The sequence below is a fragment of the Synchiropus splendidus genome, chromosome 18 (genome assembly GCF_027744825.2).
Source record: "Synchiropus splendidus isolate RoL2022-P1 chromosome 18, RoL_Sspl_1.0, whole genome shotgun sequence".
Classification (NCBI taxonomy): Eukaryota; Metazoa; Chordata; class Actinopteri; order Syngnathiformes; family Callionymidae; genus Synchiropus; species Synchiropus splendidus.
In genome coordinates this window covers 2634651-2878443 of record NC_071351.1, presented here as the reverse complement: position 1 = coordinate 2878443, position 243793 = coordinate 2634651, and the positions used below count along the sequence as shown (strand labels likewise).

Below are 243793 nucleotides of genomic sequence, written 5' to 3'. Positions count from 1 at the left end.
TGGGAATTGATTGCACCCACCTGAAAGAAATTAAATGAAACAGTATAAGAAAATAAACGTCTTTTAATCGGCATATTCGAAATATTGTAATCATTTACTTATAGTTTCCACAATCTCATTTAGTCTCGTTCGATACTTTCATCTTCAATGATGAACAATGTTCCCTGTGAATGAAAGTTGATATTATCTGTATTGAATTGATCAAAAATAATTGTGTTAAAAGACTTTTAATGATAGTGTTTCGTATGAGAACAGTGGAAGCTCTTTTGACTCCAACATAATGAATAAAAAAACAGGCTTAATAACACATAATAATGACAAGAAGGCGTGCTGGTGTGATATGACACTGCCGTTCTCTGTGTGTACTGTAGTGTGTCACCCTGTTGTTTTTCAGTCTTTCGTGTCCAGCTGAGTGAGGGACAGTGGACTAAGCCTCTCTAAATTCCTCTTTTCATGAGACAACCAATGCATGTTTCCTGTCCAGTGGGCAGTGACAATTCTCTGTCTGCTCCACTGAGACCAGACGCTGTGGTATGCTGCCCATCCAGAGCCTGTTTATGACTCTGGAACGCTGATGGTGATATTTCCACACTGATCACAATATCCAGCTTCACACTGCTGATATGTCACTGTCAACAACTTCATGCAAAGAGCAAGGCCTTCACATGTCTGCAGGTGGTGGAGTCAAAACAGTTCCTTTTTTTCTCCATATTTTTGTCACCTCAATTTGGATGGATTTAAAAATATGCTTAACATATAATCATTACTCAAGTGTACTTTTTACACAATTGTGCACAATCCCATTGCATTTTCTTTTAAGACAGTTTTAAAAACTACAGTCACAGTGTGATGAAATAAAACTCAACAACATATTCCAAATGGAAATGTTTGCTGTCTTGTGCGCCAAAATTATCAAGTTGAATCATGAATAAACACATATCTGTGGTCATAAATTATTTAATATTCAAGTGATACTCGATCAAATACAGTATAATTGTCCACAACAAAATAACACACTGAAAAAGAATTGAGTTGAGTTCAAGGATATTAAAAAAAATGTATAAAAAAAATAGTGCATGACTAATCAATTGAATACAGTCAGAAGAAAAGATCTGAAATCCACTTTTTTATTGGTGAACTGCGCTTCAGAAATGAAATCCAAAAGTGAAGGTCAAGCACATTTGCAAACCAGTGAGGCCAGGTGCATGATTCAGAAATGTAAAACAAATACAGCAATACAGTTAAATAAATAAAATAAAGCTGTCTTCAAAAAATGTGAAACAAACAGCAATACAGTTTCAAAAATGTAATACAAATACAGCGATTCAGTTAAATAAATAAAATTCTGAAATAAAACAAGGAGGTCTCAAATAGGCACTCAATATAGCAATTCAAAAATGAATAATAGAAGTATAACATGCCTCTAAATGTGGCATTTTTATATATATATATATATATATATATATATATATATATATATATATATATATATATATATATATATATATATATAGAGAGAGAGAGAGAGAGAGATATTTTTATATATTGCACGGAGTATATATATATATATATATATATATATATATATATATATATATATATATATAGGAGTGCTTTACTCCTTAAAGCACTTACTCCTGCTTTAAGGAGTCAGTGCGGGTCAAAAGTCATTCTAATTGAATAAACGAGTGGATTCTTGAAGCACTTGTTGATGACGACGAGTTGGCTGAATGAAAGGCGGCATGTGCGCATGTGCGCATGTGCGCTGCAGGCCCTCCGCTCCACGCCTCGGTGCACGTGCCCGTCCTCTCGTGTCAGGCCACGCTGCCACGGTGCTGTGGAGGAGAGCGCCCCCTGTAACCTGTCTGCTGGCGTCCAAATGAGTTGGACGTGGACCAGCGCGGACGTGAATAACACTCTCTAACTGTCTAATATCGAACCGCGGTGTTATGTTTCACAACAAAGACGCTGTTTACGTGTTGTGTGTTGTCAATGACATGGCGGAATATCCCGAGCCGACTTGTCTCTCGGCCAATCGCAGCGCGCCTCGGCCGCTGCGTCACCAGCAGGCCACGCCCCTGTCCTCGGTGGACTCTGGAACATTTTGTTTTCGTAACTCTCAGCTGGACTCATCTGGATCTGCGCGGCCTACCTCCCGAACCGCTCCATTGTCGCGCCGCTTCCCCACCGAAAACAGTCGAAGGGACTTCAAACTCTACTAGTTGAGAGTCTCAGTAATGAAAGATAGACATTCCCCCCCTAACCGGTTGATTTTGGTGAAAAACTACTCATGGATATTTGCGAGAGAAAGAGGAGGAAGGTAAGAGGCGACAAGAGCGCGGCCATGAAGGCGAAGGAGGACTCGGGGAAGGTGCTCCGTTGTCTGAAGGCGAAGCACAACCACATGGAGCGAATGGAGGAGGGGGAGGAGGACTATTGCTTCTCTGTTAGCTTCGTGCACACGGACCGGCGGGAGCTGGTGGAGGTGATGGCCCCCCGCTACAACCTGCTGCGCGAGGTGGGCCGGGGAAGTTACGGGGTGGTGTACGAGGCCATATCCAGGAAGAGCGGGGCCAGGGTGGCCGTGAAGAGACTCCAGTGTGGCGCGCCTGAAAACGTCGAACTTGCTCTGGCCGAGTTCTGGGCTTTGACCAGCCTGGAGAACCGACACGAGAACGTGGTGCAGCTGGAGGAATGTGTCCTGCAGAGGAACGGCCTGGCCCAGAAGATGAGCCACGGCAACAAGAGGTCCCAGCACTACTTGCGCCTGGTCGAGACGTCACTGAAAGGTAGGACAGATGTTTGTTCCACCTTTGTCAAGAAGGACAGCGTTACACGTTCATGTTCACGCTCGCTTTTTGATGGATCAAAGTGGGAAAACAGTCACGATTAGAACGTAAACGACAGTGTCATCGGTATTATTAACGCTGCATATGTCGCCATTGTGTTTTAAAAACAAACAAAGCTAAGTAAATCAACCTTCCACGAGCTCTGTTGAGAGGAAACATGCCTTTGTGCCGTTGAGTGCCTCACTGCTTTAAACCCCGAGTCCTTCGAGGAAACACTCCAATCTATAAAGCCTTATCACTGGGTTGAAGATGGTGAACAATGTTGTGGTTTAAAGTCCAACGTTATTTGATTTGCAGATGTGAATATAAGAAGTTTTGTTGTTGTTGTCATGAGGCCAGTTTGACCTACTTTTTTTTACTTCCCGGCTTATTGATCACTATTGATCCACATTGTTTGAAGTGAAACATTAAAATCATTAACACAGCTTGTTGAACGGCTAAATTTTGGGATTGGCAAAGTCCCGGCTCGTTGGCTTCTAAAAGCTCTGGTTGTTATATAAGTGTCACCGTCCAGAGTCTGCCCATGAAATATTAATCTGCAGATGACAGCTTTTGTATCCGTCTACTGAAGACACAGTTTGTCTGGGTTTATGTAAGCTCAACTCAAACATATCTATTTAGAAATATACTGCATCAGCAGGGTCAGAACTGATGCTAGTTGTTGCTTGCATGAACAAACTTCAAAGACAGGTCTTCTCCAGCAAGCGTCCTGCCATTGTCTTAATCGATCACCAGACTGTGAGTATTCTGAACGTAAAAACAAGGTCTTAAATCTGTCGGAAATAATTTGGAAGTATAGTCATCTGAATAAATGTAGTTTCATGAAATGACTCTATGGTTGGCGAGGTCAGCTTTTCCCTGCAGGAAATCCATATTTCGTAGTGTTCATTTGCTTCATGTGCTTCTCCACCCTGCAGGCGAGCGGATCCTGGGGTATCAAGAAGAGCCGTGCTACCTGTGGTTTGTGATGGAGTTTTGCGAGGGTGGAGACCTGAATCAGTACATCCTGTCTCGCCGACCAGATCCCCAGACCAACCGAAGTTTTATGCGGCAGTTAACCAGCGCGGTGGCATTCCTGCACAAGAACAACATCGTCCACCGTGACCTCAAACCGGACAACATCCTCATCTCACAGAAATCAGGGACCCCCGTTCTGAAAGTGGCCGACTTTGGCCTCAGTAAAGTCTGCGCTGGGTTGAATTCCCAAAACGGCGACGACTACAAAGCTGCTGTGACCAACGGTAACCAAAACAACATCAACAAGTTCTGGCTTTCTTCAGCCTGCGGGTCAGACTTCTACATGGCTCCAGAGGTGTGGGAGGGACATTACACGGCCAAAGCGGACATTTTCGCCCTGGGCATCATCATCTGGGCCATGTTGGAGAGAATCACGTTCATCGACGGTGAAACCAAGCGCGAGCTCCTGGGCACCTACATCCGACAGGGGACGGAGATCGTCCCGGTCGGTGAGGCGCTTTTGGAGAACCCTAAAATGGTCCTCCATATTCCGCAGAAGGCCAGAAGCTCCATGTCTGAAGGGGTGAAGAAGCTCATCCTGGACATGCTGGCGGTCAACCCTCAGGATCGTCCGGACGCCTGCCAGCTGGAGGTGCGGATGAGCCAAGTCACCTGTGCTGCATGACACTCCCGCACACCGCCCCACAGTGGGACCCCTGGACCTCCCAGGTAAACCCACTCTCTGGTGTCTTACGTCGCACACAGACTCCCTGATGGGAGTAAAGCCTTCTATGGTCCATGATATTATTTTCCTGGTGTTAAGCTGCTCAGACTGATCAGTGACCTGGCAGCTGAGAGCAGGTAATCTTGCCTCCATCTGACATCCTTAGGATTTCTCTCACCCGGTCACCTGCTAGAGCCGGCGCAGTAGTGCCTCATGTGGAACTTTCAAAGGCTCTCGGAATCATGGTCGAAAAACCAAATAGAGATCTTCTTATCTGCAGTTGCCTGTTATATATTGAATTACCGCCCAGTACAGTGTAACAATGCTGGTCACAGTACAGAGGACAGGCTGTGTTAATGCTCTGTGTCAGAGGAAGCGTCACGCAGGCTACACTCCTGACTCGTCGTTTCTGCCGGATCTTACGGCGTCAGGGGTAAGGAAATTGGATCAGCCAGACCGAAGTTAATTCTAGTGATCCATGACGCTGTGTCGGGTCCAGTTTGGACGGATTAGCGACACAAATACAAATATTCCTCAAACCAAACAAGCTAAATGTCACTTAGCTCGCTGATCCTGAAGCGCTAAACCCAAACAATGGGACGGGCCTGGAGCCAGTTCTCTCACACTCGCGTGTGGTTTCATAAGTGACGTTCAGGTTTTGATGAGTTTGAACTGACAAGCCGCACCGGGCAGAAGTGGTTGTGCCCTCATGCTATGTGAAGGGAGGAGATCCAGGCACAACCTGAGCCCCAGGGCAAACAGTCTGTCTTTCATTCCATTCACACATGCTGGGCGTGTGTCACACGGTCTCTGATATTAAGAAAAATAAATGGAGTCGGCAATTTAGAAAGCAGTCAATCGAAAACAGCAGTTTCCTCGCGCTCGCTTGTCGTCTTTATTTAGATTATCACTGAAGAATTGGGGATCTGAGGGCCACGGTTCTTCTCAGGAAGGTGGACACATGAACGTGTAACCTGATGGAGGGCTCTTCCTGCTGAGCTGTGTTGACTCTGTCAAACAGACGTTCCTTCAAGCGGCAGATGAATTGTGACATGTGACACGCAGGAGGCTCGGCGGCAGTGGGCGGAGCTTGTGGGCGACGGTGCCAGTTTTGGGGGGCCTCTACTCCGAGAATGCAAATTGTCTCAGTTTGCTATTTGGAGCAGAAACTCCTTGCAGAACATCAATCGGACGCTGACCGTGCGCTCACTGACCTGAAACATAGCGACGATTGTGCGGGCTTGAACTTTCCATTGTCAAGGACCGAGTTTGCTGGCCTGTCAGTCAATTAACTCACAGATTGGGCTCTGGCATCCTCTGACCCCCCCCACCCCACCTGAGAGACCCCGCCCTCTCCGCTCTGATGTAACTGCTGTCCTCGCGCAGATTAGCCTCTTTCTCTGGCAGGATGTTGGTCGAGCAGATTACGCAACAGGCCCACGGCCCCGCTCTGGTTCTGTGTGAGAAGATGTCATCTGTTCAAGAGAGGGATTAAATGGATGCTGTTGCTTGTGTATTTCAGGCGGCAGCTTGTTACATTGCTGACGCCATTCTCGCTCCTTGTTTACAATGGTGACCACCTCAGCCGTGCTTGGATAATCTCCTCTGCACTCAGGGTTTCACTTTAGGAACCAACATCTGCACCCTGTTTTTTTTACTGCTGCAGTATAGATGCTCCCAGGAAGTGATGCTTCTAGCTTAAGATATTGTTGCACTCTAAAAGTGCAGTGTCTGACCTTCAAGGAAAGAGCATCTGAATGGAACTTGATGCAGTGGAAAGTCTGTGCGAGTGAAGACTTGATGCCAGGGTCCACTTTTACTGGAGGAGGTGGTTTGACTTCAGATCACAAGTATGAAGCATGTGCATTGGGACATTGGTAAACAAGGTCACTGAGGTGTCACAAGTTGAAAACATGGAAGATACACAGGCGGAAAGCGGGTTATCAAGTTGAGCTGGTGGTGTTGTTGAAATAGCATCATGCGGATGATGCTTCTATGTATTGTTTTTCTTTTGTTATTTTTGTCCTGTTTTTTTTGTGGTTGCCCGGTGGTCAGATGAAGACCCCATCAGCTTAGAATGAAATGTGGGCTCAGCCTTGATCTGCAGCAGAGCAGATGTCAACCTGGAAAACCAGACGTGTTTGCCCACCAGAGAGGCGGGAATCTATAGACTGCTCAATATATAGGTTGATCTCTTCGGACACCCTCCCCCTCTCCATAGGCTTGAGCCCTTCCCGCGTAGCTCCACACAATGTGGCAGTGGGTCAACAAGGCGACGTGGTTACGCGGATCTAAACAATTGTCTGCTCTGCCTCGGGTTTCCAGGGATCCCGCCGACCTTGGAAGCATCCACAGCTGCTATTGGTGGATTCCATTCATGAAGCGTGGCCCTAAAATGAGCAGCTGTTCTGATCTTGATTCCTGCTCCAATATTTATGTGCCCAAATGATGTTAATATTTCATCATGTGGTTGACCATGAGGGCGTCCCATCATATGGAAGTGTGATCTCCATGCCCATCTGTCTTCACCCATCCTCCCAGCCCGTCCCTCCCCCCACTCTAGGACAATGAGAGCGGAGTGTTGCTTCTGGTTGGGGCTAATGGAAGATTGCGCAGGGAACATGTTGTCCTTTCACTGCCTGCCAGCCTTGTGCCTTGTCTCTTCAAACCAGGCCACACAACTCCACCTCTTCACTCCCCGCCGCCGCTCTCTTTTTAACAGGGTTTCTGACCTCGCGCCTTCGGCTCTGTAGCATGTGAAAAGTTAGCCATGGCGTCTTCCTCCTGCCGCGACAGACCCTTTACCACCCATCTGGGGTCGGAGAGGATGCCGATGTTGCGTGGCTGGAGGAAGTGAAGTCCGCACACTAAGCACGAAGGACAATGTGTTCCCAGTAGAGTCAGTAACGGCAATAATAGGCTGCCAAAATGGAGGCCATCTTTACAAGTTTTTTTTCCAGCGAGGTGAGCTCATTGACATACTTATGCAACAGTCTTGTAAAAGCTGGCATTCTGGGGCGGCTCTGCTCGTAAATATTTTTTTGCCAGCCTCTAAATTCCGAACAGAATGTACAAGAAACATAGTCGCGGCGCGAACGTTACATAAGAAGGGAACGGCGGCGCTCTGTTTTTGGTTGGTTTGTCCCGTCCGTTTCAAAACAACGATCCAGAACAGCGGTGTCCCACGGTCTGCTGATCCCATCACTTCCACTACACTGGCCGTGAGCTGTTGACATAGTGTCCATCACTGACTTGCCCTCGGTGACACTCGTGTCGGAAGTGACGGCGGCAGCCGAAGCCTGTTGTTTCGGGCCCCTGGTGTGTTGATGATTCTTCAAACTTGGATGTAGCTGCCATACTGTTGAGGTCGCATGGCTGTTGGAGTTATCTTCACCGACATGTCACGTTTTCTGCGCTAGTTACATGAGTGCTTGTTGCCAGAACTGTATCTGGGCTTCGGTAAAGCACTGACAGAGGTAACAGGAGTCTGGGATCCTGTTTCCGTCCTTCAATTGTTGATGTAATCCACAAGCTCTGGTAGATTCGGTAATATACCAAATTCATTCACAGTGAAAAATGTGGCTTCATGTGACAAATATTGATTTATTTTTTTGTGGGAGTCATAGTTCTTGTGTGTGTGGGATCTCCTTTTGTTTATGCCTCAGATGTCCTCGGAGGGCGGCGTCAGAAGCTCACACACCTAAACTTACATAATGAACCGTTTACATGAATGTGTTGCCTTGCGTGCCTCACGCAACCGCAGAGGCAGACGGAGCTTGTAAAAATCCAACACCCATAATCTCAGCTCCCAGAGAGTCTCCAGCCTATTGGAAAGCCAGTCCGACCACTTCCCCACAGATACTGGCCCATACTGGTTCTGTTTACTAGGCAGTCTGTTGGGTTATGCAACCCCAATGGCCTGGAGCTGGGTTGGGAAGGCACACAGCTTCCATGTCAGTCTCCCGTCCTCTTGTTTACTCTGCCCTTTGGGTGCTGCCGCTCCAAATAGTGGAGATTGAAAACAGTGAGGCTCCTACATTTCTAATGCTGAGCATGCAGTATTGGAGACTTTCAAATGGACTTCCTTAAGGAGGACTGCAGCCAGTCTCGCGTGTGGCCAAACACGGAAGTTCATCAAGGGAACGTCTGGGCAGGAAAGTATGTTGAGAGATTCACCCTCCACCTCCTTTCTGCACTCAGATTTCCTCCCACCGTCCAACAACCTCCGTGCGTGGGTGTGGAATGAGGACTTGAGTGTGAATGGAGTCCTGTTTATGGCAGAGCTGTGGTGCTAGCCTCATCTGAACCTTGCACAGGAGTCCACACGGCGACACAAAATGGACGCCAGTGTAAACATTGATGACATCAGCATTTCTGGGCTTGCGTGTGTCCCGCTAAGCTGACCCACTTGTGTTGGCGACATGTGCTGCCGCGTTATGCAAGAGCCAGAACAGTGGCATGTTTGCTGGCGCTATTATTAGAGCTCGGAAACAAGGGCCACGCAACGCGGGGAGGAAGATGTCGCCAGCTTATGGGGACAGTGCTGACGCACGGTCGCCCTCGCACACACCTTTTCTCATGAAGACTCTGTCACCGGACACCTGCAGCTGGAGGCGCTGTCTAAATATAGGTCATGGAACCTGCCTCCTGAAGCCATGCACTGCACACAAATGCTCCGTGGAAGTGCTTGTGTTGGACTCGGCGTACGAGCTCAGGCATGTCACACTGGAAACCAGTGAAGATCTGAAGCTGCAGCGATAGGAGCAGTGTCCTGACTAGACGTGTCTGTACTTGAAAAGGCTGCGGCGTTTGCCACATGCTAACCCTCCTCTGTTTCCTGTCTCTGCAGACCTGCGCTCACCTGGACTGTGACCACGTGTACTGTGACCACGTGTACTGTGAAGATAGACCCGCACACACACACACAGAAACTGTGAATGAAGCCCGGACAGGAGGAGGACTGTTGAAGACGCATGTGCCTTAAAGAACCCCCTCTGTCACAGGTATCTTCTTGGCCGTGTAGCGTCAGTTGGAACCAAATGATGCCCAGATGTGGGACCTGAAATCCAAAGAGACTCTCGGACCTAGTGTTGCTGCCACCTCGGAACAAAACGCTTGGAAAAATGACCAAAATATCGAAGCTAAAATCAGATTGGTGAGATGAAGCCTTATCTTTGTACCCTGCTTCGGCGCTGGCATTGGAGTTGTTTTGATATCTGAATGTGGTTGTATAAGCTCGTGATGTAAGGCGCAGAGGTTATGAATGATTCATGTCCAAACCTTTCCCCAACATCAAAGCGTTTTGGGTCACGGCAGCAGACGTGGAGCCATTCTCCCTCTGCATCTGACTGGAAGAGTCTCTCAGGAAATGAGAAGATTTGCCATCCGGGAGCAATTTCCACTGGTGGCTGTGTCCTGTGATGTCAGGTGGGGCGGGGCAGCGCGCTTGCTTTGCTGTGAGGACCGACTCTCTCTCATGTAGACACTGCGATAGAGCCTTCTGAGCCTTTAGTACACTGAACTGATGTTCGCTTCCTCAGCAGTAGGCGTGGTCTTAGTGTGTCCTACCTCAACCTCTGCTGACTGGACCTTCCTCTGGACCTCGCCGGACGTAGCCCTTTACCTCCGACCACCACTTCCACCGGCTTCTTTGTGTCTGGTTCAGCCACTCTTTTGTTTCCACGACGACTCCAGTGACGTTGAACACCGGCGTATCTCGCTCCACCTCGCCACCTGTCGCCGCTAGTTTAGCTCACACTGACTGTAAATAGAGACCAAGCAAATGCCTGAATGTAAACATCACCAAGTGGAAGCAACCTTGGTAAATATCCTGTTTAAAATCAGGCATTTCAGTCCTGGTAGTTCGTGGTCGTCAAGTGAGACACATTTCCACTGCATCCACACCGACATGCGAGTCTCAGTTTAGGATGTGTTAGATGCTGTAGGTGGCCTCTCCCTTGTCACCAACACTACAGGTTCTATGCAACCCATTCCCTTGTCTCACAGCTGAGAGCCACGTCGTTCACCAAGCGTTGTGTGAAGTAGCTGCTCTTTCACTTTCCTCCAGTGTCTACAGTGTGTTTCTGATGTTTTTTTTATGTGAGAATAAAAAGGTATTGTTCAATGACGTGTGTCTCAGTGGATTCTTCTCTGTGCTTCACTCTGGTTTTTGGCTATTTTAAGCAAGTTCCATTTTTAACCCACCCCCCGTGGTATGGACATGCCCTTCGAGTCTGTGAACTCTGTGACCTCGCAGAATGCTTGGGACCCAGTTTGTGGAATGATCGGAATGTCCAGTAAACATGGAAAAGTGTCATGCTCCAAATGTGCGGTCTCAGCGAGGCTCAACACGTGAACCATGTGAGCTCCTGTCTGGATGATCTCTCCCTCCCTCAGTTAATATTTGTCCTCCTGTTTAATAGTCTTTTAGCATGTGGTGAATCATGTGTTCGCTCCAGATGAAGGAGGTATGAGCTCTATATGGCCTCCTCCTCCGCCTGATCACGCTGCGACACGGCTATTCCGGATGGTTCTGCATCAGCCGCGTCACGCCGCCGTCTCCTGACAGGCGTCTCCTGAGTGACCCAGGGCGGCCCGCGACGCTCTTCCTCCCCACCCTGGACCAACCATTAGTGCTGACTAATCCTAATCCAAAATCCTAATCTGCTGTGAGAACAAGATACAGGACAGCAGCACCGTCTGACCCGGCTCCCTCCCGGTACCTGGCTCTTCCTCGCTGCCGACTCATTCATTCAACACGGCCTCTCTGTGTGGCCGGGAGCCAGATTTACACTGTTGACCGTCCTGTCTGCCTCCTGCCAGCTCGACACCCAGTACTCACCAGCACTTTTCTCTTCTCTGTGACCAATTTTTGGGGCTGTATCCTGATTATTTCTAAAGCTATAGTTGAGGAAAATAGCTAATAATTTTAAGCTTTTTTGAAGCTCATTCCAGATGAAATATGTATCACGATGGGTGCTGTACAAAGTTAAATATAAAACATGATAAATAATTCAGATGTGTTTAATTTATAAAAGGATTTTTTAAAGTATTCCAAGGAAAATATTGTGCGCTTGTGAATGTGCTTCTGTTCGAGCAGTGCAGCATGTTCGGTACATCCTGTCCAAGAGACACAGGCTCTGGTGGCTCCGACACGAGACTGGTGCTGCCCCCTACGGGTCTGCCGAAGCCACTGCACCTGTAACGAGCTGCTTGACAGGTGAAGGTGTGAGGACGATCTGTACTTGCGTCGAGACAATGCGTGTCGCAGGTGTGGAGGCCCATGACTGGTGACCTTTGGGGTTTGCTCGGTGTGCTGTGCGGAAGACGGTGAAACTTCTTTAGTTAGGAGGGTTGCCATGGTTACGACGCAGATGTTGACAAGGCGAGAGGACTGGAGACCCATCATCCATCCGCACACCCCGCCCTTATGGTGAGCTATGTAACGCACTTTTAAATCAGAAACCTGGTCAAAGTAGAAAGATAATTTAATAAGTACTTGGAAGAAAAAGAAAAAAAATGGTTGTGTTTAGATACAGAAACCAAAAGACTCATCAATATCTTGTGACAGATGAAGGTGTCAATATCCGCCTCTCTTTCTCCCTCCGCGACTCAGACAAATACAGATCCAGAAGCTTTTATTGAGCGGTGTAAATTTGAAGACGCTCGAATCTGTCGGACCTTCCTAATCTCCTTTGGAAATAAACGACTCTTTCGATCATGTGGAGACGCTGCGAGTCACTTTGATTTAGCGGCGCTGAATCCGCTCGCTCCTCCGGACATGAATCTCTGGAATGTTTGCGACGGCGGCGCTCATTGATCCGATTTAGTGGTGGATGGAGATTTGCTTTGGCGAGGACGTAAACATGCTGTTGAAGCTGCTCTGACCGGGCTGTGCTGCTCTGGCTCCCGAGGGAGCCGCACTTCAACGCTCCTCTGCAGCGGCACTTGAGCGCGATCGATGGCAGAGTCTGGCAGCTTCTCCAGGTGATTTAGGAAAACATGATGAAGATCTTACAAACGGAGCACACTGCATTATGGGAACCTTTTACCATTATCAATCGAGGCTAGTATTGTTATTATTGTAGGCTTTTTATTGTGAATAAAGTAAACTGTAATTGTTTCATATCAAGTTTTGAATATCACCTTCACCTTCTTCTGCCACTTATCCGGGGTCGGGTCGCGGAGGCAGCATTCGGAGCAGGGAAGCCCAAACTTCCCAGTCCACACAAACCTCCTCCAGCTCTTCCCGGGGGATCCCGAGGCATTCCCAGGCCAGACCGGAGACATCATCTCTCCAGTGAGTCCTGGGTCTTCCCCGGGGTCTCCTCCCTGTAGGACATGCCCGGAACACCTCCCCAGGGAGGCGTCCAGGGGGCATCCGGATCAGATGCCCGAGCCACCTCAGCTGGTTCCTCTGGATATGGAGGAGCAGCGGCTCCACCCCGAGCTCCTCCCGGATGACCAAACTCCTCACCCTATCTCTAAGGGTGCGCCCAGCCACCCTGCGGAGGAAACTCATCTCAGCCGCTTGGATCCGCCATCTCCGTGGAGTTTTGAAGATTAAACTACTATATTAGTGTTGCACTTTTTAAGCCGCCAAACCGAAGCTGGCTCTCTGGCCACATCAAGCCGACGCAAACATGTGAAGTCTCATCTGATAGCGAGTCGCCGCGACGTGGCGCTGATGACGTCCGCGGGTTCTGCTTGATCGTGACCCGGGTCGCTGCAGCTAATGGCTTCTTCAGATCTCAGACATGAAGAGCACAAGCCTCCATATTAAAATGGACATATTGTTGATGGAGCCAAGGACACGTGGACAAGGTGGATGAAGAGATCAGTGAGAACAACAGCGGGATCCATTCCATTGACTTCACTGACCGGGCTGACAGGCCCTTGAAGCTCTCCAGTGCAGAATGGCTGCATTTGTTGTCATGACAACAAGAAAACGACAAACAAAAAAGTAGTTGAAATGGAACTCAAGCGTCTGGAGGTGGAGTTGGACTGTTGCTGAATGCAGAACTTCTTATCAATCCATTAGTTCTGCTGAAGAGGCGCGACGGGGCGTTGTAACATGTGAGAGGGCAAAGGTCATCTGCCTGAGTCCGCTGCCTCAGATGTGGAAGTGGGACAATACTGCCACCCTGTGGACAAAAGGCCCCGCTGCATCTGCAACTGGACTTAACCACGCACCGGTAAACTAATGTTTCAAAATTGGGTTCCACCTTTTCGTGTTATTTATTAAGATATCTCCGTGATTCAACAGAATTTTAAGCTCGAAGTGTCGCAGAGGAAGTCGTTGTCTCTCCCGCTGAAGGAACCGGAAGTGGCGCTCTGACGCTGTCGACGATGGACCGCTCGCCGGACGATCGGTCCAGTCCGGGTGATGAAGCGGGCTCGGTGGAGGTGGACAGCGGGCTGCTGCTTCTGGGCGCCGGGGTCACGACCCTCACACACCCGCTCATCTACGTCAAACTGCTCATACAGGTAACACGCGGACACCGCAGCCTTGTTGTGGCGGGGACGCGGAGTGCGCATGCGCGTCGCGGTCCGAGCTGCTCAGCTGACTTGAATGTCAACATCCGAGCAGATGAAACACCTGAAGGTTGCGTTCAAAAGCGTCGCTTGTGTCAGAGGCGAGGATGATTTGATCATGAGGCGCTTTTTGTGAGACTCCTCATAATTCAAGGGGAAAATTATTTAGTGTTTAGATAAACACAGCGCAATAAAAATGTGATCAGTTAAGCGATTATAATGCTGTGATAATATTTTATAAATAACTCATAATAAATAATAATAATAATAAACCACCGTCAAATGGGGATCAATAACGCCCTCTGCTGGTTATATGTAGGCATGAAAGCGTTTCTTTTCTTTTTTTTTTAACTGTTTTAATCAACCGTTTAAACTGTACAGTTTTTCTTTTTTTTTAACTGTTTATTTTTTCATTTTTTTCCTCACATATTCATACACTAACATAGGGGTCAGAACAAACCCAGATAGAAATAAAAAACAAAAGGTGAAAGAATCGTACAAATAAAATAAACATACAGTCAGGCAAATGATTCAATGTTTCAATTCTACCAAGGGGGCTCAACACCTTGGGTAATTCTTAGTAGCAGTCCAAACTTGTCATTACCCTCTTGCATCCGTCACATCCTCTCTTTCTTTGGACACACATTTCTTCCATTTAATCATCCAGTGTTCAGTTTGCAGTCTGAGAGAGAAAGTGACGTGTTCCATGTCGTAGATTTCCCTGACAACATTTATCCATTGTTTGATGTTTGGTGCTTCAGTTTTGCACCAATTTCTTGTAATATATATTTTTTTGCAGCAATTAATAGGACTTTGCACAGGTACACATCCTCTTGATGCATCACATCTTCCTCCATGAGACCAAAAAGCAATAGATTTTACAACATGATGAATCTTATATCTCAATATTTTCTGACCTTCGTCCAGAAGACCTGTATGATGTGATGTGAGCGTTGTCTGCAATCTTACATCCACAATGTCTCCAACATTCTTGTGAGGTTTTAGTTTGTTTGCCCTTTATGTGTGGAGCTCACATTTGATTCTTCCAACCAAGTTCCCTCCAATTTCTGGAACTTGTTGAAAACTGTAGAGTTTTTCAATTCCATTAAACAGAAGAATCGCAAAAGTTCCAGCAACGTCAGACACAGATCTTGAAGTTGATAAAAAACTGAAACTTGAAACAATTTTTAATGCATGTGAACTGAACGGAATCATAAAAAGTGATGATATCAAACAGATGTGCTGAACCACTCCACCTCACTCCTGTCTTGGGTTCGTTCCCGCTGCTCTCCCTTGATCTTCATCATGGTGCATCATGAGACAAGTCAGAGGAACATGACCCCGGTGATGGTTCCATTGTGAATATTAGAGACCTGCTCTGCATTCTGCAGGTCGCTCCATTGTGAATAATCCTCTTCAGAATCAGAGTCAGTCAAATCTGCCCTCCTGGTCTCGGTGGTGCTCCTCCTACCAAACAAGCGCCTCCCTGGTCTCCTCCACCAGGTGGCAGGTTTCACTCCTCCCAGAGCCACATGGTGGAGGAAGTGGAGAGCAGGGAGCTGCAGGCTGTGCTGGCGGACAGAGCGTGCTCGCTCACCTGCTGTGGAGGGATTGGCAGGAGATGATCGGCTGACTTTTCAACCAGATATTCATTTATAGAACAGTCTTTTCAGAGGGAGCATGAGCCTGGAGCAGTGGCAGTCAGTTGGTGTTGTGCTTGATGATGTCAGTGGTGTGGCCTCCCAGAAGGAAGTAGAGAAGGAGTGATGCAGATTTATTTCATTTTTTTAAAATATCAAAGCGACCTCTTTTGGCCTCATCTGTCCGACTACCAGAGATGACAAACTGCTCCCTCTGCTGCACCACACACCTCCGCCAACACTCGTGCGGCCACACGGACCCTAGTGGCAGAACAGTGGAATTACAACTAGAAACGCCTGATGCCGCCCAGTTTTGTCTGTCCAACAGTGCGGAGCTGAGAACGACCCATGACCCTGGAGTCTGCTCCCCCCTCTGTCTTCACAGCTTACTGAGATGGACGCCTTCTTCTCTTGTATCTGAGCTCTGCTCTTTAGCAGCTTCCAGTCTCAGCTGCTCTTTATTTCTTGACTTTTTCCAATGAAACATGGAAAGTGAAATTGACCTACTTGAGTGAGGAGCAATGAGGAGCTCTGAACATGTGGTGGCGCTGTACAAATGTTGATGGAGCCTGATGGAGCAGTGAGCTTGACTTCGTGTGTCGGAAAAGTCCAGACTATTTTGACTCTTGTTCTTCCACCTCAGCTGTCATCACGGCTAACAGGTGAAAACTAAATGACCCCGGATCGTTCAGGCAGCCTCCAGCCTTCATGGTGGAGTGGTTAGAGCTGACCTTCTTTTTTTACGGTGCAGGTCAACCTCTTGTCACATGGGTTCGATTCCCACCTCTTCTTCTCTGTCTTTTACCAAGTTATTGAGTGAGTTGGTAAGAAAAATGTGCAGAAACATGCATCATCTCATGGCCATATAGCTCACTGGGTTAAGCACCTGCTCTATATTCTGCAGGTCCCTGGTTCGATCCCCCCTTCTGCTCGTGATCTTCATGTTTTACCAAGTTATTGAGTTAGTTGGAAAGAAAAATGTGAAGAAACATGCATCGTCTCATGGCCATATAGCTCACTGGCTTAAGCACCTGCTCTGTATTCTGCAGGTCCCTGGTTCGAACCCCAGTTTGGCCCAGTGTTTTTATCATATTGGTCTGTATTTGAAACATGAAAGTGCTCAGGCGAGCTGTGACCGGAGGAACGGCTGTGGTCGAGTGGTTATGTTGCGTGAAAGCCTCCGGTCCGTCACACACAAGAGAGAGTTCAAATCCCACTCGGCCACTGAAGCGAGCATGAAGCTCCAATGATGATGTGTTAAACAAGTTGCGTGAAGTCTCAGTGTGGTGGTGATGGCTATAAAACAAAGATGGTGTCAGAACTCAATGAAGGCCGGGCTTGATGACTGAGGAGGTGGGGCTTGGTAAGTGAGAGGGTGTGACCAAAAAAAAAAAAAAAAAATGAAAGAAAGAAAAAAAGCCAAAAAAAACCCATTTTTTTTTGGTATATTACTAACACTTTTGGAAAATAATGACATAACTCCCTGTGTTACTCTCTCATCCAGCTCTGTCCACCTCATTCCTTCTGTACTTCGCTCCGAGACGTCACGCAACCAACACCGGCCGACCAAACACCATCTTTCGGGTCAATGATCCCATGGGACAAGTGGGATTCGAACTCACGCACAAACAGAACGGTGGTTTTCACACTTGAGCAGGGACTGTTGCTCTAACCACTCGACCACAGCTGTTCACACTGAGACTCATGTTCGGGCAGCTTTGAGTCGCACATTCAGACTCTTCACATATAAATGTGATAAAACAGAGACGACCAAGCTGGGACTTGAACCAGCGCCTGAGCGCACAAGAGACACCAGTCTCATCCAAGTGAGCTACCCAGCCACACTTGAACATTTTCGTTTGTTATATTTATCCCTCTCATTTGAATAAGCGTCTGGAAAATATTAGTTGACAAAGGTACAGTGCCCATGTGGGACTTGAACCAATGGCTCACAGATGCAACGCAGCACTCATCCCAGTGAGCTACCCAGCCACTCGAGAACATTTTCGTTTCTTATATTTATCCCTCTCATTTGAACAAGACAACGAAAATGTCAGTCACCAATGACGCACTGCACATGTGGGACTCGAACCAGCAACTCTTCACATATAGTGCAGCACTCATCCCAGTGAGCTACCCAGCCACTGCAAAACCTTTTCGTTTCTAACATTTATCCCTCTCATTTGAACGCCTCTGCTCCAAGGCTACAAAAAAGCTGTGAATCCAATGGGGGAAGTGAACTGAGCTCTTCTGTGTGACTAGCAGAGCGTGAGACCACTGGAGCACAGAGGGACACCAGGTTCATCTGCACATGTCAATGACAAGGGCCTTGGACCTAAACTTTGGTGGATTTTAAAATCAAATTCCACTCATGGATATTCATCCTCCTGGAATGTGGTGGGCAGTGTATCAGCAGGCAGACTTAACTCGGCTCACAAGACCCAAACCATGACCATTCCAGACTCCCCCTTTTATCTAGACCTTTACTAGAAAGGTCTAATAATCCAGTCGCGTTTTCCCACTGTTGATCAATTCCATTTCCTCCTCTCCAGCTGGGACATGAGCCTCTATCACCGACCATGGGGACGACTCTGTTCGGGAGGAGAGTTTTGTACCTGCCTGGCTTCTTCTCCTACGGTGAGTCTTGTTCGCTCAGAAAGTCCTTTCGCAGCGGGTTAATTCAACCGCGTCTGCAGCTCGGTACATCGTGAAGGTGGATGGAAAGATCGGACTCTTCCGTGGCCTCTCCACCCGAATCATGTCCAGCACCGTCTCCACCGTCATCAGGTGCAGAGTCAAACAGGTACGCTGCAACTCGGGCCGCTGCTGTGGAGCAGGGGAGCCTTGTGTCTGCGGGAATGAGACGCAAATCTGTCCTGTCCAGGCTCAGCTGTCGTCCAAGGATGGCAGCGCTGACGCTTCTCTTCGCAAGGTTGTGAAGGAGGTGAGAGGTTTGACCGCCACTTCAAACCGGCGCCTGACCTCTGACGTGTGAATTGTGTCTCCAGACCTCTCAGGAGATGATGGTCCAGTGTGTGTCCAGAGTTCTGGCGCATCCTTTTCACGGTACGGCGTCTTCTCTTCCGTCACAACACTCACTCGGACACTACGATGAGCAGCTCAGCTTCCTTTTTTTATTTGATCTTTGACCTCTTACTCTGTTGAGGCGCGTCCCGTTTGTGGTCCAGCCCAGTTCAGGATCAGAGTCACGTCCTACTTGAAGCAGAAGTAGTGCATGAGTGTCCAGGTGAGCACAGGTGTGTGTGTGTGTGACTGACGGCTGCTCTCTCTCTCTCTCTCTGCAGTCATGTCTGTGCGCTGCATGGCCCAGTTTGTTGGCAGAGAGGTCAAGTACAGGTACCAGAGCACTCACTCACTCACTCACCCACGCGTGGATGTTTGACTGGCTATTCCGGAACGTGTGTGTCTGCAGTGGGATCCTCAGGTGCGTCTCCAAGATCTTCCAGGAAGAAGGAATCTTTGGCTTCTACGTGTAAGTCAGCCTCAGCCGCTGGCCTCTGTGGAGTGCGTGACTGGCGCTTGTGTTCACAGCGGCGTGGTCCCGCACATGCTGGGAGAGGTGCTCTTCCTGTGGTGCTGCAACCTTCTGGCTCACTTCATCAACACGTACGCCGTGGACGACAGCGTACGTCCCGCCGCGCCTCCCGCGCGCCTCTGTGTTTTGCCTGTGGACTAACGCTGATGTCTTTGCGGTGCAGTTCAGCCAGGCCTCTGCCATCAGGGGCTACTCCCGGTTTGTGATGGGGGTGAGTAGACGGCCCGCGCACCGTTGCGGCATCAGGTGACCAGCACGTGTGTTCGTCTAGATCGCGGTCAGTGTTCTCACGTATCCCTTCATGCTGGTGGCAGACATCATGGCCGTCAACAACTGTGGGTGAGTCTCTGTCTGGGCGGGTAAGTTTCATGTTTAGAGGTGGTGGCAGCAGCAAACCCTCCAGGAACTGCTGCTGGAGTCGGGTTGCACACCTGTTGAAGACAAAGGAAAAGCCAGCAGTTCTTGTTTGTTTTCAAGTATTGCTCCATTGATTTGTTTTTCGTTTGTGAAACTGAAACGTGTGTTCAAACACTTAACCAATTTCTGTGCTAAAAACACATTCAAATCGTCCCACTGTTATTTGCAAAATGCAAACATGTCTGTTTGCCTCCAGCCTCGTGGCAGGTCTTCCTCCTCACTCACCCATCTTCAGGTCCTGGCTGCACTGTTGGAAGCACCTGAGTCAGCAGGTGAGCAGCTCACCAACAGGGTGTTGTAGGGTGAACCAGGGTGACACGGTGGTCTCATCTGCACCAGGGGCTTCTCTTCAGAGGGTCAAGCTTCTTCTCCCGGCGGGTGCCCACCTCCTGCTCAGCGTCCTGTGACGACTGACGTGTATACAGAACTGTGAAGAAACCCTCCGGACCTCGGGGAGCCACAGAACCGTGCCAAGACGTCCCTCCTGGTGGGCAGCCATGTTTCCTGTTCCCACTCCTGAGATTTCCTGCACAAACCCAGGACTTGTACAGAGAGCTATGATCAAGAAAACAGGCAAAAGGTGGTGGCTGACCTGACTGTGAAGGTGAACGGTTCATAAATAAGTTATTTGTGTGGTTGCAGCCGCTCAAAAGGTCATGACCTTGCCCCCTTTTGGAAGTTCTTCTTGTCCGTCTCATGTTAACGTCTGCTCAACAAGCAGGTTTGGTGTGCATGTGCCAGTTTAGGATTATGAATAAATATCAGTGTCAAATGTTTGGATGACTGTATCTGACTCAAATGAGCTTCGCGGTCTCACAGCATGGTGGAAAAAGGACACCAACATCACAGACATTTTTTTAGATAAATAGATTTATTTGAATTCATCCCAGAACAAAATATAGCGAGAAAGACAAAGAAAAGTTTCTCTGGTGAGTCGAACACTTGAACTCAGCAGGCTCTCAATCCAACAGTATAAAAACCTCATGATTCAAAATGGAAGACGGTTTGTTCCAGGGACAAAAACAGTCTTTGCGATTTGGATGTCTGCTCCTTCTTTCCACTGGCTCCATGGAATTTCGGTTAAATGTTACAATTCTACCACCAGAAAAGTGAAGTCTAACCTGACCTCTAATAATTTAAGTTATTGTTAGAACCCTAAAATAGCCTCTCATGCACGGTGACGTCTGGAATTATGATGAATGAAGTTCGACAGACAATAATCCGAGTACATTCACTTCCTACTACAGCATTTTGGATCTTGTAAAACCTGGAAAGAGTTGCAATCGAATGTGAAGAGGAGAATTCCACATTTAAAACAAGAGTAAAAAGCGCTTTCTAAACTCGCACTGGCTTATATAAAGCTAACCATGACTCCGCCGTTCCTGCTGAAAGTGAAATGAGTAAAGCTTGAAGAGAGAGGAATCGGAATAATTTACATGTGATTAAATATGAACGACGCGACTTCTGGAGATGGAATCTGCACATGCAGCAGTTAAGGTGCGAGTGGCGTGTAACAAACACGTGCAGGTCGCTCTCAAAGTGTCACTCCAAAAAGTTGGGCAGAGAAAAGAAGCTGAAGACAGACTCGCTCTTTGGTTGTGTGCCATCTGAAGCAGCTAGCAGCACTTGAGAGAAGAGGAGGTCCCTGGAGGGACGGCGCTGGTGTGCACTGTGGAGAAGTCCCATGAGAGTGAAAGGCCAGTGGAAGTGGGTCACCACTTCAGCAGAGTGAAAGCAGCTCTGCAGACATGAAGGCAGCGGCTCTACAGCAGAGAAGATGGAGAGGAGACCCCCGGCCACTCAGATGGGCTTCAGGATGGAGCGGCCTTCATCTCTTCCCTGACTTCATGTAGGACGGGATGGCCCCTCTGGCGGTGAGACCCTCGAAGCGTTTGTAGGTGTAGTTGATGAAGACCCAGTCCTTGTTCTTCAGGTCCTCCGTGTGGTTGGACACCTGTGCGGCTGCAGCACACCACCGACCCATCAGCTGCCGTGCAACAGAAACACCAGCAGGGAGGAGCGGACGCTCACCTGAGGGCGTGAGGATGTCTGATTCGGGGAACTCATCGAAGTGCGAGGTGTCGTCGATGCTCTTGATCTCGATGGGGATGGCGGCGGGCCGCTCCCTGCAGGCGAGTGGAGAAAGATCATGAAGAACCTGAGAGATCAGGACAAACCTGGAGTCCTCACCTGATGTGATCGTAGTCCACACCCTCGAAGAAGGGATTGGACTTGATTTCCTCCACGCCGGCGGCACCGATCCGGTGCTCCTCCTCACAGCAGAACCTGAAACACAGACCTCTGGCTTCAGTTTGCAAAGCCAACCCAGCTGCTGGACCATGTTCACACCTGAGGATGAGATCTTTGGCCTTCTCTGATATGGGCACCTCTGGAGGGAAGGTGAGAGTCTCCCGCCAGTTCATCACCTTCCTGTACGTCTCCTGAGGCGTCTCAGAGCAGAAGGGAGGGTAACCTGGGGGAACAGGGGTCGCGGTCAGAGACATGTGACCAGCAGGGCTCCAGCCGAGGCCGCGGTCTCTCACCGATCAGCATCTCGTACATGATGACGCCCAGACTCCACCAGTCGCACAGCTTGTTGTAGCCGTTCTGCATGAAGACCTCGGGAGCAATGTAGTCTGGAGTCCCGACGGTGGAGAAAGCCTGGCAGAAAGCTGCTGTCAGTGATGGGAGGTCCACAGGAGACTCAACTCTTACAGGACCCTCATTACGCTCACCGACATCTGGGCATGGCTGAGAACTGATCGTACACTATACACCGCCAGACACAGCCTTCACCATGACAGTTCTGCATCTCAGATAAAGCTTGCGAGAGTGTGGTGGACTTTGGTTCACCATGGTAGTTTGAAAGCGATTTTTAATCCAGGGAACCTTTGATCATGACACTGGTCGACTCCGAGTCTCTGGATCTGTGTTTATTTTATTAGATGGAGCGGTCCTCATAGGTTCTCTGATGCGCTCGTCTGCCTTGGTTCACCACACAAGACAAAGGACTGACAGTTTGAATCGTGATTTGGAGAATAGAATCTTCTAATGTTTCTTGAGTAGCATCTAGGAAATGTGTCCAGACTGCTCCATAGTTCAAGTCAACTGTTCAGAGACATGAGATACAGCAGACCGAAGCCGAAACATAGAGTTTCTCATCTCTGCACTTAGGTCACTGTTCTATTGAGACATCAACAGTTTCAAGAGAGACTATAGTGTCCAACACATGGAAGAGAATGAACATGGATTTATCCTGATCATTATCATGATTTATTGTGAGAACTTTTTTTGGTCCATATCACCCATCCCTCCTGACATCACAACACCATGGCCACGCTCGTGGTGCCACTTGCTGCTGAATGGTTGCTGGGTTTGTGTCATGTGTGCTGAGGCAACCACAAGTAAAGAAAGACTTTATTCAGTCCCTGTTCCTGTTGTAACTCCCAACGTAACAACACAAACAGAAGAAGCAGCAGCCCTGACTGGAAGTGTTGAGCTCTCGCAAGTGAAGGAAAGACAAGGAGCAAGTGCAAGTTCTGCTGAACCATGCGGTTGGACTCGAAGCATGACAGCTAACGCCTCAACATCATCAGCTCAAACACGAGCCACGAAGAGGAGATGTCAACTAACTTTCCTCTTTATCTCTGTTTTCTGCACTGACATCGCAGAAATTTGAGCTGTGAACCATGTGTGACAGCAAAGATGCTGATTTAAGTGTTGAGGAAAGGATCACTCACCAGCTGCCTTCGGTTTCTCTTCCATGTTTCTGCTTTCCTCTTGGAGTTCATGTTCTGGAAGGCTGCAAACGGAGTTCACAACCGTCAGCTTCAGACTCGGACCTCCAGTCTCCCAGCCAAACACTGGGATCATGTGAGTGCAGGCATGCTGCAGTGAAACAAAAGGAAGGGTGCCTGACTTTGCTTACTGAGGTCACTGGGCAGACTGTGGTTCAGGTTCTTGTAGAACTCGGTTCGGTGAGCCCTCTTCAGCCCGGTGCACAGACCGAAGTCAGACAGCTTCACGTGACCCTGGGAGACACCACTGAGTTAGACCTTCTCAGTCCAGCAGGATGAGAGGGTGAGTCTCCTGCTTACTCTGGAGTCCAGCAGTAGGTTGTCTGGTTTGATGTCTCTGTGGATGAAGCCCAGCTGGTGGATGGAGTCGATGGCCAGCACCGTCTCTGCAATGTAGAACTGTGTGGCCTCCTCGGTCAGAGTGTCCTTCTTCATCAGAAGGGTCATCATGTCCCCTGCAGGCAGCAAGGAGACTCTCTCATCTGTGAACTACAGTAGTGTTTGTCTTCATCCCTCATGAACATACCTCCAGGGAGAAACTCCATGATGAGGTAAAGGTTCATCTTGTCCTGGAAGCTGTAAAACATCTTGACCACCCAAAGACTGTCCGCCTCCACCAGGATATCCCGTTCAGCGCGGATGTGGCCGACCTGACAAACAGACAGAGTCACTGTGTAATCGGACGGCGGCGTCTCAGCGGGTGCTTCCAAGCTGGAGCTCTGACTCACCTGCTCCTTCTCCAGCATGTCAGCCTTGCGAAGGATCTTCATTGCATAGACGTGACCGGTGTCTTTCTTCTGGACCAGGCGCACCTGATGGAAGAGACGCATCGAGATTGTGGGTGGAAGACGGACGGTTTATGACACCATAGACACACAACAGTTTTCACATTGACTTGGACACATAGGAATAAAACACAGACATCCCAGGATGTCATTTTCATCTTGTTAAAACTGGGACTGATGTGGTGACTTGATAATGGACAGATGCCACAGTGAAAGCTAATTCAGAGTTTTACCTCTCCAAATGCGCCTCGACCAATCACCTTCAGCGACTCAAAATCCTCCAATCCCAGCCGAGTGCGTTTAAGACGCAGGAATTCTGTTTCTTTCCTCGCATGTTGTGAACGTCGGATACGTTTCTGAAAACAAAGGCAACATTTCAGATCAGGAACTCATAGAAACAAGATAAGGTGGTTGTTTCAGCAGACCACAGACATCCAGAGGGTCATCGACGCATATGAAGACGGACTAGTCAAACTCCAAAATGAATGACATACACATCAACAACATTCAGATTATCTCTCGGAAACACTTCAGGGGAAGTTTAAACAAACAAAACGAACGGCATTCTCTGACTTCCTGTGTGTACATGTGCAGTGCACGAGCTAACATGGGCTTGAATTCTAATGACTTACTGGATTTGACTATGCTAATTCCACCTGAGAGAAAAACCTGAAAGTTCTCTTCAGCAGCATACGAAAACAATTGCAAGTTCAAGCATAATAAATCATATCATAGTCCAAATATCATAATAAAACTACTTTTTGGGAACAGGTCAAAATTCACTTGAATATGACACAGTGCTCCCTTCTTACGCGTCACCTCCCAAGAAAATCGACCTTCAAACGTCACCACTTTTAAACTGTGTCAATTTCTACAACGCAGTGAGACTCAAACACCATTTATAGAAGAAAATGTGGAACTATTTCATCTCATCATGATGTAATGCAGAGGAACAGGATGTGAATAACCAACTGTTTGCACAACACCAAGTGGCTTTCTGCGTGTTAGCTAGCGCATGTCTCACCTCCTCATCAGCCAGACCTTCCTGATCCATGACTTTCTCCAGTTTTTGTTGCCTGAAATGAAGAAAAGTTCAACTTACTTTACATTCATGAGCAATATTGACGTTGAAAAATGTGACCGATATTTTTGCAACTTTTACACACAGTGACAAACATTCACTCTAGTCAAATCCAAAACATAAAAACATGCAACAGTACACTTAATTTGTATTAAGATGACTTACGCCTAAGATCTAATGATGTTGCCTGACCAGGAAGCTCTCACACACCACACTTACTGACGGAATGGTCCACACGTTTGGTCATGCATAGGGTCATTTTGCACCATCTCACCTCATCTCACGCTCTTCGTGCTGCGCGATCAGGTTACTGTAGAAGTTCTCCAGGGTCATCTTGGCCATGGTGACCCGCTCCTTGGTGTGGTTACTCATCGAGGAACAGGAGCTCTGGCCAGTCATCGCCATGCTGTGCCTGGGGAAGTCCAGAAACTAAGCATCGCCCACTCCCGGACAAATCTCCCACATTAAACACACCACTGGCTTTCTGACTTCGAGAATGATTACAACTAATTATTTCGTTAGTCACACATCATAAATAAAGTTAAGATGGAAACAAGAGCAACAGCATCTTCATGCGATTCTTCATTACCAAAAAAACAGAAAAAAAAATCTAATCACATATTTTCCCAAGCCATACATAGGAAGGGGGCAGAATCAAAATAGATCAATTTTCCATTCATGGATAAAGGCGTAATAACTCTCCTCAGCTGAGGTTGTGTTCATTTCAAAATCAGTTTGTACTGTATTCATCGAGAACATGTTTTACAAAGAGGGACACACCCAGTGTGTTCACCAAGAAACACTTTGCATTTGACCTGCTGAACAGCCCTCGTGACAATAACGGATACGTCAAACATGTCTACATTTTTAAATCCCACCATCCTGTGCACCGGACGAGAGAGGATCTCCTTTCATGTATGTGTGTGTGTCTCCTGGGCTCATTCACTCCAACATACTAATACTTTAATTTGTTTAAGCTTGTGACACAGTTTCCCTGTTCAAAGGTTCCTTCCCAACCGCCATCCCTCCTTATCTCAGGTCGGTCAAGGGGGCAGCAGCTGGACCAAAAAAAGGCACAGACTTCCTCTTCCCTGGAACCTCCTCCAGCTCTTGTGGGAGAGGACCATGGGATTCCATGATTCCATGTCAGTAAAACCCCCATTTCTCTCGTTTACTTTGTTATTTATCAGAGTGACTGTGATGATAAATACTGCGTAATATCTGACTTGAGGCAATAGTGATCCTGATCAAAGGGAGAGACAAAACTCGTAAGAGGCGAATGGTGTTTATACCCCAATACAATGCAATAGCAAAACGTGTTTTTATTCCGTTAAAATAACTAAAATGATACAACGATGACCTGCCAGTTACAATGATGGCGACAAGCAAAAAAATACTCACTGTCGGAAGGATAAAGTCAATATGTCGACACTTATTTCGAGAATGGTTTAATAAACAAAATAATAAATTAAAAAAAGAGTACGTTTTGAAAAGTTAACCACAACGTTGCCTCCGACAGCGTATTGCAGTCAAGTAAAGACGCTGCTAGCTGTCGAAGAAATGCCAAACATCCTCTTCAGCACTGCTCATGTCAACAGTTTGCGTTCGTCTCTCATAAACAAACCCGAGCGTCAGTTGCTAACACTGGGTAGCTGATAAGCCCTTCAAAGTTCCTGACTCCGCCGAGTTGGGCTTAAACGAGACATTCGCGTCTTCACGCGTCAAACAAAGCAACCGTGTCACCGTCCCTGTCGGGGGAGACAACTGAGTCGACTTGAATGACATTTTCAGGCTTGGATAGTTTGAAGAGTGGCTAACGAAAGTTAGCTTGCAGCTGTTAGCCACGTACTTGCTGAGGTGGAGTTGGAAGTTTGCGCTATAAATATCGTCAGAAGCGGTCGGATATATTTAAAAATGCTTCACTACCGCGCAACAAAGACAACTAGACACTGCATGTAACTTCTGACTAGGGTTTAGTTGCTCTTTGTTCGCTTACCTTGGTCAAAGGTGCGGTGTCGGATACGTCTTCTTCTACACTGATCTGCATCTGCCAGGGTAAGTTACGAACTCTAAACGACCTCTAGCGGTCTGTTTTAGCCACTGCGCACAATGGGAACATTCCACATCTTGATCGCTTCAAACATTCCTGATCAAAAGAATGAAAATAGGCTGTGTTTTAACATGATCGCACAGTATGTGTTTGCCCACAGTGCTTATGCACACAAAAAAAACAGGTTAATGTCAATCATGTTTGCAAGTGAGACAGCAGAGTCTAAAAAAAGATCGGTTGCTTTGGTCTGGAATGGATCAAAACTTGAGTGCTGCATCTTGTGGAGTTCATCCAGGGTTGAGCTGGGTCTGTGTTGGAAGAAGATTCATGGTTGTATTTTGTGTTGTCATGAGCACAGTGAGGCAAATCCAAACAGCCAGCATTTCTGTTCTTGCACTGTCTTTCCCAATCATCCAAAATGTCTTCTGGTAAACGCGTGTTTTGAGGCTCATGTTCCACTGTTGCCTTATGTTATTAAAAAGTGAATATCCACACAAGAGATGACTTAAAACAAGTATTTATTTGAAATGATTTTCCTGATCATCAGTGACATCATTGACAGTATCTCGCACGCGGTAGCAGCAACAACACCAACACATCAAGTCAAACATGGAACAATTAAAAACAGCAGTAATAAAACCTCAAAACATTCAGCTTCTCGTGACTTCCAGACAAAAGGCTAACGTTTCCTCGTCTTGTCCTTTTTCTTCTTCTCATACTCCACAATCTTCTGGTGAAATATTCCTGTAACACAAACAAAACAAACTGAATCCAGGTTGCGTGAGGAAGTGTTGACAGTAAACCTGAGTGTCAGAAAAGTCACCTTGCTGCGGCCCAGCCTGCTGCTGCTCCACCTCCTGGATAAACAAGTCAAACATTTGCGTCTGGATGAACTTCTTGACAAAATGTCGCGTCGTCTTGGACTCGATAGCTTTGTAAAAACTCCTCTTCTCGAACACTCTTCCGCTCCCACTTGAACTGGGCTTCACGTATGACATGTAGTGGCCGACCGTCCTCACGAAGAAATGCAGGAAAGCCTCGGACACCACCCGATTCAGCTCCTCAGGTGCTGCAAACACAACGCAAGCGTCCTCAGGCTGATCCCCTGGCACCACTGTAAAGTGAGGGAGACCTACTGGTTGCTTTCTGTCTGTCGCTCAGAGCCTGGAGGATTTCACTCTGCAGCTTTGGAGGCAGAATAGACTCCTCATCTCCGATCTGGAAAAGATGGTCTTTTTTAAGTGTTTTTTGTTGAGTGATGACTGCAGGCAACACTTACGGTGACCAGGAAAGTTTTCTTCTTGTCTTCAGACAGATCCACCAGCAGCAGCTGAGACACAGAAAACCTTTTAGCTCCACTCAAACCCGAATAATCTCTAAAAGAACTCACATCATATTGGTCAGTGACCTGGTCCAGGAGGCACTTCTGGACCCCCAGCAGGTAGGGGGTGGGTGCACTCACGACATCGATCAGGATTCGAGGAACTATGGAGATGAAGGTGTGCTGCCAGGTGAACGGGTAGAGCAGGGCTGCCACTGCATGGATCACCTGAGATAAAGTGCTGAGGGAAACAAAGAGAGGGATTAGAAATATGAAATAGTGTGTGTGTGAGCGAGAGAGTCGTCACCCACCCTAGCTCCTCTGCAATGAAGATGATCCTCCTCTCGAGAACGGCAGCAGCGAACACCATTAAGACTTCATGGTCAGTGAGGCAGCTGAAGAGCACGGAAAAGTCGACGTGCTCCAGCCAGGAGTCCAGCGGCCGCGTGAGCCGGATGATCTGCTCCACGTTGAACACAGAAAGTTCATGTTTGAAGACAGGATCAAGCTTTTATGCGGTGGAAACCAGTTTTTTTGCCACCACATTTGATCTCAAATAAAATTGGAAGGAACATACCAGAGATATTATCATTCATTACACACACATTTTGGCTGTTTATAACCCAACAATTTCACAGACACAATCAACATACCAAAAGTCCAAACATGTCACTAACCTGACTGGACACACCAGAAAATACGGTCACAACACTTGGCCCTAAAACTCTAGTCCAAATATTACATTTATTTTATTTACATTATTTTATTATTTAAAACACCACTCGTGTGTCGTCTGGTGGAAGCTGCTGGGGTGAGGTCAACAACACCAGAGAATACTTGAGATGACTGCGAGCTGTTGAAACACGGCTCTGCACCAGAAGTGTCGGGTTTCAGGGAAGGAGGAAGCGTTCGCTAACTGAGGACAGGTTGAGACACAACAAGAAAGTGACACACCCACACAGGTTCCCCTGGAAGTGGAGGTCACATGTGCAACTCGCACTGCTTCAAGAGATATTTCCCCTCGATTCCACCGCTCAAATTACAGCAACAGCCCTTCTTAGTTTTTAGTACAGACACGACTGCTACCTACTGTGAGCAAACACCTGCCTCTGAGCCAGCTGTTATCACCGAACCTGTCCTTGAATTGCTGGGGATTTCTCACCACGCCTTCAATAACACACGGTTGGCTCCGAATCGACACACTTCACATCACTACACCTGAGTCAGCAGGAATTCATAAAAGAACCAGCTCTGGAGAAACATTGCAGCAGTTGACTCATCCACTATTGAACCAGATATTCTTGATCCTGAACTGAATTCTGAGCACATTTTCCAGAGCATCAAGACAATATAAATATAATACAAATGCTTTTGTTTGCTTTTGTTCAGGGATGATTCCTCCATGTTTGTTGTTGTTGTTATCATCCTAGCTGCCACATGTCTTGCGTCTAAATCTAAATCTAAATCTAAATATCCTGCAGCACCGTAGCTCGACAAAGTCTCAGGAATCTGGGACTTCTGGCCTCCAGTCTGTATTTTTAGGGCAAGTTCCAGGTGTGCTCTGAGTTTGGGGTACGGCAGGCGACATTACTGAAAGCGCAGTGGCCTGTAGAGCTCAGTAGTTTCATGTATTCATTGCAGCTGCTAAATGTCACCGCTACCTTCCATTGAGTCAATATAATTACACAGTGGAAAACCCCCTGGGAGCCGGTGACAAGAGACGCCATGCATGTTCTCACTCTGAACTTTGTTCTTCTATGTTCGTTGGCTCACCGAGCGAAGCGTGTGTGCAGGGTTTTTGATTGTGCGTATAAAGATCAGAGGCAGATGTCAACAAAGGAACTGGTCGGACAGGTGGCGGAACATTACCGGCCCAACAGACGGCATGCAAACATAACGCCCACAAGCTTTGACTAAAGTGAGTAGATGTGTTCAGGTCATGAGGCTCCACCGTGTTATGAATAATCATGATCACTGTAGCAACAGCTGATTCAGTCTTCAACGCTGCTCCTCAACCAACTGCGATGTAGCAGAATTATTTCATGTAAATGGCATCGCTGCCATTTGAATCAACATGTCAGAGAAGTCAAAGTACCCAGGACACCCAGATCTACCTGGTGATTCAATATTGACACTGCAGCGCCAGATCTCCTGCACAACGGGAGGAATCGAATCTGTGACCCCAATTTCCAACTGACCAGTAAAAACCCTCACCATTCTGCCCTGGGAGCTTCCATTATCTTTCCGCTCAAACAAGAGGAGCCAGAGGTTTTGTGGGTCGAAAACAGAGTGAGAGCGGTTTGACTCTGACCTCGGTGCCCGACTCAGGAATGAAGCTCTTAATCTCCACTGTGTTTCCTGGAGCGGGGAACGGAGCCTCCCGCAGCTTCTGCATGAATGGGTAGATCATCGCCATGGAGATCTGCCGGCGCTTCTCCACCTCGTCGAAGATCTGCATGCAGCACATCCACAAATGACGAACGTGTTCCTCTACTTATGATTCAGTAACATTCCTGTGAGGAATCAGTGAGGTCAGAATTGGGAGCTTATCTGCTGCTGTGTCACATGGTTTCCTTTGCTTGACTTTTGTTTCACTGTCTTAACAGGAGGATTAGACCACATGTTAGGTGGTGCAGACCTTGTCGGGGTTCATCTAGGAACAGGCACCGTCGAGCAAGAGTAAAGTCAGGTGCACAGCTGCTACCTTCGTACAGTTTGCCAAAGAAGGAAAGACGTTTCAGCAGTGAAACCCAACTTGGAAGTGAGTTTTTTTATGCTCATACAAATTGTTTCCTGACCAAAACACGATGACTCGACACAGGTGGGAGGCTAGAGACGGTGTACACACAGATCAGTGACACTTTCAATCTCAGGGAAGCATTTTCAAAACAGATTCAACTGAACACAAAGACAGCATTGATGAAAAGAAGGATTCACCTCGGAGAACAACCCGAAACACGCCAGGCTGCTGATGATGCAGTAGGCTTCTGGCGGACGAGCTCCATTGCCTCCTGGCTGCAGGTCACATGATCAACACATGTATCACCCCAGCCGCTTTTATTTTGACGAAACAGATGCAAAATCAGAATCACACACACGCACCAAGAGTCTTCTGCAGTATCCGTTTCGCCTGCTGCCATCAATCTCCGTCAACACGAATGAAAAAGTCTCGCTGCAGATAGAGGAGAAACAAAGGTCAGCAAAGACGTGCAGGAGGATGATGAAGACTACAGGGGAAATGGAGTTGAATTTGGGTGAATGTGTAGTGCTAAAACTGTTTCAAGAAGGTGAAACATGAATGCAGATGAACAATAGATAAACACAGATGAGCAATAGCAAACAATGAAGAACTAGCAACAGCTAAACATATGAAGATGAAAAATAGCAAAATAAGGATGGAACTCTACATGAGCAGTCTCATTTAGAGACGACCACTATTGCACTGTTACCTGTGATATTCAGTCAGTGGGGCCCAGTTGACACCTTCAGGAAAACAGAAGAGTGTGATAGCCTTTAGTGTCTTCTCCTCCTCTTCCTTTTGAAACTTGGCCATCCCATCTCTCTATAAGGAGACGCAGATAACAGCTGTTATGATGATGCTGACGGCAAGATAGCAGTGTTTGATACTCACCTTGGGGAACTGGTAAGAGATCTGAGGCTCATAACTGCTGCCATCTTTTGTTTTCTTCAGGCTGACCACCACCAGGTACTCGAAGAAATACTGTCCGCTGGCATAGCGGGGCGCCCTGGACTTGCTCTCCGGCTCAGACAGACTTGGAGCTTCTGTGTGTTCAGAGTCCTTCCCTCCTAGAAAAAGAGGAGTTAAGTGCTTGTAGCCAAGCATCAGCCGGGACCTTATCATAGAGGAAACCACAGGAAACACCAGTTCTACTGTTTAAAACATCAGTTTCAGCATGTTCTGTGTTTGCTTCCAGCCACTCTGCATTTTGCTTTTTTGGCATTAACGGTCGCTACCTTTCCTGCCTCTGCGGAAGGACGACCACATGGCACTGAACCTCTTGAGAGCACCTGGTCGTCCACCATCGTCCTCTCGAACTGGGACAGCACCTGGGAGAGATGCCACATCAACACTTGAGAAAGCAAGGTCAATCGCACCTGTGTGAAATACTCATTCATAAAGAAGCCAAAACAGATGGTAATGGATAACATAAACGCGCGGCCAACGACAACATGCCTGGGAGTCTCATAAAACTGTTATCAATATGACCTGACAATGGATCAGCATTCAAAGTGGAAAAAATGGAAACAGCTTTGACTCATTCATCAGAGATTCCGACATGGTAACTTGACCAGTCATGGTTTAATCATTAACAACGAAGAACAATGCAGTTAACAAATTCTTCATGGCGGTTTTTCTGATACATATTTCTAGAGGAAATCGTCCTGCAAACAGCTTTTGTTGTTTTTGAGAATAAAGGAAAACTATATCAGTTTCATGTGAGTTGTGTCTCAGATTAACAGCATAAAATTCAGCAACCAATTGTTATTTTAAATTGAGTAATTGCAAATGAATTTTTTTTGGATACAATTGTACACCGCATGGAAACATTTTTTATACTTACAAATAAGGAATGACATGAAACAAGTTAGTGAAGATAAATGGTCGACAATATTTTTAAAAATGAAACCAAAATAAACACTGCCAGATAACATTTTAGAAAAAAGGTAATCTAAATATAAAAATTGAGGCGTTCATGATTTGATATTTCATGAATGTGATATTTACTATATAGGCAGAGTTCGTTCCCATGGGAAGATAATGATATGTGGCATTTTACAGGTGAGAATTTCGCAAACAAAAACGTTATAATAACACATAACATTATTTAAAAATCAGAGCAAGCTGCAGTATATGATACAATACACGATATTATACGGGGTGTAAAAATGTTTTTCATACTTCAATTACACTTCAGGGTTATTTTTAGCTCTGGATAATCGTTTTTAACTCCGTGATGGATGAGCAACGGGACCGCATTCTTGCACCCTCTGCTCTGGGATGTTGTGGGCGAAGCAACCGTCCTGTGGAACGGCCTCTCGCCTCCAGCGTCAAAACGTGTCCTGACACAAACCTGTCCTGAAGGAGCCACACAGCAAACATTTGCCTCTGTAGCAAAGCGCCATCTACCAATTCATCCAGACGGAACAACCCCAAATGCACATAAACAGATTTCAAAAACTGGCACTGGTTCAATAGGAACAACGCTGCCGAAATACAAAGTATCACAAAGCATTCTCACCCCTTTTTCAGTCAGATTATAGCTACGTTTTACGGGTAAATTGGTCTGAAAGTTGAAAAAAGAAAAGCGACGTTGTCGATTCCCGGATAAACAACCTGTTCGAGTCATTGAACGCACCACTATGAGCCAGTGTATTTTGCAGCAACACATTTAACTGAGTGGAAAGTTCATAAAACAACTTATAACCTCTTCATAAGTCAAACATTTAATGACTATAAACAGGTGAATTTGATGAACGACTCACTCCATCGCTCCTGCAAGTCCTGCACACGGGTTCCTTTCTGCCTCCTGGTCACCCCTTCGCTCATGGTGTCAAAAAGTCAGCCGGCTCGGTTCAGCTGACAAACCCAGACAAGTGTCTGCTTCTCGACTCATTCCTGCGCCAAAACAGCTCGATGCCCGCGGTGCTTCAGCTGCGGTCCCTGAACGACACGCAGCCCCGTGCGTCTGTGTGCTGCCTTCAATGTCCAGGCGAGCATGTCCCAAAAACGCCGTCGAAAAGTGAATAAATTACGAATAATAATAGTAATGCGTGACACCAAGGGTGGAGCACGAGGCGATACAGGTGGTTCGAGTCCCAGAAACTACAACTCAAACAGGGACATGAGAACCGAGTCGAGAAGCCCCGCCCCTTGACAGGTCTCCAGGGAGGTTAAAAACACCGCCCCCTTGTGGAATTGAATGGTACTTCAGCAACACTGGAGTTTTTTTGTTTGTTTGTTTGTTTTATCAGAATCAGAATCAGAATTTAATTTATTGCCATGGCCAGTGGGGAGCCCACCAACTAGGAAAGTGTTTTGGAATAAAGTGCTGACAGAAAAAATAAAAATAAAATCAGGAGGGGAAGAAGCTGTTCCTTGTGACGTTAGAGGGGAGCCATGTTTTTAAATAATTCTCGCAACAACTCTGGTGAAAGAGCCAGTTTAAAACGATAAGAGCATTAAAGCACAGGGTTCTAACCTGAAGAACATAAACCAAAATAAGACAACAATACAGACACGTAAGGCTGAGTGTCACATGACCTTTGCGTCATGGTCTTTTGTCCATATCGCAACAAGTTTTGTTCAACTTCAAACCATCAGTGAAAACTATAGGAAAAAAGGAAAAAGGAGAGGCGGTTGAAGGAGACGCGAGAATGACTGCAGTTTTTAAACTAGGATTGTCTTCTTCGTTTCTCTCACTAGATGGCGGCATTGAGTGCAAATGAAATAAACAATAACTCAGCGTTAATAATCGAAAAACTGGTCTGATCGAACTCCCCAGTACGAGCTGGGATCAGAGGCGTCAGTTCGTCTCTGCCATTAACAGTCACCTTCTACGTCAGCTCGCAGCTCCTGCCATTGCTGTTGCTCAGAGCCTCCATCGTCACGTGGACCTGACAAATGATCAAGCAGAGGAGGATCATTTGGCATTTTAAAAATGAATCATCAATCCTCGAGTTCATAATCGCAGCCTTATTTTATCAGTAATTTCATTCGAATCTCAGCCACATCCATAAATCTAAATCTAAAATTGGTTTCTACATTGAAACACAACAATACTTCCATTACACTTTCCACCAATTAAGCACACATTTAAATCATTTTACCCCCTATAATTAATATGTATATTTCATTTTCCATCTTGTTTTATTTAGTTATTTATCTTTTGTTTTGTACTTTAAAAAATCACGTATATGTTTCTGATATTTATATCGCCCATCCACATATACTTGTACAGGGATTTTACATTGTAATGGGCTTGTTCATGACTGTATGAGTAAAAAAAAGTTAATAACTTGAGCCGGAAGTTTAATTCTATCTCTTCCATAGTGACGTAATATCAAAGAGGAGCCAGGAACAATTATGGCCCGAAGGAATTCTGGCAGAAGTTGAACATACGTTTCTTCAAAGATTCCCGGAAGAATGAAAAGGAATGAAACCTCCTTCGTCTGGTCGAATCCGTCTCCTCAATGGTGCTGCGTCTGTCTGCCAACCATTCACAGAATCAAAGTCATACTTGTGTATATGTGAACTAAGAACTTCGTTTTCTCAATAGCATCATACTTCACGCACTCTTTAAACGGAGGGATGACCAGGTGATACGCCGCCTGCGGTTGGGGGACAGCGGCTCCTCTGCTTTCTGGAACAGAAATTATTTTCTTCAATCCAGAGTTGAGCTATCAAACTATGCAAAGTACTGGCATTGTATGGAACACCACGAGTGCCAAAATTCGTAAACGCCTGTGGAAACAAGTAAAGCAACAGTAAAGGCAATACATGTATTTATTTCAAGGAAAATATAAGTATATTTTATATCTGTTCATTTCTCCTTCATTATTTCCATATTCATTCGATACAGCGACACATTTATTCGAAAATTATGGCCCTTAAAACGCAAGCACCCTGTCACATTCACCAATCTGAGCACATATTTGGAAAGTTTTTTTTGCTAACAGTACATTTCCTGACTGACACATGAAGGGTTCATAACACACAGAGATTATATCTGTAAAGATTAACCAATAAAATTATGGTTGATACACTGTGCATGGAGCAAGAGCCAATCATTGGTAGAATACACACCTTCTTGTGAAAGGATAGAATGAGTCAAATGTGGCGAAGAAATCCGACTATTATGGCTTTAAATCCGTTCACTAACACTGAAAATGTAGTTGGTGTCCAGATGAGAGTTTGGGATTTGAACCCAGATGGAGAATAAGCAGTTATTTTCGCAGTGACACCAGAGTTGTACGGGGAGCAGGTGAAGAAAAGTACTAGCTAAACGCTCCTCCATCTATTTATAGACAATGAATGCTACAACAGTCACAACCATCAGGAGCTTTTCCTCATCAGTAGCACTCGGAAAAACACGATTTATTTACCTATCTGCGAGGACTTTCTGCGAGGACCTCTTACCCATCCAGACCGACTGGAACAGCAGTGAAAGACAAGGAAGGCCACAGACAGGTGCATGACTCTGCATGCTAGTGCTACGCCAGCACTTGACAAATATTAATGTTCTTTCATCCTCGGTAATTTAAAGCTTTGGAACTTAAGACTTAATCATGATCATCCATAGCATTTTTGGTATAGTCGAGGCCTCAGCGGTGACCTAGTTCATAACTTTAAGTCAGAGATTTCTCCTTCCAGAAACAACATGGAGTTGACTGTTGACTCTGGTGCTATGATTCTGAAATCATCCTATTCTGCTGCTCTGCAGGTTTCATTTTCTGTTCCCTTCTACGTGCAAAACAAAAGTCCCAAATCCAGATCCCCAATTCAGACGTCAAAGTTAAGAGCCGTGGAAGTTGGAGACGCACTGACCTGTGACTTGTCCATCCCAAGAGTCAGTGTAGCATCCTATTTGTTTCTCCTGCAACTGTGACTGGTTGACTCTTTCTCACGCTTCGACAACCAGGAAGTGAACTTCTTTAAATGTGCGGTAGATTCTGCGGACGATTTCCTCCTTTGCTGTCAAAGTACAGAGTACACACACACACACACGCGCAGTTGTCATATACCACTGTACAATGTTTAACCACCTCATTTTGGTCTACAGGCTCAGTATAGAAAACCAGTGTGACCGTAACAACACGTCCTGTGTTTCATAATATCCTTCAGGTTGCTCAATTGTGACCTAAATCCAGCTGTGTTCTCAACAATCATATCATCTCTTAAAGCAGAACTCCAGCCGTGCTGGAGATCAGCCTAACTATCGAGAATAAACACTTGATAATGTCATAAACGTACAACATGTTCCATGCAGAATCTCATCACTGATACATGGCTATCTATGTAGGGCTGCTCCTCGCATGGATCCCGCCTGTTTTGGGTCGGCGTGGCGTCTCATTTCCAAAGGCTTACTCCGATTTATTTCTGATCCTGTCAGGTTGAATCCAACTTTTTTTCGGAGCATGTGTTGGTGTGTGAGCAAATGGGTGCTCCGGTTTCCTCCCATGACGGACTGGCGAGCTGTCCAGGGTGTCCCCGGGAGGGAGACAATGCTTATAAGAAAGTTAGCCATCACTCCTGGTAACTTTTCCCCCCACAATTTTATTGTTTATTTATAGAACTTTTTTGAAGCTACGATACCAACCAGAATCTTCTCTGGTGCCGATGAGTGTTCCAACAAAATGGCATCTATAAAGCTTGTTTCATACTTACCTCCAGTTATTCCCCTCAGATTGAATCTGTGTATTAGATCCAGAGACTGATAAAAGTTCATTATTTAAGAGGAGTCTCAAACTTGTTGAATAGTCGCACACTCTTTGTCCACTAGGAGACAGTTAGACGACATAGAAAAGCAGATTATATTTTTGTTTTTATGCGCAGTGCAGACTGGACACTGAATGGGAATTCCATCTTACAATAGGAAGCAAGCACTTTTGTTTAACCAGGTGCTCACAATGCCATCAAAACACTGCAACTCCATCCACTTGAGATTTTTTTAACTGTTTACTTATTAAATTTTACAAAGTACAGGCATTACATTTTGAAAATGATACATACAATGGTGTATAACGCAGCAGACAAATAAAATAAAAATAAAAATACAATAAAATACATACACAGAAAACAAACAATGTGGATATTACAATAACTTGAACTTGCTAGGTTGGATATCTTTGCAGAAAAATGTTAAATTTAGTCCATGTTTTTGTGCACGACCCAGTTTTCAGTCAAATGCTCCATCTTCAATAACATCATTCCAACTTCTGACATCAGGTCCATCACCCTTCAGCCTTTTCTAACAAGATTTTAAATAAATATTGATCACGTTGTTGCGCATGTGCGGGCAAATGTCCCAGCAAACATCTGTGGATCCTTACGAATGTTATACATTCAAATATCTCCTCAAGAATATTTAAAACCTTCAAACTAAAAAGACTGTATTTTAATACAGGTGCAAAATATATGACAATGAGAAGCATCCATGTGTCCACATTTTCTCCAGCATTGTTGTGCTTTTCCTAGTTGGAGTTTAGTTTGGATCCATTCCAAACTAAAGAGCAGCGAAAAGTTTCATCCTGCAATGCATGCTGGAGCCTCACTAACTGATGACTGCTCCATCACTGTGACACGCTGTCATGTAACACTTCCCAATGGAAGCCCATGCCTCCGACTCCACATCGATGTTCAAGGATTAACACTGAAAATGTGTGCACCAACTCTTTAGTCGAGAAAAAGGAGGTTATCATCTAAATTATCAGAAATGACGTGAACATATTTTGGTTCCGTTGGAAAATGCGCCTTGTACAGAACCGAGCCACCAAGTCTGGGAGTCAGACAAGCAGGTCACTGACATGAGGAGCATGAGGAGCTTAATCGCAAGTCCTTGCTCCAAAAACGGAAGATTGGCTCAACTTGGCTTTTGTTGTGACATAACAGTGAGCAGCAACAAGTCAGTCCAAAAAAAACTGACCCTATCCTTCGTCCATTCTGATTCTGAAATGTTTTCTCTGAGATTTTCATTGACTCAAATTGACTTTTGAAGTGCAGCAAGTTGTCCAGGTGAGTTCTGAGTTCATGAATGTGGACCTTTGTCCTGGCTGCAGCAGCTGAGCCGCGACCCTGAGAATCACCGAGGAGGTTGCCGTCGGTTCGGATAAATGTTTACGGCAATAGATAGTGAGGTGAAGTATCCGATGCACGCTGCCACAAGGAGGCCGCTTCTTCCAGCTGTCTTATCAGCATCTTAGGGAGCAGATGTGCTGCAGATGCTACCTGCATGGACTGCACCCGGGAGAGCTGGGACAATACATTTCCTTCAGTCATAGAGTAAAGATATTTTTATTCGATTTTTTTGCCAAACAACTGAAGTAGAAGATTTTTTTTTACTTTGCTGCCTCACGTGGCAGGAATGCGTAGTTCAGCTGAACAAACCGTTCGCACTTATTGTAAAAACGGGCCAACACCACCCCAAAAACATCAATACAAACAGACAAATTTATTGTGCGTCATCGTGTGATGAGGTTTTACTTCAGGTAAAATTGAAACATACTGAGTCGCAAACATCCATGACTTGTCGATGGAAAATACATTTAACATTCATCCAACAAATACAAAATAAGACACATTCAGAGCAGTATAAACAGGTGTGTGAAATCGGTCTGAGCCAAAGTGGCAAATAAATAATACATCAGAGTCAACAACTTGTACTGAATATATGAGATATAATAACATAACTTTAATCATGTAATATATGAGAGTTGCTCAGGAAAGGAAACTGTTTCGGACCATGATGCCTTACAGTGAAAGAAAAACTAGCTTGTTCAGGGGCGACTGGTCGTGGGTCTTCTGTCCTCGGAGCTGGCTCTCGTGTGCGACGGCAGGCTTTTGCTTTTCCGTCGCGGCGGCGTTCTCTTCCTGTAAGCCTCTTTCTTGGGACTGTCGGAGCGTGCCACGTGTTCTGAAAGTCTTTTCAGGAACGGCTGCTGCGCCTACAAAAAAACAAAAAGCAGGTGATTCAAGGTCTGAGAGTAGCAAGACTCAGCTGTCGGCCTTGGCCCTGCAGCGACTTCTCATTGGGTTGATCCAGCTCGAGTTGATACCGGTGAACTGGGAGTTGGTGTTGATCAGATATTGCACTCACAAATGTGGCTGTATTTGGTGATCTGAGTGAGGGAGACTCACCGACACAACGGCTGCCGTGGTGGCGGGCGCTGCGGTCGCCGTCTGGCTGGGAGGTTTGCCGCAGTATTTCTCCAGATGGTGAAGCTCACAGCCGTACGGCGACAGGCAGCATCTGTCCACGATCCCCCGCCCTCGCGGTCTCGATCCGTAACCAGACCACGAGCCTTTACCTGCAGGCGGAAAGTCACCTAAATATCAATGCCAGGATTAGTTTCGGTTAAAGCTCAGCCCTTATATTGACCTTTGAATGACAGATGAGTTTACATTTTTTAACATGCAGAAGCAGAAGCCACCTAAATTCTGAAGAATTTGCTGGTGACGATGAGCATGACCTTCTCACCGACTGTGTGCTCAGGTGCCTTTAGTTTAGTCTGCCACATCTTTCTGACTGTTCCCGGCCCACGGACACTTGGGTCCTCAGCTGTCCATGAGCTCCTGTGGTTGCAAGTTGCTCATGTCAGATCTCTGCTCCGTCACCTGACCTGAGCGTAGGTGGACAACTGGACCGATCTACTGATACTGCTGTTGATGTGAAGGCTGTGCAACATATCTACTGTTGAGCTCTAATGCTATCACACAGCAAGGCACGGCGTTCTGCTGAGCACGCTGCGATGTTGACACCGGTGAGATACTGGACGGAGAAAGTGGCCTTGGTCGGAAAAAGGGGGAGCGAATCAGGTGAAAGGCATGAGAGCTGATCGTCATTCTACCAACGTGAGGTTGGCGTGGCCCAATGAAACCTGGAGGAGGCGTCTGGGCCGACTTCACCTGACCTCAGATAAGGGCAGGTGGCTGATCTAACGGATGAAATGAGGTGACCGCAGAAGAAACCGGAGAATCTAAAACCAGAGTCCAGTAATCCAGTCCATATTTTACTGACATGCAAGAAGCAATCAGCAGTTATATAATTCCTTGCATATGAGGACAGACTAAACAAGGCTCATAATATTTTGGGATGAAGCCCAAAAGAGGGAGAATCTTCCCCACTATCTCTTCAAACCAAGGACCAGGTCACACTCCACACCACTATCTCTGATCCTCTCCGAAATTGACTTGACTGGATTCAGGGACGGGCGGTGAAGGAGGCCCAGAAATGAGTGCCACAAGTCCACTTTGTGAGCGTTGCAGATGATACTCACCGAAGTAGATTCCTCGGTCGCCACACACGAATATGAGGTCCTCAAGAAGGTCCGAACCACAGCGAGGTTTAGCTGCCACCACGGGGACGAACCAGACAGACACACAGATGCTGGAGAAGAACATCCACATGACCTGAGGACACCAGAGAGGAGACTGAAACACGGCTCTACAGTTAACTTCTATATCAGACAATTCTGTCGCTCAATATTTTTACAAACTAATTTGAGCTGTATCATTCCATTCACTAAATACTGCACCTACATTATATTCAGGTATAACAGACAATAATCATATCTAAACAAAGGTTTATCAGCAGTTTACCATGAGATAAAAGGACGTAAATATTGTGCACTTTTGCATATTGTAGCTCAGCAAAAAGCTGTCGTGAATAAAATAAAGAACAAAAATGTAACTTGAATTTCTAAAGGTGCAGCATTTCCACTCTGGCTGGGGAACACCACCATGATGAAATCACAACACAGAAGACCAAAACAAAAGTAATCAAGGGGGAAACAAAGGAGTCATTCTCCACCTCCTCACGCCTCCACATGATTGGATCTGACACGTAAATCATCCTTCGGTGCTGCGGCAAACTTGCTGCTGTTAGTGTGGCGCATAACAAAGGGCTAAAGTGAACAAAGTCAAGGGAATGTCACCGTCTTTGTCTCGTTGACTAGCTGTTTAGCATCAACCTCTTTCAACAACTCAACACACATGCATCTCAAAAGGCATCTTTTAGCACTTCTTTGACCTCAAACATGAATGAATACTGGAGTCTGGCTCTGTCTGACGGCCCAGAGATTTGCTCATTTTCAATCATTGACTCCCTATTGCAAACAGTACAGCTATTGCTAAGCATAAGCTTCACTGACAATTCTGTCTTTACTCAACTGACTTTACTATAAAACTATATACAACAACAAAAATTCAACATCTCCAGCAACACAACTAATAAACCACATAGAAGCTGTGCTACCATTGATGCAAAAGGGAGTAATTTATCTATTTATATTTAAAATAATTAATAAAATAATTTCATATATATATGTGAAGTATTAAAATGATTTCCATTTTAAACATTCTGTTATTTCACAATGTGATATAGTTGTATCTTCTTGTGCAACTTTAACATTGTATGCAGAAAATGTTTAACAGATTTAGTGTTTATTTTCAATTTAATATCCAGAAATTAAGAGAGAAATTCGGTGTCAGACACTGATGACTTGCAGTCCATATATAAACAAAAATATCAGCCACAATTTGGTGCTAGATGAGTGAGAATGAGACTCTCAAGTCCAGATATGTTTTCAAGTTCAGCATGGCAGCTTACCTTCTGAGTGTGGGATCTTGCTCCAGGACAGCGAGACGGCTTCATCCTGCCGGTGTGTGAGTGTGTGAGCTTGTGAGCGCCGGCCTTTTGTCCTGAAGTCGAGCAGCAGCAGAGGGGAGGACGCAGAGGCCTGGCCCTCCTCCCTCGCTCCTCTCAGACACCGCCGCTCCTGAATTTGGTTTCTGAGATCGACTGAGATTAACGAAACCGTGATAAGTCTGAGAAATTGTAATTTTATTTTAAATACTGAGCTGATATAAAAGTGACAATATGGAGTTGATCATCAGGAGTTTACCATTATGATACAAGGAGGACTTGATACCAAGGAATCAACATGGGGTTAGTGGCACTACAGGATTATTAGAGGAAGGAGGCTGAATTATATAAACATAACTCATGACTATGAAGAAGGGTTAGTAATACTTAGATTAGACTGTCTTTACTCTTCCCACAATGGGGGGAATTGGGTTGTTATGGCAGCGAACGCACATTAAAGACATAGACAAAGCAACAAAGAGAACGCTGTCAGAAGGGAAAATGAAATATACTCTATAAAATCATTAAAAATAAATGCCCAACAATGAGTCCAGTGAGTTTACATAGTAGATCCAGGATCACTTCAGGTGTGTCAGCGGATGTCTGCATACTTGACCTTGAGTTTTGACCCCAACTCCTGATGGATCTGAGATCAGCTCCAACTCAGGTTTCTTCCTGGTTCTCTGCAGCCACCATGATAACAGGAGGGGGGGTGAGTGTCTTCTTTATCAGAGTGGAGAGAATAAAACATTATTATTATTGAGTGGCGTCCTTGATTTCTATGTCACAACTTTATCTTTCCCTGGCACGTTATCTCACAGTTCGTATTTACACTTTTAAGTGAAGATTTCAGTGGACGTAGAAGCGCGTCCAGGGAAGAAACGATCTGGACGACAGATCACAGCTGCTGTGAAGACCGATCTGTCCCCACGATGAGATGGCCAAGGGTTTGTGGCATCGTGAAATTAAACTCAGGCAGATCACATGGATGTCAGAAAATAAGACATTATCAATTCTATGTCACTGTCGCTTTTGTTTGATCATAATATTTTGGGAGAGTAGGAGAGTGTTTTTTTTTTGAGACTAAGAATGATAGACTGATGTATGAAGTTATGATTGAAGAAGAGGAATTAAACATGAGTGCTTTGTTCGTGATGGTGTTTCTCAAGATATTTCAGGACTGGAACCCTTGGATGGCACCAGCAACCCCTGAACAGAGATGAATACTTCTCACTTTTGATGTATAACAGTAATGCCTGTGGATTTGTTGACAAAAATAGTTCCGTTACTGCACTGCTATTCATTTTATCTTGAGATTATCTTTCATTATTTAGCTGTTGTTCTCAAAAACACAAGATGATTTCAGTTAATATTTCTAAATTGTGAGTTAAAAAATGTATTTTATCACCAAGATTATTCAGCAAGTTCTCTTTGAGTTGATGTTTTCACCAAATATCAAAATAACAAATATTACTGAATTGTCGTTATAAGAAGGTATTTGACAGGAAATGAATTACTGTTCCATGTGACTCAAATAATGTAATTAGAAACAACCTTTTTTGTCGCGATAGGAACTTTATCAGAACTTTCACTTCACTGCGAGCATGAAGCAAAAAGCTGCCATCTAATGTTGACTTGGGCGAAGTGTTTTCAGAGTTTATTGAAAGAATATAGCACATTCCCAGCAGTGTTTATTATTTGTGCTACATCAATGACCATAATTATTTTAGTTTTTTGGTGGTAACCCCTGTGGAAACGCCGATCAACAAAGATGAAGAAAAATAAATGGCGTTTTGGTGTAACAGAACAAAACTTCGATCTTAAACTTAACTGTATCTAACTGCCCTTTATCTGTGCCACATGCGTCGGTGGTTACTATGACAACTTTCATTGGAGTCAGTGGCTATTGAAAGCCTGGAGAGATGTTTCATTGACAGAAAACTATTGATAGCGGGGATAGCTGTCGGTGACGTCACCCGAGAATCTCCTGAAGCGACAGATTTCGGTGTCACAAGATCACAGCTCCAGTCAGTAGCGCTCAGATCCGCTTCCTCTGACGCCGGTCACGTGACCCGGAGCGACACCCAGCTGAACAACAAGTCCTCTGGACCAGACCTCATCCGCACCAGAACTCCTGCCTGTCGAGCTCCCACTGAGCAGGTCAGAACTCGCTCCCGTTAGCGCGTGCGCGTGCATGTTAGTGGCGTTTAAATAAAGGTTCGCCGCTATTGACCGTTTTTTTAAACATGTTGCGTTGAAGTTGTTTCGTGTTTGTGCGCCTGTGCTTATATTGCGCATTTAACGTGCGCAACAAATCATCGCGGCGGCGTCCAGTGATGGACGAGTGGAGCAGGGAAGCTGGGTCAGAGACAAACAGCCAATCACGTGACCAATCCAGACGCGACAAAGTCCAGAAACACAGACACAACATTGGATCAAACTTCTCTATTTGCATGGGCTTTGCATCAAACCCTTTTCTGTTTGTACACTTCCCCCTACGGCCCCTCCATTTTTATTCACTGACACAGTTGCAGTCAACGTTTCACACACACAAAAACACTCTGCAATTCGCTGACTCAGCACAGATGTGTTTTTCTGAACAGGATTCTTGACATCCCACTCAAGCACTCAGGGGAAGGAGACTAACATTTATGATGCATTCTTTATTTTTAGTTATTATTTAAGAGTGTGTGTATATATAAAAGCAGTGGACATTGTTTTGCTTTAAGCACCACTATGGGAGAATGTTTCTGCAAGTCCTGTAAAGTCCAGAAATGCCCTAAAAATGGGCCACACAAAGGCATTTTCCTTGTCTCTTTGCTAGGCACAATGTCGAGGACAAGTCTGGAGGCGTGTCGTGCCAGGATACGATCAGAACTGGACAGGGTGGTGGACTTCTGGCTGAAACACTCTCACGACATGAAGCACGGGTAGAGCCCTGATCGGAACAGTATGTGAGGCTGTTGTGCTCTACTGCGCCGTGACACTACCGGTGCCATTTCAGCGGCTTCTTCACGTGTCTGGGGAAGGATGGGACGGTGTACGACGAGCTGAAGTACGTCTGGCTGCAGGGCAGACAGGTGAGTGTGTCCCTCACCACCTCATCAGGCATTAAATACTAGTTTTTGAGCTTGAAACTTTGACCCAAGTTTGGGCACTGTCTGAAAAATGGTCAAGGGAGTCCCACAACAATAAAAGTTAAACTCTTTAATACAACAAAAAATGACCTGAAGTCTGAATAACAAAAGCAATTTCAAAACAAAAAGCACAAAGTGTTCAAAGAATAACAAGAGGCAGGGCGTGGTTGCCAGACAGTCACACTGGCTGCTCAGATACACAAAAAATAGCATGCAGGTGAAGCAACAGCACAAGATAAATTGAAACAAATTGGTTGGTGCCATGTCAGATAACCTGGCAACCCAGCCAGGAACAAGTTCCTATGAAGAAATAAAGCAGTGAAAACAGGATGTTTCCGATCAAAATAAAACACAAACATGACAGACTGCGACAAAAACATGAAGAACGTGATATTACATTACAATTGTTCAGCGTTTTTATCCGTTTTCTGTGGTTGCAGGTGTGGATGTACTCGCGGCTGTACCGAACCATGGAGCGGTTTCGTCGGCCAGAAATACTAGAAGCAGCAAAGGCTGGTATGTACAAAGTCGTGTACGTTTGAGTCCAACTGTTCTCCAGCTAATGTTTCTCATCTGCCACCTGGTGGTAGCTGGTTGCAGGTGCTGATCCTCATCATGGCTTTTAAGTTAACCTTGAGTTTGTCCGATTTTTGTTTCTTATTTTCTTTACATATCGTCACACATTTGCTCAAAGATTGTTCTGGCTCGGAGGAGGAGGGGGTATTTGCATGTAGTTAGTATTCCAGTGGGCACTAAGCAGTGTCCACTGCTGCCGATGGGGTTTTCATGAGCCAAGACTTAGACATGGTCTTCGGTGATCAGACATCCTTGGCTGTTGTTTTCCAGGCGGTGCTTTTCTCAGGAAGTTTGCTCGGGTCTCCAACACCAGCGGTCAGTGGAAGTGTGCGTTCTGTCTGACCAGAGATGGGAAAGCCGTCAAAGTCCAGAGGAGCATATTCAGCGAGTGCTTCTACGTCATGGCGCTCGATGAGCTGAGCCGAGTCACCGGAGATGAGAGTATGGAGGTACTTTGTTTGGACAGCAGAAACCTCATGTACACGTCCGCATCCTGACCTATGTTTCCTTGAGCCAGCTGGAGGCTGCACAGATGATGGAGCAGCTGGTCTTCTGGGTCCGTGTGGACTCCACAGGCCTCGGTCGGCCTCAGCTCCCTGGTGACACTCCCACCAACAGCATGGCAGTTCCAATGATGCTCCTGTGTCTGCTGCAGCAGCTGACCGAAGGCAGAGGTCAGGAGGTTGCTCACAAGCACAGAGAGCTGGGCCAGTGGTGTGTCCAGCAGATCTTACAGCATGTTCAGGTGAGGACATGATGGAGGTCCAGAAGCAAGGTAAACACAACTGACCTAGATTTACGTTTTAAACCCAGCGAGACGGGACGGCCATTTTGGAAAACGTGAATGTGGATGGAGCCGAGCTTCCAGGGTGTCATGGTCGACTCCAGAACCCAGGTAAGAACAGAACCGCTGTCCTTCAGTCAGATTAGCAACAATACACTTGGTCATCTGCTGGGGCTGATCCAGGTCACGCCCTGGAGGCGGGCTGGTTCCTGCTCCAGTACGGGCGAGGGCAGCAGGACCAGGACCTGCAGAACACTGCCATCAGCATGTTTGTGGAGCTTCCGTTCAACTCCGGATGGGACAAAGAATACGGCGGGCTCTTCTACTTCCTGGATGTGGATGGTCACTGCCCTACACAGGTAGGAGGTTTGAAGCGACGGTGACAAGGCTCTCTGACAGCAGCATTAGCATTTAAAAGCACAATTCATTAGCTCCCACGTAGAAATGAGCTTCACGTTGGCATCCCACTTCCTGTGTCTTTTCCAGTTGGAGTGGAGCATGAAGTTGTGGTGGCCCCACTGTGAGGCTCTCATCGCCTTCCTCATGGTCTACAGACAAAACAAGAACCCTCAAGCGCTGGACAAATTCCTTCAAGTGTACGACTACACATTCCGTCACGTGAGTTTCTCAGCCACAATTTGATTGCAAAAACGGAAGATTTCCGCCCAAAAATGGACCATGCCGCTCAGTTTTCAGACCCTGTGGCGGGTGAATGGTTCGGCTATCTGACACAAGAAGGGAAAGTGGCTCTCGACTTCAAAGGCGGACCGTATAAAGGTGCAGAGTGAAGCTTGGTGGCATATTGAATGCACTGTGCTTGCATCATGGGAAGGTTTTACATTGTAAAATGAACTTAAAATAATGATATTATTTTCTCTTCTTTAGGGTTCTTCCATGTTCCTCGCTGTCTCTACATGTGTGAGCAGATGTTGGACGAAATACTTGACGGCTAGTTAGCACCTGCTGCCAGCAACAGTGGCACAAAAGGGAAGTGGTCCTTTCGCTCATTCAATATATCGGATGCTCCAATGTTTCACTAACTACTCCATGAAAATCACTGTTTTAAATTAATAAACTCTCAGCAATTCATAATTTTCAGTGATGGCTGCCGATGTTTGTAAATAAAACCCAATGCAATTTTCATTCTGGTTCACCAGTATGTCAGAGTTCGAGGTGAGGAATTTCGAGTGAGTCTTTTCACAGATTGCACTCATTTCTTTCTTCTTTTTACAAATCGGACAGAAATTGTGTGTTTTTGTGTGTGTTCACCTGAAATAAATATGTCTTCACATTTATTCTCAAATTTCACGTTTTTTTTAATGTATTTTATTTTTATTTATTACCTAAATATAATGAATAAGTTGTCTTTTTTATTTCATTTTTTTGTGGAAGAATATTACATAAACCCACACCACAACATCGAAAAAAATGCAACAACCAGTAGAACATAAAAAAACAGACATAATCGATATAACTTTATGCAAAATTCAATTAAAAATAGAAAACAGAAACAGAAAGAAATTTGTGATGTAGAATTAAAGAAAATAATGTGAAATTGACATTTTGCCTGAACGGCAAATGCGTGATGTATATTTTCATTTCGGATCAAGAGAGTGTCATTCACATCTTTACATCCAGATTTCAGTTTACCAACGGAGCAATGCGTGGCGTTTCTAAAGGACACTTTAACAGCCTCTGGAGAGACTTCCACAAATACTTTGGAAGTGACCCTGACGGTCAGCTTTGAGACAGAGAGATATTGAGGAATCATGTGCCTGTATTCTGACCAGGATGCCATCTTCCCCCTGCTGTCTGCAGCTCGCAGCAGGGTATCCCTAACCATGAGGGTGAGTCAGCTTTTTGCTCATACATCTATGCAACTGTGGCAAATGGACTTGGAATCCACTCCAACAGAACCAGATGTGACCTTAAATGGCAGGATTCCCTACCTGCCCGCTGGCTCACTGGATCAATCTATAGAAGATCCAGGAGATGAACACGACCCAGTGGCTGGCCCAGTTCAGCTCGGACCACCTCTGGATGGTGTGAGAGGCAGGATACACCTGCAGACACAGAGGATCAACAACAGGAAGCTACGCTGAGAGAACAGCTGAGAGTTTCAACACTGGCAGGTAACTGTGGTATAATACAGACATCCCTACCTCGTCCACCTCTTGCTCGTCCAGCCCGGGATCAAACATGGAGCCAAGGTAAGTCAGATGGAAGATGGTCAGCAGAGAGAAAAGCAGGTTAAGGAGCTTCACCCAGAATTCCTGCACAACAGGACAATATTGAGACTCATCATCAGCCGCTCATGAATGTGTCAAAAGACCAGATGGACACCAATGACAGAGAAGATGACACCAGCATTATGCGGGTGCATGTACACACCTTCTTGTGCTGGTGGGGGCAGTCACCAGGGCAGGGTCTGGACATGATACAGGCACTGAAGATGGTGGCAAGTCTTTTTCTTAGAACTAGAAAGTTTGGATTTACAAAATTCAATAAAAAACAAAACACTATAAACAATGTATTTTATCATACAAGTCAATGTAGGAGCACTGGAACCATCTGAAAGTGAAGGATGTGAGCCATTCAAGCAGAACTTTCTTGAATAAAATAGAATAAAGAATGAGAGGAGCGTGATTCTTACCATGTTCCACATACGTGATGAAGCCCAGAGAAAGGAGAACAGCTCCCAGGTGGAAACTCAGACCCTGGACATAAGAGCGTCCACTCAGACTCAGAAATTTCTGACTAACTTGTGTTTGTTATGATTTCAACAGGATCTGAGGCACAGACTCAAGAGCGCTCACGTGCAGCAGGGCGCTGGCTGTGTATGTCATCAAGATGGCGGCAAACGTCCCCAGCTTCATGGCGTTCTTGAAAACATCTGTGTACACATCGAGAATCATGTTTAAGGTTTCATTAAAGCTCTGAATCAAAGTGTGCTCACAGCTTTTTAACCAGCGGGACATGGGGATGTTCCAGGATGTGACCACCAGCACCATGGAGCGGGGCATCTCCACGTGGGACGGTTTCACCACAGCCAAGTCCCTGCGGAATAAGAGCAAATGACCATCGAACTCATCGCCATATATTCAATGCACCACATGGCTACTATTACGAACTGAGATGTGTTCGTTTTTTTTTTTTCATTTAGGGTATGTAATAATACCAGTGAAAATGTGTAGATGACTGTGTAATTAAACATATTTTCAAGGAAAAACAATGTTATTTATTTTAAAATACATTTAAATATAACATCTCATTACTTTAAAAATATTTCAACATACAATTCTTATTACCTTTTCCTCATTAAATAAAGATTATTATGATTATTATTATCATGACTTAAGGCCAACAATATATTTCTGTTTCATTATGTACATTTAAGGCAAAAGCAATTCTGGCAAACTTCTTTAACCAGGCTTTGGAATTTGATTTTAATGTTTCTCAGTGAAACATTATTACACAACAATAATGTTCCATTTAGTGAGGTAGAAAGACCGTCCGACTTTCCCTTGGCCGCACACTGTCTTATTGTTACTGCTTGGGTCTAGTTTATTTGCTGCACTCCATCAGAACCTGGAGACCCATGGAATTCACTGGATGTTTTGCTTGTGTTTGGGTTGGTTTGAAGCTAGAAAAATGTAGCTGGCTCACAATCTCAATGTCCTAAATTAGCAGTATGAGAATGACAAACAGTTATATTCAAATGACCACTATGTTTTCCTTTGCCAGGCTTGAGTAACATACCATTTTAAGTTGTCCTTCTCTTTGGTGCAGCCCGCTCCTGCCAACATGCACGTGCCCTCGCTGAGGTGACCAACAAAATAGTTGCTAAAATGGAAGGAGAGGGCGTTCTCATAGGCCCACAGCCACCTGCCATGACACAACAGTTATTAGAAGGTTCAGTGACACAACCAACTTTTGTTCACGGAGATAGTTATTCTCCTACTTTTGTGTGAAAGGGTTTCCCTCAATGGGGATGAACAGAGGGAAGAGGTACGGTGTGATGCAGGTGGACATAAGAAGGCACAGTTGGCTCTTCACAAGTCGGTGCAACGAGGTCAGAAACCAGGATCCACTCTGGAGAGAACACATGATCTTCAGTGCCACAGTCCTGGAGACAGTGGCAACTCCCGCATGAAGAACTTCTCACCAGCTTTTGACCTGCAATGGCATCGCTGTACGCAGAGAAACTGATCCATGGCCCGAAAACAACCGTTCCGACGAACAGAAGATATCCCAGGAGCTCCATGGGAGAGGGCAGGCTCCGCAAAGCTCCTCTGTCCAGGTCAAAGGCCACGGAGATCACTTTCATCACAACAACCATCTGAGATCCTTCACACCAACACCGACATTAATGACGGCTTCAACAATTAAAAATGTCTCAACATTGCAGTGTGATTACCTCTAATTTTTTGCCAGATCACCGGGTCAATTAAATGCATCTCTCTGTGAGGTTTACACACGGAAAATGGAAGTTTGGTTACACACAATGGGTCACCAGAACACAGTTGTGGGAGTATGAAAGGGAAAAGTGCGCTCACTCACCCAATCAGGAGGTAGATGAGGATTGCACCAGAGACAAAGAGTCCTCTGCTGTCCGAATTTCGACTCAACAACAAAGTCAGGTAACAAAGCCCACACAGCAGCAACACCCACAGCATGTGCACCTCGAAAAACAGGAACAGGCTGTAGGCCCCAGTCAGCAGGGACACCAGATGCTTCATTGATCCAGGAACATTTCCTACAGAGGCCAGATGAGCTCAACTGCATGTTTTATCCTGTGCTATTATATTCACAGAAGTTAGCAAACCCAGCATATTGCTTCATACTTTAAACATTTCTGACGCAATTACAGACTTCTCGACAGTTTTCTTCCTCTGAGAGTACACTAATGTTTAAGTTGTGTCAGTGCACCCAAATGATCACTCAGATGAGTCATGTACAAAAGCTAAAAGGATAAATGCGAAACCAAATCTGACAGTTCATTGTTTTTAATCTTCATTCCTCAACTTGCTCACGAGAAAAACAAACAAACCTAGTCTGAAGAGGAGTCTGTTGAGGACGCAGAGCAGGAGCAGCCTCCACATCTGCAGCAGGACCTGATGGAGAGTGGCGAGACCACAGCTCTCAGCCAGCTCCCACCACACCTCCAACCTGCTGGTCATGTCCATCCTGAACACACAAACACACCATGCTCAAATATGCTAACAATAAAGGCATATACCACGGATCTCTCCTTGTCTCTCGACACAAAAACGCTGTCCACATCATGTCAAGGAAAACAACTACTCACTGGTTAACAACATAACGTCGCCACCGAAATGATACTCCAGCATACGCTATTTTATTACATCTTCGTCCGTCGGTTTTAGCCAAAACGTTGTGCGCTCACTTTCCCATTAAATTTTGCCTGCCGTGCAACCGCCAGCTATGACACAAGTCGACGTTTTGGTGATAATAATATCGCATCTTTAACGGAATTACCTCCAGGTAACAAACGCTAGTCCCAGGACAAAGTGTGTTTTTCCATTGAGTACAATAACTTTCAAATTCATGCAAATTCATTACCACGAAAAAGCTTTCGAGTTTTCTCACCTGCAGCGAAGACGAAACGCTGAAGAAAGAAACTTTAAATTTTGTTTTATCGACTTTTTCTACATCGTTGTACTCTTCGATTGTCTGTGATTTGGGGGCGCTCAACTTACGGATTGGCTCACTAGCCCCACCTGCAGGCCTGGAGGCAAAAGTACAGCACATTCGAGTTTACGTCATTAAATACGTCATCTTGACACGCCCCTTTCGCCTTTAGATACTTTTAAAGAAAACTTAAATTACGCAACATAATGCACGCTTTCGAAATAGATCCCGACATTCAGCGGCATCGTAGTTCGACACATGTTTCGATAGCTTTAATATTGTGCATACTCAACGCATTTAGTCTTTGAATTTAATTCTTTTCATTGTTTTCCACTTATTCCCTCAATGGCTCGAGTTCGTCGATGGGACATGAGTCGGAACATGAGAAGTTAAGTGCACATGAGTTTAGGTTGCGAGGTGAATTATTCAGAAGATCCCTTCCGCCGTGTTCCAGATGCTGAGCGACCCACGTATCATCGAGCCTCATCCCTTCCAGAGTGCCTCTCCCTTCTGCCTGCAGGGGGCAGTGTATCAAATCTTCTGTCCATGGTGCTGAGTAGACTGCCGCTGTCTACAGTGCTGAACGCTCCTGCGGTGTCAAGCTCCACTCGGGCTGCGGGACCTCTGGTTCGGTTCCAACCGTCTGGATCAGAGGTTCTTTTCCCTCACAGTCTTCTGCACCGGTACGAGTGCTGGCCCGACGAGTCGCAGCGGAGGGGGAGGGGACACCGGCAGTAGGGACGGAAGGTGAGTCTGTATTTCTCCCTGACAAAGACGCGATGTTCGGGCCTGGTGCACGGGCCGAGCCGTCCCAGAGCGAACGGGAATAACGACTTCAAATGACCGTCGAGCAATTGCGGACACAACGGATCGCCGCGGACCGGGCCTGTTGTTTGTTTCGAGTGCGCTGCGATCGCGGAGCGTTTGTTGTTGTCACCGCAACTGGCGGCAACAATGGCGGCGGCTGCTACCGTGTCGACCCCCGGTGGAGTCGAGCTGGGTTTGGTGTTCCTCAACCAAAGCCAGGCCCAGTCGGATGTGTTGGTGACACTTACAGCACCCCAGAGTCAATCACCAAAATAAAAACAACGCTTAAAAATAACGTCAAATGACGGAGCTACAAAAACAAAACCACGCAAACACACTATAATATCAACTACTTTTGATCAATGTTGCTGATGTTGACCTTGACATAACATTGTCTAAGTGTGTGGATACTGAAAAATGTATTTCTTCACGCAGATCATGAGTTCAAAGGTCAGATTGTGAAGCAGCAGGAAACTGTGGAGAATTCTTCAAGCGAGGACCAGGACAGCACCAATGTAACGAATACCTGTCTGTCTCTCAGCCTGCCTGTCTGTCTGATCATCATCATCACGAGTTCTATCGTTTTACAGATGAGCCAAGACACAGCAGAGACTCGCACCCGAACTCGATCCAAAGGCATTAGAGGTGAGTGCCTTTTATGGTTATTAAGTTTTTGTCCATTTGGCCGTTTATTATTTTTCAAAATTGGAGGCGAACAGTTTGAGGTAAGCTGTCACTGATCAATTCTATTAATAATTTGCTTTATTTCCAGGGGCTTCAGATCTCATCGGACAAGAGCTCAAGCAGGAGCTGAGGTGTGTTATATCACATTCTGTTGACTGTACCTTGCCACTGCACTTCTCTGCTTGAAAGGGATGAAGCAGGTTGAGTTTCTTCATCTGAGCTTTCTGTGTCTTTGTTTTGCTGTGTCAGCAGCAGCTGTCCGACCCCGGGATGCGATGGCAAAGGTCACGTCAGTGGGCGATACTCTCGACATCGGAGGTAGAAGTCACACTCCACACAGTGATATCATCATTCCATCATTTGTCTTGAGGCTCCGGAATTATTTTTTTTTCACCCTTAGCATGCTGGGGTGTCCCATGGTGAAGAAGAGGAAGCTGGAGGAGGCAGAGACCGAGGAGAATCAATCCACACCCAAGCGGAGGAGCCAGCCAGCAAAAGTGAATCAGGATGAGTGTACTGCTGTGGACAGCGACGCTGAAGAGGACACTAAGAAAGACGAAGGCGAGGAAGAGGAGGAGGACCTGAAGGAGCAGAAGAAGAAAACTAAGGACCAGTTGGAGATGAAACATGGTGAGTTTTTTTTCCATTCCAAGACTAGTAGTTTCGACAGCTTCATCTCTTGCAGGGAATTTCCAGTTTGTTGCAGGAGTGGAAGATCAGCTCATATTACATTTATTTACTGAATAATAAACACAATAATAAAGATCTGCAATGACTTCAAAGAACATCTTGTGCAATATGTACACAGCAAAATTAAGAAAAGCATATTAAATATGCAAGAAAAGAAGAAGCATCCCTACAACTTTTATTCATCTCTCTTCAATATGCAGCAAACAGCTCCTCTTCCTCCTCAAAGGAAGCTGAGGAATCACCAGTTTGTCCCGCAGATGAACCCGACCAGAGCAAGAGTTCCCCCTCTGAAACCAATGAGGGGGAGGAGGGAGAAAGTCAAGCACAAACGGCTGATGAGCAGAAGCTCGGTGAGGAGGAGCAGCAGGGGGCTGGAGGCGAGGATGCTGAGGCGCAACAGCCGGGGGAAGAGGAAAAAAGAGCTGAGCAGGAAGATGCAGCTGCAGGTTTAGGAAAGGAAGAGGAGCAAACAGAAGAGAAGGTGGAGAAGGAGAGGGTGGAAGAGGTGGAAGAGGATGAAGGGGAGGAGGAGCAGGAGGAGAGCAACAGAGAGGAGGAGGAGGAGGAGGAGGAGCAGAAGAAGGGGCTGCAAGTGGAGAAGCAACACATGCCAGTAGAGAGGCAGATCAGATGTCAGGAGAACTCGGATCACCAGTACTCATCTGATTATAACCACCAAGTGAAGGAACTGCCACAGAAACATAAAGATGCAGTGGAGGATGAAGAGTTAGATGAGGAGGAAGAGGAGGAGGAGGAAGAGGAGGAGGAGGAGGAGGAGGAAGAGGTGATGCAACAGAAAGCAACTTCCCACTCTGGGAGTCCACATACTCAGGGATCTGAAACCGAGGAGTCCTTTAGGATAGAGAAAGCCGGCACGCCCTTGACTGAAGAGGAGGAGGAGTACGAGGAGCAGAGGGAGGAGGAAGAGGAGGAGGAGGAGGAAGAGCAGGGGGTGGAAGCAGGGGAGGTCGTAGTAGAGGAGGAAGAGGAGGAGGAGGAGGAGGAGGACGAAGAGGATCAGGACTCTAGCAAAGCTTCTCCGAGTACAGTGATGATCGAGGTTCACAGTGAGGAAGGGGAGGAGGAGGAAGAGGAAGAGGAGGATGATGATGAAGAGGAGGAGGAAGGACAGGATCGTGTCTCAGAGGGCTCAGGGATCACAGATGACTCAGACAACTGGGACATGACTCGAGGGAACCTGGGCCTTCTGGAGCAGGCCATCGCCATGAAGGCGGAGGAGGTGCAGGGAGGGGCGGAGCCCTGGAGCTCCCCGGACCACCACCCGTACAGCAGTTCCAGCCAGAGCTCGGAGACCCAGCCTGCAGGGGGGCGGCGGGGATCCCACTACAGCAAAGGTAGAACCCATGGTCAAATCGGCGCACAGTGGAAACACATGTTGACTGACTTCCCTCCATCATCTGCTCCAGACAAGAAGGAGGTCAAGTGTCCGACCCCTGGCTGTGACGGGACGGGTCATGTGACAGGGCTGTACCCTCACCACCGCAGTCTCTCAGGATGTCCTCACAAAGACAGAATCCCCCCCGAGAGTGAGTGCCGTCGCACACGTTCTGCAGTTCCTAATCTTTCCTTGGATACTAGTCTCTGATGCTCATAACCTTTTTCCACTAACAGCTACAGCCAACAAACTAAACTCACTAAACTCTCTGTGTGTCTTTAGTCCTGGCTATGCATGAGAACGTCTTGAAGTGTCCCACACCTGGCTGCACTGGCCAAGGGCACGTCAACAGTAACCGAAACACCCACCGCAGGTCCATAGCACATGATCACACACACATTACAGACCACACTCACTTGTATGAGGAAGTCTGGAGTGGCAGAGAAGTATGTTGGAGTGGTGCAGGACATGTGTGGCAGGTGTGAGACAGTGGTGAGGTGTGCTGCAGGTGGAACAGAGGAGTTCAAGGTGGAGGTGGGACTGCACCAAGGCTCAGCTTTGAGCCCCTTCCTGTTTGCCATGGTGATGGACAGGTTGACAGATGAGGTTAGACATGAAGCCCCTTGGACTATAATGTTTGCAGATGACATTGTGATCTGTGGTGAGCGCAGGGAGCAGGTGAAAGATCAGTTAGAGAGGTGGAGGTTAGAAAGGAGAGGAATGAAGGGGAGAGGGACCCAAGTGGACAGGTGAAGATACAGGATGCAGAGATAAAGGGTGGTGAGGCCATCAATGTTGTCTGGTTTGGAAACAGTGGCACTGAGGAAAAGACAGGAGGCAGAGCTGGAGGTAGCAGAGATGAAGATGCTGAGATTCTGTCTGGGAGTGAGCAGGACGATGATAGGATCAGAGGGACAGCACATGTGCTCAGGTGTTTAGGAGACCAAGTCAGAGAGGCTCGATGGAGAAGGTTTGGACATGTACAGAGGAGAGGGAGCCAGTACATTGGTAGATGAAGATGTTGAGGTTGGAACTGCCAGGCAGAAGGTGGAGAGGAAGGTCAAAGAGGAGATTGATAGAGGTGATGAAGGAGGACATGAGGTTTGTAGGCTTGAGAGAAGAGGAAGCAGAGGACAGGGTGAGATGGAGGAGTATGATTCGCTGTGGCCACCCCTGCAGGGAGAAGAAAGAAAGGAAAAGAAGAAGAAGACTCACACAGGACAGTTGAGCACCGCCATTACTCTTCCAATCCCAGTAAACTAGACTGTGTAACTAATCCCATCTAGCTCTGTAGCGACGATAACATGTTCACGCACCTTCACCATCTTGTCTTCCTTCCTTCACTAACTGAGCTGAAACTGCTCTCAGCTTGTCAGGCTGTCCCATCGCAGCCGCGGCTAAGCTTAACAAGAGCCAGGACAAGCCGGTGCACTTACAGAGCTCGGCCAGTGAGCCCACCTCCAACTCAGACCGGGTTCTCAGGTGGGGTGCCCTTCTCGTGTTCCGGGATCCTCTCCTTACAGCTTCAGAGTGACGGCATCCATGTCTGGTCCTGCAGACCCATGTGTTTCGTGAAGCAGCTGGAGATCCCTCAGTACAGCAGCTACAGACCGGGCACCGTCACCACCACCCCCCGAGCCAACCTGGCCAAAGAGCTGGAGAAGTACTCCAAAGTGTCTTTCGACTATGCAAGCTTCGACGTCCAGGTCTTCGGGAAGCGCATGCTTGCTTCAAAGACGGCCAACGTGGCGGAGACATCGCCGAAGCCCTTCAAATGTGAGCGGCAAAACATCAGCCATCACACCTCCAGATCATTAAACATCTGTGTCCCCCTCAGCTAAACCCGTGCCCAAAGCCTCGTCCCCGACTCACAGTGCATCAGGAGGTTTTCCCAACAGCTCTTCCTCCTTCACGTCTTACGACTACAGCCAGGACGCCGAGGCCGCTCACATGGCGGCCACTGCCATCCTCAACCTGTCCACCCGCTGCTGGGAGCGACCCGAGACCCTCGCCAAACCTGAAGAACCCGCTCACAAGGTGCAACTGTCTGCTATCTTAAGCTCACGAACAAGGGTCCGACCACCTCTGTGTTTAGGAGCAGGACATTGAAGTGGACGAGAACGGCACCTTGGACCTCAGCATGAAGAAGACCAAGAGGGAGGGCGTGCAGTCCCCAGAGCCTTCATCTTCCTCATCTTCATCCTCGCAGCACATGGGTGCTGCTTATTCTCAGGACCAAAATCAAGCCGACTGGGAAGGACCACTGGACTTCACCCGGCCCATCGGGGTGAAAGAGGAGGACCAAGAGGAGGTAGGAAAGGAGGAGCAGTGAACTGTTTCAGTCTGGACTCGCAGAACGTGTCAAGCACTTTCCCTGCCTCCTGTCCTCAGGCTGAGTACACAGCGCCGTCCTACACCTCGTCGGACGGCGAGGATGACGACCAGGAGAACCTGGAAGACAGGAGATACCCTGGGGAGGTCACGAGCAGCAGCTACAAGCTCAAGTTGCAGCCCAAAGACACCAAGAAAGAGGTTCTGGTGTAAGTCTGCCATGTGGCTTTGTGTTGTCACGGTTCACCACAGCATCAGACGGCAACACTCAGGACAGTAGCGTCTGCGCAACTCCGCTGACTCAGTGTCTTCACCGTCAAAAAAAACACCCAATGCTGAGTCCGCTCTTTTCTGAAGGCGGCACCACTGAGACATGTTTCTTGTCCTGTTCAGTGCTGACAATGACGCTATATGTAACTGTCCACCTTTGCTCTAGAATCTAGGACATTTTGACTTGTTTTGACATGGCAATAAAGTGTTTTTTCAAAGGAGTGAAAGTCAGTGGAAGCTAGACAGAATAGATGTGTGTGAATCAGAGGCAAGGGAGCAGAAGAAGAGAGTGCAGACAGGAAATGACAAGAACTTCAGTGCTAGTCGTGCTGCCTTGAAGTACTCTCCTTGCCACAGCTATGACTCAGTTTGGTGAGTTCACTCGTCTATATTTTCTACATTTCTTGTAGGTGTCCCACCCCTGGATGTGATGGCAGCGGACACATCACTGGTAACTACGCGTCACATCGAAGGTGAGAGCCAGCTGTCAAAACACGTCGACCTTCGTCCCAACAGAGACCTCTGCCTTTCACACACCCTCATCTGCTTCATGCTGTGTTCCTTACATGAGTCGGTTCAGGAGCTCTGTGTGGATGAATGAACCAGTTGACAGGACTTGGTGCAAATGGTTCTCACACTTACTGCTCCATATAAGGATGGCCACTCTCCTCTCCTCCTCAAGTTATTCCTGACCACTCGCCATCTTTTCACACGGAAATGAAAGGCCTCCATCCTCTTTCGTGTTGTTGCTGTAACTCGACTTCTGCCTCTGAGCCAACATCTCTGGTCATCTCCACTGGAACTCAGCTCTATAACCCCTGACATCCTCTCTCTTTTGCCTTTTCCTCTGGTTATTCTAACTGTCCCTGTCTTGACCTCCACTCCTCCTGCAGTCTCTCAGGCTGTCCTCTTGCTGATAAATCTCTTCGGACCCTAATGGCTGCCCACACAGCTGAGCTCAAGTATGTGTGTTTCCTGCTGCTGCTGCCCCTCCTCCGGCTGACCCAGCAGTCACGTGCCTCCTGTGTGTTTGTGTCCCAGGTGTCCCACCCCAGGTTGCGACGGATCAGGTCACATCACCGGGAACTACGCCTCACACAGAAGGTACGTCACCTCAGTCCAGACTGCAGACGGACACTGATGGACTTCCTTATCTTACCAGCCTGTCCGGGTGCCCTCGGGCCAAAAAGGGCGGGATCAAATCCACCCCAACCAAGGACGATAAAGATGACTCCGAGCTGCTGAGGTGAGTAGCCGTGTTTGCTGGCATCTTCCGGTCCACTCACCGCCAGCTCTCGCCCTTAGGTGCCCAGTCCCGGGCTGTGACAGTCTGGGTCACATCAGCGGGAAGTACGCCACCCACCGCAGTGCCTACGGCTGCCCGCTGGCTGCTCGCCGACAAAAAGAGGGCCTTCTCAACGGGACCCCATTCTCCTGGAAAGCCTTCAAATCTGAGGGTCCCACCTGCCCCACGCCGGGCTGCGATGGGTCCGGTCATGCCAACGGGAGTTTCCTGACGCACCGCAGGTACGGAGGGGTCAGAGGAAGCTGTGCATGAAGGATGCGCCCAAGACTTGAAAAGTGACCTGTGGTCTCTGCACAGTCTGTCCGGCTGCCCTCGAGCTTCCAGCAACAAGAAGAGAGCCAAGTTCCCAGGCGACGAGTACATCACGGCCAAGTTCAGAGCCAGTGATGGTGAGAAGGAAACAACGTGTTGTGGATCATGAGCCCTCGATTCAAACCTTCTCTTTATTCAGGACAGAAACATGAGCAAATATGTCCATGTTCTGGACCTGGCCTGTCTGTCTGTGTTGACCTAGTGTTGTTGATCTTCTAGTTCTGGACAACGATGAAGACATTAAACAGCTCAACAAAGAGATCAACGAACTGAGCGAGTCCAACTCTGAGATGGAGGCAGACATGATGAACTTGCACACTCAGGTAAGGAAGGTCCAGAAAGCCTGGCCCCAAACAGGGTGGTCCCATATCTTCCGCTCTGTGTGACCGGCAGATCTCCTCTATGGAGAAGAACCTGAAGAACATGGAGGAGGAGAATAAGGAGATCGAAGAGCGCAATGAGGCCTTGTTCCTGGAGCTGTCTGGCCTGAGCCAGGCCTTGATCCGCAGCTTGTCCAAGATCCGCCTGCCAACCATTGTAAGTTGAGACTAAAGCAAGTAGACAGGTGAATGTTTGGTTCTCCAAGAACAAGCCATTGTTCAGTCATTTGCCATTTGTATTTTTCAGCAGGAGCCGGTGTGCGAGCAGAACTTCGACAGCTACGTGGACACGCTCACAAACATGTTTACCGATAAAGACTGCTACCAGAACCCGGAGAACCGAGCCCTGCTGGAGTCCATCAACCAGGCGGTGAAGGGCATCGAGGTGTGAGAGCGCATCCTTGGCGGCGCGGTCCGATCATGTCTGTTTTTTGTATGTTCCCTTGTGACACGTGTTGGTGGTGCGAAGGTGGGAAGCATGGCGGATGACTTGTCAACAATCAGAAGAATCATTCTTAGTTAGCGAGCCTCCTCACTCTGTTGATCGTGTTCTTTATGACCATTGTGATGTTGCACCTTTGAAACTAGTTTGTAGAACAATTCTTACTATTGCTGCGTAACTATTCAAGTTCCTTTTGTTCCTCAAGTTCCATGCTCTTCATGTCTGCAGTATTATTTATCTTCTATTTATTACTCCTATTTAATATTTATTTTTTACATTTTTAAATGCTACCTAAGACATTATAAATCACGAGGAGAATGGAAGGTCATTTCTTTTGCATTGTTCAAAAAATATTTTAAGATATCAACTGCAAAAATTGTTTTATAAATGTTTTTATTTATTTAAAAATACCGGGGTCTTTTTATTGGAAATATTTTGTAACTAAAGCTTTTTAAATGATTTTCTAAATATTTTTGGTGCTTTTCTTTGTTTGATTTTACTTTGATTTCCACAAACTATTTTGAGTACATTGCAATACACTTGGAATATTGAGCTGCACATATTAGTATTTATTTGTGAAGAACAAAGTGATGGTGAATATTTATTTTGTATTGTCTGTGATGATGACTGTGAGTCCATTAAAGTCTGACTTTAACTTGGGGAGTCTCATTCTTTATATATGGTCGGGGAATATGGACTAGACTTTCTTTACCAAAAACATTCCAAAACATAGTGCTCTGTGTCAAAACAACCAGTACCTTGGGTGTCATGGTCAAAGACACTGGAGGCAAGGACGAATTACAGGACACTACTTGCTGTCCGTTTGAGGTTTTTTTTTTGGTTTTGAGGGACAGCAAATGCATCATGGAATGCTAAAGTAAACAGAGTCAGAACATTAAAGTTTGTCTTTTTTAATGAATAAAAAAATATTTCTTTGCACAAAGAGACAACACAGAGTCTCTGCTTGCAGAGCAACCGAGACCAACAACGATGGCCACCAAGATGATGATGATGGTACGAGATAACATGAGGTAAATGTTTGAGAAAAAAGGCACAATTTACAAACCATCATGCCTCAAATCCACAACAATAATAACAATAATATAATTGTCAAATTTTAGAGAACAAAAATGCAGAGCAGGTATATTATACAAAGACAAACGCCTGTCTTCAGTACACGCTGGCGCCCCCTAGTCTTGGGGTCAATACTGCTCATCAGAAGTCGAACTATCTGACCACCAAACACGATACACAGAGTTTCGACGGTCCAATGCAATCGTCGTGGCAGAAAGCGCCGCAGCCTTGGCACATGATCATGGCTTTAAGACGGCACGAGCACTTGAGTGACACCTCCTCGGCCGTGCTGTCGGTGAAGGCCTGGATGCTAAGCGTGGTCTGGCGGGGGCGAAGCTGGAGCACGCCATCCGCCATGCTCCTGCAAAAACCACCATTGTCCACCACGGACACGTTAGCGGTGTAGCTGACCCCGCCCTGTTTGGGCAGTTTCCCATACAGCTGGAAAGGCAGTCCAGAAACAGAGGTGGACGGCGGAGAGGGAGAAACAGAGTGGGAGGCTTTACCATGGTCATTTTTAGCCATTCTGGCTAAAGTCATCTCCATGTTGATGAGTCCCTCCATTGCTCCTCCACTGAGGTAGCCATCCATAGAGTTTGGGGGCTCCTTTTTGGGAACACTCCGGGAGGGGGATGTTTTGATCGGGGCCTGGTGAGTGGACCAAGCTCCTGCTTCAGACTTGATACAAGCAGGGGAGAGTCGCTGTTGCTGAGGGGAGGGCGACTGTTGAGACCACACGTTTGTTTTGACCGGCTTCCCCTCTGCCTTGTCAGTGTTGCTGGGGGAGGGGCCATTTAACGTGTCTCGATGGGCAGGATGCTGTCTGTCTGGGGGGACAGGAGACCCCATTGTGGTCTCAGGATTGGACTCCCCAGCACTTCTGGAGGACAGTTGTAGGGAGGTGATAACTGGCACGGCTCCAGCCGCCTGCTGGTACTGGACCTGAGAAGCAGCTGGGGCTTCAACCAGACAGGAGGCAGGGGATTCAGTCTGCTCCGGGCTCGGAGACTGGGTGGAACCAGTTTGTCTGTTCCGTGAGCCTGGAGTCCTCGCTGCAGCTGGTGGTCTTGGTTGGGGTCCCGGAAAAGGGTTGATATCCAGCCTGTTGGCTGAATGTGACGGCAGGACCTTCTCCAGCGGCAGGCTGCCCTGCAGCAGCTGTGTCACCAGAGGGTTGTTAGCCTCCACGCTGGACACGTGTCGCCCCGACGGCACCAGCTTTTTGGAGAGGGCGGCAGCAGCAGACGAAGAAGAGGGAGGGGTCACTGGGGGCTTTACAAAACTATTAACAGCGTCTTCAGCACAACTCTGCTTGGCGTATCTACAATCACTTCCTGGCTCCACTTTGATAACAATGTTGGGTTCCACCTGCAACTGGGGAGGGGCAGCGGCCTGAGGGGAACTAGAGAGGACAGCAGGCTGAATCACGGTCTGGCCAAGGCGGCTGGACTGGATAACCGGCTGCTGGTTTTGAGGAGCGCTGCAGACGACATCGGAGCCTCGTCTGACTTTAGGGCTCCAGTCGTGGTCATGATGAAGTTGATCGTCCCCCGGGCTCTCGTTCTCACAGTCCGATGCTGTTTCTGTGGAATCGCTTTGTGTTCCAGCATCATCAGGTGGCTGGGAAAAGGACTCCTCTTTTAGTTGCTGTGCTGAAGATGAGAACTTGGCGGTTTCCTGCTGCTCCAAATGATGGGATCCATGTTGGATAACACCACTGGAGCTGATCTGCTTCTTCTGCTCCTCAGGCAAACGGATGGTAGCCAGTGTGTGAATAACATCCACTCCCAGAACCCCAAACCTAGGAACAGTATCTGGTATGGAAGTTGGAACCAGGATAGGTTTTTCAGAAACAAGTTCTTTACACTGAGCGGAACCAACATTTGGCTTTAACACTTGAATTTGACCTTCAGAGATGGGGGCGCTACCCTTTGGATCAACTTCCAGCTCCCCTTCTTTGTTTTTAAGTCCATGAGCAGCGCTGGAGACACCAAGATGTGGTGCAGCCTGAGCATCTCCAGAACCCACATCCACATTTGTTCCTTTTTGAGTAGGGCTCTGCGGCTGGGCTTTCAAGGACTCTGGGTTGAAGGTAGCAGGCAGCGAGGTTGGTGGATGGGGTCCAGTCTCTACAGCAGCAGGCTGTAGCTGTGTTCCAGATGAATTTGCATCTGAAGACGATTCAGTCTCTTCCATCCAGCCACATCCCTTCCCTCGGGCTCCTCCTCTTCTTCCTCGTCTGTTGTCGTCGTCGTCGTCGATGTCGACGTCGTCTCCTCCTCCGTCGTCGTCGTCTCCTCCTCCTCCTCCTCCGGGCTCGACAGGTCCTGGATGTTCTCGCGCTCGTCTTCCATCACTATCTTGTATCCCAGTAGAAGGCCGCAACCCGGAACAGGACGTCCCGTCGGCATTGGCTGCAACAGCAGCAGCGGCCTCCCGCTGGGCACGGGCTTGCTGGGCACGGGCTTTGATGTCCGCCAAGGTGCGTGCGCCCCCTGTCCCAGACCGCCGCGATACTTCGCCTGGCGGTACGATCCGCGGGCAGATCTGGTAGGTTGAGTGGCCTTTGACCCAAGGAGGTTTGATTCTGGACAGCTGAATCTGCAAGGAAGAAAAAACAAATCTGAGTCTAAACTGTGTGCCAAAGACAAGACGGGCATCAGATTGAAGGTTCTTACCCGGATTGGGGGCACCTTGGGCTCTTCTGTTGTTGGCTGTGGCTTCTCCGAACGAACACCGTCGATTGTGATACGAAAGGACTGACGGTCATCAAGCCGTGGCCTTTTTTCGGGGAAGCTGGAGAAAGCTGGTGCCTCATCGGTCCGTCTCTTCTGATCTTTGAGCTGGGAGCTTGGAGCAGGAGTGGGTGCTGGGCTGGTGGAGGGGCTGCTCTCTCGGCTACTTGTGGCTGTCCCACCTGTAACTGAGGTGACAACAGAGGCGGCGTCGTCCAGGGGATCAGCCGTGACCACTGCGCTGGAAGACCCTGAAGAGGAGGAGGAAGAGTCCAGGCCACCCACAAAAGCCCCTTGTCGATCCGAGGGTGAAGATGGTGAACACGAAGGTGAAGAAGCGGCTGAGGAAGATGATGAAGAGGACGATGGAGAAGACGTGGAAGCCAATACTGGAGCTACTTCCTTTGGTAGCAGGCAAACCGTGGCTTGGGACTCACTGTTGGCGCTCGTGGATGCAACACTAGGAATAGGACTGGGCAGAGGGCTTGTGCCAGGAAGGGGACTCGGCAAAGCACTATGGATAGGACTATGGATGGGACTAGAACTGGGAATGGGGCTGGGAACAGGACTGGGAATGGGGCTAGGTATGGGGCTGGCAACAGGTGAAGGGTTAGGGGCTGGCAATGTTTCAGACGCAGGGGCCGGGGGAGATTTTGGCTCATCCAGGGGTTCCTCTGCTGGCAGCTCCACAGCACATTCAGCCTGCAGTTCCACCTCTCCTTGTACAGCAGGGATATCGGGCAGGGGAGCTTCACTAGAGTCTACTGAGGTGTCCAGAGATGTCGTGTCCACGGCTACGTCTGCAGGCTGCACAGCCGGTGCAGCAGACTTGCACAAGCTGCGACACGCCCTGCGCCGCAGATCTGCCCTGGTCCGTCTCCTCATCCGTCCATCCCTCCTGCGTCGACCCATGCTACGGGTTTTCGGGGTGCCAGATGCGACTGCAGCGACATCACTCTCCAACACACTGACTGCCACTTCACTGGCTTCGCTCATGGTGAGCTTCAGGGACTCTTCTCTTGTCAGTCCCGACCTGTGGAGGCACAAAGAACGTCACCACACAGAAAAGGCAGCTTCGTTCAAATAAAACTGCGACGATATCTCTTCTTACTTTTGCCCATGATACTCTTCAAAGAACTTCTCCTTCCACGCCTCAACCTTCTTCTCCTTTTCCATCTCCTGCCGGAATCGCACTTGCATCTCGTGGGTGAACTCACCTAAAGAAAATGTCGATAAAAACACTTTGAATACTCCTTGATCACCACTCCACTGGTGTTTCAAGAACTGACCTTCAGCGAGCCTTTCCTTCCAGCTCTGGGATGCATGGGTGAAGAACTCATTGTTCAGGGCAGAACTACTCAGACGGGCCATGCCGTCTGGACCCACCTGCAGAGAGAGGAAACATGTCAGAGCAGTCCTGAGGACATTTGCCATTACCTCGGCTACATAAACGTTTGATCTGGTATATGTTATGCAAATAACAGCAGAAATAAGAACAGATGAGTGGGAATCAAAAGGGAGGTGTGGACCTCCCTAACTCAGACCCCCTTGTCACTGGTTTCCAGCCACCGAGGTCACACGAAGAAAGTGGGTCAACCTTACTGGGTCAAAAGTTAGTGGAAAGCTAACATGGCGGACAGGAGAGGATGAATTTATAAATAGCAAAATGACGGTGGTTGCAGCATCTGGGTGCATCAGATTCTTCAGATGATTTCCAGCAACTGCTCACTGGTCAATGGGACTTGTCGCCAGATTTCAGATCCTTCAGCTTTAATGTTTGAGGACGCAAATGTCACCTTGCTGAAATATGTCACTGGAAACACGTAGAAGATGCATGAAATCAGTCACTTTTGTCTCAAGGCAACAGAACAAAAGCCAATCAGTTCATGATCACGGTCCATTTTATCATACCACTTTGATTTTGGTATTAAAATGAGAACTATTGAGGAAATTATCTCCTATAGGATATAAATGGATATATATAAATATAAATGGTTGATCAGAAAATGCACAGTGTCAGACCAGGACTCCATTTTAAGTTTCCAATGCACAAAACAAACTTCTGCAAGTCTACAAGAGTTAAACCTGACATTCAAGAAAAGGGCCTCCTCAGCTCTTAATTCAAAGATGTCCATCCTCAGACTACGCAATGAACCATTCATGGAAGCCCACCTGCCGGTCCACCTCGGGCAGCAACTGCAGAAGCTGCTGCTGGGAGTGTGCTGGGAACGCTGAGAAGGTCCGGATGTTGATAAGGGCCCTGATGTTGGTGTTCACCAGGATGGAGCCCGGCGTTTCAAAGTCCACATCCACGCCTCCTCTATTCCTCTTGATCGGCCCTGCCACAAGACCAAAACATCAGTCAGACACCTGCACGCTTATGAGGAATCTATGGGGGAGAACTATGAACTCCCACTCACCTGGAGGAACATGCTCTCCATTGACTTTTAAAGGTGTCAGAACCACCCTGGGCATCATCACGGCTTTCTTCCTCTGCCTCCCAGACTGCAGCACAGAGTCAGTTTGATTCAGCCGATCATTCGACGGTTGAATTACTCATCACACAACTGAATTGCGAACTATAACCTGTCAACCATTATTTCCTGGACTGACATTTACACAAGAAACCATGAATGTAATACAGCTGGATCTGGACTGACTGCTGAGAGAGGGATGCCTATTCATGTTAGAAGCAAGTGGTCGAGAGTGTGACAGAGGGGAAGATGAGTGCAGAAGTTGCCATTGTGACTGATTCTCAGGGAGCAGTCAGATAGAATACCCAATCATCCTTTAAGGAAAGACTTCACTATACATTTGCCAGTCCAAGGTCTCACAAACCAACCGTTTAAATTATTGGAAGCATTATTCATGCCTGCCTTTTAAATTGCGTTCACTATTGCACTAAAACCAATCCACTACAGGAGGCGTCAGGGGAGCTTGTGATCAGAAGTTGTCAGAATTCAATGAAAAATCAAGTGCGACTTTCAGCTGACCTGTCTGGAGCGGCTCAACCTTGTCTGGGCGTGTGGAGTGTGCTGGATGGGTTCCGAGCGTCCCTGTTGTCCTGCCGCTCTGCTGAGTCGAGTCTGAGGCGGATTAATAACGGGCTGCACCTCGGTGGAGCAGGATGCACTGGATGAACTTTCATCCACTGAAGCTGTAGGTCCAAAAAAGTCAAAGAAAATTGCTTAACAACATACATGCCAGTTGAGTGCTGTTCAGCTCAGTCACTTTTGCATGTGGCCAGCATGTCCAAATATCTTCATAATATGAGGATTTGAAAACTCATGGTAACACATTGAATGAAATCACAAAAACTACATTTAAATAATGCTAGAATCACTTTTGTCACAATGTCAATCAACTTTTGCTTGTTCTTTTATGCTCCTGCAGTAGTCACGGCAGTACAGCTCAGGAGATGAACGAAAGACTGATGTTACCATCATTATCTCCACTGGTTGCTGCTGTTGTCTCAGTGGAGTCACAACTCTCCTGCTCGGTGGCCTCAGTAGAGCTGACCAGAGACACTGCAGAGTCTGCGGTTGGATTGCTGCTGCTGCATGGAGTGGCAGCGCTGGCAAGTTCTGAAGACATTAAAGATTCTGCCGTTGTCTTGGACCACTGGGGGGCGTTTTTCTGTCCAGCACAAGCAGGCCACAAGGACACTTCAATTTAACTGAGAGAAGCGAGACAAGCAGCACAGAGGGAGCCGTACTGAACTACCTTGAGGGTGAATAGGCTCATTCGTCCAGGCAGCTTGAAGAATATGCTGTTCTTGACTCGATCTCCTCTCACCTGAGAGTGCAGCATTGTGACCAGGCAGGCTAGAGGAGCGGTGCCACTGAATAAACAAATGAAGAGTATAAACAACTTGAGATTCCACAAACTTAATGCTGAGCAGAACAATAAGCTTAAATCACATGTTCTTTATCAATCACTTGGATTGTACAATCTGGAAAAGAGACAGTGCGTCATCAAAAGGACACACCAGTGACAAATATCTGCAGACTGAAGGCTGTAGCAAACTCTCAAACATTAGTCTAAAATATCAGATGTGGTAAGAGACCAATTACACATTAAAGCATTGCAACTTAACCTGTCATTGTACCTAGTGAAAGAGTGCAGCACATGTATGGGCATGGAAGAACGCGATCGGGTCCACATTATGATTGTGTTGAAAGCTCTTGGCTTTTATGAGTCAGTCATACCTTTTACAGCTGGTATTAAGATACATTTTCTGCATTGTGATGTCAGGCAGATCTATTTTGACCACATGAAGGTTCAGGTTTCAATGCAATTCTGAGAACATGTAGCATGACGGACAATAGATTGAGCAAAAATGTGGCCTCTTCTCAGTGAAATGTTGGGCATGCCGATGGGACATTTGTCGAGATTAAACTAGCTCCCTTTATGTTAATGAGACAGTTGAAGTCATTTTTTAAAATAATACACATGTGTAAATTGCTTAGGGAAAGTGTGCAGTCAGCAGAGTTAAGTAGGCCACCTCAGGTGAGGGGAAAAAAAACAGCTGCTGTGTATGTAAAAGAGGGACTTCATTTCTTTTACAGCAGGAAACATCTTTGGGGATAATGGCTGATCGAATGTCATTTAATTTCAGCAAAGATATGTTCTGTGTGTTCAGTCAGCATGGACAATTTTCATCAACGATCACTTTCAGGTTATCTGATCTGAGCACATATGAAATATTTTCATTATTTCTTTCCATGTGTTTGAGTGCAAAGATGTCTATACACAAGGAGAGTATCCCTGTCAACACAATAGACAAATCACACTCAAAAACACCATTCCTTGCAAAACCTGGTGGACAGCGAGCAGATTGATGAGACTGCTCAGGGACGATGCAGCAATTCAACCTCGTCACCACAAGAGCGAGTGCCCAATGTCAATGTAATATGCATTAACAGCAGCATAAAAGACGACCTAGACGTAAAAACCATGAGACCAACATATTAACTTGGTAAAATGACACATGATTAGACAACAGTTCAGTCGAGTTCAACAGGAAATTGTTACATACCTCCTTTTTGGCATCATGAGATTAGGTGGTTCATGGAAGAGAAACATCAAAAGGCTTGTTTAGTTGCGTGTTTTGGTCATACCAGCAAAAGAGATGCTTTCACAGCAAGAATTCAAGTCAGTTTTGAAAGATTGTAAAGGGTTTCTTCTCAGACTATGTCTATCACAAGTGGGGAGGATATGTGATCCATTAAATTAAAAACGTCAGAATACAATTCCTGCATTAGAAAACCTTGTTTTCAAATAAATCCATGTTTATGGTCATCTTCAGCATGTACTACAATTCCCCCCAACAGTGCTTATTGAGTGCTTCCGCAGGTTTCTCACCTCATTTCCTTCAATCCTTTGGTCTGGATGACGTGCAGAATTTGTTTAGGTGTCATGGGAGCATCAGAAAAATTTTCTAGAACCTGAAAACAAGCATGACAAATAATATAAATGGGGAGCTAAAGAGGTCATTTGAAAGCACAACTGGGGAAAAAGACAATCACTCTAGCTAGTAAAATCCCACAACAAAATAACTTGCCCATATTTGTTTGTTGTATTCAATTACTGCGAGCGTTTACCTTGACCTTTTGACTGAAGCTATCAGATATCACTCCCTGGGACGTCTTTCTATGGGATTATGTTTAAGACATCATGTATGGACAAACAACAAAAAGCTGTTTTAGCAAGCGGGTATGTCGTTGTTTGTGGATAGTTATTAGCTATGTTCTAAAATATGACTGGCATCAAATGAAACTGGAGACATTATTCTACATATTGTATTACAATATGGATTGATTCTGAAAATGTTAATATAATAGCACTATAGTTCCACCTGTCTTTTTCTCATTTAAATGGCTGTCATGTTGTTGTATCACTACAAGATGGTCTGGGTAGTGTTCCTAAAAGAATAAAAATGCGGACAGGGTAAGAGGTTTTAAGGTACCAAAGACTTCTTCAAGGACACCATTTAAAGGTCTCAGCACCTCAAACGAGACTGTTAAAGGAATACATTCAATGCCACCATCTGGAAGCAGCTGGGGTTTCCCTCAATTAAAGTTAGTTAAAATGGCATGAGGCCAAAAGCCTGGAAGTCACGTATTAAACAGCTACTCACTCCAGCAATAAAAATAATGCGTGGGCAGGTACAATTCATCTAAAACGGGCAGAATACATCTGACGACAGGGAGTTTGTAGCACAAGCATTCACGGAACGCAAGAAGCGTGTTTAATACCAACAAATACAACGTTTCAGGTAGATCAAGAAACACGAGGTTCTAACAATAACACAATGAATGGTTGTTTCACTGAGTACAACCGGTGTAACACGTCCTTATTTTATCGAATAATGTTATTGAAGCTCGATCCAGCGCAAGTTAGCCACTAGCTTCAATAACGCTTGCTGATAAAAAAAAGAAGTAGCCACCCAAATAGTGGCGATATTTATTGACCATCTTTGCTTGATTCGAGAAGACTTTTGTTATTTTTATGTTTCTTGTTTTAAGTTGAATGAATGTGGCTGCTTGTGCGCGAACAGTCTCGACCCCAACAAACAAAGAGCTCAAAACATAGGAGGTTGCTATTAGCATGCTAGCACGCTAACATCCTGTGAATCAGCTTCTGACCTAAATACGTTTCACATTGTTCCAGATTTTCGATTTTAACCGAGTGTAGCTTAAATGTGTTGGTCACTCTGGAGGTTGTGGTGAGCTCATCAGACAGCAAAAGCCCCACGTTCATGACGCCCGCGTCAGAAGATCCGTCAAAAAAAATGCAGCTACACACCAGCAAAGCAGTTCGTGTGAGTGTTTACCATGCGAGCAGCCTCAGCCCAGGTCCGCTCCTTCTTTCTCTTCTGTTTGTCCTTCATTTCCTCTCGGGGTTTCGCCCACGGTGTGTCAACAAAGCAGCACACGAGAGCAGCTCGCTGGGTAAAATGGCAAACTCGATTGTCGCGTTAGCTCGGTGGACACGAACCAGGCGGTGCTGCAGCGTCTACAGCAGCTCAGCAAACATGGTGAGTGCAGGGGGAGAGAGAGCAGCTCGCCGCAGGACGAGACTCGCAGGAATGCAACAACCACGTCAAAGGTCAAAACTCTCCGCAGGAAAGCACTGCTACGACGGCCAGTCCTCACAGGAGCAGCGTGCCAGCGAGCGAGCGCACAAAGCAGCAACCAGAGGGCGGAACACTCGGCTATATAAACACGCAGCAGCAGGATCATGTGGACATATGCGATGAGATCAGTCTTCATTCATCAGCATCCATTTTTATGTGTGTCCCTGTCCACAGTGAATTTCATTTTACTGTTAGAGAAATGTTCCACCAATGAATGTTCAGAGAGGGACCTGCCCACATAGATGTTGTCGGTGTATTTATTGTTTTAAAAACACATGAATCCGGACCACCATCTCATTGTATGTGGTCCACAATAGGTTTTAAATGTAATGTTCACAGCAGATGCGAAAAACAGATGTATGTCTTCACTTGAGAGAAAGGGAGGTGAAACTGTTTTGACACCAAACATGGAGTTGTGAAGCATAGCTTCGAAAAAATGAGACTGATGTCACTTCCTGTTTAGACTTTAATTTCTTTCTGCAGTTACAAACTCTGCGATTACATTTAAGAGCAATAACTCGTGTTTTTCTTTGCTTTTTTTCCTTATGAAATCAATTTAATGTCAGTAATCAATTACAATCAAATTCGTTTGGGGCATTGAATGAGTTACATGATTGAATAAAATATTCCTCACATTGAGTGCGTGGCCTTGAATTTATGTATTTATTTTGAGAGGACATAAAACAAATGGACGCATTACTAATGTCTATGTGAACTCTTGTCAAAACTGTCGATTGAGCGTTTTACGGTGCTGTTGGCGTTAGTTATAGTGTTTTGATACATGTTCATAAAACTTTCCACAGGAGAATAAATATAAATGGGTAATAATATTTTTTTTTAAAACAAGAGAAAATATTTTGTGTATTTGAGTAATCGCGAGCGTTTTACGAGTCAAACATTTCATATATTACATGTAAATGCTGAGATGGAGTTGTGAGATTTGGGCCAAGTTTCGGACGCAGCGGGCACCGAACTGGCTCTGTGACGTCACGCTCCCAGAATGCACGGCTCCCAGCGCGGCGCCCAGAAGTCCAGGCCTGAAGTCGTTAATAAACTCTTAAAACTCGTCCCTGCTTTGCGACGTCGACGTGAAAGCGCGTGAGCGAGGCAGACGGCGGGGCAGTGGAACTTTAGGTGAGTAACTTCCCTCGCATGAGTCCACTCGAACACGAGTTTGGAGTGACCCAGTGGAGTTAGCTCCCGCAGAACCGAACTCCGCTTCAAGTTAGTCAAGCGCTCCTCTATTGTTTTTTTCCTCGGCATGCTCTCTCGTCGCGTCCTCCCTAACATCGTGCTCTGTCACTTTTACTTCCATCCATGATCGACTTCAGTCCTGCTTTAGTTGCGCAGAGCACTTTTTCGGATTTCGACTTGAGTTCTTCTCCCCGCGGATTCTGTGCGCAGCAATGCTAGCAGCAGTCAAGTTTAGCCCGGTCCACTAACTTCATCGCTGTCCACATTTGTAGTCCATCACTGGCACTCGGTTACTCTCCGGCCTTCTCGTGTGTTCGTGTTAGTTCGAGCCGAGAGCGAGAGTTGACCACTACTTGTGATCCTCGCTTGAAATAAAACAAATAAAACCAGTTTGAGAAGGTCAACAGTGTGACAATTCTTCCCTGGAGGATTCGATGTCTTCCATTGATGCATTTGTGGACGCTTTGTTGACGATCAGTATTGACGAAAGCGTCATGTTGCAAGTATAGTAATGAAGCATGCGTCAACGATCAAAAATTGGAAATTACTTTTAAAGTTAAATGATCACACAAACATCCAAGATGAAGTTCATGTTGATATATAATGCTCATGGAGGGTGGAAGGGAAAGCTTTTTCTTTTAGGCATAACATTGGACCACACATTAGGAAAGTGTCTGGGGAAAAAAACACTTTTAAACTTTTAAAAAGTCCCTTTATAACTGAGTGGGTAGCATTTACCTTAAATAAACTGCAATTCTACCTTGTCATTTTGGAGTTCTGTGGAAAAACCTGTTGCAAGATTATATCAGCTTTAACTCCAAAGAAAAGATTTCATTGACGGATAAAAACTCATTCAGTCAGAATAATTATGATGAGAAATAAAACAAATTGTGTGTCATTATTGATTTCACCCGTCAAAAGTTGTAAACAGAATCTCATCTTGTAATTGTTTGCTCATTTTATATCACACAGAAGGTTTTTTTAATGATTGTATTATTTTTGTTTGATTTCTTCCATTTTGAATGTGCAGAAGTTGCTGAACTTCACATTTTAACTGCTCTAAATAAAGTGAACAGTGCGTTTTGCTCATGCAAGGAAGAGAGAGTGATGACGATGCCTAGAGCCGCTGGTTTCTAATTTAGCTGTCAATTATTGTCGACAATCTCCTCAAGTCATTGCAAAAAGAACATTTAAAAAAAGAAGTATGTTAGTGGTTGGAGGAGCAATGGATGGAGAAGTAGATCTAAATCTGTATGGATTAATAAAGTGCCCTCAAAGGTTCTAAACATAAACTGTAGTTAAAAGACACTATAAAACCATTAAAAAAATGGTATTCTGACGTATAATTCCATCATTATGTGGTATAATCGGTGCTTTAGCCAGGTGATAGGTAGGGATAACATTGAGGCTTGTTTGCACGGTGCATTTTTTTGCAACGTATCTGTTACAGTTGATGTAGTTAAGTCTATCGCAATTTCCAGCCATTCAGTCTCTTGTCACATGGTTACTGAAGGACCCTTCTGTTGTGTTTGCTGTATTCACAAAATAAATGGTCATTGTTATGTCAGTATTGAGCTGTCCGCACATGTTAAGAGCTAAAGAGGACTTCCCTCTACAGACCCACAGTCCAACACTAACAAATGCAGTGCAGACAAAACAAGCTCCACCCATCTAAAAATACTCCCACTGAGCAGAAGATAATCAAATAAGCAGGCAGTCTGTTGTTTAGAGCCACTTTAGTTGGAAATTCTTGCACTAAATATTCAAATGGGTGCGTTTATTGCAGTGAAATCAAAGGGGAGAGGTAGAGAAGTATCTTAATATATAATATAATATGGCCTTTAAGATGCCTAACAGAAAGGTCTGATTTTCAGTACGGTGGGTTAGCCAAGACTCCCACCCTGTTAGAAAGAAACATGGTTGTGTTTACAAGCATCTATCTGTACACCATAGCCAATGATGTTGGTTTTAATGGGCTTCTGTTTCCTTCACTTACAGGGTGTGAAATATGCTGGTCTTTCTTGTCAGCTCGTCTGGCCCGATTTGGCTCTGAGGAATACTGAATCCGATTTTAGATTGCCTGCAAAGCTCTTCATCAGCGCAGCCCTGTCAGGGTTGCTATGGCTGCGGCTGACACAGAGACCAAGTACTGGACGCAGGGTTGCCCCAGTAAGGCCGGAAGGATCTCCAGTCGTCGCTACAGCAGACCGTCAAACATCCTACGACCAGCACTTGACGTCAATTCCAGGCCTCCCAGATAAAACCCGAGACCAGTAGACCGCTGGCCACCGCTCCGGAGACAATCCCCATGAGTCTTGTTTGTGCCTTCTCAGGCTCTTGGCCAGGGTCAGTGTGCAGCAGAAGCAGACCATGTTTCATCAGCAGGAGCCGCTGAAAAGCCAGCATCAAGAGAGCCACCCAGCGCACAAGCAGCTCTTTCACTGCCAAGAGTGCGGGAAGCAGTACAACACCCAGTTCGGTTATCGGCGTCACCTTGTTGCTGCCCACAATGCCGCAGCAGGCATCGGCTGCCCAGAGGGCACGCCTTCCTTACTGGAGCACATTGGCGGCCACATCGACAGGCCTCCGCCGACAGAGGTCAACAATAACTCCTCGATGCCAATCAGAGAGAGGAAATACTCGTGCGAGCGCTGCGACCGTCGGTTTTACACCAGGAAGGATGTCCGCCGTCACGCCGTGGTGCACACCGGGCGCCGTGACTTCCTCTGCCCTCGCTGTGCTCAACGCTTCGGTCGAAGAGATCATCTGACCCGGCATTTGAAGAAAAGCCATGCACAGGAATCAGGGCTGTTGCCACCTGTTCCCACCACCCCCGTGACGGCGCCCACAGCTGCCACTCAGTGTCCAGTGAAGGAAGAGCCAAGTCCCGGTTCTGAAATTGGCCCGGTGTCCAAGGACATTATGGAGACATTCTCCAGGGATGTGTACAACCCCTACCCCATTGCTAACACTGCGCACGGGATGTGCCACCCTCATGGGCTCATGCAGGGCCCTCTGCCCTCCGGTATGGGCTGCTACATGCCCCCTCCGCCCAGTCACCCTCATCATCACTTGCAGCCCCCTGCTGCCCCCCAACAGCAGCCCTACGGCAACATGAGCAGGTACCAGCATGGATCTACCTCATATTCTCGTCCTGAAGTGGACAGCTTCCTGCTGGATCTGCAAAGTGCCCCCCCGCCTCACCTGAATGAAGTCAACTCTTCTACCTCTTCGTCCACCTCCCCACAGAGGGATGTACTGAATGAAGGGGCGGTTCCTGGAAGTGACCCCCACCTGCTTCCTCGGAGTCCTGCCATCCCTTCAACCGAGCTGTCCTGCACCACTAATGTGGATCTGGCTCCTCTGCTGGGCTTCTTGCCCTTCAGCCTGCCTCCGTACAGTCCTCACATGGGGATGGGAGGACTTGTGATGAGCTACCCACCTTCTACTAGCTCTTCACCGTCTTCTTCAACTGGGCTGTCCTCCCAGGCTCCAGGACCCTTCTCTTTCTTCCAGCCTCCCCAGGCTAATGTGCCCCAGAGCCCTGGAGCCCACAACCACAGCCAGCTACCTCAGGCCTACAGTGGTCCTGCTATGAGCACTTCTAGCTCCCTACCTCAGTACTACCAGACCTTTCAGCAGTAAGATTTACTAAAGGTGGCCTTACGCATTGAGATATTTTCTTTTCTTTTTTTTTTTATTTTTAGAGAAAATAATGATAAGTTTGTCTTTTTTTTTGTTGGACACAAATCACCTCATCAGTATTACCTCAATATTTAAATGGGAAGCTTGAAAGTCAGAGGGAATAAGGGCTTATTAATATCAGTACAACCAAAAAGATATCATTTTTTTCCCTTTTATTATGTCTGCATTTTAACCGCCGGTGAAGAACAATACTGAGTTCCATGTTTTGGGTCAGGATAACAGATGCTTCAGTATTAATAGCTCATTTGTTCGACTGCAAACCCAGCATCAGCCTTGCAGAAAGACTAGTTTTCATCTTGACCGCATTTGGTTGCCACTGACAGGAAGTAAAAACGCGATCTCGCACTTATTGTATTTTAGAAGGAACCCTTAAAAACATGATCTAAACATACAGGAAATCGAATTTCCACACATTTTCCTATGATGCCACTGAAGTCAGGCGTTCCCATTATTGTCGTTGCATCACGCTGAACGAATGCACTTACCTCTATTTTTAAACACAGCAGACCCTGAAAGGTTCACGCCTGTCATCCATGAAGCTTGTTTGAAAACACTAGTGAAGAAGCTGTTAATGCAGTTTTAATCATCTAACAAACAGTGACCTTGAACCAAAATTCCTTCGTTGCGGTTGGAAAATTCAAATTTATTCCTCTGAACCCTCTGAGCATAAATTGAAGAATGCTTTCCGGCTGCTTTTAAAAGTGGTCAGGTATATATATATATGTAACAAAAGTATTACATATTACAAGATAGAGATGACAGTGTATTACTAAAACCCATAGAGTTTTTACTGCCTGACTAAAAGTAAATAGTGTATAAAACGTTCTTAGGTCCAAAGGGAGCCACTGAAATATTTCCCTAGTGTGGCCCCCCATGCTTCTTTAATTTGATTTTAGTAGAATACAATTACCCTGAGATTCTTTCTTTTGTTTTCTTTCTTTATGAAGCCTGTTTTTATTGGTGTGTTTCATCCCTGCTACATGAGTAAATGACTGTACAGTGACTGTTTACCCAACTCGGTCAGAATGTGACAAAAGTTGATAGCTGCGTGAGTTTGACATCCGAAAGTTGAAATGTGAATGCAGCACCCGCAGCAGTTTTGTCTGAGAGACTCTGCTTTTTTCCCCCTCCCCGAATCTGAACAACTGGATCCCTCGACCAAGCTGCTTGTCGTGAATGACTTTGGTTCACTGCGGCATCTTCCCTTCCGAGGGTTTTTAAAGCGCAATTGATCTGTGATCCGTGCTGTCGGACCCTGTTTCTGACTCACCAGCATATTGTTTTCATGGCCTTTTCCGCAGAGTTCTATGAGGGACAGAGAAAGCCTCTTTACATTGTGGCAGTGGCGGCGTCCTGGAAGGCAAAGTGGGAGCTCTTCTCATTGCTCCTCTGCCTTTTTATTCCAACGATAGAACCATGCTGCAATGTTCCAGTGTCTTAAAATGCTGCTGTTATGCCTCCTAGAGTGTGGAATCTCTTCAACTGGTCGAAGCACTTATGACGTTTCTACGAAAAAAATATGATCTGTACCTCAAACTCACAAGAGTGGGTTTTTGTTTGTATTAGCTTCTAGTTACTTTTTGGCTTATACTTGTGCCATTAGATTTAATAAGTAGATTTTATCAATCTAAACTCTTAATCTAGTGGCAGAAATGATTCAAACTTTCTACCTCTAATTTGCAAATCTTCCTGCAAAACAACCGTGTTTTTACCCACCAGCATTGTTGAAGATTGGGGACGTGTTCAAAACTGAAGTAGTGGGACACGCGTTCGGGTTATGTACTCCCGCCAGTGGAACATTGTTCTTGTTGTTACTTGCCTTTTATTGATCTTTCACCTTATTTACTACCTCAGAGAAGAGACGGTGAAATGTCTCGTTTGCAGAGAAGATGTCTGTAGATTTCTGTCAAAACAAGCACATGTACTGTGTAGCTCTTAGCGAAATGATGCTCTGCACAAGTACCACTGAATTTGTTCTGCTTCTGCACCTTCGCAGTCTGGAATGTGTGCGGTTGTTTCATCTGGGAAATGGCTTTTTACACTACAGCAAAGTGGATGTTATCTGACAAGACGTTCGGCAGTTTCAGAGCACTTGGCCAAGAATCGTATTGCGATTTTTGGCTGGGCACCTCGTATTGTGAGTCAACTACTTAACACAGGCATTTGAACCCCTTTTCTACTGCCTTGAACGGAACCATAAGTTTCCTATTCTATAAGGAGTGCCTTCGTCAAATGCCTGTGGTAACGTCGGTTTGGGTCTAGGTGCGGTGCTCCCAGTCCACTTTGACTCGGTTTGAACTCAACCCAATTCTTTTCTGACTTCCTGTGTGACCTTTTTTCTAATTGCAGATGTGCAATGTGATTAAAAACTTCAATAACCACTGAGTACAATAGAACATATAGAAATATCTATTTTCAATGATCTAGACTTCATGGACACCTTTCTATATATTGGGTTTAAGTTCTTGCTGCAACACTACAGCACATAACATTTGAAGATTCACTGACTGTTGCCACTTGAAATGGAGTCGTGCACATTCCAGAGTGATGCTAGATGCTGGGCGCAGAATAATATACCTCACCTCACACGGGGATGCTCTTCTAGTGTTGTGTCGCTCGTAGTCGACTAGTGTCATCACCTTTAACGTAGCTACATGTCGCAATAGAAGTTTGTATTACCACTTCATAGACTAGGAGACAGTGAAAGTGTTCTCTGATTTTTTTTTTTTCTGAACTGATGAAATTCAAAAATAAACGTGTAGATTTTCACTGTGATCATGCGTTTGTTGTTTTTATCACAGCACTTTTTCTTCTCGCTCAGCAGCGTTGCAAAAGCCATGTGTAGTTTGATAACATCTGCGTGCTGGTGCTTACCCCGGAGTACAAGGTGCACGTGGTCCTGGTGGCCCCTTCAAGTGATTTTTTTTTTTTGTTTTTATTTTAAAGCAATGATCGTCTACATTGAGCCAAACTTGACTAAACCAGGCCATTATTTACAACATGGTTCCTGATCTTTCTATGCATTTGTGTTTCGCTAGTGACACGTGTCAGGGATGAGGCGGGATTTGGGTTGGTTTGTCACTAACCATTCAGGACACAAATTGCCTTCCACTGTGCTCCCTCCAGGTGTGTGATGGACTTGGACCACCACCTTTGTACTTCCCTGTGGCTAGTCAATCATTAATGGGGCCGTGGTCGGGCGAGACAGACAATGGGCTTCAAAATACCATCCATTTATGGATTCCACGCAGACCCAGCTCTGAACTGATGGTTATTGGTGTGAACTGGTGTGGTTTTTTTCTTCTTCCATCAGTGTTCGTACAGTAACAGGTCATAAAGATGGGGCAAGCCAACTGCAGCTGGATCGGGCCTGAGATCCCGCTGTCCTCAGAGATGTTCCGTGGTGAGTCTTGTGCATTTCTAGCTCATTGTTGTCATTTTTCATACCCAAAGCATCATATGACGAAGAAAAGTCTCTAAATAACAAGAGGCTTAATGTTACATCATTGTCTGCAGCATTTTAGCCGGTGACATACAAAATATAAATAAATAATTCAGCACAAATGTGATCCCCGACTGAGGTAAATGAGACATTCCTGAGCTGTAACGGGGAAACGCGATACAGGCCATCGGGGGAGAATGACCTGTGACCTGCGGTAAACTCTGATGATAGTCGTTGTTGATGCACTGCTTTGTGTTTCTAAGCCATCAAAAATGAGCTGTGGCTCTTCCTCATCCCGGCTGGACTGGCAGCCATCTTGCTTGGACTATTCCTCGAGGAAATGGGCTTCATTCTGCGACACATTCAGTCCTCCAAACGCAAGCGTCTCTACCTGTGGATATTAGGGATGTACCCGGTAATGCCAAACCCTCATCTCTGTGTACAAGTAATAGTAACGTTACACAACAGCAGGTGAATGTTTGAGTGTGTTCTCAGGTCTTTGCCTTCACTTCATTGATAGCTCTCTATGTGCCGCGCTCCTCTTCCCTTTGCAACTTCGTCGCATCACTGTGAGCCGAGTTTAAGTCTCATTTCTGAATTTATATTTCTATGTCATAAGCTTATAGATTTGTCTGTGTGTTCAGGTACCACTCCATCACCTTGCTGAAATTCATGGCACTGATCACAGACTTCTTTGGAGGAAAGAGCAGGATGTTGACTGCTCTGTCAGGAAAGAAATTGTCCCCCGATCCTTTCCCTTGCTGCTGTTGCTGCTGCCTCCCCATGGTGGCCATCAACAGGTACAAGATGTTGCATGTAAAATAAAGTGATTTTTGTTAGTGGCTAAAGATGAAATCCAGATCTTTGAGGAGATACTTTCATCCACAGAGAATTGTGGTGTTTACTTACTCACAAGACATGTAGCATATTAAGTCGATAAATCATCAATGATCACTCTTCAATCTGCTTTCACAACTTTCTGTCTGTTCTTCCGTGCTCAGCAGCAGCCATAACTGGATGATGGCAGCAGTACTTCAGCTCTCCGTCATCCGCAGCATCCTGTTCTTTGTCACTTTGGTCCTGTGGACCGATGAGCAATACGAATACGGAGATGTGAGTGACCTCAATTGAGTGTAGAATATTCTATCTAGAGTCACAGCATGAAGATTCTTCTTTGAAAGGACCTTGTTTATTCTTTTATTTTGCAGGTGACTTCAGTCACCCTCAACCTCTATGTCAATGGGATCATCTGTGTGTCCACATTCTTGTCCTTCTACGGCCATTTATTGTTTTACAAAGCGACAAAGAGTGCATTACACGGCTTTGGACTGCGCTCCAAGTTCATCTGTATCGTGCTGGTTCTGATTCTGTGCGGCCTGCAGAGTGGAATACTTGAGACGATGGGTGCTTTTGAAGTCATCCCATGTACACCGCCGTTCTCCGTACTTACCCGCTCGCAATGTAAGTCCAACCATTAAGCAGGTTCTGCTCAGAACATGTGTTTTATCTGTGTGCTTGTGTCCTCAGTGATCTACCACTATTGTGTGATCGTGGAGATGTTCTGCATAGGGCTCTATGCTCGCCATACTTTCCGTAAGTTGGAGCCAAGCATGGAAGAGGACGAGCCTGTGAGACACAGGAGAGAACAGAAAGCAGTTCAAACTGAGGATGTTCAGACGTCCAGCCTTGCCTCTGGATGTGACCTTTTCGGCGCCGCCAATCACGGCTACAGCAGCGACAGTGAGGACAGCTTGTGCAAGATTGAGCACACGCCCATGGATGTTTTTTCTTTTCCTCCGGTCAAACGGAAGCAGCCAGTTGATCCTGGGCCTCTGCAACATCTCACTTGCGCCACAGTCAGTGGTCAGGAGTTGCGAGATGTCACTGTGGTTTGACTTTATATTTTGTGTATCTATGATGTTTTTCATCAACAAGTGAAGGAGCAACTATACCTATGACTCAAATTCCTGTATTGGTCTTGCTTATTTTTCTGTTTCATTTTTTTAGCTGTAATTATAAAACTGTTGCATGATTTTATATACTTTAATTTTCAAATGAGTCCTCTCCATGCAATTACGGTATGTAATTACACCTTTATATTGCATTCTTTTCACCGACTGCTGAATCTTTATTAAAAAATTACTACTGTCTGACATGTTTTACTGAGTGATGATGTAAATGATGTAGACCATTCTGTTGTATTGATGAGGGGGATATTGGGGGAGGTGGGACAACATTGAGCCAGTCCGTCACATGATTCACTGCTGGACAGTTTTTACTGGTTTTACTGCTGTGGATGGAAACAAGAAGACCTGGGGGAACTTTCACCAGCACAGGGAGAAGATTCAAACTCCTATATATTCAGTTTCATATTCAGTTTCTTTTTAAATGGTGCACCACTTGTTACCAAGCAGAAATTTGAAAAACGTTTTACCTCAATTGGAAGACCTATCGCTAGATGGCAGTCATTGCCTGTAATGCTTGCGCGAGAAAGTGAAGAAGAATAGAAATGGACCAATGAGAGGCCAACACTCGGACGTTCAACCAATCAGCGTTGAGTGGCCATCTGCCGTATGACCCGCCCAGCCCCCCCCTGCTTTCTTCAACTTTGGCGGCTTTGTGGGAAATATGGCGGAATTTTTGAAAGGTAACATACAACATTCCTTTTATACGACTACTTTCTCTTATAATGTTTTTATGACATTTTGGTGATGATAATAACACCGTAGTTATATTTGCTGTGAACACGCTTATTTCTTTCTTTGTTAATATTGAAGTCTATAAAAGGCCGAGGGACGTTGCGCATGTTCGCCATCTGTTTTTTTGTTGGAAATTCCGTTCTGTAACGATCAACTATTCTTCAATTAAAACTGCGTATGAATCGTAAGACTGGGGAAACCGCTGTCAGACGATAGAGGCGCAATGTAAACAGTCAGCGTCGCCACCGTCGTTGGTTTTAACAACAATGAATCCGTCCACCGCCGATGGAATTTTAAAGCCTCGTCTCAGTATGCGTCGTTCAATGTAAACGCTGTGTATGCTACAAGGGACCACTGTGCGATGAGTGTTGTAACCGGTCCTCCGTGTTTATAGCAACAGTAAACATACGTCTACGCTACACACCGCGTCGTTTGGATCAAACGTATGGAGAACTGGGAAGTGTTTTGCCTCCATTCTAGTGTGGGTCGTTTGTTTTCATACACTACTGGCTTCGTGAGTCTGAACCCCTTTACACGGCCCTTTAAACTCAATAATCCAAGTACGGAAGGAGTGTTTCCCTCCATGTTTCATCACAATCGATAGCTCCACCTTATTAATGCATGAGCACTGAACGACTTTGAAGAAACACAAAACGTAGACAATAAAAAGGCAATATCTATTTATTGTTGTATTGTGTACTTTTGAACCACTGTTACATAAAATAACAAAATATAATTAACTATTTTCACAGATTTTCACTCAGACTCAACATGAGCTTTAATGAATAATTGTTTTGAATCAGATGTTCACGGCAATTGGGAGGCACTAGGACTGTGATCTATTGCGGAAGCAAGAATCTAGCTAGTAGTGTGGGGCTGCCTGCTCCATCCCCGATCTCTAAAATAAAAGTTTTGCTTATGTATGAAGATTCAAAGCTTTGTGATCACATTTGAGCATTACCACAATCTAACCACCTTGTAGTTGTAGATCATGATTTCAATCATTTCCATGGATAGAGAAGAAAATGAACATACACTCTGAGGAAGTGCCATTGATTCAAGCGAATGTGTTTTCTAGGTTGCGCTGTGCCCTGTAAGATGTCTTTCGAGACATTGGAATCTGTGTGTCGTCAGAAGGGCTACATGTGTGAGGAGCTGGGTGTGACCAGAGCCAACATCAATGAGTACGAAGTGGAGTTCCTGTGTGATTACAAGAAAGTAAATGTAAGTTTTATGTCAAACTCCTGTGATTTATATGTCAAAACAATCTACTTACAGATGTGTAACTCTGACTTAAAACTGTTTCAGGATGATGAGTTCTACTTGGTAAAATGGAGGGGGTTTCCAGAGAATGTTAACACTTGGGAACCCAAGAGGAACCTCAAGTGTTCCAAGTTGATGAAGCAGTTCCATCAAGATTTGGACCATATTCTTCGACTCAAGAAACGACGACGGAGCATTCCTAAAAAGCTGAGCAAAGATATTTCCTCCATCCTTGTTCAGAAAGCCAGACTTCGAGTTAGCCTGCAGCACTGGGAGGCCCATTTGAACCACTCTCGGAACCATCCAGGCAACATCTTTGTCATCAATGAGGTGGATTATGAAGGCCCTCCAAAAGACTTCACATACATTAACAACTACAAAGTCAGCAATGGAATTGTGTTGAATGGGATATCAGTGGGTTGTGAGTGCACAAACTGTCTGAAGGAGCCAGTCAATGGCTGCTGCCCTGGTGCCTCCCAGCATCGCATGGCCTACAACGACAAGGGCCAAGTCCGGCTGCGTCCTGGGCAGCCAATATACGAGTGCAACGCCGAGTGCCGCTGTGATGCAAGCTGTCCTAACAGAGTGGTGCAGAAGGGCATCCAGTTTGACTTGTGCATCTTCAAGACCGACAACGGTCGAGGATGGGGAGTTCGCACACTGCAGCATATCAGGAAGAACACGTTTGTCATGGAATATGTTGGTGAGGTGAGTGAAGCAGGAGCTCAATTTGTTCTTTCTATAATTATTCTGCCTCTTTACTAGCATATATTGAAGGATTTTTTTCTACTTTGTGGATTTGTGAATGGCTAAGTGCCACACTTGTGTTTTGATTTACTTTGGGTGTCAAATTGATGAAAACATTTTGTTTACCGTTAGTGAAACGATACCATGATATTTCATAGTCTGGCTCTTTGGTAATTTAATGGTGCGCACACAGACAGACAGACAGTCTCATCGATTCCCCGCAGATCATTACATCAGACGAAGCGGAGAGGAGGGGTCATGTGTATGACAAACAAGGCTCGACGTACCTGTTTGACCTGGACTATGTGGAGGACGTGTACACTGTGGACGCGGCTCACCAAGGAAACATCTCCCACTTCGTCAACCACAGTGTAAGTCGAGGCACATGCGCACACTGTGAAGGTTTCATGATCAAAATATCTCTGAACTTGTAAGTGTGATAAGTTCTTACTATTACATCTGCATGTATGGGTTGCACAGAGATCTGTGCTTGCAAACAGAAGTATGACATCGTGGTTATGTTCTGATAGAAGTAGAAGATTTGTAACATCACAATGAAGACATTTATGACTTGAAGGTGTGTCTGAAACAATTTCTATATGCGTATACACTCTTTAATGTCTCCCAGTTATGCCTTTACTCCTTTAAAATGAAGTTCTGATTTCTGCGGTTGGTTTTCATAGCTGGTAACAGGCGTCCTGTATTCTAAATTGTTAAACCCTCTGTCATTAGTGAGTAGACAAACAGAAAAGTGCTTGTCACTAGGTTTGTTGCAGATATCGCCTTTCATATCCACAAGTTTTGACCCATTAAGTTCCACTGAATTTTCTACGTGAAAAGCAAATTTCCTGTCCAATAGTTCCCGTTAGTGAGCGTAGATATGACACAGGGCAGACAAAAGTCGCATCTTCTTTTCTGAGTGCAAGTTTGTAGCTGCTGCGCTTCTGTCACATTTCAGCCATTATGAGCGAATGAAAACTATTCATTTTGTATGTTGTTTCCACTTCACTCATTCTCTTCCATACTTATGTTGACATTTTGGTTGTGACTTTATGAAAAAGATCATGGATACAACAGCCAAAATGAGTTTTGAGGAGCTCAGTTATCTGGGAGAGACTTGGAGTAGAACCACTGAGTTGAGGTGGCTCTGGCATGTTTTTCATTAGCTAACCAGGAGGACAGCGGAGTCAGATGCAGGAAACTTTGGAGAGACTGTCTTTAAGTCCTAGTACTATTGCTTCAACGCGTCTGATAAGAGGATGGATGAACTGAACATCTCTGCTTCGTGAGGCTCCCACCGCTACTCATAATTCCAGCCGGCTCTCAGCCCATCCTGCCTGCAAAGCTAAGAAGTTAAGGCTGTTTCCCATTCCTCACCCTAACACTAACCATTATGAAGTGCCCTCCGACGACGAAGTAAAGTGACTGACACTTCATGACGTCACGAGTAAAGACAGCGTGTCATTGGCTGCCGTGCTGTGTTCTGCTTCCTGCATATCCAGTGTTGGAGACGCTCTGTAAATGCCAGCTGCAATGTTTTTGCAACCTCTTGGATTGGCGCTGATCATCTCACTTGGTTTGGTGAACCAACGGAGAAGAAATGGGCGGAGCCTATGTTGCGGTGATAGATGTGTTAGAGGTATGAGGATGTTAGGGTGAGAAATGGGACACAGCCGGACTGTCATTCTACATTTAAGCTAGGATAACTATATTCACCATTGTTGACTCAGAACAAAATACATTACTCATGTTCTTCTATCCACAGTGCAACCCAAACCTGCAGGTATTCAACGTGTTCATTGACAACATTGATGAGCGGCTGCCAAGAATCGCCCTCTTTTCCACCCGGGCTATCCGGGCTGGTGAGGAGCTCACCTTTGACTACAAGATGCAGAGTAAGTTGAACGAGGACGAGCGACTAAACGCCCGCTCTGCAGGCTGACTGTCAACATCAGCCGGAAAATAATTCCTGTGTATCACTCGCTGTCATACCGGCCATTAAAGCTGATTCTGATATTCACTGCCCCCATTTTTTCCAGTCGATCCAGTGGACACAGAGAGCACCAAGATGGACTCCAGCTTCATCCTGGGGGGACTCCCGGGTTCTCCTAAAAAGAAGGGTCGAGTGGAATGCCGGTGTGGTTCACAGACATGCCGAAAATACTTGTTTTAAGATGCGTGGTCAGAAAACCTGGCATCTGGATCCCAACGGCCATGAAATGTGACAGGCTGACCTCTGACCATTTCTTTCTCCTTGTCAGATTTGTAGAACTTGTATATGCAACTTTTTTATACTTTCTTACTGAGATGTTTTACCCTTCCGACTCATGTTCATACTACTTTCATCCTTCATTGTTCATTCTTTGTTGACAGTTGTGGGGCGGTGCTCATCGGAATACATCTGGTTCATGGCCACATTGTTGGAGAAGAATTTTAGTGAAAACCAAATAAATTTTTATTCACATTGTTGTGCGGCAAGTGTGGTCCTGTGTCGAATGTAGGCCAGCAGGTCACCAACTAAACCATTATGTCACAGACGGGCGGAGGATTGCACCTCACCATTAGGAGTCACAGGTGCTCACGTCGGCACTAAGAACCAAATCCTCTCAAGAGATTATCAGACATTCAATCTGCTGTAAACATACGTTTGACCGCATATCATTTTACAATTTGAGGGACGTTAGCCTTGGTAGACTTCCTTCTTCTTTAGCTGCGACACCACCCATTCTTTCACAAGAGCCGTACTGTTTTGGTAAATTCTTGCTCTATTTTCTTCCCACATTTACACCACTTGTTAACCTCAATCATATTTTGCAACAAATGTCATGCTGTCTGTAAGAAACTGATATCACGCTTTACATGGTGAAACTGGGTAGAAACAAAGAAAGCAGAGTCCTTCGGTAGTTTGGTGTCAATATAATGCACTAGTAGTACAGAGGTCACAGTAAGAAACAAAAAGAATCTACCGATAGCAACTGAAAGCACTAAATCAACACTTTCTCGTCGACTTTTCTTCTTCAGTCCAGGGATTTTACTCCACAAAAAAATCTGGAGCTCGGTCAGTCCTTCAGCTTCTGGTCACTTCTGAAAGTCCCAAAGTCTTGTTTCCGCCAGATTGTTTACTGACCATTCTTTTTTGCTGGAGTAGTTTGATGGTGGCAAAGTAAGGCAGTCATTCTGAAAAGAAAGACCAAAACAACCACATCTACATTCTGTCTTTGCTCCGGCTGTGATGCAACACAAATTTGTGCAACAATGACACATGGAATTAACCGTCCAAATTGAGAAGTTAGGATTATGACTGACTGAGTTTTGTTGGGAGGTTAGCATTTTGTGAGTGTATTTTCATTGAACATTTGGGGTTAAAACATTTTTTTCCATTTGTTTATGTCTAAAATAAGTTTACAATTTGGTGTGTGTTTAGACGTAGCCGTTACTATGCCGACGCCATAAGGCTGAGTCTTGTTACTTGTTGTTACTTGTTACTTCTGGCCTTAGCATCGTATTGGCTCTATATTTGATTTGGTTTCTTCACTGCTTCCAGCTTTAAGCAAACATGGACTTGATCCTGCCCCTTTTTCTGTTGCGAAAAAGATGCTCTTCGTTCGAGTCACTAGTGGATGACACAGCTCCACCGACTATTGGCTTGGGGAGACGCTCAGAATCCCACAAAAGGGAACTATTAAGTTACCACTCTTGTACTCATAAGAAACTGCAGTGTTTGACATCTAAAAAAATCTGTCCATTTTTGCCACTTTCTGCTTTCTCATAACACAACATGGAAGGAGAAACTCAAGTTTTCAAACTCAGATGATCTAAAGTCACATGGAAATGAGAGCTTTTATGGTTGTATTCCTTATGTGTGCTCAAAGTTTTCTTCCTCTACATTCTTTTAGTCACTAATATTGTTGATCTTGGTTGTTTGTTTGGCTCACATTCCACTCACGGTTAGTATCAAAATAATTCCCTGTTGTCAGCCACCCATCATTCCAGTGTTGGCTTCCAAACATGGAAGGAATCTTGGTCACTTTCATGACACACTTTAGCAAGGGAACACACTGTACGTCCACACAACTGTCTGTTGGTTCAAGTGATTCCATGTGTTATAATTTGGGAGGTTTAGACACATGACTATCGGCCTCACTCTCATCCATTGTTTTAAACTTACTTGGCCAATTCCTTTCCTTTTTTTGGTTGTCGTGTCTGTGTAGAATTCCAAAGTCGCTTGACTGAAATTCCACTTTTATTTTTTAAAGTCTGGTTGGAGTACATTAACTAGGCTTTTGAAAACTCATGTTTAAAGGTACTTTTCATTGACAAGAGTAGCACAATTGTTGCTGAAATCCATGTGCGTACGATGTGTTCCCAAGTCTCTGCGGCTCTTACATGACACAATAAGGCTCATGTGGCAAATGCGGTTTAGTCCTGCAGCAGGCTGGTAAATGGGAAAGGAGCCCTTTCTTCAAGTCTTTGTTCAGGAAGAAACAGACTATTGGGTTGACGCCAGCTTGGGCGAAACTCATCCACACAGTCGTGGACAGGTACCGGTGTGGTATTGTGCACGCCTTGACAAACACTCTCCAGTAGCATGCCACTATGTAGGGAGACCAGAGCACCAGGAACAGCAGCGTGATCACGTAAAACATCCTGCCGAGCTGCTTCTCGGCTTTGAATTCTTCCATTCCGAGAAGGCGTCTATTTTGGTTGTGCAAGTTCTGGCGAATGCCGAGCAGAGTTGGAGGCATGGGGCCTCTACCGAAGCCGGCGATCCAGTTGGCAGCTGCTTGCCCCGTCGCCCCCGGTCCGTGGAAGGTCCAGTTCTGACTGATGGCTGGTACCATTTGGACTGGCTTCATTTTACGATGCTTGTACTCGAAGAGAAGCAACTTCATATAGACAATGTGGGTGGCTAAGATCAGCACTGCCAGCATCAACATGAAGCCCAAGGTGTCATTAGCCTTGAAGTAGCGGTGCTCAAAGATGCACTGGTCCTCCTCGCGGATGAATTTGTAGGTGCCTACGTCGAAAACAGGCGGGAAAGCCATCGCCACAGACAGTGTCCACACCATGCACACAACACCCACACAAGTCCAGAACGTCATGCGCTTGGAGTAAAAGCGGTGGTGTGCGATGGCCATGTAGCGTGTGACGCTGATGCAGAACAGCATGAATGCAGCGTGGAAGCAGAAGAGCACGGCCATGAAGGCCACCACTTTGCAGCTCAACACGCTGTAGGTCCATGCTGAGCCGTGCTTGATGGACACCAGCACGAAGGGAAAGCAAATAGCTGAGCGAATGGTGTCAGCCAGGCAAAGGTCCAGCAGGAAATAGTAAGGCGCTTTGTGCAGCGCCCGATTCCGGAGCACCAGCAGAGACACCACCAGGTTGCCCACCAGACTGATGCAGATGATCAGTCCCAGCAGCACCAGCTTGACAGCAGAGGAGTGACTCTCTGCTACCGAGTCCCCGGTGGTGGCCACCACTGCTGGCATCGGCCCAGCTGAGCCGTCCATGCTGTCGTTGCCATGCGACATCCTAAAGTCTCCGCCCCCCATCCTGGCTCTCTGAAGAACACGGCTCTGCAACTCAAGTGTCCTGCTGCCAGTGTTTCTGCTCTCCCGGTGGCTTCTCTGTTCGTGTCAGTCACAGGGAGCTTCTCCATCCACATAGCTTCATTCTGTTGTGGCGTAGCCAGCTGTTGCGTTCACTGACCTGACGGGAACAAGGCAGAGACTGTCAATCATCCACAAACGGAAGTTGAAAACACAGTCTTAAAGGTACTCGTAACCGGTGAAAACAGCTCAACGTTTCTGCCATCCATTGATAATGTCACGCTCAACGTGAGGATTTTGGGAGGAACTTGCTTCCCGGACGTGTCCTTCCATGAAGCAGTTGACCAGGACCTGCACCTATCCCCCCCCAAACGTGTGTGTTTATGGAGCACAGAGGTTCGATTCGGAGCTCTTCTAGGTTCCAGGGTTCTGAGTAACAGTTAGGGGGGGCTTTGTGACTTTAAGGAGGGGCTTTGCAAAGCTGGGAGATGGTTGGCAGAGTGAGCGTGAGGAGCCGGGTAGCAACAGCAGCTCTACACTTCAGCCTCCTGTCAGAGGGAGGAGGCTAAGTGGATGAGACACAGATGGAGAAAGGATCGGTCAGTCGGGCTTCTGTGGATCAACTGGATGTGATGGAGAGCTGCTGCATCAAGCATCAGGCTTGGGAGCTTCACTCCTCTCCCACCTCACCACCCCAGCTCAATAAATCACTGCTGCTGCTATTGAGGCCTGCTTTATTTACATCTCAAACCAGAACGATGTTCGCGCTAAATGAAGCACATTACCCGTCAAGAATAGGCTAGAGAAGTGCGGGTCAGTGCTAACAACAGTGTTATTACACATCACCCAGGACAGACCTGCTCACCTGCCGTGGATCCACAAAAGGAGGCCGACTGATGCAGTCACCGGAGTCACAAAAAGGAAATCAGCATGTAGTCGATTGAGGTCCAAATCTGAGGGTCAACAAAGCTGACACAAGTTCCCGGTCATGTCAGAGCTCCGGCCGACCGCTAGTGAACCCTCAGCCGCTGAGCGCGTACGGGAAGCGGCTTCATCACCAGCGGCCGTGTCGCTGCCTGTCCGTGGATGGGAAGAAGTGTGGAGGTGAGCAGACATGTCCCCTCACTGTGATCGAAAATCCCCTCCTTCCATATCGTGAATCAGTCCGAACGATGGAGTCCGAGGCCTGGATGGGTTCGGGATGGAGGACCAGCCCGAGGCCAGTCTTCCTCGCCTCCCGCAGCAGCGTCCTCCGGCAGACGCCAGCAGGTCTCTCCTGTATTTAGAGCAGTTATCCTCACGATCACCGGGCCGGAACCACAACAGCTGTTCGTGTCGCCCGAGACTCTAATCCCGTCTGAACGGTCCATCCAGGGGCGCGCCGAAGCTGCAGCGGGACGCGGGCAGAGCCAGCCCACCCTCCAGTGATGCTTTGTTCTGTGCTCTGTGGCAGAAGAGACATTTGGTTTTAACAGACCGCTCATTTGCTGGGTTGTAGCATAGCGTAAACACTAAATAAAAATGACGTCAAAGGTGAACAGATCACGCACAAGTCGAATCCAGCCCACCATGGAATTTTATTCCGCTTGTAGGAGCTTCAAACCAACGATAAATTAAATCTTTTACGACTTTAATTTGGTGCATAGAGATCCCTCACCATGACGATTGACTCTATGGGTATAATCCGTTTTATCTCAGCGTGTATTACCACGTAAAAAGGAGAAATGTAATAATATAGTTCAACTAGTTTGAGAAAGAGTTGAGTGTTTTAGTTTTTATATGATTGTTGATTGGCTTCACTGTACTTGGACAGACCTCGCTCATCACATACATGCATAAATTTATCTATTACGGTGGCACATTTCGATTTGTTCCACTAGAAAAGACCCAAAGCGGGGTGTCGGCCTGTCACGTTGTACTTACAGAGTTCTACCGCTAGATGGAGCCAAAACACTATCGACAGGGTAGTGCTGAACCTGGCCTGCTGAGTGCATTGATGAAGGTTGCACAAACTAGGTCTTGTTTTCCCTCAAATGAGTTGCAGAAGCTCTGAGGACAAAACATTTTTCTGAATTTATTCAATTAATTTTTGACAGAGGAGTCACAGGGCACGCGATTGAACAGCATCCAACTATTTATTGACATCTGGACAGTTGAATTCGCCAACACACAGAAGGCACTCCGAGACGAGGACACGGACAAACTGTATACATTCAATGGAGAGGATTTGTTCCGGTGGTTGAAGGCAAACTCGTGCCTGGCAATATAAAAGTGAAGTTTACATCCCTTTCAGAATCAGAGTGACCAAAATGAGAGCCATACGAGACGTCTTTGGCCGGGGTCACGCTCCCACCGATCATGCTTTGACTGAAGTGAAAAACGGCTGCCCGGCTAACCTCACTACCTTGTATGTGTTCAGTCCCGGAGAATCAAAGCCAGGCGATAAGCCTTTCTTGTTAAACTGGTAGAAATTAAAGAGTTGTTTGTCCTGCGTCTCCAGGGACACCGAGGCACTGTTGATCTTCAACTTGCAAGGGTACGGACTCTCAAAGACCAATCGGAACACTCTTTCCTGCAGGTAGTCCAGTCGAATGGTCCGGTATTTCGGTGGCACTGTTTTGTCCACCTGCGGCCCGAACTGCTGCAAGACGAGAACCCCGTCGGATCCCTCTTTGATTTCATAGAAAGTCATATTCCTGTAAGTGTAGAAGCCCTTGTATGGTTGTGGGTCTGGTGGAGGGCGTAGCGTTTGATGGGCTTCTCTGAAAGCATTGGCCACAGCGGGGATGAGGTCCTGATAGGACTGCCTTACAAGATCCTGGTCTGCTGGTCGGATGCCAGCCATGAGGATCACCAGTCCCAGTTTGAGTCTCGGTACGAGGGACAGGCTGGCTGCGTATCCATCCAGGTCCCCGTCCTTTCGTACCACATCGTAGCCGTGCTGCTCGTTGATTTCCCAGGGTGTTCCGGTGGCGTTGGCAAAGTAGCCCGCCTGGCATTTCAGTAGTGGCGTCATCATGGTGTTCAGGGTGCTCTGGTGGAGCAAGGGGCTGCCGTGTGCCCCTAACAAAGCCATTGCTAACTTAGCCATGTCGGCAGCCGTGGAATACATCTGACCTGCCGGTCGATACCAGCCCAGGTTGTAGAGTGGCGCCTGCTGGCCGTTGTTGTAGACACCCACCGCCATCCGTCTCTGGACGGTCGGCGTGATGTTAAATCCCGTCTCATCCATGCCGAGCTTTTCCAAGATATTGGCACTGACCCACCGCTCAAAGTCTGTAGCCCCTGCTCTCTGGGCTAAGACGTTAGCCAGCAGCGAGAAGGCGACGTTGCTGTAGTGGCATCTGAGGAATGAAACATTCTCTTTTAATGTCTCAGGTGCGTTGAGTGCCACGTGGGTCATGGGAACGTCCTCACCTGGTGCCAGGATCTGCCACGAGGATATCATCCTCCAGCAACTCAAGCGCTGCCTGTGTGTCTCCATTCCAAAGAAGATTAGTTGACCTTAATCTTCTGGGCAACCCTGTAAAAATATCAGGCGAGGAAGTCTTTTCACGTCTATTTAAGGACACGCCTCCCACGTGTAATGGGGAAGCTGCGGTGTTTAGCTAGGCAACGACAGCGTGTGTCAGCCCAGGCCAGAACTGCTGTACATTTACCAGAGAGATGGCTGGCCATCCGCCGTAGGGTCAACGCTGGGGAGCCACTTTTGGACATCCTGGCTGTAGAGCCACTGGAGCCCAGCGGATTCTTGATGGTGAAATTGCGAGCGTACTTGTCGAGCGGGTCGTCCAGGGAGTCCACCAGCCCGTCCTCCCACAGCTTGTAGAGCATCAGAGTGGGGAAGATCTTGGACAGGCTGGCAATCCTGCGAGTGCAGGGAGGCACCATTTAACAAATGAGATGTTGGATACACAGTCATTTATTAGTCTGCGCCTAATGTGTGATGCTTACGCCGACTAATACATGAGATGTAATCCTAATACCTACACCTAATTCTACTCTAATCCTCATCTGTATTAAGGCAAATGTCGAAGAGTTTGACTTCTGGCATGTCAGAGGATTGTGATTCAGACTGTTAGCGTAATGGACTGTGGATACTCTACTAGTTAGTGACAGATAAGCCAAACATTCGACCTTAACATGAGCTCACCTGTACACTGTGTACTCATTGGGGGGCGGGGAAGTCGGGTCACTCATGTTCAACCTGCCAAAATGTTCATTCCAGAGGATAGAGTCGTTTAAAACCACGATGGCAGACAACGCCGGCAGGTTCTTGTTGTTGGCACTCGTCCTCAGCAGGAGGTCAATCTGCAATATCGTGGCGGGATTACACTCATTTCCTCAATGGAGAGCAGATGACGGTGGACAGTCACCTTCTCCAAAGCCACCCTCAGTGAGGTGATGGGGTGTTTGAGAGGCACTGGCTCCGGGAAGTAAGGACACATCTCCTCTACCACGACCTGCTTCTCAACTGGTTCTGCAGATGAGAGGAAACACATGAAAATGAATGAGTTCTGGGAGCATCTGCTGAAACAAACAAACAAAAAACATAGAGTTATTCTAGGATTTCAGGGGTGTGTGGCAACAGAGCGGGATTCAAACATGGGACCATCTTGCAGAGAGGTCCCCACTACACCATCTTGATTTGCAACAAGAAAGTTACATGCTTGGGACTGGAATTGGAATTGAGCACAAATGTCAACACAGTTGTTAAACTATATCATCACATCAAACTTTGACTTTGGATGAGAGCCATGATAACACATATATAATACGTATGTAAAACATGAAAAATGAAATAAAAGCAACCTTAAAAGGACATCTATAAACTTATTTTTCATTAAGAAACTTATTTTAAGAAACATATTTTTGATTCCTTAATAATAAATAACATAGCATTGTTATTATCTAGACACAGAGATAGATCATTTCACTAATATTCATCATAATTTTGTGTCATATACAAGTTTATCTCTACAATTTTGACCCAGCATTCTTCAATGCACTCGCACTAGTCGAGTGACAAATTCTCTTAATGTTTGAATGCCTTGCAGTGAAGAGGAAAGGCCGCCCCAGTCGCCCACGCTGGCGCCCTCACAGGAGCTCTGCTTTTACTGGACTAGTAATCCTGCGGCTTCAGGTAATCCAGCACTTTTGGAAACAACTAAAGGCCCAGGAACTGCAGTACTCCACAGAGTCAAAGAAGGTGAAGTGTACCTGTCTTGAGTTTGGGCATCCGATACTGCCATATGAAGCAGAAGGTCATGACCACAGACAGCAGGAAGAAGACCACCATACCCAGCATGGTCCATTTCACCTTCATTTCAGTGACCCGGGTTAATGCTTGCCTGTATATAAGACACATTTCAAATAGCAACAGCGATCTCAACGCAAACACAAAAACACTGAGAGACTCACCAGGAAGCGCAGAGTTCTGAGTCTGTCTGAAAGTTACGCTGCACTGAGAGATGATCCACTGAGGAGCCCTCGCTGTCACACCACTACCTTCATACACTTAATCCTGAGTGTGATCCCTGAAGGCGGGATTCTATTCCCACTCCAGTGACATCATAATCTGCAGGGAGGCAGGGATGAGGAGGCCTTCTCTGCTCTCATCTATTACACCCTGCGCGCTGACTTGCAGCAGCCCGATCACTCAGGGAAAATTCAGGTTCAAACAGTGCATATTTCTCTCACTTTTATATAAAAATGAAACAAATACAATCTTGTCAGGAATTAACAAAAAAAAAAAAAAAAAAAATAGAGTAGAGTCAAACAAAAGTTGCACTCCACACCGTGGAGGTGCAGGTTACCGAGGGTCCCTGAACATCTCATGTACTTAGTTTTTTAAATGTGTTTTTTCCTTGTACTGGCCATCTAAAGTAACTTGTTTTGTTTATTTATTGATTTCCTTGTTATTATTATTTACCTCAATACTTTTCTTTATGGCTGTCAGAGGTGAACTCGGAGCTAACGCCGTCGACTAGCATAGCAATTGCATTCACTCACCGGAAGCTCCTCAACACCTGCTGCCGTGGCACGAGCGCACTCGAAAGTGTTCTCTCACAGTTTTCTCTGACTTGTAGTGACTTGCCAACATCAGGTAAGTGAAATATCTTAACCATATTATGACGGTTTTGGGTCTGTTCCCACCGCCTGTAAACATGTCAAAGCTGCTCGTGTTTCGCAGTATTTTGCAAAATAACTGACAAAACCGGTCAAAAAAGTATTACTAAGAAATATTACAGCGTGTTCGCTACTTTAAAATTAATATTTGTTCGTATAAAGTTATACGCATAACGCGACTTCTAGCAAGTGTCCTCTAGAGGGCGTAGTAGCACCTCAAACCTGACATCGCAGTCATATTTGAAGTTTCACAGTGAAATGAATGATAGAATAAATCTTGAGTATTTATTTATTAATTATTTGACAAAACATTTAATCTCACAGATTTGAGGTGTTTACTCGTCAAGTTCTAAAGAGTAAAAATCAAAGTGACTTAATTGTAATGCAAAACAGCGTACATGATGTCAGGGTCTGCAGCCATGTCAGAAGCCAAAAGGCAAAGCTCTACACTTGCCAATAAATCAACTATCCTACTCTCGTGACCAAAAGCATGAGATTGGTGATGCAAATAAAAGGATTTTCTTCACTAGGTGAATGGACTCTCCGCCTGAACCGCATCTTGGACGCCTCCTTGGTGACGTACTACAGACAAGTCCAACTGGTTGTAGGACCCTGGCATGACCCAGATGACCTGGCAAGACCCAATGCTAGGCGACGCCTTGGTTGTCCCTCAGAAGAGCTGGAGGAGTTTTCTTGTGCAAGGTGAGCCTGGGCCTCTTCCCTTTGTGCTTGACAATGTATGTAGTGTATAACATTGTCTAATACACGACTAAAAATAATAAAAAATACACACAGTGAAGTGTCAAAAAACATCTAAAATCAATCGCTGTAATGTTCATAAACAAGTCGATACAGGATGAGCCTGAAAGTTCAAAGGTCTCGAAGTACATGAAATATATAAGGTGTAATTTATATTTTTCTTTAAATCGACGAGAATAAAAAAAACAATTCTTGTAGGATTGTGTAGCTCCTGCGCCATGCAACAGCTGAATTTTTCCTGAATGGAAATGTAATTCCAAAACTTTGCTGCTACACACGTGTAGCACATGTATGAACAAGCGTCTCAAGAGTTAAAAGTGAAGCTACAGTTTAAAAATGTATATAACTCCTTGAATAAATAAACCTCTAGAATCTGATCACTTACGTTTATGTGTCTCAGATAATAATGCATGAAAGCGTGATTTGTCATATTAAGTTGTTACATAAAGTCTCTCCTTTTTTGACTATTATCACTAGCTATTTTCATCTGGTTGAACTGACTGGAAAATGTCCAAATAGACGAATGAATTGTTTTGTGTATGTGCGTGGAAACATGAGTATTTGTGGTGCAGTCATAATATTTCCCCAGAATTTAAATAAATTTCACATAGCAGCAGTAGCTTTAAGGCTTCCTCACATACATGATTCATTTGCAGTCGGGACAACTTGACGTTGATCAGGTCTGTCATGACAGTTCAAGAGTTAAACCGCAAAACATGGAAAATAATTCCCAAAGTTTGCTTTTTCACGCTCAGCTGGCTGATGGGGAGGCATTATGTTAGTCATAAATATTTAGTATAATCGTTCCCTCCGGTCTGCAAACATACATTATGCTGGAGCAAAGGCATGACATGAACTAACAGAAAGAATTTACCTCATCACTTTCTAGTTTGAAAGGAGCCAAATGCTGCACTTTATTCCCCAAACCCAGGACATCTGCTCCGTGCAGTCACCGCAGCTGCTCTGCCAGCACACGTCACGTTAAATTCTCTCTTCATTTATTTATAGTGCCGTTCATAAATAGATGTCTTTCACAAATCTGTAGTTTTGGGGCATAATGGAGGTATGTTTGATTGATGTCAATTCATATTTTCTTTTTCCCCCACCCCCTGCTTTGATATTGGAATGACACGTGGGCCTCCTCCAGACCTTGACATGGTTCAGCTCCTTGTTAATTGGTGGTGCATTGAGTTAAACAAGCGGTTTCTTCTCGCGCTTAGTGTCTATGTCCTCGGGTGTTTCGCACCTCTGAGCCCGGATCCCCCCTCTGAGCTGTTAGACAGTGAGAGCAGCCTTAGAAAGGCACCAGCTTTCCTGCTCAAATCTATGACCCACAAGTCAAGATAGATTATGTGTGATTGGGTCGCTGATGGCGCGTCTGACCTACAATCTGCTGAATTCTCATTGCTGTGTGCCTGAGCAAAGGTTTCCATGGAAACAAGCCCTGTGTCGCTTTAATCTGTTGTTGTGCAGCCCTCACTCATCTGGAGCCAGGCTGGATTCCTTTTTGTCAGGCCCATATTCTTCTGCTCTATTTCCTCACTGAGCTCTGCCTCTCCGCTGCCAGCACTCGCTCTCTCCCTCCTCCTCCTCTCTCATGGAAGCCTGACTCAGTGTTACGAAATCACCCAGAGAAGCTCCATCCATCCATCCATCCATCCATCCACCCACCCAACCATCCGGCCTTCCATTCATCCATGCGTGAATTATCATACAAGTACGGGACCAATTCGAATGCCACCTGGTTGCTCCCAAACTTCAGATCTTCTTCTACCAGAAAAAAGTGAAATGGACAGCTGAGTAAAATCACTCATAAGTAACTTGTGGTGTCCAAAACTGGAGCACAAGAAACATCATGAGCGGCCGTGAGAGGAAGGGAGAGAGGTCCAATTGTGCTCGCGCCCCATTAGCAGATCAGAAACAACACTAGTCGAGAGGAGAAGGTGTCCACTTGTTTTGTGGCTGCCCCCCCCTCCTCCCGCCGCTTGGTTTGGCCCGGATAGTCGCGGCAGCAGCAACCACTCAGTCTTCATCCCTGAGCTGACGATGAGGATGAGGAGGAGGATGCTATGTGTTAGTGACTGAATCAATGGCTGATGGATGCTCTAGCTGTTTCCAAATAACTGCTGGGCGTTGCAGGGATTATGGAGCTCCTGTTTTTGCTGTGGATACTACCCACTGTGTGGACGGCCGAAGGTAGGACTGTTGGAGCGGACCTCCATCAACACCCACAACAAACTGTTGTGTTGCCTTCGCTCGCTCATGAAAACTATTTTACTGTTATGGCTTTAAGCCGGCAGTCAATGTGAGTCATGGCTGACCTTCAGGTTTTTGCTGGGGAACTTTTGAAATGTGTGTGGATGCTGAGCAACGTGTGACACGAGTGGAAGGTGTGAAATTCACACTTTTGAGTGTGTTGACAAACAGACCTCAATTTAGGTGGCTGAGTTTTGAGCATCTGTGTTCCATACACATTTGGATGGCAGTAACTAGGTTTACTTCGATTTCTACTTCCCAGATGATGGATAAACAGCTCTGCATTATTGAGAGACTAAACCTTCAACTGTAAGAAACCTACTCGACTTGCAAAGCCGAAAAAAAAATGGCATCACATTTAGTGAAATCCCGAAAACAGCAGGTTGTTGACCACATGTTTTAAATTACTCATTTAATTTGTCTAGAATTGTGCTCTCAACTGGGCCGCAGTTTTGAGACTAACAAAAGAAGATTTTGGGGGGGGCGGGTGAACAAAAAAAAAAAGGTTAATTTGTTGTTTTAAAATATTCTTCGGCGACTCAACTTGGATCCAACTAAAATTAGCACAAGGAAGTTGTTCCCATTGGGAATCAGTGAGGAAACTATTTGGACAAAGTGCATTTGAAGGAGTACATTGTGTACATTGTGAACAACAGCGGCGCAGGATTACTGTAGGCTGTTCTACGCCTTCACCAGGGCCCCTGAAAGGCGTCTGACAAGGCCGCATGTGGTCTTCCTTGTGAATGGGTGGTGTTTTCGGCCAACCAGAAAGCACTTTGCTTGTTTATTATACGTACACCTGAGTGCAAAGTGTAATACACATACTATGCTTGAACAATGAGACAAGCTCTGGAATAGTACACCGGTGACTCTGGAGAGCATTATTACCTTCAGTGGACAATATAAAGGAATAACCTGTCGATCATACTGACCTCTGATTGACGATGGCAATAAAGTCTATCTAATCTGAGCGTTCTGTAGCAGCAAATAATTGAGAAGCAGCCCAAGTGTTGGAGAAAGGGTGAGACAAAGACACTGGGTTTTATCTGTAGTAATAGTGCGGGAGCTACTGAATGTCAGAGGCGTCTCTGTGTTCTCACTCCAACCTTATTGACTTGTTTGCAAATGGAAACCTTTAGGAACCATGATCAGGACCAAAACCTTGCCTGGTTGACTCCATAAAAAACTAAGATTTAAATACTTGAAAACCACAGACTTCAATTGAAATTTTATTTTTTAATAAAATCCTTATATAAATATTGATATGTAAATTCAAACCAAAGCAACATGTTAAAATGTCGCGCCTACACCATGTGAATTAAGGGAATGTTTGTTTTAAAATTTCCGATGATGTACACATCAATCAAAACGTCAAGAAATTGACCTTCATTTCATCCTACTGAGATTTGACCATTTTTTTTCCACCTACTTTATTATAGTGTTAATGTATTTAAAAATGAAGTTTATTTTTGTCTTTCTGCACAGACACTTTCCTGGATAATGTGAACCACATGTGCAAGCGTGAACTGACTCCACAGTGAACACAATATGTATTGCTTTATATACCAGCCTGATGGGAAGAACTGTCAACTCGGTGTTCCATATATGGCCAGGTGTTACTTGAAAGCAGGAAAACTTGCTGAGCTCTGTGACCTTGCTCTGCTAGCCATGCATCTATTCCTGCTGGATGAGTGGCCAGCTCTCCCCACTTTTCATTCCTTCTTGACGTCTAAACATCAAACGTGGAGTATTTACAAAGTAAATAAAAGCTGCTTTGTAAATACAGTATGATGTGGAGTTAAAGCAAGACAGTCGCAATGTCATGATTATGCTGCGACAGTGGCAGCAGGAGTCGAGCGCTGATGGTCTGGCTGATGGATTATTAATAACCAGAAGCACTCACTGCCTGCCATCTCAGTCAAGAACAAGCCATAGTTGGGTAAAGTCGCTCCTCTACATGCAGTGTTTTGTGGTTGATAGCTGAGATGCTTTTTCTCATCATAATTTCATAGCTGGTGAAGCGGCGACTGCATCACAATCTGATTTACAATTGACTTGTCAATAAAATCTTGTATCAGCATTCATTACGTATACCAGCAGTGGTACAAAATAAAAAAAACATTGTTATGGTCAATATATGTGACTGCTTGTTTTACCTCGATTACCAAAATTTAACAATGGAGTCGCTTTAGATTATTGTTTTGCAGTGCTATAGTGTTGTCTCCCTTTACCCCAGTGAACACTTAAGACTTCTTGGTTTATCTCATCGCATATCTTCAATAGATCAGCGCAGACAGAGGGTGAGATGCACAGACAGAGTGAGGTGAGGAGGAGAGAGCAGGTCAAGTGACTGGTGGAAGGGTCAAGGGTGGTCTTCAACTGAAGAGAATGGAGAAGACTGATAGGGGTGGTTCAGTTTGGTGGCGTTGATGGCGCTGAAATTGTCATTAGAAATCAGTATATCAGAGAAAGATCTTGTGTGGAAGCTTTGAGATGTGGAGAGGATAAATGAACAAGGCACGGGACGCGACTCAAGAGAAGCCATATGCCCTGGATGAGACCCACTGAATCAATAGATTTGAAGAATTGACCATTTTTTGCAAGCTATCACAGGAGAGACTGAAACGCTGAAGAAAGACCTGACCAGAAAGCCGTCAGACATCATGCTGAAACTGTCCAAAAAAAACCTGGTTTTCCCCTCCGAATCAGACCTGGAAGTGAGTCCAGCGGAAGAAACAATATGGAGTATGGAGTTGGTGATCATAATAATTTATTGAGAGCAGCTAGGAAAGACAAGATGAGAAACTCGTATATCAGAGGCACAGTTCCTAGAACTTTGGCGACAAGGTTAGCTGGACTCAGATGGTTTGGACAGGTGGAGAGGAGACACAGGCAGCGGTCAGATGAAGAAGGTCAGAAATTAAAGTGTAGAAGAAGAGGAAGACAGCGATTAAGGATTGTGGATGGTTCAAGGAAGACATGAAGAGGACTGGTGTGCCTACGGAGGATGATCCAGAGAAGAGTGGCGGACAGCTGTGGCAACACCTGGGAAATGCAGGAAGAAAAAGATACAAGTTGGTATGGAGAAACAAATGAAGGGTGAAAACAAAGACTGTGACGGACACAGTGGAAAAGATTGCCACAGTGAGGGAGGAAGTTTGAAGTCAACGAAACGAAAATGCCAAAATAAAAGTCAGCAGAAAAACTGTGAGCAAACTGCCAAAACAGAAGATGAAAATAATAAAATACAGGACAACACGTCAGTGGAAATCTTACCTCTGAAAGATAAAGAACAAGAGTCTAAAAGAAGTGAGAAATAAATTCCTGGAAATAAATACAGATGCACACATTTTCTTCCCAGCCAAGCTCAGAGTTCAGTTCCAAGATGACAGAAAAAGCATCACAGAACAGTGATGCTTGTACGACAAGTGCAAGGTAAAAGGAGCATAGAGGATTAGTGAGGAGGTTGATATGCTGGAAATAAATGTCACCAAAATTGTGGGAGGTTGTAGGTGACTGGCTGCATTCCAATTTATCTTGGATGGCAGCCAGTCATCATCAAATCTCCGCAGTCAAATGTAAAGGATGCTGGATTTGTTTTTACCATAGTAATTGCAGTGGAAGTCCATCACATATTGAGCAACACATTGTGCAAGGACACGACTGCCCATGACCTCTCGCCCAGCTTCACTTTCACTTTGTGTATTCACCCTGTCGTGGGTCGTAGTTTGGGTCCTATTATTAGAATTCCGATCACCATTTTACATTTTGTGATGTTGTGACCTTTAAAGAGTGAAACCCTCCTGTTGCCCCATGTCTCCAGTGAGTGACTCAACCCACATCTGGGGTCTAAAATGTGTAGATTGGATGCGATTGATCAGTGAAGACTGGACAGTCCGGGTTATATCGGGCTCTTTCCTGCTGCTGCAGATGCCTGGAGGGCTTGGAATTTTTTTCACAGCTGAATGGCGCGTACTTATTCCAACTATATCGTGGTTTAATGTGATTTGTGCCCAAGAGCAGCTTTTGTAGCTTCACATTAGGCTCAACATTTATTTCAATTTAAGCTTGTTCGTTTTCTTTTTTTTAATCCTCCCATGATTCTATGGGCTTTAAATCCACTCTGTCCATCGAGTCAGTGACAGTTCTTAAAATAATATTGATCCCGAGGGGACGTGACAGCGGTGTTTCTGCTCTGAGCATATGCTTGGTGACTGACGGTGATTGTGTGTGACACTTTATACCGGACACAAGTGAAACACAGGAGGCGGAATTGTTCAGCTTCAACACAGTGTTCACACCGCTCCACATTCAATGTCTTTCACCAAGTTTCAGCATCAAATCTGAGATAGATTGGAGCTTGGATTATGTCAATTCATTACACTTATTTTTTAGTTTGTTCTTACTGGAGGAATGGTTCATATATAAGTATGTTAATATAAAGTCTAAATATGCGTGCTGTTTTCTGACCTTTCTCTTTAATTCTTTTTTTTCTTATAATACAATTCCCTGCTTTGTATTTTACAAACAATTTAAGATGTTCTTTCACAAGTTTCATTCGTTTTACCTGAAATTACTAATAACTGAAGAATACCAGTTTTAAAATGTCTGTACTCAAAAGTTTATTTTTTCGATTTCTGTCAAATTATATTTATTTAGCTACATTGCATCATGACTTGTAAAATATAGCGGAGCGGCTGGCATTATTTTTTTTCTGTAGCTTTCACTCTCCCACTCAGTGGACACCGACGGGTGGCTGAATTAGCGACTTAAATTCCACAGGACACGTGGTGCATTGTCTGGCTCTGTCTGTCCTCCAAGAGACGGGTCACTAGCCAATGTTGCGGGGCTTTAACAACGAGTGTATCACGGACTGTAGTCGACTGTACTTATAAATATGGATTTAACTCACTGCACTATTGAATATGTGTTCAGCTATTGGACTGCAGACTCTTGCAGGCCATTTGAAATGACCGAAAGATTGGACGCCTTGTGACTGACGGTGCACCTGACCATATATGACTATACTTCATGGTCCTCAGTCATGAACCACAGATGTCATAGTGGAGCGGTTTACACGCAAGGCTCCTCATTTGAAGAGATCGTAATCTGTGCACACAGTCTCCAGGCAGGTCTCCAGCTGGTTAGTCGGGGTCTGAGAGGCTGCTGCCTGCCACTGCCGGAGTCTGATGCCGCTCTGATTTGCTCTCAGAGGGAGCAGACTGCTGCAGCTTGACTCATAAAGTGCCGGAACAGTATCTTGACTGAAACCCGTGATCAGCCATTTGGACATTTGGGAGTTGGATATTTTGTTCCTTATTTTCAGTCCTCAGAACTTTAATAACGTAGATTTGTTACAATAGTGACATTGATTTTTTTTACTTGTACTGGCATTTATTATTTTGTGAGAGGTTGACTTTTCATCATAGAAAATCATGATTAAATTTGAATCATAATTCCATCTCATATTTGAATTATTTTCAGAACTGAATGTTCTATTGTCTCACTCTTGCTTTCATTATTAACCATGGTAGGATTTTTGAGAATACCGACGCTGTCATTTAAAGCCTGGGGTAGGACTAAAAAAATATATATATGGCTAGTTTACCACAATGAATTTTAATATTTGCAAGCAGAATGATCAAATTGAAGTTGAGGCGATACACATGATGATGAGTCAACTACAAGTAAGGTCATGTGGAATTGGAGCTCTGTTTAACTGATCAAAATGAACATCAATGAACGTCCTCAGAAAACACACGTTAATTACCAGTGAAGCTGAGCCACAGCTTATGGTTTAGCGATTCTGTGAGGTTATTTGTCTACGTGATGGACGGCATGGCTTGGAGCATAACTGCCTGCCGGTCGATATCTTAGTGCGACCGATGTTTGATGGCTGAAAAAAACCCATTGATCTCTTGTGAAGTGTAGTTGTGAGCTAATGATCTTTGTCCTGTCTGGTGTTTCACACACATTTCAGTGACAATTCAAACATGAGAATGGTTGTGTCGATTTCAGCGACAGAAAGTACGTAAAACAACTAAGTGTTCAATACAGACAATGTTAATCAAGCTTCAGTAAGATAAGATAAATAAGAACAATTTCATTGCTGAGTTATTTGCCGTATGATTACAAAAATGTCTTTGTCATAGCTTTTTTAATGCATCATAAAGGTAAAGAGACACCTGCAATATTGATGCAACTATATAAAAACACCTTATGGTACAACCAATGAAAGTCTACAAGTTGGTACACAAAATGACATCAATAAAGTACACCTGTTGCTTGTGCACCTGATTATAATGTACTTGAGCAATACATGTGCTGTCATGAAAGTATCAAACATTTCACACTCCATATTCCAGGACTGACATGTTGGGCCTTCTGTTGCGCTTTCATTTCACCCTACTATGGCGATCTATCCTTTGTTTCAGTGTTTTACTTTGTGCTTCTCTAACCACCTTTGTTGGTGCGCTCATATGTTGTAAATCTGACAGACTTTCACTTGTACCTGTCGGCGCCTGTTTTCTGACTTTCACTGGAGCGCCTGTGTTGTTTTACATTATCAATACTGAGTTCCGGCCTCAGCACAGTGACCACTGGCCTATGGGAGCAGTGCCAGAAAAGATCGGGCATCAAAACAGCCCGTGACCTACTTCTTCACCGGCTGAGTTGTTTGACCAAACTTTGGAATTGGAAGTGAGTTCCGACACACTACAGGGCAGACCCTTGTCCTCAGAAGACTGCAATTACCCTTTAACTCAAGCCTCTTCATGTTTACGTCCTGTTGGTTTATCCACTCAAACCGATTATTGGTTTGGGCGTCAGGCAGAACAAAGAGAGATTACACTGGAATGTCGGAGATGCAAGCCTCCGTCCATCGAGGGGACACTTGTAAAATTGTGGTTCACATTGTGAGACATGTTCTTTAAATCACCAGGTTCAGGAATGGTTGTATTCATGCCCTTTTACAGAGAGTGGTTTTCTTTATTTATCATGTATGCAGCCACTTCAGCATGTATTTCCTGAAGAGGACAAGTGAACTGATGCTAGCAGACAGCAGAGGAGAGGGTTTATCTGGACACCACGGGGACGACAAATATAGAAACACGGTGGAGGACAGACCAGTGGGTGTTGTGCATCCACCCTTGCTGTTTCTCTGCTTATCTTCTCAAGAATATGAATATGATGTTCAGTATGCTTGGAACATCACATAAGTGAGTGATCCTAAAAAATGTTTTCATTGATATTTTTTGTGTTAATAATACACCTTAATTCTTTTTCCATTATCTGTAAGCCATTATCATAGAAACCTCTGGACATAAAAGCTCGAAATATTTGCTCGATGTGTCATGAATCCTTATGATGTATTGTTCAGAGATGCTTGTATGTGTCTGTCAGACTGCCTGTTTTGAAGCCTTTTTGGGAGGATACAGTGGTTGGTCTTACCTCAGTTCTCCCCTGAGGGCATGAATCAGTGCTCACTGCTTCTCTGAAAGAACAAGTTTGTCTTGCTCTTCTTTATTTCCCTAGTGAGATGGTAGAACTGTCTGTACCACCTGTAGAAGCACCTGACTGATGTTTACATGCAGAATATAGCAGTAGATGACAGATTGAAGGCAAGGGCAGCCACTGAGGGAAAATGGCTTTAACCATTTGGCATGTCCAGATTAAAAATTTGGGGGGTGTATGAGTCATGATTCTTCTCTGACTTGCTTCAGTCGAACCTCTTCGTTCCGTCCCTGCCGATTGTTAATATTGTTGTGTTCTCGTCACGCATTAGTCACATGACCCACTTCCACGCAACCTGTCAAACTCCTGGTGGGGAACATTCCAAATAATCTGTCGCATTCTGATTGAAGCATAGCGTGATGGGATTTAGATGCGACCCTGCACCGTCCCAAATGGCAAGAGGCTCGGGCCTGCCGTGAAAGAACCTGAGAACTTGTGGATGACTCGAAACCCAGGGATGCAAACTGACCACTTCCTGGAGATCAGTGGATGAAGTCAGTCCCAGCCACAAGACTGTAATCCAGCTGTGGGAGTCAGCACCAGTCGAGACATTGCTATCCGAACCTAGCCTAATCTGAACACGGCCATGTTTTCACTGATGAAGATTTAAATTCAGGATAGAAAACGAATGATCTTGGATGAACCTACACAAAAAAGTTGGGCTGCCAAAATGATTCCAGTGTGAAGTCATTGAACGTGTTTGTTGTTCGTAAACACACTTTAATTCTGAGTTGTAAAAAAGTGCCAAATACAGTTGGACTGTTGAATGTTGCTGATGCATCGCGGCGGCGTTAATCCAGCCTGGCGTACAGAGCTCAGCCTACACGGATTATGTGTGTTGGCCCACCCTCTCTGCCCTGGCCTACTTTTGACTACATGCTGAGGAGAAAGATGTACAAGGGCTCACTCTCTATCTCTTGCTCTCTCTCTTCCCGTGGCCCTCTCCCTCTCTAGGAGAGTAGTGTGGTACTTGACATGAGGATTTTACTATACACTGGCACACACGAGCACGCTCACACACCAACGCCAGCCAAACCCGCTCACCCCAGCGCTCCCCTCCCGCCTGCAGTCTACATTGTCCCATATTTCCCTTCTCCAGCTCACATCAGCATGCTGCCTTTTAATTCGCTGCTGCAGCGTCGCTCTCCATTATTAACACATCTATTAAATCTGTTTCCTCCGCTCTGATCCCTCTGGGTGTTGCTGACTTCTTGTTTCAGGACAGAGTACAGCATGTATTTAGTACCCAAACAGTGTTTCCCGAATCAAAACAATGGTGACCCACTGTCATGTGGATCACTGAGCAGTTAGAAGATACAAGATCATCGAAGTGGTGTTTTTTTTTTTTTTACAAAAACTACAAAACCTTGGATGAAAAGATTTAGTATTGCTGTGACCATCAGCATCACTGTGCTCATTCGTGCTGAAAAACACCAAACCAGTGGCCACCACAGCCAGCGCCAGGTGACAGAACATGATTTGGCTCCCGCAGCCTCCAGATCACGCCCACGTCTTGCCTCTACTGTCTTGGCTCAGTGTGGAGGAATCAGTCACGGGTCAGTTCTCATGGCCTCCTTATTTCTGTTTAGCAGCAGCTCTGACACCTAGCTGACTGCTTTGCGCTTTACACCCCCATGTCCCCGCCCGCTTCCTCGTCATTTTTGGGTGATACTAACAGAAAGCGAGCGGCTGGAAAAGTGGGCCATTCGGTCGGCACCGAGGCCGCTCGGCCTCTCACAAGCAAACTTGGTTGATTAACTCGAGGGTCAGACTTGTATAGCTTTCTATTTAACAGCACACTACTGTTTCTCTGAACCTTAAATCTAGTCAGTTATGGGTGAAGGGAGGCACGCCAGCGAGAGCAGCGCTGTCTGCAGTTCTTGTCTTCACCTGAAAGTTCTGCCTGCCTGTCATTAAATTGTGTAAAATATGTCTGATGATATGCTTTATTTTCACACATATATTTTTTATGCAGATTGATATTGATAGTTGAAGGAAGTTTACATTTGTCATTATATGTAATTTTGATATAAAATATATTAGAATTGTATGTGATAAATATTGTATATTATAAAATATAAAATAAAATCTTATATTATAAAATTATGTTAGAAATTTATATTTTAGATAAAATTATTACGTATAATTTTAAACTTCATTTCCATCAACACACTGATGACGGTGATTTAAATTCAACTGTTTAAAATTGTTTGCTTTTCAATAGCAATAAATAGTTAATGGCTGCGGGTTATAGTCATTTGTTCGTCGTGTCTGTCGGTTTAGATATTTTGGGCAATTTAAACGACAGGATTGAGGCCACAAGAGTGGAAAAAAAGAGACTGATACTCTGTTTAAAGTAGTAAAAAAATGTTGTCATTGGTGAAACCATTCAAAGAGCTAAGTGTCAGTGAAGCACCAGAAAGTAAACAACTGAAACAGCTTACTTCATTAGATCCTCAAATAATGCTCCAATTAATGACACATCCTCTCAAGCGAAAACCACCTCACCTGCACAATGGTAAATGCTATTATATATAATATTCTGTTTTATTTGAATTATTTAGTTAGGCTAGTGAAGATGAGCTTTTTCAAGTGCCTTTGCTTACAAGAACAATTGACTTGTAGCCTAAAATGTTTAGAACCTAGAACAGTTTTACCATAGGCACTAGGTCCAGACCCATTAGGCCTATACTGTATTGCAGGATTCAACTTCAGAACCATAGAGAAACAGCCATGTATAGAGTCAATCCTAAACAAGGCTTTTAAAACAATACTGTAACCTAAGACCAGACATCTCTTTGTGTGCCCCAAAAAAGCTTGTAAACAAGGTACTACTGAACCAAAAATAGTGGCTTAAGTACCAAGAGTCAATGTCAATATGAGTTAAAGTTCATTTGTTGCGAGATGGTTTCCCCTGACTAGATAAATGCGATATGAGCCGTGTCATTCTTCTTTTGGATAACATCTCACACAATACAATAGTTTTCCAGTGTAACATAATTTAATCAAAATGAAATAACACCATGAAACAATCCTAATACGTAAACAAAGGCAGCCTTCCCAGTACACCCAATCCTCCATGTGTTCCAGAAAGTCTTAAAACAAGCCTTCCAAAGTCTGTCAAGTTTAACCATAATGAATGAAGTAGTGTGGTTGTTCAAACTCAGAACTTCAGTATGTGACTGTTTGGAAGTTTAAGATGTTCCAACCTCTTGCAGAGGTAAAAGTTGGACGTGACATTTCGGGTGTTCCAGACCGTCCTCTTGTGGTCTGACAAATGTGGATGGTCAGGAGTGTTACTCCACATGACTCATTGCTCATCCAGAGTCAAAGCTTGCAGCTATTCCAGTGAGCAGGCTGGAGGTGCCAAAGACCAGTGTGAAGTAATAGATCTTATCACACTCAAGTGTTGATGTCAAGCTGTCGCACAGACCTCTGAAATGGTGTGTGTGGCTACACAACTTATTTAACCTCGACTAGGTGTCTGTCTTTTATCAGGAAATAGCTGTTCTGTTTTCTGTGCGCGGCGGCACAGTGGAGCAGATCGTGCTGACCTAGTTGTACTGAAGCAGACTGACAGTTTTCTTCCTCCTGAGAGTCAGATCATCGTGTTCTCTTGTGGGCTGCAATGGTCCGGGCTGTTTATGGGCAATGCCCGGAAATTACCATTACCTTCTCTGAACCCTGCGGCTGCATGTCATTCCAAGTTAGCTTCCCTCTGTTACTGTTTCCTGACATGACACGTGCTTCTTCTTGTCTGCAGAGGTCCTCATGGATTCCACCACCGCCACAGCAGAATTAGGGTGGACCATCCACCCATCACAGGGGGTGAGTAGTCACATGGTTGTTCACTAACCTACACATTTAGCCTTAGGAGACCATAATTGTGGAAAACAATTGGCAGATTAGAAGGAAAAACAATGTCCAGACTTCTGAGAAATCATTAATCCAAAGTAGCTCTGATCAGTTGTAGTCAGGTATGACTGCTACCTATGCAAATTATATTTCTTATGATTAAAAAATACTTTTAGTCAAAGTATTTTTTTGAGTTAAAAAAAGTATATTTTTTTAAAGAAATGCCAAAATTCATCTTCTTCGCTTTCCTTGACGTTGACGTGGTCCAAGGTTTTTTTCAGCTTTGTATTATATTTTTATTATCATGATTATTTTTGCTTTAGCTGCTGCAAAACAGCAAGTCAGAATTGCAAAAACAAATGATCTCAAAGGTCAAAAGCCGGTTTTGGTATGGAGATGAAACATTCTATTCAGGCTTGGAATTGCCTTCAGATTCTGGATGAGACAGAGCAGAGTGGAGGTGGCTTCAGGATGGAACATGAAGCACGCCAGGTCGCGAAAGTTCACCTCTGCCAAGCCAACTGTAGCCGTTGATGTAACAAACAGCGAGAGGTCTTTGGGTCATCAGGTTCAAAATCCTCACTGTGGCTCTGAGGCAGCGCTGTGACGCACATTCACACGACACACGCACAGCACTGGATGCTTGTGACTGTTTTCAGATTCTGGGTAAAAACACTGCCTCTGCCATATGTGTGCAGAGTTAACATAAACACTTCTGACTCATTGGAGTCAGAAGAAATGAACGTTCACAAACAGCCACACACAAACCAATGACAAACTTCTCTGTATCGTCGCCCCCTTGTTTTACAGCTCTGGTTTTCTTCCTGACCTCCTGATGGTCAAATCATTGAACGTCGTAGCTCCCTTCTGTCGTCACCTCACTTCACCTGGCCGAGAACCACCTCTTCAATCATCACATGAAGCTCAGTTGATGAGTCATGCCATGGCTGTCCTCGCTTAGTTTCTCACAGTCAAATACCCAGTTCGCCCTCTCTATCTTCTTTAATGCAGTCAACATCATCATTAGCTCTGCTCACGGTCATCCTCGGGTTGTTTGTTACTTCATTAAGTTGGTCCTCTGGCAGTGTTCTGAGAATAGACTCCAGCTTAGTGGCGAAGACATTCAACGCAATACTTTCTCTCTGGGCAGGGATACTGACTCTTGATGTTAAGTTGTCCTATCGCCCTGTTTCTTTCTTATTTTTTTTAAATTCCCATTCAATCTCTCACACTTATTGAGTGGTTTAATATGAAAACGACATTTTGAATTTTTGTGTATACCAACTACCAGTTAGTTGAGCATGAACAATAGTGGTTTTCAGGGAAACCTGCAATGCCGTGAGTCATGTCTGTGAAACCTGGCTGCAGCTTGGACAGCAAACACAATCCACTGAGCCTTTGTAGTGGAGTCTTAAGGAACTCAACTACATCCTCCAACTTTTTCCACATAACAAGAAATCACTTGCCAACGATCTGAACACACTGGTTAGGAAAGTCTGTTATCAAAAGAGTTCGGTAGAACTGTTTGAAATTGAATGAAATGGGTGAACATTGTTCCATTGCAGTATATGTTAAGGCGATATTTTCTCTTGCTAACTCTAGGTACCTTCAAAAACGGAAAAGCTAATAGAGCCCTTTTGAAGGATTTTGTGGTTCACCATGTGGACTGTTGCAGAAAGATGCAGCATGACAACATTGAGAGTAGTTTATCTGAAGGTATGAAGTTGCTCAGTGACCGCAATGAGGTCGATTTCTGTTGAGTGACCTTGAAACCAGACTGTTGTGATCGAGACAGTCCCTGTTTCCGTTGTAGAGGAAGGTAAAAAGACTGACAATATAAAAGCAATGTAGAGCAAATGTTGAGTAGCTCACAAGTTGACCAAGGAGGAGAGTGAGAGTTCAAAGGTCACGTCCAGAAAGGAGTGGTGGAGGCTGAGTAATGAAGCAGTCGTGGACGTACATTGAATAGTGGGGTCAAGCCATAAGTAGCGAGTGAAAGAAATGAACAACAGTTGAATCAATAACGGATTATGACCTGGCATGGCTCCAGCTGGCATGTTTAATCCCGCTCATGATTATCATTGTAGGATTTCCGTTCATGTTGATCCAATCTGGATGAAACCATATCTCTGAAACATGATGTTACCGGAGTAAACAGTAAACATCGCCACCCTGTAATCAGATGGATTGTTGTTTCTCTTTCAGTGGGAGGAAGTAAGTGGCTACGACGAAAACATGAGCACCATCCGAACGTACCAAGTCTGCAATGTCTTCGATAACAGCCAGAACAACTGGATCCGTACCAAGTACATCCGCCGGCGGGGGGCTCAGCGGATCCATGTCCAGATGAAGTTCTCCGTACGCAACTGCAACTCCATACCAAATGTCCCTGGCTCTTGCAAGGAGACCTTTAACTTGTACTACTATGAGTCGGACTCGGACACAGCCACTAAAACCTTCCCTGCGTGGATGGAGAATCCCTGGGTGAAGGTGGACACCATCGCAGCTGATGAAAGCTTCTCACAAGTCGACCTCGGGGGCCGCATCATGAAAATTAACATTGAAGTCAGAAGCTTTGGACCTGTTTCTCGCAATGGGTTCTACCTGGCTTTCCAGGATTATGGCGCATGCATGTCCCTCATAGCTGTGCGGGTTTTCTACAGGAAGTGCCCCAGTGTCATTCAGAATGGCGCCGTCTTCCCTGAAACTCTCTCCGGAGCTGAAAGCACCTCTTTGGTAGCGGCCAGAGGAGTGTGTGTTCCCAACGGTGAGGAGGTGGATGTGCCGATCAAGCTGTACTGTAACGGGGACGGAGAGTGGATGGTTCCCATCGGGCGCTGCATGTGCAAAGCTGGGCACGAGGCGGTTAACAATGGCACCGTCTGCCGAGGTAAGAGACACTCTTCTTGATTGAAATTGAAACTTTGACACCATTCTTTTTTGTTTTCGTGGATGAAATGGTGTATTTGCAAATTGAAAACCATTGGTGACATATGAGGGCTCACGTCCCATTAGTTAGTTGGGATGAGGCATTTCCTGCGCACACCGCTGGATGTGAGTTTTCCGGCTGTTGTGTTGTGTGAATTAAACATTTGCCCCGGTGCTTTTCATGAGGCATTTTAGTCAGACAGAACCCTGACCCCAAATCACTAACTAGAGGTTTGCTTTCACGTTAAAAACAATGAGTAGAAATTCCAACTGGACCCGTGGTCATGTTCAGCAGCTCTCGTTCACTGGGTTTGTCAGGTGTAAACCTGACATTCTCAGAGCTGTTAGATGACTTTTCAACAGAAAGACAGTGTGACTCACCCCGTGCTCCGATGCTTTGCTCATCACAGTGAACTTGAAGCATCAAATATTTGCTCATTTCCCGGCTTTTGTCACAGCAGATATCCAGATTTTCTTTTTGAGCAGCTATGGTCTTGAGCACTGAGATCACGCCGATGATCACAATGTGCTTTAAGTGTCCACTTGTCTGTGAGTGACACAAGACTGATGATAGGTTCCCTGACTGCAGTTTGACCAGTGAGGTCATATTCTGCAGGAATTAAACACAGTGTGATGCGAGGACTGCCTCAGTTTGTCTGAGTAACTGACATTTACCACTCTACACACTGGTTTGCCTTGCATTTTTCATCCTTTTGGGGGAGTTGCTGGGAGCTTTTAGGGATAGTGATTGACATGGACCTGTAATTCTGTGATGAGCCAGTGAATTAAATTGTAATTGTGAAAAAAACTCAATTATTTGCCATTGATCCGCCAAGACTATAATAGACATACAGTAAATATGATGATGAGCAGGTAAAGTGCAGGTCTTGAATATGTTTCAGTTATGATGGGTCAGTTTACTCTCCAGTGACCAATGCTGTCCAGTCAAGTGTGCAGTCAGCTCTGGTCATGTGGTAAATTGGGTAGAATGAGGACACCAGCTGGCTGCTACATTACACTGATGTTAGAAAGCGTTTTTTTTTTTTTTTGATGGGATTGAGGGAGACTATCTGTGTTTTCAAAACAAAGTACATTTGCTATACACTTATTGTAACCCTCTGTCCAAAGATGCCAAACAGGAGGATGTGACTTAAGACGGGTCTCCATTACAATTCTTAATGGGTCTGTAATAAAACAGTCGTAATGATTTCTTCAATTAGGGTTTAAAAAGGGTGTCATTTTCTATTTGATTTTTTGTTTTGTATTGTTCTATTATTACCTCATAATGCTTTCTTGAATCTTTTTTAACTTAATTGACATTATTCCCGTAGTTATTTGATTTTGTGATTTCATGATTACTATAGACATTTATTTTACTATGTAAATGAAGATGAAGAAAAAACAAACAAAAAAAACCCTCAAAACATCAGTTATTATGCAATAAGAATAACAAAGAAAAGTGAGAACAATTGCAGAATACTTGAGTGAGTGAGTTCAGCTGGGTTCAATTGCCACAAAAGTAGGGAAATTGATAGCTGTGTTTGGAAGCTGTAAGCAAGCAAAACAACAAAACAGTTTAGAATTAGCTGATGGAACACGAGCTCAACAGAAGCATTCAAGGCTCTGCTGGGATAGTGGAGTCTCGGTCCTAACTCAGATAGGATAACTTCCTAAGTCACTGTTCTGTTATGTGAAGTGTAAGAATGTTGCAGGCTTCTTCAGCAGTGGTGTGTTGTGTTTGTGCAGTTGATGGAATTGTAGCGACAACATGATTAGGGCACTGTTCACGTCACATCACATGCCTGACCTTCACAAGATGGCACGACAAAACATATGCTGTGAAAAAGTAATGTAAAGAAGAGTAAACACTGGGGACAGAAGAAGAGCACAGACCCACTCAGCACAGCTGTGAATGTAAAATGATTTTGTCAGCTGTTGTTTTTCTCTTCGACTTTATGCCATGCATGACTTACGTTTCTCATTTTATCTTCATTTCTGTCGACTCCCTCTGTCTCTCCTCTCCCTGCAGCTTGTGTATCAGGCTTTTTTAAGGCTACGCAGGGAGATCATAGATGTTTGCAGTGTCCCATCAACAGCAGGACCACCAGCGAAGGAGCAACTAGCTGCATCTGTCGCAGCGGCTATTACCGCACAGACTCCGACCCTCCTCAGATGCCATGCACCAGTACGTAGCGACGTGTCAGTGAGTCCAGTTCAGTCAGAGCATGAAGAGCTGCAACATTTACTGAGACCAATATACTCTGATGTGGTTCAGTTGCCTGTATTCCAGCCTCCTGTGAGGTTTTCTGCCTCGAGGCATGCATCTGCTGCTGCAGTCTGTCCTCACTTCCTTTAGTCTTAGACCTGCTGTCCACGCGTCTTGTTCTGTGGAAAGTTTCCTCTTAATAATAAATTATGTCAATTTTACAACGGCCATCGAAGAGACAAATACATTTTTAGAATAATAAACATGAAAAAGTGATCTTTTGAAGACCAGGTCAGGGCATGTTGTTGACCCCTAACTTGTTTGACTTGTTTTTACATCTTGGCGTTCCTTGTGTTTCTGGTCTAGCTGTCCCCTCTGCACCCCAAAATGTCCTGTCTATCGTGAACGAGACCAGTCTGAAGCTGGAATGGAACCCGCCCCAGGAGAGTGGCGGCCGTGAAGACGTGGTCTATAACATCATCTGTAAGAGCTGTGGCAGTGGGCGGAGCAGCTGCACCCGCTGTGGGGACAATGTGCAGTTCGTCCCTCGTCAGCTGGGCCTGACAAGCGCCGGGGTCCACATCAGTGACCTCCTTGCTCACACCCAGTACACCTTTGAAATCCAAGCCGTGAACGGAGTGTCCGATCAGAGTCCGTACTCGCCGCAGTACACGTCTGTGAACATCACCACCAATCAGGCGGGTAAGTTGGACTTCAAACACGTGCCAACTCTGACCATGTCTTATCTTAGCCTGCTCCTCTCTTTGTCCACAGCTCCATCAGCAGTGTCCATCATCCACCAGATCAGCAAGAGCCCAAACAGTATCACTCTGTCTTGGTCACAACCAGATCAGCCAAATGGGGTCATTCTGGATTATGAGCTCCAATACTACGAGAAGGTGCTGCATTGATGTCGCAAGGTACAACATTTACAGTTCATATTCATTCATGTTCTTTTTTTTTTAGAATCAAGCAGAATGGAACGCTACGTTCATCAGGAGCCAAACGAACACAGCAGTCATACGAGGTCTGAAGCCTGCAACGATCTACGCCTTCCAGGTCCGCGCTCGGACTGTTGCTGGCTTTGGACGGTTCAGCGGGAAGATGTACTTCCGCACCATGACTGAAGGTGAGAGTGGCATCTTTGCTTCCTTGATTCTTAGTTTTGACCTTAGCATTTGATGTAATCATCAAAGATTTTAGCTAAATTTCCGCATAATATAAATACCTTACTTGAATGTTTTTCAACCTTTTTCAAGCCACGCCACAAAGGGAACCTCGGCCAAATTGCCTAAAGTCCTATAGAACATCCCTATTCATTTGTGAAAAACTGTAGCTACTGACACTGGCTTGTTATTTTGCCAGGCTATTTGCAGAAACTATCCAGAAAGGGGCGGGCACTATGGCAAAAATATATCATATTTATTTATTTATTTACTTACTTTAAATAACTGTTTCAATTTGATCACTTCTCTTTTGCATGATATGACTGTCGTTGTGAGTTTCCAGACAGCATTCTTTGCCTGAACTTGCTTCATAATAACAATGATTCTTTCGCTTTTCACGTTTTGTAGTGCATTTATTTTATTATTATTATTATATATTATTTTTTTGCCAGCTTTTAAACCACAAATCAAACTGTGACAGTCCATGAGTCCAGATAGCGCAGATGGTCTTTGGCGTCACGGCTCCGACAATTATCCCTCCCTCCTCCCTCCATGGTTCTGTGGTGAAAGTGTGTGGTCCAGTTAGAGGCGCATCAGCTTTAAAAACAGCTGGAAGTTGCGCATGTGAGCGGCTTCTTGGCTGTGAGCATGTGGGAAGAGGAGCACCGCGCACCACAGCAGCGCTGCTTTGACTGAGGGACAGATCAGCGCATCAACACACTGGTGCCACTCCATGTGATCATCTCCTCACCTTGGTTGCTCCTCAACACCTTCTAATTGTCGTGATTTCATGGTATCATGTCGCCCACCTCTGTCTCCGGACACATGAGGTGAAACTGGATGCTTTTCCCATGCCACACCTGACACTCTCACGGCGCACTAGTGTGAGGCGGCACCCCGGTTAAAAAAAAACGCTGGCACAACAATACTAACAGAATGCAAGTGTATACTGGAGATAATGCTGAAAGGCTGAAAACAATGGAAGAGATCACCAGTGACCACTGTCAGAGCCTCATTGCATTAGGAAGAGAGCCAGGCCTGGTGTGGACAGGGTCAATATGGAGGTCCCACTATCCCACCAGACAGAAGATAAATATGTGTCAGACACAAGAGCAGAAGAGATCTGATGTAATTGTTCCGGACAGACATGGCTGCAGTTTCCTTCTCTCTGCTGCATCATTTTCTCGATTTCCTTTTCTTAGTCAAAGTTCTGTTCGACAAAAACAAGACAGATATTCGCCCATGAGTCAGTGTCCTCTCATGTGTTCCACTTTAGCTCTGGAGAGTCAGAAAGTGATGAATATAAAACTTGACTGATAGGAGACGCTAACATCTGCTGCTCCGTGTGAAGGACAGTCTTGAGGCAATTTTCTTATATTTCTGTGACACATTGTGAGGATGTGACGAAATGTGATCTGTTTCTATTTCAGTTCTTTACTTTTGATCATCAGTTTTGGCTTTCTGTCATCAGGTTATGGCTGAAATGTTGCTTATGTTATTTATGAAAGCAGAAAAACAGTTTCAATTCATTTACAGTAAGTAGTTAATGATTGTACCCCAAATAAATCTATACACTGTCTATGAAGAAAGCCATGATAAAACATGGTGGAATCATATCAGAAATATATGTGTCATTATTTTTTGCCCAAAATAGCACAAAACAACACTAATATTCCACATAATAATGCCAAATACAAATTGGGATTTAAGTCATCTTCGAAGCTGCCACACGACCTTTTACATTCCTGAATGTTGTTTTTTATCCCAGCTCCCTGCACACGGCCAGGACTGAGTCAAACAGACCTTGTTTCAGGAGTGACAATATCAGGTCGAGGAACCATGATCCGTCGTGGCCAGTTTTAAAAAATAAGAAGATAGTTTTGACGACAAAAAAAGTCACATCCAAAATGATGATTTGTAGAATATGTTTAAGGAATCAGTAACATGAGCCGGTGCTTTCATCTGCTTTAATCCTCTTGGTTTTCTTCTTGCAGAGGAGTACAACTCCAGTATTCAGGAGAAGCTTCCACTCATCATCGGCTCAGCTGCAGCGGGCTTTGTATTTATCATCGCGATCACTGTGGTCATAATTGTCTGCCGCAGGTGAGCCCCACTAAATTGTTTGAAGAGTGTAACATAAAATATTGAAGAAATATATGCATAAGTGAGACGTGTTGTGTGTTACCTAGTAGTCAAATAATTGCGATTTGCTGCTACCTTGCTGGTAGCTCAGATGAATGTGTATTTTTTGCTGTTTATGTAATTTTTTTTTGCTGTAAATGTAGTCATGTCACACAACTGTACCGTACTGCTAACTGAAGTTTCCAGTGATCAGTACAAACAAGCTACCCCTGCTCCACTGTTGTGTAATGAGCTGTGGTGCTCATGGTGTTTACAGTAGCACTTCACCCAACTACGGTGGCCGCAGGAGGACATAAGGCCATAGTTTGTTTGCTAGACTTGCTGAGTAGATTCCCAAGGAGCGATGCTAGCGTTCATTGGTCCTGTGTAACGGAAATAAGTGGATGCATCAGCAGTATTTTCAAGATCCCCTTTTGATAGCGTTTTTTTTTTAGGTCAGAATACTTCTGAGTTGACGAAGAGAGTATCTGACATGAGCTATTTTCTGTCCACAGCAGGCGGAGCTCAGACAGAACCGAGTCAGAGTACACAGACAAGCTGCAGCACTACACTAGTGGTCACAGTAAGTACGGAGATCCCTCAGGGATCTGTTTCGGAGTCCTTGAATCTTTGGTATTTGTCATGATTGAGAGTGGTACGATGAAGTGGCGAGAGGTGGGCGGGATCTGCGGGCGTGCGTTTGTATAGCTTTTGCTGTCTCTTCCGTTATTCTGTTGAAGTGTCGCCGGGAATGAAGATCTACATTGACCCCTTCACCTACGAAGACCCCAATGAAGCCGTGAGGGAGTTCGCCAAGGAGATAGACATTTCTTGTGTCAAGATTGAACAAGTCATCGGTGCAGGTGAGATAAAAGTAATTTCCATCTTGTCTGTCAATTATGAGCTTGTCTTTAGAGACTCTTGTTTGTGGAGGCAAAAGTGACAAAAAGGTTAATAAAGGAGGTGGATCTGGAGGCGCCCCTTGGTGAAGAATAGACAAGTAAAGACAGGGCTCCAAAAATGAAAAAAGGAAAAAGCAATAGGTGGCTGAATATGATATAAATCATTCAAGATGAAACATGTTTTTGTTCATGTTCTTCACTGTGTGACGGCCAGGTGAATTTGGGGAGGTGTGCAGTGGAAACCTACGGCAGCCCGGCAAGCGGGAGATTCTGGTGGCAATTAAGACCCTCAAGGCCGGCTACACCGACCGCCAGAGGAGGGACTTCCTCAGTGAAGCGTCCATCATGGGCCAGTTTGACCATCCCAACATCATCCATCTGGAGGGCGTGGTCACCAAGAGCAGCCCGGTGATGATCATCACCGAATTCATGGAGAATGGATCCCTGGACTCTTTCCTCAGGGTAAAACTGAAGTGTCTTCCTTTGCAGCCAAGTCCTGACCAGAGGTCTGGAAGCTCGAGCTCCTCATTGGTCCCTCACTGGCCTCCTCATTGAAAGGGCTGTTTAATGGGCCAAATGAGTGTGTAGTAATGAAACATGATTTTATCTCTCTGTCTGAAGCAAAACGACGGGCAGTTCACGGTGATTCAGCTGGTCGGGATGCTGCGTGGCATTGCAGCGGGAATGAAGTACCTGAACGACATGAACTACGTCCACCGGGACCTGGCGGCCCGGAACATCCTGGTCAACAGCAACCTGGTGTGCAAAGTCTCTGACTTTGGTCTGTCACGCTTCCTAGAAGACGACACGTCCGACCCCACGTACACAAGCGCACTGGTGAGGCCGCACAAAAGCACACGAGTCGTGAAACAACTGTCCGGAATCTTCAATGATGCTTCCGATTCCAGGGAGGGAAAATTCCCATTCGATGGACAGCACCGGAAGCCATACAGTACAGGAAGTTCACCTCATCCAGCGACTGCTGGAGCTATGGAATCGTCATGTGGGAGGTGATGTCGTACGGCGAGAGGCCCTACTGGGACATGAGCAATCAGGATGTAAGTTCACCTTCTGTGTAGCTCATGCTTGTGTGGTTCTGATCCGGCTCGGATGTTGCTGCAGGTCATCAATGCCATAGAGCAGGATTACAGGTTACCTCCTCCCATGGACTGCCCCAGCGCGCTGCATCAGCTGATGCTGGACTGCTGGCAGAAAGACCGCAACAACCGGCCCAAGTTCAGCCAGATAGTCAGCACCCTCGACAAGATGATCCGGAACCCCAACAGTCTGAAAGCCACCACACCACTGTCATCAAGGTGGGTCCGCCAACACTATGGTATTTCAAAAAACATGTATTCCAAATAATTTATAGTTTATACACATATATGCCATGTCCTTTTTGATTGAGTGAAAAGTGAAAATATCTAAAAAAAGACATAAGTTAGTGTAAAAACAGGGTGTTTTGAAAATAAAAGCTAAGCACATTTACAGCCAAATAGAAATGATGGTTGTTATAATATGAATTATAATATTATAACAATACAAATCAAGTCTCTTCTCTCGTTGAGGATTTTGGCATTTTGGTTTCATAGGTTATTTTCTGGGCTTTTGAGAGATAGCCAGTGTCATTGAGGCTTGTGTGACGTGTCATGTTGCTTCCCTCCTCTCTTCTCCAGTGTCCACTTAGCTCTGCTGGATCGCAGCACGCCAGACTTCTCCTCCTTCACCACCGTGGACGAGTGGCTGGATGCCATCAAGATGGGCCAGTACAAGGAGAACTTTGCCAATGAGGGCTACACCACCTTTGACCTGGTGTCTCAGATGAGCATGGAGTGAGTGATTCTCTGACTTTCTCTTCATGTTTATGTCTGTAATACAAGTGTAATTTGAGAGCTGTGTAGTTTGATGTTGAGCTGACTGATGTCTCTGTTCAGGGACATCCTGAGAGTGGGGGTGACACTCGCAGGCCACCAGAAGAAGATCCTCAACAGCATCCAATCCATGAGGGCCCAGATGAACCAGATCACTTCAGTGGAGGTGTGACGTGTCGCTCTGTGAATTGTGGGGAACTTTCCAGCCACTTGTCTCCGGCGCTGCTGATGACTCCAACCTCAGACTCCCCCGCCCTCCACAGTCCCTTCCAGAAGGTTCCGTCAGCCTGCGGCACAGAATCTCTGTTCTGGTTTGAGCATGATGACGTGGCCACACCAGCAGAGTCCTGGACTTCCATGACAATCGGCATCACTGATGCAAACAAACAGGTTCCATTAGCAGTTACAATCACCTCCTTGCTGTTCACTGTTTCTCCAGCCATTGTTCACTCACCGTCTGCTTAGAACCGGCCTCGCATCACGCTGGCAGCACGGTGGAGATGGGAGATGTTTTCTCACGCCACACAGGCACTTTATGTGAAGATGCACAAAGAAGCTGGGTTTTATTGGGCCGTGCAAAAGACCTTTCTGCTCACCGACCACTCATCAGGTGTGAAAAAGAAGCCCAGAATGTGCAGCGGGAACAATCGCGACTCTTGAGCTGATCCGTGAATTCCTTGTTTCACACTCCCAAGAATGAAGTACCTGCGTGTCCATCACTGTGATCCTGGTGTGTGCAGTTTGAGTTACGATGCCACACACTGTTGCACATGTTTATAAAGGGAAATATACTTAAGTCTGTGTGAAATACTGCTTCCTCAAAACACAAGCCAAACACTGTGATATTTCAGGAATACCTTCATCGTTCCACCATGAACCTTGACATATTTAAGCCTGTCAGTACATATATAATCCAGCACTATAATCAGGACATGCTTTTTTATATTTTTTATGTAGCTACTTTTCAAGGGAACTTTGTTTCTTTCATTCAGGTGTTCACTCGGTGTTGTACTTTGACTCTGGCAGGAGGGAACCCCGGGCCTTGACACTGTTAGTTTCTCACTCCTCCTGTGAGAGGGAAAGGTCAACATGACGCAGGTGAAGTGCTATTGTGACAAAGCAAGTCCCACTGTTGCTTAAAGGGATTTCAGCCGCAGGAACACCAGATTCAGCCAGATTGATTGACCAGCATTTTGTGTCACGGAAATGTAACCCAGTCGAGAGCCGATTTATTGACGTGTAAAGTGGTATTTCATCATCATGTTCAGGGGATTGACAATCATTTTTGTATGTCACGCGGTTTGTGGGGTTTGTGTCATCGTGTTTTCTAACCTCTCGTCCCCCCAGAGATGAGAGGTGATGTTCTGTGGACTCTGAGATGATCAAACAGCAACGACGTGCCTGTTGCAATACACCTGGGCAGAGAGGTGTTGAGGACAGGGAGTTTAACTTTGGTCCATCGACAGAGGGAGCTGGGGGGGGGGCGCTGGTGCAAGCCAACTGGATGCAGTGACTCCTACCTTTTCTGTACATAACTGACACAAAATGTCACACCAGAGCGGGAAAACAGTTCCTCAAGATTGTGCACACATTGTGTTTCATATTGACTCAGCCTCGGCAGCTGATGTGGATATTTAAAAAAAACAGATGAGGTGTTGTTGTGAGTCCCCGACACGCCATATTATTTCACATACGTGTTACCATGTCCGATCACTTGCCTCCGTCTCCTCTCCGTCCTTCTGTCGTGGCATTCACCCATTTTATCACGCCGCACTGTTTCAGTCAAGGCATCAAAGTTCTGAGGTCAAACTCACGTCCATCATACAAAAGAGTCGTTTTATTTTTCTAAATAGGTGTTGAATCCGGAACAAAGATGCTGAAGTTACAGTCCAAACGTTCCTAGAGAAAATCCTCGCTCTGAATTTGAGCTCCCTTTCACTGTCATCCTAACCACAGGGGGCCACTGAGTGTAAAATATATTTGGACCTGGACCACCGCGGTCACCCACTGCCAAACACCTCCGTCCTTAGCACTGTGACGTTAACTGTTTCTTTTTTAAATCTATTTTATGTTTCTTTTCTGTATAAATGTATATTCGATGGGATAGTTGTGATAGATGTATCGATTTCAATTATTTGTAATACTGTTTTTGGTTTATTTTGGAGAAGAAATGAAAGTTTTGTAGCAACTGTCTTCAATAAAACACAATTGTAAAACATCATGTGAATTATTTCTTTTTTTAATAATGTAGGATGTCTTTTGACCCGCAAATGTTTTGACATTTTGTCAGCAAATGTGGTTTCAATGATGCATTCACATCATTCACGATCATTGACATTTAGGATGAATGTTTACCTTTTTTAAGGTGTTGCTCCAACATTAAAACAAGGTTTTGTCTGAAGGTGGTAATTTTGTAAATCTCCCAAAACAACCTTCCACAAGGACATTTCGTCTTGATGTGTCACTATAAATGTGCCGCAGTCACTGGCGACCGGCATTTTATTTCACACAGAGCGGCAGCAACATCTCATGCTGACGTAAGAGTCGAGCGTCAGAACACTGAGGCATCACGGCGCCAGATGGACACGGGTTCTGCATTCACGTGTCATCTTCAGAATGATGGTTTCCACTCCAAGAGAGAAGCATTTCGGACACAAAGAAGGCACTCTCATTGAAAACGTGGAGCTGCACTTTGTCACCACAGTCACACCAAAGTTGAATTACTTCACAGAATATCTGATTTCTGTCATGTGACCAGATGTGCCTTTCATCTACAAGGAAGTCAGTGGGCACCAATAGAATGAGAAGGTACATGTTTATTCCACAATCTGAGACATGGTGCTGCAAAAAAGTGAGTAACATGAGCTCAAACAAAAACAGTCTGGAGTTGTTTCACTTTGTAGAAGTAAAAAAATAGAAATCACAATGAAAATGAACTGATCTTGCAACAGGCAATGTAGACCAACGGAAGTGTTCAGTGCTCATGCTCGGGAGCATGTGTGGTATCGACCGGTTCACAAGAACAACGAGGGGTGTTGAGCTTGTCTTGCTTTCATGTTGCTCTTTATCCTCGCGATCTTTTCCTTTTGCAGCAGCTCCGCAACCGTCAACTCATCCAATGTGGCTGGACTTGTGTTCTGCTGGACTCCGTTATCGATCACCTCCTCCGCTTCAAAGGTTTCCCCCCCTCCAGAGGAGGCGCTGTCGACAGAGTCAGCAGACCCCGACAAGAACTCCTCATGCGGCGGATCCACACCATTAAGGTTCTGGCTGCATCTGTCATTCGGTGAAGGTTGGTTGGTGTCCAGCTGCTCTTCATGGGAAAGCTCCTGCAAAAGTATACCCATCAACGCTGCTGTTAAAATGCACAGAAAACAATGTCCATTTACCTCTGACTGGTTCGCAGGACGCACACATGGCGACGAATCGATACCTCGCTTGGCAGACGGACTGCCGCACCTCTCCGTCCTTTTCTTGTTTTTGATCATTAAATATATTTTCTCACGGTGAATGATGATGCAGTCTTGTTGCGTTGGAGGTTTGAAACCAGTCTGTAAGGAGGGATGAGCAGGTGCACCTGGCAGCACCTGAGCAAGTTTGACTCTGCTGATCTCCTTGTAGGCAGCCAGACTGGAGGATACAAAAGACAATGGATGGCCAGGCTGGAACTCCTTGACCAGCGAAGGCAGGTTGTCCGGCCGGTGGGTGTTCCGGGCCGTCCCTCTGCTCTGCAGGGAGACAGGCGAAATACACGTCACGTCGCCTGGCAGGCTCTGAATGCACACGTCCTCTGGGATGTAGATCTCTAGGTCTCCAGGAGCAGCCAGTCGGTCATGGTCACTGCAACACAGGAGAGCAAGGCCATTCTCACCAAGCTCTAATCGCACTCGAAAAAAAATAAGAAGAACTTTTCAACATTAGAACTGACTGAAAACACTGCGGTGGTTTAACTTTGGTGGAGATGAAGTTGGGTCAGCGTTTCATACTCACTTGGACGGCATCCTGCCACAGCAACACGCAGCTAGGAGGCGTGCTTGCCTGGAAACACCAATTTAGCAACAATTGGTTAAAGACTACTTTCCGTTTGTGACTATAAATTCAGACTTCCGTCAACTCCGACGCCTCAAACTCCACGCATGCGCACACCGCCGACTATCTTCGTTGTTTACTACGGCAACTCCACCGAGGACAAATGTCACAGATTGCGTTTTTTCCGCCCACTTTAAATTGTCGCTTTGTTTTTGTTTGGGAGTCGTCCGATTATCTAGTTTTACTTCAAACTATGAACACTGACATCCATATGACGGAGTCATAAAACATAATATTGAGTATGCAATGTTAATAACCGATCATTTAAATCAGATCTGGCAATTAATTTGCAATGGTTGTTTTCCAAATCCAGCGGTTTCTCAGCTTCAACACCAGCAACATGGCATTACACACTCATTATCCTGCTGTACATATAAAAGTAAAGCCATAAAATGAAAGATAGCTCTGTCATAGAAGGAGGAAACGTATAGTCACCACCTTGTCTCGTAAATTTCTGTGGGTTGCAGAAGCAAATACAGTTCTTCAACTTTGGTTGTTGTGGAACTTCAGTAAAATTGTACTCATGACTCAAATGATTGCTCGTTTAAGACAGTTGCTACTTGTCAAATCAGAAAATAATAGATGACAGTCAGAACTATCGTGAACTTAACGACGGTTTTTAAAATGTTGTGACACTAACTTAAGTTAAGTTAACATAAGCTATAATATAGTGGTATGTTTTTGTGCAATGACAGTTGACATTCACCTATTTGGCCACACGGGGCAGTACACGTCGATCGGCTCCAATCTGAGTTCTATGCGAAGAAGACGAATATTATTGTCACGTGACAGGAAGTGCGTGATGGAAGTTTCGCGCAAGTAGGAAGTATGTTTATTTACAGTGACAGGGCAGTGCGCCACTAACTAGAACTTCATAGCTTTACATTTGGTCATTTCTCATCGATTGAGCTTCTTTTCCAACATACCGTTTGAACTTGGTTTCTATTTGTAGCGTTAAGCTTGATGTCGACTTATGCTAGTTTAGCTCAATGCTAAGCTTAGTGGGGTTCACAACCTTGCCGTGTCTGTCACCACAGCCGACTCTCGCCGTCCGGTGGGAAGTTCAAGTGTATTCACTGAAGGAGACATGTTCCCCCGCTGTTCCGGCCATGTGTCTACCATCAACATGGACTTCACCTCGCTGTGAGTCACCAGTTATTCAACATTGTCGCAACCTTCGTCCGGAAATGTCAATTCCTTTGTGCATTACATGTGATCCAGATCACAACTGTCACTCGAAAGCTACGTTGTCACCAAATGTAATAATGCCGAATCTTTCTGAATTCGGCATGTACCATAGATTATACTATGACATACCACTGCAGCGCATTAACACCATTTCTGATTTTAGACTTTGAAATATATAGTTTCAACATGTTTATTCAAGCTAAACTATGCTTTTACAAGACGTCAAACTGGATGCCTCATGAAAAATATACAGTGTAAACGGCTTTTAGTAACGCTATTCGTGTTTGTCAAATGACTGGCGTTTGTGGTTTTGCCAGTTTATTTCATGTGTTGCATTTCACATATTATTTAACATCCCTGGGAAGTTCAAATGCAAAAGCTTTATGCAAAAGTTAGTAGTGGTTACTGAAGCAACAACAACACGACAGTTAAGTCTGACCATCTCTGTTCTTCAGGTGATAAAACCTTTGAAACAGGTGGGGAGTGTTAAATGCTCTTGTTCTCTTCTGCACCACAACCTACAGTTCATCTTTTACACTGTCATCCATCTAAACTTAGAATACAAACTGCAGGGGGTCATTTATAATCACTTTCCAAATTGGATTTTGGACTTACTGGCTGTTCATTTGTCTTATTAACATTGTCACTGGGATTAAAAGCTGAGAAACAGGTCTGAGTGAAAATAGAACACAGCTGCAGGACAATAAACTACGCTCCAAAATGATGCTCATTGATGACAGAATCATGACTGAATAAAAATAGGCATATGGGGACTGCTTTTTTTTTTAACTTTATTGAATTGTACCATTAAAATTTTATTTGAATATACACATTGTTTAATTTATTTTTTTTACACATTTTTATGTACATTTATATATATTAACATGTTGTTAAGTTTGTTTACTCTATATAACATAACATTTAAGTATCTAGCTCACTCAAAAGCAAAAGTTAATTATGTTCAATTATTAATTCTGTTTTATTTCAGTGCCCACAATCGTTCTGACTTTGCTTTTCAAGATCCGTTTGGTTGCATCTTTGTTTTTTGTGCCCAGGGTTTAGGCACTGTGGTCCACTGGTTGTTGAAGTTCCCTTCCGGATGCTGGTGTGTCTTCAACATTGAAACACCAGGATGTTGGAAGGCCTGGTCGCCTGGGTGCTAAACACATACCTTGGGAAATATGTGAGCAACCTGAACACTGACCAGCTGTCCATCGCTCTTCTCAAAGGTATGTGGACATGACCTTACACAACAAAAAACTGACATATTCTGCCATCACCAATATACAGTGCCTTCATAGAAGTGTGAACAACAATTGCTCAACCAACCACTGGCCTTGACACGTATGCAGTACTCGAGGTCTGGTCAGGGTGGTGATACATATTTAAACCCAGTTTAATAATAATAGTAATGTGTAACTTGACTTCCTCCAAGCTCCAATTGAACAGTAACAGTAAATTAAATGGGACCCTGATATTCTTAAAATCTATCCCTGAGGTAGTGATCTTCTGGGAGTCTGTTTTGTTCCCAACGGTGCTTTGTTTCTGTAGGAGCGGTGGAGCTGGAAAATCTCCCGCTAAGGAAAGATTCATTGAAGGAGTTTGATCTTCCTTTTGAAGTCAAAGCAGGTGAGACACTTTAAATTGTGTTGAATCCAGCGACCCTGTGCTGAGAAGGCATATCGCGATTAATAATGTAACTGAGAATTAATCTTGTTTTTTTGTTTTTCAGGCTTCATTGGGAAGGTCACCATCCAGATTCCTTTCTACCGACCTCATTGTGACCCATGGGTCATTTCCATGTCCCAGCTCAATCTCATAATTGGACCTGCCTTGCTAAAAGAGCATGATGAAGACCAAGAAAAAGTGGACGAAAGGGAGCGCAAAAAATGTCTTCTTAAGGCTGCTGAAGACAAATTTAAAGTAGGTGCTCCACTCTTACTCTTGTCATTTAATCTAATCCCCCATGCTCACAATTGGGGTGAAGCGCTTACATTTCTCCTTTCCTACTGGATATTCTATCATGTATTTTGCTCTTTCTCCAGAGTGAATTTGAACAAAAAGGGGAGTCTTACTGGTACTCTGTGACTGCCTCAGTGGTGACCAGAATCGTTGAGAACATTGAGGTAAGTGTGGACATAGGGTGAAAACTAATACAAAGAGAACTTCAGTGATCAGTCTCAACTTGTCTGTGTCAAATCTGTTTAGCTGAAGATCCAAGATGTGCACCTGCGATTTGAGGATGACTTATCCGACCCTGAGAAACCACTCTCCTTTGGGGTTTGCATCAAAAACCTTTCTGCTCAGAATCTCCAAAAAGAGACGGTAAATTATTTACAGCTGATACTGACATGAGCTTCAGTTTAGCACCGGGAGCTAGGAAGCTATAAAAGAACATTTTATATTGTGGTTGAATGGTACTCTCTCTCTCATTTTGGCAGGTCCAAAAGCTGCTCCGACAGAAGCAAATGGAGATTCAGGACTTCAGCGTGTACTGGGATACACACAGTGAAATGTTGGGGAAGCTGCCGGTGAATCAGATCCAGGTCGGTGAGAGTATGGAAACAAGACGAAATGGTGTGTATATGAAGAGAATCTGAGCTGATTTCTCCACTGCACAGGAGGCAATGAGCCAGTGCATGCAGTCCCTGGAGCACCAGTACATCTTTGAACCAGTGTGCGCTTCAGTGTTGCTCAGGAGAAACACCTCGAAGGAGCCTCTGCGCTCCCGACATACCCCGAGAATAGAGGGTCAAGTTCAGCTGGAGCCCATGTCCTTTCGCCTCTCACAGGTGTGGCTCACTTTGAAAGTTCATGTCTTCAGTTCTCTTGAGGTTATTTTTGGGAAGCATTGTTGTTATTCCCTCGTGGTTCCTGTGTGTGACAGGAACAACCCTGATTAAATTGTAAAGGCATCGATGACCAGACAGTTCCATGATTCTTTACAACTTGTTGCAAACAAAAACTGATCATATGACACGTGTTTTAAAAAAAAATAGGTTCAGTACCAGCAGATCATGGCATTCTTCAAAGAACTGGACCTCCGGGAAAGACGGATGCGTTACCACAAGTGGCGGCCTTCCGTTTCAGTCACTGGAAAGTGAGTTGATTCTTATTTAGAATTCAGAATGTTTTTGATCTTGATGAGCATGTCGCTTCTAGCTGCCGGCAGTGGTGGATGTTTGCCATCCAGGCCAATCTAAATGAGATCAGGGAGCAGCGGCACAGACGGACCTGGAACTTTGCTCTGCAGCGGGCCAGAGATGCGCAGACCTACACTAGCTTGTACTTCCACAGGCTCAAAGGGATCCCACTCAGCCCTCAAGAGGAGGTACCGTAACACAAGTCCAACTATTTAAACATAAATGTTGAAAATGTGTGCAAACATAGAGTGATAACTGCTAAAGTAATATTTACAAACTGAGGTAGGGTGGGTGAGGCAACCAAACTGTGTGATAATGCTTGTTTTTTCAAGCTTTACAATGGAGAATTGATCAGAATTTACAGGCTTCGGGGCACTTAATAAGCCTGCAACATAATTTGTCATGGTTGAACAGATTGAGATTGAGCGTGTGGAGGAGGAGCAGACGCTGGACGAGCTGCAAAGTCTGAGAGAAATCGTTTATGATTGGTTCCGAAAGCAAGAGGAAGTTGTTGTGGTGAGTCATTTTTCATCGTACTTGCTGTGTTGCATCATTCAAATTCACTTTTAATCTCCGTTTAACCTTTGCGACGTGTCCCCTCTGAAGGGTGTGAGAGACCCCAGCAGTGAGCTCGAGCCCTGCTCACCCACCTCATCCATCCCTCGCAGCCGAAGTTCCGGTATGATCCAGTACCTCCAGTCTTGGTTCCCTGGTTGGGCCGGCTGGTATGGAGACTCTCAGAACCCAGACGGAGTCTCCGATGAGTTCCTGCCTAGCCCTTCCTCCTGGGACATTCTTGGTGAGGATTTGAAATTACATTTCCTTCGCATCTGAAAACCCCTTCACTCGTACTTTTTGCATTTTCAGCGGAGACAGAAGAATTTTTCGACCCTTGGGAGGACTCTCAGACCCTGAACACATTTACACGCCGAGACTTCCTCTTCGCCAGGCTCGAGTTTTCATTGCAGCGGGGTGGTATCACCCTGTTCCACCAAGATAAACAGAAAGAGGCTCTTGATGAGAGTGGGCTCATCCAGCTGGAGTTTTCAGGTATTCCGCCCCGAAACTTGACTCATTCTTAATAACCTTTCTGAGCTTTTGCTTTTCCTTTCATGTCCTTCTCAGATGTAAACGTGATTGTGGAGTCTCTTCCTCGTTCCGAGTCCTCTCTTCTTTCGGTTAAACTTGGTGGCCTGTTTCTGCGAGACCTGACCACGAAGGACACCATCTTCCCGGTGTTGATATCTCAGAAGATGGTGAGTCGACCAAGATGCTGACCTCAAAAATATGCGCTTCATGTGAGTTACATCTCTCCTTCAGGACAAGAATTTTCTCTCCTCAAGTCAGCCGTTTGGACAGTCCCCCAGCTCCTCTGGTGAGAGTCAAATTTAAGAACAAAATCTGTTAAATATCTGCTTTCCCTGGTGGTCACTGAAAATTGGTTTGTGTGCAAAAAAAAAGTTCTGTGTGTTTGAAGTAAAGCCATGTTTTGTGTTCAAAATGTGTCTGGTCCTGCGCAACCTGTCTCTGTTTTCATTCCCATGATGCCTGAAATTCTTGGCCTCTTGTCTAAGGCCTTTTGAGCAGAGAGAAACGGGTTTCTCCAGCCAATGCAGACCTGGTGATGCTAAATTCTCATGTGGAAACGGAGGTGTCATTTCGGAGGGTTTACAGAAGAACAAATGGGTTCTCTTCATTTGAAGCAGATTCATTACAGTCCAAGAAAAGAGTTAGATCTCGCTGAATCGTCTGGTGGTGTTCTAATTGTATTGTTCTGAAGCGTAGTCGACTCCTGAAGAAATAGCAAACATAAGATGACAACTGGCTTAAGAGCGCTTCAAGAAAAGAGGAGAAAATAACAAATAAGCTTGAAACAAAGTGCCTCTGCATCCACCTGTATGTCACCAGCAATAGAGGAAACAGCACTTTTGATAGTGAAGCTTGTCGACCTCTGTACAGAGACATATATGAGGCGGTTTAATGTGATTGTGCTTCTGTTCCGACAGGTTGTGATGAGCAGTGTTCTTCGTCGCCAGTGTTTGAAATGCTTTATGAGAGAAACCCTGTCAAGTGCAAATTTGAAAGACGACTGGAAGTCAACACGAGTCCGCTCAACATTATCTACAATCCCGATGCAATCAAACAAGTCATTGAGTTCTTCTTCAAAGGGAAGGTTCACACCTCAGGTGAGTGGACGGAGGACACTTGACCTGGTCTGAAGGCGACATCTGACTCTGTTCTTCTTAAAGGTTTCGGGTACCAGTCGGAGTTGGAGCTGAGAGTGGCGGAGGCAGCGCGACGACAGTACAACAAGCTGAAGATGCAAACCAAGGCTGAGATCAGACAGACAATCGATCAGCTTCTCATTGGGGAATTTATTGTAAGATCAACCAGCTGGGTTGGATGTAGTGCGACTGAATTGCTCTCAATTGTTGTGTCCTTTTGCTCACCAAGGAAAGCTCCAAACGCTGGACCATGAAGCTGGACATCTGTGCTCCACAAGTGATTTTTCCTGATGATTTCCAGTCAAAGGACCCCATGTTAGTCGTTGTGGATCTGGGCAGAATCCTTCTCAGTAACTGTCAAGGTGAATGTGTAGGAATTTCAAACCAATGTTCATAAGATTACAGATAAACAATGCATTTTTTTCTCTTGCAGCTGACAGCAAGTCCTGCTCAAAGAGTGCTGAACCTGAAAGAGAGGACCTCAGTGAGGATGAGTACCAGACGCCCCCTGCCACACCACCGGGCCACTCTCCAGAGTTAGATGTGCCTTCAAAAGACTGGCCCAAAAGCCCTCAACTCTCCAACCCGGCCTCGCTTGAAAACATTCAAGCCTACAGCAAAAAGCTTTATGAAAAATACACCCTGTCCTTTAAGGACCTTCAGATAATGGTGGGTCGCTATGAGGACAACTGGAAACATGTTCAGGAAAGTGAGGTGGGACCTACTCACGTGGTGGAGAAGTTCAACGTCCTCCTGCAGCTGGAGCAAAGGCTGCGCTACACCTCAGATCCGGATCTCCCTGGAGCTGTGCTGTCTGGAACTCTGCCTGATTTAAAGGTCCACATTAACCTGGAGAAGATAACAGCGCTGAAGAACTGCCTCGCTCGGCTCAGCGGCCCTCAGAAGAGCGAAGAAGAAAGGAGACAAGAGAAGGACCATCGCTTCCCTGATAAGATCTTCCAGAGGGAAGACAGCTCCTGGAAGCTCCAGGGTTCTGCTAAGAACTTGACCCAGAGTGTAATTACATTGGAGCAGCACACGAGAGAAGTTCTAGTGGAGTCCCGTCTGCTGTTGGCGGAATTCACAATCAACCACATGCAGCTGGGTGTGGAAAGTGATGGCAGGTACATTTCTGTTCTCAAGGTCTTTGGCACAAATGCTCACTTTGTCAAGCGTCCGTACGATGCTGAGGTCTCCCTCACAGTCCTGGGCCTTCTCCTTGTGGACACCTTACAAACCTACGGCTCCGACTTTGACCTCCTGGTGGCTTCTCATAAACATCTCAGCTTTGACATACCGACCGGCAGTCTGCGGGAAAGTCAGCCCTCATCCCCGGTGTCGCCTGGAGCACGGGACAATACATCCACAGGGTCTTCAAAAATAGTGAAGGACACGGGCTCCCTCTTTAACTCTGTTCTCAATGACCAAGAGGCGCTCATCAAACTGGAGTACCAGTTTGTGAGCTCAGACTGCCCCACAATGAACCTGGACAGCTCTCTTCAGGTCGTGAGTTTGCAGGTGAACAACCTGGACATTATTGTGAACCCAGAGACCATTGTCGAGCTGCTGAAGTTTCTCCAGAAAGCTTTCCCGAAAGAGGAGAGCTCCTGGGCGTCGGCGCACCACCATTCAGACCCCAGCCAAGAAGAGAATGAGACCTTTCAGGCCACGTACGACCAGAACAAGGAGCTAACCGTGGAGATCCACCGGCTCAACCTGCTGCTTCTTCGGACCGTCTCCAGTGGGGCCGTCTTGGGGACTGACAAGAAAGGTTTGAAAATCGCCACTGCAAGCATCACTGGGACCAAAGTGAACATGTCCATGGGGAGTCGGTTGGACATCAGTGGGTCAGTGGGGTCGTTGCAGCTGGTGGATGTCACTCAGGAAGGAGGGAGAAGCCAGTTTGTGATCAGCATTGGCAACGTTGAGGACAGTACCTCCGGCTTGGCCTTTCTAGCCGAGTCAGAGTTTTGCCCGTTGGAAGCTTTAAATTTCCACTTGTTGGAGAAATCTCAGGGGATCTGCTCTTTGCACCTTAAAATGGCGTCGCTACATTATAACCACTCGGCTAAGTTCCTGAAAGAGCTGAGTCTTTCCGCCAATGAAGTCGAAGACAATTTCCGCACCATGCTGAAAAGCGCTGCTACCAAAGTGTCCACTGTCCTCGCCACCAAGACGGCGGAGTACAGTGGCATGTTCTCCCTGTTCGAAACCCCCCCACGCCGAAGCCGGACTCACAGTCAGAACTTTGCTTATTCCTTTGATGACGACCTGGATGTGCCGGTGGAGGAGCCGGAGTCCAGTTTAGACACCTTTTTTAAGAAGCTAACCCTCAACATCGATATTGAATCCCCTGTTGTGTCCATCCCTCGGAAACCGGGGCACCCCGAGCTCTTGGTTGGGCACCTGGGGAGCATCATGATCGAAAATTTTGTCACCGGACAAGGCTCTAAAGGGGAGCGCCTGCAGGTCTTTGTGAAAGACATACGGCTGTATTCTGTTAACATCAGCAGTTTGGCGCCCAAAAAGACTTCGAAAGGGTCACAACCCTGCAGTGGCTTACATGAGGAACCACAGTTCACACGGCAAAACTTCTTCGAGTCTCTAAACAAAGGGAATGGTAAGGAAGTCCATTTGGTATTGCCTGTTTGTGGGCTTGGTATTTTTAAACAATTCACTTTTCTCCTCCACAGCTTTTCATATTCTGAAAGACACAACGATACAGTTCACGATTGAGAAGGCTGAGGACGAAGACGCCCCGTTCACCTTTCTCACCGTGGAGGAGCCGTGCAAGAGTAACGGGCTCATGAGAGTTGAGGGGAAGTTTGTCAAACCTGTTCAGGTATTATCTTGTGGTTACTGCTGTAAAAGTTACAATCTTTTTTCCTCTCGCGTAAATGTCAAATAAAATGTCTCCTGACAGGTTTTCCTCTCCAAAGCGGTGTATGAGCAAGTCCTCCAGACTCTGGATAATTTGTCTCTCATCGATGGGCAACGTGCCACTCCCAGCCAGCCTCCCACGCCGCCTCCCCCAACGCCGTCGTCCACCCGACCTCATCGTTTTCCCGACCTGCACGGCGGGATGTTCGCCAAAGACCCGCCGTATTCCAGCTTCTCCCACCCCATGCTCTCCTCACCTTCCCCCCTGCAGTCACACAAGTCCACATTTGAGTCCGAGTCCTTCACTCAGCTGAATATCACCTTGCACATCGCTGAGTTGGAGGTCCAGCTGAGTGCGGACCTGACCCAGGGATCCCAAGGACTTGTTAGTTTGCGATTTCAGGATCTGAAAGGAGACTTCACAAAAAACCACCCTGACCTGCTGGAGGTCCAGCTGACTCTGCGCTCTCTGCTCATGGAAGATCTCCTGGAGCAGAATCCAGAATCAAAATACAAACATCTAATGGTGTCACGAGGAGCTCCCAAGCCCACCTCCTTCTATACCAAGGAGTATCTTTCCCAAAGCTGCCCCTTGACATCTAACGCTCAGTGCCCTGAGATGCCTCGCTCCTTGCCGTCCCACATGGAGGAAGCACGGAATGTTTTCCAGCTCTATCAAAGACATCCCAGCACCCCTTCAGCGGGCAGCCGCAAATCCAAACGGGATCCCGAGTGCCCCAGCACTCCTCCACCCTCCCCCACCCACCAGACGACCGCTGCCGACCCCCCAGACTTTGACGACTCTTTAGTCCATGTCAACATTCTACTGGTTGACCAGAAACATCCAGAGTTCGGAACACGCTACGGAGGCGTGGGAAGGAGCGTGGACATCGACTTCAACTGTCTGGACGTCTTGATCACGCTGCAGACGTGGGTGGTCATTCTGGATTTCTTTGGGATTGGCTCGACTGCCAACAATCATGCGGTGAAAGTCCCCCCGGTGCCACCGGATCCTTTGCCAGAACATTCTCTTTATGAGCCTGACTTGGATGAGGAGGAGGCTGTGGAAGCTGTGAACACTAAAGTAGATATTAAGGTTGGTGGCTTGACCTGTAGACATGTGGAAACAGAGTGTCCCTTCTCTATCTCCACAGTCTTCACACTTATTTGCTGTGTAAAGTAAACTACAACTGACAATATGCTGATTAAATTCACTGTTTCCCTGCCACAGGTCCATTCACTGTCCCTGGTCCTGAACAAGAAGCTCAATGAGATTGCCAGAGCCAGTGTGTCGAAATTATCCGCTCATCTGGAAATGTTGGGTGGGTGTGAAAAACGTCGCATTTGGTTTTGTTCTCTGTATAAATGTGTTGAATGAACCTCCGGAACATGTTCCAGATGGCAACATGGCGTTGCAAGGCAGTTTAGGAACCTTGTCCCTGAGTGATCTGACCCCACACGGGGATCTCTACAGGGAACGCTTTACCACTCAAGGAGGAGAGGCTCTGGTTTTCAACATCCTCAAGTAAATTGATTCTTCTTGCTTCTGTGAATGTATTTGAGGTGAAATTCATGTCACATACTTCATTCTCTTTGTTCAGATATGGCCTCCCTGATCCCTATTTGGAGCGGGAGTGTGACATTAAAGTCTCTCTGGAGATGGCGTCTGTACAGTATGTGCACACTCAGCGCTTTCAGGCGGAGGTGGTTGCCTTTATCCAACATTTCACACAACTACAGGATGTGCTTGGCCGACAAAGGGCTGCCATGGAAGGCCAGGCTGTAAGTGTGGCCCTGGGTTTTAGATTTAAATCAGTGCTTCCTCTCCAAATAAGAAGTGCGCAAGTACTTGTTATAAATACAGATTTATACGTTGTATTTCTTCAATTTTTAGAGGGATGTTTGAGTATTCTTTATTTGCTCCTCTTCCCAGGTCAGGGATCATCCTCAGCGAGGATCCAGAGTTCTTCTGGACATCCATGCTGGCGCACCTGTCATACTGATACCAGAAAGTTCTCGCTCCACAAGGGTCATCGTGGCTAATCTCGGACAGTTGAGGGTGCAGAACTGCTTCTTGCCTGCAGGTTCTTATGGGACCTTCTCCCTCAAAGACAAGGTAGAGAAACTCACCATGGTTCATGCCTTTTTCCCTTCTCTGGTGAGTCCGACTCCTTCCATCCTGCATGGTGTCTCAGACTAAAACTGGACTGCTGGCAGAGTTTTCTTTTCTGACCAGGAGGTGTCTCTGAAGCTTGAAGTAATACAGACAAATACATGACAAAGAAACAAAAACCTCTTGATACTCTGTTTTACTAGTTTCAGCAGTTTTGATTTCGCAGTGTTATCGTGTGACAACTGGCTGATCATTATCATTAACATGGGTTCTACATTAACTTTTGGACCTTTTGTGTGTTGTTGCATTTTTTTCCTTGAATGTTTTTGTCATCTCGTGGATGGTTAAATTGTATCTGTTCATTGAGCATTTCTTCATTGATATTTACCTTCATATCCCCCCTGAATAATCCATTTGCAGCTTTAGTAAAGTGGTACAAATTGTAGTAAACAGTCCACCTGATACTTTCTGAATCAACATGCCGTGTTGGTACATGAGCGTGCCTTAATTCATGTTCATTTTCAGGACCTTGTGGGAAGGAGGGGTGAGCAGGATTGGCTGAAAACTCCTATGACATCTTCAACTGGCTTCACTCTGAATAAGCCAAGCCCTCGATCCCCTGAGGCAGCTGCGCCGCACAGCGACGGTGAGCTCAAGACTCTGCAGGGACTGGAGCAGTTATGAAGAAGGGAGGATGAGCTCCAACTCTATGTAGTCTAAGATTGTTCACAAGTGAGGGAAAAGATGGAGTAAGGATGGACTGGGGAGAGATTGATGATATACCTGTGTGTAATAAATAGCCACCCAAAAAAGACAATTCAGATATGTGTGGCTTGACAACAAATTCATTTCTCACTGTCTTTCAGAAGCACAAGTTCCACTTTTAGACTGCATTTCACTAGACCTACAGCAGATGGACATCTTTGCTGCGGAGCGACAGCCATCCCAGCTCTGGGACAATCCTGCGGAACTTACCGACCTCCTCTTTCCCTCCTACTGTGTCCGTCGAACGGGAGGCACCCTCCTTAGAGACCGCTGCCGCCTCCAGCTCAAAGTGGAACGCAATCTTGACAGGTATCTGCTGGAGTTTAGTTTTGCTGTCTGTGTTATCTGACTGTCAATTGTGCATTCCGCAGGGAGCTCACCCATGCTGTGCCCGACATGTCGATCTATGGCAGCCTGTCCTCAGTCCACTGCTCAGTGGACCTGGAGCACTACAAGCTGATTCGAGGCCTTCTAGAAAACAACCTCGGGGAGCCCATTGAGGAGTTCCTGCGGCCCTATAACCTACAAGACCCCAGCACATACGTGAGCGGACTGTCCAAACAACCCCAACATGGTTTGTTTAACTGACTCTGTGTAACATGACTGGCTCAACGTTGCAGACGGTGTTAAGCGGAGATGTCTACAAAAACTTCTCTTTTCTGGTGGACATGATGGACGTTAGCCTGGAGCTGCTGGACAGCAAGATCTCAGAGGGTTCCCTTGCTAGGTGGGTGTTGGTTTTACTGTGTGGATCGCGTATGATGGATATTTTTCTCAGTGTGATTATCTCAGTCATCCAGGAGGAGGGGCTGTCAAGGCATCTCTTAATCTCATTGGTCATGTTCTTCACTGATTTAAGATCTTTGGTCTCTTGGTCAGGTTCGACTTCATGAAGTCCAAGTTGCTCTTTGAAAGCTTCTCAAATGGATCAAAGTCGATCAACTTGGTGTCTCACTCGTTGCTAGCCTACGACACAAGAGGCAGCGAGCCACCCAAAAGCACCAGTGCTGCCGACGGATCCAAAAAAAATGTGTTTGATTGTATTCTCCAGCCGTCTAAAACCGGTTCAAACCGGGCCACTCTGCAGCTGGAGCTCCATTACAGGTAGCTCACATGAGAAAGTTAAAAAAGCCTGAGCGGAGGTTTATGTCTTGTCTGTTTTATTCCAGATCCACGCGCGACTCCTCCTCCTTCACTGTGGTTCTGAACAATCTCCGGGTTTTCGTTATCTTTGACTGGTTCCAGCTTGTGAGTGACTTCCTCCGGGTGCCAGTGGAAAAGCCATCAGGTGTGTCTGAATCGGGTCAGCGTTGTCCCAGCAGTGGTACCTCTGACACTGCTTCCAACCCTGCTGGCGCTGTCATGCCAAAAACAGTGAAGAGTGGCGTCGTCACCAAGAGGTCCACTGTGCCCGTCACTCAAGACTACCGTATTGAGGTCAAGATCAATGTCACGGGTACGGAATTTGTGGTTGTGGAGGACTCGTCCTGCTTGGACACCAACGCCATCATCCTGAAAGGAACCGCGGTGCTGACGTACAAGCCCCGCCTGTTGGACCGGCCCTTCTCTGGCAGCCTCGCTGGCATTGAGGTGCGAGTCAGGTCTCGGACTGGCCTCCTCCTCTCCTGGCATCTGAAATGATGGCGTCATTTCTATTGCAGGTCTTCTCCTGTCGCCTGGGCAGCGAGAAGGAGACGGCGCTTTCCATCATCGACCCTGTCAATGTTCAGATGGAGCTGTGCGGCAGCCCCACCTACCAGCCGAGCTCCGGCCTGCTGGATGCCTTCAATGTTGAAGAAATCCCACCGTTGCTGGAGGTCTGCAATTCATGTTTTAGCTCTAGATGATATATGTCATATTGTCATTGGCTGCAATACCATGTCATCCGTAAAAAGTAAAACCCAATGAAATAATCATCATGTGCCATGAGAAACCTATGGTTTTTACCCAGATCCAGTTGCCATCTGTGGACATCCGACTGTCGTACAATGATGTCCAGCTTTTCCTGGCCATTGCCAAGACCTTCCCAACTGCCAGCTCCTCCTTATCTGCTCCTGAAATCAGCAGGGCGTCTGCAGATAAGCCGATAGAAGGGAAGAAAACAAAGAATTTAACCTTAGTAGGTCAGTAGCAAAACCTTTCTCCTCTGCTAATGATATTGAATATGTAGTGCGGCAGGACAAAACTGATGCTCCGTGGATGCTGGTGTGTTTAACAGATGGGCAGCTAATCCACCTGCAAGATCTTGGCTTCAGGAAGGAAGACTGCAAAAGAGCTCTCATTCACTGTAAAGGTGAGTCTCAGGAGCGTTTCCTGGCTTGATAAACAGACCTTTTTTTTTAAAATCTTTGATTCTGTGCCTCACTCCAGGCCAGATGGACCAGGCGGCTGCATGGCTTCTGGAGAACGCAGAGAACATGGTGGGCCAGCGCCGAGGCCCCTCTGACTCCAGTCACGCTGCCTCTCTGTCTGGTGTGGAGGTGAAGGCTGACAGCATCTGCATCTGTTTCATCGATGACTGCCTGGACTGTGACATTCCTCTGGCTGAGCTCACCTTCTCGAGTAAGTCTGGCTTTACACCCTGCGCACGGGGACTTAGTTATACTGGAACATTGGTATTGCAGGGCTGTCTGTGCTGCAGCGAATCGGCTCCTCACAGGAAGGCACCGCCAGCTTCACTCTGTCCGCTGACTACTACAACAGAGAACTGTCAGGTAAAACCTTTCCATCTCAGGCATCAACATCCAGGCTCGTGAGCCAGATCGTATTCAGTGACTCATCTTAAGATGGAGGTAACTGTGGGAACCAGATAGCAGTCATAATAGTACAGAATTCAGATCCTCAGCCTCCCTTCATTTTACAACAACTCTGTATTGACAATGTCTTGCCGTTAGTAAAGGTCCCTAAGTGTAGTATGTGGCATTTCAATCTTTATTTGTGTCTTCACCCCGTGCCAAGGGATAATGGTGGCTCATCCACAAGATGCACATATTGATGGCAATGTCTGTATTTTTCTGGAGAATGTGTAAAATAATGATTAATGAATAACAAATCCCCGACAAGACACTCAAGCAACATTTTGTTTTTTTTAAGAGAAAAGCAGTATAAATGTCTAAATTACAAAGCATGTTATGTTTCATTCTCACATTTTTCATCTGTGCAGCTAAAATACAAGGTGCATTCCTAATGTCTGATTTTTATTCTGGTATAAGATGAATTTTGGTAAACACAATCTCATTTTCAGTTAAATCTTAAAAAAATTTAAATGAAACAGGTCTGTTACGGTCTGGATTTTAAGTTTCTGTGAGGTACTTCTGCACCACTTTATTGACAAGGTTAAATAGCATTTCAACATTTGTTTCTAGATTAAAAGTCGACAAAAATAAAACTAGACCAAGTTTTAGACTAAAACTGGACAAGAAGAGTTTAGATTAATAGAAACTGAAGTGACAGTTTGACGCAAAGACCAGACTAAAAGTAAAACAGCCCCTCCAAAATCACTGCTGGTTGTCAGCTTGGCACAGAGCTTACAACCTTGTCAAGTGCAAGCTGTGATGCTGAAGTCTCTGTTTTAGGTTGGGAGCCTGTGATCGAGCCCTGGCCCTGCTTCCTGTCATGGCAGCAACAGGCGGCCGGCCGCCTCCATCCATCGCGTCTGAAGATGGGAGTGCGAGCCAAGCAGCGGCTGGATGTCAACATCACATCTGTCCTCCTCGGTGAGGACGGCCGCTGATGCACCTGAGCATGTTGCTGTGTTGCTGTGCTGTTGTTGTGTCTTCATGATTTTTGTGTACAGATCAATACAACACGACCAAGAGCTCCTGGATTGCAGACTACTGGAAGCAGGAAGAGACTGCATCCCCGTCGTCATCGCGCTCGCCGAGGACGAGCTTGGCTGAAATGCCCTTTGGACAGAGTCAGTTTGTCCTGAATTCACTACTGTACAACTACTGTTCTCTCTTCCAGTGACTCTCGAACCTTATGCTCATCGTCTGGTGGCAGGTGTGAAGATGTCCAAAAGGAGACAGCCGTTTGTGCCGTACGCGCTACGTAACCATACAGGATGCACCATGTGGTTCGCCACGCTGACTACAACCCCGACAAGGTTGGTTTAATTCCATGCACAAAATTATTGGTGTTCATTGAAAACGTTCACAAAAAAATTACTGCTGAAATTGAGACAATCCTAAAAGTATGCTTTTAGTGGATAAAGATATACAGATGTGTATTGGATTTATTTGTGAATTTTATGTGTATTTAAAGTAAAAAAAAGGTTTTTACTTCTTATTATTTCAGTTTTTTGGAATTACTTTTATGTATTCATTCAACTATTCAATTATTTTGTGCTAAAAAATCCCTGAATCCCGTGGCTGTGCGGTGACTCCTGCGTGGCTGTGCGATGACTCCTGCCTCCTGATCTACCCTATGTTTCCTTCACGAGGATTATTCTGGAAAAAGTACTCAAAAATACAAAAATATAAAAGTAATAACAAGTATATGGTAAAAACCAGAACAATAAATTACTTTTAAAGACAAAGAAAATACTCCACATAAAAACAATAAAACAATTATTTTGCAATTAACCCCAAAACAATAAATAAATTATTTAAATTTCTCTTCTTCTTCAAGTGAATGCAGCAAGCTCGCGTTAAACGGACAATAACGTAACTGTCCACAGGGTGGCGCTGTCTCACAGCAGCAGCGCAGACTCCATCGCTGATGGCCACGGACCTGCCACAGACGACAGCCACAATGTCAGCCAGTGGCGGGAGGTGCTGCCTGGAGAGGAGATCCCGTTTGAGTTCGAGGCTCGGGAGAAACTCCGCCATCGGTAATTCAGCACTTGTTTAGGTTTGGCCTGCTGTTGTAACTGAGCTGGGATTCGTGTCGTAGACACACGCACGAGCTGAAGCTGCACCAGCTGCTGGTCCGAGTCTGTGGATGGGAACAAGTGAAGCCGGTGTCTGTGGATAAAGTGGGCATCTTCTTCCGTTATGCGGCACCTGACAGGAACAGCTCTTCCAACACGGTAACAGACCTTCCGCTCCTGATGTGTTCACTGTTGACATTCAACCTCTCTCACCATGGTCCTCAGGTTGGCAGCCCCATCAGCCGGACCAACATCATCCACCCGCACGTCTACGTGAGGACACTCTTCCACTGTTGTCATGTGTTTGGAAAAGAAAAGTCTTGAAGGAGGTTGATCTTTTCTCCCTGCAGTTTTCAGCGCTGCCTCCTGTCAGGGTGGTCTTCGCCATCACACTAGAAGGCAGCGCCAGGAAGGTCATCACCGTCCGCTCCGCTCTGATGGTGAAGAACCGGCTGGATGTTCCCATGGAAATCAGGCTGGACAGCCCCTCAGCTCCTGACAGTAAGACATCCACATCAGTGGGACGTGCTCTTTGCTGAACTTTGTTTTGTGCTTCAGTGCTGCTAGTTCACTCACGTATGGAGTGATATGTCGCTGCCATCGAAATTTGAAGACAAAAAACAAATTGCATTCGAAAAAAAAAAAACATTCAGAAAAATGATGTTTTGATGTTATTAAAGTTTGAATCCAAAAAAAGATTTACGTAGTATTTTAAAAAGTTTTCAAAACAAAATGAATAATTTAATTCAAGTTAGTAATGTAAGCACTGTGGAATTGGAGTTTTGTTTTGGTGCGGGCTTGACTCCGGTCCATCATTGCAGTGCTGAACCGCCAGTGACGTTGCATTCAATGTCATTGGAGGAAATTGGACATTTGAAACACAGAATCATACAGCGTGGCATTATTTGCTCCATGCTCCATGACGTCCTCGTGGTTTTATTGAGTAACCACATCCTTCTGTGCTTTAGAGCCGGTGGTGCTGCCTCCCATTCTTCCGGGTCAGGCTCTGGCGGTGCCGCTCCACCTGACCTCATGGCGCCTGCAGGCTCGGCCCAAAGGCATGCAGCTGTTCTTCTGCAAAGTTCCCATCCACTGGACGAGCGTGGACCGGGCCGGAGAGATCAGCAGCACCAAGAGAGAGTGCCAGTCGGCGGATTTCGATGACAACCTGAAACCGGTCTTCAGGTGAGGTCGGCAGCAAGAGGCTTTCAGTGACTGGCCTGTGCTCACTCCCGGTGTTTCCCAGGTATTCTGTGGTGGTCAAAAAGGAAAACTACCCGGAGCAGCAGCCTGCCAAGAGGGCTTCTGGGAACACCAAGCAAATCTATCAGCAGCCGGGACACACCATCTTCCTGCTGCCCACCATGGTGCTGGCCAACCTGCTGCCCTGCAACCTCTCCTACTACATCAAGGGCACATCCATCAAAGGGACCTTGAAACCCGGGAAAGAGGCGGTGCTTCACTGCGCGGACACCTCCCAGAACATGGAGCTAGGTCAGAACCCACCTCTGTCTGATCTTCACCTCTCACTCCCCTGAGTGACTCATACTCTGCTCATGTTTCAGGTGTCATCCTGGACAGCTTTCCCGTCTGCAAGGAGCTTCTCATTCCTCCTGGAACTCAGAACTACGTGGTCCGGATGAGGCTGTACGACACCAACAAGCGGCTTCTTTGCCTGACCAGTCGCATCATCCTGCGTGCACAGGGGGCGCTGAAGATCCTCATATCAGCGCCGTACTGGCTGATCAACAAAACAGGTGACAGACACGCACGGTATCCTCTCCTCCCGTTCCTCACTTGCCACCAAGCGCTTCACTTCTTTACCCTTCAGGGCTGCCCTTGATTTTCCGCCAAGACAACGGGAAGGCGGACGCGGCCGGCCAGTTTGAGGAGCATGAATACGCCCGCAGCTTGAGCCCATTGCTCTTCTGCTATGCTGATAAAGAGCAGCCGGCCATGTCAGTAGCGACTCTCACTCTTGACTTTTAGCCCCGCTCACTGTGCCTCTCCCAATTCTCCCAGGTGCACTATGCGTATTGGGAAAGGCATTCACCCGGATGGCGTGCCAGGCTGGTGCCAGGGCTTCTCCCTGGATGGTGGCAGTGGCGTCCGAGCCGTGAAGGTCATCCAGCATGGCAACAGACCTGGACTCATCTACAATATCGGCATGTGAACAAACCCTGGCGCTATTGCGATGGATGATGTGTTGACGCCCTGCTTGTCTTCCAGGCATCAGTGTGAGGAAAGGGAAAGGCAGGTACCGAGACAGTCACATCGTCACCTTCTCTCCACGCTACCTGCTGGACAACCGCTCTTCGCACAAGCTCGCCTTCGCCCAGCGCGAGTTTGCCCGGGGACAGGTGGGAAGGGAGTCCACTGACTGTGGGTTAGAGAGTCTTACTGTAAGATAAGTTGTTTTTTTCAGGGCACCGCCAACCCTGAAGGTTATATCTCCACGCTGCCGGGTTCCAGCGTCGTCTTCCACTGGCCACGCAACGACTACGACCAGCTGCTCTGTGTGCGCCTGATGGACACTCCAAACTGCACCTGGTCGGGGGGGTTTGAGGTCAACAAGCCCAGGTCCTTCCATGTCAACATGAGGTCAGCTTGCACTGCTTGTTCACCGAGTTACTGCGTCATTATGCTCTTCATAATAATCCCCCTTTTTCACAGAGACACACTGGGGAATTGCTTCTTCCTGCGGACAGAAATCACCCTAGAGGGCGCCACCTACCAGATCACCTTCACCGACTCCAGCCATCTGCCCCCGCCGTTCCGCATCAACAACATCTCTGAGGTCTGACCAAACCATGATATTATGCTGGATATCGTTTGCTGATCTGGATATTAAGAGTGTCTGATCGCCTCCTCAGGTGCCGGTCCAGTTCTGGCAGCACGGCGTGGTGGACATGCGGCTGCACACGGACGTGAAGTCCGGGTGCTCCCTGGATTACGCCTGCGATGAGCCCACGTTACCGCCGTACCTCACCATGATCGTGAAGGGAGCTGGCTCCTCCGAGGTCACCGCGGATATGAACTTCTTCAGGGAATACAACAAACTCTACTATGAGAATTTCATCTACATCGCAGCCACCTACACATTCTCCCAGTGAGGAGCCGTCGGAAAATAGTTTTGTGTTTTACGCTCGCTGTTGAGGTGACTAACATCACTGTGCTGACGCAGGAGTACAGAGAAGAGGCCAGTCGGGAAGGTGCGCCCGGTCACCTATGCTGAGCTGGTCCTCGATGTGGACTCTACAACACAGCGTGTCATCCTCAAAAAGAAGGTATGGATAAGGGTTTCAGGGGGGTTTCATGTGGTTCATTTTAACAGCCTTCAAGGGATCAGGAATAGAAACATGCTCAATTGGAAACTGAAGACGTGAACTAGCTGCTCTTTATGAATAAACAGCCTGTGAATGCACCATGCGCGACCGCAATACACATGCTGTCAGTGGAGGTCTACAGCTGTTTTAACCTTTGAACGGTGTCTCTGGCATAAAAGATGCCCCAGCTGCCCGGCGTGTGTCTGCAGTTTGAGCAGCCGGTGACGTTTCCCCTACACTGCATCTCCATCGCCACGGCAACGCTCCCCCTCCCTCTCACACGAAGCAGAACTGCTGATTGACTCATTGTGCTTCAGAACGAGTGAACTACTCCCCGACAAATGGCAGTATCTCGGAAACTGTAAAAAGCACACCATGAGAATTCTGAGGCTGAGCTGTCGCTTGTCAATAATGTTGTTAAAAAAGTCCCCCCCCCCCCCGATCAGGAGCCCGGAAAACGTTCCCAGCTGTGGAGGATGACCGGCTCTGGCATGCTGTGTCACGAAGGTTCATCTCCACCTCAGAGTAAACCAGCCCAGCCCCGACCTCTGGAGTCCTCTCTGGTGCTGGACATCGCTGGCCTTGCTGCTGTCAGTGACAACTGGTGGGTGATTTTTTTTGTAACTGGCCTCTGCATGACGTGGAAAAAGCAAGGGCCTTTGTCCTGTCTCTCAGCTACGAGCCCCTCAAGCTGCGGAAGCCGGACCCGCGCCGCAGCACCACTCAGACCTGGTACTTCAGCTCAGGAATGCTGACCTGCGGTCTTCCCCGCCTGGTCGTTCAGGTGCGTGTTAGTCAAGACCGACCCCTCCTGGCTGGAGACAGATAAAACATTTGATTTTTTTAATTTCTTAAAATGCAAACACAAAACTTTATTAGTATGTGGGCGTGGCCTTCCCATCCATCCATCCATCCATCTTCTACAGTTTATCTGAGGCTGGGTTGCTGCCAGCGTGAAGACTTCTGGGGGATACTTGGCATAACGTGCAGTCAAAAACATCATAAAATGCAATAAAAAAATAAATCAAACTAATGAATAAATAAATTAAATTAAATTACATTTAATAAGTGAACAAAAAAAAAATTAATAAAAAAACAACAACTAGGAAAGTGCTTTGGAATAACGTGCAGTCAAAAACATCATAAAATGCAATACAAAATAAATCAAACTAATGAATAAATAAATTAAATTAAATTACATTTAATAAGTGAACAAAAAAAAAAGAATAAAAAAACAACAACTAGGAAAGTGCTTTGGAATAACGTGCAGTCAAAAACATCATAAAATGCAATCCAAAATAAATCAAACTAATGAATAAATAAATAAAATTAAATTACATTTAATAAGTGAAAGAAAAATTAGAATTAATTTAATAAAAAAACAACAACTAGGAAAGTGCTTTGGAGTAACATGCAGTCAAGAACATCATAAAATGCAATAAAAAATAAATCAAAATAATGAGTAAATTAAAAAAAATTAAATTACATTACATTTAATAAGTGAAATAAATAATAATTTAATAAAAAAACAACTACTAGGAAAGTGCTTTGGAATAATGTGCAGTCAAAAACATAATAAAAATCAAATAAAATAAAATGCAATAAAAAAATGTAAAATAAATTAAATAAAAAAAAAAACAACTAGGAAAGTGCTTTGGAATAATGTGCAGTCAAAAACATAACAAAAATAAAATTCAATTAAATTAAGACTTCAATCTCTCCTGTCACAACCAGGTGAGAGCAGGAAGCAGATGTGAAACCAAAATAAGATCCAACATAAAGGCTGCATCTTCCTGAGGCCTCAGATGTGGATGTCTCTGGTGGAGCAGTCAGTAATTCGTCCTCCTTTATTGTTGGTGTTGCAGGTGAAGAACGGCGTGGCAGGTCTGGTGGACGGAGCCCAGGTGGTGCTGGGACCCGACTCAGGTCTACTGGATCCCGTCCCGGAGCAGCAGTTCATCAACCTCAAGATGAGACCGGGCTCTGGCGTGCTGTCCGTCCAGGTGCTGCCAGATGGACCCACACGCGTCCTACAGGTGAGGAAGGGGAAGATGGCTCAGCCCAGGCCTCCTGTCATCCTCTCAACCTCTGACCCTCTGTGTAGATAAGCGACTTCAATCACCGGAGGGTGGCCCCGCCCTCACCCTCGCCCTCGGCGGAGCCCGACAGGAGCAAAGAAGAGGTGCAAAAGACGGAGCAGGAGATGGAGGTGAGGCTGCCCGCTTCAGTGGTGGAGCTGTGGCTCTGAGCGATGTTTCACCACAGGTGCTGGTGAACCTGGAGGAAGGCGTGGGTCTGTCTCTGGTCAACAAGGTTCCTGAGGAGCTGGTGTTCGCCTCTCTCGCTGGGATCAATGTGCACTTCACCCGCACGGCCGCCAATGAGTTGTTGGAGCTGAATGTTCAACACATCCAGGTGAGGCTCAGGCTCAGGGTCTGGGTTTGACTGACTCACGCTGGGCGGGATTCAAACTGGGCATGTTGGAACCAGGTGGACAACCAGCTGCTGGGCACCACGCAGCCGGTGATGCTGTGCGTGACCCCCAACTGCAGCGGTGAGAACGGCGAGTCTGGCCCCGCCCTCCAGGTCAACTACCTCAAAGTTCCCAGCAGCCTCATCCTCACAGACCTGTTCAAGGTAACCTGCCACACCAGGCTCCAGGCCCAACTCATGAGAGTGACGGCGGCGCTTTGATTCCCGCAGCACCTGATGGTGACCGCTCAGCGCTACACCATCATCATAGAGGAGAAGCTGCTGCTGAAGCTGCTCAGCTTCTTCGGCTACGGAGAGACGGAGGCCGGTGAGTTCAGCGCCTCAGAGCTTCAGTTCATTCCTTTTCATTTCACTGGGCTTCTTGGTGCAGAGCTGGAGAAGCTGGACGAGAACTTCCACGAGAGGCCGAGCGAAAGCGAGGAACCACCCAAACGCTACTATTTTGAGAACCTGAAGATCAGCCTCCCGCAGGTGAAGCTGAGCGTCTTCACCTCGCACAAGCTCCCCGCGGATCTGAAGGTAAAAGGCACGCAGAACACGCTCAGGAGCATGTGAGCAGCACCTGCTCTCTGCAGGCCCTGAAGGGCACGCTGGGCTTCCCCCTGGTGCGCTTCGAAGACGCCGTGGTCAACATGTACCCCTACACCAGGGTGCACCCCTATGAGACGCAGGACATCATCATCAGCGACATCCTCAAGCACTTCAGAGAGGTGCGCTCAGTCAGCAGAGCACAACCTGCACAACCACACTGTCTCTGATCGCTGGCCTTCTGCGGTGGATCTGCAGGAGCTGATCAGCCAAGCCGCTCAGATCCTGGGCTCCGTGGACTTCCTGGGGAACCCCATCGGCCTCCTCAACGACGTCACCGAGGGCGTGTCCGAGCTCATCAAGTACGGGAACGTGGGAGGCCTGATCCGCAACGTGACCCACGGCGTGTCCAACTCTGCAGCCAAGGTCTGGCGTCCGGGGGCGTCTTTGCTGTCCCAGATGTGAAGGTTTCAGCACGGTTTTGGGTTCAGTTCGCAGGGACTCTGTCGGACGGGCTGGGGAAGACCATGGATAACCGCCACCAGAATGAGAGGGAGTACATCAGGTACCACGGCGCCACCAGCGGGGAGCACCTGGTGGCTGGAATCCATGGCCTTGCTCACGGTAGCGTCGCCTGGCTCTGACCCCTTCAGATGGGCTGGATATTCAGCTGGTGCTCTGTTGAACCAGGAATCATCGGCGGCATGACCAGCATCATCACATCCACAGTGGAGGGGGTGAAAACAGAAGGCGGGGTCAGCGGGTTCTTCTCCGGGCTCGGTAAAGGCCTGGTGGGAACTGTCACCAAGCCGGTGGCCGGAGCGCTGGACTTTGCCTCGGAGACGGCGCAGACGGTGCGGGACATGGTCAGCCTCAGCAACCACAGGTAGCTCCCTCCTCCTCCTCCTGCTGTTGCTGCGCCGGCGGGTTCCTGGTTCACAAGCTGTGTTTGTCACAGACAAGGCATGCACCGCGTCAGGAAGCCGCGCTGCTGCAATGGGCACCAGGGCCTCCTGCCGCGATACTCCGCCACTCAAGCCGACGGCCAGGAGCAGCTCTTCCACCTCACGGACAACATCCACTCAGAGTTGTGAGTCAAGGTCACTCCCCCCGGGCTCCAGGCAGCAGGCTTTAACTTGACTCTCGCTGCAGCTTCATCGCCGTGGAGCTCATCGACAGTTACTGCGTGCTCATCTCCTCCAAGGTGGTCTACTTCCTGAAGCCTGGAGAGTTTGTGGATCGCGAGGCCATCTTCCTGGAGGTCAAGTACGACGACCTCTACCACTGCCTCGTGTCCAAGGACCACGGGAAGGTTTACGTGCAGCTGACGAAGAAGGCCGAGAGCACCAGCAGCGGGGTGGCCATCCCGGGACCTCCGCACCAGAAGCCCATGGTGCGTCCATTTTCTGTCCAAATGTTGGAATCTGGAGATCTCAAATCTGACTTGCTCCACAGGTTCATGTCAAGAACGAGTCTCTGGCCATAAAAATCTCCCAGGAGATCAACTATGCAAAGAGCCTGTACTACGAACAGCAGCTCATGCTGCCCGCCACTGACAACGAGGACAGTCTGCTCCTGGAGTCGTGATCGCGGACGACCTTTGACCTTTGTCTCCCTCAGTATTTCAATGCAGCAGTAGGTCTCCAGGCAAATCGTTCTTCAAAGACTCTGAAAGACTCTGACACAGTGGACGGTGTGTCTGTTCTTTTAAAACGGGTTTGTGTGTGCGTGCGTGAGTGTCTCTCTGTCTGTGTGTGAGTGAGTGTGTGTGTCCTCAGAAATAAAGAACTGACTGACTGTGTCTCCAGGATGGATTTTATTTAATAAAATAGTCAAACACTAAAGAGTTTCATTGTGACAAGTGCTTCCTACAGCAGTGAGGAGATTCACAGCTTCTGTTGCAGCAGGTGACTTGTTTGGTTCAATGGGTCTCGTGAGGCCCGGAAACTTTGTCCTTGACTCACTTCCAGTCTTGTCCAGTTTCAGATCAGGGAGGACAGACTGGTTTCTGTATATTGCTACTCTGATTCTTCAGCGTCACAGTTCAGGACAGATCAACAATTGAAGGAAGGAGGCGAGTCATGTGCGGTTTGGTAAGTGAGCTACTCACCTTTTCACTGATCTGGTTCACAAATGCGTATTTATTTGGTGTATAAATAACTTATAGATGTATATATTTCTATCGTATATAGAACATAAAAAGGAATGAAAATGCCTTTGCTAAAAAGGTATTTATTTGTTTAAAGGACTGGAATGGATTATTTCAAGGTTTATCCGAAGCCTTTTGTATTCGCTTTATGTGCGAAAGCATCAATAGAAAACAAACCTCAAAACCATCAAAACAATATCATGCTTTAATCCCCATGAAGCGTTTCTGGTGCCTTTGTGACATCTTGCCTTTCATCTCACCTTTATTCTTTTCATCCTCAGATCAGTCTCCTCTCAGTTCAGCGTCATCGAAGCTCATCTGAACCTGAACTGACCGCGTGAGCAGCGACACATGGTTGAGTATCTCCATGTTTCACCTCATTATTGTAGCAATGACTCAATGAATTATGAGCAGGTGAAGAGGACTCCGCAGTTGTGCTGAACCTTTTGAACGCCATCTTTGTCATCTACATGAGCAGCAGCCAGTGTGTTTTATAGACTCGACGTGACTCAGATTCACTTTATTGATCTCCGTCTGGAAATTGTATTTGCATTTTTCTGATTGTGTTTATGACTGATATTCTTATACTGTGTAGTTTATGTTTAGCGCCTGGCTCCTCCTGACCTTCAGCGAACATGACGCCGCTCTCCCTGTTGGCTCTCCTGCTGAGTTGGACCGGCTCCTCGGGTGGACACAGGCTGGAGGGGCAGCAGTTCCTGCTCATCGAGGAAGCAGAGGAAGTCCAGTTCATCGGCAAGGTGCGTGTCCCACCCTCCTTCCTGGGGCTTCAGAAGAGGCTTTCCTCCCGACACATCTGCTCATCCTCAGCTCCAGTCGGACCAGGACCCCGGTGACGGCAGCATCGAGTATCTTCTGTCCGGCGAAGGAGCGGGCGACCTTTTCACGCTGGACCCACACACCGGTGACCTCTTCGCCAGCCGCCCTCTGGACCGGGAGGAAAAGGCCGTCTACCGCCTGGCGTTCACCGTCATTGAGCGGCGGACGGATCGAGTGGTGCAGCCGGAGAGAGCCATCACTGTGCTCCTCAGAGACGTCAATGATCACGCGCCGGTCTTCAGCCAAGACTCCTACCTCGCAGCTGTTCCGGAGAACTCCAACTGGGGTGAGTCATGAGCAGGAGGGGTCGCCAGCAGACCCGACCCTGACCGGTCCCTGTGTGTGTCAGGTGCGTCAGTGGTCCAGCTCAGCGCCTCCGATGCAGACGAGGGCCTGAATGCTCAGATCCACTACGACTTCCAAGGAGAACACGAATATTTCAGCCTGGATCATGAGACTGGTGAGCTCCAAGTCCCATGAATCATGTTTACGTTTGTTTGATGTCTTTAATGTTTCGCTTATTCAGGCCTGATCCGGACGGCGTCCATCTTTCCTGGTGACCTGGACCGCGAGCGGAGGGAGAGCCACCACCTGGTGGTGGTGGCCACAGACAGGGCGGGGCTGAGCGGCGGCCTCACCGCCACCACCCAGGTCTCGGTCACGCTCACTGACGTCAACGACAACCCGCCTCGCTTCGCTCAGGGTGAGGCGCCGTGACTGGTCGCACGCGTCGCGCCACAAAGTGAGAACCACTGTCTCCGATTCCAGATGTGTTCCAGTTCCACGTCCGGGAGTCTGTCCAGCCCGGGAGCACAGTGGGCAGACTGAGGGCGGTCGACCCTGACCTCGGGAAGAACGCGGAGATGAAGTTCTCCATCGTCGGCGGGAGCAGCGTGTTTGAGGTCCTCACAGACCAGGACACTCAGGAGGGCGTCATCCTGGTTCGCAAGGTGAGAAGACGCCCGATGACGGCGAAGTGGAGTGAGCAGCTCTGTCTCCACAGCCTCTGGACTACGAGACACGCTCTTCGTACAGAGTCGACCTTCAGGTGGAGAACACTCAGGTGCCCCCGGGCTGTGAGCCGCAGCACACGCCAGACCTCGCCCTGGTGGAGATCTTCCTGGAAAATGAGGTGGAAGCCCCCGTTTTTGACAAGGATTGGTACCGTATGGAGGTGAAGGAGGACGCCGCGGTCGGCACGATGGTCGGCGCTGTGCACGCCAGCGACCCCGACGGACCTCAGAGCCCCATCAGGTGAGTCGGTCCTGGATTGTTCACACACGAGCATTTGAAGCTCACAACAGTCAGGTTTGTTGAGGACATGACTTCCTGTCACATGACCAGCTCCGGTGGAAAACCAAGCAGAAGTTTATTCAAATGAGTCATGTGAAGATCGACCTGTGTTGAGTTGACAAGGTTCTTTCTGCCTGAAGGTACTTCATCAACTGGGACACAGACCGGAAGTTTGACATCGACGAAGCCACCGGGAGCATCACGGTGGTCGGCAGCTTGGACCGAGAGGCGTCGGCCTGCCACAACTTCTCAGTCACCGCCACCAAACTCGGTCAGTCCAAGAGCAACCCCAGACCAGAACTGTTCTGTTTTCAGTGACCATGAGCTGCTGTTACGTTGGTGCTCCCTAGATGTCGCTCTTCCCAGCCGTGCGACTGTCAGCATCTGTCTGCTGGATGTCAACGACAACGCCCCCGTGTTGGTGGTGGAGGGCGCCCCGTTTGTCTGTGAGGGCTTCCAGGCGGCTGGTCAGGTACTTCGTCTTCTTCTCTGGTTTTTCTGGAGTGAGTTGTGTTCGTGACTTGTCCTTCACAGCTGATCCAGGTAGTCTCAGCTGTTGACCCCGACGACCCCCCGAGTGGAGACAAGTTCTCCTACAGCATGGCCTCCCACACCGGCCCGTTCACCGTGCAGGACAGTGGAGGTGAGGCTCCGGCACCCACTGTGACCTGAGAGCTGCTCACGTCAAGCCAGCGACCTTCTCCATTCCAGACAACACGGCGAGGATCCTGACCCAGCAAGCCACACTGGACCGCTCTCACCAAAGAGTCCACCTGGTTCCAGTCGTGGTCAGTGACGGCGAGGTCCCCATGCAGTGGAGCACCGGGACCGTGACTGTGAAGGTCTGCAGCTGCAGCCACGGAGGCCACTGCAGCAGCAGTGAGGTGCTGTCCTGGAGTCCAGCGACGCTTCTCTGGTGTTTGGTCGCCATCGCCCTGTTCTTCATCGCACTGCTGGGTGAGTCCCGATGTTCTTCTTCACCCTCTGATGTTCACCTCTCTGCACCGCATGTCCCCTGCAGGCAAGGTCCTGGTGCAGACCCTGAAGGAGACACCAGTGCCAGTCATCGTCCAGCGGCTCCTGAGAAGGAGGGAGGCGCTCACCCGGGACACAGCGTTAGCAGAAAGCACTGTTGCGACGCACGTGGTGTCTCCCACCAGCGGACCTTCTTCTCACTTACCAGTTAAAAAGTTGGTACGTGACAGTTTAGAATGTGTGTAAAATGTCTGCACCTTTCAGTTCCCTCCACTGTAAATCACCTGGATGTCTATCTGCATTATATGTGAAGAACGATAATTGTCTTACCTTGGATTTCATCGTTACATCGTGCCAATAAAACTTGTATTGTATTGTATAGAGCTCAACACTGGGAGAGCGCCACCGCCTGGTATGGACTCATCCTGGCTGTTGATCAAACCTGCGAGCTTCCAGCCTGGAGATCTGGGCCACCTGGTGGGAAAAGTATTGAGGGAGACGCTGTAGATCAGGCTGCACACCGTGACACGTGTTCCTGACAATGATAAAGGTGTTTATTGTTGACAAAGCACGTTTTCTTCACCACGATGGAACTCTAATGTATGCACCCAGTCATCTTGGGCACTTGCATGTCACATGACCTCATGGGCGTCTGCTCTGGCACCATCTTGAGCTTCAGCGTCGAGCTCTGGTTCGTCTGGCGACTTGACCAAGTGTTGCTGAGCAGCTAAATGAGATCTTCCTTTCTTCTGCAGCAGCTTCCTCTGCGAGTGTTGACACAACATCCTCTTCACCCCACAAAAACACACCACTCCACGATATCCAAGAGCAAATTTAATACAAATGTCGAGGGCAAAACATGTGGCAGCGAATCGGGGCAAAGAAACCCACCTTTTCCACAACTGTGTCTCACACTGGTATAAAGCACTTTTTAAATTTTTTTTCTTTTCTTACGACAACAAAATCGCCTTCTGCTTCATACAAAGAGGAAAAAAAACATTTTTTGCTTTGAACTATATTACAGCTTTTAAATATAAAAGAAAAGGAAACAAAACAAAGTTGTGTTCAACTTCACTGGCAGCATCGTGGCGGGGTCATAAAACAGCAGCGCTCTTCAACAGAACTGGAAAGGAGAAGAACAAAGTCAGGAGAGTGAAGTCCGAGCAAGACACGTACGTGAGGACCTGAACTCACCTTCCAGCGGTCGCCACAGCCGTTGCACACGACGAAGGTGGTCATGGGCTCATCCGCGCTGCGAGTTTGCACCTTCAACACACAGGCAGCCAGTAAATGCAATGTGAGTCTGTGTTTGTTTGTCATTGTGGGGACCAATTCTTGACTAAACACCTCCTTCTGGGGACCTTTTGTAGGTTAAGCCTCAATTTGAGGACGAAGACGTCCAAGTAACTCGGTCATCACGATGGGGTTTCAGTTTGGTTCCGAGTCCTGGCAAAGGTGGAGGTCCCCACAAGGATCGAGACACAAAGGAAGAGAGTGTGTGTGTGTGTACCTGTGTGTAGGAGCAGTTCTTGCCGTGACATTTGCCGCAGACGAACATGTCCGTCTCGGTGCCTCCCACCTTGGACAGCTGATGCTCCCTGATGGACTCTTTGGTCAGAGCCTCGCGGATCTGCTTCAGCTCGGCGCTGGCCATCTCCTGCAGGGAAGCAGGGTGCAGTGAGTCAGGGCAGCGCGGCCATGCAGAGCGTGTCACGGACCTCGGCACTCATGGAGGCGATGCGCTGCGCCGAGATGTTGCCACACAGGACGTTCCGCCGCAGGTCCGGGTTCTTCTGATCCTTCAGGTTGGAGATGCGGCTCCGCAGGCGGGTTTTGTATTTCATGTCGGTGGACTTGAACTCGTTGTAGATTTGTGAGCAGGGAGCGCAGTCAAGGAAGAAAGATCAATGAGGAGCTCAGTCATCCAGCTTCAGAACTGAGGAAGGATATGATCCTCTATTTCTGCAGCGAGGTGCTCACAGCTGACGCCGATGGTCTTGTAGTCTCCTGCAACACACAGCGTGTCATCCGCTCTGCATCCTGACAGCAGAGGAGGAAACCTCACCGTCCGTCTGCAGCGCGGCCACCAGCAGCTCTCGACACTTGTTCCGGACGTTGTCAGAGGTGATGGCTGTGGGAGGGAAGCAGGTGACGGCAGAGGTGGGCTTGGTGGGGGAGTTGGGCGGCTCGTCCGCTTTCTTGCTGCTGCAGAGGCAGAACACAGAGGTTCAGACACATGGTCCCAGGTAGGATCCTCTGTTGCAAACACAAACGCTTGCTTCCTTGTGTGCACCTCTGGCTCTATACTGTGTGTGTGTGTGTGTGTGTGTGTGTGTGTGTGTGTGTGTGTGTGTGTGTGTGTGTGTGTGTGTGTGTGTGTGTGTGTGTGTGTGTGTGTGTGTGTGTGTGTGTGTGTGTGTGTGTGTGTGTGTGTGTGTGTGTGTGTGTGTGTGTGTGTGTGTGTGTGTGTGTGTGTGTGAAGAAGGTGAGAGGGAGGGAGACCTTTTCTCAGCGGAGCACGGGTCCTTGGAGGTTGATGAAGGCTTCACAGGAGAGTCAACTTCCTTTTTGGACTCCTTTTCATCGGACTTCCCCTCAGAACCATCTTTGGAGACACAAGACACATAACACAAAGTGAATTCTCCAGAGAGGGAGATCCATGAGGATGGATGGATGGCTGACAGGTGGATAGAGAGATGGATGATAGGCGGATGGATGGATGGATGGATGGATGATAGAGGGATGATAGGTTGATAGATAGATGGATTATAGGTGGATGATGGATGGATGATAGATGACATGGATGGATGGATGGAAGGACGGATGGATGATAAGTGAGACGGATGGAAGGATGGATGGATGATAAGTGAGAGGGATGGAAGGATGGATGGATGATAGGTGGATAGAGAGATGGATGATAGGCTGATGAATGGATGGATGGATGGATGACAGGTGGATGATGGATAGATGATGAATGCATAGATGGATCATAGGTGGATGGATGAATGACACCGAGATGATAGATGGATGGATGGATGGATGATGATGATGATGATGATAGATAGATAGATGGTTTATAGGTGGATGATGAGATGGATGGATCATCGATGGATGAGATTGAGGGATGGATGGATGGACGGACAGATAGATAGATCTGTTGGAACAGATACAAATGGAACAGATGTCTCTTGGCTAAACATGGCCCTAAAGACAGAGAGGAAGACACTTGCCCAGTAGCTTCTTCCAGGACTTGATGAGGAACTTTGCAAGGGTCTGAATTTCCTCGTCGGAGCTCTGCTTCCTCAGAGCATTGACAGACATCCCAACTCTGGTGGACTGTGGAGAACAGGTCCATTAGAACAGGAAGCATCCCCACTCTTCACGCCTTTCGATCTCCAGTGTGGAGTCTGACCTGCAGAGTCTCCAGAGACATGTTGATGTTCTTCAACTCCTTCAGCATGTCCAGAGCTCCCTCCTGACACACGGGGGGGAAAAAAGCGGAATAAGAACTGGAGCGTTCGCCTGCCCACTTAGAGGAGGCGCAGGGACAGAGCCACAACACAGAGGTCCCTGCTCAGAGAGAGCCAAGTGTCAGGCTGCTCTTTCAGCTCAGTAGGGGGCGCTGTCTGTCGGAGAACTACAGTGTCAAAGACTCGTTCCAGCGGTGGCGTCTGAACACCGTCTTTCAAGTGCGTTTCTAAAAAAAATAAAATGTTCATAGTGTTCACGGGAGAAGAAAGCAGTCTTTAAAGTAGAGACCGGACGAATCAAGTTTTATTTCTCGACTCAATCACTTTTGGAGGACTGGATGAGTTTCACCGTTCAATAGTGTGCACCTCTTGGGAGTGATGTTTTTCTGGAGGCATCTTCTCACAGTGGAGTCTGAGGTTCGGATCAGGGTCAGTGCACCTGACCCTCAGAAGCCACTCAGATAATTGATCCAAGGTGCGGGTGATTTACCTGCCCGTTTTGGGCAACAGAGCCGCAGAGAGAGCACGAAGCTTCTCGTCTTTCCAACCTGACCGACACACGTCAACGCGGCTCCACGTGCTCTCCACGTTCCTGCTGGGGTCAGCAGTCCCGCGCCCATCGCCTGACCGCGAGCGAGCGAGCGAGCGCGCGCCCTCTGGACACTCACCGTCTTCTTCCTCTGCACCATTTTGTCCAGCTTTTTGGCGATGCGCTCCACTTCTTTGTTCTTTGTCATCTCGGGTCGGTTCACGCACCAGCCGCTCTCACTTGCTCTGGAGTGAAAACTCCATAAAAGACGAGTTCAGTGACTCGCTGTGCCGCGTCTCTTTATGCGCTCCGGCGCTGCTCCGCAGCTGCCGCCTCGCTCTCGTTTGTTGTGGTGTGCGCCTGTTGCATCATGGGACTTGAAGTTTTACAGCCGCGTGAGTCAATGAGGACTTAAAGGATGTTATCGAGGCAATAAAGCGATCAAGGTCTGCGATAAAACAAAGCCACAAACAAAGCTATTTTAATGTCTTTTATGGCCATATGTCCATTTATGTTGCTGTGATCGACACGTGCACATTGGCATCGATGGCGTCACGCATGACAGTGACGTCATTGTCGCTGGACCCGCTGTTGGCAGAGATAAGAGGCAAGTTCAACGCCTTAAAGACGAGTAAATACATGCGCAGGCGGGGATCCAAAACGTTCATAAAACGGCTGAGTCACAATGGTCATGGTTCTAATCATGATGCAGTGTCGTGCGCCTGTGGGTGGTGCCAACCTCGTGAGAATGTTTATGTTTGTTCGAGTTCCTGCTCATGTTTGTCCAGTGTGACTTGCCGTAGAGGTGGGCATGACGACTCACTGACTGTCTGCACTTCAGGTAGGTCACGTTCAGAAACTGGCTTCACACAGAGTGTTTTGTGGTCTGTTTCGAGTCGGTTGTTCATTGGAAAATGTAATATACTTTGTATTCTCTTAATATCTATGTGTTTGACTGTATGTGAAGTATGCTATTGTGTTCATTTTAAAGAGGGTTTTCACGGCGCGTCATCCAAACCGCCACCTTGAAAAATGGTGTTTTGGATTGGACGAATCGTTCCGATCGTGTAAAACATTTGGAATTTTATGGACTTACGAAAGTTATGACAAATCAAGGAGAACAATGGCAGAAGTCGTTGGAAGAAAGGAGTCGCTGGTGGTTAGTGAAGCTGAACCAGGACCTTGGTGGCCAAACTGTGGATAACTTCCGAATATTGTGCTCATGAAAAAAAGAAAAAGTTGAGCCTAAATGACTGTTCATTTGCATTGTATTATTGTGGAAGAGAATACACAGAACTTTTATCAGAACATGTTTATTGATACCAACCTACACAGTTTTCAGAACGTTCCCTTAAACAGCTATATCTCTCTCTCTCACACACACACTCATCAAAATGTTTAAATACGTCACATTCTCATATACGGTGCAAATGTCGTCGATGACTCTGTATAACAGTTCCCTGACCCATCCACACACCATCTGGTTATACGCCTCCGAACTCCTGTGACACTTCAGCTCCTCGGGGGGGATGGAATAGGGGAGAAAACAGGTGATGGACGATATCAAGATCCGTCACCGTCGGCAGAGTGTCTGGATCATCGTTCACCCACGACGACGGAGCCATCTCACATGGGTCTGCACCACCAATAAAGCTCAACCTTTCCAAGTGTCGCGCATTTTCCTGTTCATTAAGTCCCTCCCTGCGTGTCCTGTCACTCCCAACTCATTTCCACGAGCCTTTCTGCGTTTTTTATTGCGTTTTTCCATCGCACTCCATTCACAGTCTATGGGGATGTTTACAAAGACGATCTCCAACATGGTGGCTTCCGACGCGCTGGACCCTCTATACACTGTCGTTATGCTGAACTAGTTACAGCCACTTCGACACGACACAAACGTCACACGAGGGCGCTATAATCCCAGGTGAAGTCGCCTGTGTTGGTGCATGACCCTGGTCTCAGTGTTCCTCAAATTATGTCACTGATCGGGGAACAAGTTAATGTAGTGCCCAGACCTGCGGTTTCCCATGGTGGCCTGTTACAAACTCACCAAGTGAGGAAGGTTCAGATTTTCAGATTGTAAGATACTTGTGGAAGGTTGGATCCGAGATATGGACTACCTGCTGGAAGCAATCCAACTTCCCGCCCATTTACGCTTGTTGTACTGTTGTGCGACACCTGAGTGGCGAGGCACGCAAGCTGATTCTCCACTTACCCCCTGATGCTCAGACCCCAGAGAAAGCGTTTGAGGAACTGAGAGCTGAATATGGCGACACCAGAAGCTCCTCCAGCTGACTTTTATGAGCGGAGCCAAGAAGCAACAGAGACTCACTGTTCATACGCCATCGCACTGGAGGCGAAACTCCGAGCTGCGGAGGAGAAAGAGAGAGCCGGCACACCTTTCCCAGACCGGGACAGCAAACTCACGAGACAGATCTTGAGAGGATGAAGTGATGAGGAAGTCTACTGCAGTCTAATGAGTTTCCGGCAAGAGAGAATAAGGCTTTCCACACTCCCAACAAGGTCGTGAAAACCATGGTCCATGTCACCTCAGATGATGGTTGCAGTGTGAGGAGAGGGACAGGAAGACCTACAACAGAGCTATCAGAGTTGACAGAGATGAAGGAGATCAGAAGAACAAGTTGGCTCAAAGCATCGCGTCCTCAACTCATGGTGCCGCGCCCCCTGTACGACCAACACGAGGGGGGACAAGCTCAAACACAAGCTTCATCTGTCACCGATGTGGGAGGCCCAAGCTGAGCCAAACTGGGTGGAGCACCCTCAGCCACACATGCCGCTGCTGACGCCCACATCTGACCGTCCTCAGCCATCTGCACCTGCTCCCCCAAACACATCCACACCTGGCGAGAGGAGGGTTACAATAGGAATGAACAGTGACCGTGACCGATTGTCAGTCACGTGTGTGTTTGCCATCAAGCCGCAGGAGTTTAAAGAGTTTGACATCATTCTCCTGAAACCTCAAACCTCAGAGCTTCGATGTTCTACAGTCACACGTCACACAGCAAAGATCTCAGTCACTCGTAGTACCTTTAATGCCCGCTAGGTGTCAGCACGACAAAGAACAACTGCTGAAGGAAAACGCAGTTTTCTCGTCCAATGAACGTGAAGGATTTTAGCGGAAAATTGGACGTACTGAAGCGCTGTTGAAGTTTGCCCACATGTGCACCATTTTCAGTGGAATCCTGATAAATTACATATCATACGAAACTGCCAAAATCATGTCCTGGCGCCCCAAATACATCATGTTGTTATATTTTAATTCTGGAAGGGCATCAAACGTGTTCCCACATTTGTGGTAAATATTGTAGCAAAAAATGCAGATTTTTTTTTTCTGTAACGAAGAACACATTTCTCTACAAATTTGGCTCAGCCGGCTGCCAGAGCCACATAGTTCTCTGCTGTCGCTCTCTCTCTAAATTTAATTCAGACTCAACTCTCTGACACGAGTAAATAGTTCTTGGAGAGACTCTGTCTTTGCCTCATGAATTCCTGCTGCTTGATGTTCGCAGCCAAGATCCTCCTCCAGCTGAGGCGCAGCGGAGGAGAGCTGCCAGCACCTTCCACGGCTGCTGGAGATGAGTGTGCATGTGTGAAGAGGAAGGTCCTGGAGAGATGGAAGGTACGCAGCCAGGGAGTCGACGATGCTGAGCAGAACTTGTCTGAAACTCAAGCAGAACGAAGAAAAGACGCCCACAACGTCCACAACATCTTCCCTCTGAAGCAGGTTCTGCTTTACATGCAGTTTAAGGTACAGCATTTGAAGGCTAAAAAAAGAGAAAAAGAAGGAAAGAAAGCTGAATTGAATCAGAGTTGCAATAATAATAAGATTTTGGACATTTTTGTTCCATCATCCCAAATTTGAACTCAAATTTAGTCCTCATATTTTCGCCTACGTGTGCAACTGGGGAGTAGCAGTAAACCCAAATGTGAGAAATTCACTTTTTCATTTTTCACGTCGTCGCACTTGTACTCCATCAGTTCAACTCAAAATCAAAAGAGACTGTTGGTTACGGAGGATCACACATATGTTGTGGACATCTACACAGAGAAGACTGAGATGACAAACTCAAATATGGCCAAATGAGTCCTTTCATTTGGCCCAAAAGAGCGTCAACACATTCAGATGCAAATTTCTTTTTTTGTTTGAATGCACCGCAACAATCACTGCATTGTTGAAGGGAGCAGAAACCTGGAGGGTTTTGCTCCGCTCCTTCAGCAGGAAGTACTCCCTCGACCCGCAGAGCATTTGTGTCGTCGGGGCTTGTTTGTTCTGGTCGAATCCGATCAATACGCGCAGCTATCAGCGCCCATGTTCAGGAAGTGGCCCTTTCTCTTGATCCATGGCCTCATTCAAAGTCTCCTCCGACGCCAGGAAGTCCTTCTCCACTTGGACTGGATGGAGGAGACGCGGCTATTGACCGTCCACAGCAGGAAGTGTCCACTCGCCTTCATGTGAAGCTGCTAAAGCCACCCGCGGCACCAGGAATTGTCCTGTCCGCTTCTGCCAGGTCGACAGAGTTGCTGGCAATTATGACCTCAGGCAGGAAGTCGCCTCACTTCTGGATGGATTGGGCCATTCTTGCCCCCCGACGGCCCGGCCAACTATTGTGTGGAATTGATGACACTTCCTCTGATGGTAAATGAGTCGGGCGCAGCCATTCAGCAGAACGCTTTTCAAGATGTGACTCACTTTACATTTTAATCTGAGTCATACCGACAGCAAAAACAACTCTGATTTCCTCTCATTGTCACTCAAAATAATTCACAGCAAAATCGTCGCCGAAACACGAAGACACATTGCAAATGCACTGCATGTAAAAAGCTGTGGCGTATTTTACTGGACGTTAAACGTCCAATATGTAGCGATCATACATGAATGAGGTTGTGTTTGATATGTATTTTTTGAAAAAGATCATCATAACAAGCCTTCATATTGGATACATTTAACCGTAGTTTGTTTTGGAGTGCAATGTATTTTCACAGAAACTGCTCGGATATTCCGACTGTGGCTGCCAGATTGGCTGAGCGACAGCAGGAAGCACTGCGTTTTTAAATTCGTAACGTTTTTCAAAAAACAGACTTTTTACACGCAAATCCTGCAAAACAACGGCCATGTTTTCAGAGATGAATTAATGCAAAATATCATGAAAAATAGAGTTGTAATCGAGTGAGATCATGCAACATTTAAACTGAAAGTGTGTTACTGAAAAGAACAGTCAAGACAGAACATTCAGAGGCTATAAAAGTCTCACAAGAATATCAATGAATAAAAGCTCAAGTCGCATTTATAGGCAAATAACATCGATTAAACATGATAGAATTTCAGTCAATGAATATGAGCAACTAAAATATATTATATATCATATAATATATTACTGCCTCCCCTCAGCTCCAGCTCCAGCTCAATAAAGCGCCGCGCATTACTCTTCATCAAAAGCAGGACAATGTAATCTTTGTGCGACGCATTTCCTCTCAAGTCGACCTGAACATCAGAGAAACAGACGCGGAAAAGGGGGAAACACATTTCATGAGGCTTGAAAGGTTTTCTGTCACCTGATTTAACCGCGTGATCTCACGTTCTTTCAGTGAGCCATAGATGTGTGAGAAAGAAACAAGGTGATCACAGTTTTCAGGGTGCGACTGCAACAGTGGCAGCGCGGAAAAGATCAACTTGTTTCAGAGAGTATGCTCCCTCAAAGGTCATGAAATTCTCTCTCTCTCTATATATATATATATATGTACAATAAACTAGAACATTATATGGCAATACTTTCATTTACACTTCTTCTATCTTCTTTGCAGTTTAAATAAAATATATCATTTTTATTTTATGATATTTAGACATGGTTTTATTATATTTATTTTAATCTGAATTTTATTCAGTTTTTCCAATTTCCTCAACAGTTTGCATCGTGTTTGTTTTTCTTTTTTTCTTCAGTGAATTTGATGAGTATGACTTGCACCTGGTTCTGCTGCTGGTTTGCAATGATCCCATGGTTTCACGTCATTTCACACAGTTTTTGCTTTGTTTACGTGGAAGTAGATCAATCCAGAGTCATGAATCACTTCCATAACTTGAATGGGCCCCGGGTTAAGGCTAAGAAGCCCTGCTTTAAACCTCACTACAACAGCAGTCCTCCACTTGAGGTGCCTCGAATCACATTTCAGCTGCTTATATCAATAAAATGGTGTTCCTAAAATAATCACAGAAGCTTGGCAGTGGCCTGCGCCTTGGCTTCTCTCATGTCGAAGCCCAGAGCTCACTTCATTTATCACCAGCCACCTTTTGCCGAGGAGCCACTGAAGACGGTTCCGTGTGCAAGTGAGATTTCCTCCTGGTCAAATCACAGCAGGAGTGCGGGCTGCTGGGCAGAATATGTGCTTTTTATGTGCTCTGTGCTGTGGCAGTGCGTGTGTGTGTGTGTGTGTGGGAAGAGAGTGGCGGCCCCACTCCCACACACGGCCCGCAACCCACAGCTCATTACACAAGCAAATATCCAAATCTAAACCCGACTATCTCCATCCTCCTGAGCACCTTGGTCGTGGTCTCCATCTGAAGGAGCTGGGTAAAGTGAGAAAGACTTTCATTTCTGAGGTTGAAACTTCACTCTCAGGTGATCTGTCTGTTTATTGTCTTGTGTTGTCACCATTGTTCCTGGTGCGTGCTGGATGTTGCCCTTCTGGGATTTGGGACAGAAGAATAGCAGCCACGGTGTGAAACTGAGAAAGTGTTGGCTCCCTGCATCGTCTTCCTGTCCCAGCTGTCCCCTCACATCCCCGTCCACTTCCTCTCAGCCGGACCCATGGGAGTCAGAGGAACTCCACACGAGTGCTGGGTAAACCCGCGACAGGACTCATGAAACCTCTTCATGAACTGACTCCAGAAAATGGAGGCTGAGGCTTGTGAGACCCAGCGCCGGAGCTCAGCCTCCACTTTGCCTCAAACTGTTGCCTTGTCCTCACGTCACGGCAGATCGGACATCTTGGTCCAAATTGAAGATGGCGTGCAACAGGTTGACATCCAGCAGGTCAAGAGAGGTTTTATTAGGTGAAGCAGTGTGTGTCGTTCCCAATCACCGCGGCGCGGCCGTAACAAGCTTTGTCCTCCCTTCAGCATGCCTGCCCTCATTAGTGGCCGCATGCACGTGTGTGTGTGTGTGCGTGTGTGTGCGTGTGTCTGCATGCAAAGTTGAATATAGGTCAGAGCGCGCTGTGTGCGCCGCTTTGTGTTGAAACGCTGCGCTAGTCTTTGGCCATGGAGCACGTCCAAACAATGGCGGCGCTCACACGCGCGCCCCGCCCTCCCGCCGCTCTCAGCATCTCGCCACCGTCGGAGCGCCACAATTCCCAGAAACTCTGCTCCATACGTACCAGCACGCATTCGCTCGATCCCTATCAGCTGGTGGAGGTGGGCAGTGCACGTTCTACACGCGTGTTGACTTGTGTTGACATAGTGCTCCGGCTAAGTGCCGCTGGACAATGGCAGGACGGAGGCTCGCGGCACGCTTGTTTGTGTTTGTTGTTGCTTGTTTTCTCTTGACAGACTGCACTTTCTCAGTCGCAAATCTGTCTTAAATCTGATGTTTCGCCGATGATGGAAACTTGAACATTTTGAGTTACAGGCTGAATGAAACAAAACCCAAAGAAGGGATGGAAAATGTTAAATAAAAGGATTAAAAAAGATGAGTTACTCTTAATACTACTCTACTCTACTACTACTCTGAATATAGTTTCTAATTCACTGAGTTCTTCAGAGTTTTGAATGCGTCCTGGCAAAGTGCCCCTGGCTCACACACACACACTCACACACACACACACACACACACACAGACACACACTTGATCGTCAGTCGCCCCCCCACCCCCCATGCTCCGCTCCATCTTGAACATATTCGGAATAGTTGCAGCGACCACAGAATACTTTCTCGACGTCTGTGGCTGACTGAACTGGAGGCTCCAGCAGTCCTCTGTCATGCTTCTCTGTTTCTCTCTTTCAGCCACTTCCACTTTTTTTTTCACATCTCCAGCAATCCGCAATAACCCCCCCCCCCCTCCACTTGAAGAAACCCATCACTGGATTTGACAGGTTTTGAGCAGGAGCTGAACAAAATCTGCGGGTTGTTCATTCCACTCTGCTCTTGGGTGCAACGATTGTAAACTTAACTGGGAATTAGAAATGAACCAAACTCCATGACTGTAACCTGTTGACAAAGCTTCAGATGGGGGTCTGTGTTCTGAGTAACAAGGAGGTGGACGCAGTACGGTCGGACTGAGGTCGACCTCACTGAGCTGCCTCTTTCCAGATGACTGCAGTGAGCCAGCGGAATAACATGGATGGAACAAGCGGAGTCTCGGCATATTCTAAAATGTTCATCCTCATGAAAGGAATCTGGATTGCCATGGTTACAAAGTCCGTGAAATGGCACCGCAAAAATCTTTGAAGATGTCGACGACCTGACCGCACCACTTCCGCCTTGCACCCCTCAGATGAGCTCAGGTGTTTCTCACTGTTGAGTCCTGACCTGCACGTCACGTGCTACATGAGTTTATCTAACGTCCGTGAGAGTTAGGTTGGAAAACCGACATATTATTGTTATTACATGTAATAAATAGAGCAGTATAAATGAAAAACTCCAGCTCAAAACAGTCTGAAAAATCCAACTCACTTCAACAAACTTCAATATTGGGGTTCTTTTAAAAAAACATAATAAAACCTGTGTTTGTCACTGACGTCAGGAACCTCAAAATTGTGTCATAAAATTAATTAAATAATGTGGGAAGTGAATAAGTGTGCCATTGAATTCTTATGAAAAACAAAAACATACATGGCAACACATAAAAAATGAACAGGGATTTTTTAAATTTTTTATAAAGAATCTAAAAATGAACAATAATAGTTTACAATGGAGACCAAAGATCATGAAATTCCAAACTCAACAGTTTTAAAACTATTGTGAGAAGTGTGTCACTGAGGGTTTTATTTGTAAAATGAAGTTAAAAATGTGATGAAAACACACATTATTTGCTGGTGATGCGAGGGATTAGGGTCAGGATTGGACCTAAATGTTCTGACGTTTAAAATGTGTCATTATAATAATAATAATAATAATAACGGTTTGTGGAATGACGGTGTGCAACAACAACAACAAAAAGAACCAAAGTTAGAAATGATCCGTGACCACACACGGCTGGACAGCAACAAGAAAACGACTGTGTAACTTGGACACATATATATACAAAGTCCATATAATTTGTATTAAATGAGGGTTTGCATGTAAAGACCCCACTGAAGGCTCCTGCGAGTCGGGCGACCACACTCAGGACTTTTCAGGGTTGTATTTCATTCCACTGGCCGACTTAATCCCTCAAACATGACTGAACAATTAAGCCTAAGAAAACAGAGGGGCTGCCAGGGTAAATCCGACGCACTGCGTTCTCGCTGCGACTCAGCAGTGACGGGGATGAATTACAACCTCAGAAAACCACACGGCCACATCGCAGCGGAGTGGCGCGGCCCTGGGCCTGACCAGCAGAGACACTGGTCTGGTCCTCTGCTCTCTCACCCCGCGTTCTTCGCTGAGAAAAACCAGTGTTTTGTTACCCTAAATGGCAAATTGGGGGTTGTGAAAGTATGTCTGTCTGTATGGTGAGTGAGAAAGAGAATCCTGATCTCTTCTGAAAGCTACGGTTATAAAGCCAAAGATCAGAACAGAGTGGTGTTTTATTGATGACCAAGATGTTTCTGACTGACCACTTAAACAAGACGGAGTAAACTCCCTCCACAAAGGCACTTCTAACACTTGACTTGAATTTTAAACAGACCAAAATGTTCAGCTCTGTTACACTCACTGCTTCCCCACCAACAGTGGCGTGTCATCTCGGCTCTGATGAGGTGCTAATCCGCTAAACTGCGCTGTCACTGGAGGAACTCGGCGCACATAAAAGGGCGCAGTCCTTTATGAGAAACATCCGACAAAGTCAGCCGTAGCTCTTGGCGCCCTCCCGCCGAGCTTTAAGGAGAGAAAAAGAAACATGTTAAAACGGCACGGCAGTGTGCTCCGTTAAATGCTGACTGCAGGTAAGCATGTGACCTGAGGCTGCTCCGTCATCGGGTGAGTCAGCAAATAATCTGGGTGAAAATATGGCATTCGCAGAGGTGAATTCCCATGAGTGAAATTTACATTTAAGATTGTGACCAATTCTCACAGAATTCATTCATTCTCAGTAAACTTGAACAGTATCAATAACAAGAATTGGAAAAGTAGTGTGCTAGTGGCTGTCCGGTCCCTGTACGACCGGAGCCGGAGCATGGTTCGCATCGCCGGCAGTAAATCAGACTTGTTCCCAGTACATGTCGGCCTCCGCCAGGGCTGCCCTTTCACCGGTTCTGTTCATTACTTTTATGGACAGAATCTCTAGGCGCAGCCAGGGGTCGGAGGGGATCCAGTTCGGGAACCACAGAATTTCATCTCTGCTATATGCGGACGATTTTGTTCTGCTGGCCTCATCGGACCGGGACCTTCAGCATGCGCTGGGGCGGTTTGCAGCCAAGTGTGAAGCGGCCGGGATGAGGATCAGCACCTCCAAGTCTGAGGCCATGGTTCTCGACCGGAATAATCGTGGTGAAGAGGGAGCTGAGTCACAAGACGAAGCTCTGGATTTACCCATCGATCTACGTTCCCCCCTCACCTATGGTCACCAGCTTTGGGTCATGACCAAAAGGATGAGATCGTGGATCCAAGCGGCTGAGATGAGTTTCCTCCGCAGGGTGGCTGGGCGCACCCTTAGAGATAGGGTGAGGAGTTCGGTCATCCGGGAGGAGCTGGGGGTGGAGCCGCTGCTCCTCCACATCCAGAGGAACCAGTTGAGGTGGCTCGGGCATCTGATCCGGATGCCCCCTGGACGCCTCCCTGGGGAGGTGTTCCGGGCATGTCCTACAGGGGGGAGACCCCGGGGAAGACCCAGGACTCACTGGAGAGATGATGTCTCCGGTCTGGCCTGGGAACGAGTGGGAAGAGCTGGAGGAGGTTTGTGCGGATCAGGAAGTTTGGGCTTCCTTGCTCCAAATGCTGCCTCCGCGACCTGACTCCAGATAAGCGGCAGAAGTGTGTGAGAAGTACATCATATAGTTTCACACAGATTCACGAATTATTAACCTGACCATTTAGAAATGGGTAAAATGTTTTGCCTCCAATTGATCAGGCTTGAGTTCCATCTCTTCTGACACTTATGATACCTCAGTCCAATAACACGAGACATGTCGAAGCCTGCAGAGGCCTTTCTTCAATTGTTCTCTGTTCTCTCTGTCTGTAATCTATTGCCCTCCACTGGTGTTTCTCTCTGTGGTTAACTGGGAGCTGACTTAGCGCAGCAGTAGCCAGCGCTGTCTCCGAGGACGACGAAGAATTCTTCATTCCGTCAGAAGGCCGACTGACAATCTGACCAAAGTAAATATATGTTGCGCCGTGTTGCGGCGGCAACGCTCGGGTTTCGCGGCAAATTGTTGTGGAAGTGTCAAACCAGCTCCGTGGTCAGAGATGTGTTTGTTCCATTAATCTCAAAGAAAGAAAGGTAACACTTCAAGCACAAACACAGTTAATATACTTACGACAATCCAATCGTGTAAAAACTCTCAACCCAAGTCAGTCGTGGAAACATACTGAGGGAAGCATCACAGGTGAGCAGAACAAGACAATAGAAGTCACTGAGGAAGTGTAATACAAGTATGGTCAGTGTCACAAATCGATCCCGAGAGGACGCGGGTCAAGTCATGGAAACACAAGGGAGACGATCCAAGACTTCACAAAGTCGGACCCGGCCGTGAGACGTCTCAAAGTGCACTGAACACGGTGCAGAACAGCCATCACAAAGACGCACACGCCTGCCCTGGACGGCGAGGACGTTGTTTGCTCGTCTAATCGCTCAGAGCAAAAAAAATCCAGCGCTCAGTTTGAACGTTCTTCACCAACAGTGGCTGTGGAATTACCCCTTTTCTCATCACCCTCATCTTCGTCCGTGTCATTGTGCCTGATGTTTTGAATCCTGTTCGTTTGCGGCGGAGATAAAACCATTCCTGCCGCTTCCCAACGCCAGCGCTGTTGTAGTGTGCGCGAAGCTGATAGCATTGACTTCACAAATCGTTCCATCTCGCTCAGCAGTTCCCACAGGCTTGCCACAAAAGAATAAAAATGCCCACACTTTACACACACACCACAAAAAGAAAAAATAGACTTCACTCACACCACGGGCCGAAAAAAAAAAAAACTTTATCTCTTAACCAGCAGTTCAGAGTTTTGCTGTTTGGCCCTCCTTTTTTTGGGTTTTCTTTTGCTCTGTTTGATGGATGTGAGATATGTATGTGACTGCCGGACATTGAATATGAGGCAGAGAAAAACATGTGGGGAAAAGGACGAGAAACATTAGATAAGTGTTCAGACTAAACAGGCCGGACTTTGTTTCAGAAACAAAAGAGTGGATACGTGAAAAGTTGCAGAGAGCTGTGGAGTGTGTTTGCCGCTACGTGCTTGTCATGACCCCCATACAAACCCGACCCGACTTGGGAAAGAGTCAAGGATGCCGTTTCTGGAGATAGCGATGATGTCATAGCGAGTTCACTGACTGGACTTGAAACCTGTGATTGTAAGTTGGCACGAAAGACATCGAGGAGAAGAGTGAGACGCCGTGGACTGATCCCCAATGGTTTTCCAAAAGGCCCACGGGTCTGTTATTTCCGATCAATGCCTCTAACACCATGGTTTTGCTATTGCCGCTTTGGTTTCCCCTCTCTGAGTCTTTGACTGACATCTCCGTCTTTAACCTCGACAACAGTGAATTACCATTCCTCACCAAGAGTTACCCCGACCCAGAACCTTGGCATGATGCTCGACAACCAGCTCTCCCGGTCTGTAAATATTGTTGGAGTAACCTGATCCTGGGGCACCTCCAAGTCTGAGGCCATGGTTCTCGACCGGTATAAGGTGGTTTGCTCTATCCGGGTCGGTGGAGAGTTCTTGCTCCAAGTGGTGGAGTTTAAGTATCTCGGGGTCTTGTTCTCGAGTGAGGGAAAAGGGGAGCGTGAGATTGATAGACGGGTTGGTGCAGCGGCAGCAGTGATGCGGTCGCTGTATCGGACCGTCGTGGTGAAGAGGGAGCTGAGTCACAAGACGAAGCTCTGGATTTACCGATCGATCTACGTTCCCACCCTCAACTATGGTCACCAGCTTTGCGTCATGACCGAAAGGATGAGATCGTGGATACAAGCGGCTGAGATGAGTTTCAGAAGGTGAAGGTAACCTGATCCATGTTTCTACAGCACAACATCGGGAGGATATGTTCCTTGTCTGAAGAATGGGCCCGAGCACATGACCGCCAGACGACGGTTGAGCATGGCATTCAATAATCTGTGCGTGTCTGTGCCGCATATTGCGACTCCAAACAAATTTTATATCACAGTCCGATTGTTAGTAATGGCAGCAGCAATTATTGGTGCCTTTGAATACGCAACCTTCAAGCTTCTTTCTTTCTTCTCCCTTCAGCGGTGGCCACAGCGGATCATCTTCCTCCATCTCACCCTGTCCTCTGCTTCCTCTTCTACACACAACATATCACCAACCTTCGAGCTTCAGCGCAGCAAAACATATGTAGCATTAGCGGTACGTTCATAACAATATGACTAGCTACTGCAAGACCGTTTTTCTTCAGTCGTATAGGAGGAATTCAAAAGGAGGAATGGCTCCAAAGTGAGAATTCAAACCAGAAATATTAACAGAGAAGGTGAAGTCCATTCTCTTCATACGGCGTCCCTGCTCAATGGGAGAACAAGTCTTCTACCAACCACATGTCCAAGTGTTGCCTGCCTCACACAGCCTTGCCAGGTCTTGCAACTGTGCAGATGTTTTTCAAACAAATCTAACGCATCTTGAAGGCTGTGTCGGGCAGAAACACTGCGGGTTTACGCAGCGATAATCGGCTGTGTCCAACTTCTCAGCGGGAGTTTACGAGTTGACAACTCAATGACAACCACCCTTCAATGAGATTCAAACTGGCAACCCTTCAGTTGGCTCCATGTGCTTCGAATCTGCGTGTGATCCAAGTCCAGCACATGGGGAATCAAACATGCACACTGGAGCGGAGCGAAAATGATCTGGTTACTCACAGAGTCGCAACAACAATCGCTCAGTGGAATGCATTGATCAGTGTGACACAGAAGTTGCCAGTGTGAAACCTCGGGTGCCCATGAAAAGACAACAGGGATCAGCACTAATTCACTCAGGATGCTGTCGGCGCAGCACAGATGATGTGAACATAAAACGCAGTGCAGCAAAGCACCAGCCAAAAAAACACTAGTGTGTGACGTAGATCTGTCAAAGTCAATATGAATGTCTCCAAAGGATTTATGGGGTTTGGAAATGCAGATTTCACATTCGAGTTTTTCCTGAGCCATGTGGCAGTATTTGAACTGGAAATGCAACTGTGCCTCACTAGACTCATCGAGTCAAAAGCAATAGATCTCTTGATATCTTTGCTTCCTACAGCTGTGTGGCCAAAACGGTCTCAGTCAGTCTTCAGGTATTATTATGAGCCATTAAGAATTATTATCACGTTTGTGTATGAATGTTTCTCCATGTTGGTCGACCCAGGAGTGTCATGATTCCACTTTTATTTTGGTCACGTGAGTCCTGTTTTGCTTTCTCCCTCCTTCCTTCCTGTTCCTGTGGCTCACGGCTGGAGCCGATCAACCCCTGATCACCTGTGTATAAGAACACCTGGACTCCAGCAACGTGTGCCAGATTGTCTCCTCTTGTTCCCCTGGTAAAGTGGCTCACCTTGTTCGTTCTTGCTTTCTGTGCACTTGTTTGCTTTTTTTGATTGCTCTGTCTGAAACCCTGGTGCCTGAGTTAGTGTTCTGTTCCTTGCTCTGTTTCGACTAGTTTGTTTTGTGATTGACTCTGTTCATTGTGCTTTTGTCTCTCTGTTCCCAGATTTAAGTTTGTTTGATTCTCCCGGTTCAGTGACACTTTCTGTTGGACTCTTGGACGCTTTCTGTTGGACTTCTGCTGGTTTTGGTGACCCTTTGATTTTGGACATTCTGACTTCGCTTTGTTTCTCCAGGTTCGGTGACGCCTTCCGTTTTTCATCACTGCACTTGGGTCCCACTCCGCGTCTTGACACACAACAGTTCGATCTGGCCAGAAACCTGGATCCAGCAGTGGTGAAAGGTCTGCAGGACGCCCTCGCCACTCAGGCCACCAGGGTGAGTAATATAGAGAATATTACTGGGTCTATTTTGAAGATTTTGCAGTCGATGTCTGAGGCAGTTGTACGGCTGTCCTCCCACTCTGATCCGCCCAGTGCTCCGCTTGCGTCCTCTGCTCTTCCTCAAACGGGGGAGCAAACTCTGTTCCCATCCATGAACCTTTTTCTCTAGACTCTTGTGTTTCCCCGGCTCCGCCTGCCGGTTAAGTCCCTGCTTTAGCCCCCACTATATTTGAAGAGCCAGAGGAAGCCATGCAGGTGCGAAGACCTCGTCTCTCCCCCGAAGCGTGCCAGTACGAGTTAGAACAAAGGTTATACTTATACTGTGGTGTAGGTGGTCACTTTTTAAGGACCTGCCCTGTCCCTCCCGAGAACCCTGGTTCTCCCCCTGTGACACGTACTCAGACAACTGCATGCTTGGCTTGTATGAATATATGAAGAAAGGGACAAGGCTGTGCACACCATGCCTTGTAGTCAGGAAAGAATCAACATGTTTTTATTCTTATTTTAATGCCCAGTGGACCCCTGCATCTCAAAGTGTTACTGTGTTAACGTTTATTTGACTCAGATGCTTGTTTATTGGTTGTTTATCAAGTTATTCTGGTACAAACAGATGTTTACAGCTGTGTTTTTTACAAAGCCAGTTGTCAGTCGTTGACATGGTGTGTTGGGACGGGGTCGGGTTATGGACACCCTGTTTCAAAATCCTCGCCTGTGTCTCCAGCATTCATCAGGGGGTCTGCACTCTCTGAGTGCTACATTACACTGGGCCCCAAATCAAAGACAAGCTGCTGTACTGACCTTCCCGACTGAATTCTGGATCAGTTCAAGTCAGAACAGAAGTGGGATAATGGCAGCATGAGCCCAGGATATGAAGTTATGGATCCAGATTTTTTTTCTCTTTGGTTGAATGGTGAAGTATAAAAAGGTCTCTACTCCGAGACATTTCAGCAATAATTCCAACTGCAGGCTCCTCATTTCTGAAGTGACTTGGTGCAGTACACATACACGCCCCAAGAGATGATACAGACAACAAAGTGGCTTTGCCTTCAGCTGAGTTCCATCACTCGCACATGACTCATAAGCCTCTCTGCTGCACAGAGACAGTTGGTGGGTGTGCCAAGATATGAAGAGCCTGTCAAATCATTCACTCAACCGGACCATTTGGTGTCATTTTGATGCCTGTGTTTTCCAAGTCTGTGTTGTCCCCTTGTTGCTGACAGTATCCATGGTGATGTGACTAACTATAATTCTGAGGTTGCGAGTAAAATCAACTTGTTTCTCTTGCTCTCGACAACAAGGAGAAAAAGTTTCCACCAGCAAATGAACAGCGTTTCTCTGCATCTGCTCAAAATGTTTTGTTTTTGTGATGTAAATAAGGTCCTTAGCAATAAGTGTGTTGGCGAAACCTCATGGTGTCAGAGTGGTAAGTTCTACTTTGCGTTGCCTTACCTTAAGGCTCAGGGAAAGTCGAGCCACCGCAAAACTCACTTTGGCGACGTGTAGCGGCAGGTGAAAGTCAGGAATTGTTTTTGTTTTCAATGTCGACCGATACCAAGTTCTTATGACTTATGCTCCATCTCACTTTACTCAAGAGGGTTGTTCAGAGGGTTCATTTAAATGAAATTTCAATGAACAGAATCACTAATAATAACTGAAATATCTTCTCTTTAATGTTGGGTCCAAGTCATTGACGCACAATTTTACTCTTCAAAGGGAAAAATAAAGTAAATTGTTCTCTTTTGGTAAATAAAAGGGCTCATTATCACACATTTTCTGAAATTATTCAATCAGATTTTATAGTCTCGAGACGCATGACGCAGCACTAAAAGCCTCTAAACTCTCAGTCGAAGGAGAATTTAGCTTTATTTATCTATCACACCCATGTATTTTTGGATCATAAAACACACACAAGCAGCACATTTTGGAATTGTACAGTGGGTTTGCAATGGCAGTCTGCGTGGAGCCCACTGCGCCTGCCAAAGAGAGCAAAAGGGAGGGAAAAAGTTTCAAAAGAAAGAGTTGAAAACGTGACAAAGGGCATTTTGCAGAGTCAGCAGATAAACACTGAGAAAATCACTGAAAGGTTGATACATTATTGGACTGAAAAAGCAGAGTCTGCTTGATCAACTCAAGTTTTTTGATGCCATAAAACAAAATGGTTCAGAAAGTGGTTATTTTTACACAAATGTTGGTTACATCTACCACCACTGGTGTTATCTTATGGCTCGTTTTTCCAATTCTATTCATGTATTTCTTTCAGGAAATATCGATATTTTTAACTTCTCAGGGGGTTTCACAACATCTTTGTTTCTTGAAAAATGTTCTGATTGAAATAATCATAGGCCAAAGGTTATTCTAATAAGGTCGAGGGCCGAGTTCTTTCTCCTTTGCCGTGTGTGTCCCAGCCTTTGTGTCAGTGTGTGATGAAGGTAGGGGATTCCCGCTGCGACCCGTGTCTCCCATCCATCATCACACACACTTCCCTTCTTCAGCATATTCAGAAATAGAACAGTGTGTGAACATGACCTCTCCCACACACAAACACTCTCACTTGCTCAAACACACCCATCACGATGCCATTGTGTATCTCAGAAGGCGTGTGTGCACAGGCATGCAGCGTGGAAGGTAAGAAATCCACCCACTTGTCCGTCCCTCTCGCTCCTGCTCTGTTCTCTCTCGCCATGAAGTCTGGAGCGGCGGCCAAATTTCCGTAATGGCAAAGGTGTGGTGTGATGTCCGCGCACACACACAGCATAAATACACAAACTGCTTTCTGATTGAAAGTTCACACATCGTGAGGCTGTGACAAGATTATGAAGATGTCCTGAAAGTGAGGCGCTGTCTTTAGACCTGAGGCAACGGCCCGCTGATTCACAGCAAACAACAATTGTAGGATGTTGCTCCAGTTAAACTTGAAATACCAAACATCATTTGAAGTGATTTCAGTCCATTCACATGAACAGCAGTCCGATGAATCACAACAGACTACCTTGTACGTGAGCTCATTGGTGCACCGTTCCAAAGGCTAACCCTCGATTCTACAACCCTTCGGACCAAGTACAACGGCCCAAATGAACGTGTCTTGGCAGGAGCTGGCAACAGGCCAGCGTGCAGGTTGTACACATTTGGTTGTAACCTGTCCCTCTCCAGAGAAAATTGGATTAAGACAATAAGACACCACTGTTTTAATCACAGAAATATGACAAATGGAGCCAGAAGTACAAGTGATCTACGAGAACAAGCATTAAAAGTTCCAGATCTGTCGAGGAGAATCGAGACTCATCATTCAACTGTTCAGTAAAGCGTTGAAAAACCCAAATACAGTTGACATGGTGGAGTCTATTGGTGCCGTTTAAAAGCCTGGCAGCACAACAAGCTGCTGTCACTTCGTAGATGTTTGCCTGGTGCCAGTCGAAAGCTGCTATAGCGATGATCACAGGGTAGTGAATTAAAGAACATGACTTCAGTGATGAGAAGAACCTTGTTAGCGCTCATGCTGCAGGGTTCTGCACAGGCTGGGAACTGTGACTAACACACACGCACACACACACATCAGAAGTAGCCTGGGACAGCACAGAGGGAGTAGTTCCTGGTTGGTCAAGCAGGAGGCTGAGAGACGCCACAGCAGTCTCCCTTGGAGCTGGGTGTGGGGAGGAAAGTGTGTGTGTGTGTGGATGTGCGTGTGTGCGCAGGGTCATTACATTGTGGTGAAGGGAGGTGGGGGGCTACTTGTCCTTGGCAGACACACAAAAGACTCAGTATAGAAGGTTCATCCTCTTATTTAAGTCATGTTTGGAAAATTCTCCTGAATATGGACGGATTTAAAGTGAGCAAGGGGCACGGAGAAAACTTTTCATTCCATTTAGAAAAGCAGCAGTAACACAACTTTGAACCCACTTGTCGGGGTGAACTTCTCAGCTTCAGGTGTTGTGACTCAAAAAGTGCTTGTCCAGTTGGTCCGTTGTAGGCTTCAAAGATATTTGCAGCAGTGCACCACAAGCATATGCCAGTGAGTTCCACAGGACTTTAAAAATTCCTGCCAGCTCAGAACACGCATTTGGGTTGTAATGTGGTTTTCTTTCCTGCAGTTTTTGTCAAATTAATCAAAATCTTGTTTCTTATCGTTCCATTTTTTTGGTCACAAAACCACTCCATTATCACCCGAGTCATTGCTGACACTGTTGTGGCTGTCTGCGTCCTTTGTTTGACACTTCAACATGCACTCAGATGATCTTCATTTGAGTTCTTGAACGTTCTTCAAGAGGCCATCAACAAAGCCGAACCAGCAAAACTCATCTCAACAGTACGTGTCTCAATTCTGGACTTCTTTGGAAGCCAGTAAGACTTCCATTTTAGCTCACCTTGACCACTCCTTGTAGTCACGCTTGTCCTCCACAGGTCCTCCTTTGTGGCATCCAGTCTATGACAAGTGTAACATCCCACCGAGGGAGTCCTACAGGTCTGAGTGAATCTTTAAGGCAGAGGCTGCTGGCCATGAATCGGGCTGTTTGATGCAGGAAACTTCAGCCAGTCATTTAAGGTAGGCAAATCCATAAACCTCAAGTTTTGTCCCTCCCTAAAACAACCTTTATTTTAAACGTATTCAAATAAAAATTGTGCTTTGTCGAATTTTTATATTTTTATTTCAGGAAAGATTAAAAAAAAAAACATAGTGGTGAACACTTTTTGCCAGTACTTGTCGTCCCCAAAATATTCTCAGTTAACTTAACAGAATAAAAAAATTAAATAAAAATAACTCACAAACAGTTCTGGAATGAGGAGCGAGCGTGAGAACATTTTGTAATATTGCGAGACCATTTTAAATGGCATGTTCCAATGAAATGGCAGCAGGGCCGAATGCTCCACTGAGCTCAGCACATCGCAGCTTCAATTCTCTTCACTTAAAACTTACCATATCGATCTTCAAACGCCTTCAAAATAGCATTTTCATGATATTTTTACAATTTAGCTGTTTGGTGTCTCACTGAACTCAAGTATGTGGCGCTGTAAACTTCAACCACTAATCACTCTGGCTGCGACTGCGGTCTCTTCTGTCACCACTGTCTTGGCCGTGCACACACTCGTGCACGCTCGGCGAGGCGCACGCCAACTGGGACCTGACAGAAATCCACATCTTACGATTGCGTCAAAAGGCTTGTCCTGAGGAGGCAGTATGAGGCGATGCATGTCATGAACGTGTGTGTGTGTGTGCGCGCGCGCGCGTCTTGAATGTGTGTACTGGTGTGTGAGAAGCTGCGTTCTCAGTTGGGCAGAAACAATGGAACCTCTCTGATTACATCTCCCTGTTCATGCACAGTGTGTGCGAGAGCATGTATATGTGTGTGTAGCTTCAGGAGGGAGGAAAGGGTGGCGGACACAGCGGAGGAAAGGGGGGAGGCCACACTACAGACCACCCCTCGCCCTCCTTTTCTCCGGCTCCCACACACGCTGCTCCCCTGGCCTCGCCTGCCTGGCGTCTCATTGGTGAGATCGCCAGACATGTATTTATGTGATTGGCCAGGGCGGGGTGTATATAAACGTTACGTGGGTCGGTCAAGTCTACCCACAAGTTTCAAAACTTCTGGTCCGGACAGACAGAGGAGAGACAGTGAGTCACAGAGTGACAGAAGGGACTTGGGCTCTGGACAAAGCGACTCACCGCACGCTCCAAACAAGAACTGTTGTTGTTTGAGAAAGACAGACGGTGACGAAGAGAAGGAGGCCTCGCGGAACATTTTCAGGAGAATATCCAGCCGCACAGATCACTTCTCCAAGTCCTCCTCTTTTTCCTTGAATCCTGATGTTTGTCTTTGGAATTTCTGCTGCAATTCACTCCATTTTTACTTGCGCCAGAACTTTAAAAACCAACAAGACGAGGCAGGCATTCGCACGAAAGTTGAACCCAAAACACATTCTGGGATGAATTTGGTAGACTCCGGTTTATCCAGAGAAACTCTTCTCCATCGAGGTCAGGTGTCACTCAGAGACCCTTGGGCCTCTCGAACACCGAGTCCTTCTTCTGACCCTGAAATGGGTTTCGAGCAGAACCTGTCTGGAGACTGCAGTTCTCCTGAAGGACTTGGAAGCGGAAGCCTCAAAAGAGGGGAAGCCAGGATTTCGGAACGGCACAGTCCGGAGTTGACCTCAAGTTTGGCGGCAGGTGCGAATGATGGAAAAGCCACGGGAGGTGAACAGAGGATCCGAAGGCCCATGAACGCCTTCATGGTTTGGGCCAAAGACGAGAGGAAGCGGCTTGCTCTGCAGAACCCCGACCTACACAACGCTGTGCTCAGCAAAATGCTCGGTAGGTCACATAAATGTTCAATGTTTGTCAAGAAATCTGAGGTCTTCATTTCAATTCCACCAACAGCTGCCAGTTCACTGAGCACACAGGATCATGTCGAGACGGTTTTCCCCAAGTCCTAGTCACAAAGTTTGAAAAGAACCCCCAGCAAATCGATCACAATTTGCTCAGAAGATTTAATCAAGTTTCAATTTACCAAGGACTAGTCAAGTCAAGGGTAATATTCAGTTACCGCTCATGCATGTGAAATGAGGATAAACATGTTCTCAGGGCCATAAGGATTTACTTTTTGCTGCACACTGATCCGCCCCCAACATTCAGTGAATCAAACCTTCCTTATAGAGGATGGACTCACATGAGCTGACCAAGCAGAGGCATAAACCAGACTGGGACTGACTCGCTCATAACAACAACAGAATTCATGTCATCAAATACTTGACATGGATCGATGATAGCGCGCCGAAGATGACCAGAAAGTCACAGATGGTGGCTCCTCCACAAGAGAACCAGAGCCCCGACTGTTGCGTAATGAATCTAATAAACAAAGGGCTCAGCAGAACATGAGGATAGAATCATTTTTAAGCCCCCCAAAAAACCCAAGAGACTTCAGATGTTGAGTCACAGATTAACAAGTTTAACTTTGAAGCAACATGCAGGAGCAGAAAAATAAAAAACAACAACTGACTGTAGAACTTTACGGAGAATAACAAGCCTGTTTTTGTTTCTTTCCTTCTTCACAAAAAATGATCACCAAGGTAAATCACTTTTTCAGGTTCTTAAGTCACCTGTCCATCACAGTAAAGGTCATAACAAAGGCTGTAGCTGTTCTTCTACTCTCTGTCTTTCTAGAATGAAGTATATCCCAGACAAGTTTGCATGAAATTCAATTCATGTAATCCTTTGTATTTCTGTGTTTCCTATCAGGGGTTGCCACCTTCACTTATCTTGAACACTATCTTCTTCATCTCTTATCCACTGCCTGGTTGTCCTCCTCTTCTCTTTTTACCTGGGACCTCCACAGCGAGCATTCTCTGTCTAACACCTCTGTACACACGTTTCTGCTCTTGTCCTTCCAGCAACCTTCCTGCACTCTCCACTTCTCCTCTCTTCATCTATGTCCATTACTCTGGACCAGCTGATCCTAAAATCTCATCTGCTTCTCACACTGTGATTCTGTGTGCTTGAGAATTGAGTCCAAATATAACCATTTAACGATACACTTATGTAAGATGACGTTCATGTGTCATCTACTCGTACTCTTGCCTTGTCCTGGGAGATTAAACTGGAGTCATAAATATATATATTACACATATTTTACAGCCAAAGATGAAAGCACATGCACATTATAAAACGTAAGTGTTGGTAACTTCCTGCATAAGCTCAGATGTAACAGGTTTTCCCAACAACTCTCACGGCAGTATACATTCTGGTGATGTTTCTGTATCACGCTGTGTTTTAAACATGACATACAATAAATAGTCAGAATGATAACATAGTCGTGTCCTTGTAAATCTCCCAGGTCAGTCTTGGAAGGCATTGAACGCCACAGACAAGCGGCCGTTTGTGGAGGAAGCCGAACGTCTCCGGGTCCAACACCTCCAGGATCATCCGAACTACAAGTACCGCCCTCGTCGCAAGAAGACCACAAAAAAGCTAAAGCGGGTTGAGCCGGGGATCTTGCTCCAGAGCTTGGCCCAAGGAGGAGCATCTGCCCTCGGATTGGGTTCTGGTATCAGCTCTTTCGGCTCAGAAAGCGGCTCGGGAAATTCTGGTTATGGTCATTTGGGCGGCCATCACTCGCATCCGACCCACTCGCACCACTTATTACCCTCCGTCTGTCACTTCAAGGACCTGCAGACTGCGGGGCACCCAGAGCCCGAGAGCTACGGGCTTCCCACTCCAGAGATGTCTCCTTTGGATGTTCTGGAGGATGGAGGTGAATCTGTGTTTTTCCCTCAACATATGCAGGACGAGAGTGCAGTGGGAGGCTGGAGTGGGTACAACCACACCCTGCACCATCATAGCTTCCATTACAGCCATGCTTACAACAGCCAGCAGAACACAATGCACAGCGCATCATTGGCACACAGTCAGACTGCCGGATCCAGCGGAGGCTCCCCTCTGAACGCGACCCTGAGTCCAAGCAGAAGCTCAAGACTGTCATGTGTCGAGTCAAATTCAAGCATTAGCACCACTGTCTTTTCGAGCGCAGTCAATACCAGGTTAAACCCAACACAGTCTTCAAGCCCGCACATTACTCTGAGGAGCTCTATAAAGTGTCCTCCACCTCCCCCTGACACGTCTTCCAGTCCATACCCGACTTCTACCCTCCCTGAGACGAACAAGCCTCAGCAACCGCCTCTGTGCGCAGGCCCGGTGGGCTACTTCAGTCAGATCTACAGAGGCAGTGGTCAAAACCAGTACAACTCTCCCAACCTGGGCCAGCTTTCACCCCCACCCGAATCTTCTCCATTGCTCTCTTCCTCCTCTACACAGGCGTCAACATTCCTATCCCCGCTAGACCCAGACACTTCCACCCATCTAGGCTCGTCCTCCTCAGCTGAGTTCTGGTCAGAGGTGAACAGGCAGGAGTATGATCAGTATGTACAGAGGGAGCAGGCCTATGGCGCATGCGGAGGAAGCTCCAAGGCCCTGGTAGGACGCAGCGGTAACAGCTTAGGCGGTAGCAACGTCGGCGGAATCATCAACAGGGAGTTCAGCAGCATGATGGGTGGGGCGGGAGGGTGCGACGACGGAATCAGTCCTCTCATATCTGCTCTGTCTGACGCCAGCAGTGCTGTCTACTACAGCGCCTGCATCACTGGATGACTTGTTGCAGTCAGGTTTCTTCGTGCATGAATAGAAAACGGTCCCTGAGTTGGAATACATTGGTCCAGTTAGCTAGTGCTGTAATAGTTAAATAGCTAGCTCTGCTAGAACGCAAGCAAATGTTAACTTGTACAACAGCATGACTTCAACAGTAGCTAACTCAAAGGGATAAGGAATCACCCAAATGACAGCAAAGGCGACAGGAACTATCCCTCGTGTGCGAGAAGATCAGCCTCATTCTGTCATTGCATTCATGCCGCTGCTTATTGGAACTACAAACAACTGGGTTCAAATACAAATTAAAAAGGGAAAAAAATAGAACCAATAACTCAATGACTTGTGTTCAAAACAAGTCATCTCCTTAATGGCTCTGTGTGTTTTGTGGTCTTACAAAAATATTTTCCTCGCATCAAATGCTTCTTCTCAGGCGCTGTCAAAGGTTCATAGCTCCTGAAGTGTATGAGACTCATGACACTGAAGACGACAATGATGTGAGGGAAACAACTGAGATGCACACAGAGAACGGGAATTTGAAAATGTGATCCTTCACTGCAGCTATGCCGGGAAACCCTTGGCCACTACTCAAGCACAGACCACCAATATATATACACACCACAAACTATCAGGGTATTTTACGAGCCGTGTGAAGTATCCTCCGACTTGCCTTGTTTCCTCTTGGTTTTGGGCCTTGTGCAAGACAATGTTGCAAGATCTCACATGGACATAAATCTTCAATTTGAAACCTTTGAGTGAAACAATCACAATCTGTCCTGTCCCAATGTACCATGTCATTGTGTGCTGTTGGCAGCATGTGGAGACTCTGTTGTTCCTATTTGCACTGGGTTTTATGTTGGAACTGTATAGTGAGAAAACTACTAGTTATAATTGTTAACTTTTAAGTATGTGTTGTACAGAAGAAAAAATATTATCGGTGCTTTTTTTGTGTTTGAGGAGTAGTTTGACATTTCTTGAAAGGGGTTCACATTCGATCAGAATTTTGGGGTTTGACACAAACGGCGTTGTTTCACATCCAACCATGAATATTGCGCAAGTCTTTTGGTGTTTTCTTAGAGGGTCACGACAAGTCCTCCACCTTATCTGATCTTGTAGCTCCCGCCAAGTCACGCCTGTCTATCTAATCCATGATCTCCATGAGTTCTTCATCCAACACGTCTCCTGACTCTCCCCTCCATCTGCCCAAACATCTGACCTCCCTAACTTTGTCTCCAGACCTCATGTGACACCCCCAACTGCCACTTCTAACTGCTTCCTACATGAAACAATAGCGTGATAAATCTCTGCTTCTCTCTGAAATGTCAAAGTTGTCCTTTTATTTCCAATATTTTCCATTGTATGAAAAGAAGTTTGTAATTGTGAAGTGCTATTAGATGTCAAAGTGCCACTAATGGGTCAAACGTGGGATATAATATCAAAGGAAATCTTTTTTTCTTTAGTCTGGCAGGATATTTAAGGAGGAATTTTATGGTTTTGTCCGTTCTGGGAAAATGAAAATCCACACTGTAGAGGTCTCTCTGTGTTTATGTAGCATCTCATAGTCAATAGTTCTGTATACGCCAGGAGCCAAAAGCTAAAGTTATAAATGTTTGTTCTGTCATCTGCGCTGAATTAGTCGCACAGACAATATGTTTTTGGATGGGGAACAGTAGAGCGAACTCCAGTGACTCAAGTGTCAGCAGTTGTATTCACCACACAGTCTTTGCGGCCGCTCTCGTTTGAAAACAGAGCAAGAGGAGATTCTTCCAGAATGTCCTCTGGAGGATGAAGCCACGGAGCAGTGGCAGTTCAAACTCTCAAGACAGAAAAAGTCTTGCACATCTGCATTTGACATTCTTTTCTATTGACACCAAACAGAGTTTTGTTTCCATTTTAATTTACTGTGACACACGCAGAACATCAGAGCGGGATGGCTTTTTTTTTTCTTCTTTCAAGTCTTCAAGTGCAATAACTCTGGAGCTTTTGGTAATAATTATCTTTTGAAAAAACACTAAAATGTTTCTTCTATTTCTTTTAACAGATTTGATTTTTTTTTCCGATTTAAAACCAGGGTTTTCCCAGAAGTGTCACTGTGATGTTTCAAAATCTGTCTGACAGGGATGTTGTGACTTTATATTAATGTTTTTACACGTCAAATTGGGTTCAGGTTGTTTATATTTAAGAGAATGTTTGTGTTTTTTTCTAAATGATTCTGTACAGTTTACAAAATAAAGACTTCATAAAGACTGATTCACGAGTCTGAATAATGGAACTTTGAATAACTGATTTAACGGTCGGTCCGAAATACAGCCAGGAAGATATAACATTCTTTAGAGTTTTTGCTTTTTTATTCAAGCAAATTTGAAATGAAATGAAAAAAACAATGAGTCCAAAGAAATGGAAGTCAAATACAGGATGTTTTATGGACAAAAGGAGGAGTACGTAAGAAAACATATTAGCACTAACAGAAACCCAATATAAGTAACAGGAAAACAGCGATGTTAAAAAACAAATCTATGTCCTGTTAAGAAGCAGATGATGAGAAATGTCACAATTATTTAAAGAAAGAACAAATAAAAACGACATCTATTTGTATTTGAGGTGCCTGTTTGTGCGCCAAAAATTGCTGCACTGAGGAGGCCAACAGGCCTCGAGAGGAAGGACGGATGAAGTGGATCGAAATGACTCCCAGAAGCCATTAAAATGTGAGAAGCAGGGCCGTTAAACCAGGTAGATTTGGGGCCACATTTCCTTGGACCTCTGGGATTACATCTGTCACTGTTGCTCAAGAGAAATTCAAATGATACCTACTTTTTTTTTACAATAGAAAGTAAATATCTCTAATATTCCCCCCATTAAAACAATGGATCCACGCTGTCACACCTTCTAAAACGCTGCTGTGAATTCACCCATGAACTCATGTGTCACCGGCTGAGGTGGAAGACAGGAATTTGAAAAACGGGGAGGAAGCTCTTGTGGAAGTTTGGGATGTTCGGAAAGGGTGTGTATGTGTGTGGCAAGCAAGCCAGCGAGAGGAAGAGGTGTGTATTTTTGTGGGAACACCTCACCCTGGACTGTTACCCGCACTGGAAAAGATAACACCGGAGAATTCCCCTTTTCCCAGCTGGAAGTTCACATGTGAGCAGTGCCGCGACGCTTCCATGTGAGTCATGTTCTGCTGATACTCGAGGTCCTCCCTGCAGGTTAAGGGGGGAACAGCCCCCAACAACATTTCATTGAACTGTTCCTTTGGAGTGAGTGAATTTGAAACGTAATAATAAAAAAATAGATGCATTTGATGGACGAGCAAAGAGTAAACAGGGAGAATACAAACAAAAGTGGGGAAGACAGAGCGAGCGGGACTTTCCCATCTTTCTTGTGATATTTTATTGGCCACATGTGGTTGAAATGTCAGATGTGTCACCACGGCTGACTCTTGTTTGTGCTTTTGACTGCTCTCAACTTGGCGTGTTGCGGAGTTCCTTTACTGTCTTAAACAGTCGCGACATTTTCGCTCTCAAACCTAAATTCGATTCTGATGCTTGCCTCATGTCTCTCTACTGTACGAGCCAGCGCAGCCAAGCTCCTGTCGGAATGGAATAGCCGATATTGATCCTGAGCAAGATGTTGGAACACTTATTCATATCGTCTATTCTTTTTCTGGCCCGCTGCGTTGTGTTAATTCGACCCAACAGGGTGACGGTCATGCGTTTTGAATGAATCACTTTGTCTTGTTGTCGTCATCTGAAGCATGAGAATCACCGTTCAAACAACAAAAGCATCAAGTTTTGACATAAGAGATTTGGGAAATATGACAAGTGGCGTGACCGGAGTTGAGAGCGTCATGCAGAGAAGGTTGGAGACCAAGTCAGGGAGGCCGAGGAGAGACAATGGTGATGAGAAACGCTGGCTGGAAATACAGACATCAGGTAAAAGGAGAGGAAAAGCAGTGACCGTCTGACAGTGGCAACGCTCATGGTGAAAAGGAAGATGTGCCACGACTACTGCAGGGAACTCGGGATCTGAGGAAGAAAATTGTGGCTTAAATGTCCATTTCTGTACCAGAAAACAGGGAATTAAAGTTGATTCAATTTGGCAAGTAGCCACACTGACCGGATCATACTCATAATACAGATGATGTCATGGATTTCTCAGCATTTCCCCCTGCGTCGGGTCCTTTTCCACCCCCACTACTTCCTGTTTTTTGCCTCTGCAGGAAGTAGCTCAGCATTCACTTCCTGTCTCGTACACAACTGGGAGCCAGAAGAAAGGCTTCACCTTGCGCTAACTGGTCGGAATACGGCTTCCAACGAAAGACAAGTCGAGTGGAGGAAGTGCAGATCAAGAAAAGGACACATCCATGCGAGGTCATGGCTGGACAATCGTAACCGCTCACCATTTGAAGTGTGGGAGCCCAGGCTTCTCATTTGGGAGGAAGCTGGATTGTACTTTTATTGACCTGGTGACAGAGGATCTATTTTCACTGCTCACAGGAGAGAGACAATAAGATCTGACCCTGAGTGAAGTTGTATTCTTTGAATTGACACCAGGGCTTGACAGATGTCTTTGACCCCGCATCTGTAACTCGTGGAAGCTTCAAGTGTCTGTGTTTGTTCAAGGACCACCACCCAAAAGCCTGGATATAAATACGAGATCACTCAATCCGTCTTTATTTATCACGGTGTAAGGTGTCAAAAAAAAGTAGTTCATGAAAAAGGTACAAGAATAAGAAGAGTAGAATATAAAAAATAATAGGTCGCCCAGATTATAATAATACTCATAAAAATAAAACATAAAAATATAAATCCAGGTCCCATTTACAAGAAAAAGGAAAGGAAGCCTCTGAACCCGTGATGGACAAAGAAAATTCCTATTAATAATCTGTTCTTTCTCTGGCACTCAGGGATGCAGCACAGATTTAAAACTATGGCAAACACATTGTAATAAAAGACAATAGAGGGCCAACGCTGCCATGTTCATCTCTCACACCACCTGGATGGGTTGAGCAGCAACTCCATGTTTGGGGCACTGCTCAAACCCCAAAGTGCTGAGGCGAACGCCGGAACAATGAAAGACGGATGTGAGGCCATTGCGATGACTCGGGGGAGGCAACGTAGTTTGCCACTTAAATGCCTTGGACATTATAATGTCTTCCCTCTCCAGTCATCTATCATCATCTTTCACAGCTCTTTTCAGTGGGGGCGTCAAACCTCCGTCGGCTTGGTTGCCTTGGCTTTCCAGAGATTGTTGGTTTTTTGGGATCAAGCCGTGGGCAGACGTAACCACTGGCCTTGACTCTGTCTCAGTGACAACAAGCCAATCGGTTGAGAGAGAATCTGAGTCCGCTCCTGCATGTCTACCTCCAGTCATGAATAAAAACGGCAACATTGACATTCACAAAATGGGTCCTCCCTCTTCACCTGTGCCATCATGAAAGGAAATTCTTTGATCAGAATTACGACCAGATTGCTAAAGAAAAAAAAACACCCAAGATAAATGACTGGTTCAGTGAAAAAAAAGAGGACATTTCTCGGGACTGTCGACTCCATGTGGTCTGAAAGGGCTAATTTTAAACCCAGAACAAAAGTCCCCAAGCTATATGTGGACGAAACCTTCTCATAATTGGAGTTATTTATCTTTCTGGCTCCCTTGGTTTTCCAAAAAACTACAAGTGCGTCTAAACACTGGTTTCGTGAGAGCGCCACTGATGTGGAAATCTCCCAAAATTAAAAGGAATTTCAGCCCATTTTTATAAGCTGTTGCTGTTGTCTGCTGCATGGTAACATGCGCTGACGCCGTGCGGTGGTGTGTGTCTCCGTCTGTGTTTGCGAGCGTGTGTACGTGTGTGGTGGCTTGGTGACCCAGCGTGACGCCGCTGTAAGCTGCGCTCGTGGCTGCCAGCAGACTGTGAGAATAAAAGTTATGACGGACGTAAAAAAGCAAACACCCAGGGAGCGAAACGTTGAAGGGAGATGTCAAGAGGGCACAGAGGTGAAGCAGGATGGAGATCAGAGGACACGTCCAGTTCAGAGATAGCTGAACTATATTTATTGGGAAGGGAAAAGCTAAAAAACTACAGTATTTATAGATGTGCAAAAACTACAATCTGTCAAATCTGATTGATGCTGAACTATAAGTATGTTGTAAAACTGGTGAGTCAGCAGGCTAAAAAAAAAATGGGAAAAAAACGAACATTGTGCATCTTATTTTGGTCACTCATTCTGTTTTTTTTTCCTCTTTGCCATCTCAGGTTTCCCTTCCATTGGCCTCAGAGTGCGCATGTGTGTGCGCGCCCGGAGCCGTGGGATGAAGCGTGTGGTCTCACCACTGGTATCACTGTGGACAGAGGGGCACCTCTGCCTTGCCCTTATAAAAACAGTGGGGTTTTATACGCACGAAGAAAAAAAAACATTGTTATTATTTATATTTTTGTGACAACAACTCATTTATTTGAAAAAGATTTATGACCACCATGTATTTGTTTGTTTCCCTGCGGCGAGAATCTTGCGCTATAAGTGATTCCCTTCCTTATTTGGGCATTGCATCCTCGTGCATTTGATTCGCTTGCATTCATTCATCACCTTGGTTTGTTGCTGGACAGTGGGAGGAACCAGGAGGAAGCCACGCAAGGAACCTCCACACAAACTCCTCATATAAGGGACTGCGCTTGGCTTGGCTTTGCATCTCGTCTGAGGTTGACTTGAGGAGGGATTATCGAAAGCAACGTTTTTTAAATTTCAGTGTGTTTCAAGTGTTGTGTTTCAGTCCAAAAATACAGTTCAGCCAAAACATTAATCAAAAAAAGGCAATGTTTCATTTCACTGAAATTAAAACCAACTGCGGCCAATGAAAAGCACAGAACAGTGGCTGCAGTGGGTTCGTCCGGAGATGGTGATGACGGTGATGGAGTCCAGCTGTGTTGAGTGGGATTGAGATCAGGTGGGGAGGATTGTCGGAGAGTGCAGAGTCGCTCAGGGGGTTGAGGACGGCTGTGACACCAAGTAAGCGGGAGGTTGCTTTTTTTATTTTAGTACATTTGTGAACCAACCTTGGTGTTGATAAGTTATTCAGTTATTAAAAAAAAAAACACTATCTGAGGAGAGAGTGCGAAATGACCTTGTCTCCAGAGGTCGAAGCATTCACAAAACGTGTGTTTTAGGAAGTGGCTGATCTTGAACTAAATGGTTTTCAGGTTGTTTTGGAGTCACTCTAGACAAACTGACATAAACAAAAGAAAATACAGTCACAGCTATGAGCTACGGAGCCCTGGAAGTGACATGCATGTGTTTATTTTTTTTGGATATGACATGTATGACTTTTTTTTTTAGTCCAAAATAACAGTTATCTCGATATTTTTTTATCCCAGGAAACGATTACTTCCTGGAACCTCTATCTCTCCCATGGCTTCGTAACTGTTCGCCAACGTTGTCAGTCACTGTCTGCAAGTCTCTGCACTTTTAACACTCTGATCAAGTGGCTTCTCGTCAAAATAATACCATACGTGGCATGTGTGACTTTATATTTTTTCTCCCGAGATAAAGTTATCTCGATAATTTGTATCTCGATATAATTTTTATCTTGGGATAAAAAAAAAAAAAAGTCATGCTTGTGGCTTCCAGGGAGGCGTAACACGTATAGCTTAGCCATGTATGGTATTATTTTGAGTAGACGGCACTTGATCAGAGTGTTGAAAGCGCACAGACTTGCAGACAGTGACTGACAACATTGACAGTTAGGAAGCCATGGGAGACATCGTGGTTCCAGTAGGACGTATACAAAATGCTTTGCCAGAGAGAGGCAGTTACGCAGGCGCTGACATTTACAATTGTATCGTGAGATAAAAATTATCTCTAACAGTTATCTCGAGATACAACACTAAAGAGTAATTTGGCTAAAGAGTAATTCCCAGCATATTTCTTGCTATAGCTGAAGTCTCCAGGAAATGATGCTCCCATGGAAACATGACTGCCTGTACAAGTCCTGTTTTCCTTCCAGTGGCGAGGGATGACTGAGAGACGGTGGATGGTGCCACACTTTTAAGAGCAGTAAGTGTCACAGTTTATAAACTAATTCATTGGTTTTATGATTCAGATTAAGAGACATTTGCAAGGCGCCACGTTGTGCTTAAAGAACAGCTTGCATTTATACCATCAACACCTTAAAATAACCAGTGACTGCATAATGTTTGGATGTTGTTTCTCTTGGTCAGGGTCCAGCAGCCTTCACAGGGGAAACAACCACCCAAACTACCATGAATAATAGATAGAGCATCAATGTTGATCGGCAGTCGGGAGAACATTTAAATTCCAAACAGGACATCCTCAATGGATTTCATGAAGTAACGCTACATAACAGGCGAGAGTTCCTCTACTCTGCCGCTAAATCACATTCTGAAAGAAGAAATGATGAATTGCAAACATGAATGTTGGGGCCGCTCGAACACTGAGTCATTGGTCAGACATTGCTGGGATGGCAGAGGGTACGAAAGAGTCAGCACGTAGAGGGAGAGCGAGGAAATGGAGGAAAGAGTGGAGATAAGAGAGTTCTCCTGTTTTGAGCTCTAAACATCCTGTCGAGTGGGAACCCCCCGACACAACAGGAGAACAGGTGTTTGAACGCCTCACACAAAGACATGCTCTCATCTCTTTACAGTCATTCTGTTAAGTTAGGTTGGCTTAAATGAGAGTGTCCTGAAACCATTTGCTTTCTTCTGTTGGGACCAGACCTCTTTACCCTTTAGGCAGCAAGTGGTAAGAATCCGAACAAGCCAAGCTGCAAATATGAAGTCTGATCTACTGTACACAAGCAGATGGCGGACACCTGCAACCTTTATATGAGCAACATTTGTGGCCTTGTTTATATCAAAGTTTGGAGTAAAAAACACATTGAAAAGAACTTGCACCCTATGGATTAATATCTCCACTATCACGTCACTATTATGGAAGCAACACAAGAAAAAAGGTATGTTACGATGGGCAATATTTTGCATATTATCCAACTTGGAAAAAAAATCAAGACAACTTCACTCTTCCTCTGTGGTTATAATCAGATAACTACTGTGGTGTGGAACATAGAAAATGATAGTTGAAGACAGTGAAGCTAATCCAGCCAATGATTGAAATAGCAAGTGAGAATGAAGTTTTAATGTGTGTTCACACAAATGTCCAGAGGACAGCACATCTACTCTGTTCAAAAACACGGTACAATGAAAAATGAAAAAATAAAACAAGTTTAGCAACCAAATATTGTATTATTTTTAATCAAACTTAAGATGCGAAATTTATATATATATATATATATATATATATATATATATATATATATATATATATATATATATATATATATATATATATATATATATTTATTGTTTGTTTAAATATTTTACTCGCAATTTTAGTTTTGAGTTGCCAGTATAATAATTGTTTGTATCCCCTTTTTGTCGATATGATACTGAATATTACTCAGTATGTGCACCGGAAATGGTTTTTGAGTTCACAAATGCGCTCCTCCGTGATATCCCTAAACCCGTTATTTGGAACGTAAATATGGGTCATTGTTTCTTTAGGCAACCTGTCAACGTGCATGGCGTCACAACACGCATGCACAACGCACTCGTGTCTGCAGTTCTTCAGTCCAGAACGGTGGCTCGACACGAGGTGACGTTGCAGACACTCACCAACAGAGAGCAGCAGAGGGGTTTCTCTCTCGCTTCTGTAATTGAACTGCGGCGAAACTGGCTACAACTGAACCGCATGCGCCTCTGAACATCACAACGGCAGGTCGGCAGAGTAGGACACAAGTCACATGAGAGCTCTCTATGACGAGTCAACTCAGATGTTTGAAACAGCTGTCAGAGCTGGATGCTGCTGCAGTGTTGCTGTGACGCTGCTGCCCACCGGTGTGTGTCACAGACATGAGCTCACTCTCTGGCTGTGATGTCACCTCGTCTCTCCCTCCCCTGTGCATCTTCTGCCAAGCTCTCCCTCCTCCCCAATTATTCAGCTCCCCTCTCTCCTTTTCTCTGCGTCCCTCCTCACACGATTGTTGATCAATGCCACATAAAAACACCTCATCTGGATTCCACACACCAACTTGTAAAGGACGTATTTCTCAACAGAACACCTTTAAAAATCTGTCAAGCGTCACACTGGCTGCGCGTTTGACGGCGAGCTATACTCCTGCGGACTTCGAAATGGTGCCTGTCATCTCACTGGAGGATAGTTAGTAGTCACACAAGGATCCCGTCTTATTTTTCTAGGCTGGAGGTCAGGTGACCTTTGTAAACATTGCGTTTTATTGAACCATGTTGAGTATTTTGTTGAATGATGGACCTGGGCTCAGAGCCAGTGTGATAAAGAGCTGAGAGACTGACTTAACCTCCACTTAAATTGCTGAAATGGATTCCTCAGTGCCACAGAGTTAGGAGTCTTCATTAAAACTGCGTTTGTTTCAGACAACACAAGACTAATAACTATAGATCCAGAGCCACGGATGTCGCCAGAACGTTTCAGCATCATCAAGCATTCAGTGAATTTGTACCCCGCTTTTCTTCTCTTCGGCCGAGTATCACTCTGCGTTTGTTCTAACCTACTGCAGCTCATGAAAACTTTATCACTGGACCGCTTTATGCTCTCTTTGGGCTGATGTTACTGACTCCAGCTGCTGTGCCGATATCTGTGAAATCGCAAGGAAGAACAAGAAAGAGCCAAAAGTGGAGTGGTTGCGCTCGGTGCGAAGTGAAAGTAGTGTGTCAGGGACAGAGTCATTTGCAGGCAGGGGCACACGTGGGGACCGTACTGTCAACAGACAAACCTCTGTATTATGAATGTATACTGTTGAAGTATGTGGGTAGGAGGTCAGGGCAATGGAGAAAAATAAAGGGTGGTGAAGAGGAGGGTGCAGGCAGGGGGCAAGGGCCGGAGATGGAGGGAATGGAAATGAATGAATGAATGAATGAATGAAACCTTATTTTTATAGCCCCAATTACACATCCTGAAAATGCTTTGAGACCTACTTGCTCATACACAGGGGACTTGAAAAGTACGGCAACAGATTTGACCCAATAGTGAGCTGGCATATCGCAGTTGACTCGAGCTCTATTCAAACCTGCGGTATTTGAAAGTGAACTTTTTGGGGGAAGGCTGCCGCAAAGGTCACAGAAGTTTTCCGGTTGACGCACGAACAAGAAGAATAGAAGGACGTCGAGCCACTGTTGTTTGTTAATGAGTCACAGCGGTGCGCAATTCAGGTGAACGATGACTGATGTCGACAACAAGGCGTTCTGTGCGATATGTTTTTCAAAGAGAGGAGCACAAGGATTTCTTTATCTGCACTGTTTTTTGCCGAACAAATACAGAACCATTCGACTCACAAATCAGGGCGGCTTCATTGGTGTCGATGTTTGGAGCAGCTTCAAACCTCTTCTTGTTCTGGATTAAAATCAAAGGAGGAGATCCTGACAGAGGGGTTGTGATGTCACCGTGACTCTGGGATGGCACTGTCGAGCTCCTCGGTCCCCCTCCATACGTGTGTATCACAGTGGAGTGTGATAGGACACTCCCCCATCATTTTAATCCAAATAGATGTCAGTTATTGCAGTATATTATGACCCTTTATAGTGGGGAAAGAGTATGGCCCAAGGATTGAGCCTTGTGGCACACCGTTTTTTCGACGCTTCCTTCAGTATCACAGTTCTCACACAGGACTTTGTGTGACTCCACTGCTCTTCTTCTGTTATAGTAATTCATCCCTCCTGTCTGGTTGCTCTTGTTTCCTAAATTACCAAGCCCTCCTTTTAATTCCCCTTCCTTTTTGCTTTTATTTCTCCCCTCTGCGTTCAGCGTCTCCATCAGCGGAACCACAGAACTCTGAAGTAATTAAGCTCAGACCACATTGAGGGATGCTGGTCATAAATAAACAAGCGTAAGTGATATGAAACTACAGAGGAGTGCGCCGGCGAGGGAAGTCTCACCATCAGTCATGTTTTGGAAGGGACTGAATGAACAGAAATACTCCTCTGTGTATTTTGATTTTCAAAGGCTTTAAGTTCAAATCCAAGGCCACAAAAGGAGTTAAGAACAAAAAATACAGCTTGGAAAATCAACTGTCATAAGGGCTGTTTGTAATTTGACTGGTGGAAATAGTTTATATCTGCGATTTACTACGAATAGATGGAATAAAATGAAGTCAGGGTTGCATTGATAGGTGTCCCGGCTATCATCGGCCTCACAAGATCCAACTGTAACGTCCAGTAAGGGTTTAATGTTGCTGCCACATGACTTCAGTACAAGCACTGTGGTGGTGTTTAACAGTACCAGACTGGTAAGTGTGTGAGATAAAGTCCCCTCTCCTCCTCATTCCTCTCGTTGCAGACCTATTAAAAATGATAATGAGACTGTTGCCATTTTTGGACGGGGTGGCAAAAAGTAAGTCATCTATACTGCCGCTGCTAAATTATTGAGAGGCGGATTTAGCCGAGAGAACAAGGTTGAGGTGAGAGGAGACAGACTTGACATTTGTCATGGAAGAGTCCAACCAGCAGCAGAACCAGGTGCAAGTCATGTTCATCGAAGTTACTCAAGAAAAAAAGAAAATACACTTGATGCAAAGTGTTGATAAAATTGGAAAAACTGAGTAAAATTCTGCATAAAATAAAAATGATAGTCTAAATATCGTTTTATTTAAACTGCAAAGAAGATAAAAGTAAAGTGTAAATGAAATTATCGGCATAAAATGTTCCAATTAATTTTCAAAACTGCTTCAACAGGTGCTTTCATGCACAGTTTTTACTATTGAAGGGGACGACGTCGCTTTCTTCATCATTTTTTCTTTTCAATAACTCCATTGTGGTATCACAGATTTGAAGCTCAATTCAGTGACACACTACTGCCACCGTATGTGGCTAATGTATTAAAACTGAGCGTCTCACGGCGCAAAGGTGTAAAATAAAAAAACTTTCAGCAGCCCTCTAGGAGGCGCTGGCGACCCACACAATGGGCCCCGGCCTTGCGGTCAGTTTTCAGATTTTTTGAGGGGGCAGGAATCGTGTGGTTCACAAGAGGGATGGCAGTTATGGAAGTTGGTTGGTCATAGTCATGGCAGTCTGGAGGGGTGGTGATGCCTGTGGACAGATTTGTAGAAGACATAAGAGAGGACTTCCCAACCTCAATATATTGCACCATGGGAGTGAGGATGGGTTGCTGGGCCACGTATGATCACATGGTGGGCCAGATTGAGCCCCTGGGCCTCAGGTTTGACACAGCAGAAATTCCATCATCATGACATTTGAAATTCCATCATGATGATGATAAAATGCAGTATTGAAAAAGGTAGAAATATTTCAAGACGATGTCCGAGGGCTTTGAATTATTGAGAGAAACTGAGGTGTCAGATGACAATGGGGGGGCTCCATTGTCTCAGCACCTGGTCTCAAGCCATGGGAGGATTCCACCTGATCTGAACTGAAATTACCCACGAATACTTTCTCATCGTCGGCGAGTGTGTGTAACAGCACTTATAACAGATCAATAGTCGAGAGGGAGTACGTGTCCCTGATCTCTGGGGTTTAAACTGAGGCCCGAAATTCATTTAGCAGCTTTATTTCAGACTCACAGATGTCCAGTGGATGGCCCATAACTCCCCGTCCTGACCCTCCATCTCATTCCACTTCTCCGTGTTCAGGGTGTTCTGTTGATAAAAGAGCGCCTCTTCAATAATTGATGGTGCAGCACAACAAGTCTGCAGTTTAATATGGGATCAGTGCTGCGAGCTGGTGGTGGCTCTCAATCACAGTGCCCCCCGGTGGAAGCATCAATCAGCGCTCAGACGTTGACTGATGAATTTACCGAGTGTTTATACTGACAAGTCGGGCCCCGATTTATTGAGCTCCACCGCCACAAAACTTCCACCAAAGGAATATCAAACCATCTGCTTTCTGACTTCATTGAAATGTGTGGCGGCGAAGTGAGAGGTTTGACAAACAGTGTGTGGCTCATGATGTGTGCGCCAGGACGGTTGTGTGTTTGAGAGCGTTTTTTGACTTGAGAGTACCGCTTTAAGCATTGCAACAAGACACCCGAAGAAGAGCCTCGTGGCCCTCTACTCGATTCAGGAGATTAATGAACTGCTCATTTTTAACCCTTTAACTCCAGGCTTTTCATTCATTGTTCCTCTTACTAACATACCGACTCATACAGAGTTCCTTCAGTTCTTTCTTTTAATGAGACTAGAGGGATGCTCTACACTTGAGAGTCCTCATCGGAAGTGCCTCGCCGAACCCTTTGCTTCTCCCTCTCTCCGTCCTCCATTATTGCTGCTCATATTAGGCTCTCAATGGGAGTCATTTGTCATGACAGTGAGTTCTCAAGGGAAGCTCTGCGGGACAATGCAAACATGTGATCGGAGGACATGCGGACGCGTTGAGTGAATGTGTAGTGACATCAGTGTGTTGCGCTGCACAAACAACCACGCAACGTCACAACGGATGGAGCTCCGGAACCACACACAAGGACGAAAGTGGACCGTGACTCTAAGACACCATGACAATGGCTTAATCTAAGCGTGTGTGTGCCTTTGTGTGGAGCACGTGAAAGAACGACGGAAAGCAAACAAGGCAGCTGCCGCGAAGCACTAGCTCCCACGCGAATACAAACCCTCTATTATTATAACATTTATAATAAATCAATTGATATTAATGCTTAAAATCCAAAGATAAAAAGGTGCATTTGCTGTATATTTTACCATCCATCCACATGCTGTGTAAACAAGTGTAGTTTATTTGTCACAAGAGGAAGTAGAAGACCCCAACAACTCCCCCACTGGTCCGCACAGCTAGACCAAACGACAAGTCAACAGACTTGTCTTCGTTTGGCAAAAAGTGCTGCAATATATTTATATATAACTGTTTAATAGCTCTGTTAGAGAGCAATGAAAGTTTAAAAAAAATGTTCCAAAAATGTTTCGTTCCAACCTCCTACAGAGCTGTGAGGAAGCACATAAATAACCGTGTTGAAGTGAAAAACTTGTCACTTTCTTGGTGTCCAGGCTACTTGCATAATATCTTCTTTTCAAATAGTTGATTCTCAGTTTTGCTCCCATAACTTCATCTAACATTATTGTAATTTTAAAAAGTGTACTATTCTTATTGTTTTTATTTACATTTACAATTGATTCCCTGTTTAACATCAAGCTAGTCTACGTTCACTTGCCAAGCTAATCACATTAGAGCAGTCAGAGGAGGGTCTCAAGCTGATGATGGAGCAGAAAACAAGTGCGTTGGAAGGATTTACGGCGGTGGAGGGGCAGGAAGGAGCTCAGATTGTTGATGGTGCTGGACTATTGGATGACGCAGCGGTTTAAACAATGTACACAGATCAGCTGAAAACAGTTGGAAAGGGCTTCGAAAGGCAAACTGAAAAGCCTTAGCACGAGAAAAGAGGCGCTGCTCGGCAGAGGTCTGCACTCTTCTGGTGCCTTCACTCATTGTAAATGTATTCATAACAACGTATTGAAGTTAGGAATTTAACTTCACCAGCCACCAGTTGATAAGCAACACTAGGCTTGTCGATGTCTCCTGGAGCGAGACAGTTTGTCTCTCCTCTCACTGGTCACTGGAAACACCAGCAGGCAACTCCCAATGTTCACTATTTGGAAAACATTTCCTGGCGGCGCAGATGTTCTGGAAGTCCCACTGAAGCTGGAGTCTGTGGATTCACCAAAGTGTAGCGCAGCCGCACCGATCTGAGACCTTTAATGAGATCCCACAACGCTCAAACTCATAATGACCCGTGTTTGTTTGGGAACGTGCAACTGGTGAGCAGACGCTGGGAGTTCAGGTGAAGGAGAGGGAAGGGAACCGCCTCTGTGTGGCGAGTGTTTGCTTTGGCAATCGATCAAGGCGCTGTGATAATGAGGAGAACTTAGCGCCGCGGATGGCTTACTTTAGCTGGAAATGAAAACTTCTCTTGGCAAATTTTTCTTCTCTTCATCCTTAAAGCAGCACAGCATTAGGTGAGGGGTGGCCGCAGCTCATGTTTTACACTGGGCTATTAGGAAGTGAACCTGTGGTGCTTTGCTCGGAACATTGCAATGGACTCTTATTTCAGTCCATTTGCAGCTCCAGCAGGTCACAACTGTGTGAAGCGCTGGGTCGGATTCAGCCCCACGTCTTCATGCATCTACCTCTCTTCTGCAGTTCATCTTGGGGTCAAGTGAGCCCTTGTATGTAGTAAACTCAGGGATGCCGAAACTCACATCGCGACGTTCTTCTTTCTCCATGGTGAGAGGATGAGTGGAATTAATCCATTCAGCCTAGACCAGAAACACGAAAACAAGTATGCTATGACTGACAACTACAAACCATGCGGCATGACATCATCAACAAGCGACAGCTGTAAAATTGATATTGGTTAAAAATGCATTCATGCAAGTTAAAAAAAAGCAGGAAGAGGAGAGTGCAGTGCCACCAGGACAGATGACTTTGAGTCTAACCCTGACAGACTCCTCTGTATCAATTCATCCTTTCAAAAGACAAAAATGCACATTACTGCCCTGAGACCGGCTCATCTTCTTCAAGGCTGGAGCTCATCTTCTTCTTCAGACAGTGTTCCTCTGTTGAAAGAACAGTGCATTTATCTAATTGTAACAAGGCAGCGATGCATAAAACTGACAAAACACACAAGGCCCGGCCTGTTTACAGCAGTCAGCAGGCTAATTGAAAAGATCCTATAAAGTCAGAGCAGAACAGGCCGTAAAACTCTTTGGTGAATTAGTGCTCCATGCTTCACTGGCCTCCGTGAACCAATCGCTCGCTGTGTTTGTGAACTGAGAGTGAAGGAGATTATCAGAGCCAGGAGTGATCCGAAATGTCTGCTGTGGAAGATAGGAAACCCAATTTGTTAATCTGGGGGAATCACAGGACTTTGTGCGCAGTGTTTTCCTGGAGCTGCGATTGTTTGAACACATGTGGAGGCAAACATGAGGCAGCAGCTGGAGGTCCTGCCTAGTTAACAGGAGCTGGGAAGAGACTCGGGATTATAGCTTCAAAATTATAAAGGCAGAAAAAGGATGTACCTCAGTTCATTTTAAGGGGCTGTTTTATTTCAAATGAAGTGTTGGAGTGTTGGTTCTCCTCCCTGGCTTCATGATGATCACTGAATTTTTGATATGTTTTAATCCAAACTCAGCTCTGGTGTATCAAAGATTCAGGACAACTGCTGCGATTTTGGGACGGTCCCAGTCACGGACAGTTCACGTGCTTCATAGATGGAGTGATGCATGGTCGCCCCATGGAAGTTTTTTTTCATGCATTTTAGCTCAAGTAAGCAACGACAATCACAATATTTTCATGATCACTACAGGGAATTATTGCTGATAAATTTGGACCAGTGTTTTGCGTAAAAAACAAAAAACAAAAAACACTTCACTACAGCCACCACGAGCAACATTTTTCACTCCCAAAACCTCAGAGTTCTTCAGAAAATTGGATCTTAAACATTATTAATATATAATAATGAGCGACACAAACTTTTATTTATTTATATTTTACACTGATAAGTATATGACTATCCTCAGCACTGTAGCAGCCATGTCTATTTACCTTCTTCTGCTGCTTAGTCGGGTCGCAGAGGCAGCATTCGGAGCAAGGAAGCCCAAACTTCCCGATCCGCACAAACCTCCTCCAGCTCTTCCCGGGGGATCCCGAGGCGTTCCCAGGCCAGACCGGAGACATCATCTCTCCAGTGAGTCCTGGGTCTTCCCCGGGGTCTCCCCCCTGTAGGACATGCCCGGAACACCTCCCCAGGGAGGCGTCCAGGGGGCATCCGGATCAGATGCCCGAGCCACCTCAGCTGGTTCCTCTCGATGTGGAGGAGCAGCGGCTCCACCCCGAGCTCCTCCCGGATGACCGAACTCCTCACCCTATCTCTAAGGGTGCGCCCAGCCACACTGCGGAGGAAACTCATCTCAGCCGCTTGTATCCACGATCTCACCCTTTCGGTCATGACCCAAAGCTGGTGACCATAGGTGAGGGTGGGAACGTAGATCGATGGGTAAATCCAGAGCTTCGTCTTGTGACTCGGCTCCCTCTTCACCGTGACGGTACAGCGACCGCATCACTGCGGCCGCTGCACCGACCCGTCTATCAATCTCATGCTCCCCTTTTCCCTCACTCGAGAACAAGACCCCGAGACACTTAAACTCCACCACTTTTTTTTTACTGTTTATTTAGTAATAAAAAAAGACAAAATAAAATGCTCCTTGAATGATGAAAGCAACAAATGTTTGATTATTTTCTAAATAAAACATATAAAGAATGCTCAAGACGTGAAGTCGGGACCACTTCAAGACAGTCAGCCGTGTTAGAAACTAAAGTACCAGGCAAGCATTTTGCTGAACTGGCGAAAAGACTCATTTTTGTTCAACACGTTCAAATACGTTTGTTTTACGAGGTGAAAGTGGTATCGTTGCGGGGGATCCTCCAGCAAGACAGAAGTCCGTGTGCTGCGGACTGCAGGTCACTGAGGTACAAACGACCAACACAACCGGCCGCAGGTGGAGATTGTTTGCGGAAGCGCGCGTGTTTGCGCGCGGGGGGACCATGGCTCCGGTGTCGCGGTGTTAAAAGCCTGTTAGTAAAGATGCCTCGCGATGAATTGGCTGATGATGAGGCTAGTTATGATGTAATCTCCCTCCCTCCCTCCCTCCCCTTCCTGTTCCCCCACCTCTTTCTCTGTCTTGCTCTCCTATCCTAACCAACATGGCCGCTAAGTCGGACGGAGCAGCTGTGGCTGTGGAGGATGACAACACGCCCAGGAGCCTGTCGGAGTCGGGGAACCCCGTCGGCCGGTCCCGGTGCTCCAGCGCCGGCGGGAAGCCGTACACCCTGCTGGACTGCTGCTGGGTCCTGTGCGCCCTGCTCGTCTTCTTCTCCGACGGCGCCACCGACCTGTGGCTGGCCGCCGACTACTACCTGAGAAAGAACTACTGGTGGTTCGGCTTGACGCTGGTCTTCGTGGTGGTGCCCTCCGCGGTGGTTCAGGTGCTCAGCTTCCGGTGGTTCGTCTACGACTACACGGAGCTGAGCGGCGCGGACGGAGCGGCGAGCGAGAGCGGGAGCGGCGCGGCGGAGGCAGGCGCGGCAAGCGGACCGGCGGCCACGGGAGACACCGCGGTGAGCACCAAGGACAGCGACCAGCGCGGGGCGAACGCGACCGCGGCCAACGCTGCCAATGCTACCCAGGTTTACACGTCCTCCACCCCGCCGGCCGCGTCCGGCAGAGTCGGGGGTCCGCGGAGGTGCTGCACCATATGCATGTGGGTCTTTCAGAGCGTGCTACACATCCTGCAGCTGGGACAAGTCTGGAGGTAGGACCTTTTGGGTGTGTGTGTCTGTCTGTGTGTGTGTGTGAGTGAAGAATGTTTTTTTTGTGTCCTTTAAGCGCCCATGTGTCCCCGGCATGCGTGAGCCTCTTTTCCAGCAGCATTCTATTGTATCCAGAGAGCAGCTTTCTTATAGGACAGAGCAGCGTGTCAGCTTTGTTCTGGGAGGAGATCATAATAATTATGATTTATTTGATTCCGTTACGCTCTATGGTTCCCCGAGGTGGGGTTGGGATTCCAAACTACTGGCTCACGTTGACTGAAATAAAGACAATAACTAACCGGTGCTTCCACCGTCTGGCTCTTATTCTCCGCTCAGATGGTCGGGCTGCTCTTATTTAGACTCATTTACGACCAAATACCTTTTTGTTTCCCTGCCTGGCCTGCAACCATGGCTTTCCTTCCCTTTGTCCTGCTATTATCATGCGTTCGACAGCATCCTTCGTTTTTCTACCCGCACCCCAAGCCCTCCTGGTTAGATGACTTCCACGGTTTGTCACGATTCAACCACTTAAGTGTTCCGCTCTGTCGACAAAATGCTGAACATGAAAGTTTTACAGCATCATTTACAATAACTACTCTTGATCACAGCTACTCCCCAGTAGCAGGGGAGTATGGCCATCTGGTCTGCATATGTTCCATCGATGTGGAGAATGTGTCTTACCAGGTCCTGTTGAAGAAGTTGCTCGCTCTGTGTGGGGATTGAAGCCGTCTGAGGACATTGAGTGCTAGACTGACTTGTGAATAGTGCCCTCACCTGGCTTAGAATTGTCAGTGTACCCTGATGGGAGGACAGGGGTACAAAATACAGGTCCAGTGGTGCCGAAAGTTCGAGTTCAACCGTCAAACAATGTTACTGGAAATCACCAGCATTGGTCCCATCACTCTCAACAGCAAACTTAATTCCATCAACCAATGACTGTGGTTGATCACTACAACATGGCTCCGCCTCCACAGCCTCTCAGCTGAGCAGCTCGGAAGTTGGTACACATCTGGATGAAAACAGTGGATTTTAGCACATTAAATGCCTGTAATTTTATCGGTCTGATGTGACAAGGCTCAATCTTGTGAGTGTGAGGCTTGTCCATCGCAATATTTTCGTAACCAACGACAATTGTTGACTCGGCTGCAGAACATCATGGGGAGTGAAGATCACTGAGCTTGTTGCAGCGAGTGATGGAACCTTGTCTCAGGTTCCCAGCCCCTTATTCAACCTCTTAACTCTGGTATACAGGATATACATATTCATGATAATTCCCACTCCCGATTGTTGCCCCTATCAGCTGTCCAGTAGACCACATTTGACTATGAAACTTATATCAACAGAGAACAAGAATATGAAATAGGTCTAGGACAGTTTGTATTGGCCCTGGCTGTGATTAAGTTTGCCACCTCCCTCCTTTGACCGAAAAACAATGCTGACCAAACCTCAACATTTCATAACCCAAAAAATGTTTGAGAGTTTTAGATTTTGTTTTCCAAAGATTAAAATAAATGTATTCATGCTGTCATCATTCTTAGAAAGCAGACCATACCAACAGAAATACAGAGAGAACAAAGAAACAATCAAAAAACACATAAGACCAAAAAAAAGAATAAAAAAAATACTTACAAAAATTATAACAATAGGGATGTCAGCCTTTTGAAATAGTTCAGAATACAACATTGCATAAGGAGGGCTTATCACACAATGTCAGACTTGTGCAGTTGAGTCTTGGTGTTCCTTGTTTTTTTCAGTAGAATAAGACTCGATCAGGATTAGTTTTTTGGCCTTGCGTCAGGGCGTGTTGGATCAAAGAGGGAAACTGTAGGTAGTTTTTGGAGCGTCCACCTGAATCGTTCTTTATTTTCTTTCTTATAACAGTCCCATATTTTCCATGACTTGTAACCTGTCTCAACACTTCTAGACAAAGCAGTCGCCATTGTGTTTCTTTTCAAAAACAAATAGAAATGAGAGGCTGCTAATAGGATTATCAACAAAACAATGCACTTAGGAGCGACTCTGTGTGCAGCTTCTTGGCATACATTCATAATCTCATCCATGTTTAGAAGATTAAATGCTTACGCACACACCTGTGTTTGAACTGACACAGCATTTCGTCACTTATGAGATAAGAAGCGTGTAAATGTGGACTGAAGCAAGGTGAGAGGCCGGTAGCTTTGTCTGAACAAGCTGGATTTTAGGATGTTTAAGTCCTGATTAAAGTGACTTATTTATACAGATATTTAAATCGTTTTTCACTGCGCGTCTGCAGGCAACGGAGAGGGAAAACAACTCAGTGAAACAAACATAGCACTGAAGTGGAAGCAACAATTGTTATAAAAATGTCTCCGATAATTAAGGAACAGCGAGTCGACTTGAGTCACGCCGCCTTAATCTACAAACAGAGAAGACATCACAGGAGCACTTTGTAGAAACAGAGAAAAACCAACAGAAAGAGTTGCCTCTTCTTTCCTTTTTTTTTCATTATAGCCGGCAGCACCTGACAGAAAAGTTTCCTGGTTGTTGCATTATTGAAAGTGTTTTCATTCGGCTTGTTCCAGTGTGGGGTTGGCTCCATGAAGGGACATGTTCTTGTCTGACACCGAGAGGTCAGAGCCCAGTCTTGCGGCAGCAGAGGTGCGTTGCTGATACTTTCAGGCATCATGAGGTTCCTTGAGGTGCCGTTGTGCCTTATTTTAATGGTATAGAATTCGTGCTGTGTCATAAATGGATCTATATTCATTTGGGCTGGGACTAATGTTTTTATTTGAATGAATTAATACCAGCATTAATACCAAAAAAATGTTTGATGCAAATATAACAGACACAGTCACAGTGTGTGCTGCTCCTGCAACTTAACAAGCATGGCGTCGTTGGTGAAATGGTTGATTTGGCCAATTCGCATAGGGTTAGAAATGTCATTAAAACTCTCACAAGCTACAATAACATGGCGGTAAAGCAAACTTCTGCCGCTAAAAACACCCAGACATTCGTCCCGGACGGGAATTGTGTCTAGTGCTGCGTTCCAGTTGTCCTCAGAACTGGGATGTTCCCAGCTCCACCTCCAAGATGACATCAGTCGGCTTTGGATTTCCCAGTCGGATGGTCAGAGAATTCTCACCACCCCGAGATCATGTCAGGTGGAATACATACAGTAGTATTGTTCAACACATTCGAAGTCGAAATGTGACTGTCATGTCATTGTAGTTCCATTTTAGACTGTGCTAAGGGTCCTGGTCGATGCGTGGTGCAACACTGTTCTGTGTCTTCCTTTGGTAACACACTGAACTGTTACATCATTCTCAGCTTGGACTTCCCACTTCCAAGGTAACTGGAACGCAGAATAATGTTAGCTCACAAGAGTGATGAGCTGATAAAGAATAACGGTTGACTGCAGGTGTGTTTGCACTGGATACCCTCATGTTGAGCGGTAAAGATGATGCACTGTAGGTGGTCATTTTTATTTCTCCTCACATCCTTTGGTAAAACTAACACACCAGGTTGGAACGCACGCACATTTGTGTTGCGTAGGAAAATGATGAGTCTTGTCGTCCATATTTCCCAGCACTGCAGCCAGGATTACAGGGCATATTCTAACGCCAGGAAGACGTTTAATCCCAACTTTCCTTGCGTTGGACTCATCATCATAAAAAGACTTTTCCATTTATTTCCGAATGAGCACGTGCAAGATTCCAAACCTGATCATGATGCCCAAGTCTGTCACGACACAGCAGTAATGAACAACAATAAGATGCTGAGGCTGTAGAACGGGAGCGAGTTGGTTTTAATGTGATAGTTGCTAACAGGAGAGCCGTGCAAGGCTCATTGGGACTGCGGTGGGAGTCGGATTCCAATTTTAAACTTCATTAGCTGCATCCACTTCTTGCTTGGATTTGCCTAAAAATAAACGTGCAAGTCACGTCAGCGAGGCTCCGCCTGCGACTGTCACATGCGGTTATTGATGCATGTGAAGGGAACGCGTTTGGAAGATGAAAACTTCAAGAGAAGCAATTTAGAGAAACCTCATATCTTTTGACTCCCACTGGGAAACGGCGGCAATAACTTTAAGGGAATAGTGCAGGCCGTAAAATAAATAAAGTACAGTTATGTTTATTCCCGAATATAGACAACAGTCACTCTGGATCTTCATGCCTGCTAGTTGTTGAACTGTCTCAGACTATTTTAACTGCTCTTTGGGCATTTGGGCTTAGTAAAAACAGAATGGCATGTGAATATTTAATAATGAATAAATGTTTTAATTGTTTTAAGGACGACCTGGGGTGACTTTTGTCTATTTATATTGGCTCATTTAAACAGTATTGCTGGCTGCGTTTAGCGTTTAAATCAATATTCCTCTTAAAAGGTCCATCTCTGGTTCATTTTATGGGGTCCAAGTTAAGCAATTGAATTTCTATAGAAGAGAAAAAAGCCCTTTAATAGGTGATGGGTGTTTTTCTGCAGCCGCAGCACTGCCCAGCTGGACAGTAGCCTTCGCCTCACGCTGCGCCAGGAAGCGTTCATCAGCTTTATTTTCATCACATCACTTCAGTTGTTCCCCTTCTTTTAAATAGTACCAGAGCTGGTTCATTTCTCAGGATTTATGGAGTCCTGCTCGGTGTGCAGTGGTCAGCGAGAATCACGGTTTAAAGGCCACCTCGCCGGTGCCAGACCAGATCAATCAATCCCAGAAAGAGCCGTTGAATTGGTTCCAAATGGTCAGTCAGCTATAGGTGGTCCGGTTGTTAGCCATGTCAGTTCCGCTGCAGCTAATAATCAGCCCGAGTGGTTCACTGGCCCAGCGACTTTCGCTCAATAATTGAAATCATTTAGAGTGTGTCTGTGGACATGTGTCAAGCAAGTGTCGCGTTCACATAGGCAGGGACTCCTAAAGATCAAAGCACTTGACCATCCTGTGGATGAATAATGGCCGACAGAGATGTACTTCCTGTACGTTGCGTTCATTCGGTGCCGAGACGTGTTAATAATCAATGTAGACATGTGAAATATTGAAACGGTCGTGGCCTTGAGAAGAGAGAGCCGAACGAGAACAGGAAGGAAACTGTGTGTTGGGTGACGTCGAAAAAGAACATTTTATACATGGAATTAATTTGAGTTTTTATAACCAATGAAACTTTGTTTTCTTAACTTAATTTAGTCTTCTTTTAGATTACATTTGATATAAATCTGTATTTGATTTGATTTACGCTAATTTTTTTTTGTTTTCTTTATAATTGTGCATCAAATGACATGTCATATTTCAACAAAAAGGAAAAGATATCGTCTATATTTAAAGAGAAACTAAGCAGAATTTGCATTATTGAAAGTTATTTTAAGCTTGTCACTTTCAGTCAAGTGAAAATAAAACGGATTTGGAGCGAAACTTTCCGATCTACCACAATAGACACGCGGCAGCTTCCTCCCCTCTCAGATGGCAGGACGGCGTGTCAGACACCTGATCCAGACTGAATTGTCAATTCCTTTTTTGCGTTCGTACCGTCTCTGCTCTTACTCCACTCAACACCACCCTTTTGTCGAGAAACACAAAAACCCCACTGCGGATAAACAAACGAACGTGGAAGCGTCTTTGAGAGACAGCGGGACTAATTCTACCTGCTAGAAATGACTTCATTAGAGAATCGCTGCTTCCAGTCTAATTGTGTTTGTCGTCAGAGTTTTTCTCCCGGTGAGCGGCGAACACAAACATACCGACGCTGATATTTGTACCAGAAACAACTCCGTGGGAACGTCTTCACATTTTCAGCTGTGAAATACTGGCTTCCCTTTTGTCTGTGATTTTTTTTTTTTAAGGCAAGACATCTGAACCTGCATCTATATCAGAGTCGATCCTGTAAGTGCGGATGGCTGGGACGTTCCTTTGACATCATACATTGAATAAACAGAATTCTATTCTTTCATTAAGAACAAATCTAATCTAGAACTACCTCATCCAGAGCCCTTTATTGGGTTTCATCATTGTTCGCCCCTGGAACAACACAGTGTAAATCAGAGTAGGCCAGTTGAAGGCAGAAAACTAAAATTTAAAAAGAAGTAGAGTGCAAGTTAATAAAAGGATTTTCAATTTTAAAAAGTATTTAGCTTCTCAGTTTGTTGTAGATTGATTTATATTTAGTGTGAGGTCTCTTTCTTGCTAAGTCTGAGTGCCGTTCTGGAACACTAGTGCCTCCTGCTGTCCCCTGACACGCATTGCTACCAATGATATTTCTTCCATACATTAAATCGGGGGTTCTTAACCTTTTTGATCTCGGGGCCCGCCTTTCCCAGAACAAACGGGCCCGGGGCCCATTCAAGTAATAGAACTGATTCATTACTCTCGATTTTATTTGTGAATAACCATATTTAATCTACTTACACAAAAACATGAAACCAAGTTATCATCGCAAGATATTTATTTGTCATTGAAAAGTACAACCCGCAGCATGACTGGTGCAAGTCATGTTCCATCGAATTTTGCTAAAGAAAAAAAGAAAAAAAAACTACACTTGATGCAAACTGTTGAGAAAATTGGAAAAGCTGAATACAATTCTGAACAAAATAAATATCATAAAACCATGCCTAAACATCATAAAATAAAAATAATATATTTGATTAAAACTCCTAGGAAGATAAACGTCAAGTGTAAATGAAAGTATCGCCATAAAATGTTCTAATTCATTTTCAAAACTGCTTCAGGTGCTTTTATGAACAGTTTTTACTGACATCACTTTATTATTATTTTTTCTTTTCAAGAACTTCTCCATAGTTGGTAACCATCACAGATTTGCAAAAGGATGCTTCAGGATCCAGGTCCTGACCCAAGAGTGAGTGGAAAAACACAAGACAATGAGACACTCATTAGAGGCAAACATTCATTTACTGTACTGTCATGATGTACCAAGATGTACGCTCAGTTTAAACTGCCGCTTCAGTGAAGATCCTACACTGCTCATGAATTGGGCTTCCGTTTAACATGAGGAAATATGATGAGGCGGCATTTTCTCCCATCATAGTTAACTCATGACAATCTGCCCCATGTACGTTCGCGTCAGTGTTAAAGTAAGTTAAAGTAAGAGTCGTATTTGTGCTCCTGCAGCACTATAGCGCCACCATGGTATTCCTCTGCGGCTCCAGCACTGAAGCCTTGTCAACACGTGTCGCTCCCCTCCCAGGTTGTGGCCAGCAGCAGAGTGAATTTGGAACAACACTATTTAACAATTGAACATCCCTGGACTGTAAATATGCACAGGCCGATGTAATATTCAATGGAGTTATTGATTATGAATAAAACCCTGCCTGGAGAAATGTTTTGATGATGCACAGGCTGCTGCTCGTGCTCCTCTCTGATGAGCCGTCTCGCTCTCCATCTTGGTGTCTGTCCGTCACACCGCGCTGAATATTCCTCTTCAGCCCTTGAGGGAGCTGTCAATCACTGGTGGATGTGTGAAGGGATCTCACGTTTGCGCTGGCAAGCGATCTTCCAGTGTTCCTGCGTGTCTGCACGACTCACTTTTAGTTGTTGAGCTGCGGCGTGAGCGGAGGTGTGGTGGTGATGTCGCGGTGGTGCCGGCTGTGAATCCTTGCGATGGCTCTTGTCCCCTCTTGGGCATGACGTATACATACGATCCAAGAGGCATACAACTGGATTGACAGATGGGTGGTCTGTGGTGGCATAGCGCCTCCTTAAAAAACCAAAAAGAGACATCAAAGATGGAGCAAATGCATTCTTTATGTTGATATTGCTGCTCACCAATAGGGGGGATCAGGGGGTTCATGACAACAACAAACTCCAAAACAAACATGGTGACCCTGGGAGAATGTACCTCTTGCACAAAAGACGAAATTGAAGGCATCTTCAATATATCGCAGCTGGAGGACGGACAAATTCTGCCATTGTTATGTCTTCTTCCCTTGTCATTCGGACTGCGTATGCGTATCGGGTAGTAAAAGCAACACTGCCTCCCATGGTTTCCGGTGATATTGCAGTTTGGCCGGTGCAGAAATACGGACAAAATGAACACAGAGCATGGACATAAGGCTCCGCCCGTATCTGCAGCGTAATGTAACATTGAGCATAAACAGGCCTCCGAAAATCGATGACCTGAGAAACACATTCAACAAAGTGAATTCTTGAAGTTGATATTCAAGAGAAATTTTCAAACCCAAATCACACAAGGACTTGAGTCAAATATATATATAAATGACGCAGCATGTAGCTGATGCTAGCAGCGTAAATAACATCCAGTGTTGTATGTCACATGAAGAAACACTTTACCCCAGAATCCTCCTTGTTTTTAAAGTTCCGAAGAGCGCACAATGTGTCTGTCTGGTTTCATCCTCTTCTGGTCCGTCCTGCACTTTGTGTGCAGCCTGCCACCTCTTGCTTGTTGAAATGAGGCACAGCGGTGTAAAAGCACCTCAAGCCAAAGGCTGGTTTATTAAACAGGGAGGAAGGTTTCTAAAAAAGAATTAACCAACCAGAAGCGATTGCTTGTGCCGCCTGCACAAGTCCGCTGAGACGGTAAATTTGGTAAATTGTCAATCATTTTATACATCTCTAAACCAAAACTGCAAACTGTAATAACATAAAATTGTCAACACAAACAAACAAAAGGCTTGAAACACACCGTTCCTTTGCTTGCTCCGTCCACCCACACACTCGTAGTTGTGTTCCTACAAGTTATTAATCATTGACTCCAAGCAATATTCTGGGTTGACAGAAAAAAAAAAAATCAATCTCAATTTTTTTTTTTCCTCAGTGGAAGTAAACAGAGAAATAATTAGAGTCAAAACTTGACTGGAAAAAAGTAATAGTTTTTCTCTGCTCAGCAGTATTGGCAATATTTTATGAACTCCCCAAGAAGCAACTCCAACCGTAATGCACTCTTCCCCGCTCAGCTGGACACGCGGTCGCTACGATAAATTAGTAAGAAGACGTAGAAATGGAAAGAAGAAAATAAATTCATTACCACTGACAGCGAGCCTCGACTCCAGACCAGTGTTAAAAAAGCTCTTCCCCTGCCGGGCACTCAAGAGCCTCGCTGCTTTCTATGAGCAAATCGGATGACCCAGATTCCTCTCAGGGATCAACTTGAACTGCTATTACAATCGTATTCTGTTGAACGAGGATTCCTGGATTCGCTGTGAAGATATACAGAGCCATTTACCTGCTTTAAGAAATATTTACAAATGGTGTGAAGGAGGTTGCAGTGGGTGAAAGTAAATACGACTCCGAGGACAGTTTCAAATCCCTTTCATCAAACTACTTCAGGGATTTTTCCCAGCATAGAGGGTGCCTGACCCATGCCGGAGCAGGGGGTAGGTGACCCCTAAGTGCTGGGGAGAACCCTGGACTCGATCAACTCCTACTTCTTTCACTGATAATACTACCAATAATGCAGTTTTAATCTGCAATTTTCTACTTCCTTCGCAGGCACCACTAAAGTTCTGCTAGACTAGTGTGAGTATAGGTGCTGCTGAGGTGTCTACCACAGCAGTAACTCAGCTACATTCTCCACCTCTGTCACATCCCAGATAGATAGATGGATAGATAGATTATCTAGGACAGAACGTGGACTCGGGCCTTATTGTTTTGTCATGTGTGCACTTCACTGATGCATGTTATTATCGCACGGCCTGCAGGTGAACACACACACACACACGCGCGCACGCTGATATTTCTTCCTCTTTCTTCCTCCTGTTCACGCAAACCCATCCTGACACGTTCCTCTGGAGTGTGTGAACTACGCCTTCAAAGCGAAACAGAACGGTCGTATAGCGACGGTTTTCTCCCTCTGAACCGGCTGAACTCCGCGCTCTGATCTGTCCGTCTGAATTTTCCTCTCGAAGATTGTGTGTGTGTCAGTTCGAGAGCCCTCCAAAGAGAGGTCACATTTCGAAGACGATGACCCAGGGAGCACTCGCTTGATGGAAGGTTCTCCTCTGGTGCTCGTGATGCTCGCAGTCTTTTCCAGCAGCTGGAGTGTTTTTTGTTACGCTCAGTCGCCGTTCACTCACATCTGAGATTTAGGTCAAGGCATATTTAAAAAAAAAACCCCAAAAAACTCTTACTACTGTTGCTACCTCTAATCCTTCAACACTCCTTCTGTGAGAACCCCCTGCCACTACTATGAGGTGACTTCCTGATACTTTTGCTCTTTTGAATTTACTGATTCTGATTCGCTAGCGGGTGATAAATATAAACACAGCAACATCCTACCACTAACTTACAGGATGAAAGCATCTATATTTCCAACTGAACCTACATTTCAATGTGATCTTATGACAGCGCTTAGCTGAGAATCCATTGGTCCTGAGATGACCTCCGTGCTGTTGTGGCCACAATATCTGATCTGGGTCTGTAAGAGGCATTGACCTCAAGAAGGAGATGGGCATCGAGCATCATGCAGAATAGATTGCTGCACTCATCGATCCGCACGCAGTTAATTACAGTTGATTCAATGGCGGCTGGTTCACGGCTGCTCCGACATCGATCGGAACATTTCCGTGCTGAAGTCTCAACATTTGCGCGCTCAAAGAAAAAGCGCCTGGTGTCCTCCGTCATATCCCGGTTGATCTTGAAGTGTGTCAGCCGCGAGGAGGCATGTTAGAGGGGTCTGATGTGAGGCCACCCTGATGTTACATCTGTGGCGTTGAAAGTGCAGTTTGAATGGGACTTGGATATGACACTTTCATACCATTAACAGAGAAGGCAGCCTCGGTGGAACAGTTGGAGATCTCATTTTGCGTTACAACTGTTTTATACTGCTGTTTCCGAGTCCCAGTGGCGTCAGGCTTTGATCCCAGCTCTGAATATTCTAAATCCTGAAGAAGAGACATTTAAATATAACACAGAGGAACTGAAATTGAGGCATGGGGAAAAGGGGGCACAGGAATCTACACACATGCAGGCCTGGCAGCCAGAGAAATCATTTTTCTTACCCAGCGCTTTAGGCTTTTCTGCACACTTAAGCACCAAGACAGCTACATCATAAAAGAAAGAAGCTTTTTTTGATTTACTTTATGGAGATGCTCACGGCTCTGTGAAATTCATCTCCACAACATTGGCGAGGAGGTTGCTAAATAAGTCGCCGGTTAGGATGAACATCATGTGCTTGTAGATTCCATACAGTTCCATGTCGTTCCATGGACCATTCAACGTCAGACCCTTGCAAAGGTGACCTAAACAAGACAGGAAGTGACCAAAAAAGAATCAGAAACTGAGGCCCAAACAATCAATCCGGCCAAGATTTGATAAAGTAGTTGAAACAAAGACGGTGGAAAACAAAGCCAGACGTCACCTGACACTCGGGACCAAGCCCAAATACATGAAAACTTTGAGATGACATTCATTAATCCCGCCACAACTTGTGATTTCCCTCTGTCAACTTCATGTCTTAAAAGGCGAACAGGACAGCGCCGCCTCAGTGACAGAGACGCATCCACCTTCTTCACAAGCCTGCTCACTCTGTTGTCATTACATGACAGAACCTCCGTTTGCATCATCGCCACCATCAAATGGCGTACAATTAATGAACAGACCTTTTTTTTTCCCCATTTTAATGATATTCCACTGCGAGGAGAATGATTACTCTTGGCATGGAGAGACTGCAGCAGGCTGAATGATGGATGCACACGGCCTCTGGTATTAAGACGGTTCCTTCAAAACGATCAATGATTTTATCTGCCCACTTGTTTATGGGAAAATGGCATTTCGATGCATGTTGACAGTGCCCTCTTTTTGGCAGCTAAAATGCCAGAGGTCAGTGTCTGGGGTCTGAGGGACGAATGAGAAGAAGGTCCAAACAGTGTAAAGACAGTAAACACATGGTAAACAAGTGCACTTATTTCGGCCTGCAGTCAAGAGAAAGCTTCCTCTTTGTGTTGTAGTGGTGATTTATGGTCAAGAAGGATCAGGTCTCTTCTGTCCCAGTGAGAAATTAAGCTCAGAGGGGAACAGGCCCGATCAATCGATCACTTACTTAGCCACAGTTCAAAGCCGCCGCTCTAATCTGTTGTTGTGTTCCAGGCTGGTTCCGCTGGCCTCCGTGCTCGCAGTCAGCCCGAGTAGAAAGGACAGGAAGGAACGATGGACAACGGTTTTGGGCTCCGCAGTGTAAATAATAAAGCAGTCTTTTCTTTATTAGCCCTCAGAATTCTGGCTTCAAACCAAGCAGTGTGTGACCAAAGTTACAAAGTTTCTCTCTCTCGCTCTTTCTAGCTGGGGTTTTTCCGACTTGACACATATTCTCTCAAGTCATTCATATTAAACGTCCTTTGCCCACTAAAGTGGTTCGCTGTTTTACATTGCTGTGTGTCTCGCAGCAGTGCGGCTCAGGAACAATGCAGAACCAGACTTTTCTGTCTGGAGCATGGAACGCCCACAAGATGCTCAAGTATTGATTTATTTTCCATTTCGTTACTTGAATCTGCTGCTGTTTTTTGGGAGGCGGTGTGAATTATTGTGCGGATGTTTATTGTGTTGTGGAGCAGTGAGTAAAGGAAGGTGGTGACCAATTATTCAGACATGATCTCAGCCCTTTTCGCTTTGTCATGGCTGTATTTTTTTCTTGCCTTGGATCTGACAGAACGTGGGGCTTTTACCAAGTGGATAGCCGTCTCTTCGTCTTGGGGCAGTACTCTGGAAGTTTTTTGACAGTCGAGGAGCGTTTCACTTGCCACTCCCTGAAGAAAAGTGCCTCTTCAAGTTGTTTACAGAGATGCTACATGCCGTGCGTGGACATTGGAAGCTGCAGCACACTGGAGTCCTAGATGACGAAATTTGTCTTTTCGCCCCGATGTTCACTTTTTTGCAATATGTTTACCACAGCAAGAGTATTGCTGAGTTGTTGTTCATTGTCAAGGAAGTGGTTGTTTGTTAAAATGCAGTCTGTTGCTCGCCCTTCAGGAAGTGCAGCCAGCAGCTCGAACCTGACTGTGGTCCAGTGACTTAATAAGAAACGCCATTTAAATATGTTTTATATATGGGAACGTTTTCTTCCAATAATAATAAGTATTTATTATTATTTGTAATTAATATATTTTTATTTTTAATATTGGAAACCACAAAAAATTATATATATTCGCGGCAACAGATGTATGTAAATGTCTATGTAAATGTAAAATGCTTTTACGCCCGATTCATATTTGCTTAGTTTATGTATGTTGTTCGGCATTTAACTGCTAAATCTTCAATATAAATGAGAACTTCTCGACAACGGAATGAGAGTAGCTTGATCGCAATTTGCATGACTTTGTTTTGTGTCTATAAAAATGCGAGTTTATTGTCATGAGAAATAAAGTTCTCCCCAATCAAATGCAACTTGAGTTCCGCGAGCGAGTTTAAAAACAGGCCGAAAGAAACGTCATAAACATGTCCTCCTTCATGATGCGTTCCTTGTTTGGATGTTTCCACTTTGTTTTTCTCTGTTTCGATCATGTGAGGTCATTATTCTGAAGACTCTCATTTCAAGTCCATTTCATCGTTGACATGTAGCGGTAACCCTGAGTAAATAATTCAGCTTTTTGTTTTAGATATTGTGCCGTGCTGCATTACAACATGTCAAATATGAAAACTGTAATCCCATTTAAAACATCTCCAATCACAGATGAGCAAACGTTTAATCCGAGCAGAAGACAAATACAGAGGTCTTTCTCTGCGCTCTTTTAAACTGTCTCCTTCCTCTTGTCTCTGCTGTCAAACAAAGAGTGCTCACAGCCTGTCAAACAAAGATTGAAAATCCTGACATGCAGACAATCACGTCAAATTTGACATTTCTACTCTGCGTTGTTGTTGTTGTTTTTCTCTCCGACGACATGTCAATCTCCATTCTTCATCCTTCTCAACTTTTCTTGTTTACTTTCTGCACGCTGTCTCCAAAACACCAGCCGCAGTGGACGGTTAGAAACCAAACTCTCAAGCCTCCTCCGGTCAGGGCCAGCCTCAGTTAGAGGACGGTAAAATCCATGTGTGGCTGTGTTCGCACTTTGTGTGGCCACATGAAAAGAAATAATCATCAGTGGCTAGGAATGCAGAAGAAAGAATGCACAAAGGTGAGCGGTGATTTTTTTTTTTTTCCCGCCGAACTAAATCCTTCAAAAACAATGTGTCATCAAAGCCTGTAGGGAGAAAAGAAGGAAGCAGTGAAACAGCAAGAAAAAAAGAAGAATATCCCTTAAGTGAGGGCTTAACCTCTCTTTGACTTGTCCCTCTATGTATTTTATCTCATGGAAATTCAAAGGACAATGTGGCTGAGGTGAGCGGTGGAGGGGATTCATTCAAGATGGTCACAAATGTTGGGAGTCAGATACCGCGGCTGGAAATGCATTGAGAGCAACACGACCACTTTATAAGGCTTCACATACATGACACATATAATGCTGTGATGTGCCCTTGCTGAATGCTGTAGACGTGAAGGCGTGAATGTGTGAGAGGTCGCTTGTTTGGGGCACAAGGGGCAAGCTCTAGGTTGACCTTTCCCTGGAGTATCATGTTGGAAGGGCTGAATCAGAGGCTTGTACTTCCTGGTGTTTTGCCATGGGCTGTGTTACTGCCCTCCACAGTGCTGGTCAAACACTTGACATGTGAGTGTATTGTCAGCACTAAACATGGAGCCCCAACCAAACAATGTTCGCCTGGGTCAGGATCTTTGGTTTGACTTGAATGAGTGAGGGGGAGATGCTGCGGTGACGTGATGCAGTGAAGCAAGTGTGTCATCACAACAAATGAATGTCAAACTAATTCTTATTTGAAATGGTCTGATTGAATTACTCTACCACTATCGCTGCGCTCTGGTCAACGGCTGCCGAGTTTCTGCGACGTGATTGATGACAGTCTTCTGTATGGGATTGTTGCCACAGGTCTGTTCGCCTGTCAGGATCAGTCACATGCTGGCGCTGGATTACGTCGAAACCTACTCAGATACATCTGCGGTTGTAAATACGGCAGAGCCAACAGGAAGATCTGTTCAATACCGCAGACGCTCTCTTTGGTTGCTTTAATAAAGACTGCTGTCGTAGCCTGAGCCAGCGAACAGCAGGGCGAAGTGATGGAAGTTTGCGCTCTGGCTGAGAAAGTGAAAGTTTTCAGCCTGGAGCTGTTCATCTAACAGCTCCCTGTAGTTGCTGCTCAGTATCAGTGAATCCTGAACTCAAACACAATGATGCGCTGTCAGAGCTGAGAGTGACGTCCTCTGTGTGAGGGGTGGTGGCACCTGTTGCTAGAAACGTTGGCGACGGATCTCGTGTGGAGAGATTTACGTTGTGGATGTGTTCCTCCATTGTTTAGAGAGTTTGCCAGTGATGAGTCACTTTTTGAAAAAGAAAAAAAACATTTTGTTTGCACTGTCAAGTATAAAAGCCCACAGTCCAGGATCTATATCGTTCTGTTCTCTGACATACATTGGTGTTCAGCAGAAAAAGTCACTCCAGTTCTGTCATTTTTGGAATAATTCCATCTGTTTGTAGTCGACATCAAACACCTGCTGCTTTCCTGCGTCAACTTTGTCAACTGCTTTGAATAATGGCGGCATCAAAGTTTCTTTTGACAGAACGTGTTGCTGCTGTTGGTTCGCGAAGCAAACAAAGGTCTTTTCAAGCATCCCTTTCATACGCTGAGCAATTAAAGTGGTGGCGACAGCTGAGTCCAGCCCGATTAGGTCCTCGCATGACGGGCGAGGAATGGCATTGTTGGTTTGTGAGCAGGGCGATAAAGCAGCCCCACTGTTCTACAATGGACTCAAAATGGACTGAAATGGACTGCTGCTATTCAAGACACTCACCTTGGCACCGCGTCACTACAGCAGTGGGTCGAGATGCCACTTCTTGGTGGAGAAATGTGGAGGCTTCTGGTGGATGCCTTGGCGCTGACACATCCTGTTTCAGTCCGTTACGACCGATCTGTGGGACTTGTCCAACCGCAGTCAGTCCGTATGAAGAATCTTCCACAAGGCTTGGTTCTCGGGTCTGTCATTCGACTCATCTTTCTTTCCTACTAATGCCTCAAGGGCTCTCCCCAGTCTGCACTGCACCCTCTCTAGTTTTGGCCTCATTTGACTGAGTGACTGTCAAATTACCCCCCACTAACTGTGGCTCTTCACCATTATACTGTCCTCAAGACGATCCCAATGGCTGCCTGTGACACATTTGTCTTCACCAACTGTAGAATTATCTGTCAGCTGATAATTCAGGAGCTCAATAAGCTACACGCTGTGAGATTCTTCCTCTGGCACTTTTCACAACTTATTGTGGACCTCTACGGGACTCCTCTTATTGATGTTCTATCGTTTCACGTGGCCGCTGTGTGAGATTTGCTCCGTAGATGACTGGAATTGCCTCTTTGTTTGACTGTGGGAAGTGCCCTATTGTGCAAGGGAGGTCAGGCGAGGATGCAGGAAGGAGAACACCGACGGAAAAGGGAAAGAAGTGGGGGAAGAAATGAAATACTAAATGGTGCTGGAACAAAAGCAATGAGCTAGACAGATTGAGGCAAAACAGTACTATGTCCAAATGTCCCATAATCCTTTGTTCAGCGAATAACAAACCCAAAAGTGTTGGGTCGCAGTGCTGCGGCTCATGATGAGCCTGCTTCTTTTGCTACTGAACTCTCACATGAAGATAGCAGAGCGCTCTCCAATCCCGTGGCCGCGCTCTGGAATCCAGGGTGACAGCAGCCCAGAGGTCATGGTCACAAGTTCTAGTCTTCTGAGCTGACACGTCTAATGATTAACTGCCCTAAATACGATACCATTTGTTCATTACATTCCGTGTTGTAGGCGGCGGCGAGATGTGGCTTTTATCGCCGGCACAGCATCAGCCAAAATGACGGACCTTGTTGCTATAATTTTCTTTTCAACCTGTCGTGAGCGCTTATGTTAGTAAGATTGAACCACTTCAAAACAGAAGGCGCACTTTCCCTGTGACCTCATGATGCCCCACCCAGGTCTCCTCTTATAAATAAGATGAAATCCTTCAGTTCGGTCACGACCAACGTGTCGACCTGAGGATCCTGATCTAAGAATGGCGGAATATATTTTCACCTCCCCAAATTCTTTCATGATGTGCACTTAACACGACAGCCTCCTGGGCGGCACTGTGGATATAGTCTCGATTCATCCACAGATTTTCAGCAATACAGAGAAACACTCTCACAGAGGGAGGGTTGCCGTTGGCGACAACAATAACTCCCGATGGAACGCTCTTCCCTGTCTCCACCCTGGGCTGTTTGCTGTATAAGCATATTTGTGGCACACACATGCAGACTTATAGACAAACCAATAGCCACATTCCTCCTCTCACACAATAGTCTGGACGACAGAAAACGTCAGGAATTGATTCCTCTTGTTCTGTTATCGCACTGCTACAAGCTGTTCAGGGGGGCTCGCACTGTGAACTGTAATTACATTGCAGGTTTTCTGGATTGAAAATGGAACCATACTTCTGGCCAGCAGCCATTTTTCGACATCAATTTAATATTTCTATTTTTTGTATTACCATCTTACAGGATAAAATGAGATGCAGTACAAACATGCCTTTACATTGTAGCTTGTATCGCCACGATTGACTCCATCACTCGCCTCTCGAAGTGACCAAAAGCCAACCAGTTCTCTCTGTTTCGCTGTCTCACTCGTCTACGCTGGAGTTGAAATGAACAAGCTTCCAGCTCTTCGCTGCCCCGGTGCTTATCTTCCATTTTGCTACCTTCTTCACTGACCTTTGTGTGGAAGCTGGTTGATGACTGATCGACCCTCTCATCCGTTCCATGGTCTGCTCAACTCGATGTTTTGTTTGGAGCTCAGCTTCTGCTCACTACAGTCGAGACCAAGATTCACCTCCTCCTTGTTGTTTGTCCATCTTAATCTTCTTCCTGGATCTTCAGCAAAAATCCTTTAAACCAGGGGTCCATTTCTTTTGGGCCCACAATATGTACAGCGACTGTTGTGACTGGCCACCAAGCCAAAACACAGCTATTTAATTTAACTCACATTTTGTATCGTATTGAAAAAAACTAGGATAAAATGACTTCTTACTCATTTATACATTATATGCTTCAAATTTGATTCTGATTTGGCTGACTTTTTCTCAGACTTTTGATTTGATTCTTTCTAGATAGATTTACTCTAAAGTTATTTGAACACTTTATTATGAGGTTTTTTTTTTCATTTTGAGGGAAAGCAATGCAATTCAAATGATTAAGTATCACTCATTAAAACAATCTGTTTTGATTTAACATTGCAGTATAACAATGAGGGAAAACTCAAAGATCCATTTAGAATCTAGAATCTATTTTGTAGTTTTGCTCTGACCTCACGAGGGCCACATACGGTCAGGCCAAGGCCCCCGTGCCACCCAATAGAGGTCAGGAATATAAATAATAAATTCATAAAAACATTTTTCTTATTATACTTCCACATCATTTCGATTATCTTTCCTGATTTATCCCCATACTTATGCCAGAGTTTTGGCACTCCTGATATTCCGTCAGATAAGAGTGATCAAATAGAGAGCGAGGGTCAAATAAGGCTTGTCAACATGAAATAATAAAAAAGAATGAAACAAAACTGGGTAACTTTTGACGACAAAAATAATATTTAACAAAAAAGGTGAAATACTTGATATTAATAGTGTAATCTGTGTGTAAATAATGTAAATGATATACATGCACCTTGTTAAAGAAGAATTACAAACTAAAGATGACAACGTACGGTTCAGAATTCTATTAAAGAAGATTACTTATACTTACTTATACTTTTAATCTCTACAGTCCAATGAATGTTTGAAGTGCAAGTGCATTTGAAATGTGTGCACAAACAGGCTAGATGACCAAATATCACTGAGAAGTAAAGCCCAGCTGAAGCGCCACTTCTTGAGAGTTGCAGTCCTTGCTTACATTGCCAAATCTTCCCGCTAATAAAATGTAATTCTCCAGTGCTCCTAATAAATATTTGACTGTTTCATTATCCACTGTGATGGTTTTTTTTTTCTTATAATTGGGTGTCTGCAGTTCAGTGTAGAAAATCCCTGGCAGTGGCGAACTATTAATTATGTGAGGGGCATCTGTTGCCTGGCAACTAAAAAGCTTATTTTTAAAATGTGGAGCTGACAGTTCCATCGCCATTGGAGGTCTGACATGCAAAACACAATTGAGTTGAGTTGAAATGAAAAGAAATCAGTCAATAAAAATCAAAAACCTGACATTTATGTCAAGAAAGAAACTCAGAAATCACCAGAAAAGAAGCCGAAATTCAAAACTCCATGTTTAGTTCTGTAACCAGCAGCCATGAAATCCACATCACACACCACTTTGAATTCTTTGTTGTTGCTTCTTGGTGGCTAAATTTAGCATATTCATCTCCCTGTTTAGTGTCATATCAGATTAATTCCATCACCGCAGGCACTGCCTTTTACAAAGACAAACCGTAGACCAAGTGTTTGCTTTGGCATCTTGCTGTAAATTGGCCCAGATTTTCTGACATCCGTAACCCCGAAATGTCCTTTGAAGATTGGCTTTGTAAAAGCAGTGGTGTAGGGATGACAACAAAGAACACTTTGTTGCTTTTGTGCTTTTCATTTTGAGCCTCTTGACATTTGGCCGCATGTAATAACAGAACGGCCGGACTCTGAACCCCGGACCTTCACTTTGATGATGAGGTCTGAGAGAGACAAAAGCACTTTCTCCTTCAGTGTTGGTCGCTCAGTAAGGAATGTGCATGTTCTTCCGATTGGGCGCACGGTGAACTGCTCTCAAAAGTGTCTTTGCCTGCTGGTAATCGCTTGCTTGGTCAGCAAAATGGGAACGGCAAATATATCAAGCCCACCACCACCACGTGACCGCTTCAACCAAACATAGCTTGAGTTCAAATGCAGAATAAGACCCATCATTTAACGAATAACTTGCGCTGATATAAAGGCTGGCTGTGGTTGCATAGAGGTCCAAAATATGTCATGTGCTTCAGAAACTTGGCTCGATCCCTGGACTTTCTTTCTGGGCCAAGATGACCATCGACACACTCCAGAGTGACCTAAAATAGCCTGTGACAAATGGCTAAAATGTCACGGTGATTCAGTCGGAGGGCCGTCTATCAACTTAGAAGAGGCCTGGAATCCAGCAGAGCATGAGGGAAATGAGGAAGTTGAAGCTTATGCTTTTAATATTCTTCAGAACGGTGCGCGTGTGTGTGATATTGCGTGGAAATAGCAGAGTAGACAGCCAAGGCTTGATGTAAATGCTGAAAGAATTGGATATATTGGGTCCTTGAGTGGCTTTATTCGGTCAAACAATCCAGTCCATCACAGTCATGAGCCGCCGGATGATGCGCACGTGAGCGGAGCAACTCCTCTCTGGCTGACAGGAGTCTTGGGAGACCCCTTTGATTCTGACCGGAGGCTTTATTAAAGCCAGTATTGTCATGTTCACTTTGAAGCTCATCTCCCCGGCAGAAACACGGCCTGACATTTACATTTTCCTCATCAAATCCGTCCGTCTGCTCACTGATGAGAGGGGAAGGGAGGGGGGGCGGCAGGAGGAAATGGAGGAAACTCCAAAAAGGAGAGGTTAGGAAAGCGATCAAGACGACGCAGACCAGGGAAAGATGGATGGTATAAACAGAGAAACCAGACAGGAGATTGAGAATTAGAAGCAGCCAGAATATAAAGCAGAAGATCAAATGGGATGATGAATAAAAAGTCAGAAAAACGCAGGGGTGAGGAGCAAAGATCAATAAGAACAGTTAGCTGAAGGCTTGACGGAAGGTTTGAAGCGAATGTTTTGTGTATTTGTGCTCGAGACCGAGATGAAAACATTCACCAAAGTTCTTACCGCTGCTTCAGTGATGGAGAACGCTAGTACAACAATCATTGAAAGTGGAGAAACCAAGCTGTTCAGTGCAGAAGCATGAATTATCGTACTATATTTTAGGGCAGTTTCCACTACAAGCCTTCCACTCTGGCCTGCCATCAACTTACCCGTGAGCTAAAATACTCTGTAATGATTCTTAATCCGTCCTCTGATGGGTTGAAAACAGATGTGTAAGTGGCGACAGATGGAATGATTTGGTTTGAATATGCTGTCTATGAATGTGTATGGTATTTCACCATTAGTTTTCTTTCACGATTCAACACAACTTTTGACCCGTGTAAGGCTGATAATCCGACGTCCCAGATGTGGGAATGATCCACAAGTTTATTCCCATTCGACCCACACAGCCAACCTGTCAATCAAATGGACCATCGTGCGGGTAAAAATATCTCCAGAAAACAAGCTGGACGCGGCAGATATACAAATATAAACACATACGTGAGGGAGTGGAGACAGACAGAGGCGGGAGAGAGGCTGTCAGGAAGATGGATGGATGGAACAATGAAAATCAATGAAGTCTGTCTGCACCTCTGTGCGTGTGCGTGTGCGTGTGTGTGTGAATAGAAATGTATTAAATGAGTCGATCATGTCATGTTTTTCGTTTACATCAGTTGTACCTGCTGGGAAACTCACGTGGACATGCACAAGTGTTTGTGCGTTCTGGTTGCTTTTGCTAACTTTTTCTTCTTGCTTGTCACAATTTAATGTTGTCTGTCATGTGAAAAATGTAAGGTCTCAGACCTCTTTCTCTCAGGCATATCGCTCATATTAGTGCTTGTATTTTCTGTTTTGACAGCTGCATCTATGTTGCAAAAATGAAATGGATGTTTGCACAAGATGTATTCGCTCAAAAGCTGTCCAAAATTCTTGTTAGAGCATGTACTGAATCACAATTACGACTTTAAATTTATGCTTTCACGTTTGATTTTGCTGTCTTTGATCCTCCACCAATGCTGCTTTGATCTGCATTTAGGTTCCTCATGAGTCAACTAGGGTTATCCGAACTCTGTCAGTAACTTCTTACAGGGAAATAACCAGCCTTGCTTGTTGCCAAACGAGACTCACTCCTGTTGTATGACTTCACAAATATTGTTGTGAAATTGGTCAGTAAATACAATTTTTGTTTCAGCTTTTACATTTGCCGTTCCTTTGAGGTCCGACTTCAGTTTCAGTCATGTACAAGGATGATCGAGAGTTACATTTATACTCTCGCTTCTCTCCTCCACTCATCTGTTTCGATATCTTTGTGGCGTTCTTTTATCTGTGTTGTGTTCTTTCCGGGTGTTTGCATCATCCCGCTGCCGGAGTCTGTGTCGGTCCCCCGGGGGACTGTTGCCTGTTGTCAGGCAGGTGAAAGTCAATCCCACATTAACACGGAGAACATTCGGATGATAATAACTCAGTCTGTTTGCTTCCCCACGAGACACTTGACGTGGGAAATCCCCACTCATGAGATTACGTGCAGCACTTTCCCCCGACTGAGTTAAATACTACCTTTTATCAGTCAGGCTTTTGTCGTTCTTTCAGGGTCGCAGGGGCAGCAGCCAGTGCAAAAGACCCCCAGGCTTCTTTCTTGCTAGAAACTTCCTCCATTCTCTGGGGAATACAGTAGGACTACCAGAGAGGTGTCCTAAAAAGGGGCCACATCAGTTGGTTTCTCTTTATGTGGCGGAGCAGTGGCTCTACTTCGAGTCTCACCTGGATGACTGAGCTCGTCACCCTGTTCTCAACGAGAGTCTCACCATAGATGGCCTTGTAAAACGCCACACTGACCTGATGCAATCCCTCTCTCCCCTCTCAATAGTGGAGCGCATGTGACCTTGGGAAACATACTTTTTTGCAGTACTAGAATAAAGTGTCATTGCACATCCACGCAAATTTCAGGCACTTTAAGTCTTTTATGTTACAGACAACAATGTTCATAAAGTTGTTGTGAGTGGATCGATATTACTTTCTTTATTTCTTTTCTTTAATGTTTACAAGGATACAATGTTATGCAGATTTTATCAGAGGCGGCGGAGAGTTGGGGGGGAGCGAAACGTTTACTTCTTCTCCCTTAAGTAGACCCCAAAATACTTGAACCCCTTCACCTGGAGGAGAACATTCCGCCTGAAATCGCACGAGAACCATGATCTCGGGTTTATAGGGGCTAATTTTTATCCTGTCATTCATCCAGAGCCTCTCAGTTTCAGGGGCAAACAATCTCCGATCAGAGAAGATGAGATGAGACCACCAAAACCCCTTTCCACCCTGGCTGTGCCGACAACTTCAGCCCATAAAAGCTGTCCACAGAACCGACGGCGACATGTAAAAAAATGCTCTCAGCTCTTTTTCAGAGTACAACTCCAAAGACTGCACACGCATCCTCCAACATCCTGCCCTATTTATTGCTCCTTGAACACATCTCCTCCTGCTCTTTTCATGCGGCATATTCCTCATTAGCGTCATTATATGATGATATAAATGGAGCGGCAGCTGCTGCTCCTCTCCTCAGTCGCTCGTGTGTCTGTGCGTATGACATCTTTTTTCCAAGCAAGTAGATCAGGTGTCCTTCATGCGCTTTCCTTTCCTTGCACCTATTTCTCTACACAATGCTGCTCTGCTCATCTCACCTCCAAAATTAGATCCTCCTCCTCCCCACCACCCCCCACTCACTCCCACCCACCATCACGTTGCCTTTCCCCATCTCCATCCATCCGTCCTCTGTGGAAAAATCCTTGTCTTCTGTGTTTTGTGGAGTGGTGGAATGTTTACCCCCAACCGTCATGTAGCAGGATTTGGGCTGCAGACCCCCTCCTGGCTGCAAAGTTCCAACACAAATGCAAATACGAGTTGTCGAGCTCTGCGGTGCGGAGGCGACAATTTGTCATGAAATATTGAAATGATTGAAATGAAAAGGAATGGCGAATTCTCCTCCAGCATCATTGTAGCAGAAGTCAAAGGTTGTGCTTTTTTAGTGGTGTCTGAGGTTCCGTCTTTCTGCCTCACCTGAACTGACCCGATCAGCTCGTGTTGCCTTCACTGACTGATCCGACTTTGGAGCGTGTTTCATGAATTTTGATACGTTGTTTTTTTTCTTTCAAGGATGTCAGTGTGTAGATGCATACAGTCTGTTGACAGTTTAGACGAAAAGAGAGTGGAGCATATTGATTTAGTGGCCCATGACTTGGCCTCTGGATTTGTTGTAATTGTCTGTGATGGAAAGCTATCTTCAAGTATGTAGCATCACAAAATGAATTCAGTCTCATAAGGAAGTTTTCAGGAAATTGACGCTGTCTGTGTAATTGCCAGGAACTTGTGTCTCAGAGCTTCACAACATTATTTTAATTGTTTTGTATTCCATTTGTTTATAATTTTAGTGTGTCTTTGTGAAATTAAAAAAAAAAAGTGTCAAACTTCAGGCCCGAGGTCCAAATCGGACCCACCAAGTCTGTAGCCTGTGGCCTGTACGAGAGTTTAAAGTATAGCGTGAATTCAAAGTGTACCAAAACTCAGGTCACCTCATGCTCAAGTCTATAGCGTGACACACGTCATGAAGTCTCTCGAGGTTTCGGTCCAAGAAGCAGGAGAGGAGCATCCAAAGTCCATAAGGGGCGACACAACAGGAGGGTGAGGTCAAAACTTGACTTGATGGTGGCTAGATGAGATGCGACTGGACTAGACGGTTATTTCACATGGAGACTTGACGGGGCAGACTGAGATGATGACTCGACTAGACGGCTAGTTGACTTGACTTGGAGACTTGACAGGCAAGGTGAGAGAGTGACATAACTTGACAAGACTGTTTCATGATTTAGAGACTTGACTTGACTTCACAAGACAAGGCAATGACTTGACTGGACGAGACAGGGCTCAACAAGACGGTTTCTTAACTTCACTTGACTTAACTTGACAGGAAGACAGGAGCCTGACGTGACGGACGAAAGCGCACCAACAAAGGAACAAGGCAAAGACGGGCAGATAAAGGAGACACGGGAAGAAACATTTGTGGGAGACCCAGGCAAGATTAACCTCACCAAAATAAAACAGGAAATAAACAATTCACACTAACAGACGCCTGACGACTGACAAGCCACAAGTGACATGAGACGTAAGCCTTGTTGTTCGACAGTTTGCTGGAATAGTTAACGTCAGCTATTACTTCAGAAGCTTCATTAAAAACAGTAGGACAGAAAGTCAATGAAAGATATGATGTCTGTAAAGATGAGCCACTGAGATGCTTTATGCAGAAGGGAGACTGCTTCTGCTCAATACATATACAGTATATACATGAATTCCCGCCGCTTGTGAGTGAGTTCGACTCCTCTGACCCACGTGCTTTATCATCCACCAGTGTGATCGCTGCTTGTCTTCATTGCGGCTCCAGTTTCAACGAATTACATTTGCCTGTCAACTATTAACTGGCTGTACAGGGTTGAGGGGCAACACCTAAGGGTGATGCAGCCTCAGACAAAACAAATGGGAGGATGAGTGATGGCATGCAGCCTCCAGCTAAAGTATCGTTTCTGCCCTTATCTGCGAGCTCATCTGATGTTCATCAAAGGAGCGGTTCGAATCACAACTCACTGGTGTGATCAACACATCAGACTGTGTGTATGCAGTGGAGAGGCTTCTTAAGCATCCCACAATTCCATCATCTCGACGTTGTTGTGGGAGAAAAAAAAGCAACCTCACAGTCATTTTTCAGTTCGGAGCTTTCGTTCCCAGAATATTTTGCACAATTTCGGTGTACTGTCGAAGCTGCTGCTTCAGGCTGAGGACTGGAGTGGAGGTAAGAAAAGAGGAGGCAGATATCCATGTTGGCTCAAATGTGGGTCAGTATCCATGGCGACTGGGGGTGAAACATGACATTTTGTGATGCTTGCAGCCAGCAAACAGAGCTGTGACGAAGGGTTTTGTCTTGCTGCTTCAAGTTACCCAGTTGAAAATGCGTTGTGATGCGGTTATAGCCACATAAGTTTGTAGTTGTGTTCTGTCTCAGTGGGAAACATCGCCATGGTTACGACGTCATGCCATTTCACCGGGAGGTTCACTTGCACATATGCTCTTGTTTTCAGCACCTGGACAGCGCCGCTGAATGATGTCTCTTTGCTGGCAAACACTATGAGCTACTGGACTTTTTTTTTTTCGCAGGTCAGAAGGTTAGGGTCGTTTTAAAGGGTTAAAGGTCAAACTACATTTTTACCTTAAAGTAAAAAGCGTGGCTGCCAATGAGATCCTTAGACACAAAGACCTGTGGCTCAAAACGTAATCCTCAGCATGTTTTCCTGTTAAATGTGTTTCTATTGGTCAATAAAAGTGTCCATGGCATCAAGTTAGAAACGTTTGAACACAGTCTGGCTCTCACCATTGACTTGTCATAGGTGCTAGTATATTGTCAATAAATGTGCCTGCTACGCTCACAAGGCTGGTGTTTCCATGTTTGATTGGAACACTTTGGTATGAAAGTGATTGCATTTATGACCTTTGAAAAATAGGTGACGAAAAGACAGAATGAATATTTCAGCTCTCCCTAAGTTTGCGCTCATGTAGCTAAAGCACCCTCCATTTCCTGTCGACTTCCTCCCTCCTGACGGGTCGAGCTCCTCAGAACGTTTAGAAAAAAAGTGCCTCCACCTCTTCACTGCTCTATTTTTCATGACATCGTTCAGCGCGCAAACCAGATCTTCTCTTCTTTTTAATCGTCTGCAAAGTTTGCTGCGGGCTGCGTACGACACTGCAGCACCTGCTGTGGTGCGTTCACTGGCCTCGGTGTGATTCTTTTTTTTTTTCTTTTTTTCCCCAAGTCATGCTGGTTATGTCATGTTTAATGCGAGTGAGGTTGTGACTATTAGTGTCAATGTTTTAGTTTTATTTTGACATGTTTTATTCCCTCTCTTTATCACCTTATATTTATGACTTTAAAGTTCGATTCATCTCCTCATTTTAATCTCATTCTTCATCCGATGAGGCGCTGCGTGTGTTTACTCATTACTGACGTTTTAAAGGAGGTACCTGCACCATCCTCGGGGGACAGAATGTTTATTCTGCTGCACACACGCCGCGTCTCTCTCACACACACACACACACACACGCACATGCACAGTGGGGTATGTGGGACAGCAGCTTGGGGATAGACAACTGATTTACTTTGAGTGGCAAGTGGCTATTTATAGCGTGTGCGCGTGCGTGTGCGCGTGCGGGTGCTGTGTGAGGGAGTGAGAGTAATCAGCCTCAATGTTTCATTCTTGGCGCTCGGTGGTACCTGACGTCTGGGCGTTACCATGGAAGCTGGACGAGACAGACAGATGATCCTATCGCGACTCTCTGGCTGATCTTCACCTGTGTGTGTGTGCTGTACTTTGGAAACCTGCTGAGCTGCTTCTTTTGTGAAGGTTTAATACATATTTATCTGTAAATGTTGCCGTCAGGGTGAGGTACATGCCTGAGCGTTTGTCTTCTAAATGTCACTTGGAAAGATCAAATCCATTTGTGGATCTGTCAGGGACAGAGATGTGAGTCACATTAAATCACATAAAAAAGGTATGTTTAGACACATTTGATTCATGAGTTTTCTTAAACTTTTGTACACTTCATTGCTGCATTTCCGGCCCTCTCATATTCTCCATTTACAGCAGGGTCAGATTATTTTTTTTATTTTATGGCATTTGACAACATTTATTTAGTTTTCATGATACTTTCTTTAATGGAAACTTTTTTAAAACCTAATTTATATATTATGATAATCACTTGTTTGCAGAGTGTGAACCTGTCATGTTATGTACCTTATATTTAAATTATTATTCATAACAAATTAAGTTGTGTTTGCTTTTATTATATTAATAATAGTAGCAATTATTATTATTACATTATTATTATTGTAAAGTTTTAAATGAATCGAGTCTATACCAATAATCATATAGAGCTATTACGAACAAATGTATTTTTAGTTCCAACAAATTTCCAACAACTTTTTAAGTTTCTATTTTAGTTTATATATATATATATTCAAGGAAAAGGGGAGCGTGAGATTGATAGACGGGTCGGTGCAGCGGCAGCAGTGATGCGGTCGCTGGACCGTCGTGGTGAAGAGGGAGCTGAGTCACAAGATGAAGCTCTGGATTTACCCATCGATCTACGTTCCCACCCTCACCTACGGTCACATACTTGGGTTTTCATACTCATTGCAGTCGTCACGGGGTATAACTGAACCATTTGAGAGTCAAATGTATTTTCATATTCCGCAGATAAATTGAGAGACCTTTGGTGTGAGGATTAAAACGCTCCCTGGGTTGACATAATTTGTCTCACTTTTACTTTGGTCCCAAAGTCTTAATTTAACCTCAGCACTTCTGACTGGCTGTGCACCCAGGAGGATGACTCGCTGCAGTTGAAAGCAGAACCTGACCTCTATTGAACTGAAACGCTGTGTCTCGAAATAAAAGAAAGCTGAAAAAGACAGCTGTGAAACCTGTCGCTGCAAGAGGCGAAAAATCTGTTCCCTGTTAGGACTGAAAGTTCTGAAAGCTACGCCTTCAAACCTCTGGCACAAACAAGTGCCCATAACAAAATCTAGCCGGAGAGACAAAGACATAAATCATAAGTGCAGTCAAGGGGTTTCACTCTGAGAAATCCAAGGCTGCCACCAGTCAACAAACCGGGTCCTGTCTGTCTTCAGCGTGTGTGTTCTCCCCTCGGCTTACGTGGCTTTCCTCCAGGTCCTCGGGTGTGACTGTGTGTCGGGGGTTGTTCGTGTATCTGGCGAGCTGTCCAGGGTGTCCCTCGCCTGACTTGTTGTGTAATTGATTCTAAAGCTAGTCACGTTTTACTGCTTACCAGGACCACCAGCTGGAAACAAGGCCGACTTTAAATCTATGATATGAGGTGAAAAAAAAGTCTTTTTCTTTGGGGGAAAAACAAAAAACTTGCTGTGGTTCCATCGCTCTGGTATCGGTTGAAGTATTGGGCCATCATTAGAGCTGCCGACCGTGACCAAGACCACCAGAACCAGCACAGAAGGAAGGCGAAGGAGGATTTCAGCATTTCTCCTCTTCACCTGCCCCATTATTTCTCCTCCGCGATAAATACCCGGCTCCTTCTCCATCCATCCTCGTCTCTCTATCGGTCTCCTCTGTGATTGTTCCATAAACAGTGATTGATCAGTGCAGGCGGCAGCTCACTGATCATCTCCTCCTCAATACCTCTTTCTTCTCTCCCTCCATTACCTTGCTGCTCCCCCCCATTACCTTTTTCTCACCACATCAATCTTCTCACGTGGTTTGTTGCCTATACATCCATCCTCTTTTTGGCAAAAGTTTCCAAAATGTTTTCAATATATGAGACGGTCAGAGTCACGCGGCTGACGCAAATATGACACGGTGCTTATATTTCACTGCAAGTGGCGTCAGGGGTAGGATAGCCTTCCATCTCGCTGCCCTCTCTGCCAGTGCTTTGACCAAAGCTCTTTGTCCCTTCATCTGCTTCCTTATATCTGTCCACAGACCATGTTGTCGCCCCTGTTATTGTGCGTCTCTCTCCTTGTTTTCACCTTCAGGTCGGTGTAACAGAACGTTGGACAGATGAGAAAGAGAGCAGCAGATGAAAGATCAAACTTGAGCCCTTGAGTTATGTGATAAAATCACAACCTCGCTCACACACACACACACAACACACACACACACACACAGACAGACAATTCCCAATTAAACACTTGAGCGCTCTGCGTGATCTTATCTGATCAACAGCTTGGCAGCTTTGGCAGCAGCGATCAATGCTCATCACCTCTGTCTCGCACACAAACACACACACACATGCAAAACACACAACTGACATCCTCTCTGCTGTCTGTGTCACATTCCTTCCATCCCGATGTCCCTCCTCCGTTTCTCACTGGTCTTTTCTTTCCATCGACTTTTCCCCCTTCATCCCACACGGCCGTCCTCCCCTCCTCTTTTCTTCAACATCACCCTCCATCCCTCTTCCTCTTTCCCCTCTCTGCCGTCTCTTTACCAGTTCCCTTTTTTTTCCCTCCTCTTTCTCATAATCTCACATCCTGCTCTCTGTGTCGCTTTCTCAGTCTGTCGGAGTAAGTAGGTCGATGTTGACAGCTGAGTTCTCCAGACATTATTTGGCTCCGTGTGGGCTTCCATACAAACACTGGCTGTCCCCGCACATCCATAGAATGAAAACAGCCCGAGGTCCCTGTGACCGCTATCATGTCCAGGCTTTTCAACCCGTCTTGGATCTCAGTCGACACGGCGTCTTACGGAAAGGGAACTTGTCTGGGATCTGTCGGCATCTATCTGGCGTGTGAGTGGTGTTCCTGTAAAATCGATGCACCTTGTAGATGCTTCGCAGCAACAGCTTCTGGAAATAAACTGCCATTTCCACTCAGACCGTTGACTGTCCGCACCATTTATCTTTCAAACCTCAGAATATTGAGAAGATTTCTTAAACTCTTCACCGTCAACCTGCCAATCCAGTGGTGCTCACTTTGTCCCCCAACTTTTATATTACAGAGAAACTCATGACCAAAAGTCACTGAATAACCCAGACGTCAGATAACTTCAGATATAATAAGTTAGATTGGTGAAATAGGACAGTTGTGACCGATCTAAGAAGATATTGATAGAACCTGTCTCCGCAAGCTCCGCCTTCATTTACCCAAACCAGTCAGCTGTTTTGTTTTTCCTTCCATGCTTAAACACTGCCTTCATGAGTGGCGCCGTCCATATTCATTTCCATTCCATCAATCTCATTACTGTTGTTTAGATGAGGGGCTTTTTCAACATGGCTCTTTGTCTCCCCGCCGGTGATTTATAAAAAAATTTTTAGCTTGGCTTTTTGAGTCAGTGTGACTGATTGAATTCACGTAACTGCCTGGGCGTTCAGCGCCATGTTAGAGATGGCACCCTTTAGTTTCAGATGAAGCATAAAGCGAAACATTGATCTAGGTTTTCGGATGTGATGCAGTTGTTGAGCATTCTGGACTTGTAATATTAACTTCACTGCAGCAGGTTCTTCTTCGACTGACTCAAAAACCTGCTCAGCGGAGTCAACAACTTTTGTCCTATTGAGGAACCTGTTCAGTCCAGTGGCACCGGTATGTCAAGGAGACAAACTGTGAATCCGGTCCAAGTCTTTGTGGCTAGTTTTAGCAAAAACATCTCTGTGATGTGCATAATTTATACATTGAACAGTGGCTCTTAACAGGTCCATTAACACATACATAACCTTTCCATTTGAACCAATTTCCAGTTTTGGGATCAAAAAGTTTTTTGGATTTTTACAGACTGAAGAGCATCATGCTGCAAAAATATTGAGCCGTGTCACATGCGCTGCTTTGCCTGTGTGACGGCAGCTCCGCCCACGGAGGCGATCCGAAGACAAGAAGCAGCAGCTGAGACCGGCTGTGGTGTTGGAACTTTGGATACTCAGTGCACAAACAGCGTGTTTTTAGCACTTTAATGTCAATTAAAGATGTGAGGAGTTGATGATTCCAGTTCAGAACATTGCTCAGTTTGTTTCATGAGTCAGTATCCACGCGGGAGCTGGTTTTCCAAACACGTGTAGAAGTGATTCTCATGCATTTTTAAGCCACCACTGCACCAGAGCGGCTTACGTATGGACAAGGTCTGGTTTCCTTCTCAAATGTATTTATTCAATTAAAGCCAAAGTCTTGTTTATAGTGACAAGCAACAAGACGACAGTATGACTACATGTTGGAAAAATATTGAATTGAAATAATGAGCAAAAAGCTATTGAGTGATTTCATTACCCAAGTTCACGACGGTAGCGTGTCAAAAGCGTTTAATCTCACTCCTGGGCTCCTCCTGAGCTAAATGAAGACACTTTCACTGCCGCTGTGACTGGAGACTGTTGGCGCGGAGCCACGTATGGAGGTCTCTGTATGGGATCAGATCAGTCTGTGTGAAGCAGCGCCCCTCCCGGCTGTCGTGGCTGCAGTCAATGTGTTTAATTTTGAGCTACTGACAGCTGCATTATTCACCGAGCAGCAGGAGGCTGACTGTTCTAACCTCCCTCCACCCACTGCAGGGGGCTTTTCATCTGCTGCTGCTCCGACGCTGCCATCTTGCTGACACAGTAACTGGTGTCTGTGTGGGTCCGTGTCACCAGTGGGGGGAAGCGGCATCAGGAAAGCATGCAACTCCCATACTGCTCGTAAAATCAACAGAATAAAACACTGCCAACAGGTGCTACTTTTGGGAGCAAGTCCAGTTCTGAATTCTGATGATCTACCTTGTCGCAACATGAGAGGCAACGTGATGGAGCCCGAAAATTCAATTGCAACATGAAGAGAAAAGCCGCGGTAAATAATGTTTCCTGGCTTCCAAATGCATGACTTTCCACTCGAGTACCTTCGGTGAGACGGGGCCCCCTAGAGCATGACACGTATTAGTCCATGTCTGCAGAGCTGGCAGCTGGAGATATTTTTGTCAGAGTTATTGGCGAACAGTTTCAGTGCAACTCAAGCAATCAACGGAGAAAAGCTGTGTTTTACAAGAGGCACGTGCGCGCCGGCAGTAAATGCCACTGATTGTTGGTGTGATAATGGGAAGGTTGAGAGTCTCTTCAGATGAGTGATGAAGGTTAAAGACTTCTCCGCTCTTCACGTCGCTCTTGAGATGTTTACCAGATGTGCAGACATCGGTGTGTGAGGTTGTGCGCCCACCTTTTATTGCACTCAAGCCCACTTTATTTTAGCTCCATTTTTAAGATTCTCTTAAAAGCACTTAATACTGATGAATTGAAAGGACACATACAGTAGTTTGTGTTCTGTGGTGGCCACCTTTAAATGACTTTTTACAGTGTTGCTCTGTCGCTGGTCGCCCAAACTGACCATTTCTTTCACAAGTGTCACGCATTTATCTTCTCTTACCCAATAGTATAATTATGATTGCATTAGTACTCTAAACTGCAAATTTCATGCTTCAGCAAGCAAGAGAAAGAGATCCATTCTGGCTGCAGAATGTCAAGAAACGCTAATGGAAGAAAGAGCTGACAACCTCAGCTGTCAAATGTGTCCAAGCCTTTCAAATGGTGGCACACGGGCTGTTTAAAGCTGGCATTTATATGGGTTAAAAAGAAGCGAGTTGCTACTTTTTTCCAACCAGCGTGAGCCCATTTAATGACTCCTCAATAGCGCACACAGTTTAGAAGCACTGGGTTGTGTCCAATGACTAGTGATAATGTAAAGCCCCATTATAACTTGTGACTGTTGTGATGGGCCGTCATGCCAAAAGAAATGCAGCGATGACTACGAAACGTGACGAAAAGAACGGCATGGAACCAAAAAAAAATAATTTACATTCACCTTAAATGACTCTAAAAGGCAGTTTTTTTCAATATATATATATATTTTTTATACATATTTTTTTCTTTCAACAAATTTTGAGTTTGAATACTAAAATGAGAAGAAGAAACAGAAATGTAGTCATGAATGTGTTGTATTTGCTGTTGAACTGGTATTGACTGAAACAGAACAGAAAAAAAAGACAACTCATGATTTGTATGGTTTCAGTCTGACTCCATGAGGGCCGCAAAAACACAGGCAAAGTGCCAAATATGGCTCCCGGGCCCCCCTTTGCCCAGCTCTGTTCTCGGGTCTCACAGTAGCTTTAGAGGTGAGATGCCGAGTGCAGTGCAGTGCAGAAGCATTTCACTGCGCTTGACTGATATTATTAGGACCCTTCAGATGACTGAGGCTCAGACTGCCTTGTTTCCTGGATCCTCACCAATCACTGGCATCACTGACACTTCTGGCATCTCTTGGTGGCATTTCAAAGATGCCTCGGCCAGTAATCCGGCTCGGCCCTGCTGCTCGTCTGGAACCACCTCGGTTCTGTGTCAACACAAATGACTCATTAAGCAAGGAAGTCTACTTCTGTCGACCCAATTCTCCCCACACATGGCGTCAAATTTGAACCAGGTCCAGTGGAGTACCTTCCTGGGCAGACTCCTTTGGCCCCTGAGTGTGACGCACTTGCTTTACTTGGCAGGAGCCACCAGTAAACCTGCCCTTAAGTGTGGAGATAAATGAACTCAATAGATTCATTCTTGGTTTGACTTGGCTCCATTTTCCCCCAAAAAAAATCTGAAGAGAGAGTCTTTCAGCAGACGTTGCCTCGTAGATGTTTTGTGAGGAGGTAAAGAAGTGGAAGAGAGTGATGAAGGATGGAAGGATTCATACAGAGGAGATAGATGGGAAGCTGGAGGCCGAGTAAACGCCGGAGGGAAGAACAAAATAAATTGGACGGAGAGAGAAAGAGAGAAGGAATGAGAGCCGAGGACAATGGCTGCATGAAATTGGATTGAGAGGGAAACAAAATGAAAGATAACAAGTAAGCCAAAAGTGAGAAGAGAGGAAGTGATAGAGCGACGGAGGGTGAAAAGATACTGGACATGTGAGACAGATGGAGGGTGAGACAGTTTTGGCTCCTGAAAGTGGGATTTACTCAGATCCTGGATGTTTGAGGGACGTTTTGACCAGTGCACTGGTGCCAACGCTCCAACATTAGCTCCTTCAACTAAGTCTGCCACCATCCATGTCACTCATCTCATAATGTACCGCAACAGTCGCAGCAGTTTGTTGCTTGAAGGCCGTCAAAGAAATAGTTCCTTCTTAAATGGAATAAAGACAACACGCTGCCATGTTGCTTTATCTTTCTTTGGCCACATTTTGAAATCTTCCTTGGCAGAGAGAAATAGCAATGGAAGTGAATGGAGCGGCTGAAACCATGCTATATGTAGTCATGAATTATAAATGAGGCCTACAGACGTGGAATGTTACAAGACAAAACGGAGAATGACAAAATTAATTAGAGAAGCGGTGGAGAAGAGCCAAGCGCTTCAGCAGCAGATTATTTGTCGAGACGCAGAATTCCAGGTTCCCGTCCTGCCTGCCTATCACGCTCACTCTCCTCCACCCATGGCTGAGCATGAGGGCGTACAACCTTGGCGGCTGTAACACTGTCATATGTGCTGACGTGATGTGTGTTTGTGTCTCTCTCTCTCTCTCTCTCTGCTGGGTTATTTTTGCCACTCAATTTAAAATCTGCTGGGGGATGCAAAAGCACCAGGAAGCGAGTGTCGTCTCAGTTTTCTTCCAGCGAGCTTCATTTCTCCCCACAACCTCGCTGACCTGCTGCACTACAACTGTCCACGAGTATATGAAGACCTAAATATAGATGCTGTTTAAGTGCCGTCTTCCCATTTAGCCGCAGGAAGTAGCACAAGTTTAAGATGCAGATTGTCTGAGGTGATCCCACCTTCAGACAGACTGTTCATAATATTTTCCGCCACCGTTCCGGCTAAAAAAAAAAAAAAGGCAGTGTTTGTCAGTGGCGTGCGCCGGTTGACCCACTGCAACCTGCCGCCTGACAACAAAACAGAAAGTGAGCGGAGCGGTGACAGCCGAGGGCGTTGATGTCCCTCCGGAGAACAGCATGTAAAAGGATCACATTTTTTATTCCTGTTCTCCTCCGAAAACAGCCGTTTATGTTCATGCTGGGGTGAGAAGAGGAAAAGGCCTTCTGTGCTCCCTGACAGCTGTGACACCTGCACATGGCTGATTCTCACGTGCGACGATTGAGTGTGTTGCATCATGTGATCAAGTGAACCCGAGCCGTTTGTGTCCTCACAGTCTGTCTCTGCTCCTACAGGTACATCCACGCCCTCTACCTGGGCGCCCAGAGCCGCTGGCACAGCAACGCCCCCCGCCGCCATTTCCACTGGCGGCTAATGTTCGAGTGCGCCGACATCACCATGCTGCGCCTCCTGGAGGCCTTTCTCAAATCCGCACCGCAGCTCGTCCTCCAGCTGAGCATCATGATTCACGGCAATGATGTCCTGCCCCTGCAAGGTGGGAGATGCTGCCCCTGCTGGTGTCATTGAAAGATCCACCCACTTTTATGAGCTGTAAACATAAATGCCTCTCACCCAACTGAAGCAGAAGATAAACTAGTGTTTGCTGCTTATCAGGGCCTCCAACCGAGCAAGGTGGTGACATCAGGAGGTGGCCCCGGGGGCCCTCTTTAAGGGACTGTCACAGCTTTAAATAGGGGGGATGGGCGTTCCATCACCTGAGGGGCCATTACTCTGGCTCATATCATTTTCCTGGAGATGAAACTGCGAGCCTGACCTGGACCCCAGGCCAGCCTAACCTTGAACTCGCTGTTGACCTTGTGGTGTAATGGTGTCCTCGCAACATCAACACGCACTTTCTCATCGGGATCAGAAGGTGACCAAAGCATCAAAGAGAACCACGGAAAGCCTCCGTAATGTGACGGTGGACTTCCACTCAGCTGCACTGTGTGTTGCGGAGAGATCCAGGTATCAGTGCAGGAGCCTATAGTTTATTCATGCATCTCATTGAGGCAGCAGATTGGCCTTTGATGAATAAAACAATACCTCTCTTCCTCAGACAAACTCACAGCATCGCACCCAGCTACTAGACTTAGAACCGGACTCATAACCATGCCTTCAACCCAGTGTCTCTTTCACGTCTACAAAAGAGATTAAATTATTCACTCCACGCCTGTCAATGCTGCATGAATAACCGATGCAGTTACAAGGTTTTAAAATGTGTATATCTCACACATCAGTATTCTCTAGTTCCACTAGAAGTGCGTCTGTCGATGATGGCGTCAACACCTTCCTCTCCCATCTGCCTTCCTGAGGGCACGTTATGAAAGATGGAAGTAAATCAAATATTTTCAAACAGGTGTTAATATTTACAACTTTTTAAATGTTTAATTGGCGAAAGTAGGAGTGATGATCACATCATAATAAATGAAAGAGAAGAGTTTAAAAGTTTATAATAAGTGGATGAGGAATTAATAAAAATAATAAAAAAGAAAATTATGCTTAAAATTATTTCATACAAATTTCATTTCCACAGAAACAGCTTGTAACAATTATTTAAAACTGTCTAACAATAATCCTAACAATGTTCAAATGTGGGTTTCAAAAAGAGAGCAGGATGCCCCTGGGTCAGCTAGAATGCAATGCAAAACTGTTTTCACCCGGAGCCACTGAACCTCAGACGTGATAAGGCTTATGCCAGCACAGAAAGTCTTGTGTTGATTTGGATCAGTCGGGGCACCATATTGAGAAATGACTCATCGTGTTTTAAAATGGAAGCCTGGGACAGAGTCTTCTCCCGGGACCAATAGTGCTTGAGATTTCCTCTCTGTATCTCGCTCACATTAGTTAGCAGCCTTATCTTCACATCTACTCATCTGCTATCAGCGGCGCAGTGGAGATGTTCATGAGATGTGACCCTTGTTTCCTGACCTCTGCAGGCCTGTCTGCTTCTGCCTCTCTGGTCTCTCTGGCCTGGATGATCGCCTCCTATCAGAAGGTTCTCCGAGACTCTCGGGACGACAAGCTGCCCATGTCCTACAAGGCCGTCATCGCTCAGATGCTGTGGCACTTCTTCACCATCGGGGCCAGGACTGTTGCGTTTGCCCTCTTTGCCTCCGTCTTCCAGCTCTACTTCGGCATATTTATCGTCAGCCACTGGTACTTGAGTTTTACTGCGGGTTCTTCTCAGGGTTGGTTTTAATGTGGGGCGTGGTAACTTGAATGAAACTCGTGAGAATCTGTGGTTGAAATTCTCTTTGATTCAGGAACGTAACTCGTAACGTACGTTTGTTCTGTCTTCAAGGTGCATCATGACGTTCTGGATCATCCAGGGCGAGACAGACTTCTGCATGTCCAAGTGGGAAGAGATCATCTACAACATGGTGGTGGGCATCATTTACATCTTCTGCTGGTTCAACGTGAAGGAAGGGCCGAGCCGCTTCCGGATGACCGTCTACTATTCGGTGACGCTGGCCGAGAACGTGGCCCTGACAGCTGCCTGGTACACCTATCGCGGGCCACAGACCCCCGACTCCTCCGCCCTGGTGGTGGTCTGCCTGGTGGCCTGCAGCTTTGCGCTGGGGACCTTCTTCATGTTGGTGTACTACTGCTGGCTGCACCCAGATGGACCCGTCCTGGGCTCACACTGGGGAGCCTGCGTGGACGAGGGTGTGGTGGGAGCAGGAGGGGTGGTGGGTGTGATTGACGCTTGCCTTACCCCATCACAAGGATCCCAAACGGACATGGTGATCACCAGCCCACCAAGGACTCTCCCCAGGACTAAGGACGCAGGGGAGCCTGTCCCAGGTGAGACGGGGGACAGTTGCCTGCCTGTCTTTCAGGTGCGCCCCTCCCCTTCCTCGTCTCCGGCACTCCTTCACAGAACCTCCTCCTCGTCTCGCACGCAGGAGGGACCTGTGATCCGGATTGACCTCCCAAGAAAGAGGTACCCAGCTTGGGATGCCCACTTTATAGACCGCCGGCTTCGAAAGACCATCCTTCTCCTGGAGACCACTTCAGCGGTCAGCCCGAGGATTCAGTACAGGAGTAGCATGATGGGCAGCAAGGAGGTGCTGGAGTACGAGACGACTGTCTAGACGCCTACAGAGGCTTCGAAGCAACAATCCAGAGGCCTGAGATCTGCTTCAGGTGAAGATGGGACGTATCACGTAGTGGCAGACAACGTTCTTGTCGAACTCGACTGTAAAATGTGAAGTGCAATCTGTGACTGAGGCCCTGCCCTCGGGACACAGGCGGAGAATTAGTAGCATGAGCGGGCCGGGGCAAGGGGATCCAGAAACTGGAACATCGTCATTGATCATGGAACGCCGCAGAGTATTACATTCGAACCGGAAAACCTCGTAGAAGGAGGGGGGGAGACTGTGGAGTGCACCACGGACAGGCTCGGACGGACGCTCCAGGGAAATCCTGGTGCACGCGCTGCAGTCCGTGGCTCGGGTTCGTGCCGGACGTGCAACCCGTTTTAGGCCACGATTCCGAATTTGCATCACGGGCTGAAATATTCCAAACAAAATAAGGAGGAATGTCCTAGGTCCGGTTGCACGTCCCACAATCCCTTGGATGAACTTGGAATACAAGAGGGACACTTCCGTGAAAAGAACCAATAGGGTCTGATCCCGAATGCGGTAGGAAAACATCCATTTGTGATATAAAAGAAGCCACTGTTTACATCTCACCGGCACAGTCATTCACACTTGTCAAGACTTGCAAAGATTGTCAGTACTGTGAATCCAGCATGGATGACTGGTGCCGCGGCGTGAGGACGCTCTTCAGAACACAAACCTTGTACAGTAGAATACAGTACAGACGCGAGGCATAAGCTAATACAATAAGCTGTAGTTACTGGAGAAGGAGAAGGGGGTCGTTCACTCGCAAGAGTCTAAATATGAAATATGAATTGCTTTTGATTTCCGTGTTCTTGGAATGTGAAGCCCATGTTGGGTAGGCAGTGACGAGCTAGCGTGTTAGCAATAGCTGCTATGTCATGTTTTGTGTGGAGTTTTAGCTCTTCTAAAAAGGTTTACAAACCATGTACAGGCCTTCAGAGAACACGCGAGTACATTCACTGAATGACAAGTGAATACGGACTTGAGCTTGGGACTGTTACGATCAAGTCGCTCAGCGATTCATGAGAGTGTCGCGAAGCAAGCTAACCTTGCCGCCAAGCTAGCACCCCTTTTGAAACCTGTGTACCGGCAATGTTCTTCTCAAGCAGGATTTTATCTCATACTGTAGCAGAAAGTATTTAAATTCCGTTTGAAGGAGAAAAAAAAAAAAAAAAACACTGCTCATCTGTTGCTTCTCGAAAAGCATGTTTGTCTACGAACGTTTCAGGTGGTGTTTGAGATGCTGTGTGGTCGTTAGCATGGTGATAGTGAAATGCACACGAAACACGCTCCTGTTCAGGCGGTGCCAATTCAAGGCTGAGTGACACAAGCACAACGTTTGGCACTGGTACAGCAGCTAAAACAAAAGAGTCTCTCATTTTAAACGTTATTTCCTGAAGGTTTTTAGCGTTGTCTTTATTTTCCGAGGACACCTTGGAGTACTTGCCTTTTTTTTGTGATTCGAACCGCCATCTTGACAATGGTTTTAGTTGCAATACATCATGCTGCTTCCACTTCGCCTCCACGCCGACGGGGTGTGAGTAAGAGTCCAGTGACGCACGTGTTTACGTTGACATGCAGCCATGATGTGAGCGCCACGACTGGAAGAGACGATTCTTTTCTGCTGCTAATGTTCACCGTCCGCTCTGTTCATCTGGGTTTCTGAGAATGTAGACGCAGCTCTGAAAGGCCACAGCTAACA

General features: G+C 45.9%; 21 protein-coding genes across 38 annotated transcripts in view; 12 read left to right on the top strand and 9 right to left on the bottom strand.

Annotated features, from left to right (window-relative positions):
* Nucleotides 1–2095: 2095 nt before the first annotated feature.
* stk35 (serine/threonine kinase 35) lies at nt 2096–10657 on the top strand. The gene is made up of 3 exons (XM_053848644.1): nt 2096–2789; nt 3767–4535; nt 9380–10657. The coding sequence occupies exons 1-2, from the start codon at nt 2291–2293 to the stop codon at nt 4489–4491; spliced, it is 1224 nt and encodes a 407-aa protein (XP_053704619.1). The 5' UTR covers nt 2096–2290; the 3' UTR covers nt 4492–4535; nt 9380–10657.
* A 1044-nt stretch (nt 10658–11701) lies between these two features.
* LOC128749248 (mitochondrial carrier homolog 1-like) lies at nt 11702–20453 on the top strand. Of its 3 annotated transcripts, none has more exons than XM_053848647.1 (14): nt 11702–11962; nt 13571–13724; nt 13796–14016; nt 18257–18341; nt 18401–18507; nt 18589–18648; nt 18713–18770; nt 19010–19061; nt 19138–19197; nt 19257–19350; nt 19424–19471; nt 19532–19599; nt 19874–19949; nt 20017–20453. In XM_053848647.1, exons 3-14 carry the CDS (start codon nt 13879–13881, stop codon nt 20089–20091), a joined length of 921 nt encoding a protein of 306 aa, XP_053704622.1. In that variant the 5' UTR covers nt 11702–11962; nt 13571–13724; nt 13796–13878; the 3' UTR covers nt 20092–20453. The 3 variants fall into 3 exon arrangements, with proteins under 3 accessions (XP_053704622.1, XP_053704620.1, XP_053704621.1); XM_053848645.1 differs by having other exon boundaries at nt 12146–13724; XM_053848646.1 differs by having other exon boundaries at nt 11702–13492.
* Nucleotides 20454–20548: 95 nt separating this feature from the next.
* stk38a (serine/threonine kinase 38a) lies at nt 20549–27394 on the bottom strand. 3 transcript variants are annotated; one of them, XM_053848642.1, is made up of 14 exons: nt 27337–27394; nt 25615–25752; nt 25284–25335; nt 24493–24615; nt 24203–24286; nt 24001–24124; nt 23775–23929; nt 23597–23708; nt 23418–23479; nt 22221–22338; nt 22027–22150; nt 21868–21963; nt 21709–21803; nt 20549–21639 (listed from the first exon to the last, which is right to left on the bottom strand). In XM_053848642.1, the coding sequence occupies exons 2-14, from the start codon at nt 25743–25745 to the stop codon at nt 21506–21508; spliced, it is 1410 nt and encodes a 469-aa protein (XP_053704617.1). In that variant the 5' UTR covers nt 25746–25752; nt 27337–27394; the 3' UTR covers nt 20549–21505. The 3 variants fall into 3 exon arrangements, with proteins under 3 accessions (XP_053704617.1, XP_053704618.1, XP_053704616.1); XM_053848643.1 differs by having other exon boundaries at nt 23606–23708; XM_053848641.1 differs by having other exon boundaries at nt 20549–21803; nt 23606–23708.
* A 497-nt stretch (nt 27395–27891) lies between these two features.
* dennd2da (DENN/MADD domain containing 2Da) lies at nt 27892–37417 on the bottom strand. Of its 4 annotated transcripts, XM_053849305.1 has the most exons (16): nt 37278–37408; nt 36027–36093; nt 35853–35939; nt 35285–35347; nt 32687–32779; nt 32343–32518; nt 32161–32273; nt 31814–31883; nt 31649–31726; nt 31023–31163; nt 29023–29171; nt 28781–28952; nt 28670–28720; nt 28527–28608; nt 28214–28459; nt 27892–28134 (listed from the first exon to the last, which is right to left on the bottom strand). In XM_053849305.1, exons 1-16 carry the CDS (start codon nt 37290–37292, stop codon nt 28070–28072), a joined length of 1668 nt encoding a protein of 555 aa, XP_053705280.1. In that variant the 5' UTR covers nt 37293–37408; the 3' UTR covers nt 27892–28069. The 4 variants fall into 4 exon arrangements, with proteins under 4 accessions (XP_053705280.1, XP_053705279.1, XP_053705283.1 ...); XM_053849304.1 differs by having other exon boundaries at nt 28670–28952; nt 37278–37417; XM_053849308.1 differs by having other exon boundaries at nt 28670–28952; nt 36018–36093; nt 37278–37331.
* A 2358-nt stretch (nt 37418–39775) lies between these two features.
* Nucleotides 39776–43809, bottom strand: igf3 (insulin-like growth factor 3). 2 transcript variants are annotated; one of them, XM_053849419.1, is made up of 4 exons: nt 43057–43809; nt 41726–41858; nt 40587–40774; nt 39776–40393 (listed from the first exon to the last, which is right to left on the bottom strand). In XM_053849419.1, the coding sequence occupies exons 1-4, from the start codon at nt 43099–43101 to the stop codon at nt 40226–40228; spliced, it is 534 nt and encodes a 177-aa protein (XP_053705394.1). In that variant the 5' UTR covers nt 43102–43809; the 3' UTR covers nt 39776–40225. The 2 variants fall into 2 exon arrangements, with proteins under 2 accessions (XP_053705394.1, XP_053705395.1); XM_053849420.1 differs by having other exon boundaries at nt 39785–40393; nt 40587–40756; nt 43057–43794.
* On the top strand, nt 43618–48886 carry renbp (renin binding protein). 2 transcript variants are annotated; one of them, XM_053849418.1, is made up of 12 exons: nt 43618–43804; nt 43939–45252; nt 45917–46022; nt 46097–46172; nt 46670–46745; nt 47076–47254; nt 47323–47550; nt 47619–47700; nt 47773–47948; nt 48076–48207; nt 48279–48366; nt 48475–48886. In XM_053849418.1, the coding sequence occupies exons 3-12, from the start codon at nt 45922–45924 to the stop codon at nt 48540–48542; spliced, it is 1206 nt and encodes a 401-aa protein (XP_053705393.1). In that variant the 5' UTR covers nt 43618–43804; nt 43939–45252; nt 45917–45921; the 3' UTR covers nt 48543–48886. The 2 variants fall into 2 exon arrangements, with proteins under 2 accessions (XP_053705393.1, XP_053705391.1); XM_053849416.1 differs by having other exon boundaries at nt 43914–45252.
* LOC128749636 (protein-serine O-palmitoleoyltransferase porcupine-like) lies at nt 43677–53311 on the bottom strand. Of its 3 annotated transcripts, none has more exons than XM_053849414.1 (14): nt 53200–53311; nt 52640–52776; nt 52150–52345; nt 52007–52050; nt 51755–51936; nt 51551–51681; nt 51349–51474; nt 50546–50646; nt 50406–50482; nt 50243–50306; nt 49981–50066; nt 49752–49862; nt 49539–49652; nt 43677–43815 (listed from the first exon to the last, which is right to left on the bottom strand). In XM_053849414.1, the coding sequence occupies exons 2-13, from the start codon at nt 52773–52775 to the stop codon at nt 49551–49553; spliced, it is 1356 nt and encodes a 451-aa protein (XP_053705389.1). In that variant the 5' UTR covers nt 52776; nt 53200–53311; the 3' UTR covers nt 43677–43815; nt 49539–49550. The 3 variants fall into 3 exon arrangements, with proteins under 3 accessions (XP_053705389.1, XP_053705388.1, XP_053705390.1); XM_053849413.1 differs by having other exon boundaries at nt 43688–43812; XM_053849415.1 differs by lacking the exon at nt 43677–43815 and adding an exon at nt 44023–48137.
* A 153-nt stretch (nt 53312–53464) lies between these two features.
* myt1a (myelin transcription factor 1a) lies at nt 53465–62520 on the top strand. 2 transcript variants are annotated; one of them, XM_053848687.1, is made up of 23 exons: nt 53465–53988; nt 54484–54563; nt 54639–54693; nt 54821–54863; nt 54982–55050; nt 55133–55362; nt 55623–56777; nt 56850–56969; nt 57101–57191; nt 58187–58300; nt 58377–58594; nt 58656–58855; nt 58914–59129; nt 59210–59358; nt 59830–59892; nt 60313–60381; nt 60461–60523; nt 60582–60665; nt 60725–60946; nt 61023–61114; nt 61257–61360; nt 61431–61574; nt 61668–62520. In XM_053848687.1, exons 3-23 carry the CDS (start codon nt 54639–54641, stop codon nt 61806–61808), a joined length of 3642 nt encoding a protein of 1213 aa, XP_053704662.1. In that variant the 5' UTR covers nt 53465–53988; nt 54484–54563; the 3' UTR covers nt 61809–62520. The 2 variants fall into 2 exon arrangements, with proteins under 2 accessions (XP_053704662.1, XP_053704661.1); XM_053848686.1 differs by having other exon boundaries at nt 61665–62517.
* Nucleotides 62410–72949, bottom strand: asxl1 (ASXL transcriptional regulator 1). Its single transcript, XM_053848688.1, has 12 exons — nt 72504–72949; nt 71033–71115; nt 70707–70709; nt 69392–69509; nt 69109–69304; nt 68662–68825; nt 68089–68173; nt 67841–68007; nt 66958–67054; nt 66780–66885; nt 65612–66701; nt 62410–65534 (listed from the first exon to the last, which is right to left on the bottom strand). Exons 1-12 carry the CDS (start codon nt 72558–72560, stop codon nt 63087–63089), a joined length of 4614 nt encoding a protein of 1537 aa, XP_053704663.1. The 5' UTR covers nt 72561–72949; the 3' UTR covers nt 62410–63086.
* An 870-nt stretch (nt 72950–73819) lies between these two features.
* LOC128749588 (zinc finger protein PLAGL2-like) lies at nt 73820–80849 on the top strand. Its single transcript, XM_053849326.1, has 2 exons — nt 73820–73940; nt 75999–80849. Exon 2 carries the CDS (start codon nt 76371–76373, stop codon nt 77643–77645), a length of 1275 nt encoding a protein of 424 aa, XP_053705301.1. The 5' UTR covers nt 73820–73940; nt 75999–76370; the 3' UTR covers nt 77646–80849.
* Nucleotides 80850–80991: 142 nt separating this feature from the next.
* si:dkey-16n15.6 (organic solute transporter subunit alpha) lies at nt 80992–83100 on the top strand. Of its 2 annotated transcripts, none has more exons than XM_053850075.1 (7): nt 80992–81108; nt 81411–81562; nt 81643–81716; nt 81792–81947; nt 82152–82260; nt 82356–82608; nt 82675–83100. In XM_053850075.1, the coding sequence occupies exons 1-7, from the start codon at nt 81045–81047 to the stop codon at nt 83040–83042; spliced, it is 1176 nt and encodes a 391-aa protein (XP_053706050.1). In that variant the 5' UTR covers nt 80992–81044; the 3' UTR covers nt 83043–83100. The 2 variants fall into 2 exon arrangements, with proteins under 2 accessions (XP_053706050.1, XP_053706049.1); XM_053850074.1 differs by having other exon boundaries at nt 82149–82260.
* A 628-nt stretch (nt 83101–83728) lies between these two features.
* On the top strand, nt 83729–88321 carry LOC128749041 (histone-lysine N-methyltransferase SUV39H1-like). Of its 2 annotated transcripts, XM_053848200.1 has the most exons (6): nt 83729–83794; nt 84925–85070; nt 85155–85817; nt 86081–86227; nt 87622–87751; nt 87896–88319. In XM_053848200.1, the coding sequence occupies exons 1-6, from the start codon at nt 83776–83778 to the stop codon at nt 88027–88029; spliced, it is 1239 nt and encodes a 412-aa protein (XP_053704175.1). In that variant the 5' UTR covers nt 83729–83775; the 3' UTR covers nt 88030–88319. The 2 variants fall into 2 exon arrangements, with proteins under 2 accessions (XP_053704175.1, XP_053704174.1); XM_053848199.1 differs by having other exon boundaries at nt 84925–85817; nt 87896–88321.
* A 3-nt stretch (nt 88322–88324) lies between these two features.
* Nucleotides 88325–92769, bottom strand: gpr173 (G protein-coupled receptor 173). Of its 2 annotated transcripts, none has more exons than XM_053848202.1 (2): nt 92266–92769; nt 88325–91568 (listed from the first exon to the last, which is right to left on the bottom strand). In XM_053848202.1, the coding sequence occupies exon 2, from the start codon at nt 91409–91411 to the stop codon at nt 90239–90241; it is 1173 nt and encodes a 390-aa protein (XP_053704177.1). In that variant the 5' UTR covers nt 91412–91568; nt 92266–92769; the 3' UTR covers nt 88325–90238. The 2 variants fall into 2 exon arrangements, with proteins under 2 accessions (XP_053704177.1, XP_053704176.1); XM_053848201.1 differs by having other exon boundaries at nt 92274–92769.
* Nucleotides 92770–93524: 755 nt separating this feature from the next.
* Nucleotides 93525–97198, bottom strand: LOC128749040 (putative beta-lactamase-like 1). Its single transcript, XM_053848198.1, has 7 exons — nt 96830–97198; nt 96629–96759; nt 95785–95888; nt 95562–95719; nt 95068–95276; nt 94826–94931; nt 93525–94752 (listed from the first exon to the last, which is right to left on the bottom strand). The coding sequence occupies exons 2-7, from the start codon at nt 96732–96734 to the stop codon at nt 93765–93767; spliced, it is 1671 nt and encodes a 556-aa protein (XP_053704173.1). The 5' UTR covers nt 96735–96759; nt 96830–97198; the 3' UTR covers nt 93525–93764.
* A 68-nt stretch (nt 97199–97266) lies between these two features.
* On the top strand, nt 97267–125332 carry LOC128749039 (ephrin type-B receptor 2-like). 3 transcript variants are annotated; one of them, XM_053848197.1, is made up of 17 exons: nt 97271–97514; nt 98068–98239; nt 111828–111892; nt 114125–114809; nt 116877–117032; nt 117420–117755; nt 117828–117952; nt 118020–118182; nt 120214–120322; nt 120856–120923; nt 121081–121203; nt 121457–121704; nt 121864–122079; nt 122151–122300; nt 122365–122558; nt 122919–123074; nt 123177–125332. In XM_053848197.1, the coding sequence occupies exons 2-17, from the start codon at nt 98155–98157 to the stop codon at nt 123283–123285; spliced, it is 2988 nt and encodes a 995-aa protein (XP_053704172.1). In that variant the 5' UTR covers nt 97271–97514; nt 98068–98154; the 3' UTR covers nt 123286–125332. The 3 variants fall into 3 exon arrangements, with proteins under 3 accessions (XP_053704170.1, XP_053704172.1, XP_053704171.1); XM_053848195.1 differs by having other exon boundaries at nt 97267–97514; nt 117420–117952; XM_053848196.1 differs by lacking the exons at nt 97271–97514; nt 98068–98239 and adding an exon at nt 100266–100492 and having other exon boundaries at nt 117420–117952.
* A 596-nt stretch (nt 125333–125928) lies between these two features.
* Nucleotides 125929–127260, bottom strand: LOC128749985 (uncharacterized). The gene is made up of 3 exons (XM_053850049.1): nt 127104–127260; nt 126503–126953; nt 125929–126442 (listed from the first exon to the last, which is right to left on the bottom strand). Exons 1-3 carry the CDS (start codon nt 127112–127114, stop codon nt 126128–126130), a joined length of 777 nt encoding a protein of 258 aa, XP_053706024.1. The 5' UTR covers nt 127115–127260; the 3' UTR covers nt 125929–126127.
* Nucleotides 127261–127993: 733 nt separating this feature from the next.
* Nucleotides 127994–153526, top strand: vps13d (vacuolar protein sorting 13 homolog D). Its single transcript, XM_053848528.1, has 71 exons — nt 127994–128345; nt 129446–129619; nt 129942–130019; nt 130123–130313; nt 130436–130516; nt 130599–130715; nt 130832–130936; nt 131012–131182; nt 131390–131490; nt 131553–131721; nt 131948–132049; nt 132140–132332; nt 132401–132583; nt 132659–132789; nt 132854–132908; nt 133540–133719; nt 133783–133913; nt 133988–134120; nt 134192–136378; nt 136452–136600; nt 136682–137734; nt 137870–137960; nt 138037–138163; nt 138240–138420; nt 138572–138754; nt 139277–139397; nt 139618–139825; nt 139888–140059; nt 140137–140243; nt 140396–140620; nt 140686–141106; nt 141178–141333; nt 141468–141639; nt 141735–141809; nt 141887–142078; nt 142141–142230; nt 143092–143232; nt 143313–143432; nt 143519–143621; nt 144195–144347; nt 144410–144545; nt 144612–144659; nt 144737–144887; nt 145355–145571; nt 145633–145880; nt 145952–146143; nt 146218–146344; nt 146409–146551; nt 146616–146746; nt 146812–146987; nt 147060–147183; nt 147260–147495; nt 147571–147673; nt 148159–148316; nt 148388–148496; nt 149578–149748; nt 149817–149921; nt 149978–150127; nt 150203–150349; nt 150416–150512; nt 150576–150724; nt 150781–150915; nt 150992–151159; nt 151225–151357; nt 151424–151619; nt 151692–151823; nt 151886–152126; nt 152189–152640; nt 152714–152826; nt 153164–153236; nt 153478–153526. The coding sequence occupies exons 2-68, from the start codon at nt 129523–129525 to the stop codon at nt 152318–152320; spliced, it is 12900 nt and encodes a 4299-aa protein (XP_053704503.1). The 5' UTR covers nt 127994–128345; nt 129446–129522; the 3' UTR covers nt 152321–152640; nt 152714–152826; nt 153164–153236; nt 153478–153526.
* On the top strand, nt 153489–157336 carry LOC128749184 (cadherin-10-like). Its single transcript, XM_053848530.1, has 12 exons — nt 153489–153640; nt 153711–154005; nt 154069–154179; nt 154246–154422; nt 154488–154669; nt 154723–154973; nt 155153–155283; nt 155363–155484; nt 155547–155655; nt 155706–155969; nt 156034–156206; nt 156370–157336. Exons 1-12 carry the CDS (start codon nt 153518–153520, stop codon nt 156421–156423), a joined length of 1992 nt encoding a protein of 663 aa, XP_053704505.1. The 5' UTR covers nt 153489–153517; the 3' UTR covers nt 156424–157336.
* On the bottom strand, nt 156809–160361 carry tcea2 (transcription elongation factor A (SII), 2). The gene is made up of 10 exons (XM_053848531.1): nt 160126–160361; nt 159400–159462; nt 159218–159323; nt 158490–158592; nt 158053–158192; nt 157939–157994; nt 157706–157861; nt 157498–157644; nt 157182–157253; nt 156809–157110 (listed from the first exon to the last, which is right to left on the bottom strand). Exons 1-10 carry the CDS (start codon nt 160192–160194, stop codon nt 157102–157104), a joined length of 921 nt encoding a protein of 306 aa, XP_053704506.1. The 5' UTR covers nt 160195–160361; the 3' UTR covers nt 156809–157101.
* A 20485-nt stretch (nt 160362–180846) lies between these two features.
* On the top strand, nt 180847–186580 carry sox18 (SRY-box transcription factor 18). The gene is made up of 2 exons (XM_053849292.1): nt 180847–181568; nt 183088–186580. The coding sequence occupies exons 1-2, from the start codon at nt 181184–181186 to the stop codon at nt 184395–184397; spliced, it is 1695 nt and encodes a 564-aa protein (XP_053705267.1). The 5' UTR covers nt 180847–181183; the 3' UTR covers nt 184398–186580.
* A 16557-nt stretch (nt 186581–203137) lies between these two features.
* xkr7b (XK, Kell blood group complex subunit-related family, member 7b) overlaps nt 203138–243793 on the top strand; it is a 42183-nt gene continuing 1527 nt past the window's right edge. Inside the window, exons 1-4 of the mRNA XM_053848834.1 lie at nt 203138–203756; nt 239263–239462; nt 240904–241123; nt 241269–243793. The exon at nt 241269–243793 is cut by the window's right edge and continues 1527 nt beyond it. Of these exons, the coding sequence (XP_053704809.1) occupies nt 203149–203756; nt 239263–239462; nt 240904–241123; nt 241269–242061 (1821 nt within the window). The 5' untranslated portion in view covers nt 203138–203148 and the 3' untranslated portion in view covers nt 242062–243793. The remainder of the gene's footprint in view (nt 203757–239262; nt 239463–240903; nt 241124–241268) is intronic.

Bases quoted from the DNA above. Each gene is read 5' to 3' on its own strand.
- renbp (XM_053849418.1), top strand. From the start codon at position 45,922: ATGTCGAGGACAAGTCTGGAGGCGTGTCGTGCCAGGATACGATCAGAA. The intron at 47,255-47,322 runs GTACTTTGTTTG...TCCTTGAGCCAG, and splicing joins CCGGAGATGAGAGTATGGAG to CTGGAGGCTGCACAGATGAT. The intron at 47,551-47,618 runs GTGAGGACATGA...TTTTAAACCCAG, and splicing joins AGATCTTACAGCATGTTCAG to CGAGACGGGACGGCCATTTT.
- si:dkey-16n15.6 (XM_053850074.1), top strand. From the start codon at position 81,045: ATGGGGCAAGCCAACTGCAGCTGGATCGGGCCTGAGATCCCGCTGTCC. The intron at 81,109-81,410 runs GTGAGTCTTGTG...TGTGTTTCTAAG, and splicing joins GTCCTCAGAGATGTTCCGTG to CCATCAAAAATGAGCTGTGG. The intron at 81,717-81,791 runs GTGAGCCGAGTT...CTGTGTGTTCAG, and splicing joins TGCAACTTCGTCGCATCACT to GTACCACTCCATCACCTTGC.
- myt1a (XM_053848686.1), top strand. From the start codon at position 54,639: ATGAGCCAAGACACAGCAGAGACTCGCACCCGAACTCGATCCAAAGGC. The intron at 55,363-55,622 runs GTGAGTTTTTTT...TTCAATATGCAG, and splicing joins CCAGTTGGAGATGAAACATG to CAAACAGCTCCTCTTCCTCC. The intron at 58,856-58,913 runs GTGCAACTGTCT...CTCTGTGTTTAG, and splicing joins CTGAAGAACCCGCTCACAAG to GAGCAGGACATTGAAGTGGA.
- LOC128749985 (XM_053850049.1), bottom strand. The intron at 126,443-126,502 runs GTAAATGGACAT...ATACTTTTGCAG, and splicing joins GTCCTGCGAACCAGTCAGAG to GAGCTTTCCCATGAAGAGCA.
- tcea2 (XM_053848531.1), bottom strand. From the start codon at position 160,194: ATGACAAAGAACAAAGAAGTGGAGCGCATCGCCAAAAAGCTGGACAAA. The intron at 159,463-160,125 runs GTGAGTGTCCAG...CCCGTGTGTCAG, and splicing joins TGGTGCAGAGGAAGAAGACG to GAGGGAGCTCTGGACATGCT. The intron at 158,593-159,217 runs GCAAGTGTCTTC...GTGTCTCCAAAG, and splicing joins GTCCTGGAAGAAGCTACTGG to ATGGTTCTGAGGGGAAGTCC.
- gpr173 (XM_053848202.1), bottom strand. From the start codon at position 91,411: ATGGGGGGCGGAGACTTTAGGATGTCGCATGGCAACGACAGCATGGAC.
- asxl1 (XM_053848688.1), bottom strand. From the start codon at position 72,560: ATGAAGGACAAACAGAAGAGAAAGAAGGAGCGGACCTGGGCTGAGGCT. The intron at 71,116-72,503 runs GTAAACACTCAC...GCTTGTTTTCAG, and splicing joins GGGCTGAGGCTGCTCGCATG to GTTCTAGAAAATTTTTCTGA. The intron at 67,055-67,840 runs GTGGGCTTCCAT...CTCTCTCTGCAG, and splicing joins TGCCCGAGGTGGACCGGCAG to GTGGGTCCAGACGGCATGGC.
- LOC128749039 (XM_053848195.1), top strand. From the start codon at position 98,155: ATGACCCAGATGACCTGGCAAGACCCAATGCTAGGCGACGCCTTGGTT. The intron at 114,810-116,876 runs GTAAGAGACACT...CTCTCCCTGCAG, and splicing joins CAATGGCACCGTCTGCCGAG to CTTGTGTATCAGGCTTTTTT. The intron at 121,204-121,456 runs GTGAGATAAAAG...TGTGACGGCCAG, and splicing joins TGAACAAGTCATCGGTGCAG to GTGAATTTGGGGAGGTGTGC.
- vps13d (XM_053848528.1), top strand. From the start codon at position 129,523: ATGTTGGAAGGCCTGGTCGCCTGGGTGCTAAACACATACCTTGGGAAA. The intron at 131,183-131,389 runs GTGTGGCTCACT...AAAAAAAAATAG, and splicing joins TGTCCTTTCGCCTCTCACAG to GTTCAGTACCAGCAGATCAT. The intron at 149,922-149,977 runs GTGAGGCTGCCC...GTTTCACCACAG, and splicing joins AGACGGAGCAGGAGATGGAG to GTGCTGGTGAACCTGGAGGA.
- sox18 (XM_053849292.1), top strand. From the start codon at position 181,184: ATGAATTTGGTAGACTCCGGTTTATCCAGAGAAACTCTTCTCCATCGA. The intron at 181,569-183,087 runs GTAGGTCACATA...TAAATCTCCCAG, and splicing joins TGTGCTCAGCAAAATGCTCG to GTCAGTCTTGGAAGGCATTG.
- stk35 (XM_053848644.1), top strand. From the start codon at position 2,291: ATGGATATTTGCGAGAGAAAGAGGAGGAAGGTAAGAGGCGACAAGAGC. The intron at 2,790-3,766 runs GTAGGACAGATG...TCCACCCTGCAG, and splicing joins GGTCGAGACGTCACTGAAAG to GCGAGCGGATCCTGGGGTAT.
- stk38a (XM_053848641.1), bottom strand. From the start codon at position 25,745: ATGGCGATGACTGGCCAGAGCTCCTGTTCCTCGATGAGTAACCACACC. The intron at 25,336-25,614 runs GTGAGATGGTGC...TCTTCATTTCAG, and splicing joins CACGAAGAGCGTGAGATGAG to GCAACAAAAACTGGAGAAAG. The intron at 22,339-23,417 runs GTGAGTGATCCT...GCTTTCTGCCAG, and splicing joins AGAGAAACCGAAGGCAGCTG to GCTTTCTCCACCGTCGGGAC.
- LOC128749588 (XM_053849326.1), top strand. From the start codon at position 76,371: ATGTTTCATCAGCAGGAGCCGCTGAAAAGCCAGCATCAAGAGAGCCAC.
- LOC128749041 (XM_053848199.1), top strand. The intron at 85,818-86,080 runs GTGAGTGAAGCA...GATTCCCCGCAG, and splicing joins TCATGGAATATGTTGGTGAG to ATCATTACATCAGACGAAGC. The intron at 87,752-87,895 runs GTAAGTTGAACG...CATTTTTTCCAG, and splicing joins CTTTGACTACAAGATGCAGA to TCGATCCAGTGGACACAGAG.
- igf3 (XM_053849419.1), bottom strand. From the start codon at position 43,101: ATGAAGCCGTCTCGCTGTCCTGGAGCAAGATCCCACACTCAGAAG. The intron at 41,859-43,056 runs GTAAGCTGCCAT...TGGTGTCCTCAG, and splicing joins CAAGATCCCACACTCAGAAG to GTCATGTGGATGTTCTTCTC. The intron at 40,394-40,586 runs GTGAGTCTCCCT...GTTTTTTTGTAG, and splicing joins CCACGGCAGCCGTTGTGTCG to GCGCAGCAGCCGTTCCTGAA.
- LOC128749248 (XM_053848647.1), top strand. From the start codon at position 13,879: ATGGACCGCTCGCCGGACGATCGGTCCAGTCCGGGTGATGAAGCGGGC. The intron at 18,508-18,588 runs GTACGCTGCAAC...TGTCCTGTCCAG, and splicing joins TCAGGTGCAGAGTCAAACAG to GCTCAGCTGTCGTCCAAGGA. The intron at 19,600-19,873 runs GTGAGTCTCTGT...GTTTGCCTCCAG, and splicing joins ATGGCCGTCAACAACTGTGG to CCTCGTGGCAGGTCTTCCTC.
- dennd2da (XM_053849304.1), bottom strand. The intron at 31,727-31,813 runs GTGCGTGTGTGT...TGTGACCTGCAG, and splicing joins GATACTGCAGAAGACTCTTG to CCAGGAGGCAATGGAGCTCG. The intron at 28,460-28,526 runs GTAGGTCTCCCT...TTGTGTTTGCAG, and splicing joins CGACAGACAGAAAGCAACCA to CACCTGAGGAGCTGAATCGG.
- LOC128749184 (XM_053848530.1), top strand. From the start codon at position 153,518: ATGACGCCGCTCTCCCTGTTGGCTCTCCTGCTGAGTTGGACCGGCTCC. The intron at 154,006-154,068 runs GTGAGTCATGAG...TGTGTGTGTCAG, and splicing joins TCCGGAGAACTCCAACTGGG to GTGCGTCAGTGGTCCAGCTC. The intron at 154,180-154,245 runs GTGAGCTCCAAG...TCGCTTATTCAG, and splicing joins CAGCCTGGATCATGAGACTG to GCCTGATCCGGACGGCGTCC.
- LOC128749040 (XM_053848198.1), bottom strand. From the start codon at position 96,734: ATGAAGGTGAAATGGACCATGCTGGGTATGGTGGTCTTCTTCCTGCTG. The intron at 95,720-95,784 runs GTGACTGTCCAC...ACGATATTGCAG, and splicing joins TGAGGGTGGCTTTGGAGAAG to ATTGACCTCCTGCTGAGGAC. The intron at 94,932-95,067 runs GTAAATGTACAG...ATATTTTTACAG, and splicing joins GATGGCCAGCCATCTCTCTG to GGTTGCCCAGAAGATTAAGG.
- LOC128749636 (XM_053849414.1), bottom strand. From the start codon at position 52,775: ATGGACATGACCAGCAGGTTGGAGGTGTGGTGGGAGCTGGCTGAGAGC. The intron at 52,051-52,149 runs GTGAGTGAGCGC...TAAACCTCACAG, and splicing joins CTCATCTACCTCCTGATTGG to AGAGATGCATTTAATTGACC. The intron at 49,653-49,751 runs GTAGGGATGTCT...CTGTGTCTGCAG, and splicing joins ACGAGCAAGAGGTGGACGAG to GTGTATCCTGCCTCTCACAC.